Here is a 243,793-nt window from a genome sequence, read left to right on the forward strand (position 1 = left end):
TGACCTTTTGGATAATAGTCTGGCAGGATTTTGTGAAACAGAGAATCGTACACCTTCAGACACAGATTTTCTACTCCTTAATCTATTTCTCAGAAAAATTCTCCTAAAGATTCCCAAGAGACAATGTACTCATGGGCTGAGTATAATGCTGGAGCTTCTAGGAGTGAGAGATCATGAAGGTGTCTATCAAAATGGAAACAGATGGAACTTCCCAGTCAGGGAACTAAGATTTCACATGTCGTAGGGCAGCTAAACATGTGTGGCACTTAGAGAAAGTCTGCACTGCAACAAAGACCCAGCACAGCCAAACAAACAAAAATTTTAAAAAAACAGGAACAGATGAGTAAACTGTGCACCACACATACAGAAGAAAGGAGGTAGGAAGGACCTAGATGTACATACAGCATCATGGACAGATCTCAAGAGCCACGTGTTCAATGAAAAAAGAAAGTAAGGAACAGAATTGATTTAGGGCATGATAGCATTTAATTTGGGCTTTCCAGGTGGCTCAGTGGTAAAGAATCTGCCTACCAGTGCAGGAGACCAGATTCAATCCCTGGGTCAAGAAGATCCCCTGGAGAAGGAAATGATAACTCACTCCAGTTTTCTTGCCTAGAGAATCCCATTGACAGAGGAGCCTGGCAGGCTACAGTTCAAGGTGTCAGACACAACTTAGCAACTGAGCATGCATGCACGCACCATTTAAGTACGTTTTCTAAAACAGAAAGTAGTACGTTTCTTATGAACACACATATAAAGAAACTTATAAAGTCATTTGGAAAGGTATATAATAAATACACCAGACATAAGGAAGGAAATAAGCTTAGGAAATAGGACTGAAGAAAGAGGAAAATAAAATACTAAGAGAGAGATTGCAACATAAAATAATTGTGATTATATGCCATGAAATTAGGAGTGTGATCCGCTCAATTCTATGCATCCAAAATATCTTCATGATCATAACTTGGAATTGAAAGAGGAATAAAGCAAAAGCCAAAAGAAATAATTTAATATTTTCCCCAAAGGAAATGTGGGCACACAAGCTCAACAGAATGGCAGGTAAGCACAGCAATTTTCCATGAATGTTAACCATAGAGTAAGTTTATGAAAGAATATTTTGTGGCTGTGGCAGAGGAGAAATAGAATTCAGAATTACATGATTGCAACTACACAAAAGGAAAAAAAAATCATGAAAGCACAGGGAAACAGAAACAGTTATATAATAAAGGAGAATCATGATTAAAATTCCTATAATAAAAAAAATTAAAATATTTTTGGAAATAAGAGTCTACTCTATAGTTCAGGGAACTTAATTCAGTGCTCTTTTAATGACCAAAATGGGAAAAGAATCTAAAAGAGAGTGGATATATGAATATGTGTAATTGATTCACTTGGCCGAACAGCAGAAGGTAACACAATATTGTAAATCAACCATATTCCAATAAAAGTTTAAAAAATTAAAATGCCAAATTCAAAAAAGAAGAGAGAAGATAATAACAGAATATACAAATAGATATCAAAGACAAGAACCACATTACAATTGGCCTCCGTGGAAGTCAAATATTTATTCTGGCTTCTTCATTTGTTTTTAAAATTGTAGTAAAATGGTGATCTTCTACCACATACCCCAGGCAATGCCTTCAAGGACTGAAGGCCTAGATGCTGAAAAAGACCTCAGAAGAGATGGGGAGAAATTCCACGTGTTGACATCTCTTAGGTGCAGCTAAGGGAGTATCCATGACATTATTTTCTGTATTCTTTTGCATGTTTGAAATGTTTCATAATGAAAAGTAAGAGCAAATCAGTGAGATAAGATGCAAAATGCTAGCTCAGGACCTTGCCTGAGGAGGTTTGCAGAAAACTTTGGTTCCCTTCCCCATCTGCTTCTGTGCCTCCCTAACCTTTGTGGCACCTGCCATGAGGCCTCAGGCTTACAATGTCCCTCACCTGTCACCAACCTGCCCTGCTTATGGCTTTGCACCTGTTGCCAGACTTACCCACTACCATAGCTTAAATGCTCAAACTTTTGCTGGAGCTGCTTGTCCTTTTTGTCCTTCTCAGCGGATGGTGGAGCAGACCCATCCATCTGGGGAGGAAACTCTGGGCAGAAGAACAGAAAAGAAGTGGCAGCTGGGACAGCAGCTGGTTGTCCCCCTCTGGGCACAGGGCTGGTCTGGCTGCTCCATCTACTGCCCTGATACAGGTCCCCCAGACATTGGCACTTTGTCCTTGGCCCCTGGATCTTCTTGACGTCAGCGATTTAAGATGCCTCTAACCACCACCCTGGACACAAGGGACAGTCTAGTAAAAACAAAAAAAAAGTCTAAATGCAGGAGAGGGTGACCTCTAGAACTTTCCCACCAGCAAGACCCAAAGTTGCCTAGTAGTGGCCTCTCACTGGTTCTGCCAGTGAGGAGACCCCTGGTCTGTGGATCCTTGGGTTACCGGAGCCCGTGAGGGCAGGACCCAGGTGAGAACAGCAAGTGGAGGGAAGCATCTTCATTGCCTTCTGCTGACCAGTTTCTTTGGCCTCTTTCCTGCCCTGTGAACAACCTGCCTCTCTGTTGTCTCCTGCTAGATACCCCAAACTCTAAATGGAAATGATAAGATGCCAATCAAAGTGTCATCAGCCCAGGACTGCACTAGATGTGACCATCCTGCTTGAATCCAGGGCTTTTGAACCTTGAGTCTTCGTGTTGCCCTTCAGATTCCCCAGGTTCTACATATATCTGTCCCTTACTGACTTTTCCTGCTCCCCTTCCTCCTCATTCTTCATTATCTGATTATCAGTTGCAAACACTACTGAGTTCCTATAAATTTCCAGGGCTTCCTTGAGAGGTGAAGGTGATTGATAGGTTCCTCGCCCCTGAAAGAGTTTCCAATTTAGCTGGGAAAATAAGAACTACATGAAAAGTTCTAAGAGTAACGTGTATAACAAGTATCATGTGGGAGTGGTGATGCCTGAGTCTTGGGGCACCAGAGCCTACTTGGACAGACCTGGAGACCCTTGTCCACTCAGCACCTCCTAGACAGGAACCCAGCCCAGGGCTTCAGAAAGATTGAACAGTCAGTGAGAAAGATCAGAGGTTCAGCTGGTAATGGAAGCTATTAGTGATACAAGAATCCTGCACTCTTGAGCACAAAATTGCTAACATTTTTCAGAGCTGGAAACTAAAAAGAATGCTGTAATTATAAGGATTAAGAGGGCATGGGTTTAGGAAGGGCCTCAGACATGCTGTCTTGGCACTGACCCAGAAATCAATAACTCCACCCAAGAAATCAGCCTGACTCTGATGGAAAGGTATGCAGAATAACAAGGACCTGGGGTATCATGTCCTCAGGAAACCCTAGTAAATTCGCTATCTGAGTATTACACCAGAGCAGCTAAAGGATTCTTCTCTTAGTCTTGGATCCACACAGGGTCCCATGAGCCATATTAAAACAGGGAGTAGTTTTAACATTAGTCATTTCTTTTCTGAGTCTCTGGGGTTTTTCCTGGAAAGTTAGAATGATATCACTGTTCAGGATATGTTTCAAACTAACACTTCAGTTATCCAACCAGGCTCAGTTCAGTTCAGTTCAGTCACTCAGTCGTGTCCAATTCTTTGTGACCCCATGGACTATACAGTCAATGGAATTCCCAGGCCAGAATACTGGAGTGGGTAGCCTTTTCCTTCTCCAGGGTATATAACAACATTCAAAGTTATGAGCGTTGCCCCCATATTCATTGTAGCACTATTTACAATAGCCAAGACATGGAAGCAACCTAAGTGTCCAATGACAAATGAATAAAGAAGATGCAGGATATATATGTGTGTGTGTGTGTGTGTGTGTGTGTGTGTGTGTGTGTGTGTGTGTATGCACAATGGAGCATTACTTAGACATTAAAAAAAAAGAATAAATAATGCCATCTTCAGCAACAGGGATTGACCTAGAAATTCTCATACTAAATGAAGTAAGTCAGACAAAGTCAAATATCATATTATGTCACTTATATGTAGAATCTTTAAAAATGCAAATAACTTTATTTATAAAACAGAAAGAGACCACAGACATAGAAAACAAACATGGTTATCAAAGGGAATGATTGTTGTTTAGCTGCTAAGAAGTGTCTCACTCTTTTGTGACCCCACCAGGCTCCTCTGTCTTCGGGATTTCCCAGGCAAGAATACTGGAGTGTGTAGCCATTTTTTTCTCCAGGGGATCTTCCCAACTCAGGGATCAAACCCATGTCTCCTGAGTTTCAGGCAGATTCTTTACCACTGAGCCACCAGGGAAGCCTTGAAGGGGATGGAGGAAGAGATAAATTAGGAGTTTAGGATTAACAGATACACAGTACTGTATACAAAATAGCCACTAAGGCCCTATTGTATAGCACAGGGAACTATACTCAGTATTTTGCATATAGATAACCTATAATGGGAAAGAATCTGAAAAGAACCTGCAACTGGCTGTACACTTGAAACTAACATAACAATGTAAATTAACTACACTTCAACTTTTAAAAGGTTAAAAACAATAGAGACCAGGGAAAAAAGTGATGTGTGCTGAGATGAAGGAGGCAGAGAATGATGGAAGAGTCCAATGAGCAATAATAAAAGATCAGAAAGAAATATTATAAGGACAACTTCTCATGAAAATAGTTCATAGCCACCCACAGGTGGCCTTCAGGAAGGGCCAAATTGCAGCGGCTCCTGATGAGAAAGAAATGGATAAAATTGCATAGGAGGCAGATGACATTTAAAATCCATGATCTTCCCATGCCAAGGGTAGGGGTTCTCTTTTCTGAAGCATAAAAAGTTTTATGTTACCTTAGAATCAACGTGAAGTTTTCCTGTCAGTAATATATTTTTAAAAATTTTTAGTGGTTGGGAATATTCTTTCTAAGTAAGGTTTTGGGGGAATTCCCTGGTGGCCTGTCAGTTAGGACTCGGTTCTTTCATTGCCATGGCCCAGGTTCAAGCCCTGGTCAGGGAACTAAGATCCTACAAGCTATGCAGCATGGCCGAAAAATTGATCTTCCCGATCCAGGGGTCGAACCCATGTCTCCTAGGTGTCTTGCATTGGCAGGCGAGTTCTTTACCACTAGTGCCGTGGGAAGCCCTAATAATAATAATAAAGTTTAGGAAATATTTAAACCGATTTTGTAATAACCCTTTCATCCCTTTTGCTATATGTACTAAATCAAACTCGGAGGCATCTCCAAGCATCTTTCAAAATTAAATTTAGAGAGCTTTTTAATATTTACCTGAAAGGGTGTGTAGAGTGGCTAGAATTTAATCTGACAAGTGTCTAACTGTTTTCAGTATTTGGCTCCAAATTCACTAGATTCACCTCATCTGAGAAAAATAGGTGTGGATTAGAAGCACTTGGGTTTCCCAGGTGGCTCAGTGGTAAAAGAATCAGTCTGCCAGTGAAGGAGATGCAGAATATGCCAGTTTAATCCCTGGGTCAGGAGGATCCCCTGGACAAGAAGTGGCTACCCACTCCAGTATTCTTGCCTGGAAAATCCCATGGGCAGAGGAGCCTGGCGGGCTACAGTCCATGGGGTCACAAAGAGTCGGACACGACTGAGCAACTCCACTTTCGCTTCCAATAATCAGTTTTCGGGACACTTTTATAATATATTTCAATTTATAAATTCAGTTAACACTTTTCAAGACTAGGTTTATTAAGTAGATCTAAATAGAACCATCGGAGAAGGCAATGGCAACCCACTGCAGTACTCTTGCCTGGAGAATCCCACGGACGGAGGAGCCTGGTGGGTTGCAGTCCATTGGATCACAAAGAGTCGGATGCGACTGAGAGCACACGCACAGCGTGGCACAGAAACCCTTAGTGACGGTGGCCCCTCCCTTGCTCCTAGTGGTTTGGGGCAGTTTTTTGCCCACTTTGGGTTAAGGCGGAGTTTTGTTTTAGTTTTTATTTTAGTACAAATTCTTTTAAATATATGTGAAGCAACAAAACAAGAAAAAGAATTGTTCAAAAGCAGATGAAGTAGCTAATTCATATTGAAATGAAATATTAATATGACATAATCAACTCCCAGAATAAAAACACTTCTATCTCTGATCACAAGGTGGCAATAGTCCCCTACTCATATAATATAGATGACTGATGTTCTGAGATTTGTGGATACTTATTAAAACAGAGAGAATGTACATCTGTGACTCTATTTCTGTTTTATAAATGAGTCACAGATGTAGAAAACAAGCCTATGGTTACCAGTGGGGGAAAGGGGGGATAATGATAGATTGAGAGATTGAGATTGACATATACACACTACTATATATAAAATAGATAACGAAAAAGAACCTACTGTATAGCACAGGAAACTATTCAATACTCTGTAATGAACTGTATGGGATAAGAATCTAAAAACGAGTGGATGTTTGTATTTGTATAGCTGATTCACTGTGCTGTACACCTGAAACTAACAATATGGTAAATCAACTCTAAAAAGCTTAATAAACAAAAAATGGTGACAGTGCATATTGCGGATGTGTGACAGCTACCCCCATTTGGGTTGATTTTTTCAGTGGAATTGAATTGTAAAACTATTTCTGAATGCTATTCTGAGGGAGGCCCACAGTTCCTTGGTTCTGATACAGTCCTACCAGGCTCACTTTAACACAAAGTCTAGGCTTCCAGAACAAGATGGAAACTTTAGTGGATCCTGGGCACTGTCTAGCATTGTACTGACTTGGAGAGCTCTGGTAAGGCATGGTCTGGGAAGCTTCCAGATGAGAAGGGTCTAAAATTGGCTCCTTGTAATACATTACCACCAGCAGCAGGGGTTCTTCAAAGCCACTTTATTCTCTCCCGTTCTTGCAGACTGCCTGGCTAGAACCTGACCTCCCTCCACAAACACCCCACTCTGACCCTTCAGAAATGCTCTCCTCCCTGACCAGCAAGTGACTATGACACTTAAGACATGCTGTGAGCCTGCCAGCCCTGCACCGTCTGGATCCATCTCTCTTACCTCTTCCCTGGACAGGCTCTTTCTGCTCCCAGCCTGGTCATTGGGATGGAAGTGCTGGCATGGCCCACACCTGGAAGCCCACCCACTTACTAAAGCCAAGCCTTAATACCATTTTTCTTTAAGAAGTGCATTCTGATGTAAGACAACTAACTCAGGTCCATTTGAACACATACCAGACTACAGTATCATACAGAATATTTATTTCTTCAAGCTTGATGAGATTTTGTGTGTAGGTATTTTTCATTCATTTAAAACACATAATTTCTCATTCTGATACTAATTTCTCACTTAAATATTTTCTCCTCTGCAATCACCCTCTGTGTTTTTTCAGGCTTCTAACTTTATTTAGGCTTTCAATGGCTAAGCCAAAGATCTCTCTTGGTAAATGTCACACTGCCCTTGAAAATATGTGAGTTATTTTCAAATATCTTTTGATATTGATTTCTAACACAATTCCACAGTGATAAAAGAACAGACTGTCTATGATTTCTGCCGGGAGCCAGCACAGGAGATCCCACTCATGGCAAAGGTCATGAGGAAGAGCCCTGATGGGCAAAGGCGGGTCAGGACTCAAGGACTCCCCAACCCCACCCATGACAAGGCCATGCAGGCAAGGCGGATCAAGAACTCAAGAAGTCCCTTAGATCTGCTCGAGCATCTACCCCCCGAAACCAAAATCTGTCTGTTATACTACACTCTTCTGACATTAACAGGGGCTATCCCCGACCACCTTTCTCTGGAAAATTAACTTAGAGCTCCAGTTAATAGTCTCCTGCATATAAAAGGAGTGTCTCAGGTCAAACGTCTCTGCTGGCAGACTAGCTTGTGTGACAGGATTATCCACACTCTTGCTACCACATACATGATTGTCTACAACCTCTCAACCATAAACAGCACAGAGAGTTTGGAGTATTTTGAAAGTCTTAGTTAGCATAGGGTTTTTCTAAAGATAAAAATCATGTTGGTAAAGGGTTTCATTGCTGAGTTAATGATTACCGCCAGGCCTCCATATCCTTAGGCACTTGGGAGTATGTTAATTAATGTAATTGGAATGTAGAAAAAGAAATATAGTAGTTTTGATGTTAGCAATACTAGACTTTTGAGTTCATGAATTTTCTCTTTGTTATAAATCACTGTATTCCTCTTTCTTTGTTATAAATCATTGTATCCTTGCTATGTAAGAATGTAACTTTATCACTATCTTAAGACTAAGTAGATCTTAAGGGAAAACAAGTTTTCTGATTGACTAACCTTTATCAATAGAAAGAAAGATGGGGCCATAAAATGTTAATCAGTCTCCAGACCAGAAGATATTTTAAACAAACATAAGACTCTTGTAAGAACAAAGATATGCAAAGAATACTGTCTTTAGATAAGGGTCAGAGCAGCTGACCCTGCATGACTCTGTTTCTTACATTTATCTCTATGTACAACTAAAAGTATAAAAGCGGACCTGGAAAATAAAAAAATGGACCAGTTCCTAAAAAGACTGGTTTCCCTCCTGTCGTTCTTTCTCACTCTCCTTTTCTGGCTGAATTCCCATCTGGAGCGCAGAGGCTCGCTAGGCCTACTAACTTTGCCTGGGCTTCTAAGATCTGAATGGGGAGGCACTTTGTGTCTCTGCTCCTTCGGGAGACTGGGAAGACACCTGTGGCCTCCGTAGGTGGTGCAAACTCCTTGTCTCGGAGTTTTATTGGTTTTCCGTGTAAACCAAGTTATTCAGCATCTTTTCTCCACTAATTTTCCTACTACACTATTTTCTAATCTCTCTCCATATCTTTAATTAAACAATTTTCCTCTAGACACCGACTCCATCCCCGCTTCAAATTACCCTGGATCCACCGGGACTGGACCCCGGCAGATTTCAATACCTTTAGACCTTGAAAACTTGCACTTTGTTTTATGTCCCTGGTTATATTCCAGTGTCTCCTAGTTTATAGTCTATGAGAACATGAATAGAATTTGCATTCTACTATTGTGTGAAACTGTATAAATCTTAACTATGTTGAATTGGTTCATGGTGCTTTTCAGGACTACTATATCTTTCTACTATTCTGTATGTTCATTCTATGAATTCTATTGATTTTTAGTTGATATTGAAATTCCAACTAAAAATCTTAATTCATCTACTTTAAAAAATAGCTGTTGTGGCTCAGCTAGGTAAAAGAATCTGCTTGCATTGCAGAAGATCTGCGTATGATCCCTGGGTTGGGAAGATGCCCTGGAGAAGGGAAAGGCTACCCACTCCAGTATTCTGGCCTGGAGAATTCCCTGGACTGTATAGTCCATGGGGTCACAAAGAGTCAGACACGACTGAGTGCTTTCACATAGTGGAACTACATATGTAACTTTGTTCTGCATTTTCCAAGTCTTCTGTAAATGTGTTATCACGATTTCATAATTTTAAAAAGAAAGAAAGAATAATAAAAAATAAATTAGGGCGGTCCTAAGATGGCGGAGGAATAGGACATGAAGACCACTTTCTCCCTCACAAATTCCTCAAAAGAACATTTCAACACTGAGCAAACTCCACAAAACAACTTCTGTAGGCTGGCAGAGGACATCAGGCAACCAGAAAAGCAGACCATTGTCGTCAAAAACAGGAAAAAAAAAAAAAAACTCAAAATAAATAAATAAATTAATTAATTAAACATATATATGTGGAATCTGGAAAGATGGTACAGATGAACCTATTTGCAGGGCAGAAATGGAGATGCAGACATAAAGAAGGGGCATGTGGACACAGTGAGGGAGGGAGGGTTGGGAGATTCGGACTGACGTATGTACACTACCGTATGTAAAACAGGTAGCTAGTGGGAACCTGCTATATAGCATGGGGAGCTCAGCTCTGTGCTCTGTGATGACCTAGAGGGGTGGGATAGGGTGGGAGGTGGGAGGGAGTTCCACAAGGGAGTATATATGTTTACATATAATTGATTCACTTTGCTGTGCAGATGGCTGGATGGCATCACCGACTCGATGGATGTGAGTTTGAGTGAACTCTGGGAGTTGGTGATGGACAGGGAGGCCTGGCATGCTGCAGTTCATGGGGTCGCAAAGAGTCGGACACGACTGAGTGACTGAAGTGAACTGAACTGAAGAAAATAATACAACATTGTAAAGTAATTAAGCTACAATAGAAAAAGAAGAATTTTTAAATAGACATAATATTTCATTCTTCTCCCCACTGAGAAGAATATATAGTCAGCTCTGCACCCACCTTCTCACCAAGTTCATTTCCTACCTCTGCTGTGTTTTTGAACTGCCCATGCCACCTTCAGGGCGTCCCTGATGGCCCAGTCAGTAAAGAATCTACCTGCAAAGTAGGAGATCCAGGTTCGAGTCCTGGGTCAGGAAGATCCCCTGGAGAAAGAAATGGCAACCCACTCCAGTCTTCTTGCCTAGAGAATCTCATGCACAGAGGGCCCTGGCGGGCTACAGTCCATGCAGTCACAGAGTCAGACACGACTGAGCAATTGAACCATATGCCACCTCATCAAAAGTACTGGGCCCCTTTGCGGGTCTCAGGAGCCAGACTGTCTAGGATGGTAATCCTAATTTAGGCATTTACCAACAGACTGCCTTTGGGCAAGTTACTTAACCTAGCTAGAATATCACCAGCTCAGAAGGTTCTGAGTTCACACATGCAAAGCACGTGGCATGAGGCCAAGCACAAAACAAGCGCTCGGGGAAACAGTCACCATCATATTCTAACTGTTCTGTATGTCCAGAAGTGGTTTCTTCATTTGAATTAAGTGTGTTTTTTTTATTCTGATGCTTTGACATCTGGAGCCTTGCTGAGCCTGGAGAGACTGCCCCTCTCATGACTAGCCACTTCCTAGAGATAGTTAAAAGACTTACCTGAGAGCAAGCCTTTCACTGACAAAACAGTCAATCCAGAGCCCACATCTCAATCACCTCAATCTGGCTCTCACCGAATTCTTCACACTGGACCAATCTGCCTGATCCTACTCACTCCAGGGCCAGGTACCAGCTGACTGATCCAACCCCTACACCCAGCGTGCTTACTTACTCAGTCGTGTCTGACTCTGTGACCGCATGGATGGTATCCCACCAGATTCCTCTGTCCATGGGGATTCTCCAGGCAAGAATACTGGAGTGGGTTGTCATGCCCTCCTCCAGGGGATCTTTCCAACCCAGGGATTGAACCCAGGTCTCCCACACTGCAGGTGGATTCTTTACCATCTGAGCTACCAGGGAAGACTGAAATATTCAAACTAGCCAGTCCTAAACCTGAAGACCTGTCTCACCTGTTCCTTCCCCGGACACCACAATAAAGGCTCTTGGGCATGTTTTCTCCCTCCTCTTCTGACCGACCCTGGAGCCATGTGGCCCTGCATAGCATGGCATGCTGCCCCCTCTTCTTGGGAACGGAGAATAATAAACTATTTGTGCATGAAACTAATCTTGTGTTGGCCCCCCCAATCCCTGAATATTAATAAAACCTGTATTTTAGATTGAAGATAGTTTTTATTTTAAAGAAGGTAGACCAGTTTTTATTTTTTTATTTATTTGGCTACATCGGGTCCTAGTTGTGGCACAAAGGTCTTTGTTGCGTTACTCATACTCTTTAATTGGTGCCTGCAGACTCAGGAGTTGCAACCCACAGGTTTAGTTGCTCCACGGCATGCAAGATCTTAGTTCTCCAACCAGGGATGGAACCCATAACCCCTGCATTGCAAGGTGGATTCTTAATCACTGGACATCAGGGAAGCCCCTGAAGATAGTCTTTAAATAGTGATGTTGTCAATGTTATAGAATAAAATTTTACCCATAGACATGATTGTCAACATAATGCAGGCAATTACTATCTAACATCTATTATGAGCTAAATACCCTGTTGTATGACTTGGGAAATATGATAATTTAAGACAAGCTGTACTTTTCCCGGGCTTACCACCTCTTAGAGGAATCAGATACATATGTAACATAAATAACACAGATGACCAAACAAACACACACGTGCATGCACATACACAGACACACATATCAACACATATTGATACATACACTGTTTAATTTGGTGGGAGCCAAGGGTATCAAAATGTGAGTATATGCCTTGAGGACAGGCATCACCTTTATGCTTTTCTATGAAAAGAGTTGAGAATCATGGTCTATTCATTTCCTACAGCTGCTGTAACAGATTATCATGAGCCTAGTGACTTAAACCAACGTGAATTTATTATCTTCAAATTCTGGAGTCCAAAAGTTTGAAATGGGTTTGGCAGGGTGAAAACCAAGATGTTAGCAAAGCTGGCTCTTCTGGAGGCTCTAGAGAAGAGTTTGTTTCCTTGCCTTTTTCACCTTCTAGAAGCCACCTGCTCATGACTCCTTCCTCCCATCACATCACCTTCTTCCCCCTGTTTCCATCACAGCACCTTCTGCCTCTTCTGTAGTCAAATCTCCCTCTTGTAAGAAAACTTGTGATTATATTTAGACACCACGGAATAATAATCCAGAATAATATTCCCATCTCAACATTCTTAACCACATCTGCAAAGTCTCTTTCTTCACATCAAGTAATATCCACAGATTCCAGGGACTAGGAAGTGGATGTCTTTGGGAACCATTAATCAGTCATATATTCACATATAGTGAGGCAACATAGAGTCGGGAATTACAGACCTTTCAGGCTGGGCTCTATCTTGTTGCACAAGTAGAAACTTGTACTAATATTCTGTCTCAGTTTCCTCATTTGTTAAATAAGGATAATAATAGTACCTCCCTTGCAAAGTCGTTGCGAGGATTAAATGAGTTAACAAATGTAATCGCTCACTGGCTAAGTCGTGTCCGACTCTTTGTGACCCCATGGACTGTAGCCCACCAAGCTCCTCTGTTCATGGAATTTTCCAGGCAAGAATATGAGAGTGGATTGCCATTTTCTCCTGCAGGGAAGCTTCTCGACCCAGGGATCAAACCCATGTCTCCTGTATTTTCTGCATTGGCAGGTGGAATTTTTTTTTTTTTTTAACACTGAACCACATATCTTTCAAATCCTGAAAGATGATGCTGTGAAAGTGCTGCACTCAATATGCCAGCAAATTTGGAAAACTCAGCAGTGGCCACAGGACTGGAAAAGGTCAGTTTTCATTCCAATCCCAAAGAAAGGCGATGCCAAAGAATGCTCAAACTACCGCACAATTGCACTCATCTCACACACTAGTGAAGTAATGCTCAAAATTCTCCAAACCAGGCTTCAGCAATACATGAACCGCTAACTTCCAGATGTTCAAGTTGGTTTTAGAAAAGGCAGAGGAACCAGAAATCAAATTGCCAACATCCGCTGAATCATGGAAAAAGCAAGAGAGTTCCAGAAAAACATCTACTTCTGCTTTATTGACTATGTCAAAGCCTTTGACTGTGTGGATCACAATAGACTCTGGAAAATTCTTCAAGAGATAGGAATACCAGACCACCTGACCTGCCTCTTGAGAAACCTATATGCAGGTCAGGAAGCGACAGTTAGAACTGGACATGGAACAGACTGGTTCCGAATAGGAAAAGGAGTACATCAAGGCTGTATATTGTCACCCTGCTTATTTAACTTATATGCAGAATACATTATGAGAAATGCTGGACGGGAAGAAGCACAAGCTGGAATCAAGATTGCTGGGAGAAATCTCAATAACCTCAGATATACAGATGACACCACCCTTATGGCAGAAAGTGAAGAGGAACTAAAAAGCCTCTTGATGAAAGTGATAGAGGAGAGTGAAAAAGTTGGCTTAAAGCTCAACATTCAGAAAACAAAGATCATGGCATCTGGTCCCATCACTTCATGGGAAATAGATGGGGAAACAGTGGAAACAGTGTCAGACTTTATTTTGGGGGGCTCCAAAATCACTGCAGATGGTGATTGCAGCCATGAAATTAAAAGATGCTTACTCCTTGGAAGGAAAGTTACGACCAACACAGATAGCATATTGAAAAGCAGAGATATTACTTTGCCAACAAAGGTCCATCTAGTCAAGGCTATGGTTTTTCCTGTGGTCATGTATGGATGTGAGAGTTGGTCTGTGAAGAAAGCTGAGTGCCAAGGAATTGATGCTTTTGAAGTGTGGTGTTGGAGAAGACTCTTGAGAGTCCCTTGGACTGCAAGGAGATCCAACCAGTCCATTCCGAAGGAGATCAGTCCTGGGTGTTTATTGGAAGGACTGATGTTGAAGCTGAAACTCCAATACTTTGGCCACCTTATACAAAGAGTTGACTTATTGGAAAAGACCCTGATGCTGGGAGGGATTGGGGACAGGAGGAGAAGGGGACGACCAAGGATGAGATGGCTGGATGGCATCATCGACTCAATGGACATGAGTTTGAGTGAACTCTGGGAGTTGGTGATGGACAGGGAGGCCTGGTGTGCTGTGATTCATGGGGTCGCAAAGAGTTGGACAGGACTGAGTGACTGAACTGAACTGAGCCACATATATGTAAAAATCTTAGACTTTGAGTTGTACACTGAAAAAGTCTTAGAACAGGGCCTTAGGGACTTCCCTGGAGATCCAGTAGCTAAAACTCCATGCTCCCAATGCAGAGGGCCTGGGTTTGATCCCTGATCAAGGAACTAGGTCCCACATGCTACAACCAAGAGTTCTCTTGTCACAACTAAAGATACTGTATGCTGCCATGAAGATCAAAGACCTTGCATGCCACAACTAAGAGCCCTTACAGCCAAGTAAGGAAATATTTTTTTAAAAAGGAACATCACCTTGGACATATTGAGTGTTCATTACGCTTGAGTGATGATTATTATCCTACTAAAGACCTGTGCATCTGCTTGGCACGTGGACAAAACACACACATACACACACACAAACACCTCAGTGTAACTTTCTCTTGTCTCCAGGGCTTCATCTTAGTTCCAGGCCTGAAGCCAGTGGACTTTGGCTCTGAGCCCACATTGACTAAGCCACCGTGTCTAGGATGCTCCACATCCTTCACTTGTCCCCCTGGCAACGCATCCACAGAGCATCAGGAAATTTGGTTCAGCTCCTGTCACTTTAAACAAAAGATCCTGCTGCCTTGGCCACTGGTAGCTGAGAGCAGATTCCGGCCTGATTTCTGTACTCGTTCCTGCTCCTGTGGTTGGTTTCTATCCGAGGAGACTCATTCCTTCCTTCTCCCCCAGCTGCCCCTTGTCTGCAAAATAAAATTAGCAACCACGGACACAGCCCTCATTTCTGCCTTCAGTCTCTCTTGGGGCAGAACAGCACCCCCAGTCACTCCCATTCCCTGAGTCACTCATTTATCCTGTAGAAGTTGACCTCACTGGATCTTTGTGTGATTATGACCCAGGGATGCATGCTAAGTCACTTCAGTCCTGTCCAACCCTTTGCAACCCTATGGACTGTAGCCCACCAGGCTCCTCTTTCCATGGGTTCTCCAGGCAAGAATCCTGGAGTGGGCTGCCATGTCCTCCTCCAGGGCATCTTCCCAGTCCAGGGATCAAACCTGAGTCTCTTGCATCTCCTGCATTGGTAGGCAGATTCTTTACCACTAGCATCACCGGGGAAGTTTGACCCAGGGATAATTGAGCAGAGACTACAGAGCTATCAACTCAAAGAAACAAAGCCTTTGCCTTTCTGTAAAAACTTCTGAGATTCTGGCACCTCTTTCTTAATACATTTAAAAATATCTTTCCTCATTGCCTTTTTCCCAGGCACACTCTCCCTCACTCCTCTTGGAGCAAGGGAACCGGTCATAGCCACAAGTGACAGCCAAGAGCATCTTGGCTTGTTTCCACTGTGTACCTTTCCTCCCCATCTAGCTCATAGGTTTTCAGCAGCAGTGTCCTTACAAAAAACCTAACAGGCGCAGAAATTAATCATCTTCATTTGAGCACCATATAGGACAGAAAAATGTCAGTCTGCAGTATAACTGAATAGCGTCCAACATATTGAATTCAAGAAGTGATGGTGGAACACTTCAGATTTAATGAAGACTTCCCAGGACACAGCTAAACTTTTGCTTCTTTGCTAAATTATGCTCACAACAAAACGAAAAAGAAGTTCCTTATGAAGCAGGCCTCAGTGGCCTCATTGGAATTCCTCATTTTCCTAGGCAAACTGCAAATAGTCCCAAAGTCAAATTTTACACTAAATTACTCGGCCTCAGCAAGATTTTCATGGGTGTGACTGAAAATAAACTCTGCCCCAACTCTGTTCAGGAAAAACCACTGAGTAACCATTTAAGGCAATGATTTGTTCACTAATTATGAATCTCCTGGATCAACGCAATCTGCTCTTCTTTCCCTAGGAGTCCTCTGTTCAGTTTTGTAGGGCAACATCTAAGCAAGGCAGTTATGTTTTTATGCTTTTGCACTTGGGGAACATTTTTGTGGTGTCTGCAGGGCCCTCCTAAAGCTTGCTCGTTTAGCACAGCAATGTGCAACATATTTAATTGAAGCCTGGTTCTCTAGTGTACACTGACTACTTTCTTCAAAAATGTGAGAACTTTTCTCTCATGAGAAAATTGCAAGAATCAATTCTAATCCCTCCAGTCCCAAACCAGGCAAATATTTCCTAAGTGTCTAGCCCTGTACTGCTCGGAGGTAGGGGCTCAAAAGAGATTTATTGAGAAGACGTTTCAAAACCCTCCATGTGTGTACGGTGGTCACACACCAATCTGCAAAGCTGTGGGGGCATCACTGCTGTCACTCAATTATTTCTGTGTCTGGAAAGTTTCTCAATAGCAATTACTCCATTCATACTTCTTCCTAGTAGGTGCTGGGAACTGCTTGGGTGGCAAAGCATGTTAATTATAATTTAAAAAAAAAAATAGACTAAGGCAGTCAAAATTAAGATTTAGCCTCCTACTTTTCATTCTATTAGAACCAATTTGGAGTCCAGCTAAAGCCTCTCTTTCAAGTCTCAGTTGTTCAGTGCTGAGTTCAGGAAATAAAAATTGAGGAAGGTGACTGACTTGAAAAAGGAGAGTTAGATCGAAAAGAAACTTAAAGACTCTGAGCACACACGGCCCAAGGACTGCTAGCTTAATGTACAATTTGAGATGAGACAAATATTGGGAGAAGGGGGAAAAGTCAATATTGCTTACAGCTGGACTGGTAATTATAATAAGGCTAAACCTAGGCAATATGTATTTCTACATGTTTTTGTCTACTTCTAGGGCAGCATCGAGCTCATCACTTGGCACATAAATTCTGTTGCTCTGAATTAAAGGGCAGAAGCATTCACCCAGAATTATTTAAAAAAAAAAAAAAAAACAGGCCTCAGAGAGTACATATGAAAATTGAAGGGACTTCCCTGGTGGCACAGTGGATAAGAATCTACCTGCCCATGCAGGGGACGCTGGTTCAGTTCCTGGTCTGGGAAGATCCTGTGTGCCACGAAGCAACTAAGCCTGTGTGCTACAGCTACTGAGCCTGTGCTTTAGATCTGGGGAGCCACAACTACTGAAACTCGAGTGCTGAGAGCCCATGCTCTGCAACAGGAGACCTCACTGCAGGGGAAGCTCACGCAGGACAAAAGAGGAGCCCCCACTTGGCACAATCAGGAAAAGGCCACGCAAATGAGAAGACAGTGCAGCCAAAAATAAATAAATAGACAATTTTAAAATGGAAGACTGACATTGATACATGCCAGCACTAAAGCAGTAGGTTAGGAGCTCACTAAATACATGGATGGCATGGTCCAGTTCCAGTTCAGTTCAGTCGCTCAGTTGTGTCCGATGCTTTGCGATCCCATGAATTGCAGCACGCCAGGCCTGCCTGTCCATCACCAACTCCCGGAGTTCACCCAGACCCACATCCATTGAGTCGGTGATACCATCCAGCCATCTCATCCTCTGTCGTCCCTTCTCCTCCTGCCCCCGTGGTAACAGGACACAATCCAAGAAAAGCAACTCTTTCATCCTTTTATTCAATCAACACTCACTGTCCACTCTGGTTTAAGTACTGCTTTAGGTCTTATGACTACAGTCACAGAGATGACAGGTCCTATCTCTGACGGAGGTTATATTTGTGTGTGTATATGTGTGCCTGTGCATGTGTGTGAGAGACAGAGAGAGAAATGTGGGCTAAAGTAGAGTGACAGACAATACAAACAGATAACTAACCCGAACAAGGTAAACCATGTCATTGTAGGGGCTCTACAGTGGATCAAACGGTGGTCCCCCCAAAAGGCGTGTCCATCTCCTAACCCCCAGCACCTGTAAACGTGACCTTCTTTGGCAAAAGGGTCTTTACAGATATAATTAAGTTAAAGAACTTGAGAGGAGATCATCCTGAATTATGTATAGGGTGAAAGGGTGCTGAAATCCAATATCAAGTGTCACTATAAGAGACATGCTACTGCTGCTAAGTCGCTTCAGTCGTGTCCGACTCTGTGTGACCCCATAGACAGCGGCCCACCAGGCTCTGCCGTCCCTAGGATTCTCCAGGCAAGAGCACTGGAGTGGGTTGCCATTGCCTTCTCCAATGCATGAAAGTGAAAAGTGAGAGTGAAGTCGCTCAGTCGTGTCTGACTCTTCACGACCCCATGGACTGCAGCCTACCAGGCTCCTCCATCCATGGGATTTTCCAGGCAAGAGTACTGGGGTGGGGTGCCATTGCCTTCTCTGATAAGAGACATAGGGAGACATAAAGGAGAAGAAGGTAACGTGGACTTGAAGGCAGAGGTGAGAGTTTTGCAACCACAGCCAAGGAACGCCTGGAGACGCTGGACAGGGCAGAGAGGGATTCTCCAGTGTGTCTCTGGATGCAGAGCAGCCCCATGTCTGACCTTGATTTCTGACAACTGCTTCTGGAGCTGTGATAGAATAACTTTCTGTTGTTTTACACCATGGTGTTTATGGTCATTTGTTACAATAACTCTAGGAAAGTAATACAGGTTTTAAAAGAAAACAAAATGGGCTGATGGAAGCCAGATGCTAGGTCTCACGTTGTCAAAACTATGTTCTTTGGGACTTCCTTGGTGGTCCAGCAATTAAGAATCTGCCTTCCAATGCAGGGAACTAAGATCCCACATGTATGGGGTAGCAAGGCCCACACACCACAACTAGAGAAGCCCCCATCCCCACCCACCACGAGCACCAGCCCCAACCAATGCTGCAACAAAGAGCCTGTGGGCTGCACCTAAGATCCAACACAATCAAATAAAATAAATTAATTTTAAAAAATTATCCCCAGATTCATTTTATTAAAAAAATAAAAAACTAGGCTCGTGGCAAGGAAGAGGCACCCAGGAGCTACATCCAGATTTCTACTCACAGAGACCACACAGAAGGTGTTCCTTCCTTACCAGCTACAGTTGCAGTCAGCAAAGGACATCTGCTTCTATTGTCTGCCAACATCTCTTCTCAATATTTCTGATAAATAAAAAGTCCCTTTCCTGTGGGAACGCACATTTTCTGTTCAGTCACTCAGTCGTGTCTGACTCGAGACCCCATGAACTGCAGCACGCCAGGCCTCCTTGTCCATCACCAACTCCTGGAGTTTACTCAAACTCATGTCCATTGAGTCAGTGATGTCATCCAACTATTTCATCCTCTGTTATCCCCTTTTCCTCCCACCTTCAATCTTTCCCAGCATCAGAGTCTTTTCAAATGACTCAGTTCTTCCTATCAGGTGGCCAAAGTATTGGAGTTTCAGCTTCAACATCAGTCCTTTCAATGAATATTCAAGACTGATTTCCTTCAGGATTGACTGGTTGGATCTTGTAGTCCAAGGGACTCTCAAGAGTCTTCTCCAAAACCACAGTTCAAAAGCATCAATTCTTTGGTGCTCAGCTTTCTTTATAGCCCAACTCTCACATCCATACATGACCACTAGAAAAACCATAGCCTTGACTAGATGGACTTTGTTGCAAAGTAATGTCTCTGCTTTTTAATATTCTGTCTAGGTTGGTCATAACTTTTCTTCGAAGGAGTAAGTGTCTTTTAATTTCATGGCTGCAGTCACCATCTGCAGTGATTTTGGAGCCCCCAAAAATTAAGTCTGACACTGTTTCCACTGTTTCCCCATCTATTTCCCATGAAGTGATGGGACCAGATGCCATGATCTTCGTTTTCTGAATGTTGAGCTTTGAGCCAACTTTTCCACTCTCCTCTTTCACTTTCATCAAGAGGCTCTTAGGTTCTTCTCACTTTCTGCCATAAGGATAGGTCATCTGCGTATCTGGGGTTATTGATATTTCTCCCGGCAATCTTGATTCCAGCTTGTGCTTCTTCCAGTCCAGCGTTTCTCATGATGTACTCTGCATATAAGTTAAATAAGCAGGGTGACAATACACAGCTTTGATGTACTCCTTTCCCAATTTGGAACCAGTCTGTTGTTCCATGTCTGGTTCTAACTGTTGCTTCCTGACCTGCATATAGGTTTCTCAAGAGGCAGGTCAGGTGGTCTGGTATTTCCATCTCTTTAAGAATTTTCCAGAGTTTGTTGTGATCCACACAGTCAAAGGCTTTGGCATAGTCAATAAACTTGAAAATTCTGTTCAAGTGGGGCTAACCCTCCCTCTTGGATCCCCCCAGATCTCATTCCCATAAATAGATAGCGAGCCACAACCTCACCAATCAGAGAATCCTGTCATCTGGGCACAGGGATTGAGCCAAGCATGGACATGTGACTCAGGCCAGACCAATCAGAGAATCTTCTCTGGAACTCTGAGAAAAGACTTCGTCTCTCCGCTAGGAGGCTTTGCTGGCGGAAAGTGACCCTGGGGCTATGGTTCTCTGAGGGAAACTTTCAGTTAAAGGATCCAGTAGCTTTCCTTCTTTCTCTTTTTTGTTTAATTAAGTTCTCAGTCTCTCTTGCTTATACGCCAAAGGGCTCTAACTAACTGGAGGTCCTGTCCTCCTGGTGACCTAAGCCAGACCACATGTAGCACGTAGGGTTCATTCCACCGTCCCTAGACAAGTCTAGAGGCAGACCGGCTTCTCAGAAGGGACTCTGCCCCGCACCCCCCCCCCCCCCCCCCCCGCCCCGGGAGTCCCCTGCTGCTTCCTTCTTAGCCTGCTAAAGGGGCGGGCGTGGGTCTTCTTACTGTCCCAGCCGTGAGGGAGAAGAAAGAAGCAATCCCAAACGACAAGAATCAAAGCCAAGAGAACTTCAAAGAGACACTGAACCCCCAAACGACCGGTTTTAAACAGCTTTGTTTATCCCTTTGAAAACGCAATTCCCTAATGATGTGCCCCAATTCTGTGCTTGACCCGAACCCCGATCTCACTCTGTCTCACTCGGTTTCACTCTGTTATTTGGTGCAAGAACAGAACTGATTGCAAATGATTCAAGATGAGAACGGATTTATCAGAAGGCTGGGAGAACTGACTCCAAAAATGCAAAAGAACAAAAGGAGGATGAATCACAACCAAAATCAGGCCTCTGGACCAGTGTGGGGTGAGCTCCAAAGCCAAAGGCTGACATCACTTCTCCCTGGGACTTCTGCCCGTCACCCCGGAGCCTAAAGGAGTTTTCCCACATCAAACCTCCAGGGGAGAACACCAGATTGGCGTCGTGACTACCTCGAGGGATGCAAGGATGGAAAGTGTTTCAGGGGCGTCTACCTCCTGCTGAGTCTCCTATGGGGAAATTTCCTGAATTTAAATTAATTTTAAAATATCTCTGTCGTACTCTCTTGCGTTGAAGCAGAGGGGAAAAGCTTGGAGAGGCCCCCTGCAGTCATTCGATTGTATCACAACAGTGCCCTCTACTGGCAGATTAATGCTCCAGTGGAAAACAAGCGTTCACACACTCCACTAAAAAGTCCAGTCCTGCTAAGATTGAGTCACATTTAGTTTCGTAATTTAGACCATTGCGCAAAGCAAGAGAAAATTGCAAGATGCAAATGCTGTCCCGTGGAAATGGATATAAAAAGGACTATGATTTATAATAGACATTAGCATGCATCAACCACAATCGTAGGACCGCAGCAGCGTCTGGTGCCCAGGATAGTTTAATAGGGTATCATTTAGTCAGGCCTGTCCTGACAGGGCGTGGACCCTAAGACCTACAGGACAAGATGGTGCCCACCAGGGCAGGTCTGGGGCGTGTAAGGAGGAAACGAGGGCGGCATGCCAGTTGTCAGGACACAAGGTGTGGAGGCAGGGAGGCATTACATGGAAACAGAGATCTCCCTTCCTGATTAGGCTCTTGACCTCTCTGTACTTCAGTTTTCTCATCTGTGAAATGGGGATCATTGTAGCACCTACCTTACAGGCTTGGTGTAAAGCGGGAAATACATAGGCGAGAAACTCCCACCTAGGAAGGAAGTTCTTAAGTCAGTCATCATCAATTCAAGATTTAGTATTATTGTTCTTCTTTACAATTATTGTTCTTAAAAACCTCAGAATCACCTCTGGCAAATGGAATCTTCAAACAGGATACCTTGTTCATGCTAAGCAGAGACCTTATTGTGTCAGATAGATTCCCTGGAATAACTAGACTTCTCAACGTTTTTGAAATAAAGTTTAGCAGGCTAGAGTTCTTAATAACATAAATCCTCATTAGCACCTTTTGTTTTCCTGTCACAAATGATGGACAATATTTTAAAATGCTAATTGTGAGAAATGCTCAGGAAGTATCTTCAGACCTCAGAGAAAGGTTGGAGAGATGTGAAAAGAAGGAGCAAGCCATGGGAGGAGACAGGCTCATTTCTAAGTGATGCAGGTGGAACAGCCCCGGAGCAGGATCCCAGCAATGAATGGGAAGGTGGAGAGAATGTCCTCAGAGAAAAAGTAAACCTTCCATCTGATCCTCTCCGAGCTGAGCCAAGGCAAGCTGTCAGAAGTTCTAGCTACAGGTCAACACCTGAGGAATCTTGGGAGATGCTACAAAGACGAAGTATTTTAAACAGAGTGAAGAATGAAGAGAGTATCAAATTCACACCCCCACAGAGACACAGAGGGAGGAAAAGAGAAGGAAGAGAAAAGAAGGAAAAGAAAGACAGAGGAATGAAAAGGGAGGGGTACGGGGAAAGAAGGAAAAGGAAAAGGAGGGGAAAAATCCACACACTGTGGCTTAGATAAGACAAGAAAGATAGCCGGGGGTGGGCAGGGGGACTTTCCTGGTGGTCCAGTGGTTAAAAATCTGCCTTCCAATGCCGTGTCCAACTCTTTGCGACCCATGGACTGTAGCTTGACAGGCTCCTCTGTGCATGGAATTCTCCAGGCAAGAAAACTGGAGTGGGTAGCCATTCTCTTCTCTAGGGGGTCTTCCCCACCCAGAGATTGAACTTATGACTTATGCATTGCAGGTAGATTCTTCACCATCTGAGCCACCAAGCCAGGAGATACTCAGTCCAGTGCAGGGAATGCAGATTTGATCCCTGGTCGGGGAACTAAGATCTCACATTCCGTGGGACAACTGAGCCCAGGTTCTGCAACTAGAGAAGCCCCTGGGCAGTCAAAAAATGAAAGAAAGGCATCCAGGGTTAAGGTTAAGTTATCCCAGGAATTTCTGGCTAGGTTTTATAACAAGGAGATGAAAGTTAGGAGTTTTCAATTAACAGACAATGGGTCTGTACCCATTCTTTTCTCTCCCCTTTCCCTCCCCTTTCTGCATCTCTGCCTGGGAGGGAAGGAAGGGGTTTTCACCTCCTCCCACCCCTGCCTCCAGCACCTCCCATGTGTAATTGGGTTGTCAGTGGTGAAAGATCCAAGATCACTTCCACAAAGCCCCGCTCTAATAGAGAACCAATCTGACTCCATATTGGATGTTTCTTTCATTCTAACCTTTGTATCGCTTTTTCTATAAGTTAATCACTACAAAGGAATGTTGCCTATAGCTTAAGGTATACATAATGGCCCATCTCTGGGAACCCCATCTCCTGTGCCTTAATGTTAAACTAAAGCATCTTTGCTCAGTTCACAGGAAACCTCCTGACCAAGCCCACCTAAGAATGACTGCGGGAAGAAAGAAATGAATACATCCACTCTAGAGTCCCCAGAACCAGGAAATGTTTGCAACAACATATCACCCTTTTTACTTTACATCCTCACCTCTGCCCTACCTTTGTTCTATAAAAGAAACTAGCATCCAAAACCCAGGCAAGATGGTTCTTTGGGACACTTGTCCACCATCATCTCAGCTTCTGAATAATATCGCTATTCCTTGCATCAGTAATTTGTCTCTGGATTTATTGGTCTGTCATGTGGCCAGCTGCACAAGCTTGGATTCTGTAACACCGTCAGAGCCAAGGACAGATGGGGTGCAGCTGAGACCCTTGCTCACTTACTTTTGTCAATCAAGGTGTGTCCCTCTCCTTCCCTCTCTACTCCCCCTAACAGGCTTCCCTGGTGGCTCAGTGGTAAAGAATCCACCTGCATTTCAGAAGATGCAGGTTCAATTCCTGAATTGGGAATATTGCCTGAAGAAGACAATGGTACCCTACTCCAGTATTCTTGCCTGGAGAAGTCCATAGACAGAGGAGCCTGGCGGGCTACAGTCCATGGACTCAGTAAATAAATGACAACATCCTCTAACAAACACATTTGCAAGCTTCCAAATGTTACCATTTCTATTAATGTTTAGCCATATCCAAATAATGCTTGCAAAAAAATATGAATACTATAGGGGTTAAAAAGAGCCAAACAACTGAAATGCAACTGAGTTTTAATATACCTATAAAAAATATAAAATTATCTGATCATCAGAAGTCCCTCATGATACATTTTACATTTCAAGAAATACAGTACAAGTAAGTAAAGAATCTGGACAATTTGATAAATTGGATTAGACTAGATAATAGTTTATCTCTTGTTATATGTAATCTCTTTAGAACTTTTAGGATATATTTGATCCTATAATTTTCCTCCAGGTATATAAACATAAATGATACATATTGCAAAAATATGAGAGAATTGGATTTTCTTTTTTTCTTTTATCATTGCTTTTACTAAAGGTTGTTTTTAAAAAATCATTTATTGTTAATACATTTAAAAATATGGGTATGAAGGATCATTTGAAATTGTAATATCTTACATATTTACAGTGTTTAACAATATCCAAATGCTTTCATATGCATAATGTTGATTTTTCTAACAACCTTGGTACAGAAGATAAGACAACAGAAGATCAAAGGTTTAAGGTCACATATAAATAGAAAAATTTAAAACTGAGACCCAAATTTGGGCCTTTCTCATCCACCCACTGGTATCTCTCTCCTACCCACTGGTATTTCTCTATCATGTGGTAAATTGAATTCTTGTCATGACCAGGAGGATAGAGGTGACATTTTACGAGCACACTCTTATTTCACAAGTCAGTTTTGTAAGTTACCATTCAAATTCCTCAATGTTCTTCATGATTTCCATGTACTTCTATTCTTACCCATGTATTATGTTAAAGGAATTAGATAACCTCAAAAAAGCCAGAAAGAAACCTCAAAACTTCCTGCTGTGCTTTTCAAGGCAGCTCAATAGTTCAGTTTAAATAAGACTTTAATTTTTTTTAACACCTATTATAGAAAACTATACTAAAAGTAAGTTCTTCATTCCACATTCTAAGATCTAACTCTAATCTGAGGGAAAGAAAAATATGGGGATGAGAATATATTGACAGTGTAAGGACAAAAATCCATTTATAAGTCTTGTCTTTGTCCATTTGCAGCCGTCTTCCATGTCTATTCTTTCAGACAGACAGAGCACCTAAACCCAGTCCATTCTCGCTACCATGAGGTTCATCCTTAAGTCTGAACTCACCTTTCTCTGCAGTTGGGTGTAGTAAGTGTTAGGGTCTTCAGAAGGTCCAGCTAAATCAGTATTTATAGTCACTTAACATCTGTTTTGGAAAATGAAGTTCTTGGAATAAAATAACCTCCTAAATTAACTGAAACACACAGACCTCAGGTGTTTTTGAACATGTGAGTATCAACCCAATCAAACAAGACACCATGTGAGCAATTAAGTATTTGTCCATTATGATCCTAATTGCAGTTCACAGTATGCCCAATCTTCATCCTCAGGTTCTTCATACAATCTGATGTAGCAAGTGTGGCATCAGTTGTGGAAAGGTATCCCAGGGAAATGTTTGCGCTCCAACATGTTCTTAAAAGCTGATAGAATGGATTTATCATAAGGCAAAACCGTAAACAAGTTTTGGGTTTGATGGCCACAGAACCTATATGCACCATATGTCAATGTCTTATTCAAAGGGAGGTGTTTGATACAATTTGCTGCCTCAGTGAATGTATAATGAATGAATGAGAATTACAAAGGAATTTACAATTTGTACATGGCCAAAAGAACCCAAGTCCTGCTCTAGTGACGAAACCAATGCAATCTTCCTGCCACACTCCGTCTAGATTTCAAATCATCCAGTCACATCCCACTGCTGCTGCTGCTGCTGCTAAGTCGCTTCAGTCATGTCCAACTCTGCGCGACCCCATAAACGGCAGCCCATCAGGCTCCCCTGTCCCTGGGATTCTCCAGGCAAGAACACTGGAGTGGGTTGCCATTTCCTTCTCCAATGCATGGAAGTGACAAGTGAAAGTGAAGTTGCTCAGTCATGTCCCACTCCTCTCTACTTAATTATATGAACCACTGGCCCCACTAGAGTAGTACAGAAACAAACAAGAAATGGAGGATCGAGAAAACCCTGGAGCCTAGCTTTCACTTTTAACCTGATTTTTTTGGCTTCCAGGGTTGCTGCTCATTAAACAGGGGGAAAAAAATGTTTGCAATTTTCAAAACATTTTGCATGTTAATTCATTCCAGATGCAAACAACTTTCAAGGCAAAAATCACTGGAGGGTTCGTGGTGAACAGGACCTAGTTACCAAATGAGGTCACATAAAAATTAAAAAAACACTAAAGAATAAATAGTCCAATGCTGTCCCGGGGGCATGAGCTATGCAACCCAAGTAAAAATTAAAACCAAATTACAGTCACTAATCAGCATTGCATAACACATCCGACTCGTTTGCATACAATGCAATTATTCTGATAGATGCTGAACTCAGCACACCCAGCTGGGTTAGAGTGTCCCCAAGGATCTGAGCCAGTGGGCTTTTTCCCTGTGCATTCGCTGCGTTCCCTCATGACCACAACAGCAAACCACTCGTCAACACTGCCCAGTGCCACTAAACTTGGAATATTTGAAATAGAAGTGATGCAAATCCATGCATGGCTCACATTCAGGCCCCCTCAGATGAACAAGAAACAGGCTGATTCTGGGTCGGTGCTCCATTTCTAGAACATCCTATTTGATCTCGAGTTTTAGAAAACCACAGTCATCTTATGCTATATAAAGAATTCTTCTTCTGCTTCTTTTGCTTCACCCTGGACTGGCAGAGGAAGGGGACGTTCTGAGAGTATCTTCTTAGCACCAAGGTCCCTTTGGCCAGCAAGTGACAGGGGGTGAACCCTTTCCTTAAAGATCCTGTTGTTTTTGGAAGCAGCTGACCCTGAGAAAGAGGTTGACAAGCATGATGGTGGCTGGTGGGTCTGAAGATTCCTAGGAAATCTGCTCGCAAAAGATGGCCTGGGCTCAGAACTGACCACGGTGAATCCGGTGTCAACATTGGTCTCTGCCTCCAGCTTCTCGAAGCTGTTTTCCCGGCCGAGGACCTTCGTTCTGGCCCTGGGTTCGAGGTGAAGAGAAGACAGTTGCGGTTGGGATTCCGTGGCTGGGCTGCTGGGCTGAGCTGAGCCACCAGGGCTTTTCCACGAAGTGTCACCGGAACCGTCTGACGCTGGCTGCCCACCAGGCTCAGGCCGCTCCAGGGAGCCCACCTTGAACCTTCTGCCCCGATTCCTTTGACTCCTCAACTCTAGGGTCCTAATTGCAGAGACAGGGATCAGCCTGGAGCCTTGGGGAAGAGTGTCAGCTCCCGAGGTGTCATTCAGCAAAGGAGGCTCACCATTCCTCACACCAAGTCCTGGATTCAACTGGACCTACGGGGCAAGGAGAAGAGTTAATGTTTTCCATTAACTAAGTGCCAAGAACCGATTACATCATACTCAGGCTTCTGCCATGCTGTGCTCATGCAGACTTTCAATAAAGTCAGTTGAATTGAATAGAAGTAAAAGGTACAGTCCTTCAACAGGATGAGCTGCCCCCTTTGCTTCCTGGACATTATATTCTACCTTTTTATTTAATCCAATAAAGTTTTTCTCTTCTGGAACTGGAATCTGGCTATTTACACGTTCAGAGATTGTTCAGGATTGATATTAGACTGTGCAGTCTAGAGCAGCCTCCGTGTCACCAATTTTTACCTGCACTCTATTGGAATTTTACAAGGCTGACCCTTCTCCTTTACATTTGAAGATTTCTCCTTAAATTTCTATGTCAATACGTTCTTCTGGATTTTCTTTCTCCATCCACCCCTCTCAGTTTCGTCACAGGACATAGTTCTTCAGTGCTAACCTGGGCCATCTTCTCCTCTCAGTCTGCACACTCTCTCAGGAAAATCTCATTAAATCTCATGCCTTCAACTATTATCTAACTGATGAAGGCATTGGAAAGTCATTATAGTTCAGATCCAGCTCTTAAGCTTCAGACTTATCTATCTAACCGTCATCCAGGCACAATCTCCTAAAACTCAACATGTCCAAAGGTGAGCTCATTGCCCTCCTCCCACTAAATCTATTCTGCTAACTCTTCTCCCTCTCACAGAACCTGGCATCATTTGCTCCATACTAGCCAAGCAAGAGCTTCATTTTCCCTTCCTCATCCTCCATGTCACCCATTCCCATGGACTCTGTCTTCCAGGGACTTCTCGGGTCTTCCTGTCCCTCCATGTCCACTGCCATTAACCCTAGGGCAGATGTCAGCATCACTCATTGAAATACTGCAACAGCCATCCGTCAGGACACCTCATCGGTGCTCCTGGCCTCCCTCTAATCCATTCTCCACTCTACAATCAGAGGAGCTTTGAAAACAGTTTTATCATGTCACCCTCCTGCTTCAAGTGGCTCCCTACTCTTCTTAAGATAAAATCAAATCCCTTAAATAGAGCACCATACCCTTCGGGGCTTCCCTGGTGGCTCAGGTGGTAAAGAATCTGCCTGCAATGCGGGAGACCCAGGTTCAATCCTTGGGTCAGGAAGATACCCAGGAGAAGGACATGGTAACCCACTCCAGTATTCTTGCATGGAGAATTCCATGGACAGAGGAGCTTGGTGAGCAATAGTCCATGGGGCCTCATAGAGTCGAACACAACTGAACAACTAACACTTTCTTCATTTTTCATACTCTTCACGGCAAATAGATGGGGAAACAATGGAAACAATGACAGACTTTATTTTCTTGGGCTCCAAAATCATTGTGGACAGTGACTGCAGCCATGAAATTAAAAGACACTTTCTCCTTGGAAGAAAAGCTATAACAAAGCTAGACAGAGTATTAAAAAACAGAAATATCACTTTGCCAACAAAAATCCATATAGTCAAAGCTATGGCTTTTCAGTAGTCATGTATGAATGTGAGACTTGGACCATAAAGAAGAGTGAGTGCCGAAGAATTTATGCTTTCAAATTGTGGTTCTGGAGAAGACTCTTGAGAGTCCCTTGGACTGCAAGGAGACCAAACCAGATAATCTTACATGAAATCAACCCTGAATATTCATTGGAAGGACTTGGGCTGAAGCTGAAGCTCCAGTATTTTGGCCAACTGATGTGAAGAGCCATCTCACTGGAAAAGACCCTGATGCTGGGAAAGATTGAAGGCAGGAGGAGAAGAGGGCAACAGAGGATAAGATGGTTGGGTGGCAACTCAATGGACATGAGTTTGAGCAAACTCCAAGAGATAGTGAAGGACAAGGAATACTAGCGTGCTGCAGTCCATGGGGTCACAATGAGTCAGACATGACTGATAAACTGAACAACAACAAATACCCTTCAAAGCCTGTCCTTTCTTACTCCAGCTTAATTCACCCCTTCTTCCTCTTGTCAAAACTGAGCCTTTTTCAATTCTTGGAACATTATTTGTTCTTTCCTAATGCCAGTGTTTTTGTATATTATTTCCTCTGTCTGGGATATGTCACCTCTTTTTCCTGAAAACTCCTACCTTTTGTCAACTCCAGCTTACATATCATTTCCTCCTAGAAGCCTTCTCCGTGTCACTGAATCTGGGTGGTTGTTGTTCAATTGCTAAGTCATGTCTGACTCCTTGTGACCTTATGGACTGTAACCAGCCAAGATCCTTTGTTCATGATTTTTCAGACAAGAATATTGCTGTGGGTTCCATTTCCTTCTCCAGAGATCTTCCTGGACCGGGGATTGAACCTGTGTCACCTGTATTGGCAGGCAGATTCTTTACCACTGAGCTACCATAAGAGAAAGTGAAAGTGAAAGACGCTCAGTGGCATCTGACTCTTTGCAATCCCATGTAGCCTGCCGAGCTCCTCTGTCCATGGAATTCTCCAAGCAAGAATACTGGAGTGGGCTGACATTTCCTTCTCCAAGGGATCTTCCTGACCCAGGGATCAAACCTGGGTGTCCTGCATTGCAAGTCGATTCTCTACCATCTGAGCCACCAGGGAAGCCATCAGAGGTACCCCTAAATATTGGTTCTGTCACGTATTAGTTGTGGGACTTTAAACAAGTTACCTAATTTTCCTGTACCTTAGTTTCCTCATACATAGAAGGAGATGATAATAAGTACCAATGTCAGAGAGTTGCTGAGAAGTTTAAATTGTAACAGTGCCCAGGGCATAGTGTTCCTAAACATAATGTTGGCTACTATCATCATCATTAATCATACTACTTGCTGTCCTGGCAGCCTGTACTTTCCATGTCCTCGTAGTCACCATGCTATTCTGCAGTTGTGTGCTCAAATTCTCTGTGTCTTCTTCTAGACTTTGCCAACTGGAAGAGCTAGGACTTTATACACCATCTTGATCACTCTATCTCCAGTACTTAGCACAATGCCCAACATGTGGTAAGTAATCATTAGATGTCTGTTGGATAAATAAATAAAGCTTTCAGTTCAGTTCAGTTCAGTCACTCAGTCGTGTCCAACTCTTTGCGACCCCATGAGTTGCAGCACGCCAAGCCTCCCTGTCCATCACAAACTCCCGGAGTTCACTCAGATTCATGTCCATCGAGTCAGTGATGCCATCCAGCCATCTCACTCTCTGTCGTCCCCTTCTCCTCCTGCCCCCAATCCCTCCCAGCATCAAAGTCTTTTCCAATGAGTCAACTCTTCGCATGAGGTGGCCAAAGTACTGGAGCTTCAGCTTCAGCATCATTCCTTCTGAAGAAATCCCAGGGCTGGTCTCCTTCAGAATGGACTGGTAGGATCTCCTTGCAGTCCAAGGAACTCTCAAGAGTCTTCTCCAACACCACAGTTCAAAAGCATCAATCTTCGGCGCTCAGCCTTCTTCACGATAAAGCTTAATGCCTAACAAACTGTGTGTAGAAATGTATGTCCCCTAATTATTAGCCATTAAGTGGATACAAAGTCTTTTCAAGAAACTGCAGAAGGACATCTATCCTATGGATGGTCATTTCTGTAATCTTTAAGAGAGAGACACCAACTTTTCCCTTTTTTAAGAGAAGTCCTTAGACCATATGGTAGAAGAAAGTACAAAATTTTTACTATAGAAATGAAGCTTGTGCAGTGGAGTGAAGAATTTTCAGGAGAAACATAATGCTGAGTGATTGAGATAAATCTCGATAGAAAATGAAGCTTCTCTTGCCGAAGAAGCAACTGAATGCATTTGTAGAGATCTTATTATTTAGAGCACATCTTTCTAAGAAATATTTGTAAAATGTTACAGATTGAGAGCTAGGTGTTTTCAAGTTTCAAGGAACATTAGCAAATACCTTGATGAACAGAAAGAGTATTTGCCACACATTTGGCTCCAAACACTTGAGAAACAAGAGGCTCTGCATCTATGAAACATGATCAAGCTGTTGAGGAAAATCTGACATCATGCAGGGAAAATAATACTGTCTCTTACTAAAAGTGATTCTAAGAAATAGCAAGAGAGGATTTCTCCTACAATGAAGGGAAAAAAAAAAAAAGACTGCATGGTTTCCACATGTGTGGCCAAAAAGAAAAAAAGCCTTCTTTCTGGGGGAACTAGTTAACCCAAGTCTAACATGCTGGTGTATTATCATAGCTTAACTGACCCAGATGGGGAAACAGTGGAAACAGTGTCAGACTTTATTTCTGGGAGCTCCAAAATCACTGCAGATGGTGACTGCAGCCATGAAATTAAAAGACACTTACTCCTTGGAAGAAAAGTTATGACTGACCTTGATAGTATATTCAAAAGCAGAGACATTACTTTGCCAACTAAGGTCCATCTAGTCAAGGCTATGGTTTTTCCTGTGGTCATGTATGGATGTAAGAGTTGGACTGTGAAGAAGGCTGAGCGCCAAAGAATTGATGCTTTTGAACTGTGGTGTTGGAGAAGACCCTTGAGAGTTCCTTGGACTGCAAGGAGATCCAACCAGTCCATTCTGAGGGAGACCAGCCCTGGGATTTCTTTGGAAGGAATGATGCTGAAGCTGAAATTACTTTGGCTACCTCATGAGAAGAGTTGATTCATTGGAAAAGACTCTGATGCTGGGAGGGATTGGGGGCAGGAGGAGAAGGGGACGACAGAGGATGAGATGGCTGGATGGCATCACGGACTCGATGGACGTGAGTCTGAGTGAACTCCAGGAATTGGTGATGGACAGGGAGGCCTGGCGTGCTGTGATTCTTGGGGTCACAAAGAGTCGGGCATGACTGAGCAACTGAAATGAACTGAACTGAACTGAACTGACCCATGGAAGCTGAAACTTCAATACTTTGGCCACCTAATGCAAAGAGCTGACTCATTTGAAAAGACCCTGATGGTGGGAAAGATTGAGGGCAGGAGGAGAAAGAAGGGAACGACAAAGGATGAGATGGTTGGATGGCATCACTGACTCAATGGACATGAGTTTGGGTAAACTGCAGGAGTTGGTGATGGACAGAGAGGCCCGGCGTGCTGTGGTCCATGGGGTCACAAAGGGTCGGACATGACTGAGCAACTGAACTGAACTGACCCATGGAAGAGGAATACCCAACTCCAGCTTCCTCTAGCCTTTCATGTGAAAGAAGTGAAGTATTCAACTCCAGCCCACTCTAGCCATTCTCTTCCACCTAAGAGGAGAGAAAAAAAGTGTAAACACTTGTGAAGTTCAAGGCATAGACTCATTAAGACTGAGACCTAATCTTAGAATGACTCCCTTCCCCCAGTTTCTTGCCACCACATTAGTAAAGTATTATTTACAGCTGTTCCTATGTCTCCTACATCATCCTGGCTATCAGGGAAAAAAAATTACAAGACATTACAAAAGGTAAAAAGGCACAGTGGAAAGACAGAGCAAGTATCAGAACCAGATGTGGCAGGAATGTTGGAATTATCTGGCCAGTAATTTAAAATAATTCTGATTAATATACTAAAGACTCTAAAGGATAAAGTAAATAGCATGCAAGAACAGATGGCAATCTGAAAAGAGAGATAGAAATCCTAAAAGAAGAACCAAAAAGATTTAAAAACAAAAACAAAAAAACACTGTTTAACAGAAATAAAGAATGCTTTAATGGGCTTCTTAGTAGACCAAACACAGCTGAGGAAACAATCTCTGAGCTGGAGGACATATCAAAAAAATGCTTGAAAAAGAAAAGAAGAGAGGAAAAAACAGGCTGAAACAAAACCTACAAATCAGAATGGACAACCTAAAAACTGGGACAACTACAAAAAGAGTAATAGACATTCAATGGAAATACCAGAAGAGAAAGAGAATGAAACACTAGAAATATTTGAAACAATAATGACTGAGAATTTCCCCAAATTTATGAAAGTGAGGGTCACTCAGTCATGTCTGACTCTTTGCCACCCCGTGAACTATACAGTCCATAGAATTCACCAGGCCAGAATACTGGAGCCGGTAGCCCTTCCCTTCTCCAGGGGATCTCCCCAACCTAGGGATCAAACCTAGGTCTCCCTCATTGCAGGCAGATTCTTTACCAGCTGAGCCACCAGGGAAGCTCAAGGAGTGGGTAGCCTATCCCTTCTCCAGGGGATCTTCCCAACCCAGGAATTGAACCAGGGTCTTCTGCATTGCAGGCAGATTCTTTACCAGCTGAGCTACCAGGGAAGCCCCCCTAATTTATGTCAGACACCCAACAACAGATACATCCACTAAGGAGTCAAACTGTAGGATGAAAACTGCCAAGTGGAGAACAGGGTAGCCCTTTTCATGCAAAGATAGGCTTGATAAAGGACAGAAATGGTATGGACCTAACAGAAGCATAGATATTAAGAAGAGGTGGCAAGAATACACAGAAGAACTGTACAAAAAAGATCTTCACGACCCAGATAATCATGATGGTGTGATCACTAATCTAGAGCCAGACATCCTGGAATGTGAAGTCAAGTGGGCCTAGGAAAGCATCGCTACAAACAAAGCTAGTGGAGGTGATGGAATTCCAGTTGAGCTCTTTCAAATCCTGAAAGATGAGGCTGTGAAAGTGCTGCACTCAATATGCCAGCAAATTTGGAAAACTCAGCAGTGGCCATAGGACTGGAAAAGGTCAGGTTTCATTCCAATCCCAAAGAAAGGCAATGCCAAAGAATGCTCAAACAACTGCACAATCGCACTCATCTCACATGCTAGTAAAGTAATGCTCAAAATTCTCCAAGCCAGGATTCAGCAATACGTGAACCGTGAACTTCCTGATGTTCAAGCTGGTTTTAGAAAAGGCAGAGGAACCAGAGATCAAATTGCCAACATCTGCTGGATCGGAGTACATCAAGGCTGTATATTGTCACCCTGCTTATTTAACTTCTCTGCAGAGTACATCATGAGAAATGCTGGACTGGAAGAAACACAAGCTGGAATCAAGATCGCTGGGAATATGCAGATGACACCACCCTTATGGCAGAAAGTGAAGAGGAACTAAAAAGCTTCTTGATGAAAGTGAAAGCAGAGAGTCAAAAAGTTGGCTTAAAGCTCGACATTCAGAAAATGAAGATCATGGCATCTGGTCCCATCACTTCATGGGAAATAGATGGGGAAACAGTGTCAGACTTTATTTTTGGGGGGCTCAAAATCACTGCAGATGGTGACTGCAGCCATGAAATTAAAAGACGCTTACTCCTTGGAAGAAAAGTTATGACCAACCTAGATAGTATATTCAAAAGCAGAGACATTACTTTGCCGACTAAGATCCGTCTAGTCAAGGCTATGGTTTTTCCCGTGGTCGTGTATGGATGTGACAGTTGGACTGTGAAAAAGGCTGAGTGCTGCAGAATTGATGCTTTTGAAGTGTGGTGTTGGAGAAGACTCTTGAGAGTCCCTTGGACTGCAAGGAGATCCAACCAGTCCATTCTGAAGGAGATCAACCCTGGGATTTCTTTGGAAGGAATGAATTGGGGGCAGGAGGAGAAGGGGACGACAGAGGATGAGATGGCTGGATGGCATCACGGACTTGATGGACGCGAGTCTGAGTGAACTCCGGGAGTTGGTGACGGACAGGGAGGCCTGGCGTGCTGCGAATCATGTGGTCGCAAAGATTCGGACACGACTGAGCGACTGAACTGAATTGAACTGAAGGTATGCATTCAATAAGTACTTGGTGAATGAATAAACACTGACATTCCTGATCGTGTATTCAGACATTCATTCATTACTGAGCATATACTATGTACCCTAATATCAGTCTCTCTAAAACACATATCCCAGGCTCTGAGAAGCATAAGACGGTCTGCACTGACAAGAGGTCATGTAGGAAAATACATGGAGAGATACATAGCATCCTTCTAACACAGACAATAATTATACTACAGTTTCCACTGTACAAAGCACCTCCATGTATATCCCCCGTTTTGATCTCATAATGCAAACTGTACGTGTCACTACCATTCAGAGGCTCTATCAGTGACTGCTGATTATAGTCAGGATAAAATAGAAGCTACTTGGCAAGGCTTTTGCTCATTCACCCAAGAATGATTTTGCCTACCATGTGCCAGACATTGTTGTAAGTACTGGGAATACAGGAGTGGACCAAAAACAGTCTCCATCCTCATAGTGCTTACCCCCCAGTGGCTGACCATGTGCCTGAGGATGTAGCCTCTGCCCACCTTCCCATCCTCTTCCCCCAACCCCCTCCCTTCTCTCCAGCCACATGGGACTCTAGGGTGCTTTCTGAAAGGATGGCTAAGAAAATGCTATTCTACATATTCTCACCCATCATCTCCTCCATTCGGAACACTTTCCTCTCCTCTCCATCTGGCTACTTCCTTCTGGGCTATCCAGCTCAGGCAGGGCCAGGTCTCACTCCTCAGGGAAGCTTTGCCCACCGCGCTCACTGGATCTAGCAAACCACCCCCTGAAACCCCCTCAACACACATCCATCCTCGCCCTGAGGAAGGCTTACATGTGGAGAAGTGAACTTGCGATTAGGGCTCTCCTGCAAACGCATTCCTGCATGCTCAGTCCCTCAGTCGTGTCTGACTCTTTGTGACCTCACAGACTGTAGCCCAACAGGCTCCTCTGTCCATGGAGTTCTCCAGGCAAGAATACTGGAATGGGTTGCCATTCCCTTCTCCAAGGGGTCTTCCTGACCCAGGGATCGAACTTAGATCTCCTGCATTGTATTATTTTTTTTTTTCCTTTGGTGGACATCAGTCATTTGTGCTACCCATAATTTGTCCCCTCACTGATCTTCCCTGGGGATTCTTGTTCCCCCTCCCCCAGGAGTCCCAAGAGAGTCTGAGTCCAGAAAAAACCTAAGGATGCAGGAGAGGAGAGCCTCTGCCTCAGAACTAAGCTATCCACACAACCCCATTCCCCTGAGTGAGTGACTGAGTACATTCGAGAGAGAAGAGAGTCTGATCCAAGTTGGTACAACTGACGTGAAGTCCAGAAGTTTTAGGGGACCTTTGTGGGGTGAAGAACTCAAATGGATCATCTTCAGAGTTGCTGGCTGTCAGCTTCTGACCACAGTGGCCTATCTGGGGAAGTGGCAGAGCTCAGAGTCAGCTCCAAGGCCTGCTTCTTAAGACCCAGGCTACTTAAGCACAAAAAACAATGTAAGAACAGACTTATGGTCACAGGGGCGGGGAAGGAAGGAGAAGGTGGGATATACGGAGAGAGAAACATGGAAGCATATGCACTACCATATGTAAAATAGATAGCCAATGGGAATTTGCTGTATGACTCAGGGAACGCAAACCAGGGCTCTGTAACAATTTAGAGGGATGGGATGGGATTGGGAGGGAGGTTCAAGAGGAGGGGACATATGTATACCTATGGCTGATTCACCTTGATGTTTGACAGAAAACAACAAAATTCTGTGAAGCAATTATCCTTCAATTAAAAGATGAATAAATTTATAAAAAATAAAGATAAAAATTTTAATTTTAAAAAGGAAATAAAATTAAGGCTTACACACACACGTGCGTGCACACACACACATGCACACACAAAGCCAATGCATTTACCCCTCATTCTCTCTCCCCAAAAGGAAGTTTGCAATGGGTTTCATATCCTGAAAAATTCACCCCATTATAGGAGTGAAGTAGCTACAATGTTTTATATTATATAGTGTATGATATCCGATCCTTTGTACATTGATTCTTCAGGGACTTTTATATGACACCAGAAATAGAAGTTTCCAGAAGATAATTCCCTGTTTTGTTTGCAAAAGCCTAACCTCATTAATATTTATCCAAAAAACTATTCTGCACTCCCCAAATGCAACCTAACTTTCCAATGGAGCTAAGCTGTATACGCCATGATTCAGAAGTAAAAATGTCAGTCGGCCTTTAAAACAGAAATGTGTCTCCTGCTGCACACACTTATTACATTTTTGCTCGACAGCGAGATTTGAATTCTGGAGATTAACTAAGACTGAAGGAAAATTTTTAGACGCCTTGCAAATTAGTGAATTATATAATAGGCAACTAACAGAAACAGTGCCTATCTGCCTTGTGTGAATGAGAAGGTAAAGGATTTAGAGATCATTTCATATAGAATCAGTATGACTCATTTTATTAATAACTCAAAGCTGATGAGAATAAAATTAATCAAAGGGAAAGATAATTCATCTTTTAGCCTGTTTTTACCTTATCCAGTAGGTCTTAAAGCACTTCCTGACCATTTCTCAAGGACAGAAACTTTGCTGTGAATATCATGTACACCTCCCTGCCTGCACACACTTACAGAGTACTGGGCTGTGGTGGTTAACTGCCTGGTTTCAGAGCCAGGTAAACACTTAATCTTGTGTCTTGAGCAAGTAACTGGTACCTCTACTCCTTGGTTTTGCCTTTTGTAAAACTTCCTAGGTTGTAAGAAGGATTAAATAAAATAATCAAAGTGAAATACTTAGTCTAGGGCATAATATCGGAGAAGGCAATGGCACCCCACTCCAGTCCTCTTGCCTGGAAAATCCCATGGACGGAGGAGCCTGGTAGGCTGCAGTCCACGGGGTCGCTGAGAGTTGGACACGACTGAGTGACTTCACTTTCACTTTTCCCTTTCATGCATTGGAGAAGGAAATGACAACCCACTCCAGTGTTCTTGCTTGGAGAATCCCAGGGACGGCAGAGCCTGGTGGGCTGCCGTCTATGGGGTAGCACAGAGTTGGACACGACTGAAGCAACTTAGCAACTTAGCAGGGCATAATATAAACAATAAGAGCTAAAATTGCTTTCTGGGCAGTAGCTTAAGCTCTTTATAAATGTCAGGTCACTTAGTGTAAATAACAACCTGTCCTCTAGGAAGAAGTTATACTACCCTCATTGTGCTAACGAAGGAAACAAGGTTCAAACATCATGGAGCTACTAAGTGGCAAGGTTCAACTGCCACATAATATTGTATAAGAAATGACTTGTGGTAACTGTAATTATGCTTGCTTTCAGTAGGATGCTTACCAGAAGATTTTTTAATTCAAGCTTTTCTCAATTTTGAAGGGTTCTAACCATCTAAATTGACTTGGGGTAAAATTCAGAGTGATGCAAGATACCTAAAAGTTAGGTCAACAGGATGGCATGTTTAACATTTGTTGTTGTTATTGTTTTAGTCACTAAGTCATGTCTGACTCTCTGTGACCCCATGGACTGTAGCCCACCATGCTCCTCTGTCCATGGGATTCTTCAGGCAAGAATACTGGAGTGGGTTGCCACTTCCTTCTCCAGGAGATCTTCCCAACCCAGGACTCGAACCCACGTCTCCTACATTGGCAGGCAGATTCTTTATAACTGAGCCACTAGGGAAGCTTAACATACTTAACATTCCCAACTTTAATTATAACTTCAGCTTTCTTAGGTTCACATGGAAAGAACTAACGAAATTTCTGAACTGAAAGAGTGGGAAAAATATTGGTGTCTAGTTAAGGAGCATGGTTACAGGAAAATCTGAAAAATGGGACGTTGTCTGAGTCTACTGCAAACTACTTGTGTAAGTTACCAGCTCACAGCATCTGAACTTCCTCTTCTGTCAGATGAGGGGATTTGATTAAATCAGTGACTCTCAACTGTGCTATAAGTTATATATTAGCATTATCCAAGGAGCTTTCAAAAAATACCCAAGCCTGGGTGCCCCCAAAGATTCCAGTCTAACTGATCTGGGGTGAAGTCATGACATGAGCAGATTTGAAAGCTCCCCAGAGATCCTGGTAATCAAAGAAGGTTGAGAACCACAACATGATTTCGGCTGTCAAATCACATGGCTACATGGGCATCTAGAGATCACAGAGACCAAACAGACATACCTGAAGCAGAATCTTGTTGCCGTCATAGTCCTGTGTTTGCCACCGGGTGCGGCTGATGGGGACACAGGGATGGGGTAGAAGAGGCACTAACTGGCCAATCTCCTGGACCTTGAACTGCAACACTGAAGCCTCTTTGGGGTCCACCGATGTTCCGAGGGGCAGCTGCTTCAGGGAGAGCTGCAGGGCGAAGGTCTCAGTGGAGTAGAGCATGAAGAAACAGAAGTTGCTCTTTTGCAAGGTGGCTTCTCTCTGCAGGATCATTGCGTAGAGCTGGATGGCGTCTTCGTAGTTATCAAAACTGCAGTAGAGTGTCACTCTCAGGATCTCAGTGCCACAGTGCACCTGCCTCACGCCCCAGATGGGCATCTGGCTGTCCAGACTGTAGAATTCCTGATTGGCAAGAATGTAGGGGCAGGGTCTTCCCTGGGTGTTCTGCGTGGGGTAGCACTGCCACGGCCAATGCTGTAGGGAGTCAAGCACGCGGAAAAGCCTCTCCTCACCTAGGTTCTCCTGCAAGAAAAGCAGAACAGACATCCCCGGGAAGCGTGACCGCTTGGAGTAGCACTTGTCGTAGTATTTCACTGGACTGGCCCGCTCAGACACAAGAAAGAGACGGATATCTGGGCAAATGCAGTCTAGGAGCCGATCCAGGGTTTGCTGCAAAAGCAAGCCCTGCCCCGCGTTGGCCAGGAGATGGACAGTCATGGCCGGGGGCTCCGGTATCTCATCCATTGTGGATGCTGAGGATGACAAAGGATGCTGGCGAATGGGGCCCGCAGGTCCGGCTTCTGAAATGAATTGGAGGGGTGGGAGGTTCCTACATTCAGCCTTCAGCCCAACAGGAAAGCTTCAGGACTTCAGAGCCACACTCTTATCCTATATGCCTGGTCGCTGCCGGCCACACTGTGAGAGAATCTCCACAGATTCGGGGACAACAGCCTCCATGAGACACACACCAGCAGCGGGGTCCATGTCATCCAGCCGGTGTATAATGTAACTGCGAGTGCAGGGCTGTGTCAGGCACTCCGGGGTTTCTGTTTGACCTAAAAACCTGTAATCCTGAGAAACACTCGAGTGGGTGGTTCTTACAGACACTCGGTAAAGGAAATGACCAGGCAAAAAGGAATAAGAATCGGCTGTGAGAGGCTGATAGCAATCTGTTTAGTTGAAAAGACATCCATTTTCTGGGCCCACAATGGGTTCTGGTTTCCTCCTTCCCTCCCTCCCTGTTTACAGTAGCCCGCCAGGCAACCTGAACACAATGACTGCTTTAAAACAATCCTCCCAACTTGTCCCTTGGCCAGGAATTTTCCCCCTTTGTCTTTTTATTTTCTTCTTGAACAATGGATGCCTGGGCTTTGAAGAGAAGTTACTATATCCAAATAATTTTAACTGTTCTCTGAAAATGATTCTCTCTGCTGCCAAGTGTATTCAAAAGATATTTACTCAAGCCCATTCTTTAGAAAGAGTGAGACCTTTCTAAGGTCAATAATAATCCTTGTTCACTCTGTTGAGGATTTACTACATACCAGTCATAAACTGTTCTGGAACTTTACGTAAATTGGTTTAATCCTCCAGCAAACCTACGAAGAGACCATTGTCCCCAAATTACTGAGAAGGAAACTAAGGCACAGAAAAGTCACGTAACTTGCTTAAGGTCTCAGAGCTAAAAGCGGCTGAGGGAACATTTGAATCCAGGAACTGAGTGAGTGGCCCCGCTGTGAGCCAGGGAGAAGGTACCTCTCTGGGACCCAGATGTCCCAGACTGGACTTTCTCCCTGAATATAAGGAAAGGCTGCCCAAGCAAGTTCTCATTAAGGACATTTATTTCTCAGAGACTCTGTGTGCTGTTGAATCTCAAACTGAATAATCCTCAATAAGAACATCCAAGCTCTAAATATATAAACTTCCCTGATGGCTCAGATGGTAAAGAATCTGCAATGTAGGAGACCTGGGTTCGATTTCTGGGTTGGGAAGATCCCTTGGAGGAAGGCATGGCTAATACTCAATAACACCCAAGCTCTAAACATAACACCTACCCTAATGTGTTCTAAATATCCATTTAAAAATCATTAGGAATTCTGATAGCTGTGCTACTAAAAATGTAGACAAGCACATTTTTCTAACTGTAATTTTTAAAAAGCTATTTATTAATGCTTTTAGTGCAATTCAGGAGACCCCAGTTCAATTCCTGGGTTGGGAAGATCCGCTGGAAAAGGGATAGTTTACCCACTCCAGTAATCTTGGGCTTCCCTTGTGGCTCAGTTGGTAAAGAATCTATCTGCAATGTGGGAGACCTGGGTTTGATCCCTGGGTTGGAAAGATCCCCTGGAGAAGGAAAAGGGTACCCACTCCAGTATTCTGGCCTGGAGAATTCCATAGACTGTATAGTCCATGGGGTCGCAAAGAGTCGGACATGACAGAAACTGAACTGAACTGATTTTTATCTGTGGGCTTCCCTGGTGGCTCAGATGGTAAAGAATCTGCCTGCAATGCAGGAGACCTGGGTTTGATCCCTGGGTTGGGAAGGTACCCTGGGGGAGAGCATGGCAACCCACTCCAGTATTCTTGCCTGCAAAATCCCCAGGGACAGGGGAACCTGGCGGTGGCGGACTACAGTCCATGGGGTCACAAAGAGTTGGACACGACTGAGCAACTAAGCACAGCACTGTTATCTGCAGAAAGGAATCATTTCTACTCAGATTTTTTTTCCTTTTTTAATTTTTATGTATGTATTTATTTTTGGCTGTGCTGGGTCTTCCTTCCTCTAGTTGTGGTGAGCAGGAACTACTCTCTAGTTGCGGCGTGTGGGTTTCTCATTGCTGTGGCTTCTCTTGTTTCAGAGCATGGGTTCTAGGGTGCGTGGTTCTCAGTTGCTGTGGCACGTTTGGCGCATGGGTTTAGTTGTTCCGTGGCACATGGAATTCTCCCAGACCAGGGACTAACCCATGTCCCCTGCATTGGCAGGGCTTTCCACCACTGAGCCACCAGGGAAGCCCCTCAGATTTCCTTCCTAAATCTAACCTATACTTCTCATCATTTGAGTTTTGTAAATCCTATACATTTTGCATTGGAAAATCTATAAATATAGTTTATTACAGATACATTGATTTTTAATTACCATCTGTGATTCAGTAATTGAATTCATGCTCCAACTTTCCAAAATCATTAGACTTTTTAAAGGCATATTTTTGAAGAATTGAAGTTCCACACTGGCATGTGAAGACAGTAATTTTCTCATTCCTCAGCACAATTACCTTTTCCTTTCTGCTGTCCTTCACTCACAGAGCTGATGCAGGCATTCAAGACTTTAGACATGGTTTTTGGAACAGTGTTTGCCATTCTAGAAATAACTTTCAAGATTCGAGAAGAAAAATTATACCCCTGAGACGAAGATAATAACTCACAACATTTTGCAGAAGGCAAGTGTTTAAGCCCTTATATAGAAAAGGTTTTCCTCCTTGATGTTGTTTTAATCTTCCATCTAGCGTTAAAACATTATTTTTCCCTCGTGAGGTTGTCATTTCTGTCAGGACTGAAAAGATTTCTGTAATTTAATGGCTGCCTAAGTGCCAAGAAACAGGTGGATGGGGGAGGGGGCCACCAACCTCCTTTCTGACTGGCTGCCTCTGCGGTTATTATTTCTCCAAGAACAACCTAAAATATTGACCCCTTCCCATCCCTCACGTCCAGTAATAACCTCCATTCCTCATAGTCCCCTCCACCCATCACAGTGGCCAGATTCAGCTGAAGAGTACCCACGGTACTCTTCATTTGTGCACACTGCCTCTGTTGAAAGCACAGGTGGAAATATTAGGGGAAGTCATCAGCTTTGCCTCCCAGTACTTGGACAGCTGACACTCTTCACTACCTTTTTATTCCCTGAAACTTGGAAAAGATGCCCAGGTATCTGTCAATCATCACCTTCTGGATGGCAGCCAACTGGTCAACTCTTCACAGCAAAGTGGAGAAGCTGGTGACAGGCACTGCCAGGAACTCTAAGAAATCAGCTAGTTAGGAGGGTTTGTTGGAACCCATGGATGGCCTCTGGGATTTGTCCCTATGGCAAATCTCATAAATACACCAGGAGACATTCAAACCCTGAGATCCCACTCGTACCCCAAGAAAACTTTGAGCTTCTTTCTCTCTTTATCAAGTTTGTCTATTTATCCCACATGTTGTCAGTCAGCCACTTGCCCACAGCAGAGAACAGATAATCACCAAGTCTTGCTTTAGAGAAGCAACTTCAATTATGTCATCAGGGATCAAGGTCACTGCAGGATGCATGGAAACTCCTAGGAGGAGACACCAACCTAGACAAGAGGGTCAAGGAAGCCCAAGGAAGAGGAGAAGCTGGCAGGGGACCCCCACCTCCCTCTTTCTCTCCGTATATCCTGGGAGACACTGAGCATCTTGACTTTGATCACTCTGAGTGGCATTAACCTGAAGCCCATCTGGAGCAAGCTGTGGGCTGGCCATGGACCTCAGTGTGGCTGAACATTACAATCATCTGGGTGCTTTTCAAGAGGTTTTGCCCAAGCCCAATTGCAAGCCAATTCTATCAGAACCTCTGCCTGATCTCATTAACCTGCCTTATGATATTACCCTCAGAATATCTCTAAAATCTGCCCACTTCTCCCCACTTTTATCATCACATAGGGGACTGTATTATACCCTGAAGCAACCCCCTACAGGTACATTCTAGCCTTTTCTAACCTGTTCTTCATGCTGCAACAAAGAGGGCATTTTTGAAACACACGTCACTAAACATATCATGTCCCTTGCTTAAAATCCTTCAGTGCCATCCCTGTTTTGTGTTGATCTTTTAGGAAAAAGATCAAAACAGTAACTCCACAGTGGAGACATCATTGTGACAGACATCAGGGAAATCAAGTGACTGAGGTTAACAATACCAGTAATAAGACATACAACTTCTATGGAAGTCTTGCCAGAAGTTCATAACCTTGGTCAAACCCTGAGAAAACATCAGACAAGCTGACACTGAGAGACATTCTACGTAATAAATGATGAGTGCTCTTCAAAAGTCTGAAGGTTATGAAGAATAAAATTGAAAATGTTACAGATTGGAGGAGACGAAGGAGACACAACAAATGAATGGGATGTGGATTCTGGATTGGATCCTGGAATAGAAGAGGGAGATAAGGGGGGAAATGAGTGAAATTGGAATAAGTGCTCAGTTTAGTTAGGGATATCAATACCAATGCGTTTTCCTGGTTTTGGTAACTAGACATACTCATGAAAGTTGTTAATCTTAGGAGGGCTTAGGAGAAGGGTAGATGGAATTCTCTGTACTACTTTTGCAGCTTTTCTATAGGTTGAAAATGATTTCAAAACAAAAAGTTAAAAAGAAAATCCTTTAAAAAAAAAAAAAAAAGAGGAGATGCTATTTGAAGTCCCAGAAGGTGGGAAGGAAAGGAGCCAGGCAGGTGAGGAGACTGGGTGTGGGGAAGAAGGAGGAATTCCAGGAAGAGGAAGTTGCTGGGGACAAGCTATATACACCTTCAGAAGAGCGAGGGGCCTCTGATCCGTGGGCTGAACTCAAGGTGGCTGCCGGGTGAGAACACAGATTGGGGGATGAAGCTGGAAAGGCAGCCAGGCTTCAAAAGTCATCATAAAGGCTTTGGAATTTCTTCTACTGGGAGCAGAACCACAGAAAGTTTCAAGCTGAGAACTGTCTTAAAAAGGAAATCATGTTTTGAGGAAAACCTGGATAGGAATGAGATATGGAAAGTCAAAGTAAATGGACAGGCTTATTGGATATGGGCAGAAAGCTGCAGTGATGGGACCAAGGGACCTCCCAGTGTGGTATTCACAACTGAGGCTGTCAGCCATCAAGTAGGGAGGGTTGGAGAAAGGCAGCAGCTGGGGGTTAAGTTGAGGAGTGTGTTCTGGATGATGAGTGTAGATGTTTGTGGGTCACCCACGTCGAGATGTCTGGTGGCCATTTACCATGGAGCCTAGAGGGGAGCCACAGATCAGAAAAGGTGGGTGGGGAACCATTGACTTCTGGGCAGCTGTGGGAATTCACATGATGATGCAGCTGGAGAATCCACAAAGAGAACAGGAAAGGCAACAAGCAGACGGGACCCTGGAGTGCAGAATAAGGGACAAGGGGCACCCAGAGAGAACTGAAGAATGGTCTCACTGTACACAACCATCGTGGGCGTTTGTGTCTTAGGCTGTGAGGGTTTCAGGAGACAGTGTTGGCCGGAGAGACCACAACACTCAGTATCACAGAATAACACTTGTGACTCAGACTACCTCCTCAATGGAGGAAATTCAGAGGAAGCACTGAGCAGACTTTGAGTCATTCTAGCCTCTTTTCCTCGCTCCCAAAACAACCTTAACTCTGACTCTTTGTCTGATACTCATTTGCTAGGCAGGAGCTAGAAATTCAGAACTTGAGGTGGGAGCTGGAGAAAAGGTGTTGAGATGGGATTGTGGTGTGCTCACTTTTAAACCCTTAACAGCAGCCTATAACCCTGTATCTGCAGAGCAGGCACAAGATAGAAGGAATCTGCAGGGAAGAAGGAATCTTGGCATCTTCTAAAATATAAGGGCTGCGGGGAAGCGAAGGGGCTTTCCCAGCATCACGTAGCTGGCTAGTGGCAGAGCCTGGGTTTCTGTTTGTTTGTTTTTTTAATTGAAATTTATTTATTTTAATAGGAGGTTAATTACTTTACAATATTGTATTGGTTTTGCCATACATCAACATGAATCTGCCACGGATGTACACGTGTTCCCCATCCTGAACCCCCCCTCTCACCTCCCTCCCCGTACCATCCCTCTGGGTCATCTCTGGTTTTTGAAACATGCTTCCACACCACTCCCAAGGAAAGACATGCACAGCAGCTGCATACATATAGTCAGGTGAGAGACATTCAAGTTCAAGACTCATGTCAGCACATAAAAAAGAAAAAGGAAGGTATGAGGGTTGGGCATTATACACACTGTTTGGGTCCCATGCCCTGGACACCTTGGTTCACGTGTTTCTCCATCCTTAGCATTCCTGCTCCGATACTCTTTATATACTCAGCATTCACCATCCCAGACCTTCTCCTAAAACACACACACACAGCCTGTACCCTGTGGTCAGAACTTCTGGCTTCTCCAGGGAGTTAGAACCAGTGGCAGGCAGACAATGGAAACCTCTACGATTCCCGCCCCACTCTGGGCTCCTCCAGGCAGAGAAGGGGAGGGAGAAAGTGGCCGCGGCAAGCTTCTTCTCCAGGCTGGCGTGGCTCTTAGCTGACATTTCTTTCCTGGCTCCCTAGAGGATCACCACTGCCCAACCCCAAACAATGCTATCAGGCTTCCTATTAAATTGCCATCTGTTTCCCCTTTCCCAGGACGGTGTAGTCCGGTCACAGAGCCTGTGAGCAGATACCCAACGTGTGAGCAGATACCCAACGTTTTCACAGGTGCAACAAAGAAGGTGCATTTCCTCCATCGTCTTTGTGGTGGTCTTCTGCTCTGCCATCATTTCTAAGACTCTGACCAGTTATTGTTCTTGACTGAACCCCTCACTAGCTGTTGTTGACTGAACTAAAATCGCACAACATAAAAGTTGTGAGTTAGATTTTATCCACGATCTTGTTGAGGACGATAACACGGAAGACAGCTTCTCAAATAGCTTTGAGGAGCTACTAAAAAAATGTGAGGCAGGAGCCAGATATACATGAACCTTTTTCCTGGGAAAAACATGTAGTCAAGCCTAATAAGATTACTGCTAGTCACAAAAAACAGACATCTCTGTTACTGATTTTAGTGCTTTTCTATGTACTGGAAGATGAAAGAATCTGGGGTTGTTGTAATTTTTCCATAGACATGCATCTTGACTATCTAGGGGCCAGTATGTCCAAAGCATAGAATGCTTCCTGTTTTTCTCCATCTTGAATTCCCCTCAGGGTGCAATGCATGAAGTGGCTAAAGGCTTGATCTTTGTAGAACTGGAATGGTAAGCAACATTCTTTCTCTGCACTGTGTAAGAAGGCAGAGGAGGAGAAGAGAACAAGCTGTGAGCCAGGGATGTGAGCCACTCCACTGAGCTCTGCTGCCCACACAGCGAGGACCTGGAATTTCTAATCCTTCAGGTTTGGTTTCATCATTCATTAAAGATAAAAAGTAGCAATAATAATAATTGACCTGCCTTGGGCTTCCCTGGGGACTCAGTGGTAAAGAAACCGCCTGCCAATACAGGAGACACAGGCTTGATCCCTGGTCCAGGAAGATCCCATATATAGCAGAGCAACTAAGCCCCTGAGCCACAACTACTGAGCCTGCTCTCTAGAGCTTGCGAGCAATAACTACAAAAGCCTGAGCACCCTACAGCCCCACGCTCCGCAACAAGAGAACCACCGCAGTGAGAAGCCCATGAACTACACCTAGAGAGTAGCCTCTGCTCACCACAAGTAGAGCAAGCCTGCACACAGCAACAAAGACTCAGAACAGCCAAAAGTAACTTAAATAAATAAATAAAAATAAAATTATTATTAATAATAATAATTGACCCGCCTCTCCACTTGATGGAGTGAATCAAATAAACTGAAATACCCTAGAGGGCCATCCAAGCTCTCAAGTGTTCTGCTAGTGTAGTCATCTCTTTATGAAAGATTTTATATTTAATATGGGTTTTAACTCCCCAAATAATATCCAGTAAATGGGTACTACTGGGTATCACAAATGGGTATCTAGCAAAAGGAATGATGGATAAATTAGTGTACACTATTTTCACAGAACACTATGCAACTGTAAGAAACAATGAGAGGACTTGGGAGAAGCAAACTGACGCCATCCAGTAAGGCTGAAGAGCTCCATACCCTGCACTCAGCATTTCCCCTCCCGAGTGTAGACTCTGGAGTAATTCTCTCACATACACACAAAAGAAGGCAGATTCAAGAATGTTTCATAACTGCATTGATTGAAACACTAAAAAAAGGAGTGTGGGGGAGAGGGAACCATCGAATGCACCAAAAGAAGAATAGATAACTATTTATATCACATTCTTGCATTAGAATCAAGGGAAATGAATGAGCCTGAACTACCCACTTCAGTTTGAATGAATTTCATAAACATAAATTTGAGTGAAAAATCAAGTTTCAGAAAATACATATAGAATGATACCATTATTATAAAATTTGGAAACGTGCAAGAACTCTTGCATGGTGATAGATATAAACCTAGGTAGCGAAAGAATGGGCCTCTCTGGTGGCTCAGATGGTAAAGAACCTGCCTGCAACACGAGAGACCCAGGTTCAATCCCTGGGTCCAGAAGATCCTCTGGAGAAGGGAATGGCAAACCACTCCAGTATTCTTGTCTGGAGAATCCTATAGACAAAGGATCCTGGCGGGTTACAGTCCATGGGGTCACAAAGAGTCGGACATGACTGAGCAATTTTCAACTTCTGGGCAAAAAATAAAGAAATTCATGGGGACAAGAAGCACTAAATTCAAAATGTTTCAGGGGGATATGATCAATGTATTGATAATCTTTATTTATCAAGCTGGGTGGTGGGTACAGGTGTGCTCATTATATTGTTTCCAGACCTTTCTGAAGTATTTCTTTATCATTTTAATGAGGGAGACCTATTACGTACCAACCTCAGGACTTCCCTGGTGGCCCAGTGGTTAAGACTTCATCCTCCAATGCAGGGATGCAAGTTTGATCCCTGGTCAGGAAACTAAGATCCCACATGTCTCAAGGCCAAAAAACCAAAACATAAAACGAAGCAATATTGTAACAGACTCAATAAAGACTCTAAAAATGGTCCATATGAAAAAAATATCTTCCTATGTATCAACCTAGAAAGACAGCTCCAGTATAGTATTAAGTGAATTGAAAGCCTTTGTATACAGTATAAGATTCTGATTTCATACATATGTATATATGTGTATGATTAATAAATACAGGAGGGAAGTCTAAAGGATATAAACCAAGTCTGAATAAGAGTGACAATAGAGGATACTTCTGACAGATGGGATTACAGGATAAAAGAATATTTCTTTTCTTTGTTTCTTCATGTATTTCTATGTTACTCATATTCATTACAAATACCATGTATTATTTTTAGAATTAATATGTGCACAAATTTAAGTAATATATGAACTGCAGTCTTCTAATCCATTCTTTCAACAAATGTTTCTGAGCACCTATCATGTAATTCAGGCACAGGGTTAGATGCTGGGGACACTATAACTAACAAAAATTAATGCTGCCCTAGTCTTCATGGAGTTTATATTCCCGTGGCAGAGACAAATATTGATCAAATCATTACTCAGTGAAATGTAAAGTGGTACCTGTGTTACCTTACAGACATCAGGGTAGAATATTTGCCCTGTTCAGGAAAGTCAAACAGGCCGTCTCAGAATAAGCAAGCTGTGATCTTGAAAAGAAGCAGAATTTACCTGGGAGAAGCAGGAAGGACATTCTAAGACAAGGACCAGCACATGCAAAGGCCCTGTGGTGGAATGAAGGGTTTGTTCATGTAGCTGCTGGTGCCATGTGCTAAGACAGGAAATTTTGCAGGAAGAGCAGGTTTAGCTGGGTGTGGCTAGAAAGTTTTCATAAATGAGTTTCAGAAGATGTCATATGATACAGAATGTTCCTAGCAACCCCGGAAAGAAGAAAGTTCTGACAGTATCAGACAAATAATAATAACTCTAATACTTATTGAGCATTTACTGTGTGCCAGGCACTGTTCTAAATACTGGATCTATTAACTAATTTAAACATCACAACAACTTTATGAAGTAGGTACTATGCTTATGTTCATTTTACAGATGAGAACATCGAGAAACAGATGGAAAAACATAAAAGCACAGAAGTTTTGGTCATATGATATCTGAATATGTATAGGCAAAATAACTTTTAATTATTTGATGTTTTCATTTTGTTATAATAGTAATAATTTTACAGAAAATTTGAGGTTCTCCAAACTGGGGACTGTGTACTGACACCTGAGCATTTCAAAAATGTTTGTTACAGAAAGTTGTTCACTGTTAGCTGAATATATGTGGCAAAATTTCCGTACAATGTACTTGATTTCTGTTCCCCGAGTGGAAAAATGTTAGCTATTTGTCAACAATTTGCGTTACAGGAAAACTATAATTAATAAGCTATAGCAATATTTTCTTACTGGAAGCTTAAGAAACAACCCCAAAGAAACAAACAATGACAAAAAATCCTGCCAGCCTGTGCAAAAGGGATCATAAACGTCATGAACTCTCATCTGTGTGATAGACAGGTACATAGCCAACTTAAGTACTTGCATTCATGAAGTAACGCATCTATGAATTAGTAAGGATGACGCCCGCTGACTGGGAACCATAAACAATTGTTAAACATTTTCCTAACATATAACGTGCAGCTTTAAAAATATTCTAGAAAGAGGGATATAATAGAACACCACGCCTCAAATTCTGCCACAGATGATGCTCCATCAAAAAGTCTGACCTTAATTACCATGTAGATTACAAATAGAGATGGATATTCTCAGGGCAAGAAACAACACTTCCCATGCCAACGTTTAAACCATGAAAGCTCCCTCGCTCAGCACAAAGCCGACAAGTCAATCAGACCGAAACCAGCAAGCCTGGGCTGGTTGGTCGGCCCTGCAGAGCTTGGGGCTTTGCTCTGCTCTGTCAGCTGTTCTTCCACTCCCAATGGGCCTCAATTCCCACTTTATATTTATATCCCAGCTGCTGCCAAAGGCCACGGCTGTGCCAACCACACAGCAAAAATAGAAGAGATGGGGAAATAACCGTACACATTAATAACCGATGGGTTTTTAAACCACGAAGCAGGAATTTGGGTCTATTCAACTTCACAAAAGAACTTTTATGAGACACTGATTGAAGTTGCAGTTTCTATGGCTACCTGATACAAATATCATGTGGCTGGATTTTTCTCCCAATATGAATCATTCTGAAAAGGTTTCTAAATGTGTCTGTGGTATCTATTCTGTAGCATAATGCATGAGAAAAAATGAGACCAGATCTTGAATCACACACAATCTAAGTATAAACAATAATACTGCTCAAATACGCAACTTTAAAAGGCTGAGTTGCGACATAGGGAAGAAAACTGGTCTGAGGATGGGGAAGACCTGGTTTGGAATCGTTGCTCTGTTATGCTCAAAATTAAGTTTCTTTGCTCCTTCCCCAAATGGGCTGGTTCTACCCTTGGTTGCCGTGGGGATTAGTGAGGAAAAGAGCCTACGTGTGCACTGCCACAGGGTTGATTTCCAAAATGCTTTTTTTTTTTTTAGCTCAGACCCTGTGTATGCTGCATTTTCAGCTGGTACTCTTCAGTCCCAGCTTGTTTGCTTGGTCCATATATTTTTTAGTGTAACCAATTCTAGGCAACCCTCTGATAACCCACATTTGAACATAAATAGATTTAGATTCACTGGTTTCAATTAAAAAGATGAGTAGTTACTATATGTGGGAAACTTACTGTGGGTAAAACTAGACAAGAAATTACCTGTTTAGCAAAGTCATACTTGAAGGGTAAGAACTAGGACATCTTGACTCGTGGCTCCCAAACCATTACAGAGGCTTCCAACACACTCAGAGGCAAGCGCCTGTTGCAAGAGATTATTTAGGGGAGGAGGCAAGAGACACTATGGGAAAATTAAAGTTACTATTAACGTCATGAGGTCATCAAGCTCAACAGCTAGATGGGAGCTTAGAAGTCTAATCGGATCCCCTGACTTTTTTTTCTTAATTTACTTACTTGGCTGCATCGGGTCTTAGCTGTGGCACATGGATGCTAGAGCGCATGCTCAGCAGTTGTGGCACCCAGGCTTAATTGCCTCGAGGCATGTGAGTCTTAGTTCCCTGGCCAGGGATGGAACCTGAATCCCCTGTGTGGAAAGGCGGATTCTTAACCACTAGACCACCACAGAAGTCCCTCCTGATTTTTTAGACTGAGAATATAAGGCTAAGGAAAATGGATGGATTGCCTTGGGTCTCCCAGTTTAATATGGTTTAACTGGAACTAGAACACAAGCCAATGGATGCACTTTGGTCCACAGGTGCAAGAAAGGATAACCTCTAACCTTAACTGGCAAAACAGTGAGTACCATTTACTAAATACTGCCTAGATAGGAGTCCTATTTTTTTTTTTAAGTGGCAATTTCCCTTCATTGTAAATAAAGCAGGGGGTCCCCAACCCCCAGGCCGTGTACCAGTACCAGTCCTCAGCTAGTTAGGAAGCAGGCCGCACAGCAAGAGGTGAGTGGCGGGTGAGCCAAGCTTCATCTGCCTCTCCGCATGGCTCTTCTTTGCTTGCATTACCGCCTGAAACCACCTTCCCACCCTCCTAGAAAGAAATGATAGGGCTAAGTCGCATTGGACTCTTGCGATCCCATGAACTGTAGCCTGCCAGGCTCCTCTGTCCATGGGATTCTCCAGGCAAGAATACTGGAGTGGGTTGCCATTTCTTCCCCAGGGCAACTTCCCAACCCAGGAATTGAACCCAGGTCTCACACACTGCTTTCTTATCTCTCCTTACTATTCTTTGGATTTCTGCATTCAAATGGGTTTATCTTTCCTTTTCTCCTTTGCCTTTCACTTCTCTTCTTTCTCAGCTATTTGTAAGGCCTCCTCAGAAAACCACTTTGCCTTTTTGCATTTCTTTTTCTTGGGGATGGTCTTGATCACTGCCTCCTGTACAATATCATGAACCTCTGTTCATAGTTCTTCATGCACTCTGTCTAGCAGATCTAATCCCTTGAATCTATTTCTCACTTTCACTGTATAATAATAAGGGATTTCATTTAGGTCGTACCTAAGTGGTCTGGTGGTTTTCCTTAATTTATTCAATTTAAGCCTGAATTTGGCAATAAGGAGTTCATGATCTGAGCCACAGTCAGCTCCCAGTCTTGTTTTTGCTGACTGTATAGAGCTTCTCCATCTTTGGATGCAAAGAATATAATCAATCTGATTTCGGTATTGACCATCTGGTGATGTCCATGTGTAGAGTCTTCTCTTGTGTTGTTGAAAGAGGGTGTGTGCTAGGACCAGTGTGTTCACTTGGCAAAACTCTCTTAGTCTTTGACCTGCTTCCTTTTGTACTCCAAGGCCAAATTTGCCTGTTACTCCAGGTATCTCTTGACTTCCTACTTTAACATTTCTGTCCCCTATAATGAAAAGGACATCTTTTTTGGGTGTTAGCTCTAGAAGGATTTGTAGGTCTCCATAGAATGGTTCAACTTCAGCTTCTTCAGCATTACTGGTCGAGGCTTGGATTACTGTGATAGTGAATGGTTTGCCTTGGAAACGAATAGAGATCATTCTTTCGTTTTTGAGTTTGCATCCAAGTACTGCATTTCAGACTCTTTTGTTGACTATGATGGCCATTTCTTCTAAGGGATTCTTGCCCATAGTAGTAGATATAAGAGTCATCTGAGTTAAATTCCCCCATTCCAGTCCATTTTAGTTCGCTGATTCCTAGAATATTGATGTTCACTCTTGCCATCTCTGTTTGACCACTTCCAATTTGCTTTGATTCATGGACCTAACATTCCAGGTTCCAATACAATATTGCTCTTTACAGCATCAGATTTTACTTCCATCACCAGTCACATCCACAACTGGGTGTTGCTTTTGCTTTGGCTCCAATCCCTTCATTCTTTCTGGAGTTATTCCTCCACTGATCTCCAGTAGCATATTGGGCACCTACCAACCTGGGGAGTTCATCTTTCAGTATCCTATCTTATTGCCTTTTCATACTGTTCATGGGCTTCTCAAAGCAAGAATACTGAAGTGGTTTGCCATTCCCTTCTCCAGTGGACCACGTTTTGTCAGAACTCTCCACCATGACCCATCCGTCTTGGGTAGCCCTACATGGCATGGCTCATAGTTTCATTGAGTTATACAAGGCTGTGGTCCACGTGATCAGTTTGGTTAGTTTTCTGTGATTATGGTTTTCATTCTGTCTGCCCTCTGATGGATAAGGATAAGAGACTTATGGAAGCTCTTATCTCTCCAAAGAACAGCAAGGAGAGATAAGAAAGCCTTCCTCAGTGATCAAGGCAAAGAAATAGAGGAAAACAACAGAATGGGAAAGACTAGAGATCTCTTCAAAAAAGTTAGAGCTACAAAGAGAAAATTTCATGCAAAGATGGGCACAATAAAGGACAGAAATGGTATGGACCTAACAGAAGCAGAAGATATTAAGAAAAGGTGGCAAGAATACACAGGAGAACTATACAAAAAAGATCTTCATGACCCGGGTAACCACGATGGTGTGATCACTCACCTAGAGCCAGACATCCTGGAATGCGAAGTCAAGTGGGCCTTAGGAAGCATCACTACGAACAAAGCTAGTGGAGGTGATGGAATTCCAGTTGAGCTGTTTCAAATCCTGAAAGATGATGCTGTGAAAGTGCTGCACTCTATATGCCAGCAAATTTGGAAAACTCAGCAGTGGCCACAGGACTGGAAAAGGTCAGTTTTCATTCCAATCCCAAAGAAAGGCAATGCCAAAGAATGTTCAAACTACCGCACAATTGCACTCATCTCACAAGTTAGCAAAGTAATGCTCAAAATTCTCCAAGCCAGGGTTCAACAGTACATGAACTGTGAACTTCCAGGTGTTCAAGCTGAATTTAGAAAAGGCAAAGGAACCAGAGATCAAATTCCTAACATCCACTGGGATCATCCGAAAAGCAAGAGAGTTCCAGAAAAACATCTACTTCTGCTTGATTGACTATGCCAAAGCCTTTGACTGTGTGGATCACAACAAATTGTGGAAAATTCTTCAAGAGATGGGAATACTAGACCACCTGACCTGCCTCTTGAGAAATCTGTATGCAGGTCAGGAAACAACAGTTAAAACTGGACATGGAACAACAGATTGTTTCCAAATCGGGAAAGGAGTGCATCAAGGCTGTATATTGTCATCCTGCTTATTTAACTTATATGCAGAGTACATCAGGCGAAATGCCGAGTTGGAATCAATATTGCCAGGAGAAATATCAATAACCTCAGATATGCAGATGACATAACCCTTGTGGCAGAAAACAAAGAACTAAAGAGCCTCTTGATGAAACTGAAAGAAGAGAGTGAAAAAGCTGGCTTAAAACTCAACATTCAGAAAACTAAGATCATGGTATCCGGTCCCATCACTTCATGACAAATAGATGGGAAAACAATGGAAACAGTGAGAGACTTTACTGGGGCGGGGCAGGGGGTGCTCCAAAATCACTGCAGATGGTGACTGCAGCCATGACATTAAAAGATACTTGCTCCTTGGAAGAAAAACTATGACCAACCTAGATAGCATATTAAAAAGCAGAGACATTACTTTGCCAACAAAGGTCCATCTAGTCAAAGTTATGGTTTTTTTCAGTAGTCATGTATGGATGTGAGAGTTGGACTATAAAGAAAGCTGAGCACAGAAGAATTAATGCTTTGAACTGTGGTGTTGGAGAAGACTCTTTGTTGAGAGTCCCTTGGACTGCAAGGAGATCCAACCAGTCCATCCTACAGAAGATCAGTCCTGAATATTCATTGGAAAGACTGGTGCTGAAGCTGAAACTCCAATAGTTTGGCCACCTGATGTGAAGAACTGACACTGGAAAAGACCCTGATGCTGGGAGAGATTGAAGGCAGGAGGAGAAAGGGACAACAGAGAATGAGATGGTTGAATGGCATCACCGACTCAATGGACATGAGTTTGGGTATACTCTGGGAGCGGGTGATGGACAGGGAAGCCTGGCATGCTGCAGTCTATGGGGTCACAAAGAGTTGGACACGAGTGAGCAACTGAACTGTAACTAAACTGAACTACTGCACTGCAGGCAGATGCTTTACTGAGCTACACAGGAAGGCCTTCCCATCCTCCTATCCATGGAAAAATTGTCCTTCATGAAACCAGTCCCTGGTGCCATAAAGGTTGGAGCCTACTGGAATAAAGGACCTTTTCCCCACATCCTAATACATGTGCACTCTAAGATTTAAGATTACCAGTTACTGGAGGGAATACTAATACCAACTACCATTCTGTCATGGGGGCTTTCTTTTCCATATGAGAAAAGGGTACCGAAGAATGTAAGATGCAACCAAGTAAAAGGGAAAATCAGTAAATATCTTTCTAAGTCATACAGGCTCCACGGAGATACTTTATAGCGCTGGTAGGGGCTTGCATACTTTCTGAAAAGCAACCCACAGGTAAAGGATGTTGGCTGTCTGAAAAGTGACCTGAATATCATGAGGGGTAGATGAAAACTACAGTGGGCATTCATAGTGACTGGGTACCAATCAGTGACAAGCAGTCAAGGATTCAGAGACTCATGAACCAAATCACAGGGATTCTGCCATAGAACTGCTAGTCAAATTCAAGTCAAAGTCAGGGTTTGTTTTTATTTCCTTTGCTCTTGAGGCTGAATATCAGTAAACCCCAGACCAAAAATATTAGTCATGGAATGAAGACAGCTGGTTTCATTAAGTTGGCAAAACTAATTTGCCCCTTGTGGTTGCCTTCTTGTTTAGCAATTAATAAAGTGAAACTAATTGTTATGAAATAGCTGGATGTTTCTTCATTAAGTCAATGGAGTGAAGAAAGAGGGAAGGGATGGTTCTAGATTAAAAGAGATTTAAGAGACATAAACAAATGCAATGTGCAGACTTGGTTGATTCAAATAAACCAACAGTAAGTGGAGTTGATGATGGACAGGGAAGCCTGGCATGCTGCAGTCCATGTGGTTGCAAAGAGTTGGACACGACTGAGCAACTGAACTGGCTGAAGTGACGTTTAGGGACAAGCGGGCACATTTGGGCAGGGGAAGAAGATGAGCATTAGCTACAACTGTGTGTGCGTGTTCAGTCATGTCTGACTTTTTGCGACCCTATGGAATGTAACCTGCCAGGCTCCTCTGTCCATGGGATTTTCCAGGCAAGAATACTGGAGTGGGTTGTCAATACCTTCTCCAGGGGATCAAACCTACATCTCCTGTTTCGGCAGGCAGATTCTTTACCACTGAGCCACCTGGGAAGCCCCTTAGATACAACTGAGAAATTACTGTTGTTAGATCTTGTGTTAAGATAGGGAGATGTTTTAGAGATGCGTAACCCATATTTCAGAGAAGGCAATGGCACCCCACTCCAGTACTCTTGCCTGGAAAATCCCATGGATGGGGGAGCCTGGTAGTCTGCAGTCCATGCGGTCGCTAAGAGTCGGACATGACGGAGTGACTTGACTTTCACTTTTCACTTTCATGCATTGGAGAAGGAAATGGAAACCCACTCCAGTGTTCTTGCCTGGAGAATCTCAGGGACAACGGAGCCTGGAGGTCTGCTGTCTATGGGGTCACACAGAGTCGGACACGACTGATGCAATTTAGCAGCAGCAACCCATATTTAAGGGAGAAGTGTCATGTTATAAGAACTTTAAAATAGTTAAGTAAAAATAATAAGTGAAGTAAATTAGCTACTTTCTGCTGTACTCATTGGCCCTCCAAAGAAAGAGACCTTGAGATTCCCATAAGAGAAAGAACAGCCTTCCTTCAGACATCCCTTGAATTGGTTTGTCATGTCTATTTCAGTGGAAGCTATATTTCTTTTATATTCCTTAAGAGAAATGAAACATTTTACATTTAGGCATTAGTATCCCCTGAAATTGGAGAAAGAAATGGCAACCCACTCCAGTACCTTTGCCCGGAAAATCCCATGGACGGAGGAGCCCTGTAGGCTACAGTCTATGGGGTCACAAAGAGTCGGACCCGACTGAGCGATTTTACTTTCACTTTATCCCCTGAAAGGGAAGATTGCTAATTTTATAAACATAGTTTACGGTATTATCTTTAACTGGAAAAATATCTTCCCAATCAAGTGGTTAAGACTCCAAATTCCCAATGGAGGGGATCTGGGTTTGATCCCTGGTCAGGGAACTAAGATCCCACATGACATGGCCAAAAATATAAATAAAAATGTCTTCAACAGCCCTCAGTTTTGGATGTGTGAAGGTCTAGGACGATAGAGTTCTGAGCAATAATAATACATATGATGGGAAAGGGCTTGAGAGAAAAAAGCCAAGTTCTGCTCTTAAATTAGAAAGCACGTTTTTTAATGATTTAAAGACATGATCAGAAAATCCCTTTGTTAGCCTCCTGTTCTCCGTCATAAGTTGGTTAGGCCAGCTAGATTATCCCCTGGGTGGGAGGGAAGGTGATGGATGGTCTGATGAGGTTCTGCAAGGGCAGCTTCAATCTTTCTTGATCTCAGCAGTGAATACTGACCAAGTGCTTGTTGGATGGTGATAGCTGTGCCCAGAGCAAGCCCCTGACTGTCACACAGGAGGTGTGTTTAAAACTAGCACTATCAGGGCTTCCCACACCATTTCCTGTACCACTCAGGTCACTTCCTCCCTCCTGTGACCACAGGGAATGACATGTGTTCCCTGAAGTGTTAGCTTGGCCCGTTGATGCCTGGCATTTTCAAGGAAAAGCCACAGGTGCACCATGAGAATCTGTTAATTCTCTTTCTTCTCTAAGAAGAGAATCCTCAGGTTCTAGGATGGTAATGGAGACAACTCATCACCAGGAGGTGAACAACAGATGGTGAAGAGTTTGCCCTGGACCATCCTCTCCCACTCATACAGCTCGTCTGATGATGAATAACCCCAAGCTGAGATAGCTGGTGATGATGAGAATTCTCTGTCAGTACTAATGGAACTGCTCTTCTGATCTTCAGGGGATCATGCCCTCATTAGCACCACATTCTTACCAAAAGAGCTAGCACTCTTACACCCCATCGTCAAATCTCTATGAATTTTATCTATTTTCCGTCACAAGGAAAGATGCAGAAACTGCTTGAAAAGATTACTATAAATAGCCTAATCACTGTATCAACAAACATGCTGAAAAAAAAAACTCTCAAAAAATAATTGTCCATTTGCCTAGTAATTAGTCACACCCTAGCATTCCTTCAAAGGAAAGCACACCACATGCACAGTGATTTTTATCTCTGTTAGCCACATCAGCTCTGGAACAACAGGAAATACAGAGGTAAAGGAACAGTACTCCACTAGAATTACTGCTTTGAAGACAGGGATACTTACGCCAAGCTTTGTTGTTCTGAGGTTACTGAGCGACTCCTCTTTCATCACCACTGAGGCTCTCAAGAGCTCTGAGCAGAAACTTCCAACCTACATGGATATATTGGATTCCCTGGTCTACAGAATATATAATTCTAACATCCGTGCTCACTGTGTACACACACACACACACACACACACACACACACACAGACATTGTTTACTTGTTGGTAATTACCACAATCAAAACAAAAAACTCTCACTGTGTTCGGCCAACACAATTTTGAAACTTAGTACTTAAGACACAGATGGAAGAGCCAAAAATATTCATTTTACTCGTGCAGTAATGTCGTACCTCATTAAAAATAAAAATAACTGATTTCCAGAAAACTTGTCAGCCTATTGTCACTGCAGTTGTTCAGCTTCCTTCAGGTGCAAAAAGGTTCTTAAAAGTCAAGCGCTTCTCTTCCAAAGATGTTTACCTAGTGGCCCAAATCTGCCAGGATGCACAGCTGTGAATGACATGTGAAGTTCAAAGGGTTGAAATCCTGTTTTCATTCTCGACACACTAGATTTTCTAGGTCTTTTGACACTGCTTCCTTTCAACTCTTTTAATCATGCCCTAAATTCTTCAGGCACCATGGGGCCCAGCTGAAAAACAGGTATCTATTCAAACATTGTTACTTTTACTGATGCAAAGGAATACCCTGGGAATTTAAACTAACCCACTTCCTTCACTTTTCTTGCCAACTGAAGGTTCAGGAAACCAGACCTGAATACTAACACTTCTCCCTAGAATAATAAGGAAGTAAACGTGAAGGAGACAGGATAATATTGGCTGGATTATCCATGCATTGAGATCATTTCTTACGCAGCGTCACCCCAGTGTGAGGCCTTCTGGTACCCACATAATATATCTCTGGGAAGGGATCTCACATGTGCCGGGTCATATCAGTTTGGGTTTAGAATAAAGTAAAATGCCATAGCGGCTCTGTAATAAAGGAATAGCTAGGGGAATGCAGATTTTGATTTGTGTCTTTGTTTTCTTTTTTCTTTTGGAAAACAATTGGGCCAAATATCAAGAACTTTAAAAAAGGTTCTCAATAATCCTCTTTCTAAAAAGTTATTCTAAGCCAATATTAGAAACTTTGACAAATATTTGTGGACAGAGATAGTCATCCCATTGTAAATCTGTGAAAGGAGAAAAAACACAACCTAAATTTCCAATTGGATAATAATAAACTGAAGTGCACCTCACTCTGTAAACTATGGCATTATCATTTGAAAAGGTTTTTTCAAAAAGTATCTACTGATGTAAAACTGCTTACATTAATGTTAAAATTTTAAAGCTAAGGTATGATATTTCATATATAGTATGTTCCTAATTTGGGTAGAGAAATATTCATAGAGCAGTAAGAAAATATAAGTGTGAACAGTGATGATCTCTGGAGAATAGGATAACTGACATTTCCTTTTATTTTTATCTTTCTGTATCTTCTAAATTATCTGAAATGTGCATATTGAACTTCAATAAGGAGAAACATATATTTAAATAAAGTAACTTTTATGCATCATCTCCCTCCTTTTACCCACACAAAAATATCAGAAAAAATGAGTTTCAATAAATTCAGATGTTATGGGGGAGACTTAAAATATTAGACATTGCGGTAGTTCCTGCAATTGGTTTTAAAATAGATTGCAAATTTTCAAAACAGATAAAACATAAAATGGAATTGTACTTATCCATTTATGTTTTGAAGATAGAATTTTTAAATTTTAAATTATGTTATTGAAGGATAGTTGATTTACAATGCTGTATTAGTTTCTGGTGTACAATCATCAGTTATATATGTGTGTGTGTGTGTGTGTGTGTGTGTGTGTATACATATATAATATAACAGTTTGCATTTGTTAATCCCAAACTCCCAATGCATCCCTCCCCTACTCTCTCCCCCTTGGCAACCACACGTCTGGTCTCTATGTGTGTTTGTTTCTGTTTTGCAGATAAGTTCATGTGTGTCATATTTTAGATTCCACATATAAGTGATATCATAAGATATTTGTCTCTTTCTGACTTACTTCACTCAGTATGATAATTTATAGGTAGATCCATGTTGTTGTCAATGACATTGTTTCATTCTTTGTGGTTGTTTCATTCTTCATGCTGAGTAGTAGTCCATGGAATACAACATTTACACCAGATACTCATTATTAATTCAAATTTTAGCAAGCTCTATTGTCAGGAAGCATTTAACAGGAGGCTTCCTGTGTGCTGTTTTGGATCTGTCAGGAATTCTCTGTTCCCTATTAATTCCTGAATATTCAGGAATTAAGAGGAGAGGCAAGCCTCTCCTGGGGCTGAGGAATCCAGGCATTTTCTGTACAGTGATAAGTAAGTACCCTCTTCCTTTTTATGAACCATATCATAAAAGTGATTATTTACAACTCTCTCTCTCTTTAATATGGATCACCTATGTTTTGTAAGTCTGGAATTTTAATCTTTATCTTTGCTGAGAATAAATACAGTATATATGCCTACACCATGTTGATTAAAACACCTTTGCTCCATCAGAGCTTTGGTCCCCGTGTCTTGCTTTCTCTCTCTTTCTCTCTCTCTCCCCTCTCTCTCTTTTTCAGGCTGATCCCCTGGAGTGCAGAGGCTCTCTGAGTTCACTTTCCTGCCCGAGCTTCTAAGACCTTCTCAAGGGGGTGCTCTGCACCTTCACCCCATCAAGAGCGCGCCTGAGGCCTTCATGAACAAAGCAAGCCCCATGCAGGGGCTTTATTGACTTTCTGCGTAAACCAAGGAATATCAGCCTCTTTATTTCTCCTTTACTTTCTTATCGGTTGACTCCAGACCACCAGGTTCTGGTCCATTAAAGGACCTCAACACTCTATAAAATGTTTTCCTCAAGCTCCTTTCAACACTGACATCTTCATTTTCTGGGACCCTAAACATGTTTGTTTGCTCAATAACCTCAGATATGCAGATGACACCACCCTTATGGCAGAAAGTGAAGAGGAGCTAGAAAGCCTCTTGATGAAAGTGAAAGAGGAGAGTGAAAAAGTTGGCTTAAAGCTCACATTCAGAAAACGAAGATCATGGCATCTGGTCCCATCACTTCATGGGAAATAGATGGGGAAAGAGTGGAAACAGTGTCAGACTTTATTTTGGGGGGCTCCCAAAATCACTGCAGATGGTGATTGCAGCCATGAAATTAAAAGACGCTTACTCCTTGGAAGAAAAGTTATGACCAACCTAGATAGCGTATTCAAAAGCAGAGACATTACTTTGCCAACAGAGGTCCGTCTAGTCAAGGCTATGGTTTTTCCAGTGGTCATGTACGGATGTGAGAGTCGGACTGTGAAGAAGGCTGAGCACTGAAGAATTGATGCTTTTGAACTGTGGTGTTGGAGAAGCCTCTTGAGAGTCCCTTGGACTGCAAGGAGATCCAACCAGTCCATTCTGAAGGAGATCAACCCTGGGATTACTTTGGAAGGAATGATGCTAAAGCTGAAGCTCTAGTACTTTGGCCACCTCATGTGAAGAGTTGACTCATTGGAAAAGACTCTGATGCTGGGAGGGATTGGGGGCAGGAGGAGATGGGGATGACCGAGGATGAGATGGCTGGATGGCATCATGGACTCGATGGACGTGAGTCTGAGTGAACTCCGGGAGATGGTGATGGACAGGGAGGCCTGGCGTGCTGCGATTCATGGGGTCACAAAGAGTCGGACATGACTGAGCGACTGAACTGAACTGATGTATTGAATACAGAATTGATGCTTTTGAACTGTGGTGTTAGAGAAGACTCTTGAGAGTCCCTTGGACTGCAAGGAGATCCAACCAGCCCATCCTAAAGGAAATCAGTCCTGAATGTTCATTGGAAGGACTGATGTTGAAGCTGAAACTCCAATAGTTTGGCCACCTGATGTGAAGAACTGACTCATTGGAAAACACCCTGATGCTGAGAAAGATTGAAGGCAGGAGAAGGGGACAACAGAGAATGAGATGGTTGGTTGGCATCACCGAATCAACAGACATGAGTTTGAGTCAACTCTGGGAGTTGGTGATGGACAGGGAGGCCTGGTGTGCTGCAGTCCATGGGGCTGCAAAGAGTCAAACACAGCTGAGTGACTGAACTGAACTGATTGGCCACACACCATGCTGGGGACCAAGGATACAGTAGTAAGTAAAACAAACGAGATCATTGATGTTTTCTCACTAGGCTATATGTTCCAATGAATACTAGGCAAGCTCTCCTTACAGAACACAAAGAGTTCTATTAAGGAAAGGAGCCAAGTGGGGTCCAATACAGGTGTCAGGTGCCAGGAAAGACATTTCCAAGGGACGAAGAAGAACCAGCCATGGGGATACCATTTGTAGGCCCATGAAACAGCATGTGCAAATGTCCTGCAGCAGAAAGGTGTTCACTATGTCTTAGGAACTGCCAGGAATCCCTTGTACCTGAGAAAGTGTAACTGATGGAACAATGACATTGGGAGGAGTTGGAAAAGGGTTGGCAGGAACCATAGGAGTCAGTGATTTCCACAGGCCATGGTAAGGAGCTGGACTTGCTGAAGTACAAAGCCAATGGTTTTCTTCATTCTTGAGCAAATTTTTTAAATCTGATTTTTTTAACTAATTATAAACTCATACGAAGTTGTGTAGATTCCTATGTACCCTTCACCCAGCTTCCCCCAAGAGTAGGATCTTACAAGAGACTAATATCAAAATCAGGAGATTGACATCAATACAACATCGCTAACTAGACTACAGATCCTATTTAGCTTTACAGATTTTTTGTATGTGTTTATTCATTTGTACACATGCATGGTTCTATCCAATTTTAACCCACGTATAGACTCTAGTGAAGGATTTCAAATAAGTGACAGACGCTGATTTGGCAGTAACCACAGAGGAGAACGAGTTGGGGCAGGAGACCAGTTAGGAGGCTCCTACTACAATGCAGTGAAGGAAGCAGCAGAGATGTGAAAAATCCATGAAATTATTCGTGAGGTAGAGGAGGTGGGGCCAGCCAGGCTTGGAGGAACCTGGATAAGGAGGGTGAGGGAAGGAGAGAAATTAGACACTCCAGGTTTCTGGCTTGAACAGTCAGGTAGACAGTGATGTCATTTCCCAGGAGGACAGTGCCTGCTCATGGAGTAAGTTGGGTCTGGGCTATGAGTTTGAGATGCAAGTGGGACAACTTGGAGTGGAAGACACACATTCGAGAGTCAGAAGCATATCAATGGTATTTAAAGTCATTAAAAGCCATAAGTGAAATTTGACTGTTTTTTTAAATCACAACCCTGTACAATATAATCTTCCTTATATAATAAGATAATTTTACTTAAAATAAGAAGCCTTGACTAAGATCACCAAGGAAATGAGTACAGAGAGACAGTCCAGAGCAGAGCGCTAAGCAACTCAGCACCATAAGTAGTCAGCACGTGTTCATTCTACTTAACCATTTCCCAGTCATTTCACTGATAGTGATATCTCCTTCAAGAGACTCTAAACCTACATGCGGTGGAGATGCTGCCTTACCAGCCTATTCTGCTCTGCACAATGCCTGGCATGGTTGCATGCACGTAAGAATGCTCAATAAATTTGGTTCTGTTCAGTAAACATTTGCTAGCCATGATGGATTTGCCTGGTATTAAGATAAAGCACTGGAAGACCAAGAACACAGCTTAACTGGCTCAACAGAATCAAAGCTCCACCAGATTTAAAATGATGAAATCAATGGAGTCAGAAGAGACATTTTCCTCTTGAGTAGTAAATCCCACAAGTTTGATGCTGATTTGATTGAACAAAAGAAGATGCCAATTTAGAACAAGGGTTTCCTGTTTTCCTTCTCAATATTTGGCACTAGTCACCTCTAATAATTTTTTGTAGTGTAATGCTCAGTCATTCAGTCATGTCTGACTCCTTGCAGCCCCATGGACTATAGCCCACCAGGCTTCTCTGCCCATGAGGTTCTCCTGGCAAGATTATTGGAGTGGGTTGCCATTTCCTTCTCCAAGGGATCTTCTCAGACCAGGGATTGAACCTGCATTTCTTGCGTCTCCTGCATTGGCAGGCAGATTCTTTACCATTAGCCCACCAGGGAATTTTTTAAAGGTTATGAATTGCTTTGAATTATCATATGCCAAAATAAAAATTGTTTATGAAATATTGATTTGGCCAAGAAACTCATTCAGGTTTTTCCATAAGATGCTGTGGAAACTTCTTGGTCAATCCAATAGATTTGAGAAATTTTGCAAACTGTTAAATACAGTCTCTTTAGTTATGCTAAATTCCTAAATGATCATGGAAGGACAGCTTGTAAATTAGTCAAATATTTCAACTTCCATAAAAACATTTCTAGTATGTAAGGTTTAAGGGCTGCCCTGGTGGCTTAGAGGGTAAAGAATCTGCCTGCACTGCAGGAGACTCCAGTTCAATTCCTGGGTCAGGAAGATCCACTGGAGAAGAGATAGGCTACCCACTCCAGTATTCTTGGGCTTCCCTGGTGGCTCAGATGGTAAAGCATTTGCCTGCGGTGTGGGAGACCTGGATTCAATCCTGGGTTAAGAAGATCCCCTGGAGAAGGGAACAGCTACCCACTTCAGTATTCTGGCCTGGAGAATTCCATAGACAGAGGGGCCTGGAGGGCTTCTACTTACATTTTTATATCTTCCCACTTGTGTGTCCCACCCATACAAGTTTGGAGTATCCTTACTATAAAAGGCATAAACTGACATGATAGAAATTTTTAAGTAAAAGGGGAATCCAATGTCATGAAAAGGAAAAGATATATTCCAGGTGAAAGAACTAATATAAGAATTGTTCTTAAGCAAAACCCAGGGGAACTGGAAACTTAGCTTACCAGCCCAGAACACACTGGGGGGGGCACAGGTGTCCCTGGTGATCTGTGCAGGTTGACAGGGACAGGGCTGATGGTCAGCCAATAAAAACTGTTCACCATAGTTTCACACCCCCCTCAAAAAATGTCTGCCGTGATCATTTCCCACTTTCATCTAGTTTAGCTCATTGCAAGATATGAATAAATACTCCTGTTGTGTTAATTTTCACAAATGAATGAATGGAATTCAGAGCTACCCAAATCAGAATTTGACAATTCTAGGTATGGGTCCTGGTGCTCCAGGGCAGTAGGGAACATGCATAATAAAACTGTGCAGAGGACACCCAAAAAAGGCTCTAACCCCAGCTCTGACACTGGTTTTATCCTATGGGATCCAGCCCATTCATTCATTCATTCTGTCTCTCTTTCACTCACTGACTCACACACACTGACACAGACACACACACACACACACACACACACACACACATGCATCTCTCTCTTCTCTGAAGGATGAAGGTAGGAGCCTTTCTAAATGGTCTCCAGGTCCTAACCCAGCATCTCTTTGTCCACATGTACTTGACCGCTGGGAACAGCTGGAGGAATCTGACAGTTTTTCTTTAACAGGCGTCAGGAAGTCCCATGGTAGAGACTGAGGTCCTGGGAACCAGGAGCCCATCGCCCTGCCAAGTGTAGGGTTTGTTTCACTGTCGACCCTCTGAATCCTAGAATTGAGAAGAGATGCCCGAGGGGGTTGTAGCCCAAAAGGAACCACAAAGATGCCCTGGGCCAGATTTCCTGGGTTTGCCCGGCACCACAGGTTCCAGTCGTCTGCCCTGAGGGTACCATCAGGCTTGTTGGACCACGAACTCTACCTGGCTTTGCTGCTCAGCTTTTGTCGGTCCAGCTCCGTTGGCCTGACTGTGCTGGGGGCTTTCACTGTCCCCCTGCTCCATCCTCCACCCTTCTCCACCCTGCTCTGTGTCCTGAGACTGACCTCCTGCCCTTAGCGTCTGGTTGTTTGGGCAGTGATGGGATCTGAGAACTGCCGGGCAATGAGGGCAGGATATCACTCCTCTGGCTCCCTCCCTGCAGGGTCATCTCAGGGTCATCTTCAGGCCACCCACCTCTGAAGGTCACAGCTCCTATCCACAGCCCTTTCCAAGATCCCCCCCTGTCCTCTCCCCTCCTGGCACACCGACTCCTTGCCTGGAGGTCTTGCGCTGCTCCTGGTGGCTTCCCTAAACCTTCCTATTTAGTTTCTTTATTACTAATACAGTGTCTTGAAAGTGTTAGTTATTCAGTCATGTCCGACTCTCTGCGACTTCATGACCTGTAGCCCATCAGGCTCCTCTGTCCATAGAATTCTCCAGGCAAGAATACTGGAGTGGGTAGCCATTCCCTTCTCCAGTGGATCTTCCTGATCCAGGGAACTAACCCGGGTCTTCTGCACTGCAGGCAGATTCTTTACCATCTGAGCCATCAGGGAAGCCCCACCATTTTAGATTCTCTCCCAAATTACCCAGTTTGAAGGTCCCATCTGTTTCCTGATGAAACCTAACCCATATGCTCATAATAACAACTGCAGCCCCAGGAGGCAGGCACTCATCACAGAATCATCAGTCTTCACTGCCATTCACTACTGTGTGATGTAAGGCAAGTAATGTCATCTCTTTAAGATACTTCACAACTGGGGAGGTGCAGATGACAGTATTACCCACTTTCGAGGTTGCCGTGAGGATTAAGACATCCATCTGAGAAGCTTAGCGGGATGAGGCCCACTGTAAATGCTCAATTAACAGCAGCTCTTTTTAGAAGCAGCTGCTTTTCAACCCAGATCTGGCTTGCATTCCCATAGTCCATGCTATTCACAGCGTCCATCTGACACTGATCTTGCCATAGTGCTCCCCTGCCTTGGAACACTTTCCTCTGCGAATTCCTCAAAACTGATTTTCATCCCCAACCACCCTTTAGGAGCAGCTCTTTCTTCCTGTCCCCAGGAACCACTGCCCCCTTGGATGTCCTGGCCTCCTAACAGATAGTCCAAACACAAGTAGGACAACTTCAGGCTCAATAGAATATTGTCATCACTCCAGAGGGAAAGGTCCAGAGTCCTCCAGACCCAGATTTCCAGGGAGTCCTGCCCAGATCTTTGTCTTTCCTCTCTTTCTCTTCTGAACACATGACCTGTGTCAGAAGAGGTATATATAAATGGATATGTAAATGGCATATATGTTACCATGTATGGCTTCTCCTGCCCCCTATGCCATTGTGAGTTCTAAATCCAAATCCCTAGGCCTGATCCATGTGTGCAAGCATTCCTGCCTCACCCCCACTTTGTATCTGGTGAATTCCTGCTCTTTCTTAGGAATACAGCATAAGAACTTCTTCCTCTAAGAAGCCCTCCCTGACTTCCCTAAAGCTCCCCACATTCATACTGATGTGATAATACTTGCCCTATTGCTAAATATCCTTCAGTGTCTATCTCCAGAGGGGAAGGACTACAGCTGTATTCATCCTTAGATCTCCAATGCCCAACAGATACCAGGTTTTTCAAAGCTTGGTGAATAAATAAATAAATGAATAGACAGATTAAAGGAACTTATAAAGGCCAAACACAGAGGAAGCAACAAAGACAGCTGTGGAACAATTTGATGTAACATCCAAAATATATATGCAAACATATTTTTTTAACTATAGAAAGAGCTCTAACTTTTATAAGTGCAGAATATCTCTGCTTATCACACTTCCTGATTTTACACTAAGCTGGAAAATGCACATGGAATTTTTAGTCTATAAACCATACTTGATTGGATAAATAATGACACTGTATCAGAAGGGTTTTCTTTTTAAAATACTAATCAAATAAGTCTTCTTCAAAGTCCAACTTTGTCCAATCAAATACAAATATCACCTAGTCCTGGAACTACTTTTATAGTTATAAGTGCAAATCTTATCTTTCAGAGGGCATTCAGACTCTGACAGGGAAATGTGTGAAAGATAAAAAGTTTAACAGAAATGGAAGTTCCAGGAAGAATGTGTCTGGACAGGTATGCCTATGCATTATAATAATAGTCCAGTAAAAGTTCATATCCCCTATTGTTCAGGACTTCCTTTCAGGAAGAAGCAGGGTTCCATGTTATTGCATACCAACCTCATACTAATTACTGATTTCCTCTTGAAGAGTCAGATGAAACAAGAATAAAATTCTCCATGATTCAATGGCAAAATAATTTCCCTTCATTTTTGTTGAAAGTATTTGTTTCTGTTGATAGTAAAATCTCCAAGTAGGCAGCATTCTTTGAAAAGAGGGGCTGTATTTAATTTTATCCAGAAGAGGAAAGTTACACTAAGACTCTGTCAACAAGTCACTCTGGGAACTCCATATTGAGCTCATGCGCTTGGTCATGTTACAGCTCCCTCCAAAGAAAGTGTTCATAAACTTGACACTGAGTATAGAAATGTTCATTCGGGAGCCAGAATTCAGATGTGTTTCATATACTATAATTGCAAAGGCAGTCAATTAAATTAATACATTCTCTAATATTTTCCAGTGGGCTTCCCTGGTGGCTCAGCAGTAAAGAATCCATCTGCCAGTGCAGGAGATGCAGCCTCAACCCCTGGATTGGGAAGATCACCTAGAGAAGGAAATGGCAATGTACCCCAGTATTCTCGCCTGGGAAATCCCATGGACAGAGGAGCCTGGTGGGCTAGAGTCCATGGGGTCACAGAATCAGACACAACTTAGCGACTGAACAACAAAATCTATTTTCCAACAGGGGGTGAAATGATGAAAGCTCAATATTCAGTTAACCAGAAAAAGACAGGGTCCAGGAGCCCATTGCTAAGCATTCTGATGGCTCAAGCTTTTCTGAAAAGTTTCTCAGTACTGTTTCTATTTTTCAAAAATGATAAAGGTGTAATCCTATAAAATGTCTTTTATAGGACTGAACTGAATCCAGGTAGAAAAAGGATAAATAGTTGGAATGACGCATGTTTGAAAGGGTGAGAGGCAAGAAGAAAAATTATTGTTTGCTGCTGTGAGCATCATCATTTTATGGGAGACAGGTCCACAGAGACAGAGTATTTATTCTAAGGGCCTTCACTCTGAATCTTTGCAACATTCTCCTCTGTCCTGTCCCAGGACACAAACATTTTACAGCAGAAAGGTGAATGTGTCCTTGACCACTGAGGTCTTCTGTCTGAATCATTATCAGTCAATCCTTGAAACGGAAAAATAGGAGACTTCCCCTGGGGTCCAGGGGTTAAGACTCTGAGCTTCCAATGCAAGGGGTATGGATTTGGTCCTTCATTGGGAAACTAGGATCCCACATACCATGAGCTGTGACCAAACAAATAAACAGAGAGATAGAGAGACAGGAAAAGGAAAAATAGTGCATTTCATAACAGTAGGAAGGTTTAAAGAGTCCGAGTGCAGATCACCAGGTGCTCTAGAACCAGGAGCAGATTTCATCTCAACAGAAAACATTTCTAATCAAGCAAAACTCCAGAGCTGACCTCTCTGTTACTGAGACATCTGAGGCAATAGCAAACATAAACTTGAGGGTCAGCCTCAATTCAGAAGGTGGTTCTGCTATTTTCAGTAAGCTCACATCCTACAGTAGATGGTCCTCCCCTCCCTGTGTGCACAAGCAGCTCCATCTCCTCTCTCCTGCAACCTAGGCTGTCTCTTTGCCTTGTTTTGCCCAAGAGAATGCAGCAGAAGTGATGCTATGTGACTTTCAGGCTTCTCCCTTAGGAGGCTCTGCAGCTTCCATATTTGCACTTTCAGACACCAGCCACTATGTGAAGAAACTGAGGCTAGACTACCAAAGGATGAAGGACCATGGAGAAAGATAGAGGGGGACCATTCAGGGAGACACCCAAGACCCCCCAGCCAACAGCAAGCACCTGGACCCCAGCCATGTGACTGAGGCCATCTTGGATTTTCCAGCTTAGTGATGCTAATATTATTTTTTAAAAAAGCTTCCCGGCCAGTCTCAGACATACAGATCCACTAAGGCCCCTAACATCTCAGAGCAGAGAAGTGTTGACCTGCTGAGCCCTACCTAAATCCCTGACTGCCACCCACCCCTCCAGACCTGAACAAATAGTCATTGTCTGTTAAGTTTCAAGGTGGTTCGTTCCATGGAAATAAATGATTCATTTGTAAAGTGTGACCAGTTATATTAGAAACACTTCCCTCATCACAGGGAGGAAAAGGACATATATGTGATGCCAAGAGCAGGGGAAGTTCCTGCAGGTAGGAAATCTCCATCAAAGGGAACTGCTGTTGTGTTACAATTTTGTCATTTTGCAAGGTAGGCTGAATGTCCCTCCAGCAATGATATGAAGGGTGATGGTTTTTTAAGATGACATTGTTTCTCAAACCCTCTGAGGCCCTTTTCTCACCCACATATTCAGTAGGTTCTGAGACTGAGGGGAGCTGGGCCAGTTCCCCGGTCCTTAAACTGTGAATCTGAGCACACTCTGAGAGTGGAAAGCAGCAGATTTCCTGGGGAGGCCAAGGCCCCTTCTCCAAAGGGGCCTCCTACACACCCTGCTTTGAGAAACAGCCCTAGATCGTTCTAAACAGCAGTCTTCCAAGGTGACTCCCTCCACTGCAACCTTGGAGGAGAAAAAGGCCTCTTCTGGCCTCATGGAGACTAAGACTGTGACTTAGTCATGGAGACTGAGACTGTGACTGAGCATCACAGAGACAGACAGCTGATATTAAAGAGACCCTGGAAGGAAGCAAGATCGCCTGGACCAGCAGCAGTGGGAACAGAACACAAAGACCCCAAGTCCCCGAGGAAGATAACAGAGGATTCCTGTGGGAGCCTGGGTCCGCACTCAGTCCTTTTCTGCTCTGCCACCAACTGTGACTCTTTTACAGTCTCTGTGAGGGTGGCTGGGTTTCTGTGGGAGGTAACTAGGACTCTAATTTCCTTAATATCTTTATAACAAAATCTAATTTTTTAGCAATTAGCATTTTTTTTAATCAAAGTAATCTAAATAATAAAGCGATGGTAGGGAGAGGCAGCAAATTAGTCACTCCTATCTCTTTAATTTACAGTGAGCCACTCTGAATAAAGATGTAATCTAAGTAAAAGCAGCATTTGCCCTGCAGAGAACTTCCAGACAAATACTCTGAGGTATCTGGAGAGAGGTGGCTGTCGCCCATCGCCTCCCACACTGGAAATTCTGGAGCAGCCACTGAAGACACTGAGAAATGGAGTATTTCCTGCCATATCAGGAAGCAAGGATGGCACAGTCACCAGCGATTGCAGCCCTCCAATGTGAGCTACTGAACCCTAGGGGTGCTCAGGAAGGAGAAAAATATCTTTGGGCCTCCTTGATGGTACAGTGGTGAAGAATCTGCCTGCCAGTGCAGGAGACTCAAGAGACACAGGTTCAATCTTTGGGTTGGAAAGAGCCCCTGGAGGAGGAAATGGCAACCCACTCCGGTATTCTTGCCTGGAAAATTCCATGGACAGAAGGACCTGGCAGGATACAGTCCATGGGGTCACAAACAGTTGGACATGACTGAGCAACTGAGCACACACAGACCATCAAATTGCAGCCACTCCCTAAGGTGGGCCCCATGGAAGCTCAGGCTGTGAAAAACATAGGACGCTGATCCCAGTTTTGATGGTTTGATGCATATGAAAGGGATGATCTCAGTGAATCCAGACTTGTGCATCTTCCCAGAAAATCGAAAAATTCTTTAATTTAGGATATCTGATTTTTTTTTTAATTACATTCATCTTTTGATGCTCAGACCACCTGCCCTTTGTTGCAAACCTTCTGTATAACCTGGCTCCTCCCCTCACCTCCTCACAACAGTTCTCTCAGGGTCACTTGAGATGCTGCCTCCTGAGATATTCCTCCTGCCTCCTAGGAATTTTGAATTCCTAAAAAGATAACTCTCAACTTTTAGGCTGTGAATATTTTTTCAAGTCAACAACACAATGACTTCCTTTTGAATGCTGTCATTTTTTTCCCATGTGCTCCTGATCATGCTAAACTTCTGGTCCAGGGCTGTAAGGTTTATTCCCAGCAACCCATCCCGCTCTCCCTTCCCCCTTTTCACTTGTGAGTGAATTCCTATCTTCAGAGCAAATTCTCCGATCTCCCACCTCTACTGCTAGTGGTAAAGAACCTGCCGGCCAAGGCAGGAGACATAAGAGATGCAAGTTTGATCCGTGGGTCAGGAAGATTTCCTGGAGGAGGGCATGGCAACCCACTCCAGTATTCTTGCCTGGAGAATTCCAAGGACAGAGGAGCCTGCAGTCCATGGGGTCGCAAAGAGTCTGACATGACTGAAGTGACTGAGCTCACGCACCACCTCTACACCAGCGCTAGATGAGAGACTCCTAACTACTGTACACCTTTTTCCGAAGGATTTTGTTCATACATCCCACCCCGCTGGGCCCCCACCACCACCATGATCTTCCACTTATCAAGTCCTTTAAGATTTACTCCAAAAAGCATTCTTCATATCACTGTTCACTTAGTTTTCTGTGGAATGCTTTATAAAGAACATGTAGTCAGTCAAGGCAAGTCTGTAGCAGACTTTGCCTAAAAGGATTGAGTTATAAAACATTTAAGGGACTTCTTTATCATGTAAATTCCACCTTTGTAATGCAAATCCCATTGTATGGCCCCTAACAGGAGAATGAGAGCAATATTAATTTACTTACTCTTTAATTATTCTCCTCTCTCTGCAACAGCCCCTGGGATGATGTAAGGATTCCAGGGTCAAGAAGAATATCTTCCACTAACATTCCAAAGTGCTTTGGCATCCTGGGAAAGCAAGATTTTGACCTTGAGAATGACAGACAAACTGGGAAACCCCCCAAGTCAGCAAAGATGTATGAGTGAGAAGCTGTGACTCTAGGCAGTCCCCTGTTTCCCTGTCTCATTCTTTTATCTTTCATAAGATTACAGAGTTGTACCAGCTTCTTACAGCCACAGTCTGTAAATTTTTCTATTATTCTTAAATAGAACAAATCCAAACTAAGTAAATGCCAGTATTTTAGTTTGTATAATATTGCCTTTAGGATAAAAGAGGAAGTCTGTGACTAAACAAAGAGACAGTATTAAAGAGAATTGGTTTATTCTTTAAAAATATGTGCATGCTAAGTCACTTCAGTCATGTCTGACTCTGTGAGACCCTATGGACTGTAGCCCACCAAGCTCCTCTGTCCAAGGGATTCTCCAGACAAGAAAATATGTACTAAAAAAAAAATTAAAAAATTAAGAGATATACTGAGTGCCCATTAAAGCCATGGCATGATTTCTAACAAAGTAGTTTATTAATATGACTAGTAATTTTAGTAATGACAATTATATTTGTTAATAGCAGCTACCAGGTGTACAGAGGCTCTGTTTATTATCTAATTCGCACACAATCCTATTTAGCTAATGAACCAACAGAGACTCTGAAAGGTTGGTAGCTCCCCCTCACCCCCTCCTTCTACCCCAGGGGTAATGCGGCCTGGGAAAACCTGAATTAGGATTCAAACTGATAGATTTTGACCTTGCCATGCTCCCCTATCAGGTCATATTACAAAGAAGAGAGCAGTGGGATTAAAATAATCTCAGTCCAAAAATATTTTGTATGATTCATTATTAAAATGACAAGCATTTCCCATCTTCGGCTTGCAACTATGCAGCTCATCATAGTGATCGCTCTTGAACTGGGTTTACCCACAATTGCCTTTCTTCACTCCTCAGTTGATGCTTTGGGTTTTTGTTTTTGCTTTTTTCTTCTCTTTTTCTTTTGCCCAATCCTCTTTAGCTTAAAGCTGTGACATAAAGACCCTTGTGCATTTTGCTTTCTTGCACAGGGTTCTGGTCTACTGACACTCAAATCTTGTTGATTAGTGTCAAGATTCAAATGGCTAAGCGATTTCTAACTCCTTATCCCCACACACAGTTACTGAGCTAATCTGGGGGAAGGTCCCCTGTAACTTGAGCCTTTATCCTCCCAGGTATTAATTTGCCAAGCACATGGAAAAAATCACCATTCAGTTCAGTTCAGTTGTTCAGTCGTGTCTGACTCTTTGTGACCCCATGCAACCTTCCCTGTCCATCACCAACTCCCAGAGCTTACTCAAACTCATGTCCAGAAAGTCGGTGATGCCATCCAACCATCTCATCCTGTCATCCCCTTCTCCTCCCACCTTCAATCTTGCCCAGCATCAAAGTCTTTTCCAATGAGTCAGTTCTTCACATCAGGTGGCCAAAGTATTGGAGTTTCAGCTTCAGCATCAGTCCTTCCAATGAACACCCAGGATTGATCTCCTTTAGGATGGACTGGTTGGATCTCCTTGCAGTCCAGGGGATTCTCAAGAGTCTTCTCCAACATCACAGTTCAAAAGCATCAATTCTTTGGTGCTCAGCTTTCTTTATAGTTCAACTCTCACATCCATACACGACTACTGGAAAAACCATAGCTTTGATTAGACAGACCTTGGTCAGCAAAGTAATGTCTCTGCCTTTTAATATGCTATCTAGGTTGGTCATAACTTCTCTTCCAAGGAGCAAGCATCTTTTAATTTCATGGCTGCAATCACCATCTGTGGTGATTTTGGAGTCCAAAAAAATAGAGTCTGTCACTGTTTCCATTGTTTCCCCATCGATTTGCCATGAAGTGATGGGACCAGATGCCATGATCTTGTTTCTGAATGTCAAGTTTTAAGCCAACTTTTTCACTCTCTCACTTTCATCAAGAGGTTCTTTAGTTCTTCGCTTTCTGCCATAATGGTGGTGTCATCTGCATATCTGAGGTTATTGATATTTCTCCCGGCAATCTTGATTCCAGCTTGTGCTTCATCCAACTCAGCATTTCTCATGATGTACTCTGCATATGTTAAATAAGCAGGGTGACAATATACAGCTTTGACGTACTCCTTTCCTGAAAATCACCATTGAATTTTTATTTTCATCAGCTCAACATTACATAAGTAACATGTAAGAAGGTGGTCTTTATGGAGCAAAACGTGATCACCCCAAGTTAGAAAGGAGAGGAGAAACAGCACCCCGGATACTTCAGTTACTTGAAGCTGCACATTCTCTTCAAGCCCAGCTGATGCGCCTGCACTGCTGGCCTTTCATTCAGATCCCTCTGGTCTCCTCCACAACCCCACCCCTCATCCCCAGTCACCACCCTCGCTCCTCTTTAACTTCTTCTCCATGAATAGTGCTGGTATCATCACTTACCTTTTAGTACAAGGGAAGACAAAGTAAGTAGCTTTTAAGTATCCAGGTGAAAAGTCATAACAGAAGGAGGGCGAGATAGAGCTGGGCCAAAGGGTGCATTTCCACAAACTCCCATCCAAAGAAGATGGACGGAGCTCGGGTGATCATGGGCCTGGTGTGAGAACCTAGCTGGAGGACCTGGTCTCTAACCCCTCTTCTGAATCTTTTCTTGATGGTCATTGGGAGGGGATCGGGGCGGACGCTGAGTGGAACTCTGTGTAAGGCACCACGTGACCTCTGTGCGCTATTAAAGATGAGGGTGGGGTTGGGGGGGGTTCAGTTCATGGGAGACGGTATCAGGAGAATCCAAAAATGGGAAGCCAAAGAAAGGGCACTAAGGATTCAAGAAGCAGAATAACAGGGCAATCAGAGTCCATTCAGAGACCCAGAGACCCGGGACCCATAGTCAATGACAGAGAGGAAATAGAAGCTGACTTCCAGGGAATCTCGCAGGCCGCATTCAGAAAAGAAGCCACGCCAGGTCCCCCCAGCCCACCCGCATCCCGCCTCTAGCCAGCCTCTCTCGCGGGCTGAGTCCAGGGACTCAGGTCCCACAGGTGCCAGGCGAGTCTCCCTGTAGGCTGGACGAGGACTTCGGCTTCCCGCCCCACCCAGACTCTGGCCCCGCCCCACCCAGGATCCGGTCCCGCCCCACCCAGGCTCTGGCCCCGCCCCATCTAGGCTCCGGTCCCGCCCCACCCAGTCTCTGGCCCCGCCCCATCTAGGCTCCGGCCCTGTCCTGCCCGCCCCTCCCCAACCCACCATCCCGGCACCGGCCACGTGGAAGCCGCCCACGAACCCCTGGCACAAAAGGCCTTGCGGGATGTGCCACTCCGCCGGATCTGCTGGGGCAGCCGCCGCCGTGGCTTTGCGCTCCCCTCGGTCCCCCTCGAGCTGTTCCACCCGGTCACCACCGGACTGGATGTGGCGCCGCTCCGCTGCGCCCAGGTCCTGCGCGCGTTCGCACGGTCACTCGCCTGCCTCAGCCCGGACCAGGGCCCTACTGCGGGCACCAAGCCCCCGACCCCCACCCTTACCCCTCGCCCCCCTGGCCTGCGCCCTGGCTTAAAGCGAGACCGATGGCCAGACCACCAGGGACCCGGTCCATCCAGGCTTTGATGGGGCCGCGGAGAGGCGGCGCTCTCCCGGAAGGCTTCCTGGAGGCGAGAGCAGAAAAGGTGAAACCCTCACTCTAAACAGAGCCTGGTATTTTCTTTTGGCCCGCCTTTTTCACTTTCAGACCGATTATTTCCCGATTCGCTGGGTGTAACCCCTCTTTAGTTTTTCATGCCAATTTGGCTCTGACCCCCTCTACCCTAGGGGCTTCCCTGGTAGCTCAGATGGTAAAGCTTCTGCCTGCAATGCAAGAGACCCGGGTTCAATCCCTGGGTTGGGAAGATCCTCTGGAGAAGGAAATGGCAACCCACTCCAGTACTCTTGCCTGGAAAATTCCATGGACGGAAGAGCCTGGTAGGCTACAGTACATGGGGTCATAAAGAGTCGGACACGACTGAGTGACTTCACTTCCTCTACCTGTTCCATAAGAAGTCTTGGGAATTATCCACATATAAAACCCGCGGCTTAGTTGTTGTAGTTGTTGTGGTTTAGTCGCTAAACCCAGTTCGACTCTGCCACCCCATGGACTGTATGTAGCCCGCTGGGTTCCTATGTCAGTGGGATTCTCCTAGAATACTAGAGTGGGTTGCCATTTCCTACAACAGGGAATCTTCCCGACCCAGGGATTGAGCCCAAGTCTCCTGCATTGCAGGCATAATCTTTACCACTGAGCCACCAGGAAAGATCCAGGCTTAATGGGGGTTATTAATTTATTTTAGTGTTACATGCTGTAAAGGACCACCCAGTGTTTCTTTCAAAGTGCTGATACCTTTTGAAGAACAAGCAAGAGGCCAGGAGTTTAAAGGGAGAAGCCCAAAGGCATTAACTGAAGTCGGAATAAGGGAATTTTAGGAGCTGAAAGAGACTTAGGAGTTTCTGACTCAACCTTCCGCTCTTTCCCCAGGATGGCATCCTCCAGGGCTCCCTTCAGACCTGTACCTACACCTGGAGGCTAGAGAATCATACCCAATCTTGAGTCTAAAGAGATGAGTCACCAACACCTGAACAGAAAGGACCTCTTCATACTGGGCTTTCACTGACTAGCCTCAAGAAATGAATCAGATGTTCCATTACATTCCAAACACTCAAAAAAGTTCAAAAGGAAGCTATTTTACAAGTGAGTGAGTGAAGCCGCTCAGTTGTGTCTGACTCTTTGCGACCTCATGGACTGTAGCCAGCAATGTGGGCTGCCATTTCCTTCTCCAGGGGATCGTCCCGACCCAGGGATCGAACCTGGGTCTCCTGCATTGCAGGCAGAAGCTTTACCATCTGAGCTACCAGGGAAGTCTATTTTACACTATTTTACAAAATGTGGTCCAATTTCTAAGGTGCTATGAACATTGGGTTCCTTAATACTCCCTTCAACTAAATAACTGAAAGATTTCCCAATGTGTGGTATGGAGGAATCCGTAGGTATTAGATGAATAGAGTTGGAGAAGACTTTTAGAGAGTCCGTTGGACAACAAGGAGATCAAACCAGTCAGTCCTACAGGAAATCAGTCCTGAATATTCACTGGAAGGACTGATGCTGAAGCTGAAGGTCCAGTACTTTGGCCACCTGATGTGAAGAGCCGACTCACTGAAAAAGACCCTGATGCTGGGAAAGACTGAAGGCAGGAGGAGAAGGGGACAACAGAGGATGAGATGGTTGGATGGCATCACTGACTAAATGGACATGAGTTTGAGCAAACTCGGGAAACAGCGATGAACAGGGAAGCCTGGTGTGCTGCAGTACATGCAGTCACAAAAGAGTCGAGCAACTCAACAACAGCAACAGTGATCAGATATGGATTAAACAAATAGTGGGCTTTAAAAAATTATACTACAGTAGCACTTCTTAGAGAAACTGACATCCTATGTAGTTCTTTAATTTCCAAAAAGGCACTTGGAGGTGGTAGCCAGCCCCAAGGTGGCCCCAAGGGGTCCTCACCTTCTGCTATAATGCCCCTGGTGTAGGAGACGGAGGCACTGAATCAGGGCTGGTGCTCATGACCAGGAGAAAACTGGGGTGTGACATCTGAGCTCATACCAAAAAAAGCATAAAACATTTTTTCTCTATTGTGCATTTGGCTGCATCATGCAGCATGTGAAATCCTGGGATCTTAGTTTCCAGATCAGGGAATCAAATCCATGTCCCCTGCAGAAGCCCAGAGTCTTAACCACTAGACCTCCAGGAAAGTCTCAAAAAAGGCATTTTTTAGTTTCCACTTTATCCTCCTCAGTTCAGTCAGTTCAGTCGCTCAGTCGTGTCCGACTTTTTGGGACCCCATGAATCGCAGCACACCAGGCCTCCCTGGCCATCACCAACTCCCGGAGTTCACCCAAACTCATGTGCATCGACTCAGTGATGCCATCCAGCCATCTCATCCTCTGTCATCCCCTTCTCCTCCTGCCCCCAATCCCTCCCAGCATCAGGGGCTTTTCCAGTGAGTCAACTCTTTGCATCAGCTGGCCAAAGTATTGGAGTTTCAGCCTCAGCATCAGTCCTTCCAATGAACACACAAGACTGGTCTCCTTTAGGATGAACTGGTTGGATCTCCTTGCAGTCCAAGGAACTCGCAAGAGTCTTCTCCAACACCACAGTTCAAAAGCATCAATTCTTCGATGCTCAGCTTTCTTCACAGTCCAACTCTCACATCCATACATGACCACTGGAAAAACCATAGCCTTGACTAGACAGACCTTTGTTGGCAAAGTAATATCTCTGCTTTTGAATATGCTGTCTAGGTTGGTCATAACTTTCCTTCCAAAGAGTAAGCGTCTTTTAATTTCATGGCTGCAATCACCATCTGCAGTGATTTTGGAGCCCCCCAAAATAAAGTCTGACACTGTTTCTACTGTTTCCCCATCTATTTCCCATGAAGTGATTGGACCTAATTCTGAATTAAATTTACTAGCATTTCAATTAGGATTTTTGCATTTAAACCATACATGTACTTTGCCTATGTGTTTCTTTGCTTATATTGTTCTCATTCTGTCTTGATACCAAGGTTCTGTTAGCCTCATAAAATTAGCTAGATAATTTCCTTCTGTTTCCTCTGAATTAGTTTCAGATAGAATAAATACTCCTGAAAGTTAAGTAAAACCACCCTCCCATCTCAGCCCCAGAATAATCAACTGCCCTGGTGTTGTTTTGAGGAAGTGAAACAGAATGCCAGGAGAACTTTTTGATTTCCGTTGCTCACTTGTGTCCAACTCTTTGCAACCCCATGGACTGCAGCACGCCAGTCTTCCCTGTCCATCACCAACTCCCGGAGCTTACTCAAACATGTCCATTGAGTCAGTGATGCCATCCAACCATCTCATCCTCTGTCATCTCCTTCTCCCGCCTTCAATCATTCCCAGCATCAAAGTCTTTTCCAAGGAGTCAGTTCTTGCCAGGTGGCCAAAGTATTGGAGATTCAGCTTCAGCATCAGTCCTTCCAATGAATATTCAGGACTGAGTTCCTTTAGGATGGACTGGTTTGATCTCCTTATAGTCAAGGGACTCCCAAGAGTCTTCTCCAACACCACACTTCAAAAGCTCCAATTCTTCAGCACTTAGCTTTCTTTATAGTCCAACTCTCACATCCATACATGACTACTGGAAAAGCTTTGACTAGACAGACCTTTATTGGCAAAGTAATATCTTTGCTTTTTAATATGCTTTTCAAGTTGGTCATAGCTTTTCTTCCAAGGAGCAAGTGTCTTTTAATTTCATGGCTGCAATCACCATCTGCAGTGATTTTGGAGCCCCCCAAAATAAAGTCTGACACTGTTTCCACTGTTTCCCCATCTATTTGCCATGAAGTGATGGGACCAGATGCCATGATCTTAGGTTTCTGAATGTTGAGTTTTAAGCCAACTTTTTCACTCTCCTCTTTCACTTTCATCAAGAGGCTTTTTAGTTCCTCTTCACTTTCTGCCATAAGGGTGGCATCATCTGCATATCTGAGGTTATTGATATTTCTCCCAGCAATCTTGATTCCAGTTTGTATTTCATGCAGCCTGGCATTTTGCCTGATGTACTCTGCATATAAGTTAAATAAGCAGGGTGACAATATACAGCCTTGATGTACTGCTTTCCCAATTTGGAACCATGTTCTATGCTGGGTTCTAACTGTTGCTTCTTGACCTCCATACAGATTTCGATTACTAACTTTTTGATTACTAATTTAATATCTGTGATGGTTTACTGGTTTATTCAGAATTTCTTTGTCTTTTGGGGTCAGTTTTTGACACTCATTTTTTATAAAAGTAAATATTTTATTGAAGTTTTTTTCAGTTTATCAAAGGTTTTAATGTTCATGTATGCTGTTAAATTTTCAATTAAATCTATAGCTGTGTCCTTTTTTAAAATTCCTAATATTGATCGTGTGTGTTACTCTTTTATTGTTTTCCATTTTGTTGGTTTAATCAAAAAACTAGTTTTTTATTTTGTTGATACTGTTTCTTTCTTTTATACCTTATTTATTTCTGCTCCTGTTCTTTAAAATTTCTTCTTTTTACTCTGTTTATATTTACTGGATTTGGGGGGGAGGTTTGCTATTTAATTAAATGCTTTTTTACTCATTTGTTTTCAAAAGTTCATTAAAAGATGAATTTAAGTCTATAAAATATGTTTCTAATTCTTTTTGCTGCAATCCATTAATTTAGATATGCAACAAATGTATTATCATTCTGGTCTGAAGTATGCTGCAGTTTCCATTGTGATCTCTTTTTAAGTTAATTCAGAAATTATTCAGAAATGCATTGAAGAATTTCCAGAAGTGTGTGTATATTATTTATTCATACATATATTTATTGTTTCTTATTTATTTTGCTACTGTTCTATTCTTGAGTTCTCTGCTACACACTCCAGTATTCTTGGGCTTCCCTTGTGGCTCAGATGGTAAAGAATCCTGCTATGCGGGAGACCTGGGTTCAGTCCCTGGGTTGGGAAGATGCCCTGGAGAAGGGAAAGGCTACCCACTCCAGTATTCAGGCCTGGAGAATTCCATGGACTGTACAGTCCTTGGGATCACAAAGCGACTGAGCAACTTTCACTTCACTTCACTTCACTTCACTTCTCTTCTAATTATTTGAATGTGGTCTGTGTTCTATGTGTTTTAATTTGTTTAGACCTAATTACCTGTTATATGGTCAATATTTTTGAAAATAATTCATTACATCAAACTTGTTATTTTTATTTTTTCATTTCTATGACCTCACACTTTTTATTATTTTATGACCAATTACTATCTTATAGAGATGTGTTAAAACACCTCAATATAAGGTTTGTCTATTTTCCTTATGCAGATTAATTGTATCTTCTATATTTAAGGCATTTTCTAAAGTGCATAGGAACTCATAAGCACTATACAGTCGTCTTATTACTGAGTTCTTTCCTGCTTTATCCATGTTTTTGCCATAAATTGTTTTTTGTCTGCAACTGATACTGCTATTCTTTGGGTGACTGTTTTTATTATTTGTATATAAGTTATATATACAATAAACCAGCTCTGGAGCAGTGGCTATGTGGCACTGGAATGACTTTGAGGAGATACCCCACATCCAAGGGCAAAGGAGAAGCCCCAGCAATATGGAAGGAGGGATGAAATCACGTTTAGACTCAAACCCCCTACCCACCAGGGATGCTCAGAGGGCTCAAACAAACCTTGTGAGCACCAGGACCCAGAGACCCCACAGAGACTGAGACAGACCTGTGTTTGAGTGTGTCTTGAGTAGGTATGGGTCAGCAGTGGACTGCCAAAGGAGCAGGGGCTCTGGGTGCAGCAGATCTGGGTCTGGTCTAAGCCCTCTTGGAGGAAGTCACCATTAAACCCACCATAGAGCCACAAGAACTTACACAGGACAGGGAAACAGACTCTTAGAGGACACAAAAAAAACCTTGTGCACACCAGGACCCAGGAGAAAGAAGCAGTGATTCCACAAGAGACTGACCCAGACTTGCCCATGAGTGTCCAGGAGTCTCCAGCAGAGGCCTGGGTCGGCGGTGAACTGCTGCAGGGTTAGGGGCACTGCCTGCAAGGGACCTTTTGAAGGAGGTCCCCATTATCTCCATTACCTCCACCATAGTTCAGCTTCAAGTCAAATAACAGGGAGGGAACACAGCCCCGCACATGAACAGAAAATTGAATTAAAGATTTACTTTAGCATGGCCCCTCCCATCAGAACAAGACCCAGCTTCCCCCTCTATCACTCTCTTCCATCAGGAAGCTTCCATAAGCCTCTTATCCTTCTTCATCAGAGGACAGACAGAATGAAAACCACAGTCACAAAAAACTAACCAATCTGATCACATTGACCACAGCCTTGTCTAACTCAGTGAAACTATGAGCCATGCCATGTAGGGCCACTCAAGACAGATGGGTCATGGTGGAGAGTTCTGACAAAATGTGGTCCACTGGAGAAGGGAAAGGCAAATCACTTCAGTATTGCCTTGAGAAGCCCAAGAACAGTATGCAAAGGCAGAAAGATAGGATACTGAAAGATGAACTCCCCAAGTCGGTAGGTGCCCAATATGCTACTGGAGATCAGTGGAGAAATAACTCCAGAGAGAATGAAGAGGAGGAGCCAAAGCAAAAACAGCACTCAGTTGTGGATATGACTGGTGATGGAAGTAAAGTCCAATGCTGTAAAGAGCAATATTGCATGGGAACCTGGAATGTTAGGTCCATGAATCAAGGCAAATTGGAAGTGGTCAAACAAGAGATGGCAAGAGTGAACGTTGACATTCTAGGAATCAGTGAACTAAAATGGACTGGAATGGTGACTATAACTCAGATGACCGTTATATCTACTACTGTGGGCAAGAATCTCTTAGAAGAAATGGAGTAGCCATCGTAATCAACAAAAGAGTCTGAAATGAAGAACTTGAATTGGATGCAGTCTCAAAAATGACAGAATGATCTCCATTCGTTTCCAAAGCAAACCACTCAATATCACAGTAATCCAAGTCTATGCCCCAACCAGTAATGCTGAAGAAGCTGAAGTTGAACAGTTCTATGAAGACCTACAAGACCTTCTATAACTAACACCAGAAAAAGATGTTCTTTTTATTATAGGGGACTGGAATGTAAAAGTAGGAAGTCAAGAAATACCTGGAGTAATGGGCAAATTTGGCCTTGGAATGCGGAATGAAGCAAGGCAAAGGCTTATAGAGTTTTGCCAACAGAAAGCACTGATCATAGCAAACACTGTCTTCCAATAACACAAGAGAAGACTCTACACATGGACATCATCAGATTGTCAATATTAAAATCAGATTGATTATATTCTTTGCATCCAAAGATGGAGAAGCTCTATACAGTCAGCAAAAACAAGACTGGGAGCTGACTGTGGCTCAGATCATGAACTCCTTATTACCAATTCAGACTTAAATTGAAGAAAGTAGGGAAAACCACGAGACCATTCAGGTTTGACCTAAATCAAAACCCTTACAATTATACAGTGGAAGTGAGAAATAGATTCAAGGGCTTAGATCTAATAGACAGAGTGCCTGAAGAACTATGGACAAAGGTTCATGACATTGTACAGGAGACAGTGATCAAGACCATTCCCAAGAAAAAGAAATGCAAAGAGGCAAAATGGTTGTCTGAGGAGGCCTTACAAATAGGTGTGAAAAGAAAAGAAGTGAAAAGCAAAGGAGAAAAGGAAAGATATACTCATTTGAATGAAGAGTTCCAAAGAATAGCAAGTAGAGATAAGAAAGCCTTCCTCAGTGATCAGTACAAAGAAATAGAGGAAAACTGTAGAATAGGAAAGACTAGAGATCTCTTCGAGAAAATTAGAGATTCCAAGGAAATATTTCACACAAAGATGGGCTCAGTAAAGGACCGAAATGGTACAGGCCTACCAGAAGCAGAAGATATTAAGAAGAGGTGGCAAGAATACACAGAAGAACTATATAAAAAAGATCTTCATGATCCAGATAACCACGATGGTGTGATCACTCACCTAGAGCCAGACATCCTGGAATGTGAAGTCAAGTGGGCCTTAGGAAGCATCACTATGAACAAAGCTAGTGGAAGTGATGGAATTCCAGTTGAGCTATTTCAAATCCTAAAACATGATGTTGTGAAAGTGCTGCACTCAATACGCCAGCAAATTTGGAAAACTCAGCAGTGGCCACAGGACTGGAAAAGGTCAGTTTTCATTCCAATCCCAAAGAAAGGCAATGCCAAAGAATGCTCAAACTACCATACAATTGCACTCATCTCACACGCTAGCAAAGTAGTGCTCAAAATTCTCCAAGCCAGGCTTCAACAGTACATGAACTGTAAACTTCCAGATGTTCAAGCTGGATTTAGAAAAGGCAGAGAAACCAGAGATCAAATTGCCAACATCCACTGGATCATCAAAAAAGCAAGAGAGTTCCAGAAAAAACATCTACTTCTGCTTTATTGATTATGTCAAAGCCTTTGACTATGTGGATCACAACAAACTGGAAAATTCTTCAAGAGATGGGAGTGTCAGACCACCTGACCTGCCTCTTGAGAAATCTGTATGCAGGTCAGAAACAACAGTAAGAACTGTTGTGGAACAACAGACTGGTTCCAAATTGGGAAAGGAGTGCATCAAGGCTGTATATTGTCAACCTGCTTATTTAACTTATATGCAGAGTACATCATGAGAAATGCCCGGCTGGCTGAAGTATAAGTTGGAATCAAGACTGCTGGGAGAAGTATCAATAACCTCAGATATGCAGATGACACTGCTCTTCTGGCAGAAAGCAAAGAGGAACTAAAGAGCCTCTTGATGAAGGTGCAGGAGGAGAGTGAAAAAGTTGGCTCAAGATTCAGCATTCAGAAAACTAAAATCATGGCACCTAGTCCCATCAGTTCAGTTCAGTCGCTCAGTCGTGTCCGACTCTTTGCGACCCCATGAATCACAGCATGCCAGGCCTCCCTGTCCATCACCATCTCCCGGAGTTCACTCAGACTCACATCCATTGAGTCCGTGATGCCATCCAGCCATCTCATCCTAGGTCGTCCCCTTCTCCTCCTGCCCCCAATCCCTCCCAGCATCAGAGTCTTTTCCAATGAGTCAACTCTTCGCATGAGGTGGCCAAAGTACTGGAGTTTCAGCTTCAGCATCATTCCTTCCAAAGAAATCCCAGGGTTGATCTCCTTCAGAATGGACTGGTTGGATCTCCTTGCAGTCCAAGGGACTCTCAAGAGTCTTCTCCAACACCACAGTTTGAAAACATCAATTCTTTGGCGCTCAGCTTTCTTTATGGTCCAACTCTCACATCCATACATGACTACTGGAAAAACCATAGCTTTGACTAGATGGACCTTTGTCGGTAAAGTAATGTCTCTGCTTTTTAATATGCTGTCTAGGTTTGCTGTCTATTTTAATATGCTGTCTATTTCCCATGTAGTCCCATCACTTCATGACAAATTGATGGGGAAACAATGGAAACAGTAACAGACTTTATTTTCTTGGGCTCCAAAATCACTGTGGACAGTGACTGCAGCCATGATATTAAAAGACCCTTGCTCCTTGGAAGAGAAGCTATGACAAACCTAGACAGCGTATTAAAAAGCAGACCTTTAGCAACAAAGGTCCATCTAGTGGATGTGAGAGTTGGACCATAAAGAAAGCTGAGCACCAGAGAATTGATGTTTTCAAACTGTGGTGCTGGAGAGGACTCTTGAGAGTCCCTTGGACTGCATGGAGATCCAACCAGTCCATCCTATAGGAAATCAGTCCTGAATATTCATTGGAAGGACTGATGCTGAAGCTGAATCTCCAATACTTTGGCCGCCTGATGTGAAGAAGTGACTCATTTGAAAAGACCCTGATGCTGGGGAAGACTGAAGGCAGGAGGAGAAGAGGACGACAGAAGATGAGATGGTTGGATGGCATCACCAACTCAATGGACATGAGTTTGAGTAAGCTTCAGGAATTGGTGATGGACAGTGCAGACTGGGGTACTGCAGTCCATGGGGTCGCAAAGAGTCAGACATGACTGAGCGACTGAAGTGAAATGAACTTAACTGAAGATAAGTTTTCCCATTCCTTTAGCTGAAAAGTTTATATGAGTGGTTTTATTTTATTTATATCTTTTTTAGAAAGACTAGATGGTAAAGAATCCAACTGCATTGCAGGAGACCCAGGTTTAATCCCTGGGTCGGGAAAACCTCCTGGAGTAGTGCATGGCAACCCACTTCAGTATTCTTGCCTGGAGAATTCCATGGGTAGAGGAGCCTGGTGGGCTACAGTCCATGGAATCACAAGAGTGGGACACAACTAAGTGATTATTTGCTTATACTTAGCTTTTAAATTTTAATTTAGTCATATAATCTTATTGTTTATATTTCATTCTATTTTCCATTTTTTGATTATTGATTGAGTTAAAAATTATTTCTACTCTGTTAGTTTTAATTTTCTGTTCATCTTAATTTTTCTTTTTCTTCCCTCTTTTTTGAATTTTATTGAACTAATACTTTTCTGTATTTCCCCCATTCATAGTAGAAAGCTACTAATAGTGTTTTTATATTTTGACTATTTGTCTTTAGGTTTTTTTTCCCTTTTGTTGTTTAACATACACATTAGACCACACATTTTTTCTAAATAATCCAAAATGTTCAATAATTTGGCTTTTGTCCTGAACAATAATAACAAAGAAGCCTTTAGCATACTTTATCTGGCCTTTGACATTACTTCTTCAGTTATTGTTCTAGAATTTGGTTTTGTACTTCTCGAAAAAAAGAAAAGGAAAAAAAATGAGAATTTTTTTACAGTTAATAGTTTATAAACATTTGCTTACATTTTATCAGTTTCTGTGCTTTTCCTGGGTTTTGCTTTTTTGTATTCCATACCTTTTCTCTAAGCTCATTTTCCTTCCAATAATGTATATGTTTCAATAATTTTTTTAAGATATTTATTTTTATTTATTTATTTTGGCTGTGCTGGGTCTTAGTTGCAGCACATGGGATTTTTAGGTGCAGCAAGTGGGATCTAGTTCCTCCACCTGGGATCAAACCCGGGCCCCGCTGCACTGACAGTGTGGAGTTTTACCCACACTGTGTGGAGTTTAATTTGGACTGCCAGGGAAGTCCCAATAATTATTTTAATAAAGAACTTTGTGTGGCATTGGCTCTTCACAGCACTGCATTTCTGATCCATTTTTGATCCAGAAATAATTTGTCTTGTCTTTGATCCCGAATTCGTATTAATGGCTTCTCCTTTTTATGACCTAGCTGTCATTGCTTTGGGTTTGGAGCAAGGGGGATGAGTTGAAAGGTTAACTTATGGAGTCATCTTGCTTGACTGGAACTTAGAATTAATGGCTATTAAGTTCCTAGTCCTCAGAGGAAAGGATCAAAGCAGCACAAAGCCAGCAAATGTGGCAACTTGCCTGAAAGGGGAAAAATAAAATTATGGGCATATGCAACTTTCAACAGTATTCAAAAGTATTTGGCTTTTCCAATCTTTATAGTTTTTTCCTTGGTTCAACTTGTATTGATACTGGTGTGATAAGGATTGGTGTGCTGACCCCTGGTGGATTCAGCAAGTGCTTATTTATTACAGATTTTGGAGTTGGAATAGATTTTATCAGGAGATACAGAGTCAGTTGCCTTCAGAAGCCAGACAGGTTATGTAAATGTGCCAAGTAACTCTGTGTCTGGCAGTAGATCATGATGCCAAGTGTGGGGAAACTGGAGAACACAGACTCTACCAAAGGCATATGAACTCGATGTTGGCAAAATACACACATACACACACACACACACACACACACACACACACACACACATGTGTGTGCGCGCAAAACCCAGAGCAGGGGCTTGACTGGGTTCATCAGTTTGGGTCAACCTTCCATATATAAGGCTTAACAGATAAGTTGGGCTTCCCTGGTGGCTCAGATAGTAAAGAATCCATTTGCGATGAAGGAAGCACGGACTTGATCCCAGGGTCAGGAAGATATCCTAGAAGAGGAAATGGGTACCCTCTTGAGCATTGTTGCCCAGAGAATCCCATGGACAGGGGAGCCTGGTGGGCGACAGTCCATGGGGTCACAAAGAGTTGGACATGACTGAAATAACTTGGCACGCATGCCTGGGACAAATAGTTTACCCCTCTATCTGGGCTGAGGTCACAGTAAAACGTGGCTTGTAAGTAAATAACACTCCTTCCATAATTCACTCTTACTTTAAAAAAATGTAGCAAACATTCAACAGTGCTATAAGGAGCTATAATTAGGATTAAACATTTGTTGACAAGACTCAGTGGTAGGAAAACATTAATCTTCAAGTGAATTCACGTATTATTTCTGTGTTTTAAGCAGAAAATCGTTTGCGTTATACATTATTTGAGACATTATACAGAGAAATTCATTAATTAAAATATTAAATGTCACACAAATTTAATTTTTTTTCTTACTTTTTAGATGTTAGACTTTAAAATCAGACACTTGTCCCAATATGCTGTATTTTTAACTGGAGAGCATAATGAGAGAGAAGAAGAGTGAATCATGTAACAGTGGTGTGAGCTGTGATATTCTAGAACCGAAATGTTTTGGAAAACTCAAACAGCATTTCTACAAAGGAAATTTTAATTAATTTTAATGGTAATCGTTAAAGGGCATTCACTCTTTTTTTTTCCTTATTAATTTAAACTTACCCGGTATTCTTCTGGCATCTATCTGTTTCTCTTGGAAACTGCAGTGTCTTCCTGTCACCTACCATGTTGAATCAAGAGTTTTCAGTCTACCAGTCCCACCATCCTTCCCTCTGCTTTAACCACCATATTTCCGGAACTCAAGTAAAGCTGCCTGCAGCTTTCAGGTGAAGGGCTGCATATTCTCACCCCAGCCTGCCCCAGGTTATACGTGAATGTGAAGAAATAGCCTGTGGCATCCCCAAGGCAAATCTTCAGCTCAGCCTTTTATGGCAGCCGAGACGGGGTTCTTGGTTCCAGTTTTGCCCTCACAGTCTCTTCCCTTGATATGCCTTGTTCTCTACTAGACAGACTCAAGCACAGCCACTGAAGCTCCTGACAAAACTTTATGGCAGCATAAGAAACTTGGTGAATAGTTCCTCTGTGTGTACTTACACATTTACACATTCACACAAACTCAGATATACACACATGCACACATATGTATACATATCTTTGATAGCTTAAAATAATGGTCTGAGAGGTTATTAAATATAAAATACAAATTTTTATGTAGGATTATGACTCAAAAATATCTCTATATTTTAAATGATATGTACATAGAAACTCTAATATGTACAAATGCCAGCTGCCCATGACTTCTTTAATTTTTATTTTTATTAGAATATAGTTGCTTCACAATATTGTGTTAGTTTCTGCTATACCACAAAGTAAGTCAGCTATATGTATACATACATTCGCCTCCCTATTAGACTTCCCTCCTATCCCCCCACCCTTATTACCCCTCTAGGTCATCATAGAGCACCAAGCTGAGTTTTCTGTGCTTTATAGCAGGTTCCCACCAGCAGTCTGTTTTACACATAGTAGTGTATATATGTCAATCCTAATTGCACAATTTATCCCACCCACACCAACTGGATCATAGCAAAAGCAAGAGAATTCCAGAAAAAATATTTACTTCTGCTTCACTGACTACGCTTAAGCTTTTGACTGTGTGGATCACAACAAATAGTGGAAAATTCTCAAAGAGGTAGAATACCAGACCATCTTACCTGCCTCCTGAGAAACCTGTATTCAGGTCAAGAAGCTACAGTTAGAACCAGACATGGAACAACAGACTAATTCCAAACTGGGAACGGAGTACATCAACACTGTATATTGTCACCCTGCTTATTTAACGTATATGCACAGTACATCATGCGAAATGCCAGGCTGGATGAAGCACAAGCTGGAATCAAGATTGTTGGGAGAAATACCAATAACCTCAGCTATGCAGATGATGCCACCCTTATGGCAGAAAGCGAAGAGGAACTGAAGAGCCTCTTGACGAAGGTGAAAGAGGAGAGTGAAAAAGCTGGCTTAAAATTCAATATTAAAAAAAAAAATCTGAGATTGTGCATCCAGTCACATCATTTCATGGCATATAATAGATGGGGAAACAATGAAAACAGTGAAAGATTTTATTTTTTGAGGGGCTCCAAAATCACAGCAGATGGTGACTGCAGCCATGAAATTAAAGGATGCTTGCTTTTTGGAAGAAAAGCTATCACCAACCTAGAGTGCATATTGAAAAACAGAGACATTGCCAACAAAAGACCATATAGTCAAGGTATGGTTTTCCCAGTAGTCATAAATGGATGTGAAAGTTGGATCATAAAGAAGGCTAAGCACGAAATAATTGATGTTTTTGAACCATGGTGCTGGAGAAGACTCTTGAGAATCCCTTGGACTGCAAGAAGATCAAACCAGTCAATCCTAAAGGAAATCAGTCCTGAATATTCATTGGAAGGACTGATGCTGAAGCTGAAGCTCCAATACTTTGGCCACCTGATGTGAAGAGTAGACTCATTAGAAAAGACCCTGATGCTGGCAAAGACAGAAGGCAAGAGGAGAAGGGGATGACAGAGGATGAAATGGTTGGATGGCATCACTGACTCAATGGACATGAGTTTGAGCAAGCTCCAGGAGATGGTGAAAGGGAAGCCTGGCGTGCTTCAGTCCATGGGGTTGCAAAGAGTTGGACACGACTGAGAGACTGAATGACAACCACACCTTCCCCCTCTGGGTCAACATGTCCGCTCTTTATGACTGGGTCTCCATTCCTACCCTGGAAATAAGTTTGTTTGTACTATTTGTAGAGACATGGATGGACCTAGAGTCTGTTGTACAGAGTGAAGTGAGTCAGAAAGAGAAAAACAAATATGGTACATTAATTCATGTATGGGGAATCTAGAAAAATAATACAGCTGCCCAGGACATTTTCATACAAACTTGAAAAGCTTTGTAAGACTGTATTTTCAAATGTTAATGTGTGATAGAAAACTTTGTGGATTATTGTTAAATTTGAAAATTCCCAGGTCCACTCTTCAGAAATTCTGTTTTAGTGGTATCAGGGGAAGTACAGACAGCAGGGCTTGTTTTCTTTTTTTCAGCAAACATCACAAGAAATTTTGAGAGAGGCAGCTAATAGACGACACTCTGAAATACACTATTGGAAGGAATAATTTTTTCTCCAAATAAAGCAATCTCTTTCTTGTTTCTATATTTATGAAATAATGTGCTGGTTCTGTAACCAAAATTCTGAACATATAAAATGTAAATTTCAAAAACTTCAATCCTTGAGGTTTGACAGAAAACAACAAATTTCTGTAAAGCAATTATCCTTCAATTAAAAAATAAATTTAAAAAATTCAGTCTTGCTAGTTTTTAGATTTTTTAATGTTTGCATTTAATTTTATTTTAGATGCAACTTGAAGTTATCTTAAATAAGCTTTTATTTACAGTATAGTTTCATCATTTATTAAAATACCTAGGAGGTTTTCTTCCTCCATTAAACACATTTACTTAATTCTCAGAAATATTTTAGTTTCATGTTAGAGCTCTCTTTTAAAATGTGCCAACAAGGAACACTCCTGAGCTTATATATATAAAAAAAAGTTTGCTATTCATTTTCCTTGGTATGTTTCCATTGGACTTAGAATAGGTAATCAAATACTGGAATTGCCTTGATTCTGGAATGTTAATTGGGTATGCCCTGTTGTTTGGAGAAGTTTGGTGTCATATGGACTTTAGGGAATTCCTGGGGGGGTGTGGGGGTGGGGAAGTATCTTTATCCCTTAAACAATGGATGTCAGAACTTTTACAGAAACTTACCTTCTCATCAGACAACTGAAATGTGAATCATTTGGACTCCACTGTACCACCTAAAGCTTGATTGAGTCAGACTAATACATACGTGGTTTCTTTATGCCATAGTGATACAAAGGCTTGATTGGTGTACAGCACATATAAAACATACTTGAGCTATTGAAGAATATAACATTATAGGGCTAGAAGAATTTAGACACTGAATCATCCAACACCTTCATTTTACAGATGGGATAAATGAAGCCCAAACTCGTAATAATCTCAGGACCTCTTTGAGAGTAAGGTTGACTCATCTTCCCAAGCCTGTGCATAATCCTTCCAAAAGGTTTTATTTATTTTTTATATTAGGCCACTCCTAGTACAATAAAAGTATTAAGCACATCAGGTTTGGTGGATGGATAATGAATGAATTACATAACTGCGGTATTTTCTAGCTCCTATATCCCCTATCAGACCCAGTATAAGTTCGACACCAGACTGACCTTTGGTACTTCCATCAGGTAAGCATGGACCATGGTGTATTTCAGTTATTAACAAAAAACAGCTCATTGGCCTATGGCCATACCACCCTGAACATGCCCGATCTCATCAAAAAATTGCACAATGAGCTGTTTTTCTTTAACCATGCCACACAATATGGGGGATCTTAGTTCCCCAACCAGGGATTGACCGTTTTGCAGTGGAAGCATTGAGTGTTAATGACTCGATGGAACACTTGAGAAGTCCCTGTTTTCGTATTATTTTTACCAACACTGAACAGTATCAACATGTTTTACTTTTTCCATTATACAAATGGAAAATAGGCATTGATATTTAAATTTTCATTTTTTATTGCTGATATTATGTAGTTTTTCTCACGTTTATTGGAAAATTATCTTTCGTGAATTTGGAATACACCTCTTTATAGTCTTCTAACTTCCAATATTGCTGTCAAGAAATAAAATTCGTTCTGCTACTTGGGCTTCCCTGGTGGCTCAGCTGGTAAAGAACCCACCTGCAATGTGGGAGACCCGGGTTCGATCCCTGGGTTGGGAAGATACCCTGGAGAAGGGAAAGGCCACCCACTCCAGTATTCTGGCCTGGAGAATTCCATGGACTATACAGTCCATGGGTGGCAAAGAGTTAGACACGACTGATTGACTTTCACTTTCATTTGGGTAAAAACTTTTTTTCTCTCTGGAAACTTGTGGGCTCTTTTCTCTGTTTCTAGTATTCTGCAATTTCATGATATACTTGGAATTGTTATAAATTGCTTTTTCTGCATCTGTTGAGATAGTTGCTTGGTTTTTGTCGTTTCTTTTGTGGATGTGAAGCATCACACTGATTGGTTTGCTCTGTTGAACCACTGTCCTTGTGACACTGATGAATCCCACTCGGCTGCAGTGTATGATGTTTTTCATGTGTTGTTGGATTTGGTTTGCTAATATTTTGTTGAGAGCTTTTGCATCGATATTCATCAAAGATATTGGCCTGTAAATTTCTCTTTTGGTGGTATCTTTATCTGGTTCGGTATCAGGGTGATGGTGGCTTCACAGAATATCTTTGGGAGTATTCTCTCCCTCTTCAGTCTTTTGGAAGAGTTTCAGCAGGATTGGTTTAAGTTCTTCCTTGTATGCTTGGTAGAATTCACCTATGAAGCCATACAGTCCTGGACTTCTATTTATAGGGAGATTTTTTAAAAAATAGATTCTATTTCACTTTTAGTAATCAGTCTGTTCAAATTATATGATGATATACTTTGGGTTGGATCTATTTTGAGCAATCAGTAAGCCCATTCTTGAAAAGTCCATCCAATCCCATCCCAGGAAGATTTCTTTGAATTTTTTCTCTGATGGTGTTCCCTTCCATTTTTTTTTGTTTCTGCCCTCCCATTCTGGAGCTTCTCTTATTTTGGATATCCCACCTCCTGGACCAGTCTTCCAATCATCTTTTCTCTCCTATTTCCTCCCTGCTTTCCAGTAGATTTCCTCAACTGAATCTTCCAATTTTTCTATCAAGTCTTTCACTTCTGTGATATTTTTAATTTCTAATAGTCTTTCTTTGCTCTCTCAATGCTCTTTTTCTTAGAGCATCCTGTTCATATTCCGTTAATACTGTATCTTTGGGCTTCCCAGGTGGCTCAGTGGGTAAATGAGTCTTCAGGAGATGCAGGAGACACGGGTTCGATCCCTGGGTTGGGAAGATCCCCTGGAGGAGAGCATGGCAACCCACTGCAGTGTTCTTGCCTAAAGAACTCCATGGAAGAGGAGCCTGGCGGGCTGCAGTCCCTAGGATCGCTAAGAGTAGGACACGACTGAAGCAACTGAGCACCCATGCATGCATGCACTTTATCTTCTCTTAGCCCTCTGATGATCTGACAGTTCTTGTGAATTTTGTTTTTCTTCCTGGAGAGTCTCTCTGTGACTTTCAAGTAACTTTTCCCTGTTGGTCTTGGTTTCTCATATGATACACTCTTCTCTTTGGTTGTTAGAATACATAACCAAAAAGAAGATTGGAAGCTCGGAATGCAAGTGTCAGTCGTCCAGCGTGGCTTTCACTTTAAGAAGCTCTGACTAGGCTAGTTCTTTCAGTCACCCCTGACATCAATATCTGTTTGTCTCTTCCTTCACTTTGCATATTTTTCTGCCTGGAGGAAGTCAGTCCATCCTGCCTGGAGGATATCTGCCAGCTGCCAGCATTCTGGGGGTTCTGCTGGGGAGGAAGTTTGCAAGTCTCGTCTTCATTGTCTCAGCTTTTATTTATTTACTCTCCTGTCTTCAGCACAATATTCCCACCCTCAACTTGTTCTGGTACCTTCTGTTTGCTCTCTCCAGGAAGCAAAAAATTCCAGTCCAATTTTGGGAATGGGAGAGAGCCAGTAAAAAGACTTTGGAGATGGCGGAGATCGTATCAAAATTCTAACTTCTCAAAGAGATAAGGAATCCGTTCTCTCCAGTTTTTTGCTTCACCTCTCATCCACTTTCATAGGTTCCAAATATATTCAATTCCCAAGACTGAAAGATCTGTGCTCAGCTGATAAAGAATCTGTCTGCCAGTGCAGGAGATGCAAGAGATGCAGGCTTGATCTCTGGGTTGGGAAGATGTCCTGGAGAAGGGAATGACAACCCACTCCATTATTTTTGCCTGGAGAATCCCATGAATAGAGGAGGAGTCTGGCGCCCTACAGCCTATGGGGTCGCAAAGAGTCGGACAAGACTGAGCGCACATGCGCATACACACAATGTAAGTCAGATTGCTGCTTGATTTTTCTCTACTGCCAGGTTTAGGATTCAGCTTTTAGGAGCTGCTAAGTCTGCTGCCATGATCCATCTGCTTTGCAGATCCTAACACTGGTTACTGCTTTCTTCTGCCCTCTTGAGAATTTACGCAAAAATCAAACAAAGAGAAAAATACTTTTATTCTCATTTTTATAGGATTTCAGGAGGGAGTGAAGGTTAAATGCATGTTTTCAGTCTTGCATCTTTAACCAGTGGTCTTTATTTGTTCTTTCCGGTGAAATTGGTAACCAATTTGTTTTTCTAAAAATGTATCTGTTATTAATCCCTTCACTTCCACCAGAGGTCAGATCCTTAGTTTTACCCATTATTTCTACTTTTGCTTGCTTATCAATTAATTTCAAGTTTTATATTTATTATATCCTTTTCCTTTCTTTAGATTTCTTATGGTGTTATTTTTTATTATGTTAGTGAGTTGAATGCTTAGTCTCTTGTTTAATAACAAAGGCATTAAATCCTGAATTTTCTCCAGAGTATGACTGCAGCTGAATTCCATAGTTATTTGTATTCAATATTCCCATTGTCATTCAGTCCTAAAGAGCTTCTAGTTTCAACTTTGATTTCTTGAAAGGAATTAGAAGAGTAATCTAAAGTTTCCCAAAGAGATTAATCTTGTTATCTTTTTATTTATTAATGTTCAATCTTGCTTCACTGGCCAAAAGAAAAAGCAGAACTCAAAACATTTTACTAAATTTTCTGCTTATTTTTTATATTATGCTCTTCTATTTTAAAAATTATTTTTGTTGTTGTTTAGTCACTAAGGCATGTCCAACTCTTCGTGAAAAATGCTTTTCCTATGTATATAAAACCAAGGTGTTCATCTGCCAACAAGAGATGTTGGTGAAAATTATTAAGCTTCATTTGTAGAGAAGAAATAAAATGATGAACAAAGAGTTTTCAGTTTCTGACATTTAAATGGCATTTTGCAGGAAGACAATAGGCAAATATGCTTGAAAGTCAGTTGAAAACAAAGAAATGTCTAAATTCCTTTGCTTCTATTTAATATATCAAATGCTAGGCTTGATCCACAAAGCAGTATTTCTCCCAAAGTTCATAGAAAATAATTTGGTCTGCCACTAGAGATTAGCCAAGAATTTGGAATCAGAGGTTGAGGATATTAAACAGAAGGCATAAAGGGAATTAGTCCCTGCTAGTGCTGGGGAGGTGGCTGGAAACCAATCAAATAGATCAGGGGAGATTGTGACCTGGGAGGAAGGAGTCACGTGTGTGTCCCAGTTTCTCCTACAGCCTTGGCTTGTTGAGGGAAACTTGTGCTAACAGGATAGCAAGGCTTCTTCTACGCCCACCTGGGACTGTGGAAGGAGGCTGAGGGGCAGGGAAGCCCTGGTCTAACAAGGGAGGACAGTGTAGTTATGCAACTGGAAGATCTAAACCTGTGGCTCCAAACTGCATTTGCATCTTTTGAGGTAAGGGATGCTGAGCTGAAGACCAGCAGATAAAGGCCATGATGGATTGCTTGAGCTGAAACTGGGATAGAGGGTGTGCATGAGGGTCTCAGCTTCAGTGAAAACTGAAGGGAGGCTGATGAGACAAGAGGGAGGGGCAGCTGGACGCTGACAGATCCTACAAAGAACACTGTGAGTTCATCACTTCCGGAGGCCAGACACCAGCAGGAAGCCCAGGGTGGGACAGGACCATGCACCTCTCAGAAGACCCAAGTGCACAACCAAGGACTGATTTGAGATCAGGGGGGTTCCTTTTACCTTCAAATAACATGAGGCCCTGTTGGCCCCACCCCATGTCCCAGATATCATGTTAGGAAAAAACAAGGCGGAGTAGGTGGTAAGAAACAGGACTGCCATTAGCCCCTCCTTCTCCTCAATAAACTGACTTAAATCTAGAGACTGTATACATTAATGTTTTAAGCAAATTGGGATAGAAATAATTTGAACTAGAATTTAAAACTTTTCCCATTCACTCCTCAGCAGCTGGTGGTTGTAAGGGAGTTCAGAATTATTTGAAGAGCACAGCTTCTTGCCAAACTAAAAATTCTGATTCACTAGGTCTGGGGTGTAGCCTGAGTTTCATTGCTCAACATTAGTTTGTTGGATAACATGTTTTCATTTCCCTGTGTTTTTCAAGGGCTGCCCAGGTGGTGCTAGTGGTAAAGAATCCTCCTGTCGGTGCAGCAGATGTGCGAGACAGAAGTTTGATCCCTGGGTCAGGAAGACTCCCTGGAGGAGGAAATGACAACCCACTCCAGTATTCTTGCCTGGAGAATCTCATGGACAGAGGAGCCTGGCAGGCTACAGTTCATGGGGTTACAAAGAGTTGGACGTGACTGAGCACTTGTTTTTCGAATTCAGATTCATATTTACCTTTAGCTGGAGACTCTCAAAATAATTCTTTCCAGAAAGTTACGTGTTTGGTCTAAAAAATGTCTTTCTTTTGCCCTCAGAGATGACTCCTGGTCTGATATGGAACTCTCAGAAAGTGTTTGGTCCTCAGAAATTTGCCCATCCCACTGCATGTTGCATTTGGCGTTTGGTATTGCAAATAAGAATTCTGATGTCAGCATGATCCTCTTCCCTTTGTAGTCAAACTATATTTTGTATTTATTTTGGAAAATGCTTATTTTATCCTTGGAAATCAAATGTATTTTTCAATTTTCTCAATAATCCTGCCAAACATTTGTGAGGCGTATTGAATTGGAATTCATATGACTCTTGGACTTGGGGAAATTTCCTTTGGGTATCTGTTCTGTTTTGCTTTTGTTTTTCTTTTGGGGGCTTATTTTCCATCTGCTTGATTGTTTCCTAGCATTCCTATTTCATGACTATGGGGTCTCTTTGCTTTGTTTTTATGTCTCACCTTTCCTTTTATGCATTCTTTTTCTTTGTCTTTCTGCTCTGCACTCTGAAACAGTTTGTTGTTGTTCAGTCATTATTTATAAGGGTAAATAATTCATTCAGTGAGTTATAAATATAAATCACTATTTTCATTTTGGGGAATGTTCTTTCCATCAGCATTTCTAATAAGTTAAAATTTTTTGACAGTTCCATCTTTTCATTTGAAAGAAGTCTTTCTTATTTTTGTAGTTAGCCCTTTTTATGACAAGATTTATCTATTGTTGCAGCAGCCCTGAAATCAACACAAAAATACACGATGAAATACTGTTACATTCTCTTCTGCTTTCTGTGTTAATTCTACCTTGTTGTGGTCTAGGTCATGTCTAGCTCTTTGCAACCCCATGAACTGCAGCACACCAGGCTTCCCTATCCTTTACTATCTCCCAGAGCTTGCTCAGACTCATCATCATTGAGTCGCTGATGCCATCTAACCATCTACTGGGACCATTTATCAACTATTTGATTTGGCATCGTATTTTCAAGTGACTGATGCTGCTCAAGTTTCATGTTACTGTCTGTCTCCATGTTCACCTAGGATGGTGGAGCCTGACTGTATGGCTGGAGACCATGGACTCTGTTAGTATTCATGTTGGTGTCACTGCAAGAGGATGTTGGGGTGGTTTTATCTCTTGGAAGCTAAAAAGTGATCCTCCTGAGCTTAGGAAGCCAGTGGGGCTTGTTGTTTTCTCATAATGACCAGAGGGAATTCACTTGGTAGGTGAGGCTCTCCCAGCAAGATAACTGATGGCAAATTTGCCAGTCTCATCTGTATTATTTCGGTTAATACCTATGGCACCAGAGTTGAAGATGGGACCCACCTGTAGCTGTCAGCAGTGAGAAAGTATTTTTTTCCACATTAGCTGAGGCACTGGAGTGAGAAATTAGGCGAAGGGTGAAAATATAATGTAGCCTAGTACGTTCCTAGGCTACACTTTTGCCCCATGCACCTGCTAATTCACAATTGGGGTGGGAGGGATTTGAGCACCTACCTTCAGTATAATAATTCATTTCAAACATTTTTTAAAGGTTTATTTTTATGCCTGTGCTGGCTCTTCACTGCTGCCTGCAGGCTTTTCTCTAGTTGTGGCGAGCCAAGGCTACTCACTGTTGCGGCGTGTCGGCTTCTCGCTGTGGTGGCTTCTTGTTGCAGAGCACAGGCTCCAGGGCACGTGGGCTCAGCAGCTGTACACGGTCACAGCTGCTCCTCGGCATGTGGGCTCTTCCCGGACCAGCGATGAAACCAGTCTCCCAGGCATTGCAAGGTGGATTCTTAGTCACTGGACCTCCAGGGAAGCCCAGTTCAATGAGTTTTGACAACGAATTTGACAATGAGTTTCGACAAATCATGTAATGACCACTCGTGATATAGAACAATACCATCCACCTCCAAAATTTCTTCCAGGTCCTGTAAAGTTAATTTCCTCTCCCAGTCTCCTGGCTTTTTTCCTGTAAAGGGCTAGATAGTAAATAAATACTTTAAGCTTTCCACCCCATAATTTCCATCCCAACTACTCAAAAACAGCCATAATACATAAACAACACAAAAATGAGCAGAGCTCTGTTCCAGGAAAACTTTATTCACAAAAATAGGCTCCAGGACTCTGTTTGGAAGCGTCAGAATAATTCAGTTTACAGCTACTACTAAATAGCTACAAATGTAAGGGTCGGCTATATTTCCTAGTAATTTCTTTAGGAATAAAAGGTACTTGGCATTCCTTATTGGGGAAGTAACTACAGCTTAGCTTTTTTTTTTTTTTTTTTTAATAAAATCTACTAGTAGTTTAAATGTAAGCTTTTAATGCCTGTCCCCTTTGCCTTTAAAACTTTCAAAATAAATGTCTATTATTTGAGAAAGCATGTTTAAAAATTGCAGATGATATTTAATGATATTTTCATTGATAATTATGAACTGTCTTAATATGGCCATTTTCTCCATTAGTATAACACTAGGTTATAGTGGCCTCATTCTTTGGGGTTTGATAATCCAGATGTGTTTTTGTTTTTTTTTTAATCATTGTCTTCCTCTTCTAATTTTTGAAAGTTATTTTGCTCAAGTACTTAAATATTTTAACTCAAGTACTTTGTTTACAATATAAGTGGATATTACAGTATTTAATAGAAGAAATGGTTATGGCTTATCTGAAAAGAATGTCAGCATGAGTTCGTGTGGACTTACAAGACTATGTGTTGTGAATATTTCATTATGTGGAATGATCATTGAAATATCAAGGACTCTAGTAACTGTATTTCCAGAATAAATGTACATTTATGAATTTTCTAACTTAAAAAAAAATAGGCTCTAGGAAATAATTCATCCTTAAGTTATAGTTTTCCAACCACTGATTTCCAACCACTGTGATCTTCCTAAAATTATGAGAATTTTCTTCATTTTCCCCTTTCCTCTTCTTTTCCCGCTGGGATTTCAATTACAGATATGTTAGACGACTTAATATTGTCCCACAAGTTGCTGATGCGTTGTTGTTATTTGCTTTTCACTTTTCTGTTCTTTTCGGGTCGTTTCTATTGCTGTGTCAAGTTGCTGTCTAATCTAATCACATCCAGCATATTTTTATTTCAAATGTTGTATTTTGCATCTCTAAAAGTTCCATTGACATATTTTTTTTGACATCTTCTAATTCTCTTCTCTTTTACGGTCTTGTTTTTCTCTCCTTGTTGAATACATGGGATATATTCACAATGGCTGTTTTAGAAACCTTGCCTGCTAGTTTCATCAGGCAAGGGTCTGTTTGGTCTGTTTCTTTTATTTTTCTACCATTTGCAGATCATTTTAGACTCCTTGCATGTCTCATAATCTTTTTGTTGGATGTCAGATACTGTGAATTTTATTCATTGATCAAAGGATTTTGTTGTATTTTTTAAAATATTGTTGAACCAAAGAATTGATGCTTTTGAATTGTAAAGCTGGAGAAGACTCTTGAGAGTCCCTTGGATTGTAAGGAGATCAAACCAGTCAATCCTAAAGGAAATCGGTCCTGAATATTCACTGGAAGGACTGATGCTGAAGCTGAAGCTCCAGTACTTTGACCAACTGATGCAAAGAGCCAACTCACTGGAAAAGACCCTGATGCTGGGAAAGATAGAAGGCGGGAGGAGGAGGGGACAACAGAGATCAAGATGGTTGGATGGCATCACCAACTCAGTGGACATGAGTTTGAGCAAGTTCCGGGTGATGGTGAAGGACAGGGAAGCCTGGCGTGCTATAGTCCACAGGGTCGCAAAGAGTTGAACACGACTGAGTGACTGAATAACAAATACTGTTGCATTCCTTTAAATACTGGTTCACAGTTAAAATACTTGGACTCTGTTGGATTTTTCTGAAGTTTGCTTTTGATCTTTGTTGGTGTATGTCTTTATCTACAGCTCACTGTGCTTCACTAGTACATTGGTACACTTCTGAGGACTTGACCCAGTGCCCTGAATTTTGTGAGACTCTTCCCCTTGGCTGATGCGGGCACAAAGCATTCCCAGTCCTGTGTGGGCATCAGAACTGTTCAGCCTTCTCCTTTCCGATGGGCCTTTCCCCAGCCCTGGGTATTTCCTCTCTTGAATGCTCAGCTCAATATTCAACCAAAGACTTGAGAGGACATGTCTGCAGGCGCCCAGGGCTCTCTTGGTGAAGTTGTCTCCTCTCCCACCAATTCTAGCCTATATTTGACTTTCTGAAACTCTGATCTTGGACTCACTAACTTAGAAAGGTTGCCAGGCTCTATTTGAATTGCTCTTTCCCCATAGTTCAGCCTGGAAACTATCTCCCCCTAAGAACCTACTGCAATTATAGGGTTCACTTGGCTTTTTTCCCTTTTCTCAGGGATCACAGTTCTGGATTTAGGGTTACAGTGTAAATCTTATCCCTGTTACTCCATCATGGCTGAACTGGAAGTCCCCTTGCCTTCCACTTCCCTCCCAAATTTCACTCTGTGCTTCATTTATTTGCTCCTCTCTTATCTTTTGAATCCATAAAGCTTCTGCTCTCTGGTCCTTTTTATTTGCCACACACTTCGCCTAAAATACTTTTTGGCCAGATCATTGTTCATCTCTCTCCATCTTTGGGTCTTATCTCAAATGCTTTTTCTTCAGAGAGAACTTTTCTAACCCACTGGTGTAATTTTAATGCAACTCCCTACTATTCCTGTCACTGTTTTTTCCACTGCACATATGGGTCTGAAAACACCAGTTAGGTGTCTCTTTACTAGTTTATCACCTGTTTCTCCCACCGAAATGTAAGCTTCATGATGGAGTACAATTTGCTTCCCAATTTCAATGCCATGTCCCAGTTCTTAGACCAATACCTGCCACACAATAGGTGCTCAATAAATATTATTAAATTAATACATAAAGAGAATTATAAAAAGACATCTCAATATTCTATGCTTACAATAACTGATGCTTCTAATTTTTTAAAAAAATACTACAAAGCCCTAAAAGTTCACAAATACAATGGCACAACTAATAAATAATGATATTTGAAGTGAAGTTGGGAAGTTACATGGATAAATGATCTGTGAAGGATGTTTTGGGTAGGAGGTTGGTAGATGAACTGTATGCTCCAAGTTTTCTGCTTCTTGTGAAGGTTACTCATAGTCTCCACATTGCTACCTCCTGTGTTTTATTCTCAGTTCTCTGCACGCATGACTAACCAGCTGTTTTGAATATAGTTGATTACTTCCTTCTTTTTAAAACTTTATTCAAAGACCTTTGCTGTACAATATTATATATGTTACAGGTGTACAATATAGTGATCCACAATTTTATACATTATACATCATTCATAGTTATTATATTAACTATATTCCCCATGTTGTACGATACATGCTTATAGCTTATTTTATACGTAGTAGTTTATACCTCTTAACCCCCTACTGCTGTAAAGACCTCCCATCTCCCCTCTCCCCGTTGGTAACCATTAGTTTGGTTTCTACACCTGTGAGTCTGCTTCCTTTTTGTTATACTCACCAGTTTGTTGTATCTTTTAGACTCCACATGTCAGTGACACAGTATTTATTTTTCTGTCTGACTTATTTCCTTAGCATAATGACCTCCAAGTCCATCCATGTTGCTGGAGATGGCAAAATTCTATTCTTTCTCAAAGGACTGAATATTATTCCATTGTATATACATGACAGGATTACTTCTTTATAGATATGCTCTTTACTTGGCTTCTGTGATGCAATGCCATATGCTTTTGCTTTTTCTCCTTTCCTGGCCACTTGCTTACACTATCACTCTTCTTACTGGTGAGGTGACTCAGAGCTCAGATCCTTAAACTTCTCTCTTTCCTCTCAACGCTGGTATTGATCCAGGTCCAATCAGGTGACAGACACCACACAGTAACTTAAACAGGGCAAGTTTAAAATGAGGAATTATTAAGCCATTTGGGGAAAGTAACTGTGGAGATTGCCTGAGAACCCTAAAGGGCACCTTGGAGCTAAGGAAGCATGCTCAAAGGACAGTTGTGAAAGGGGGTTCAGACCCAGTGAAGCAGGTGTGGCTGCAGCCCACTGCAAGGAGAAATCTCCTGGCCCTTTATCACCTGGCAAAGAAGGAACAACCCTCTAGGATGCAGGCAAGCCAACACTGATAGGCAGGTGTGCAGAGGGAGTTGTGTCACTGCAGGTACAGGATTGGAATGTAGTGTCTGTGTCAGGAAGGCCGTGGGAAACAAGCCCCAGAGCGCAGCTGAGCAGACGCTTCGCTGGGTTAACAGCGGGGGTTGGTGCACAGAGGGGATGGTCTGTGCAGAGAGGGCTGGGGGGCCACTGTAGAGACTGGTGATCCAGGAGCTGCGAGCCCTAGTGACTGTCTGTGCATGGCCAGGCCCAGATGGCTAGAAAGCTGCATGGCAGGAAAGTTAGGGGGCTCGTTCACTAAGGAGAGGGTGAGGGGGCAGTGGTCTCAGCTAGACTGCAGGTCCACCCCGTTTTGGGGCCCAGTCAAGCTGCTAAGCCTGAGTCAGGGGCTTAAGAAAGCACTGGGGGAAGTGGCCAGATGCTGGAGAGGGCTACACCCTGGGGGCACCTGGCACTGGGAAAACAGTGCAAGCTGAGCAGTAGGTGGAGGAAAAGAGAACCAGCAAACCCAGGACAATAAACCTCTCCCCTATGCAATGTCCCTTCAATACCTTCTACTGGCAGAGCTCAACACGTGTCAGCAGGCAAAGGAGAAAGGATGCAGGATACAGGTCCCGTGGCACAGATGAAGGGTGTATTTGCAGCTGAGAGGCAACACGTGGAAAACTGACACACATCTTCGGTGCCTCCTTACAGTCCCAAGGCTTTAAATACCATCTACCCACTGACAGTGGCAACCCACTCCAGTACTCTGGCCTGGAAAATCCCATGGATAGAGGAGCCTGGTAGGCTGCAGTCATGGGGTCACTAAAAGTCCAACACGACTGAGCGACTTCACTTTCACTCTTCTGCATGGAGAAGGAAATGGCAACCCACTTCAGTGTTCTTGCCTGGAGAATCCCAGGGACCGGGGAGCCTGGCAGGCTACGGTAATAGGGCCTCAAAGAGTTGGACACAATTGAACTGACTTAGCATGCACTGACAGCTTTGGAATTCATTATTGCCACCCCACAGCCTTGCCCTAAACCACAAATGTGCATATCCAACCCACTGTGTACATTTGGTTGTGTGCTAGACACTGAAATTGAACAGGTTCTGAACTGAATTCAACTCACCCCTCCTTGAAAATAAAATGATCCACTTTGCTGTGAACCTAAAACTGCTCTGAAAAATAAATTAAAAAAAAAAAGATAAATGTAAAAAAGTCTAACAAAATAAAAAAAGAAAACTACCCTACTCACCTTCTCCCCCTATTGCCTGCTAACTCGCTTCACTTGTGTCCGAGTCTTTGCAACCCCATGGACTGTTGCCCGCCAGGCTCCTCCATCCATGGAATTCTCCAGGCAAAAGTGAATTGCCATGCCCTCCTCTGGGGGATCTTCCAGACTCAGGGATCAGACCTCCTGCATTGGCAGGTTTTTTTTTTTTTTTTTTTTTTTTAAACCACTAGTGCAAATAGCAAGTCTATGTTTTCAGTGCCTCAGACCAAAAGCCTTGGTGTCATCTTTCTCTCTCTGCCCACATCCTATCCATCAGATGCTACTTGTAAACCCATCAGATTACTGAAGTAGTCAGAGAATATAGCAGCTAGAGTGATCTTTCTAAAGGATGAGTGAGGGTGTCATTCCTCTGCTTAGCCCCCTGCAGTGGTTCTCCATTCCACTGGAAGTAAAAGCCAGTCTTTTTGAGGCCTGCAAAGCCCTCCGCCATCTGGCCTCTTCTTACTTCTCACTTCTCTCTTTCCCTCCCTGAGACTCTGCACAGTGAAGTCAGCCCCATGTCTGTTGCTTTGACACTTTAATCCAGTCTGTGAACTGTTTTATTTCTCTGCCTGGATCATTCTTTCTAAACAGTGGCATGGCGTGCTTGCTCCACTTCTTCCAGATCATATCTAGCTCAAATGCGAGCTTCTCAGTAAGACAGTCCTATGCTGATCATTCTATTCAGAATTAGAACTCTTCCATCATGCCCTCTTCATGCCTTCGAGCTGCTTTTATTTTTCCTCACAGTGCTTATCACCTTATGCATGTTATATAATTTTATTTGACAATTCTCCTCAGTGTACTCTGGTTTTTTTTTCGGCCATGTCATGCCGTATGCAGCATCTTAGTTCTCCAATCAGGGGAATCCGCGCTCCCTGCAGTGGAAGTGTGGAACCCTAACCTCTGGACTGCCAGGAAGTCCCAAGTGCACTGTTCTTGAGGGCATGGCTTGTCTGTTTTGTTCATTTCTGAGTCGCGAGGGCCTAAATAAATCTCTACCTGGCATATAGAAGATATACACCTAAATGTGATGAAGATACATATTAAAGACGGTTCACTATGTATAGACACATAATATAAAAAAATTAATTCTGAGCAAAACATTATTCAATTTAAATATATTTCATTACATTGACATTCTTAAATTTAGTAAGTTACATGATATACAAACTAGGTAACAGATTGAGCATGTTCATCTAACAGCAGTACCAAATTCCACCTGTGGATGAAGGGGAGTTCTCATTGCGAATATTGGGAACTTCTGAAAATATGCACATCTTATAAATTGTCTGCATATACCCTGTCTTGAATAAATTCAATAGTGAATCTCTGAGATTTGCTATTGTTACCCTATCCTCCACAGACCCCTTTTAACTCCTTCACTACTTTTTAAAGGTTTTTGTTTTGTTTTGTTTTAGTAAACCTGGACTGACAAACTTTTAAAGAATTAGAAGTCAATACAGAGGCCAATTTCATATTATGCAATTACACACCATTATTATGGCAGAAAATTCTTTACTCCTGCACCATCTGGGACACCTGCAATGCAGGAGATAGGGATCCCTGGGTCGGGAAGATGCCCTGGGGTAGGAAATGGCAACCCACTCCAGTTTTCTTGCCTGGGGAATTCCATGGACAGAGGAGCCTGGAGGGCTACAGTCCATGGGCTCACAGAGTCAGAAACGATTGAGTGAGCACAGGCACACATACACATTACGGAGGTTCGATTTCCTCACTTTAGAAGCGACAGTGTTAGGTCACTCAGTCGTGTCCAACTCTTTGTGACCCCATGGACTGTACCCCGGTAGGCTCCTCTGTCCATAGGGATTCTCCAGGCAAGAACACTGGAGTGGGTTGCCATTCCCGTCTCCAGGGGATCTTCCCGACCCGGGGATCGAACTCAGGTCTCCTGCACTGCAGGCAGATTCTTTACTGTCTGAATCAACAGGAGTCCAAACCCAAATTGCCTGGCAAACTCTAGCAAAGCCAGGCTCTTGATTCCTTCCCTCCTAGTGTCTTAGCCTCATTTCCTTCTGAACAGCAGTTGTGCCACTGCAGTTATTTTTTTCCCCATCTCTAGCACAGGAGAAGCATGGAAGCTGTTAACAGGCAAGCCCACTGAACAAGGGAGCAACTTGCAGGCAGACTCAGCCAGAGTTGGAGGGAGGCCATAAAAAAGCCCCAGACAAAAGGCACAAAACTTTACTACAGCTGTCCATTGACCCAGAATCATCAGACAGGTCAGATTATGTATACACTCACTTCTCAGAAAGGTATAGACATGAGTGTAACACAGTTACAGAAAACTGACACCAGAAATTATGAAAAGAATACAAATCTGGTAAATCTTTGGCTGTTTGGGATTGATGCAGCACTTTTGTATATATGGAGACATATTTTTATGTTTTTGCTTTTCTAGTATGTACTTTTTTAAAAAAAAAAAAAACCAAAGAAGGAAGTTGTGTGTGTGTGTCAGTCACTTAGTCATGTCTGACTCTTTGTGACCCCATGGAGTGTGGCCAGCTAGGCTCCTCTGTCCATGGGATTCTCAGGCAAGAATACTGGAGTGGGTTGCCACACCCTCCTCCAGGGGATCTTCCCGACCCAGGGACTGAACCTGAGTCTCCTGCATCTCCTGAATTGGCAGACGGATTCTTTACCACTAGTGCCACCTGGGAAGCCCATTGCCTCATAAGTGAACGCTGCTATTAAGGGGTGGAATGAAGTTAAAATTTGAGAACTAAGTGGCAGGTATCATGCTATGAGGTATTATAGTGACAGCGAGCATGTCTTTGATAAATTCAAGCTCCAAATACTCTAAGTGAAGCCGCTGCTGGTGCTGCTAAGTCACTTCAGCCGTGTCCAACGCTGTGCGACCCCATAGATGGCAGCCCACCAGGCTTCCCGTCCCTGGGATTCTCCAGGCAAGAGCACTGGAGTGGGTTGCCATTTCCTTTTCCAATGCAGGAAAGTGAAAGTGAAAGTGAAGTCGCTCAGTTGTGTTCGACTCTTCGCGACCCCATGGACTGCGGCCCACCAGGCTCCTCCGCCCCTGGGATTTTCCAGGCAAGAGTACTGGAGTGGGGTGCCATTGCCTTCTCCACTAAGTGAAGCTACAGAGGGGAGAATCTCCCTCAGGAGAAATAACGCCATTTGGCACCCTGTTCTACCACTGGATTCATAGTTGAGGCCAGTGGAGAAGTAAACAGTATAAATATTAATAAACATTAACAGGCTGTGTATCCATGCTGGGGCTGAAGGAGCAATTCCTGTGGCCTTAAGGGAGGCACCTCAATCAGACTAAGTGGATGCTCCTCAAACCAAAGAGTAACTCTCCCTGGAAATAATTGGCACCATTGGGATTATACTGATGATGGCCAGACTATGGTTTACCCTTGCATGTGATTTTACAAGGCTGACAACATAAATGTACCAATTCTTTGTCACCCAGATCTCATTAAACTGATTCACAACCAATCAATCTTTATGGGAGAAAAAAATTCAGATAGGTTCAGTAGGCATTGACTTTTTTCTTAGAATCACTCTTTTAAGTTGCTATCTAAACTCATACTAATGGGACAGAGGTCATTGGGCTTTGAACACCTGGTTCAAATTTAATTTAATTTCTCCCAGCAGAAAGGCCTAATTAAAAAAATTTTTTAAGACCACAGCCTTCCCTTTGACTATGAGGACACTATTACTGATGCATCCCCATGTCCCCCCCTGCAATTATGAGGATTCACTGATTTGTTGCAATTAATACTGTGATCTGTGAGCATGTGTAGCTTGAAATGAACTGGCTCACTTGGTAATCAAATCTCTTGACTTGACCAACATGTTGCCGTAATCAGCTGAGGCTTAATAAATGCATGAAAGATGTGTACGAACATCTCATAATTTGCATAACATTATCAAGGGAATGTTTTCTCCAATTAGTAAAACTGGGACATTATATGCTTTATTGTAACACATGTAATCTAAAGCAATGATTCCCAAATTTAGCTGCATTGAAGAATCACCTCAGGCCTACCAAATCATAATCTACAAGAGGCGTTATGTTTTTGTTTTGTTTAAAGCTCCCTTAAGAAACTACGGTGAGCAGTCAGGCTTTAAAACAGTGAAGCAGTTGTCATTCCTCTTCGGGAACCGCTTTTAAAAGCTACTGCAACCTTTCCCTCTTCTGAGAATGGATTGAATTATTTTTTAATTAGCTCAAGTCAGTCTGGTGAATTAGATGCCTTAATACAAACTTCGATAATACTAATTTCGGTCAAAGAATAGTAAGAATGCTCTTCTTATGAGTACTGGAAAATGCCTAAGGGGGCATTTTGTTTTTAAGTGATACTATAAACATAGTATTTATAGACTTTCTTAAGGGCCTTCTCCGATGTAGAAGTTGCAATAAGCTCTTGACAATCTCTAGTGACATACACTGGCTGCCGACTGCTAGAGCTACACTGCAACAAAATGCAGTCCTATTCCTCATTCAATTCCATGCCCTTTAGGTAAGTTTTCTCTTTCCGCTTACAATTCTATTCCATTAAATAAAATAAAATCAGTCCAGTGGCTATCTTTTTTAATACAGAGGATATCACATCAGGCAGGAAATGAAAGATTAATTCTACAGATATGGATACCTTACATCGGTTCTATAAACTTATTATAGACAAAAAGAAGTCACATATACCACATACAGTGATATGCACAGTTGATAATCGCCAATTTTTCTCTTGTGCAGGATCTATAGAAGTTTCACAACATCAAATTCTCCACAGAACACTTTCAGAAGAAGCCAACACAAACTTTCACCAAAATACTCACCAAAACAATCACCTTTCGGATCCAAATCCATGTTCTGTCCACTGCCTGCCGAAACAACTGATGACACATGAACACTCGCTGGAAGCACGGGTTTTGGACTCAGAAACTTGGGCCTAAATTCCTGCACCTCATTAGCTCTAAGTGGGCTCATGAGTTTTTAGGTCACTAGTCTGCGTTTTTTTCCATAGGACGTTGAGTCAAGAGGGCAAAAATAAGTATTTAATACCATCTGGAGCAACCCAGCAGTTGATCTGCATTTCACACTTTCTACCTAGTTAAAAATCAAAGGTCAACTGATTTCATTTATAAAAGTAAAACATATATATATAACCCTTATACCATATTGTCATATCTCTAGTATGAATTTTATAAAGCTCAATTTTTCTAAGACTTTCTTTCAAATCATTTCGTGATTATTGTGCACATTCATCTGAGATTTACTGAGTGCCTACACCCACCACATGCCAGACACGATGCTGAGGCATTTCCTCAAGAATCACAACTACAGAAACAATTTTAAGGCTTAAAATTTTAATTTTCCCACACTGTAAAAATTCTTAGTTTTATGTATTATTTGAATTGTACTTTACCTGAATATTGAAATTTGACAATTTCACTGTGACTAAAATGTAAGATTACTCTGAGCTCTTCACATACAGAGTTATTTTGGTGTGGCTTACTGGAGGTTCACTTTAGACCCCAATACTGAGGATCAAGTCACTCATTCACAAACAAACTGGCTATATCTAAAATTATTAAATGAATGGGGTTTTAAGTTGTTGTAACTGCCCATGTTTCCCCAAGTTAGCTTCATTACCATTATTACTTGTTAATTCTTAGGTCTCCTTTTACTTCTGGCTAAATGATTTGGTACAGGACAGGCATACAAAAAGTAAAATGTTTCTTTAAATCCAAGATTTAATTTTAAATAAAGCATCTATCCATGTTGCCCACTGAAATATATAAGAAATTCACTGAGACTCCAGAATAGTAGCCATTACCTTCCCTATATACCCTTCCTACTAAAAACTGTGATCAACAAATAATGTTCAGTTGCTCAGTCTATCTCTTTGTGACCCCATGGACTGTAGCCCGCTGGCTTCTCTGCCCATGGGATTTTTTCCAGCCAAGAATACAGAGTGGGTTGCCATTTCTGACTCCATCAACAAAAGTCTTTAAGTTCCATGCTTTTATATTGCCTTTAGCTTTCCATAACATCTTTTTCATGTGAATGAGGTACAAAATAAATGATAAATTTTTAAGTAGAAAATGTCAATTTGCAATATGGAAGATAAGCTAGGAGCCAGACATAGCATCAAACCCAGACCCAATTCCAGGCTCTGCCATTTCCTAGTAGTAACCTTCACTTGCCCTTCATGGGTAACAGCCTTGTCCTGGTGAAGGGGCTGGTGTAACTCATGAAGCTATGAGCCATGCTGTGCAGGGCCACTCAAGACAGACCAGTCATAGTGAAGAGTTCTGACAAATCATGGTCCACTGGAGGAGGAAATGGCAAACCACTCCAGTATTTTTGCCGTGAGAACCCCATGGAAGTATGAAAAAGTAAAAAGATATGACACTGGAAGGTGAGCCCCCCCAGGTCAGAAGGTATCTGACATGCTATCGGGAAAGGTGGTAGTTTAGTCGCTAAGTTGTGTCCAACTCTTTTGACCCTGAGGACTGTAGCCTGCCAGGCTCCTCTGTCCATGCGGTTCTCCAGGCAAGAATACTGCAGTGGGTTGGCACTTCCTTTTCCAACTGGAGAAAAATGCAGGGCAATTACTTATAGCTCCAGAAAGAATGAAGTAGCTGGGCCAAAGCAGAAATGACTCTCAGTTGTGAATGTGTCTGATAGTGAAAGTAAAGTCCAATGCTGCAAAAAATAATATTGCATGGGAATCTGGAATATCAGGTCCATGAATCAAGGTAAATTGGACATTGTCAAGCGGGTGATGGTAAGAGTGAACACCAACATCTTAGGAATCAGTGAACTAATATGGACAGGAATGAGCCAATTTAATTTAGATAACCACTGTATCTTTGCGATTGGAATGAAAAATGACCTTTTCCAGTCCTATGGCCACTGCTGAGTTTTCCACATTTGCTGGCATATTGAGTGCAGCACTTTCACAGCGTCATCTTTCAGGATTTGAAATAGCTCAATTGGAATTCCATCACCTCCACTAGCTTTGTTCGTAGTGATGCTTTCTAAGGCCCACTTGACTTCACATTCCAAGATGTCTGGCTCTAGATTAGTGATCACATCATCATGATTATCTGGGTTGTGAAGATCTTTTTTGTACAGTTCTTCCATGTATTCTTGCCACCTCTTCTTAATGTCTTCTGCTTCTGTTAGGTCCATATCATTTCTGTCCTTTATCGAGCCCATCCTTGCATGAAATGTTCCCTTGGTATCTCTAGTTTTCTTGAAGAGATCTCTAGTCTTTCCCATTCTGTTGTTTTCCTCTATTTCTTTGCACTGATCGCTGAAGAAGGCTTTCTTATCTCTTCTTCCAATCCCAAAGAAAGGGAATGCAAAAGAATGCTCAAACTACCACACAACTGCACTCATCTCACAAGCTAGTAAAGTAATGCTCAAAATTCTCCAAGCCAGGCTTCAGCAATACGTGAACCGTGAACTCCTTGATGTTCAAGCTGGTTTTAGAAAAGGCAGAGGAACCAGAGATCAAATTGCCAACATCCGCTGGATCATAGAAAAAGCAAGAGAGTTCCAGAAAAACATCTATTTCTGCTTTATTGACTATGCCAAAGCCTTTGACTGTGAGGATCACCAGAAACTGGAAAATTCTGAAAGAGATGGGAATACCAGACCACCTGACCTGCCTCTTGAGAAACCTGGATGCAGGTCAGGAAGCAACAGTTAGAACTGGACATGGAACAACAGACTGGTTCCAAATAGGAAAAGGAGTACGTCAAGGCTGTATATTGTCACCCTGCTTATTTAACTTCTATGCAGAGTACATCATGAGAAACGCTGGGCTGAAACACAAGCTGGAATCAAGATTGCTGGGAGAAATATCAATCACCTCAGATATGCAGATGACACCACCCTTATGGCAGAAAGTGAAGAGAAGCTAAAAAGTCTCTTAATGAAAGTGAAAGAGGAGAGCGAAAAAGTTGGCCTAAAGCTCAACATTCAGAAAACGAAGATCATGGCATCTGGTCCCGTCACTTCATGGGAAATAGATGGGGAAACAGTGGAAACAGTGTCAGATTTTATTTTGGGGGGCTCCAAAATCACTGCATATGGTGATTGCAGCCATGAAATTAAAAGACGCTTACTCCTTGGAAGAAAAATTATGACCAACCTAGATAGTATATTCAAAAGCAGAGACATTACTTTGCCGACTAAGGTCCGTCTAGTCAACGCTATGATTTCTCCTGTGGTCACGTACGGATGTGAGAGTTGTACTGTGAAGAAGGCTGAGTGCCAAAGAATTGATGCTTTTGAACTGTGGTGTTGGAGAAGGCTCTTGAGAGTCCCTTGGACTGCAAGGAGATCCAACCAGTCCATTCTGAAGGAGATCAGTCCTGGGTGTTCTTTGGAAGGAATGATGCTAAAGCTGAAACTCCAGTACTTTGGCCACCTCATGCAAAGAATTGACTAATTGGAAAAGACTCTGATGCTGGGAGGGATTGGGGGCAGGAGAAGGGGATGACCCAGGATGAGATGGCTGGATGGCATCATGGACTTGATGGATGTGAGTCTGAGTGAACTCCAGGAGATGATAACAGGGAGGCCTGGCGTGCTGCGATTCATGGGGTCGCAAAGAGTCGGACACGACTGAGCGACTGGACTGGACTGAACTGAACCACTGTATCTACTACTGCAGGTGAGAATCCCAAGAAACGGAGTAGCCCTCATAGTCAACAAGAGTCCGAAATGGAGTATGTGGGTGCAACCTCAAAAACGACAGAATGACCTTGGTTCATTTCCAAGGCAAAGCATTCAACATCACAGTTATCCAAGTCTATGCCCCAACCACTGATGACAAAGAAGCTGAAGTTAAGCAGTTGAAGAACTAGAACACACACGCGCACACACAAAATGTCCTTCTCATCATAGGTGACTGGAATGCAAAAGTAAGAGGTCAACAGATACCCAGACAACAATCAAGTTTGACCTTTGAGTACTAAATGAAGCAGGACAAAGGCTAACAGAGTTTTGTCAAGAGGACATGCTGAGTCTTCGTTAAGAACCCTTTTCCAATAACCTGAGATGACTCTATACGTGGACGACATCAGATGATCAATACCAAAATCAGGTTATGTTCTTTGCAGCCAAAGATGGGAGAAGGTCTATAGTCAGCAAAAACAGGACATGGAGCTAACTATGGCTCAAATCATGAGCTTCTTATTGGAAAATTCAGGCTTAAATTGAAGGAAGTAGGGAAAGTCACTAGGCCACTTAGATATGACCTATGTCAAATCACTTATGACTATACAGTTGAGGTGATGGGTAGATTCAAGGGATTAAATCTAAGAGTGCCTGAACTATGGAGAGAGGTTCAAAATATTGTACAGTAGGCAACGACCAAAACCATGCCAAAGAAAAATAAATGCAAGAATTGAAAGTGATTGTCTCAGGAGGACTTACAAAATAGCTGAGAAGCGGAAGGCAAGGGAAAAAGGCTTCTCGGCCTTTTGGCTGAGACCGCAGACAGTAAAGCATCTGTCTACGATGTGGGAGACTCGGGTTCAATCCCTGGGAGAAGGAAATAGCAATCCACTCCAGTACTATTGCCTGGAAAATCCCACGGACAGAGGAGCCTGGTAGGCTACAGTCCATGGAGTCGCAAAGAGTCGGACACGACTGAGCGACTTCACGTACACTCTATTCAATGTAGCTTCACAGAATAGCAAGAAGTTAAGAAGGCCTTAATTGAACATTGCAAAGAAATAAAGAAAAAAATAGAATCGCAAAGACAAGATCTTTTCAAGAAAATACAATGATGAGCACAATAAAGGACAGAAACAGTGAAGACCTAACAGAAGAACTACTATACAAGAAAGATCTTAAAGACCTAGACAAACATGTTGGTGTGGTCACTCACCTACAGCCAGACATCCTGGAGTGTGAAGTCAAGTGGGCCTTAGGAAGCATTACCGTGAACAAGGCTAGTGGAGGTGACAGCTGAGCTATTTAAAACGCTTTAACATGCTGTACTCAATGTCAGCAAATTTTGAAAACTCAGCAGTGGCCAGAGGATGGAAAAGGGATAGTTTTCATTCTAATGCCAAAGAATGTTCTAACTACTGTACAATTAATTGTGTTCATTTCACATGGTACCAAGGTATGCTCAAAATCCCTCAAGCTAGACTTCAGCAGTATATGAATCAGTAACTTTCAGATGTACCAGCTGGGGTGCAAAGAGGCAGAGGAGCAGATGATCAAATTGGCAACATTCACTGGATCATACAGAGAGCAAAGGAATTCCAGGAAAACATCCACTTCATTGACTATGCTAAAGCCTTTGTGTGGATCACAGCAAACTGGAAAACTCTTACAGAGATGGGAATACCGGATTACCTTCTGTCTCCTGAAAAACCTGTATGCAGGTCAAAATGCAACATTAGAATCAAACATGGAAAAACAGACTGGTTCAAAACTGGGGAAGTACAAGGTGGCTGTATATCGTCACTCTGCTTATTCAACTTATATGCAGAGTACATCATCCAAAATGCCAGGCCAGATGAAGCTAAAGCTGGTATTAAGATTGCCAGGAGAAATATCAATAACCTTAGACATGCAGATGCCACCACCCTAATGACAGAAAGCCCAGAAGTAGAGCCTCTTGATCAAAGTGAGAGAAGAAAGTGAAAAGAGCTGGCTTAAAGCTTGGGGCTGGTACACTGGGATGACCCAGAGGGACGGTATGGGGAGGGAGGTGGGAGGGGGGCTCAGGATGGGGAACACTTGTACACCCGTGGCAGATTCATATTGATGTATGGCAAAACCAATACAATATTGTAATTAGCCTCCAATTAAATTTAAAAAAAATCAGAAAACTAAAATTATAGCATCTGGTCCCATCGGTTCATGGCAAACAGAAGGGGAAAGAGTACAAGCAGAAAGATTTTCCTTTCTTGGTCTCCATAATCACTGCAGATGGTGACTGCAGCCATGAACTTAAAATGATGCTTGCTCCTTGGAAGGAGAGACATGACAAACCTAGACAGCGTATAAAAACGGCACAGACACCACTTTGCCAGCAATGGTCCATATAGTAAAACTATGGCTTTTCCAGCAGTCATGTATGGGTGAGAGAGTTGGGCCATGAAGAAGGCTGAATGCCCAACAATTGATGCTTCTGAACTGTGGTGCTGGAGCAGACTCTTGAGTTTCTAGGACTGTAAGGAGATCAAATCAGTCAATCCTAAAGGAAATCAACTCTGAATATTCATTGGAAGGACTGTTGCTGAAATTCCAATACTTTGGCCACCTGATGGAAGAGCCAACTCCTTTTTCCATTGATGCTGGGAAAGACTGAAGGCAAAAGGAAAAGGCAGAGGATGAAATGATTAGATCACCAACTCAATGGACATGAATCTGAGCAAACTCCAGGAGACAGGGGAAAACAGAGGAGCCCGGCATGCTGCAGTCCATGGGATCACAAAGAAACAAGACAAGTTAAGTGACTGAACAAGCAGTATTAAGCTTGGGCAACACTAGTATAATCAACAGTTCTCATCTCATGGAGACCATGTTTCAACTAAGTTAAACAACATACACAAAGCACTCAGAATACCATCTGGCACATGGTGGTAAGTATTATATCACTGTTTAACACGTATATATTTGTTTCTGCTTTGGGGAACAGAAATGATTTAAACGATTTTGCTAACCCGAAATGTTTTAATATTCATACTGGTAGTGTACGAAATACGTATTGCCTGACTATATGCACCATATTGAATACATGATCTACAACTGTGGTACGTTCACTGCTCTCCTCCCTAGACTTGGACAAAAATAGCACTCATGAGATGAAAGTGAAAGTGAAAAGTGAAAGTGAAGTCGCTCAGTCGTGTCCGACTCTTCGCGACCCCATGGACTGTAGCCTACCAGGCTCCTCTGTCCATGGGATTTTCCAAGCAATAGTACTGGAGTGGATCACCATTTCCTTCTCCAGGGGATCTTCCCAACCCGGGGATTGAATCCGAGTCTCCCACATTATAGACAGACGCTGTGATAAACAAGGCTATAAGGCAGGCAAAGATAAAACCTTGTGATGCTTATTCAAAGTATGTGTTTAAAACTGTAAACAAAAGCAGCATTACTTGGAATGAACATTCAATTGTTTTCTAGAACTGGGAACTAAATACTTAGAAGGCTGAGATCATGCAAACTAGTCTCCTAGGGATGCAGACATAATTTTAAGGTCACTGCCTGTCACCTAAGCCTTTCCTGCTACGCAATGTACACTCCGGGGGGAGGAGCATCATCAGTGCTTTGCTATGACGAGATTTCTGCCAAGAGAGTACACCAGCATCTTTGGGGGGGGTGGTGGTACCTGTCTATGTTTACAGTGCTACACGGGTGATTTTAATATACCCTTTAGCAAGACATGCATCCCTCTCCCGCCCCCTTTTAAAATTCACTGACATAAGAACCTTACAATCACAACCACAAGTTTATTTTGTGAGGCTGTGTGTTCCCTAATTGCAATGAGTTTTCAATCTTTAAATAATATAACTATATAACAATTCAAAATAAACACTGTCCTGGATTCAAAAATGATAGCAGAGAATTACAATTAAACAAGTGGACAAAGAGTACATCATTTTTGCAATTGAAAAACTATGTATCCATCCTCCTTAAAATTCTTCAAGTAAGTCACCAAAATCTATTCACATCAACAGGATTAAATGAATGGTTAGGATCACTGTTTGAGATTAAGACATTAAAAAACAAAGAACAGCATGAATGACCTCTTGCTGAAAAGAAAGCCAACGTCAAAATGTATCACTATGAGCTTTAGGAACTAAAATAAAGCTAATGCACTAAAACATTTAAAACATGTTGGGTGATCCAATTTTGTTTTTCAGTACAGCATCATTTTCTGACCATTCAACTCAACTGCAATTGACTGAAATGCAACTGAATGCAAAATGGCTGCATTCGCTGATCGTTCAACTCAACTGCAATTCAGAAATGTTTTAATGTATTTATAAGCATTTAGAAGCATAGATATCAAACCTGTTCTCCAAAACTAACAAGTGTGTCTCTGAATTCTACATGTGATTTGTATATCCATACTTGAGACGATGATACAAATTTAACTTGACTGATTTTTAATAATTCAAACCACAACCTAAATTTTTGTTTTAATGTCTCATTTAGACTTCAAACGGAAGTTTTTACATCTTTCATACTAACTTGACAGTAAGTATTCTATTCCCTAAAGTTTTATATATATATATATCAATCATTTAATTGGAAACTGAGACCAATTAAAAAAAATAATGAAATGTGCAATACCAGTATTTTCCTGTAGATAAACACCCTATCATTACAGAAATTCCAATTGTGTGAAGTCTGAAAGGGAAACCTTTCACCTTCCCATGTTACACCTGACTGACTACCGCTCAAGTATGGTCAAAGCATCCTGAGAATAATGTTCATGATAGCTTTCACTTGTATCTTAACTATATCATGCAAAACTGGAAAGCACTGAGAAGAGCATAAGGCCTGTATTTCTACAGTACAAATGGAGACGAAATTAAATGCAATAAGAGCATATTTCCAAGTCTGAGAGGAAAATTATAACCCAAGACGCACGGGGAAAAAATATTTATGTGGAATTTTTAATCCATATTAGAATTCAGTTTTAACTTGACCATAAATTTAAACAGATATCATCTTCTGAGACATACATTCTAATAAATGTATCAACAGTTTACCATAGTCAACCAAGGGTCAGTTGGTGACATTATTAGTAACATTTCATCTTTCTATCAACAGAAATCTATAGTGGTTTGCCCCAATTACATATCTGAAACATTGTCTTATGAAAACAAAATGAAACAAAATTAAATAAAATTGAAGATAAAAATACTCTGAAGTTAAAGCGAACTATAGTCCTTGGCAGATCAGTCAGGTAAAAAATACTGGTGAAAGTTGGAAGCACGAGATAACTGATGTGAATCTTCAGCACAAAGCACATCTTTGAAAACATAAAATGATGACTCTTTGGATTATAAGAGCTAAATATCCAAGAATCATCAGGTTTGAAAAATATTGCTTAATCACTTTCCAAATTGCAGCTGCAAGAACTGAAGATCTTATTAAAAAATATTAAGGTAATCATATTTATTGCATCTTTAGAATGCATTCTGAAGCAGAAAATTAACAGTGGATCCCAGCTTCACCAAAATATATACATTTGAGAGGGGGAACCTAAGATATTTAGAAACGAAGTGTAGACCACATGTGCTTTTCAGAGGGGCTGAATTAAATATAACCAGCTGCCAACTTTGTGCTCTGACATACGTGAATTAGTGAGTATATGTATACTAAACTCATTTGTGTTTGCCTACAATAAATGAAATAAACACTGCCCTATACAATCCACTATTAGCAGTGCATACAACAGCAAAAAATTATTGTACAATTTATACATACTAAAATATTTTCTTTCTCTAGAAATAATGCAGAACAAAACCTAATCATTGTTAAGAATTTGGGACATCTCAAATTACAGTAGGGAAAAATCAAATCAGGGTGTGTACTGAGCCCAAAACAAAGGTTCCTGGTCATAAGGCTATTAGATTAGTAAGTGCAAGTGGTAGAATAAAGCATGCTCAAATTTTATGCTTGGGTCTCTGTATGTAATCAAACCTTTAAATTAAAACAAGACGAGCTAAAGAAATGCCTTAAGCAGAGCGAGATAACTGGGAATCGTGTCACTGCTTTTACCATTATTGTTACCCAACTTTTACAATGTGCAAAGTGCTAAGCAACGCTACAAAAACACAATTACATGAACACTGAAGACCTGGGGAAATGAAATCCAACAATTTTTATTTTAATGAGCTGTATTTTCTAAATTTTGTTTTATTTTTTCCTGTTTTCATACAGTATTGAAAACAAAACTCAGCACATTCACATTTTCCCGAGGAACTGTAAAGATGATCTCTACAGGGATAAACGTTGTAAAGCCTGAAGCTCAATCAACTGATGTTGAAAACTCTCAAAGGGAGTAAAGGCTTGATCTGAATGGTCTAGAACATGTACTGTAATTTAATAGAAGAGATGGTCGTCTTAATATTTAATGATTTAAAAGAACTTCCCAGTCCATGCGAAGAGTACAGTCCAATAATAAATCAAGTTTCTGAACGCATTTTATGCTACATATGTGTATACTTTGCGATCCTCAGGTGTTCGTGCCAAATATTCTCTCTCAATAAGTCCTTCAATACGTTTTTTAATAACAACGGGACTTGGTAAGAATCGAGCCTTCAACTGCTGAGTTACCTAAAAGAGAAGGTTAAAAAATAAACAAACTAACTTCTACCAGAAAATTGGAAACAAAAAATATTTCCATATAAACACACAATTATCTCTGAAATGAAATGATGTACCATTTTAAGACTCAGATCAAACTTCAGTAATTTGATTATGAAAATTAAAAACGATACTGTTGAAAACGTCCTGTGTGGCTGGCTAGAACATATCTCCTCATATGAGGATTAGCAAATGGATTAGCAGATGAATTAGTTGGAAATATTCGTATCAATTTATTACCACCCTACAGTTTAACCACTTTGAAGCTATAATCTAGCGCCTTCTAAGTTACTATCTCAATTCAGATTCAAATTCCAGCTCTCTCACTAGCCCTGGGTCCTTGGGAAATTATTAACCTCATGAAGTTGTTGTGTATATTAAATGAGTTAATAGATGTGATGCAGAATAATGCATTGTCCCACAGTTAAGTGCTACTGTTAGTATTCTTTTCTTCAACAGCTGTCAGGATTCTAGGTCTTGTTACATTAGTAATAATGAAACAGTTAACTACAGCATAGTAGCCGCAACCTGACTATACACTCTCTATATATGTCTGTTTTATATATATTTATTTGATACTCTTAACCCTGCAAAGTTGGCTGTCTCATTTTACAAAAGTGGAAAATAAGCCAGAGAGGAAAAATGATAAGTTGTAAATAGCAAACAGAACCAGAAGAGATGAGAATCTAAATCCTTCTGATCTTGCCTCCTTCTTTCATGTAAGATCACTTTAGCTGCAGTCGCAACAGTACCTTCAATTCCTTTGGTTCTATTTCATAAGCACCCATTCTACAACACCCCAAAAGCCACCATTCAGTTCTTTACTAAGTTGTAGTTTTTATACCTTTTGTGTAGACCTGGAGTCAACAAATCGCACCCTACAGGCAAATACAGCCCACTGCCTGTTGTAAATTTTTCCTGGAACAGCCACCCTCATTTGTTATCTATAGGTGCTTTCATGCCATTTAAAAAAAGGCTGCCAAACTCTGGTACAGACTGATAACACAAATTTACAGTATAGCAAGCTACCAAGCACCATAACCTCACATCCTGTTTTACGTAAGAAAAGAAGTCATTCTCATGTGAAATTCCTCTAACTCCCACCATGTTGCACTTAACCTGTTTATCCAAGCCATGTACCCACCTTTCTTTAGAAACACCCCTGCCTCCTGCCCTGGGTTTCAGGAAGAGGTATTCAGTAGCATTCATTAACACATCAACTGCCTGTGCGTTCTCTACACAATTCTCTTGCCTTTCTTTTTCTAGACTTTAGTACATCAATTATCCCTCATCCCTGTTCTTTCCTTTTGTTTTTAAGCATCCTTTCTTTATCCTTAGACTATAAATGCAACACAAGGTGTTCCCATCTAGAAAAAAAATGTTCAGATGCCCTCACCTCAACACATAATCCTCTAGGTGTTATTCTTCGTGCCCTTTCCCACAAGACAGCATCCCAAAGGACAAGCCACTCACTTGGTTTTAGCTCCATTTACTTCTCAAGGCACTGCCACCAAATGTTCACTCTTACCAGTCCAATGAAAATGGGAAAACTACTCAGTCACCTAATTGCCAACACATATTAAATGTTTACTTGATTTGGTTTTTAAATGATTTTTGAAATTACTGACCATTCACCCATAATTCTCTTCCTTTGTCAATGTAATACAAAGTCAACTTGTAAAAATGATTTTAACTGACCTGTGGAACACAGCAGTACATACCCCTTCCCTTTTCAGTTAAAGAAACCAACCTCTATCTAGCCAATCAAGCTAGGGGCCTCAGAGTCATCCTCCACTCCTCTTTTTCATTTCCTATGCTGTCAGTTTCTCTTCCCATTTGTCTTCATTTGGTTCTCTATCTTCACCCAATACTTTATTCAACCCTAATCACCTCTTTCCTCACTATTTCAATGGCTTCACAAAGATCTTACATCTTTACTACAAGCATGTTTGTTTTTAAGGTGTGCACATAATTTGATGCTCAGCTATGCTTAACTGTCAAGAAAGTGCCAGGTTTTTAATACTGTGTTAATTGACTACAGTTTTCAAATTTGAAGAACTGTATTTTAAAATACAACAGTACTTTCCTAAGTTTAAGCTGTTAAAGTGATTTTGCCTTTTCCACATCAGTGCTGTCTGGAAGGGTCCTCACCTCTGCTACTAACACATTGTGTTGCATCTTCTTCCTAGATTTCATTATCCGCACTATAGCAGCTTCTATCTCATGTTTTCTGTCGTCGTCTACTTTCTGCCTTGTTTCTTTCCTTTCTGGGTCGGATTCACCTTGCTTGGCAGCAACTACAAGAGAAATAAAGACATTTACCATGTGATTATCATGCAAATTTCACACACAATGAAAAATTATTTATAAGCAACCTTAACCTAAAAAAATCCATTTCAACCTCTGAATATATACTATACACATACTTTTATTCACATAAACATACAAAAAGTACCTAGTTCAAAGTTTACTGAATATTAAATTTAATTCTGGATTTTTCTTTTTAAATATTAGAAGCTTAATTTTATAGAGATAATAAAACCAATTTTATTTTTATAGACTAGAATGATTCCTTTCCTAGAAGAAAAATGGTAGCCACATATAGTTAGCAGTAAGATTATCAGTAAAGAATTTTCACTGCTTGTGACTTCCAGATGTTAAGTAGTATCTTACCAATATGACTTCAAGTTAAGCCTCACCAAAACCACATCAAATGGGAGAAATGTGGGGACTTTAAGAGGACAAAAGAGCATGTATTGCCAAGATTTAGCTAGCTAAATAAAAAAATTTTTAAGTTTCACCAGAATGTCTCTTAACAAAACTCCATTTGGACACCTCATCAATTATTCTACAATTTGTCATTTATGTTAGTAATTCCTAAATGTCACAATATCACTAATTTGGCTCCAAAATCACTGTGGAGGGTGACAACAGACATGAAATTAAAAGACACTTGGCTCCTTGGAATAAAAGCAGTGACAAACCTAGACAGCACATTAAAAAGCAGAGACATTCTTGGCCTACAGAAGTCCGTATAGTCAAAGCTATGGTTCTTCCAAGTAATCACACAGATATGAGAGCTGGACAATAAAAAAGGCTGAGCATTGAAGAACTGATGCTTTAACTATGGTGTTGGAGAAGACTCTCGAGAGTCCCTTGGACTGCAAGGAGATCAAACCAGTCAATCCTAAAGGAATCAACCCTGAATATTTTTATTGGAGGGACTGATGCTGAAGTTCCAATACTTTGGCCACCTGATGTGACGATCTGACTCACTGGAAAAGACCCTGATGCTAGGAAAGACTGAGGGCAGGAGGAGAAGGGAGCAACAGAGGGTGGAATGGTTGGATGGCATCACTGACTCAATGAACATGAGTTTGAGCAAACTCCAGGAGATAGTGAAGGACAGGGAAGCCTAGCATGCTGCAGTCCATGGGGTCGCAAAGAGTCAGACCTGACTGAGCAACTGAACAACAATGTAAACTACATTCCACTCTTTTGGAGTAGTCTCACTCTGTTATTCCCCAGTCTTCAAGCCAACTTCTCAAGATTTAAGTATAAAAGTTCTTTCTGTTATAACCTTGCTCTAATTGAAGTAGCAGAGAAAGAAAAGTGGTAATTGATGAAGTTTATTTGGTTATCAATAGTAGATAGATGTGAAGTTTCTGGAGTAAAAACTGAAATATTACAAAGTACCACATAAAATATTGCTGACTTAGGCCTGGGCACACCCATGAGACAGCAGACTACAATTCAGAAGATCATTCTGATGTGCCCATTCAGTTATTTCTAATTAGAACTCCTTGGTTAAGAATTCTACTTTCAGGGTCTTCTCCCAAGTTAATCAACACATTAACAAGAAAAAGAATAAAATTAGATTAAAATGCTCAACTAAAGGAGAAAAATGCTTTTCTTCAAAAATTCCATACCATAAGGGGAAAAACAAAGATAGAGACACTGGTTTAAACAGAACTAAAGAAACATTAAAATCACTGTAATGTGGAGCTCTTGAGTGAATCCTGGACCCAAAAAATATGATTATGAAAATGAAACAACCGTGGACATGCAAATATGGGTAATACATATAGATGTTTGGAATTAATTTCTAATTAATAATTAATTTCTGGGTCTGATATTGTACAATTTTGTGGTAAAATCTTAATTCTGAGAAAAGTATATTCTCAAGTATTTAAGGGAAAAGTGTTACGATGTTTGCAAATTATGTTATGATGTTTGCAAATTAAGTCCAAATGCTGCAGGAACTATAAACATATATGAAGGGAGAGGGAGAATGGGAAGGTAGAAATAAAGGTGCTTAAGCAAATGTGGCAAAATTTAATTGAGTGTCTATTACAGCATTTTTCACTTTTTCTGCTGATGTGAAAACAGATAAAACAGTGGAGGGAAAAATTTTTTTTAACAACGTACTTATTTCATCTAAATTTGGTCACCTAAATAAATATACTCCAAGACTGTGGATTATGTTTTTAAAAATGTGAGGACGGAGTTCACTCCCAGAGCCTGGCATAATGTGTTTAAGAGAAGCATAACAAGGATATTTGCTGCGTAAGTGGGTACCTAAGTATCTATATGTATCAGGAGGAATATACTTAGCACCAGAGAGAAAATTTTAACTTCCACAAAAATCAGTAAGAGCCAAGATAGATTCTAAGTACCATTTCAAAAATGAAACACGTTTTTCTTTACGGAATTTGATAGCTGAAAACTTTAAAAAAGGTCATCTAGTCAAATTTTTCATCACATTTAACTGTATTTCTTTTTTAATGAAATCTAAAATACTATATACATATATACTACATACTTAACACCAAAAATCAAAAACCTATGAAGATGACTTTTTAAAATAATCATAATACTATCTGACAATATTAGCTGGGCATGATATAATCTTGAATTACAAAGACATTTATTTAGGATTAAGCAGGCTGAGGCTAGGTAATTCAGATCTATTATCACCACACATCCTCCAAATCTGAGATACAAGTAACTTCTGAAATCCAAAACTCTGCCCAAAACTGCAGTCTTATGTCTTACACTAGTGAAAAAGATATTTTATTCCACAACCACCCTTTAGCACTGTTCTATTTTTTAACATACATCTGTGTCCCAAAGATATGGATCAATGATATGGGTTCCAATGAATAAACAAAGTAGTCATGGCTGTAAAGAGATACCACTTTGCTGTGAAAAAAATATCCTATTTAGAGTCAAAAAGAAAAACTAAAGTGTATATACAAAGTTCTTGAATCAGTGTATTCTGGCAATCAACTGTATACTTAATATTTAAAAATTTTTAAGACTTTATCTTTTATTATTAATATATAAAAATCAGAAAATTGAAGTCATTTTAAACGCTTAACTTACTTTAAAATACACAGATATGAATTACACAGATTTTATTAGATTAATAAACACAGGTTTTATTACACAGATATATTAGATGTACCGGACAAATTATCACTGGGAAGCTCATCTAAAAGCCAGGTAGCAAGCTACACTAAGAGTTTAAATATTCAGCAAAGGTGAAGTGCTTTTTCGCCTTCTTAAATACATAGAAAATATACACCTTACATTGTTAAATATACAATAGATAGGACGTTAACTGTCATCCTAAAAAAAGCTGAACCAAAAACTGTTCACAACAGGGTTATCTCTGTTTTTAAGTTAGAGAAATAATATGGTTTTTAAAGTTTTGAAATTTAACAAATATTTATCAGAATATAAATAGCTGCATCTAAAGATTAAATTTTAAATAGATAACTCACAATTTTGAAAAATTTGTAAATCAGTTTTAAAAGCAGACTTCATTGACTAGTTGTTAACCAGTTAAAAGCAATTTTTTATAAGAAAACATTCATAAAATTGTATTTCACTTGCTGAAAACCATATGAAAATAATACTTGTTCACACTATGAATTAGTTTTTCAAATGCTTACTGAACTTGGATTCAACTGCATTTTGACAGGAACATACAATGATAAAAGTCACTTTATCTCTTAAGTCTATGTATCATGCAGCAGACAGAAAAACGTTACTTTTTAAAAAATAGAAATCCAACGTTAAGAACTTCTAAGAAAAAATATGTATGTAATTTTTAAGAGAAAAAGATAATTTCAGATACCTGTTTGAATCTTGACTCTGTGTAGTTTGGACGTGAACTGATCATTAACTGTAAATATGTGACCATTTTCTATCTCCTTTGACTTGGGCTCCTTGGTGAGGACCCGCTGTGTTGGTTTACCACAGGCGAGGGATTGCAGGGCTCTAACAAGTTCTCTTTCAGGGATATCTGTCTCCTGTTGAATTTCCTGAAATTTCACCAGATTAACAGAGTTTAACAGGCCAGATTAACAGTGTGAAAGATTAAATTAGTTAATTAGTAAGTAAAATTGACCAGGCAGTAGTTGAGAGGTAATTCCATTTAAGAAATAATTCACAACAAAAAACTTTGTTATGACACTTCACTAAAATCTCACTTATTTGAACACACTAGAGAAAAAGGTGGTTCAAGTCACAGAACATCGAAAAGCTATGTTTTTCCCTGCAGGGATATAAAGTCCAGTCTAAGAATGTCATCCAACAGAGATTAGCAGGGGCTTACTTTAATATTTAGGTAAAAATAAAGTGTTAACCAACATACAAATGCTAACTTTAGAAATACACTACAATCTTCCTCCCAAGTTTATCCATACTACTCTTTGCTTAGCAACTTTTCCCTAGAAATAAGCAAAGTATACTATCAAAGATTTACAATCCAAGTTAACCATATTTACTGCCTGTATAACCAAATGAAAAAAAATTTAAATACTTGGTAATTTTTGTATTAAACATGAAAAGCAGTAAATTCGTTGTATACTTTTTTATGTCAGTGGGACGGGAAGAGAATTGTACATCTGTATGATATACATCGACAGGTACTGCATGGCTCAAGTTTTCACACTGGGATGTATCATTTTGATTCACTGTATAAGGCTGTTTTTTTCCCTCAAATGGAGCGCAGGAAGATGGGCATAAAGATGGTGTTATTTAGACTATGTAACTGATCTGGAGCAAGTCATCGTCCTTTAACAAGGTCCTGAGGAACACCACTAGGCTTTCTCAGAGGACTACAGGTAGGCGAGGACTGAGAGACCTGTCAGTTTTAGTGATGATGCACATTCCTTAGCTTCCAATGATCTCTGTACGTCTACATACTTTAGACACATCACTATCAATCCTAGCAAATTAAATATGTGCTCTTAATAATGTTAATTTTAATTATTATGTACATACTAAAAGTGACTTATTTACCTATATTATTGTTTAACCAGAGTCAAAGAACCAGAAATGCCTTTTTAGGTAGAAATTCATGCTTCATCAACAAATAAATCTCCATTATCTCAATAGACCAGTGGAATTCGATTATGATTTTGCATTTGATATGACATATGGAACTACTCTCTTTCCATTCCCACAAATGAATTAGCAGTTATTTCAATTCCATTTACTAGAAATGGCAAATTGATCACATCCCAAACACTTCTGTATAATACTACTCTGTTTCTGGACTTTCTGTTTTGTTCAAATGAGCTATTTGTTCACACATGTTAAAAACAATTTTAACTTCGAGTTATGTTTGGGTATTAAGACATACTCCTTTCCCTCTTACTGGGCTTTCCCATCTCCAAACCCCTGCCCCTCCTTGCCTACTCTTGTGCATTCCCTTGACCAGATGAATTTTGGGATCAGTTGTCAAATTTCATAGAAAATAAATCTACAGGTTTGGATTGAGACACTGAATTTATAGATGACTTAAAAAAAGAAAAACCCAAATTCCTTTATAACACATACCTTTCTCATTCAGGTACATTTACCCTTCCATATTCTTTTCTCTTTTTGGTTTAAGTCTTGTACTTTCTGTGTTAGAATGATTCCCAGAAAGATTATGATTATTAAAATACCCCTTTCCTCATGTCATTTTCCAATTAATTCTCATGCAGAGAGAAGGGACTTACTATTAGTAAGTCTGATTTATAGAAAGATTTTTCAACCAAATTCTCCTCAAAGAATAGTTTCTCAGTTGATTACTATACTTGACAATCATACTGTCTATAAACTTTGTCAGCTCTTGATATTTGTAAATTTCATTCCTTTTTCTTTTTTAGTGTGTTCATTAGGACCTGCAGAACAAGGCTGGACAGTAGGAGTAAAGGCAGGTATAAATCGTTTCTAACCTTAAGGGGAAGGTGTCTAAGGTTTACTACTAATTACTGCTTGCTTATTAGATCTCTCATTACGTACACCTTTATGCCATTAAGGCATTTTTTCTATTCTTAGGTGGCCAAGAGTACCCCATCTGGAAATAAGAAATCAGGACTGACTTTTCTCATATGCTTTGCGTACATCCATAGACATCATTGATTTTTCTCCTTGAACTCATGTCTGCTCAGTTAATTGTATTATTATTATAAAATCTCAATAGCTCTCTGTTGACAAACTCCTTATCTGTATTGCAGGAAGAAACCCTACTTGGATAGGGTGGATTATTATTTCAACACACTGCTGAATATAACCTGCTAATAATATTTTATTTAAGATTTGTATATTTCTTTTGAATAACCTATAGCTTCCTTATCTTTTTTGTATTCTCCTAGTTCAGTTTTAGTAATAAGGTTATGTAGCCTCCTAAGGTAGGCTTCCCTGGCAGCTCAGAGGTTAAAGCGTCTGCCCGTAATGCAGGAGACCTGGGTTCGATCCCTGAGTCAGGAAGATTCCCCTGGAGAAGGAAATGGCAACCCACTCCAGTATTCTTGCCTGGAGAATCCCATGGACGGAGGAACCTGATGGGCTACAGTCCACAGGGTCGCAAAGAGTTATTTCTCAAGAACAATTTATGTATTTTGATTTCTGGTTCAAAGTTCCCAGTATAACTTTCAATTTTAATTTGTTGTGTTAATTCAGATCTTTAGAATCCTTTTTTATTGAGTACATATATCAGTACATATGTGAGGGCTTTCTGTAACAATGGAGTTACCTATTTCTCCTTGTACTTCCAATCATTTTCCTTTATGTGTTGTTATGTCACAATAATGATATAATTTCTCAATGAAATACCACTGGTGTTTAATGATTGTCTATGCAAATTCTGACATTAATTCTGCTACTGTCAACAATTAGCTTTTAGTCTCATTCTCAGAAATTTTAAAAAAGTATTAATAAATAACATTCAGAAAAATATGTATTAATATCCATACCTCTTTCAAAAATTAAATGCTAGTTACTAAAATCTAAGGTACAGACTACCATTAAATATATATTTTGGTATTTTAGCTGTTCTAAATCACAATATGGACTATATTCCAAAAAATACATAAAAAGAGGAAAAAGTCTCTGCAGCCTGACTATTATGGATTAAATATGACACCATAATAAATGCTACCTTTTGAAGGCAGTTCTCAAGATGGCCCACGGTGACCGTGGTACGTTTTAATCTTGTGTGGTCCCCTCACTTTATCAGGGTGACATTACTCCAACAAAATAAGGAAGTGACAATATGTGATTTTCAAGGCTGGATCATAAAGGCACTGCAGGTTCTGCCTGGTCTCTTGGATCACTCACTCTAGGGAAAGTTAGCCACCAGGATACAAGGACAATCAAACAACCATGTCTGGTAAAACCCACATGGAGAGAATCTAATACCCGCTAAGTTTGGTTAACAGCCAAAACAAACTTTCCAGTCATGTGGAAAAAGGTGCATACCAATAGTATTTTCCAGTCCTGACAACATTAGATAACTGAAGCCCCAGCTGACATCTTAACATAACCTCATTAAAGATTCCAAGCCACAACTCAATCAAGCCCCTCCTGAATCCCCAACCCAAAGAAACCACAAAAGATAATGAATTGTTAGTGGCTGTTTTACAACATGAAGCTGAGATTTGTTATGTAGCATTAAATAAAAAATACTCTATTTTACTGAACTCATAAAGAAATAATATTTGAAGAGACCAGCTTCCTTTAGTAATTATTAAATACTTTTAACTATCTTCTCTAATATGTGAAGATTTTTGCAAAATAAATGCCTAAGAAAACTTATGCAGCAGACTGTAAGCACACAGTGTGAATGTGAGTCATGAGCCTTTTCACCATTGCCTGGTTCGAGATGCAAGCAGAGGTTTTGGAGCCATAGAAATGGCATTTTACATATGCCACTTATGCTCAGGATTCTGGTTTGACACAGCTAAAATTTAAAATATTAGAGCAATTTTCTACTTAATTTTTCCTTCTACCTAAATCACTTCCTGTTAGCCTCAATGATCCCAACCAGACAGGGAAGGAGAAAAGCCACTAAAAAACCCACTAAAATTACTAGCCATTCCAATAACAGTTTAAGAAAACCCATTTATGATTTTGTTTATCCTATTATTTTTACCAGCTCTTTATAAAGTAGGACTCTGAAAACCAAATCTAGTATTTATTAAGTAGCTTGTTTGTTTAAAATACATTATCCATGATAGCTCCAGACTAAAACATCTAAGCTGTTAAGAGATAATTCACTTCTACCTGCCTGAAAAGCTTTACAATGTTTGGGTAAGGTACTCAATACTTACTTGAAATCAATATTCTTAGGATTCAATCACATATAATTTTGTGTTTCGAAATTAACATTTTTCCCGAAGTAATACATAATACACACCTGGAAATTTACGAGAGCAAAATCTCTTGGCTTAGCCACTGACTTAAAACACTAAGGTTTCAAAATATTTCTCTGAAACATCATCACGTAAAAATAGTCATCTCTCAACCATATTATCATCACATAAAGGGAATGTGAAGATTAGTATTAAAATAGGCCTACAATTTAATTGCTCATTTCAAATTTAAAACTTCCAAAGTTCACCTGTATCTGAAAATTCATTTTCACTTAAGTATAAATAGGGCAGTAACTTTACATCTTTTCAAATAATTATTATCTTTCATTTAAACTTAATTTTAAAATATCACATGATCCTCATATCAACTCCAACCTACTCATTAAACATATGGGAAGAGACTAACTGAATATAATTCAATCAAATCATGACTTAATGGGAGAAAAAAGTAATAAAAAGTATATTTTTATAGTTACTCTAAAAAAAGAAAGTTGACACTATCAAGATAGTGTAAAATTACCAAAGGGACAGACAGAAAGTAATGAAACAGTGAGAGTGTGTAGAAATACATACATATGGCCAACTGATTTTATTTTTTCTAAATAAAGGGGCTAAAGTAATTCAATGAGAAAAGAATAGTGCTTTTGACAAATGATGCTGAATGAACAAGTGAATATATGTGGGTAGAGGAAATAATTCTTAATCCTACCTATAACCATACCAAAAAAATTAACTTGAAATTGATCATACATCTAAATGTAAAAAGCTAATTATAGAAGAAAAAGTAGAAGAAAATCTTTGAAACCACACAACAGCCAATAATTTCTTAGACTATCAAAAGCACAAACCATAAAACAGTGGCTACTGGACTTTGTCAATATTAAAAAGTTCTGCTCTTAGTAAAATTAAGAAAATAAAAGGGCAAATAACAGACTGTGAGAAAATATTCATAGCACATAGCAGTGACCAAGGATCTGTATCCACACCTTATAAAGAATTTTTAAACAACCCAATAAAGTCATACGAACAAAAAACTCATCAAATAAGACACATTAAGTGGCACATGAATTAACAAAAAAATGGTCATCACCATTAGCAATCAAGGTAAGAAATTAAATCCACAATGAATAGGTGTAATTGCACACTAGCTAAAATGGCTGAAATATAAAAGACTGAGAATATTAGACTTTAGAGAGGATGTGGGGCAACCAGAGCTCTCCTACACTGTTGGTAGAAATGGAAAAAGTAAAATCACTCCAGGATGCAGCCTGGTAGCTCGGTGGTCTGTGACGACTTAGAAGGGTGGGATGGGGATGGGAGAGAGGCTTAATCAAGGGGCAGGGGATCTATGTACACATACAGCTGATTCATGCTATGCTGCAGAAATGACACAACACTGTAAAGCAATTAATACTCCTCAATTAAAAAAATAATCAGTTTTTAAAAATGGATTTGCAAAAGCACAGTAATGCAAAGTGCAAAAGAAAAAAAAAATTAAACATACAGCTCTATTCACTACAATCTAAATTCAACCCAACAATCGAAATGCCTATCAAGAGGTGAGTGGATAAAGAAACCCTAACAGATCCATGTAGCAGAGTATCACTCAGCAATAAAAATAAACTACTGAAAACTATACACTCAACAACATGGATTAATCTTAAAATACTAGACTTTGTAAAAGAAGCTGGACAAAAGTGATATGTATCATGTGGGTCCAATTATATGAAATTCTAGAAAGCCAAAACTAATTTACAATGATACAAAGCAGACAACTGGCTGCCTGGGTCTGGAGATACTGTGAGGGAAATGACTGAAACAGAGTATAAAAATTTGGGGAAGATACTCTATGGGGGCTTCCCTGCTGGCTCAGTGGTAAAGAATCCAACTGCCAATGCAGGAAACGTGTGTTCCATCCCTGGGTGAGGAATATGCCCTGAAGAAGCAAACGGCAAACCATTTCAGTACTCTTGTCTGAAAGTTTCCATGGACAGAGGAGCCCAGCAGGCTACAGTACACAGGGTTGCAAAAGAGTTGGACACAACTTAGTGACTGAACAACAAAATAATATTCTGTATCTTGATTCAGTGATGCTTGTTACAGAGGTGACTATATCTGTTAAAACTCAAACTGTGAACTTAGATGGAGTTATGTTTTACTATATAAAACGTACTATTTCAATAAAGTTGACTTAGAAAACCCAATGAAACATGACCCAAGAAGTATGTAACGTTCACAGTCTCATGGTTCCATGCTCCAATTTTATGCTATACTTTTTCTCCAATTATATTCTGAAAGGTCATTACTCAAATCCTTTTCAATAATAATTCTACATTAGGTTATTCAAACAAGAAAGACTCAAGTAACAACACAACAAGGTAAAATCCACACAACCAACTCATACCTCAAATGTGTATTTTTCTCTATTATTGAAGAGCATTAATATGGTCATCTGGAAAGTGGAGACTTGCAATATATGCTTCCGTGTATTAGAGCCAGTTACTTGTGCGCCTCCAACACCAACTTCAGATCCATCTTCCTGTTTAATTTTTAAACATAAAAATAGAACCAAGATATAATTATCTTCTGATAACTTAATCAGTATGTTTGTGAAATAAGCTCTGCAATGCCCAAACCCGCCTTAACAAAATGACAGGACTCATTCCTACATAAAAAAGAAATGTTACTTTAAAAGTGTATATGTATATATGTGTGTGTAAACACACACACACAGTCTTTATTTGGGACTGTCCCATTTTTTCCTATTATGAACACGCTAATTTATCTGAACAAGTAATGAATCAATAATTCCTTTTATTTATAGCTAAAATTTACGGTAATAGGACACACAAGGATAATACTGGACTTTAAGATACCGCTGCTATTATACTGCCGCCCAAAGTAGTAGGGTGAGGTTTCTTTTTACATGGTCTGATCACTGTAAGAGATTAAATAATAGCAAAGGGTGGAGAGGGGGGAATCTCTGTCATCCTTAAAGCCTACTGCTGCTCTATGATTTAAAAGTACAAATTTAGTCCTCAATAATTAACATATGAATTATCTTTTCAAAACCTACTTATCTGTTTAATAAAACTGCAGAAGCTAACATGATTATTTAAGAAAAAAGCTTCTCCCTTAAAAGAGAAGCAATCAAGCAAGAATTAAAAGCTGAGTGAGTTAATATCCTTGACCCTCCCACTTACAGCTAAATAGACATATAACAGTCTTAAATGTAATTCAACTGAATGAATTCTAAGGAATATTTCCCATTTCAATTAAATATAAAAAACTACAATAGGTAGTTTTGTAACTGTAGGCATTTTCACAGTATTAAAAAAAACCTTTGGTATTACAGTTACATATAAAAGTTAAGATTTTAATTAAAATGTTTAATGAAACTTACTTGCTGCCTAGATAACTTGGGTATTTTTTTCTTCAATGATTTTTTAAAAAGCTTTTTATTGTTTTGCCATTTTAAGGCAAATGACGGTGATTTTATTTATACCGAGCAATGAAAAGTAAATTAAAGCTCACAATTTTACATTCAAAAAAGAAATTATTTTTTAAAAATGAAGGCAATTTACTAGTGTATTGCTAATTTTTAAATAATCACTTTGATAACATTTTGCACATTTCACAAATCTTAATTGTTAGCTTTCCTGATTTCAATTTATTGGAAATAAGGATTATAGGAGACTGAGAATTCTGAAAAGGGACTCATGGTTTTTGTATGCTCTCAAATCAATCTACATTTTATTATGCAATACTATCTCAAGTCTAATCTCATAAATAATGTAATTATATTACTTATTCCATAAGGAAGGCTACTGGCATAGTCTTCATAATGTCAAAGGAAGTTAGTAACTGAAGGAATAGAAGTAAAGAATCAAAGCTGACGTTTCCTTCTTCTAAATATTTGAAACAGGCAGGGACATAAGAGAAATAAATAATTTACCCAAATCAACATAACTAACTAATCATTTCTAAGTTATTAAATAAAAATATGCTCAAACTATTAATATTTACCTTTTTAACTGGTCCATAGAAGGTGGCATTGAGATCTGCAGAACCCATGTGATGCTGGAGTGTGAGCTGTCGACCACTGTGTTTGGCTAAATAAAACCTTCGGCAAATCAAACCAGGTTTTTGAGAATTACCTAACTTATTTATTTGAAATTATAAACTTCCAATCTTTAACAAACATTTATGTAAGGGAGACTTCAAAAGCTAAACAAAATCTTAGAAATCAAGTTCAGTTCCAATTTTTTATAGAAAAGAAACAATAAATTAAGGGGTGGGGGAAAAGAGACAGAAAAAGACAGACCTAAGTTAGCTAGACAGTAAGTGATAAAGGTAGTACACTAAATACTTTCTACTGGTATATTTATTTGTCCTGGCTGCTGCTCAGCCACTGCAGTTCATAAGACAACCTTTCTCCATAATTAACCCCAAAACAATTCACCCCCAGCTAGTGGCAAATATCAACAATACAAAATATACTCCTAACTATGCACTAATGCCGAAGAAGGGTATCAGTATTCCTCTGAAAAGAGATTATGCAATTCATCCTTACATACTGAAAGCATAAAGGGTAAATAAGATTAAAAAATGGAGTATATTCCTCTTCAATCAGGGACACTACTAACTGCTCCGATTCATCTCAATTCTGGACAATCTGTACTTAGAAATACAAAGTTTGATCTACATTTACCTTCTGAATATCTCAAAAGCGTGTCTTGGTGCTGGTGGGATGTTGCACTTTGGTGTGGCTGACTGAGTGGGCCAGTATCCTGTTGTGAGCACCCGGACTGTGAGATCAACACCACCTAAAGATACCTGTGGCAAAGAGAAGAAATTGTCCCCCCGCCAAGTTAGCTAGGAGGTGCTATCTATTGCCAAGCCACTGTGAGAGTTACAGTTATCAAAGTAGTTATCTCCAGGTCCAACAGCCAGCTAATAAAACACATCTTCTTAAAAGTTAGACTCATCCAATGTTTTCCTAAATTTAACTATGGCAAATTTTATTGCTTAAGATGTTTGCTTAGTCTTACTGGTGTCACTGAAATGTACAAAGTTTGCGGCCTTTAAGATTTTTTTCCAGATAAAATGCCAAGGGGTCATACCAGTATCATTTTAGACAAAATTCTAGAATAATACCTTTCATCTCAGTTTTTAAGTACTCCTGCCATCTTAATACAGAAACAACATATTTCTAACATTTCAACTAAACTGACCAAAACTTTCAGATTTTCACACATAGCTCACATTCTACCAATCTTTGCACAGGACGCTAGGCCCAGTTCTACACAGTAGGTGCTGTGTAACTATCTGCATAATGTTTCACTGCCTCTATAAAATACATGCAAGCATTACTGTCACAATGAGGTTATTTTTTCCCTTTAAACAGATCTCTTAACAAGATAATTTTTAAAGAAAACAGTAACAAGGCACATCAACAGACATTATTAAAGGGGAAAAGCTCCAATACTCTGGCCACCTGATGTGAACAGCTGACTCACTGGAAAAGACCCTGATGCTGGCAAAGATTAAGGGCCAAAGGAGAAGGGGCAACAGAGGATGAAATGGTGGATAACATCACTAACTCAACGGACATGAGTTTAAGCAAATTCCAGGAGACAGTGCAGGACAGAGGAACCTGGAAGGCTACCCTCCATGAGGTCGAAAATAGTCAGCTGAACAACAATCACTGTTCAGCTTTATCATTAAGATTCACAGCTTGTTCCATTTTTATGTATCCTGAATGATTCAGTGAAATTTTTAAAACAGAAAAACAAGTTTATAAATATCAAGACGTATTCCACACTTAGATTTCTTCATAAATATCTCTTAAATGAGTTACTCCATTATAAAGAATTGAACCCAGAAACCTTAGATGACACATAGGAAAGATCACAGCAAAGATGCTTAGATGATGACTGGAAGAGGCCTGAGAACTATTTACACGTTTGCAAGCAGGGAAGGGGCACCCAAATAACAATGTCTTTTATCTCTTTTTTCATATCCCCACATATCTTGCTCCCTAATCTTCCAAGTCTTTCTTCAAAAGGTCATATTTTAAAGGAGGCCTTCTCTGACCACTCTTCCTGGCTACAGTGATCCTCTACATCTCCTATCACCAGCTGAAGTGTTCTGTAGTTACTTGTTTACCATCAGGCCTCCCAGATTAGAAAGAGCTCCATCAAGGTAGGGATTCTTGTCTGTTCTCTGCTGGATACCCAGTGCCTAGAACAATGCTTGGCACAGAAACAGTGAGCATACACACCAAGGAAACCAGAATTGAAAGAGACACGTGTACCCCAATGTTCATCGCAGCACTGTTTATAATAGCCAGGACATGGAAACAACCTAGATGTCCATCAGCAGATGAATGGATAAGAAAGCTGTGGTACATATACACAATGGAGTATTACTCAGCCATTAAAAAGAATACATCTGAATCAGTTCTGATGAGATGATGAAACTGGAGCCGATTATACAGAGTGAAGTAAGCCAGAAAGAAAAACACCAATACAGTATACTGACACATATATATATACAGAATTTACAAAGATGGTAATGATGACCCTGTATGCGAGACAGCAAAAGAGACACAGATGTACAGAACGGACTTTTGGACTCTGAGGGAGAGGGAGAGGGAGAGGGTGGGATGAGCTGGGAGAATGGCATTGAAACATGTATACTATCTTGTAAGAAACGAAGTGCCAGTCTATGTTCGATACAGGATACAGGATACTTGGCGCTGGTGCATGGGGATGATCCAGAGAGATGATATGGGGTGGGAGGTGGGAGGGGGATTCAGGATTGGGAGCTTGTATATACCCGTGGTGGATTCATGTCAATGTATGGCAAAACCAATACAATACTGTAAAGTAAAATAAAGTAAAAATAAAAAGAGAAAGAACCTCAAGAACTATTGCTCTAATGGTTTGGACCTTTTATTTCTAGCTATTGTAATAATATTTTTAAGCCATTCAGCTTATGTGCAAAGACACTACATGACAGAGACAAGTACACAAAGACAAGTTACTGGAAAAGTCTGGATGTAATTTGTTGATATAAATGAACAGAAATATGATAGCAAGGTGGTTTTCCTGTCCTTATCCCCATGAAAAAAGTAAAACACAGGAAATAATGCACAAATACTTAAAATTTCCTTCAGCATAACAAATATGACTTGTCTAAATAAAGTATACTGCAAGTATTCAGAATTTTAAGAAAGTACTTGTTATATGACTTCTGAAAATAAACAGAAGAGTCATTCTATTTCAACAGGTCAAGAACCTTTAAGATAGTAACAGAAATATCTGAGGATTGGTGACATTTTAAAAGGGCTCCAAGATTTCAGAAAGTTCAAGATTTGTTTTGATTACTCTGTCACTTTTCATCAAATCTTTCTAATGAAAATAAAGGCTTAGGAGACTTAAAGCTTAAGATTCTTAGTGTATAAACAATTACAAAATAGTGAGGAAATGCATGCAAATAATGGCTCTACAAAGTGGAAGCTGCAACAAGATCAGCAGATATATAACTCTGAGCATCTCGACAAGTACTCTACTTAAAGGGTTAACAAATTATGAAACGAATATTCCACATAAAGTGCAGCATATATCTGAACAGTCAAAATGGAAGAATAGAAAATGCACAAACTTCATAGAAAGAAACAGAATCTGATAAAATGATTGCGTTGAACAATCCCAATGCAAAAGAATCAGTTCAGTTCAGTCCAGTTGCTCAGTAGTGTCAGACTCTTTGCGACCTCATGGACTGCAGCACGCCAGGCCTTCCTGTCCATCACCAACTGCTGGAGTCCACCCAAACCCATGTCCACTGAGTCGATGATGCCATCCAACCATCTCATCCTGTCATCCCCTTCTCCTCCTGCCCTCAATCTTTCCCAGCATCAGGATCTTTTCAAATGAGTCAGCTCTTTGCATCAGATGGCCAAAGTACTGGAGTTTCAGCTTCAACATCAGTCCTTCCAATGAATACCCAGGACTGATCTCCACAGAATGGTCAACAGTAAACAAAGATGGTAATTTTTCAATCAAAAGGCCTTCAACTATCACAGAAAAGGTACTTGGACACTTATAAAAAAAAAAACCTTAAGGTGAATGCAAAGTTGAAAAAGTTTAACAAAAAAGAAAAGAGAAAATCCTAAAGTTCATTATACCCCACTGAAATCTTTTCAAAAACTTCACTGGACTCAAAAGTCTTACTGTAAGTTGCAGCTCACTGCCTTCTGGCAATCACAATACAAAAGCACACTTACAACACACCAGCATCAGCGTTGCTCTACTCAGGTCACCCTTTACCAACCCTGAGGATGTCAGGCCCATTTATCCCGATCTTTCACATGAATAAGAATAACAAGGTACAAAAAGCTCAGGTAACAACTGTAAGACAGTACCATCCTAGGGTAAAGAAAAAGTATTAAAGCTCAGTAAGCTTGCCTAGGGAGCTTCCCCGGAGGCTCAGCAGTAAAGAATCTGCCTGCCAATGCAGGAGATGCAGGTTCAATTGCTGGGTCAGGAAGATCCCCGGGAGAAGGAAATAGCAACCCACCCCAGTATTCTTGCCTGAGAAAATCCCATGGACAGAGGAGCCTGGCTGGCTAGAGTCCACAGGGTCACAAAGAGTTAGACACGACTGAGCGACTAAGCAACAAGAAGTTTGCCTAAGCCTGGTATTCTTTCCATAATCTATAATGGTTATAACAGCCAAGTAACTCTATTTATTAAATATTCAGTGCATTCCTTCAAGTAGGGAGGATAAACTAAGTTGTTTAAGAATGAGAATATATTTTAAGATTAGAAAAGTTAGGAAAACAGTTATATGGGGGAAATAATTTTTAAAGCCCTCACAGACAATACATATGTTGTCTCTAATGACATTTAAAGAAATGACACCAGCAATTCAGTTATCTAAATGGATGAAAATGCCTATTACAAAACACTGTATATAAAAAACATTTACATAAGTAGAAATTAATGAAGAGTCTCACCCCAGTGGCCTGTAGATGTTGCCTGAACTCATCCATAGTTGTGTTTGAGATGCTCATATCCCTAAACATTCCTTCCAGTTTTGATGTGAATTGACATCCACATTCAGTCTGTAGAAGAAAAACACAAATATACACAAACAAATGATGGATTTTGTTATGAGGAAACATACAAACTCTTCCATGTTACTGCCATCCTTTCTAAATCTTTCTAATAGTTGTTTTATGCCTGTAGGCACCAACTTTAGTGGGATTAATAACCTATGAATTTTATTTTAAAATGCAAATTTCCAGACTCTCTCTGGGATTTCCATAAAGCCAACTGAAGGTGGGGCCCAGAACTCTCTGTTTTTAACAAGAAACACCCATATTAGGTGATATGGGTACAGGTGGCCTATGGATCACACTCTGTGAGTCTGTCATACTCCATTTACTGCTTTCCTTGTACTCATCCTCCCTCAGATTGCCACAAACGTATCTGCTTCACCAAGAGAAATTTCAGTACACTGTGAACATCCCAGAACTTGAACAAATCTCAATACAACTTTCTCTTAAAAAAAATGAAAGAAAGAAACCCCAAGTCCCTCAAAATCTAGCTTTGTTCATGTACAAAAACAAATATTTTAAATCAATTATTTCCCAATTATTTGTTTGTTGGTGCTCAATTATGTGATAAACATTAGCTAAGGGCACTCCGTTCCATCTTAAATACACCTTACCTTTAACTTAGAAATCATATTTTTTTCAGAGTCATCAGAAACACTTTTATTTGTAAGAAGTCTCCTTGCCAAGTGTTGCTTATAATAACGTTCAAATACATCTTTTTCTTGCATAAACCTAAAAAGGACCATTGCCTTATCCAATATTGTTTCTACTTCTTGTTCTGTTAGCTGCAAATCAATCAGAAGACAATTTAACAATTACACAGCTTTAATTCTACAAAAACAGCATCACAGTTCAGTTTTAAAACATTAATAACAAACATAAATATCTGGTTGACCAAGGTCAGAAAGGAGATCTAATGTGAGAAAATATGGCCCACTTCCTACAGCTCGCTCTTACATTCTGAACTAGTGCAACGTGAATCAGAAGTTGGAATGGCGCTCCACTCCCCAGTGGGCTAACTCTGAAAGGGAGAGGCTGATACATGGCTGGATTAAAGGACAACTGAGAATAGCTGAAATGAAATTTTAATCACATAAGAGAATTTTACAGTGCCCTTGCATTGTAAAACATATTGGACAAAATTTGTATGAGCTCATTCAAAACTGAAATTGTTCAAAGAGAAGCATAACAATATGTTATATTTCCCAAAGCAAAAAGGTCTCTTGCCCCTACTCTTTTAAACAAGGGCAAGATGATACTGTGGCAGGTTGTATTCAGTTTATATTAAAAATTACGGAAGACTACTTAGATGTGTCTTTTCTATTCGGTATCCTTGGTAATCTTCCTCTGCTATTACTACCTACTTGCTGCTTTACCCTTATGTCTCACAAATCCCAAGATGAAGTCAGCAAGACCAATTTACACATAATTCCAATCTGTTTATTTTGATTTTCTGTGCTATAGTGCACTTCCAAGATCCCACATATATTATAAACACTTGAAACTGAGCTTCCATATATGCTATCAAACTATTTTCTGATACTTATTCTAGACTAGGCCTTCAAATTCTTGACACTCAAGTACTATTGGATAGATAACCTCCAGAACCAGGTAAGAGTAAGCAATATTCTATGTGCAATGCATAGCTGTCTTCTAGTTTATTATCTCTTGTAACATACATAACCCTTACAATCTAAAGTTTATGGCTGTGTGGTTGTTTCTGATGCCAATGACACATTACATGAAATGTCAAAGTACTTTTGACCACTTCAAGCACTTAAAACAATCCTTCCAAATATCACAGTGCACATTTAAGCATAGCAAAAGTGAAAAGTCAAAGCGTCAGTCACTTAGTCCTGTCCAACTCTTTGTGACACCATGGACTGTAGCCTGCCAGGTTCCTTTGTCCATGGAATTCTCCATACAAGAAATCTGGAGTAGGTTGCCATTCCCTTCTCCAGAGGATCTTCCCAACCCAGGAATCGAACCTGGGTATTCCACAATGGAGGTAGATTGTTTACTTTCTGAGCCATCAAGGAAGCCCAAGCATAGCAAAAGACTGTTTAATTTTACATATACAAAATTGTCTAATCTTATATTTTATTTCCTAATGTTACATCTACAAATAAAACTTAATGTACTTTCAAATGCTTTAACACTTACCCCTTTGACTCCCTTTTTCAGCTTATCATCAATAAATAATGAGAGGTATTCAGGGGACCTGGAGTTGAGGTTGAGAAAATACTCAAAGTCACCCGCAATAGTCTGTTTAAAGAGCCTGTCGTTATTGAACGATTCCTGGAGGAAGCGATCAAACCTACTCTTCAGATCCAACAAGCCCTTCCAAATAAAAAAAGAAAAAAGAAACTTAGGATACATGTTAATTTTTCTATAAACAATACATGTGTAACTACACATTTATTTTTGACTTTGCTAGTAATAAATGTGTGCATTCAGTGTTAAACTTACAGATTCTACGTTGTTATTTTCAAGCCTATATCTAAGCCTGTATTAAAAACATCAGTGGTGAGAGAAGTATTCTAGCTTCCATTTATGTATTACTCTACTGAAGGTGAAACAAAGATCCTTTTCACCGTTTCTCCCTACCTTCCTCTATCTTGACTGAATGGGTGTGCCTGAGAAAATCAGCTTTAAAAATACACACAGAGAAAGCTGACTGCTGATACTAAAACATGAAAAATTTGAGAGCATAATATATTCGTAGTACTGTTTGAAAGCAAAATATCTTGAAACAAAAAGTCACTAAAACATTATTTTTTCTAACACATGAGGGTATATAAACACTAAGGCATACAAAGAAGAACGAACTTTCATTCTTGACACTATTTAAATAAGGTCTTCATCAGATAAGCTAATACATAAAAAGAAGTGGCTGAGTTTGGCTCCCTGATATAAACATACGTGCTTTCCAAAATTCCTGAAATATTTACGATATTACACATATTAACCTACCACTGGAACAATTCAGTCAAAATACATACTACATCACTTTGTAAAAGTGATCTTTTTAGCATGACAAAATTACTTTATGATAAAGAGAATCTTCGGTATTTACTTACCTGGATATAGTCTACCGGATTCTTTCCTTCTCCTTCCTCAGAAACAAGGGCTTTACCTTGTTCCCTCAAATAGGAACTCATACACTCACACATCGTTTTCAAACCATTTGGCACACGACTAAATAACTTGTACATGCAAGCAAGGTCTGCAAATCAGAACGAACACACAAATTGGCCACATTAAAGATTAAGAAAAAAAAAACCCTGAATATCTGCTCATGCTGATTTGTGATATTTAAAGAAGCTCCATTATGATAATTTGATGACCACATAAAAAAAACTACTCAAAACCAAAACTCCAGCAAAATAGGGGTGGGATGGGGGAAGCTAGTTAATGGTTGTTATTGCAACTTACAAAATATATCATACAGATGAGATACTAAGCATCAATAAATGGTTGCAGCAAGTTTTGGTTTGCATGGAAGAGATGCCAAATAGCATAAGAAACAAAGTCACAAAAAAGGAAAACTGAACTTTTGGGTCCCTATGTAATATAATTCTAATTTAGAAACTAGTAATACAACAAAACAACTATCAAAAGAATAACTTTAAATTTGGTATGTCCAATTAAAAAAAGAAATGTGGTTTAACTGACAGTTAATGTAATAAAGTAGAACTTTAAAAACCAAGAAGTCTTACAGATATTTTGAAGCATGTCTATCTCAAAAGTTCAATGCCAATAGTGGCAAGAAATAAATTTCATTACACACCATGGTAAAATTCATGTGAAACTTACAGTATAAACTCCTATGTTTTAGTATTTTCCTTGGAGCAATCCCTAATATTTTTCAGGAGATGATCTAAGCCAATATCTGTATTTGAAAAACTGGCTTATCTCACTACATTGTTTTTATTTAGAATGAAAACTCTAAACTGCCTTTTACAGAAATAAAAGGTGGAGTTAAGATACTGCTTTCCCATATGTCTACTGTATCTCTGAAATAAGAACTTACTGGAAGAGTACAATGTCAAAACTTTACAATAATATAAAAAAAGGTTTTATAACTGAGAACTTTTAAAAATGGAGTTAGAACAGCACTTTCTAGATCAGGGGCTGTTTTCTGTAAAGCATCAGACAGTAAATGTTTTAAACCATGGATCATATATGGTTTTTGTTCCAACTACTCAATGTTGCCACTGTAGCCAGAAAGAAGCCATGGCTAATACACAAACGAATGGTCATGACTGTACTCCAATGAAACTTGATTTATAGACACTGAGATCTAAAACTTATATAATTTTCATGTGTAACGAAATATTACTCTTTTGACTTTCTTTCCCGCCTAACTGGTAGTGGGCCAGATCTGAGACAGGCTATAATTTGCCCACCTTGTCTGTATTTATAAGAGCAATTTAGATCCTAAAAATACATGGATGCAACTTTTATAAAAAGGGCTTCAAAATTTGTTTCAATGACTTTCAAAAGCCAAGTTTTTGGACAAAGTATTCTCATCAACAATATATATCCAAAATAATCTACACAGAGCAAATCTTATAGTTTCTCACATTTGGTATAAATTATAACCAAGTTGCCCATGTTATAAATATTACAAGTGCAACAGAAATTTATGGATATGTACTATAGTAAGCTTTTATTATCAAATACCTCTAACAAAATAGTTTCCAATTTTGTCTTCTTTGTTCCTATGCTGTTATAGTTTTGTTTATATGTTGTATATTTAACTGTATATAAACTAATAAAATTTCTTATATGTAATCCACTGTAAATAAATGGATGGCATACTGGAGAAAGTGAAAGAGAAGAAAAATTATGTGGCAAGCAATTAAATATTATTTACACTGAAACAATAAAATGATACTATCTGAACTTAATTTCATAGCACCATATGCATTTCATTATCAATCCAACTAATCCTCCACTCATGGTGGGGAAAAAAACTTTCACTTTCTGATCTATAAGACATTTGGCTTCATAATGGTGAAGTTGCATCTCTGACATATTCTTGGCATACTGTTCAAGAGCAGGTCCTAGCATAGTGAAGACATTTTGCAATTAGGTTTCTAGTGGAAAGCCAGGAAAACTGAAGACATGATTTTTAAATTTAATTTAGCATCACAGAAAGCTGCTTACTTGCTGAGAACATTAAGCACTAAATAGAAACTATGGTAAGTGGCTATTCTGATACTCTATCATTTAGGTGCTTATTAAGCAGTTGCCACGTGTTAGATATACTTATAGCCTTTAACACAAGTCTCCATGCAGGCTACAGATACTATAGTTCAGGTGTGCTCAATAATCTCTCCATCAAACATTTCCTAGCCTCTTAATCTTCAAACCCATTTAATCTCCCCACTCTTAGCCACCCCCACCAAACATGAATATGAAGAAAGCATTAACTCAGTAACTAAACAATATATTAGAAAATTGATTCTCATCCTGTTTAAGTAAGGAAAATTGCTTTTCATAAAGTCCTAATCTGCCAGAGATCATTAAGATTGGCGTCATCAAACTATAGCCCATGGAACAAGTACAGGCCACTGCTTGTTACTATACAGTTCACAAAATAAGAATGCTTTTCACATTTTAAACGGTTAAAAATAAAAATCAAAGTTTTATAGGAATACAAGTTCATTCATTTATGTTACTGTCTATGCCTACTTTCTATTATAGCAGAGATGGGTAGTTTACTGAATGGTCCACACCCCTAAAATATTTCTTTTAGAAAAAAAATTTTGCCAATCCCTGACTTTGACAATGGGCATCCAGGAGTAGCTTATTTTGGAAAATATCCTTTAAAATGACTTTTGTTTTGCGTTTACAGAAAAGCTTTATCGGAGGGTGTTTTAAAAAGTAACTTCTCTGCTTAATAAAGACAACAAATTTACATACAACTTTTCTGGAACTTAAAACGTATATAGAAACATAATCATCTAAAAATACAAGGCAAAGATTCCACTAGAGGAAGAATGGAACAACCTCTCTTCCCACCATCTTTCTTTTCCCTTCTCTTTTAAATTATTAACTTAAAAAACTGTTTCACTCTCTATCTAGGGAGTCAAGGTAGGGTCATAAGTCATAGACAGTATGTATTTCTTTTATAAGTATGTGGCTAAAATGTCGCTAAGACTTCACCCAGCACCAGATTTACTTTTTAACACCATGTGCTCTGTGTGCTCGTCTGCTCAGTCGTGCCTGACTCTTTCCAACCCCACAGACAGTCCACCAGGATCCTCTGTCCATGGGATCTTCCCTGACGCCGGGACTGAATCCACATCTCTTGCGTCCCCTGCACTGGCAGGCAGATTCTTTACCATTAGCACTACCTAGGAAGCCCTTTTAATACTGTATCAGTGACTTAGCAAGTCATAGTTTTAATGCAAAGCTTCAGAAATTAAGAATGAGGACATGACTGTTTTTCATAATTTGTCCCAGGGTATTCATCAAAAAGTATCACTTTAGAAAAATAAGGTAAATAGTCAAAAAGAGAGTAAATGTTAGTTATCTCCAAAATGTTTACTTGTAAACAATACTCCTTTCTCCTTTTTCAGTCTATAACTTGAGTTCCTCTAAACACGTCGACATGCAAGACACGTAAATTTTTGCATTTTGGTTCCCTTATCACAACCAACTCCCCGAAGGAATGCATACAAAAATTTAAGACTGGAACTTCAGACTGTGGAGAGTGTGGATGAAAAAAAGAGTCTAAATGCTCTGGCATATAAAAATAAAGTAAGGAGCAGGTCAGGAGCTCACCGGCCTCATGAACATTATCAGGCTTATCTTCTGGGTTAAGAAAAACACAAAGTGAGGAGACTGAAGAGAGAAAAAAGCAGCTATTCAATTCACTAGCAACATCTAGAAACCTTATTAAGTGTACAGCTTTACTGTAAAATTCTATCAAAGTACCAACAGTGATAAAGTAATCAAACATAATGACTTCTTAAAAACTGATATTCATAATCTTCAATAGAAAAAAAAAAAAAACCGAGAACCTGGCAGACCTACAAGAATTTAATTGTTTTTCAATTGCTAACACTTACCTTCTGTCTTGCCATTTTTCAACATATGTACTAGGCCCGAATTCTCCATTTCTACTATAGTTTTCATGTGCTTGGAAATGAGTTCCCTCTCAACCACCTTTACAATCGGCTCTTCGGTTGATTTGTCAAGGCAGTGCATCACTCGTTCTATTTCTTCATTAATTCTAGCCTCTACTTTCTTTATATATACTGAAGCACTGTTTTCTGCTAGAAATTTCTGGCTTTCCATCTGCAAACAAAAAGCATGATTTTTTTTCTTTTTTAAACAAACAGCAAAATGCGCTTCTGCTTTCAACTGGGTTTCTACAGTGTTTCTCATAAACCAAACTAAATATCCAAAGCACCATTAACATTTTACATACTGTCTATATACTCCTATCATAAGCATGATATCCTTTAAAGCATTACATACAACTAAATTAATACATTATCCTTAAGTAGCATTTTTCAAACTTTGCCAGTGTATTCTGAATAGCAGAAAAAGCAAGCACATGCCAGTAAAAGTTGAAACTACAGAATGAAGCATCTGACCCCAAGTGAGAGCGAAAAATTCTTCTTTGTTTTAATGTAAAATTATGCCTAAAAAGATTCATCCTATTTATCACACAGTTTTGCTGGCATACTGGAAGTTACTAAAGTCCTCCTGCCACCCTATTCCCACTCTCAAAGGAATATATATAAAGTCTGAGAAAGAGCTTTTCAATAACTATTAATCTTCTCTGCTAATACCAGTCTTACAGAGAAATCTCAGTAAGTTTTAAATGCTGACCCTACTAACTTTAACCTCATAGTAAAATTAACAGATATATCTAAGAATTACATAATATTAGACATGTTAATATAAATGATATACAAATTTAATAGTATTTTCCATTCTCTTAATAAAAAGTAGTTTGAAATAATTAAAGTTTTTAAGAATACACATTATCACACCAAACAAAAATCATGGTGAGACAACCACTTCACTATTACATTAATACATATATCACTGTAATGTATTTTGGAAACTCAGAGGTTAAAGCATCTGCCTCTAATACAGAAGACCTGGGTTCAATCCCTGGGTTGGGAAGATCCCCTGGAGAAGGAAATGGCAACCCACTCCAGTATTCTTGCCTGGAGAATCCCATGGACGGAGGAGCCTGGTGGGCTACAGTCCATGGGGTCGCAAAGAGTCAGACACGACTGAGCGACTTAACAATTTTCTACTTTATTTCTACACTGTAATGAAAGAAATTAAAACAAATGCAAATGTAAAAACACTGTCAAAAATATCCAGAACTAGTTGTTGCATTATTAGAAAATAAAGACTGTTTCCTACATCACAAAATTAGTATTTCATAAAGCATGGTTCAGGCTCACCAGTACAGGCCATAAAAATCTTCCTGATAGGTTACAAACTGATTTTTAAAAACCGTGGCGGGGGTGGTGGTAGGGTGATGTGGGCAGCAGTGTGCAAGTATGTTTTTTTGTTTATTGGTAAGTGACAGCAAAATTTCAGGAGTCCCACATTTACATACATCCAATGGCTCTTAATGCTGGGAGGGGATTGGGGGCAGGAGGAGAAGAGGACGACAAAGGATGAGATGGCTGGATGGCATCACTGACTTGATGGACGTGAGTCTGGGTGAACTCCGGGAGATAGTGATGAATAAGGAGGCCTAGCGTGCTGTGATTTATGCGGTCGCAGAGTTGGACACGACTGAGCCACTGAACTGAACTGAATGGCTCTTAAAAATGACCTACTGTAGAGTAACTGTTAACTTTCTGCTTATTTTTAAAAAGCTTATTACTGAAATTGAACAGTAAAGTTTTAACTGAGTCTACTTCAGCAGTACTACAAAGCTCCTACTACAAACTGCTCAGATGGTTGAGGCTTTCAGGAAGAATACCCAATCACCATGACTCTGTAAAGACTGTCTCGTGTGTCACGGTACTCAGCCATTGTTATTTCATTACAAATCAGTACCAGTTTATCCTTACTTTTGGCCATTCAGTTGGTTTGGGGTTGTAGATACAGCTGCATATTTGTATCTTATAATTTCCTCAATAGATTTAAGACAAATATATGCACTATGGGATAATACCTATTATCTAATCTATATTTACTAGTAAATTACCAAAAGCCTGAATAATGAGACTTCATCGGTGATGTACTGCCTGTGAATTTATGGCAAATTACAGTAACGTATAAATATTATAAAACGTAAGGTTATTCCTTAGTTTATAAACATAAAATTTGTTAAAGATTTTTTTTTTTGATGGGGACCATTTTTAAAGGTTTAATTAAATTCATTAACAACACTGTTTCTGTTTTATGTTTTGTTTTTTGGCAGAGAGGCACGTGGGATATCAGCTGCCTGACCAGTGACTGAACCCACATCCCTGCACTGGAAGGCAAAGTCCTAATCACTGGACCATTAGGGAAATGCATATGCATATAATTTTTAAAAATCATAAAACAACAAAATCCTATAAAGCAATTATCCTTCAATTAAAAAATAAAATTTTTAAAAATTATATGTCTAAGTCCAACCTCTTCAATTTATTTTCAATAAACTCGTTCACTGGAATATGGGCATGTAGGGTTGGTGTGCTGAAGGGTATAAAATTTGCACTCATTTCCCCAATGGGCCTCAGGACAATAAAGGTCAAAATGTTTAAATTAGCAACTATATATGGTAATCTTAAGAACATCTTCGGTTCAGTTCAGTTGCTCAGTCATGTCCGACTCTTTGCAACCCCATGAATCGCAGCACGCCAGGCCTCCCCGTCCATCACCAACTCCCGGAGTTCACTCAGACTCACGTCCATCGAGTCAGTGATGCCATCCAGCCATCTCATCCTCTGTCGTCCCCTTCTCCTCCTGCCCCCAATCCCTCCCAGCATCAGAGTCTTTTCCAATGAGTCAACTCTTCGCATGAGGTGGCCAAAGTACTTGAGTTTCAGTTTTAGCATCATTCCTTCCAAAGAAATCCCAGGGTTGATCTCCTTCAGAATGGACTGGTTGGATCTCCTTGCAGTCCAAGGGACTCTCAAGAGTCTTCTCCAACACCACAGTTCAAAAGCATCAATTCTTCGGCGCTCAGCCTTCTTCACAGTCCAACTCTCACATCCATACATGACCACAGGAAAAACCATAGCCTTGACTAGATGGACCTTAGTCAGCAAAGTAATGTCTCTGCTTTTGAATACACTATCTAGGTTGGTCATAACTTTTCAGTATGTATTTATATCTCAAAAAAAATAAATATATAAGTTATATCTTATAACTGATTACCTGAAAAAACTCTGCAGACATTTCCAAAAAAGGAGCCTCAAAATCTTCTTCATAGACTGATCGTCCTTCGAGACCTAGTATCATTAACATCTGGCAAGCATTTCTTATAGCGCCTCTGTCAAAAGAAGTTAAACCACTTGATAGTAAAAACACATTCAAGATTCACGTGAAACATGCAACAGAAGTAGCCAGAAAGACTTTCAGAACAACTTTAACAAAAGTGCTCAATCTCCCATAAGCAACCGATTTATAACATAAGGATTTCGAACAATTTTAATTGGAAAGCACACTGTATAGTTATTTATCTCAAGTTGTTCTCATGCTGTTGTAACTTAGAATATGACTTAACAAAAGGGGTACAAGTTCTCGGTCATTTTAGACCATGTTCGACATTTTTTTCTTCACATATATTAAAAATAAATGCTAACCAAAAGCCCCTTCAAAAAAAGACAAAGAGACAAACGTGGTATCAAACAGAAGAAAGAAAAACAACAAAATGTCAGCGTTAAAAAATACACAAAAAAATAAAAAAGACGATTAATGGTTGATTTGCTTCTTAAAGATATATTCAACAAAAGCTTAGGATGGTTTCTTCTAAAAACAAATGTGTGCTTTTCAGTTAAAATCTAGCTAACTTTGCTAACTGTGATATAAGGTTTTTGAGTATTTTTATATAACATGCTGCTGCTTGACAAACTTAAAATTAAGACAGTGAATCAATTCTCAAGATATAACCACTAGAAACTGAAACCCAAAGAGTAGAAAGACTGTCATACCGGTCTACGACTTCTCCTTTCCGCTCCCTGGCAATCATATCCAATAGCGTTTGCCGGAGATGATCCCTAATACACCCATAGCGTACAACTTGATCTCGGAAAATAATTAATCCCAAATTGTAGACATTCTCCACATTATTTTGTTGTACATATACACGGTCCTGCAATTAAAAGAAAATCATAATATAAACATTAGTACAACTCTTGCGTACATAAAAATAATCATTTTGCGTTACAAAAACAAAGGAAATAAAATTTCAAAAGTGGTCAATTTTCAGGTGAGAAACACTTCAGGCAGCATGGAATTTTCTAGTACCTCCCAAGTTACATCAAAGTTATTCATAGTTAAGTATTTACTATTTTACAATGGCTACTGAAGCAATGGCGTTAGGTGAAGATCACCCATATACCGTAAGTAAAACGGAGGGAAAAAAGCACTCCACCCAGGGAGAGAGACAAGTCAGCAGAAAGGAGAGAGGAGAAAGGTAGACAGCAGGCAGGCAGGTCTTCCCTTTTCCCCAAAGCCATACCCTGCGTGAACATGGTTCTTATTTTCCTAAATACTGTACCTGAAGGTGATACTCTTTAAATAAAATCAAGAGCTAAATGAAATAGAGATACATGTGACTTAAGTTGGCTGCTTATTGGTAAATGTTAAAAGTTCCTAAATGCTTACAACAGAGCAGCATTCAGTATTACGTAATTCAAACACCTCTGGCTAATGCCAATTCGGATTATTTACTAGTAGGCAGTCATCTTATCTTAAAGTTCATACCAGCATGCTTACCAGTGTTTCACTTAATATAGCACAGATAATCCAAAATTATTGGTCACAGAAGTCTCGTTTTGTGAAATACTTAGAAATCTGTATTTACACCAAGATACACTGAAATAAAACTACTCTTTTTCATTCACAAAAGGATTAGTAACAGAATTCCATTCTGTTCTTAACCAGGATCTCTCTGGGCTTTGGTGGGTCTGCAAACTTCTGAAAATTTTAATAATTATTTTGTGTTTGTTCATATTAATACATAAGTATTTTGGAAAGAGTCCATAGCTTTCACCAGATTCTTAAAGGAATTTGTAATCCCCAGACAAGATCCACTAAACTCTATCTCTGAACTTTCAAAGAAACACTGTACTAAAAGCAATACCAAATAAAGTACAAGGTAAGTAAACATGAACAGAAGTTCTATCATATAGGCATTAAATGGTACTCATCTTTTTTTCCCCAATGGCAGGAATTTCTATTTTTTTAATGCAAAAATACAAATACACAAAATGCAAACATATAAAAATATTATAGTTGTACATAAAATATACATGTACTCATGACCTTTCTAACCAATTTTTCATGAGTAGTATAGCCTCTCTTCACAAACACTATTCCTCCAACTTTCATTCATCTCAAACAATGGTCCATTCGTAATTGCTACAAGGAAAGCTGCTCTTCTGTTAATCTTTGGTGCTCACTTTCTACATTTTATACCACATTTTTCAAACTGTGGTAGCAACTTCAGTTAAGTTCAAAATTTTCACCAGTGACTTCAATAAATTCCAGAATTTCACACTTCTTTCCTCGAGATCTTAAATTCTAAGTTGCACCCTGTGCACATCCCTTTTTTAACGGACTCACCTGTCCTGAAGCTTACTCATGATCTCCAGGTCCAACTCTCCCCCACCCTCCAGTATCATCCTGATTCTAGCTTACTTTTCAGCATAAAACAAAACGTATTCAATGAAAACTGACAAAAACCTAGTAATTCATAAAGCAATGAGAATTATCTTTATTATAAAAAGTCACTCCAATTAAAGCATAAATGATTTATAAATGTGGTTTTTTTTCAATTGTGAACATAAATTTCTATGGTACAGAATCTGGACCATATACAGAATCACTCTTACCCAATGCCATCAAAACCAGTAACTGATTAATTAAAGTGGTAAAACAGGAAAACCATTACCACATATACACACACACAACACACCTGCACCTTAAACATTTTATTTTAAAACATGTGCACGTTCACTAAGATACTTTTTATTTCAACACGCGTCCTGGCATTCCAGGTCAATGCTGTCTTTCTCAAATATACTCATTCAATATAAATTGTCTAGCATTTCCACTTTCAGTTTTATTAAGGTGGATCATGACCAGAGACAACTGTGAAACAATCTAACTGTAAAAGGCCTTCTAAATTTTTATTTCCCACCCTAGACCTTTAAAGTACCAAATAACCCAATACTTAGCGATTTGCCTTTGTCAAGTCTTTCCAAAACATTCAATCTAGTCTGCCAAATGACAAACTGTATTGTTTTACACACTATCCTATTGACTGACACAATATAAAATTATGTAGAAACAGGAAGTACAATTAGCATAAGTAAGTTTGAAAACAAACACAACTGGCTCTCAGTAAGGAAAGCGTGACTGAAAAGAACAAGACAGAGAAGATACACTGAAAAGTAGTGGGACAGCACTGACAGAACATCTATCAATCAGGCTTTTCACAGCTAGAGCAGAGAGTACCGTCAATTCTAACAGGTACTGTTAAGCTTCAATATATTACATGCCTCTGTGACCAGCAGCACATCTTGTAGGAGACATATAACATACATATACATAATACATATTAGCAAATTTAACATATGCCTTCTAAAATACCTCTTTCTTAAACCAAATGTTTCTAATTTAGGCTAAGAGAAATGTCAAAGAACTATATCGGATTTTACTGGTTTTGGTGAAAGGCAATTACCTTTAAGAATTTCAGAACAGAAGACACACCAATGTAACCTTCAGAATAAATTAAAAGTGTTAAAAGTGAAAAATTTTGGCTTTATTGTAGTTAATTTATATGCCATAAAAAATTCACTCATTGTGAGAGTATGGTTCAATAATTCACAGTACATTTCTATACTGTGTAATCACTGCAATAACCCAGTTATAGAATATATTTCCATCACTCAAAAAATCCCTCCAGCCCTTCTGGCATTAATCATCACTATCAGCACCTCTGCTTTTTCTATAGTTTCCTTTCCTGGACATTTCACAGAAGTGGAATCATATAATATGTTATCTTTTTGAGTCTGATTTTTAACTAAGCATAAGATTGCTAAGGTTCATTAATGTACCACATATTAGTATTTCATTCCTGTTCCGTGCTGAACAGTTTTCCACTGCATGGATATACAACATTTAGTTTACCCATTTATCAGCTAATGGATATCTGGGGCTGTTTCAGTTTACCAGTTGTTTCCAGTCTACTACAGGTAATGTTGCCATGCACACTTGGGTACAATCTTCTTGTAGGATGTATGCCTTCATTTTTATTTTTTTAATAGATTTCTATGAGCAGAAGTATTGGCCACATGGAAATAGCCAAATTGCTTTCTAAAGTGGACATATCAGTTACAGAATTCTTCTTAAGATGTCTGGCCCTACCATTAATGGCTGGTATGATTCTGAGTAAGTCATTTATCCATTCTGGTCCTGGGTAACATAAAGGGCTGGTAAAAATACGCCCTAAAACTCTGATTTCCTTTGAAGCTTAACTCTCTGATCAAGACTTAGCATATACTAGGGATCGAGACATGTATCACTATTACTCCTTTCCTTTCTGTTATCAGGCTCCTCTGGCCTGGGTTTTTCCCCTCTCAATCCTAAACACAGTGATGCTATCATTCTATAACCAAATGGCCTATAGAACCTGCTATCTTGAGTCTTCTGGCAAAAAGACAGAAAGGGAGCCTGGTGCAGCTGATAAGCTCTTCAGGTATGTTGCATAGAGACAAACAACACTTCAGAGTAAAAGAAGCCAGGTATAATGGGAACACATGGCTGGGGTATTCAAGGAAATCACACAAAATTTACATCCATGGAAAATGACTGAGGACAAAGGAAATACTGATGCTAAACCCTGTCTCAATGTGAGGCTGTCAAGGTGTATATAATGATCATAATTAAATGACATAATATTAAGAAAACCTGTTAACCCTGATTTTGACTATGGATACCAGAGAACTAACAAATAGAGAAAGAAAACCTGCAACTTGTGTGTGGCTACTTAAAATCAGTAATACCAAACGGTCATTTATATTGTTTGGTGCATGTGATTGATAGCCATCAAGCAAAATAAAAGCTACCCATGCACACATCTAGGTGTTTACATGTACACGAGCAATAATGCAGGATCACATTCACAATAAACTTGTGATCTGCACATGATAAATATGAAAATACTTGCTGAATGAACGTGCTAAATCTTTTTACTGTTTATTAAGCACTATCAGAAGGACTTCAGCCTGTGGGTACACAAGAGCATTTCGTAACAGATTCTAATAGGAATCTTTGTTAAGAAATAAATGGCTAACTTTATGTTAATACAGTATCTATTTAGCTATAATCATTTAAATCACTGCAGGACTTTTTATTTTGTATATGTGTCTATGTGATATTTAATTTGACCAAAATGTAATTTGTGTGAGTTCAACTTCAGTCAGTTATCTACTAGAGAGATAAGCAGAGGTAGAAAGTTGGTGGTTGCTTCTATTTGACTTTTTAAAGCCAAAATAAATGCCTTTTTAAGGCATTTTGAATTCGAAAATGTTCTGAAAAATCCATGTTTCATCACTACTGAGATAAAACTACATTTAAATCTCTCTGGTTCCCTCTCGGGAACTGCTATTCCTAGGCTAAGCAAACCTTTTCCCCTTAACTGTTGGCTTCACCGAGACACCTAATTCACCTCGATACCTAAATACCTAACTAATATATGAAAGGTCAAACTCAGAATGCAAAGTATTCTCAGATGGTCCAAGACACACTATCCAAAAAAAAAAAAAAAAATTTAGGAAAGCTAAATCTATGCAAAGTCAAGGAATGACTGTGTAAGTGGGCTAAACAGTTTCATGAGTAAGGGATAAATAAAAATAAAACAGTAACAAAAATTTGGTAATGAAGTTCAAAAAGTAACTCATACTACTTAATTTACCCAAAAGAAATGGTTTGGGAAATATTTTTAATCAACAGTCATCATGTCATGAAAAAGCCAAGGAAAGAACAAATTTAAGCTCTTTCAGTATCATTCTTATCTAGTCTCATTGAACAATGTTTTCTTGTAAGATTAAATGGGTACTCAGGGAGCAAATTCTAACCTTTGGGTAATATTCAAGTCTGAAAACTTAGTACTACAAATATATATACAACATTCCTTTGCCTCAATTATAAAATTTAGGGCAGATCTTCATCATTTTTTTGCTTCAAATTCCAGTAGTTCAGTACTTTCCATAACAACACTAAGGAACTAGGGGCAGTTATAGTTAATACTCATTTGTCTCCACTTCCCTGCTTGATCCCACTTATGACCAATGGCAGCTCTTTAGGCAAAGACCACTTTTTGAATCGAAGTGGATAGCTCTGAAAGTTGGTTTATCAAGTACATTGTCAAGATGGTTAATAAAACTTAATTCTTCTCTCACTTTCACTCATTTTTCTTTCTCACATCTCAAGGCAAGATGACCTATAACTGCTTTCATTTATTTTTTTTTAACAAGAGAATAGAAAAATAGGAATGTAAATCAGGTTAAAAATCTTTATAAATACTAAATATTTATCCTACTCATGAACTAGAGATAAATCCTGAAAAATTAAAATCATTTAAAAGAAAACACACACACGAAAATACCGCTGTAACAAGTTGCTACTGTAGGTTTGAACCTACTTTCCCAAATTTAATCACCAGGCAATCCTTTACCAACAAGTAATAAATTAAGTGTTCTCAAAAACAGAGTTCACCTTCTACCCACATGTTAAGATGGCTTAACACAATGAAGACAAAAATAGAAAATTTAAAAACAAAACAAAAACCCAGAAAAGCAACAAAAAGATTCTACAGCAGAGCTTACAGAAGGAGTAAAAAAGTCTAATCAGAGCAATGTCTGAAGAAGTGTCCCAATATTTTTACAGAACGCTAGTGTCTGACTACATTGCTGAAAAGGCATCCGTAAGATATGAAACAGTAAACTGCCCAGATTAACACTTCTGAATATAACAGAAATGTAACTGGTTAATTATGGATAAAGTGAATGAAAAAGCACAGAATACAGTGTCCAAAAACCTGGCTTGAAAACTTAGCTGCATAACTAAAGTTCAAAGTCATAGTTTCCACCAATATTAAAATGGACCCCAATCTCCCTCTTGGGAATGTGAAGGCCATTTAAGGCTGTGCAGCTCCAAGAAATTCTATTATTTAAAAAAGTCTTTTTACTGAATTTGTTACAGTATTATTACTTCTGTTTTATGTTTTGGTTTTTTGGCCATGAGGCTTGTAGGATCTTAGCCCCCTGAGAAGGGATGGAACCCACACGTCCTGCATTGGAAAATGAAGTCTTAACCACTGGAACGACCAGGGAAGTCCCCAAGAAATTCTACTTTAAAATAATTCCCATTCACCTCAAGAACTGTATCTTAGAATATGTGACAAAACAAACCCCTAGTCATGTTTCTCTAAAGCTATATAAATTGCACCAAATCACAAAATAAAAGCACTGTTTCCTATTGCAAAATTTCACCAATGTAATGGTGGGGAATAAAGCAACAACGCTAGAATACTGTCCCTATTAGAACCATAAGAATTTTAATAATGAGATTGTAAGATTTTTAGAAAAGAACACCTGTATCAGAGAAGCTATATACTTCAGTGTTTATAAGCACAGATTTATGAGCCAGACAGGCTGTCTTGATCCTATCTCTACCATTTACTACGTGTGACCTTAACATCTGTGTTTGTTTCTTCAATATAAAATAACACCTATCTCCCAAAAGCTATTATCACGTACTTTCACTTTTCGTATTGAAAGAATACCATTTATAAACCAAACTCCTTTGACAAGAAGCTACAATAATACCACCTCACAGCCATGAAGATAGTTACTATTAAAAAGAAATAATAATTCAAAAAGATACATGTACCCTAATGTTCACTGCAGCACTATTTACAACAGCCAGGACGTTGAAGCAACCTAGATGTCCATCGACAGATGATAAGATAAAGACGACGTGGTACGTATATACAAAAGAATATTATTCGGCCATAACCCGACTGAAATCGAGTGATCTGAAGGGATGTGGAAGAACCTAGCGGCTGTCATACAGAGTGAAGAAGTCAGAAAGAGAACAACAAATACTGTATATCAACACACACAGAAAAACGATGCTGATGAACCTATGTGCATGTAGAGCATGAACTTGCAGGCAGAGTAGGTAAAGGAGACGCTGGGATAACGACATATGTGCATTGCCACGTGTGAAACAGCCAGCCAGCAAGAAGCCATCACACAGCGCAGAGGTCAGCCCAGGGGAAACACACTATGTACACACAGAGCTGGCTCACACTGCTGTACAGCAGAAATTAACACACTATTGCAAAGCAATTATACTGCAACTTTAAAATAAAAGGGAAAGAAAGGGAAAAGAACAAGCACATAGTGAGAATATGGAGAAATTGGAATTCTTGAATACTGTTGCTGGGAATGTAAAATTGTTCAGCTGCTATGGAAAATAAGATGGTAGTTACAACGTGCTCACCACAGTTTAGCTTCACCATCTTGCCTTGCCCTCACCCCCCTTTCCCTCTGTTAACCATTCATCTGTTAAGGAAAAGAAACTCAGACTCAGATTACAACATGGATGAAACTCAAGTTGCAAAAGGACAAATATTCTATGATTCCACTTTTAAGAGGTAGCTAGAGGGGACTAATTTATAAGTCAGAAAGTACAGTGGTGGAGACCAGGGGACTGAGGAATAGGGTGGGGGGGGATGGGGAGTTACCGTTTAATGGGTATCAGATTTTAGTTTTGCAAGGTGAAATTCTAGAGATGAATGGAGGCAATGATAGCTGTGTAACAGTATGAATGTACTTAACATCACTGAATTTTAACTGTACACTTAAAAATTTTTTATGTTATATGTATTTTAAAATAAAACACACAAACAAACAAATACTGTTTAAAAGCATGAAAGAGCACCAAAAGCCATCTGGATTTGCGAGACCAATATTCTGGAAAAAAGGCAAGTATATTGAGAAGAGTCCTATGTTTGCCTTCACTCATTCCCTTGGGTCATCTGTTGTTCTCACAATACTTGGGAGGCCACACAGAAAGTCAGAGAAGCCAACGGCACCCCACTCCAGTACTCTTGCCTGGAAAATCCCATGGACGGAGGAGCCTGGTAGGCTGCAGTCCAAGGGGTCACTAAGAGTCAGACACGACTGAGCGATTTCACTTTCATGCACTGGAGAAGGAAATGGCAATCCGCTCCAGTGTTCTTGCCTGGAGAATCCCAGGGACGGTGGAGCCTGGTGGGCTGCCGTCTATGGGGTCGCACAGAGTCAGACACGACTGAAGCAACTTAGCAGCAGCAGCAGCAAGCAGAAAGTCACAGGTGGAATGGCTATCAAGTAGCTAAGGGTTCCGAGGCAAAAGTCTAAAGAAAAGAACCAAAGTTGTGCAAGCAAACTTCATTGAGACATTTACTGACACATCATCTAAGCATGGATGAGACACCAAACTCCGAACAGAAAGCAGCACGGGCAGACTAAAGAGCTGATCAGAGACTGTTGCAGACCTGCAGCGGGGACAAGTCAGTATCATCTCGAGGCACAATAATGTGGAGATCAAACCGTAAACAACTCAGGCTTTTGACTGAGACCCCAGAAAGGTTTTTTTCTGTGAGTAAAATACGGTCTGAAGAAAACAAAAAGGCAAACTAAAAATAGATCAACCTTAACAAAGCCTAAAAGCAAGTTCCATCTAGATTATGGTGATCTGCCCATACTGTGCCTGTCTGCCAGAAGAAAACTGCATTTCCTAAGAAGGAAGGTTATCATTACTCAGGGCCTCCACAAATTTTCATATACAATGTTGGAATAGTTAACAGGTCTGTCCCCAGCACAACAAAACAAACACCCCAGGATCCAATGTCTAAAAACTAGAAAAAGCCCCAGCAAGTCAAAGTACTCTATACTCAAACTATCCAGAAGTGTTTAAGAACAAACCAACGACAAACAAATAAATATAAGTAAACTGTAAGTCAAGGGTCTGTGTTGTAATCTCTAAATCCCTAAAACAATAATAAAAGCATATATAAATAATAGCTAATGGGGGAAGGGGGTATAGTAACAAAACATACTTGACTCACCTAAAAGAAAGAAAACTGAAAGAAAAAAAAATCAATAAAGAACAGATGAGACAAACAGAAAAAAGAAAACCACAGTAGGATGGCAAACATAACCCCAAATGTGTCGGTCATCACATTAAATGCAAAAGAACTACACGCTCCATTTTAAAAGCAAAGATAATCAGATGGGGTTAAAACGCATGTTACTATTGGGTACTTACAAGAGACACACCTTAAATATAAGCAGACAAAAAGGTGAAAAGCAAAGAGTGGGATGAAGTTTGCTAAGAAAACATTAATTATAAGAAAGCTCATATTAATATTAGACAAAGTAGTCTTTTAGCAGGAAGTATTACTGAAGATAAAGAAGAATATAATCCTAAATTTATATTCACTGTGTAACAAAACTTCAAATTATATAACCTAAAAGGAGAAATAAGACCCAAATCAAATCTGAAGATTTTAATATTTCTTGGTAGATGATAGAACAGGCAGACAAAAAAATTAGTAAAGATGTAAGATCTGAACTTGATTAGCAAATCTGACCAACTGATATATACACAACACTTTATCCAGCAACTGCAGATTGAAAAACTGAAATCAACTGAAATTAAAAACTTCTCTTCAACGACACCATTAGGAAAAAAGACATGTCTAGAATGAAAGACAATATCTCACAATACATTTATTATTTGATGAAGTATTTTTATCCAGAACATACCAAGAACTCTCACAAATTTTTTAAAAAATCAGAAAACCCACATTAAAAAAAAAGGGCAAGTGTGTAGTTTAATTTGTTATACGTAAGTGTTCATCATTCAGTCATATCTGACTCATTGTGATCCTATGGACTGTAGCCCGCCAGGATCCTCTGTCCATGGGATTCTCCAGGCAAGGTTACTGGAGTGGGTTACCATTTCCTTCCTCCTGTTATAAAGTACTTTTAAAAAAATTAAAAGAGGACTTCTGAATTAGTGGTTAGAATAACTGCTGTAACTACTACAGTATCTAATATTTTTGCTGAGTTTCTAACTATTCTAATAACAATGGTTTTAAATAACTTCTGATGACAATTAGGTATCTAAATCCTTAAAAAATCACTTCTTTAATGAGAATTTTACTATCAGATTCAAAATTAAAAAATGAGAAAAGGAACAGTGCTAAAATATCTAAATGTTTTCATAGCTTACACTTGGATCATTGATAAAAATCACTTTTCTTAAATTATAGGCTTGGGAAAACAGGATTATCTACCCAAATGTGATGTCCACATCATAAAACTGCCCAATGACAGAAGAAACTGGAAAAAGAAACCCAGTTGTTTAGAATAGTGTTTGACACATAATACACATTCACTGCATACCTGCTGAATTAATGACTTTATCCACATAAGCAACAAAGGTAAATGAATGTTAGCTAAACCCTGTGTAAATAAATTATCATAAACATGTAAGTGTGTGTATGAGTGCGTGTGGAGAAGTCTCCTTTATTGACAAAAGTTTCATCTTCCTTTCCTACACCAAGATATCTGTACTCTATGAGTGCACCTCCACAGGACCTACCCATGATGGATTAATACCAGCTTGCCTCCCTCCTTAAACTCAATGTCATGGACTGCTACATCATCACTGCACACACACAAAAATAGTTCACAGGGCGTAAGTAATCAAAAGTGTTTATGGTTCTATTAATTTGCTGAAAGGGGAACTTTTTAAATGGATGGCAAGGAAGGAAATCCTAACTATCAAGCCCAATATGCTTAACCTTTACAGTATTTATGATGTTGCCCTGGTTTTATTTTACATAAAGGCCCAGTACTTGGCTTCTGAACTAACCATAAAAAGATACCAAGGTATTATACTATCAGTCACAAATGCAAAAACTAGAGCACATATGGGGAACCTCTCTCGTACAGGCCCTTCTTGCAAAAGCAGTAAGTTAAAGAAAAAAAAAATTAAAAACTGTGAAGCTTAACAGCTCAAAAGCCACATCCTATTTCCTTCTAAGGTATCATTTTGAAAGCAGAGAAAGTACCGAGAAAACTTAAATGCTATTCTAGAATACCGCTGTTCTCAAACTTTTCTCAGTGCTCAATCTAGAATACAGTAAAGAAGAAGTATTTTTTGAATCTAAGAAGTACCAAAATCTACAAAAGAAAATGCAGACTCTCAAATTCTGTGATCTCCATGTTCTCATCCTATCTTCTGGTATCCAAGGACATACAAATCCTTGGTAGCTTTAGCAAACAGCTCATATTATCTCTCAACTTGGTTCCTCGATATCTATCACCTCTGATAACTGTAATTTTCATAATAACGACCAATTTGACACACTCCTTACAGATGCCTAAATTTCCATCTCCCACCTTATCAGGATTCCCTTCACCCACATATTGGGATGGACAGACTTACAGTTTCCTCGTTAGAAGACTTCAAATATCTCTGGTATTAAAGGTCCTCTTTTTCCTCCCACCTCTCCCTGTGTACATTTCAACAGCTCCTCACTTCAGCTAGAACTTCATGTCTCCTGATCCCCAACACCGAATCCTTGTTTCCTGGGAACTTGTGATTCAATTGCCCGCTTCTTAAAACAGCACAGATTGACAATCAACGATTTTAACAATGCTACGATCTTAGAATTATTCCCCGTACCCAATAAGCCAAATTGAATTAGTAGTTTTTCCTTAGCTTTTGAATATTCTTCTCTGAGACTGCTAAGTCCCTCCAAACAAAGTATAAAGGCTACTGACTGCAGTCACTATACAAACTTTGTGCCAACTTACTTAAATTATCCCCTCCCAATTACAGATGATCCACTTAGACGGCTGACCCAGCACAGGGGATATTCCAAACCTCCCTGGTGTGTCAGTTTCCCATTGTTGCTGAACAAATGACCAGCTTCAGTACCTCATTTACTCTGTAACAGTTCCCGAGTTGAGAAGACTGAAAACAGTTTCACTAGGATAGATTACGATGTCAGCAGCACTGGTTCTTTCTGGAGGCTCTGAGCGGGTTTCACTTCCCAGTCTCTTTCAATCTCTAGTGGTCATCTGTATTCCCCTCTTCCATCTTCAAAGCGTATCACTCCAATCTCTGTGTCTGTCATCATATTACCTTCTCTTATTCTGACCCTCCTGCAACTCTCTTATAAAGACCCTGCTGCAGGATAACCTAAGATAATTATCATCTCATGATCCTCAACCTCATCACCTCTGCAAAGTTCCTTCTGCTGTATATGGTGACAATCTCTAGGTTCCAGAGATTAGTCGTGGGCGTTATCTGGGAGTCCATTACTCAGCCTACCACATTCCTCAGTACCTCACATGCTTCTGCGACCAGTAACTGAGTGTCTCATGGTCTACTTTATTAAGGAGACCATCCTTGGCTTCTCTCCTCTTCACAAAGTTCTTCCTACATTGCACTTCACCTCTTCACCCATCCTAATGACTTTCCTAATAGCTCAAAGAAGCAGTGATCCATTGGTCAACTCTCCCCCCATAACTTTGAATTTATAGCTTCTAGTCCTTAAGGATAACTTCAATAGAACTGTATCTTTGTTATTTGTAAAAATGACTGGGAATATAGATAAATAAGTAAAAATATGAAAGTATCTTTGAAAATCATGACAAAGTTTTATGCAGAAAATTCTATTAACCTTCCATTAACCTTCCACACCACAATAGGAAATGCTTTCCTATTTCTTTTGACATGAATTCTAATTGCTCCAAAGTAAGCTACAGAATGCCATCCATACATTTAATTTCTCCCTTGATATAATAGCTATTTTATAGTTTACAGGGGGAGAAATATACAAGTATTAATATACCTGTGGATTATTTTGATAATTAAAGCTATTATATAACCTATGACAAATTTTCTTCATAAAATTAAAAAACTGAAAAGCAAACATACTAAGTAGCCCCAAACCAATCTTAGAAGTTTAACATGCTAACTTTTTTTAAAGAAAAGGATGAATTAAAAATAAAGCAGATTAAATACAGGTAAATTAAGTCTCAAATGTTAGAAAAAGTATAGTGGCAGAATCACATGTTCCATTTTGAGATATGTGTACACTTTTCTTTCTAGAAAGCTGAACCTGCCAACAACAAAGTGTTCAGGGACAAATTTCGACCAATAGCTGCCTCCATGTAACCTGTTATTCCATTTTCACTTTCAAGAGTCAGTGTTTCCCACAGTATCTATACACTGAGGCTGGTGCAGCGCATTTTAGACACAGACCTCTCCCTGTCAGAATGAAAGTCAGCGAGCTGAGGAGCAGGAAGGCAGGAAGACAGCGCATTTTAGACACAGACATCTCCCTGTCAGAGTCAAAGTCAGCGAGCCGTGGAGGAGGAAGGCGGGGAGACAGCGCATTTTAGACATGGACCTCTCCCTGTCAGAGTAAAGTCAGCGAGCTGAGGAGCAGGAAGGCGGGGAGACAGCGCAGCAGCTGCTCTTCTCCCGTGAGCCTGAGTTCTAAAATTCTAACAGGCAGAGCTGGTATTCACAGGAAGAAGAATCTGCCTAGGTGTATGTCTTACCTAGCAGGTAAAGTGATCTGATAAGTCTGGAATGAGGGTAAAAGCTTCATAAAAAATAACGGAGATGTCAATATAAAAAAATTGGGGGGGGGCAGTTTTTGGAAAATTAGAAGAATTTATCTTGATTGAAGCACTGGTTACACATGTGCATACATGTGTCAAAAATAACTTTGTACACTTTAGTTCTGCACATTTCAATGTTAACTGAAATTAATTATACTTTAATTTTTAAAAAACACTTATTTAATTAAGCCCAGAATACTACACATAAAAAGGCAAAATGAAGAGAATCAAAGATGAAAGAATTACATCTATAGAATATGAAAATACATCATCACTTTAACCTCTTTCTAAATCTAAAATTTTGCATTTGTAATAAGCATTTTGAAAAAATGCACTATCTATTAACAAATGTGTATAGTAATTCTAAGATGTAGTGAGTGCCTAGGTTGTGCAGGAGGCTGTGCTAGGTGTTGGAGACAGAGCCGTGATACAAACACTGTCCCGTCCCCACCACTCCCAGTCCAGTCGAGCGAGGAAGCGAGGCTTTAAGCACTTGCTAGTAATGATAAATACTACAAAGGGAGCAGCGCTAGGTACAATGAGAGCAGCTGGGGCCATGGGCAGTACAAAGCACGGAGCAAGGAACGCTTACCAGAAATCTAAGCAAAGCCTTGAAGTAGGAACACATGACAAAGAGAGGAAACGTTCTGGAAACATCTCCCAACAGAACACAGGTGTGAATATTCCAAGATGAGAGAGAAGGATGAGAAAGAATCATGCACTTTAAAGTAATAATTCTAGGAACAATGCAAAAAAGAAGAGAAGGGAGCATGGTGAATTGTCTATGACTAGCTACTAAGAAATCTAAGAGCTCTGGTCTTGAGTGGCAGATATGAAAATAAGAAATTACACATTCTAGATATATGATGTAGGAAAAAAGGGAGAAGAAACTGACAAGAATAATTTCCAGGTTCCTGTCATGACCAAATGGAATCACACTGATTATGAGCTCACTTGGAAATGCCAAGTGTGAACTCTCTCTAGACAGTGAAGGGAGCCACCAGCTGGATCAAAGAATTTCTGAGTCTGAATCTCAGAGCATGAGACTGGAGAGAGAAGGTAGGCGTCATATGCACAAAGGCACTACAGAGAGTCAAGGGAAGTGAGCACCATGTACCAGGAGAGGGAAGCCTAAGGTGAGCCCCACGGATGGCTCTATTTCAAGGGGCAAGAAGAGAAAGAAGAGTGACTGACAAGAAACAGAAAGGCAGAGGCATACCAAGGGAGTACTTGATCGCAGAAACTAACCACCCAACCATGCCAGAATAATAGTACTCAAGCGTGCCAATGCTGCTGGAAAAGCAAGGCAAGTGAGGATTAGCAGTGAGCTTTGTTTTCAGAGATGTGCAGACAGGAGCAAGACAGAACAGAAGAGTTGAGGTAGAAGCATGACTGAAATATACTCAAAATGAACGGTGGTAGTTTAGTCGCTAAGTCGTATCTGACTCTTGCGACCCCATGGACTTGCCTACTAAGCTCCTCTGTGCATGGGATATCCCAGGCAAGAATACTGGAGTGGTTTGCCCTTTCTTCTTCCAGAGGATCTTCCCGACTCAGGGACTGAATCTGTGTCTCCTACCTTGCAGGTAGATTCAAACCGATGAGAAAAGAGAGACAGCAAGTGTCAACACTTGCTATGAGACATTTAGCTGTGAACAGTAATGGGAGATCCTAGGTGGCAGTGGAGGAGTCCAAGAGAAAATTCAGCGGGATATTATTCTGAGAAGGCGGAGAAAATAGAGGGAAACTTGCAGACTCAGAGGCAAGAGATGAATACAGCTTCTACCTGATGCTTTCTCTTTCCCTGAAAGGCAGATGAGATTGTTTATTAACAGCAAGGGGACCAGCAGGATAGCAGGAGGCTTGAAGAGAAATAAGTGTTTCAAAGTGGTAGAATGAGCTGACTAGAGACTTCTGGGCAGTGTGGAAGGTTGGTAGAGGAAGCTCATGAAAATGGACACATAGTACAAGGTTTCCCAAATGGGGTTTCTACCAGCAGAAGCCCAAGGAAGGCAAGTGGCTGAGTTTATCCAGGGCTGTTACACTACCACATGGATTTTATGAAAAGATGAAGGGAAATATTACTACTAATTCTAACTGAACAAAATACTACAGTCCAGGCCATATAAGTGCTTCACATGAAGGGCTCCTTTAAGCCTCATGGCTACTCTACCAATGAGTACAATATTATTTTCATTTTATAAATGAAGCTAAGGAGTAATAATTAGTTCCTTGATTATGATAATTAGTTCCCTGACTACAGTCACATAACAGCTAGGATTTAAAGTCTGAGATTTCTTTTGTGCCCCCACCAACAAAAAATGCAGTGTGTGTGCTGAAATAAAATAGAAATTCTAAGCAATCACAGGGTATAAAGAAAGTATATATTATTTCAAAATACTCCTTTTATCAACAGAGCAATGGACTATAAAATCACAAGTGATTTTCTATCTCAGTGTCTGTGTTGAAACTCAAAGACTCAACAAATCTGGAACTTAAAGAAGACAGCAGTAAGCGAAGTCATTTCACATTTAAATCCTAAACATTATGATATGTTTTCACAGGCTACCTCATTTACCTCAAAATGTCCACATTAAGATAACTATTGTGAAGAGGGAAATGAGGCTCAGAAAGGCTAAATAATCTGCTAAACCTTTTCCCAAAACCCTGAAAAATGATGTAGCTCTTCTTTGATGCTCTTGCCAATCAGTTCAGTTCAGTCACTCAGTCATGTCCCACTCTTTGTGATCCCACGGACTGTAGCACTCCAGGCCTCCCTGTCCATCACCAACCCCCAGAGCTTACTCAAACTCATGTCCATAGCATCAGTGATGCCATCCAACCACCTCATCCTCGGCCACCCCCTTCCCTTCCCACATTCAATCTTTCCCAGCATCACAAATCCTGGGGTAATAGGCCTGATTGAATTCACTCAGCAGAACAGAAAACTTTATAGTTCTTTGATCTCACTGGAAATTCTTTTCAAAGACTGCCTCATTCTACCAACTAAAGAAACTAGGATCCACTCTCACCATTACAACTAATAATCAAAAACTAAAGAAACTGAAAATAAAAATTCCAAAGCAGAGAGTAAAATCTTGGAAGAAAATCATTAAGTCCTATTCCCAGACATAAGTTCAATTCCCAACCATAAACACTGAAGAAACAAGTTAGTGGGCTTGATGACTCTGCAGACCCAATAATGAAGCTTGACGAATCTTTAATAATTGTATTTTTTTAAAAAACCTGATAGTTTTTAATCTCCTTGAAAGCTATTAAACAATCTAGCTCAAGTCAATGTTTTCCTAACTGTTTTGATCAACAAGGTCTTTTTTTGAATGATAAAAACAAAAAAGTTATACGTGAAAAAGGGAATACATATCTGAAGAATACATATACATATGTGTGTGTGTGTGTGTGTGTGTACATGTACACATATAAACACACATCCCTAGAGGAGGAAATGGCAACTCACTAGTATTCTTGCCTGGGCAATTCCATGGACAGAGGAGCCTAGGGGGCTACAGTCCATGGGGTCACAAAGGGTCAGACACGACTGAGCATACACATATACTATTGGGAGAGACAGATGGCAGCTATTAAGAGTACAGTTATTACAAAAAAAGTTGCATTAATACGGTATCTCCTGTAACCAAAAAATAAAGACATTAGGGTTAAAAACCTGCAAGAGAATATTTAGCTTTCATCTCTCATGTTGCCACTCAACTCCCCTTACTCAGGGATGGGCTTTTCAGTATTTCCCGTATTGAAGCTTAAGTGCTAGATTACATCTTTTCCTTTCTAATCCTTAAGTATACGAACAACTAAGATTTTATACATATAAGCTAAAGTTGGCCCTTATGATATAAACGGTATTAAAAAAAAGAAAAGTTTTCCACACTGAGTTGCACAATCTAACTAAATGTGACAGAAAAAATGACACTGTGTTTTGAAATGCTTAAAGGAAAAACAACAAAGCTCTACTTACCATATACATTAGTATGTCTCTAATCATCACCATAGCTGTCTGATGATCATTCCAAGCTTGATTTAGCGTTTGAAGAAAGTTGTTATTCAATGAATTTAGTACATCTTCTCGCACCTATTAACAGAAGGGTTCATTACAGTTTGTTTATACACCCAATGCACACTCATATGTATACATGCACATTATCTGTTCAACAAAATAATGAAGTGAAATCTTCGATTTTAAATCAAAGAAACATGTTACAGACCAGTAGAAGTAAGATATAATATAACCTATATACAGATAACTAACAAAACACATTTTGTACAGTCCAGACCAGTCTCTTGACCTCCAGAATCATAAAGCAACCTCCTGGGCATTTCTCAACCCTCCAATGATGTAACTTGTCAGCATAAAATCCTAAAGACTTACAAAAGAACTACAAAGGTGCCACAGAACTGGTCCCAGGCTCTAGCACTCCAGTTAAACTTTCTACTACACTACCCCTCCCACATCTTTGAAAAATGGTCAAAAACACTGACTTTGGAGTCAAACTACCTGGGCTTGAATACCAGTTCCCTGATTAGGAGTGCAACCTTGGGTAAATTATTTCATCGCCATGCTTCAGGTTCCTCATATCTGAAACAGTATCCATTTTATAGGACTGTTTTAAGGACTGAATTACCACTTGAAATACACATAAGACAGTGCCTAACACTCAGCAAACATACAATAAGCATAAAATATACTAACTTAATGCACTCCAACTACCATGAAGCTGCGTACTGCAAACGTGCTCTGCCATCTCCGCTTAGTTCACACAGCTCACTCCCCTCCTTTTCGTCTACTCAAGTTTAACCTCCACAAAAAGGTCTTTCCTGACTATCCTATTTTAATAACAATACCTCTACTTCTTCACCCTATGCTTTATTTTTCCTCATAGTATTTGTCACTAATTACCAGTATATTACATATTTATCTGTTTACTATTGCTCTGTTGCAGCAAGGATTTTCTCTTCTTCATGTGTACCTCCCACATCTAGAACAGTGCCTGGCATATAAAAGACCCTTTATTTCATCGCCACCCTCCAATACCATGATTCACCTCCAACAAGGTAAGTTCTTTCACCATATCTGCCTTTGCATAAAGTTCCTTCCAGTCTGAAATACCCTTTAAAGGCAATTCTGATAAGACTTGAGGAATTTTTCCCCACAATCCACAATCCACACCTTCTCCAGTAACAGGTTACTGACCATTACTTCTTTCTGCTATGTTATCAGTCCAATGGAAAAATTCTTTGACTAGGAAACAGAATCCAGACTCTGGTTTTAGCTTTGTCATGAAGTACTGCATCTGTCCTCTAAGTTCCTATGACACTTTGGGACGATTAATGCCAGTTTTTCAAATCCAACCAATCTTCCACGGTCCACCTCAACCTTCAGTAACTCCAGCCTAAAGAGACATATTTTTTTTTAATCTCTAAACATTCTTTACCATAGATAATCTACAGCAGTGGTTTAACTTTTTCAGGCTGGGAAGAATCTGAAGTCACAGTGCTTTCTGACACCTAAAACCCAAATTATAGACACGTGTAAATAAACACGTGTATTAGAACTAGAATAAAGTGATTTTAAGTGCCAAAGATTAAAACACACACACACACACACACACACACACACACACACACACACACACACTATTCTCAACACATAGGAGAGAAAGCAGAAGCTAAAAAAACTGTAATTTATTTTTTCTTACATGTAGAGGAAAAATAGTGGGAGATTTTACTGGTGGGACAATTAATCTATTCTACCAAACATCCAGTATGAAACCCACTAGTCTATACCACATAATTCAAAATTTTATTATATACTCTTGTTCACAAGACTCAGCTACTTGACTTCAAATATATCACCAAGATATTACTCCATGAATATGTTGACAATATTAAAAGTGATAAACATCCATGTCACTTGACAGTACTACGTTAAACACTTTCATGCAAAGTGGTAAAACATCATATTTCAAGTAATTAGGTCAACCACACATCATATGTAAGCTCCCATATGCTAAAAAAACAAAAAACCCCAGCAAGCTGAAAATGTACCTATTTACAAAATTCTTCATCAAGCTTCATATTCTTTCACTGACCCTCTAAACTCTGAGTAGCAATTAAATTAAAATCATGATAATACTAGAGAAACTGTATTATACATTCTAAACACCAGAAAATCTAGAAATTAATCATTTGAAAGGATTTAAGTGAAAATATTCCCTTTGTTATAAAAGTAAGTTATATGTTAACTCTGTTTATAAAGTCATTCTGATTTAAGAATGAAAAAATGTGCTTGGTATATCTGCTGAATAAATGAAAAATTTACCTATTAAATTTAAAAGTTATAAAATAAGGCATATTTTCTGTAACCACTAATTATACTCTAAAAATATATCAGCAAGTATAAGATACTGCCTTTCAACAAAATTAGAATGCAACCAACTAACAGTGTGTTATAAATGATAACACTGCTTTATTTGCATTATACTTCAAAAAATTATCCTGACAGATCAGTAATAGTGAATTCTACTCAGCAGAAAGGAAGTTGCTATTAAGAGTTAATTTTGTTGTATTTATTTTTGAATGATCACACACAGATATGACTAAAAGATGAAAGATAAATGCTCTTAAATATACTTGCTGCAATCACCTCTTATTCAGATCACTCTGAGCAAGAAATTGTTCCTTTAAAACTGTTTCAGGAAGTATCTTTGTACTCATATATGAAAAGTGAAAGATTATTTGTCCAAACATACAATAAAATGGTAGGAATGAGATGAAAATTTAAAGTTTATGAAGATCAAAACAGGCTTTTTCAAGACTAAGCTGGCATATAAAGCAAAACACGCATAAAATGACAAAACATTTAACCTTTATCTTACAAATTATTAACATAACAATACAGAAAGTTTGAAACAGAAAGTGGGGGATATGTAACATTATTAATCTCACACCCTACCAAAACCATAATTAGTTTCTGCACTAGCAAAGGCAAAGGAGAAGAAGGACCCTGAGATAAAGGTGGTATCAGAACCAAAGGGTCCTGTCAATCATATTGTGACCAGATCCATTATTTTAAAAATCTATATGAACATTATGCAGATGAAGAGCTGGAATGTGAAGAATGAGACGATGAAGAACAAGTTTAACAAGATCATGGAAGCTGAGAGCAGGATGATGTACCAGCTGTGACAAGAGGCTAAAGCAGTAGCTGAAAACTGATGACTACGCAAAGTATCTAGCCTTGCAAAGGATAAAGCAAGACACAGTAATTTAAAACAATAGATCATAAACCTGGCAAAGAGACAGAATCCTACAGAGACTGAGAGATTTCAATCAAGAGAATGAGAAGACAAGACAGACTGGAAGAAAATATTTAGAAAAGATACATACACCTGATTCAATTCAATTCAGTCGCTCAGTCAAGTCCAACTCTTTGAGATCCATGAATTGCAGCACGCTAGGCCTCCTTGTCCATCACCAACTCCTGGAGTCCACCCAAACCCATGTGCATTGAGTCGGTGATGCCATCTAACCATCTCATCCTCTGTCATCCCCTTCTCCTCCCTCCTTCAATCTTTCCCAGCATCAGAGTCTGTTTCAATGAGTCAGTTATTCACATCAGGTGGCCAAAATATTGGAGTTTCAGCTTCAGCATCAGTCCTTCCAAAGAACACCCAGGACTGATCTCCTTTAGGATGGACTGTTTGGATCTCCTTGCAGTTCAAGGGACTCTCAAAAGTCTCCAGCACCACAGTTCAAAAACATCAATTCTTCTGCGCTCAGCTTTCTTCACAGTCCAACTCTCACATCCATACATGACCACTGGAAAAACCATAGCCTTGACTAGACGGACCTTTGTTGGCAAAGTAATGTCTCTGCTTTTTAATATGCTGTCTAGGTTGGTCCTAACTTTCCTTCCAAGGAGTAAGCAATACACTTGATAAAGGACTGTTAATCAAAATACACAAAGAATTTCTAAAACTCGGCAGTAAGAAAATAAACAATTCAACTTTTAAAACTGGCAAGACATGGACACCTCACCAAAAAGATACTCAGATAGCAAATAGGCATATAAGAAGATGTTCAATGTCTGAATTAAAATAATGGGATGCCACCACACATCTATTAGAATGGCCAAAATCCCAAACAAGGACAACACCAAATTTGGTGAGGATGCAGAGCAATAGGAACGAACACTCAATCACTGCTGGGAGGGATACAAAATGATACAGCCACTTGGGAAGACAGTGGCAGTTTCTTACAAAACTAGACATACTCTTATTATGTGATCCAGAAAATTATGCTTCCCAGAGTAAATACCGAAGGAGTTGACAACATATGTCGACATAAAATCCCCCACACTAATGTTTATAGAAGCTTTACCTGTCACTGCCAAAACCCGGAAGCAAGGAAGATGCCGTTCAGTAGGTGAATAAATAAACTGCGGTACATCCAGACAATGGAATATCACTCAGCACTAGAAAGAAATGAGCAATCAAGCCCATGAAAAAAAAAGAAAAAAAGATGCAGAAGAACCTTAAATACATACTACAACATGAAAGAAGTCAATCTGAAAAGGTTACGTACGATATGATTCCAATCACATGACATTCTGGAAAAGGCATAACTTTAAGAGACTGTAGAAAAGATCAGTGGTTGCCAGGGCTTAAGAGTGAAAGGAAAAATGAATATGCAGAGTACAGAAGATTTTTAGGGCAGTGAAAACATTCTGTATGCTACTGTAATGGTATTTCATTAAACAGTTGCCAAGACGCATAGAATAAACACCCCCAAGAATAAACATCATGTAAACGATGGACTGTGGGTGATAATGATAAGCCAGTGTTCCAAGTCCAATACTGTAACAACTGCACCACTCCGGCAGGGATGCTTGTGGTGGGGGAGACTGTACATGTGTCAGTGGGCATATAGGAAATCTCTATACCTTTTGCTCAATTTTGCTGTGAATCGAAAACTGCTTTAAAAAATAGAGTCTATCTTAAAAAGCTTCTCTGGTAGCTCAGATGGTAAAGAATCTACCTGCAATGCAGGAGAACTGGGTCAGGAATATCCCCTTAAGAAGGAAACAGCAACCCACTCCAACATTCTTGTCTGGAGAACTCCATGCACAGAAGAGCCTGGCTGGCCAGTTTCATGAGGCTGCACAGTTGAACACAACCGAGTGACTAACACACATACACAAAGTCGGGGGCCCACACAGGATCTAAGAGAAAGAGAATGTTGGGTATTCTTGTTTTTAAAGAGCTACCCAGGTGATTCTGATATAACAGCCAGGATTAGGGGCCCTTTAACATTAAGAGCTAAACCAGACATTTTTGTTCCTTCCCTTTGCAAAAGTTCCTCAATACGAATGTTTATCGTAATAATAATAATAATAATCATACTATATGTGGTTCTAAGTTCTGATTTTCTTAGGTCATTGTTAACATTCAACATCAACCTTTACTTTAAGAGACAAATTTCTTGCTGTATCATTTCACTTCCAAAACACCACAATAATTCAAAGAAAAAGGGTATAGCAGAATCAAATGTAAGAAAAAAACTGTCATCTGAGATTTAAACAGTTTTCAACCTAACACCAAAAGCATGAGGTATAAAAGGAAAAAAAATGATAAAATGAGCTCCATCAAAACTGAAATTTTTTGTTCTGCAAGTATTCTTAAAAGAATAAAAAGACAAACTATTGACAGGGAGAAAGTGTCAAATGACTTGTACCAAGAATAAAAAAAAAAAAACCCAAACTCTTACAACTCAATAAAGCAAGCAAACAGAATTTTTAAACGGGAAAAAGACTTGAACAGACACTCAACCAAGTAAGATATAAAAAGGCAATGTGGCACATGAAAAGATGTTCACCAACATGAGGTAGGAAGGAAAGGCAAATTAAAAGCATGATGAGATACCACTACCCACATATATCAGAATGGCTACAATACTGACAGTACCAAGTGCTGGCAAAGATTCTGAACAGCTAAAACTTTCATACATTGCTAGCAGCAATACAAAATGGCACAATCCCACCAGCAGTCTAGCAGTAACTTATGAAGTTAAATATACAATTACCATGACCCAGCAATCCCACACCTAGGAATTTATCCTAGAGAAAGGAAAACCTGTATCCACACAAAAACTTACAGAAAAATGTTCACAGCAACTCTATTCACAACCAGAAGAAACTATACAACCCAAATGTCTTGCAATAAATAAATAGGTAAATGGATAAGCAAACGGATACACTGATAACAAGAGAATATCATCCGGCAACAACAAGGAACAAACTATTGATATACACAACAGACTGGCTCAATTACAAAATAATTATGTGAATGACAGAAGTCAGTCTCAAAGGCTACAAACTGTATGATTCCATTTATACAACATTATTGACAAAACAAAAATACACTGACAGATCAGTGGTTGCCAAGTATTAAGGGTGGAAGAAGGATGTGACTACAAAGGAAAACCAGAAATGTTGGGGGGCTGAAGGATATTCCATACTGACTGTGACAGCAATTATACAAACCTATACATGGGTTAAAATTCACAGAATAGTACATGAAATTCAAAGGATAATTTTATTGTATATTTATTTTTTAAAACTTGCAATATTTATGTTCTCAAATTGGGTCCTGTTTCATTATTGTATTATTAACATAAGCTATGATGCCACAGAATGCTCAAACTACCACACAATTGCACTCATCTCACATGCTAACAGAGTAATGCTCAAAATTCTCCAAGCCAGGCTTCAGCAATACATGAACCGTGAACTTCCTGATGTTCAAGCTGATTTTAGAAAAGGCAGAGGAATCAGAGATCAAATTGCCAACACCCACCAGATCATCAAAAAAGCAAGAGAGTACTAGAAAAACATCTATTTCTGCTTTAGTGACTATGCCAAAGCCTTTGACTGTGTGGATCACAATAAACTGTGGAAAATTCGGAAAGAGATGGAATACCAGACCACCTGACCTGCCTCTTGAGAAACCTACATGCAGGTCAGGAAACAACACTTAGAACTGGACATGGAACAACAGACTGGTTCCAAATAGGAAAAGGAGTACATCAAGGCTGTATACTGTCACCCTGCTTATTTAACTTATATGCAGAGTACATCATGAGAAACACTGGGCTGGAGGAAGCACAAGCTGGAATCAAGATTGCCGGGAGAAATATCAATCACCTCAGATATGCAGATGACACCACCCTTATGGCAGAGAGTGAAGAGGAACTAAAAAGCCTCTTGATGAAAGTCAAAGTAGAGAGTGAAAAAGTTGGCTTAAAGCTCAACATTCAGAAAACGAAGATCATGGCATCTGGTCCCATCACTTCATGGGAAATAGATGGGCAAACAGTGGAAACAGTGTCAGACTTTATTTTTCTGGGCTCCAAAATCACTGCAGATGGTGACTGCAGCCATGAAATTAAAAGACGCTTACTCCTTGGAAGAAAAGTTATGATCAATCTAGACAGCATATTCAAAAGCAGAGACATTACTTTGCCAACAAACGTCCGTCTAGTCAAGGCTATGGTTTTTCCAGTGGTCATGTTATGGATGTGAGAGTTGGACTGTGAAGAAAGCTGAGTGCCAAAGAATTGATGCTTTTGAACTGTGGTGTTGGAGAAGACTCTTGAGAGTCCCTTGGACTGCAAGGAGATCCAACCAGTCCATCCTAAAGGAGATCAGCCCTGGGATTTCTTTGGAAGGAATGATGCTAAAGCTGAAACTCCAGTACTTTGGCCATCTCATGTGAAGAGTTGACTCACTGGAAAAGACCCTGATGCTGGGAGGGACTGGGGGCAGGAGGAAAGGGGATGACAGAGGATGAGATGGCTGGATGGCATCACCAACTCGATTGACGTGATTTGAGTGAACTCCAGGAGTTGGTGATGGACAGGGAGGCCTGGCGTGCTGCGATTCATGGGGTCACAAAGAATCGGACACGACTGAGCGAATGAACTGAACTGATGATGCCACAATCATTATTCATAAAAGCAACCTGAATGCCAAACAATGAAGAATCATTATTTTGAGTACACCAAACTTTACAGAGCCCTCTTCAATAATTCAAATGGACATACTACATCCTCCATTTCTGTGAACAGAACTTTCCCTGTCCTTTTCATTACACCCTCAGTGAAGATTAAAGTGGATTAGTAAATCAAAACAAAGCCTTTATTTTTCAATGCCATAATAATGTAAGTTCACTGTGTTCAATGATAAACTGACATCCAAGTTGTAAGAAATACATTCTCAAATCAATCAGATTACTGGTGAAGGTATGAAAGTGGAAAGGGTAATGACAGGAGAGGGCAGCAGGTAGGAGCATGAGTGGGAGCTGAAAGGACTGACAAGCAGGCTGCCCTTGGGCCAGCAGCTCATGGCTAGAGAGTTGAAGGATTATTAATAGTCTACACATTAACTCCCCACCCTGTAACACACACACACACACACACACACACACACATTTATTCTTCACCATTAATTAAAACTTTTTCACCCTCTGAAGTTTAAATGCCTGGAGCAAATCCCAGCAAGCCAATCCTAATATCTAGGTAACACCAAGAAATTTTATCAACTAAAAGTAGTAATTAAGATTTTAATTCTCAACTTTACTGAAACAAGAACTAAGCCATATAATTAATGATGATATGGACTACTGAAAAGGACTTTCTGCTTTAAAAAATCTTCAAACTCGGGACAAAACTTAATTCCAATAGAGATAAACCTCTGAAAAATACAGACATTTGTATTTGGCATTATTTTCCATGGAAATATATACCATGTATTAAAAACATCAAAAGGTACATGAATAATATGGTGCATGTGCTAAAAAAAAAAAGAGAGAAAACATTTAAGGGTACCATGGAAACACTATCATGGTTAAGAGGTGTGACTTCTTAGAAATCTGTAGCATTTCAGTGTTCACTCAGGAGCTAAACAATCAAATTTGTATTTGCAGACAGTTACCGAGGGCAATTACAAAGACTTTGAACAAGTTATTTAACCTATACATTCTGTAGTTTCTCTTCCTGGAATATGACAGGTTGATCAGATCAACGGCACTCATGCAATGCCTTAGAACCATTTCAGGGTGGGCTCTTTCCCCTAATTAATATGATTTATACTGGTTTTGTGTGATTTTAAAAGTAGGGTTTCCACTGTTTTAAAAATACAGGCATACCTTGAAGATACCATGGTTCTGATTCCAAACCATTGCAACAAACCAAGCACTGCAACAAATCAAGTCACAAAGACTTTTTTTGTTAAAGCGAGTCTCACGAATTTTTTGGTTTCCTAGTGCATATAAAACTTACGTTTACATTACACAGTAGGCTATTAAGTGGGCAATAGTATTATGTCTAAATAAACAGTGCATAGAGCAGGCGTCAAGAGACAGCCCACATCCAAGGTACGAGAAACCCAAGTAAGACAGTAGGTGTTGCAAGAGGGTATCAAAGGGCAGACACACTGAAACCATACTCTCGGAAAACCAGTCAATCTGATCACACACACCATAGCCTTGTCTAACTCAATGAAACTAAGCCATGCCCGTGGGGCAACCCAAGACAGGCGGGTCATGGTGGAGAGGTCTGACAGAATGTGGTCCCTTGGAGAAGGGAATGGCAAACTACTTCAGTATTCTTGCCTTGAGAACCCCATGAACAGTATGAAAAGGCAAAATGATAGGATACTGAAAGAGGGACTCCCCAGGTCAGTAGGTGCCCAATATGCTACTGGAGATCAGTGGAGGAATAACTCCAGAAAGAATGAAGGGATGGAGCCAAAGCAAAAACAGTACCCAGCTGTGTATGTGACCGGTGATAGAAGCAAGGTCCGATGCTACAAAGAGCAATATTGCATAGGAACCTGGAATGTTACGTCCATGAATCAAGGCAAATTGGAAGTGGTCAAAAGGAGATGGCAAGAGTGAATGCCAACATTCTAGGAATCAGCGAACTAAAATGGACTGGAATGGGTGAATTTAACTCATACGACCCTTATATCTACTACTGCGGGCAGGAATCCCTTAGAAGAAATGGAGTAGCCATCACGGTCAACAAAGAGAGTCTGAAATGCAATACCTGGATGCAATCTCAAAAACGACAGAATGATCTCTGTTTGTTTCCAAGGCAAACCGTTCAATATCACAGTTATCTAAGTCTATGCCCCAACCAGTAATGCTGAAGAAGTTGAACGGTTCTATGAAGACCTACAAGACTTTCTAGAACTAACACCAGAAAAAGATGTTCTTTTCATTATAGGGGACTGGAATGCAAAAGTAGGAAGCCAAGAAACACCTGGAGTAACAGGCAAATTTGGCCTTGGAATGCAGAATGAAGCAGGGCAAAGGCTAATATAGTTTTGCCAAGAAAACGCACTGGTCATAGTAAACACCCTCTTCCAACAACACAAGAGAAGACTACACATGGACATCACCAGATGGTCAACACCGAAATCAGACTGATTATATTCTTTGCAGCCACAGATGGAGAAGCTCTATACAGTCAGCAAAAACAAGACAGGGAGCTGACTGTGACTCAGATCATGATCTCCTTACTGCCAAATTCAGACTTAAATTGAAGAAAGTAGGGAAAATCACTAGACCATTCAGGTACGACCTAAATCAAATTTCTTATGATTATACAGTGGAAGTGAAAAACAGATTTAAGGGACTAGATCTGATAGATAAGAGTGCCTGTTGCACTATGGACGGAGGTTCGTGACATTGTACAGGAGACAGGGATCAAGACCAAGCAAAATGGCTGTTTGGGGAGGCCTTACAAATAGCTGTGAAAAGAAGAGAAGTGAAAAGCAAAGGAGAAAAGGAAAGATACAAACATCTGAATGTAGAGTTCCAAATAGCAAGAGGAGATAAGAAAGCCTTTCTCAGTGATCAATGCAAAGAAATAGACGAAAACAACAGAATGGGAAAGACTAGAGATCTCTTCAAGAAAATTAAAGATACCAAGGGAACATTTCATGCAAAGATGGGCTCGATAAAGGACAGAAATGGTCTGGACCTAACAGAAGCAGAAGATATTAAAAAGAGGTGGCAAGAATACACAGAAGAACTGTACAAAAAAGATCTTCATGACCCAGATAATCACGAGGGTATCATCACTCACCTAGAGCCAGATATCCTGGAATGTGAAGTCAAGTGGGCCTTAGAAAGCAGAGGTGATGGAATTCCCGTTGAGCTATTTCAAATCCTGAAAGATGATGCTGTGAAAGTGCTGTACTCAATATGCCAGCAAATGTGGAAAACTCAGCAGTGGCCATAGGACTGGAAAAGGTCAGTTTTCATTTCAATCCCTAAGAAAGGCAATGCCAAAGAATGCTCAGACTACTGCACAATTGCACTCATCTCACATGCTAGCAGAGTAATGCTCAAAATTCTCCAAGCCAGGCTTCAGCAATACGTGAACTGTGTACTTCCAGATGTTCAAGCTGGTTTTAGAAAAGGCAGAGGAACCAGAGATCAAATTGCCAACATCTGCCGGATCTATGAAAAAGCAAGAGTTCCAGAAAAACATTTCTGCTTTATTGACTATGCCAAAGCCTTTGACTGTGTGGATCACAATAAACTGTGGAAAATTCTGAAAGAGATGGGAATACCAGACCACCTGACCTGCCTCTTGAGAAACCTACATGCAGGTCAGGAAACAACACTTAGAACTGGACATGGAACAACAGACTGGTTCCAAATAGGAAAAGGAGTACGTCAAGGCTGTATATTGTCACCCTGCTTATTTAACTTAAATGCAGAGTACATCATGAAAAACACTGGGCTGGAGGAAGCACAAGCTGGAATCAAGATTGCCAGGAGAAATATCAATCATCTCAGATATGCAGATGATACCACCCTTACGGCAGAAAGTGAAGAGGAACTCAAAAGCCTCTTGATGAAAGTGAAAGAGAAGAGTGAAACAGTTGGCTTAAAGCTCAACATTCAGAAAACGAAGATCATGGCATCTGGTCCCATCACTTCATGGCAAATAGATGGGCAAACAGTGGAAACAGTGTCAGACTTTATATTTTTGGGCTCCCAAATCACTGCAGATGGTGACTGCAGCCATGACATTAAAAGACGCTTACTACCTAGTTAGCATATTCAAAAGCAGAGACATTACTTTGCCAACAAAGGTCCATCTTGTCAAGGCTATGGTTTTTCCAGTGGTCATGTTATGGATGTGAGAGTTGGACTGTGAAGAAAGCTGAGTGCCAAAGAATTGATGCTTTTGAACTGTGGTGTTGGAGAAGACTCTTGAGAGTCCCTTGGACTGCAAGGAGATCCAACCAGTCCATTCTGAAGGAGATCAGCCCTGGGATTTCTTTGGAAGGAATGATGCTAAAGCTGAAACTCCAGTACTTTGGCCATCTCATGTGAAGAGCTGACTCACTGGAAAAGACTCTGATGCTGGGAGAGACTGTGGGCAGGAGGAGAAGGGGATGACAGAGGATGAGATGGCTGGATGGCATCACCGACTCGATGGACATGATTTGAGTGAACTCCAGGAGTTGGTGATGGACAGGGAGGCCTGGCATGCTGCGATTCATGGGGTCTCAAAGAGTCAGACATGACTCAGCGACTGAACTGATCTTAATTTAAAAATATTTTGTAGCAAATAAAAGCTAACCATCATCTGAGTCATCAAGGTGTTATAATCTTGTTGCTGGTGAAGATCTTGCCAAGGTGTTGATGGCTGCTGACTGATCAGGGGTGGCTGGTGAATGCTGGGATGGCTTTGGCAATTTCTTCAAATAAGATGACAATGAAGTGTGTCACATGAATAAAGTCTTCCTTTCAAGAATGATTTCTCTGTAGCATGCAACACTGTTTCACACCATTTTACGAACAGTAAGAAGTGGAGTCAGTCCTTTCAAACCTGCTTCATCAACTAAGTTAATGTAACAAAACCTTTTGTGTCATGTCAACAGCCTTGACAGTATCTGTACCAGAAGTACATTTCATCTTGCTTCCCTTGTAGCTCAGACAGTAAAGAATCTGCCTGTGATTCTGGCGATGCAGGAGACGTGGGTTCAACCCCTGGGTCGGGCAGATTCCCCTGGATAAGGAATGACAACCCACTCCAGTATTCTTGCCCGGAGAACGCCATGGACAAAGCAGCCTGGTAGGTTACAGTCTCTGGGGTCACAAAGAGTTGGACACAACTGAACGACTAACACACTTTAAGGTTCCAATTGTAATTCTAGTTTTTCTGCTATTTGCACATCTGAAGTTACTTATTTTACACTGTGAGCCCTTCAAAGTAATCCAAGGAGTTAACTTCTTCCAAACTTGTGTCCATATGGTATTTTGACCTCTTCCCACCTATCAGGAATGTTCATCAGAAACCTGCTGAAGAGGGTTGCCATAAACCCTCAATTTGTAAAAAATGCATTTATCTGCTAGGTGTAGTAAAGCAAAAGCACAATAAAACACGGTGTGCCTGAGACTGACAGAGTCACTGGATACTCAGTAAGTACCTTTTTCTTGGCTCTAAATTCCAAAACATACTGCTTGTTTCACCTGATGAAACCAAATATTTACAAAAATAGGCAACGTTTACCATGATCAAAAATAGCATTGAAGTTCTCACAGCATTTGAATTTTTCAGAGCCCTGCATATATAATCTGGGAACTTATCATTTTACAAATTTTACCAGTTATATAAATCCTATTTTTCCAAAAAATGGGCTACCCTGGTGGCTCAATAGGTGAAGAATTCACCTGCAATGCGGGAGTCACAGGATATGTAGGTTCGATCCCTGGGTCAAGGATATTCCCTGGAGAAGGAAATGGAAACCCACTCCAGTATTCTTGCCCGGAGAATTCCATAGACAAAGGAGCCTGGTGGGCTACAGTCCAAAGGGTCACAGTCAGACACGACTAAGCAGGCAGGCAGGGATTTCCTAAAAATGTCATTAAAAAATAATTCCTGAAGATCTCAAAATATGAAGTGACGTGATATAAACCTATCAATAAACGTGGCTTAATATATAAGTGAATTTCAACAGAAGCCAAGCCATGAAGTGTAGAAGATATCTCTCCTAATCTGACGCATCCTTTGAAAAACGCTTCACAGCTCTTCCCCTTATGCAAAGATTCTTGATTTAAAAGATTACATGGTAAATAAAGGCAGCACAGGAATACAGATGCTAAAAACCCCATCTGTGGGTCATCCACAGAGATGTTATGGGGAGGGAGGTGGGAGGGGGGTTCATGTTTGGGAACACATGTAAGAATTAAAGATTTTAAAATTAGAAAAATAAAATAAAAAAAAAAATAAATAAAATAAAAAAAAAAAAAATAAAAACCCCATCTGCCTGATTCAAATCATAGAGCCAATGTTAGGTAGATGTGTGACCCTGAGCAACTTCATTTGTGTGGAAGTGATAGTGTGTGTCAGTCGCTCAATCATGTTCGACTCTGTGACCCCATGGACTGTAGCCAGCCAGGCTCCTCTGTCCATGGGATTCTCCAGGCCAGAATACTCAAATAGGTACCTGTTCCCTTCTGCAGAAGATCCTTCCAAACCAAGAATCAAACCCAGGTCTCCCGCACTGCAGGCGGATTCTTTACCGAGCCACCAGGGAAGCCTAAGAATACTGCAGTGGATAGCCCATCCCTTCTCCAGCGGATCTTCCCAACCCAGGAATCGAACTGGGGTTTCCTGCATTGCAGGTTGATCCTTTACCAACTGAACTACCAGGGAAACCTTCATTTGTTTATCAGTTTTTATAAAATAAAGCACTTACTTCAAGGAGTTATTTTGTGGATAAAATGAGCCAACATGCATAAAATACTTAGAACAGTGCCCAGCCCACATTAAATGCCACATAAGCATTTGCTTCCATTAAAATATTACTTGTTACATTATTTATAACATTATTTGAATCTTGTTACTGAGAGTGTCGTCTGCACAGAGTAGAATTATGGTCAATATCCTCATCATCACAGTCATCATCTGTAAGCTTGACCCACTGAATCATAATCTGCATTTTAACAACATGCTCAGAAAATTTTCTGAAACAACACAAACACACATACATATATATTCACATATTTTATACACTATTGATTCTCAACTCTCAATTTCCACTTGATTACTGCTTTCTTTCCTTTCTTTTAAAGAACAAAATCCGTAACTAGAGGGAATTACTTTACTTCATATTTTGAGGAGTTCATAATGCAGCCAACCTCCATTAAATCTGATGAATAGATGTAGCTAATTCATAATACATAACAACCTTAAGACTTCTGTATTTCAAAGCAAACTTCTATTAAAGGTTGCTGTTGTTTAGTCGACCAATCATATCCAACTCTTTGCAAACCCACAGTCTGCAGTATGCCAGGCCTCCCTGTCCCTCAGCATCTCCCAGAGTTTGCCCAAGTTCATGTCCATTGCATCGGTGATGCCTTCCAGCCGTCTCATCCTCTGATACCCTCTTCTCCTGCCCTCAATCTTTTCCAGCATCAGGGACTTTTCCAGTGAACCGGCTGCTTGCATCAGATGACCAAAATAGTGGAGCTTCAGTTTTAGTGTCAGTTCTTTCAACAAGTATTCAGGGCTGATTTTCCTTAAGAGTGACTGGTTTGATCTTGCTGCCCAGGGCACTTTCCAGGAGTCTTCTCCAGCACCACAGTTCAAAGGCATCAATTCTTTGGCATTCTGTCTTCTTTACAGTCCAGCTCTCACAACCACATGTTACCACTGGGAAGACCATAGCCTTGAGGATATGGACTCTGGCAGCAGAGTAATGTCTCTGCTTTTCAATACACTGTCCAGTAGGTTTAGCCTACTAAAGATTAGGAGAATTAATTTTAACTTTTGTAGATACTTTAAACTGTCTAAGAATTCACTAATGACAGATTCCTGACTGGAATAAAATTCACTGCCCTTTTGATATTTTCTAGATTCACAGTACTGTTCTCATTATTTTCACTTATTTTTAGAATAAAGGTTGGCCACCTTTATAAGAGGATTCATACCAGTATCATCAAAACTAAAGACAGCCATTTCAGGGAAACGTTTTTTGTGACCACTGTCAAAAGATTCTTCTGTAAGTTTACTAATGTATACATAGTTATTAACGTTAAGTTTAAAATTTTCACAAAGTGTCCAAAATGAAGGTCTTAATTTAAATGGATACATAAAATTTTTTCCCTGAGCTGACAATTCTAATATTTAAAGATTAGTTTCAACAAGCAAGCAGGGTGTTAGGCACCATGGGGAATATAAAATGCACTCACTTAACAATCTCTACAAAGGAGGGTAGAAGCATCCATATGACCTCAACACAAAGTAGAATTCAATGAACAGTATTAAAGAAGTCAAAGCAGGGGCACATGATGCCTATTAGGACAACAGGTTTTCATAGTTCCATAAAGAAAATTTGCTACATGTTAAAGATTTTTAAAAACACCTAAATTTTGGATTAAAAAAAAAAATACATTCTTACTTTAAAAACATTCTTCTTGAAAACTTTAAAAAAATAACACAACTTGGAAAACCAGGATTTAAGGATGAAGTCACGCCCTGAAAAATGGTAGCTTTTTACCCAATGGATGGAAAGGAGAACCAAGAACAAAGCAGTATGCCACAGAAGGACAATATGATTATCATTTGTCAAGTACTTCATTCCCAATGGTTTTTTCCCCCTCAATGTTTAACAAATACATTAAATATATTACATTAAATACATTAAAAGCACCAGTACATTATAGCATTAATACCATAGCTGAACTCTGAACAACAGGGACACTGACAAAATAAACAGTAAAACATATACAAAGTATGGCAATACAGCAACTACTCTCTCCTGGGTATCATGGAGAGAAAAAACACAGTTCTACAAGATCACACAATCTAGAGTTCCCAGCAAACTGACAGACTCCAGACTCAAGAAATCAAAGGTAGTCAGCCCCAAAACTAAACTGCACTTTAAAATGGTGAAACACTGCTTTATAGTAGTTAAGATTCAGTAATGACCTTGGGTAGGAAGAAGTATTACTTCATATACAGAAGACAAAACAGATGTCGGCAGTTCATAGATATAAACCATAATGGCTTCCATTTGATTCTATTTGTTCTTAGAGATTCATTTCAATAGACAATTATTGATGCCAACTATATGGAGAGCCGGAGAAGGCAATGGCACCCCTCTTCAGTATTCTTGAATGGAAAATCCCATGGACGGAGGAGCCTGGTAGGTTGCAGTCCATGCGGTCACTAAGAGTTGGACACAACTGAGCAACTTCACTTTGACTTTTCACTTTCATGCACTGGAGAAGGAAATGGTAACCCACTCCAGTGTTCTTGCCTGGAGAATCTCAGGGACGGGGGAGCCTGGTGGGCTGCCGTCTATGGGGGTCTCTCAGAGTCAGACACGACTGAAGCGACTTAGCAGCATGTGGAGAGCAGAAGACACAAAGATGAATGAAACAAGCCCTAGGTTAATAGATATTAAAAGAACATCACTAGAAAATATAATCAAGACTATGAGCACCGCTCTCACAGAGCTTATAGTCTACTCCACAATTCAAGTAGGAATAGCTGGTGTTTAACATGGGTGAACTTACTAAACTACACTCTAAACTCAGCTCTACCCCAGCATTTCTCTTTCAATCCTTTTACAGTAGAAACTACTCAATTTCCTACCCCCCTCATATTCTGACTGCTATCTTTCTGACTCTCCATTAATCCCTACTCCTCACCCTATCCCTATCCCTAATAATCTCTTTGGGGATCATCCTATTTATATTCAAGTCATTCTTTCCAATCCTATTCCTTAAGGGTCTGTACACCTAGCTGAGAGCCTTCCTCTTCTTTCTGACTGTCAGTGTCACTCTAAGCGACTCTAACATTCAGGGGGTTCTTAGTTTCTTCCAACAACTTTATATTTTAAAAAGGACAAGAGGGCACAAGAATGAAAGATAAGTAGCAATGAATGACTGAAAATGGAACTTCTATTTAAACCTTTTACTTCATCTTTTCCACTTCAGGCTTTTTGAAGATTAAAACCCAATAGCTCCTAGCACCCACAGAGTAAAAGTCAAATCCCCTACAAAGTTAGGCCAGCTAACTTTACCATTCTCATTTCCTACAAATCCAAGTGAAGTCCTTTATGTTCCCTTTAAACTTATACTGGTCCACCATACTATGCTCCTACCTACCTTTTTATTTATTCATGCCATTTCCCTTACTGAGATTATCTTTTGCCTATGTTTAACATGATGAATCTTCTATAATACTTTAAGGCTCATCAAACATGACCTCCTCTTTCTACTTTGCCCTGAATTCTTCAGGCAAAGTAATTCCCCTTCAAATCTGACTACCTCACTAAAACTGGGAGGTGAGGTTTCCTGCTGATAGGCACTGTGTCTTAATTCTTTTCTGGTGGGTAAGACACAGGAGAGACTCAGTATCTGTGGGACCTCTGAACTGAATCTGTCTTTGCTAATGAAAATCTTATTCCCTAGTGTTTCTATCAATGTCCTTTTTAATTCACTGCCATCACTATATTTACGATATATTTTGTACATACAATGCTATTTAAAAGGTGCCTCTACATCCATTTATATTTGCCTAGAAAGAAAAGAAAAGCACTAAAAGAACTTTATTATAAAAGCTAAGTCTACTTAAGTAAGTGGCCTACAAAACAGTCTAGAGCTTACCATAAAATTACCAACTTCATTCCCTCAGACAATTAGTACCACTATATAAACATTTAAATTTACCTATGAATAAACATAGTATTTAAAACTCCAGTTCTTCCCATTCTCCCTCTAAAGAGGAGGAGAAACATTAATAAACTGAGCAAGTAGTTTACACAGAAACATCATTTTCAGCAAAGGTGACCCTACATACAAAATAAAAACAGTAGCATGTTATTCTACAAAGAGAATTCACACACACACACACAGACACAATCAACAAGAAGTCACTTAAAAATTGAAATTATTCTTCTTCAAAGCATCATTTTTCCTACCTGAAAAACAGAGTGCTTAGAACTGATCAGGACTACAAGGCACAGATTCAAGTATGTAAGTCTGTAACCTAAGTTTCAGAAAGATGGAGATCTTTGATTAACACAAATGCATAGCCCAGTGCCTGGCATTAACAGATCCTCAATAAGCAGTTTTCTGAATGAATGAAAAGTGAAGAGGATGAAGCTCCTCTTACTCTGTCTTCCTCACACTGATGCCATCAAAGTAAGACATTATTTGAAGAACAATATAGAAGGACTTTGAAAACCACTGGAATAAATATTCCTTTTACCAATAATAAACTTTCTAGTAGAGTTGAAAAGTCAATATCTTTTCTGTTCAGTTATTTTCCTAAAAGAACAAACTTTTACAGTACAGAAATTAGCTTTTATAAACTCACTTATGAGGCTATCTTATTATTACTATAGAGTAGAAATTTGGGGGAAAAGGAGGGAAATTAACCTTAACGCAAAACTAAGAAACTTGTTAATCATAACAAGATTAGGATAATAAAGTTCTTTCTATATTAAAACCAAAGAGTTTCTCCTGACCTTAAGAAACAATTAAAAATGGGAAAACTTTTATTCTAAACATGTATTATGGCACATGAAAGGACAACAGTAAACTCAAAAACTATCATTTTCCTAAGTAACCCAAAATTATCAAGGTACATAATCATCATATAAATTTAATGCTCATTCAAGCTAACAAAACTAATCCCAATCATTTTATACATTAATAATCTTAAGTCCAAAAAAATCTAGTAACTTGATTCAATATTTAGTGGTAGAATCAGGCCTAATGCCTCATTCTCCCTACTTTCTATCCAGTACTTTCTTTCACTGCATCTACTTCTAAATTATTTATTATTAAACTATTATTATATCTATTATTATTTATTATTATGGAGTTCTTAGCAGTGTATAGAAGAAAAGCTAAGTCCTCTATACAGATTTTCTATGAAGTGTGAATCTCAAATAGGAATCTTCTAAAAGGACATGACTCAAAAAAAAAAAAGAAACTTTAAATTTGACAATTTCATCAGCTATACCTCAATCAAGCTGAAAAATAAAATAAAATCAGAAACATTAAAAAAACATGGCTCCATCCTAACCTAACCTTCCCACAAGTAATAGACCGTTTACTTGTTTATCTGTTCCATGAATGCAGAAATCAGATGCATTCTATTTAGTATTTCTTACACCCAAGCCAGTCCAGCAAATAATACTTTTGAATGTTAAATTTGGTAATGATTAATTTTACAAGGATACTTTTGAGGCTTTTACAAAATGACCTATAATTTTAAAATCCTTAAAACTTACAAGTAGCATAATCTTTTTTTCTCCAATATAATCATGCCTTTAAAGGTATTTGAGTTGGAAAAAAATTAGTCCCTGAGAATTCTGAAATGTTTTCATATTTATGACAAGGCAGAGAAGGTCACAACACACAGCAGGTTTTGTTTCTGTGGTCTTGAGAAATTTACTGAATTCCTTTGGGTCTCAGTTTCTTGGGGAAATATTCTACAGATAGAAAGAATATACTACCAAGAAAGAAACAGCCTATAACTTCTACGGTGCTTCAATGTAGCAATCTTATTTCTTCAAGGTGAAAAGATAGTCCTGGCTGTCTACACCACAGCACTAAAAGGTTCACTTCAATGGAAAATAATTTTGCTTTAAAAAATACATCATTAGCTAGGCAGTTCAGCTAACTGCTCAAAGCATACTGAACAAAAAGCTGTAGGAACACTTCCAGAACCATAAAAAGGGATATATTCTGTGAGACTGAAGACATGTAACTTTGATACCACAGAACCCTAAACCATTCTCTTACCTTCCAGGCAGAAGGTACAATGTAGAAACAGGCACTATTGATCTACATGCAAACTATCTCTCTGCACATTGTATCAGTAACATCCCTAAGTCCTATTTGGTAGAACAAATCGACTTCCACATCAGAGGACAAATATTTATGCTACTGTAGGATGGCTCTGTCAGTTAAGACTTCTTGTAACAGTGTCCCCTTCAGACAGTACTGTATTTGTACGATTAAAATGTCTTATAAAATCAAACTAAAAATGAAATAAGATCAAGAGGAAACAGAAAAATGAAAGCATAGATACCAGCAGAGGTTCAAAAACTTAATTCAACTGAAACAAAGAAATCATCAGATATGCTGATACTGGCATATTTCCTAGTCAGAAATTAACTAGCTTAAGGTGGTCAAATGAGTATTTGTGAAAGAAAAAAAAAATTTAAAGAACATCTTCAGATGCTGCTGCTATTTCATTAATACTTATAGGAGAAATAAAAGTTCAGCATATTCACTTTTTAATTCTTTAGCATAATCAACTCGAATACATGTTCTCTGAAATACACTGTAGAGAACTGGCTATATTTTGAAATAACAGTTAATCTTAGATATGGGACCACTTTAACAGACTATACTGAAGCTCTTAACAATTACTACAGAGTTATTGTTCACATGACTCCAATTTCTACCTAACCATGTTTCAGAGTCCAAAAATCTGTCACATTAACTCTGACCTTCCCTCCTCTCCTCACTTTTTGAATCAAAGCACATAGTTTTTTTTCCTACATCTGTGCCCAAGCTGCAAAGCACTTCTTAAAAAAAAGAAAAAAACAAAAGGAAGAAAGATAAATCATACATTCAGGCCAACTCCCACAGAGATATCTTTCCCCTCACTTGCCAATTCCTTAGTATATTCCCCACAGGAGCTACTCCAAGCTTCTTCATCTCATTTTCGGAAGATACACTGCTTAATTATTAGATTTGCAGTAGTTTTAGAACTAAAGCATCTCAAAGATACTCCTGCCAACTCCTTGATTTTAACCATAAATAAACCAAGAACTAAAATTTAAAGGATTACAGTTTTATAAACACTGAGGCAATTTTCATGAAACTCCACATGCACCCTTAATTTCAGCATATTTACTGCATCTTCATCCATTCATTATGCCTCAGGAGATTTATACAAAAGTTAGGAATTCAGCCTGAAGCCACAATGCTTGAATACTGTTTTCAGCTAGGATACTTACTAACTTGGTGAAAGTGAAGTGTTAGTCGCTCAGTCGTGTCCAACACTTAGCAACCCCATGGGCTGTAGCCTGCCAGGCTCCTCTTTCCATGGAATTCTCCAGGCAAGAATACTGGAGTGGGTTGCCAATCACTTCTCCAGAGGATCTTCCTGACCCAGGGGTCAAACATGGGTCTCCTCTATTGCAGGCAGATTCTCTAGCATCTGAGCTACCAGGAAGTCCCTAACTTCGTGTATTTGGACAAATAACCAACACTGTGTGCCTGGGTTTCTTCATTTTTAAATAGAGGTAATAACAGTAGTATCTGGCTCCTTGGGTTGTGACCATTAACTAAGTGGACATATTCAAAAGCACTCGGAGTGGACCTAGCACACAGTAAATGCTAAGCAAGACTCAGCTGGGATCGGTATTATCATGCCCTGTGAGAATCTGCTCCCCTTCTACCTTTACTTCCCCACTGTTTCATTTCACATTCCCTTCATATTCAAACCTTCAGCTGCTCCAAACTTCTCTTCTACAGCTTTAAACCAACCTCTCCCACTCTACTTTTCTTCTCTTTTTGATGCCAAGATTCTTAAATTAGTCTTCATTTTTCACACCTGTTTACCATAGTTTGCTTTTGAAGTTTCATCCCTTGGCTCTGGGATTTTCGTTTTTGAACTCCCAACACTATTCCTCAGTGTAGGCTACCAAATGTCAGATCTCACTCTCCAGTTCTGAGTTCCTGCCAAGCTCCAAACCCACCAATATCTCTACTTGGACACCTTATTACAATCTCTCACACAAATTTCCTCACATGTAAAATGGTTTCTAAGTTGACTTCTAACTATAAAAGTTTCCAATATTAACCTAAAACAAAATTTGTCATCTCCTCTACCCATTCTAAATCCGTTTTCCACCAAAGTTCACAATAATTCTTTTGGTAGCACCGTAATTCTCTCCCAGTAACTAAATTTTATCTTGTCTTATTTCAGAATTGTTGACATCACATTTTTAGACTATCATCTTAATTAGCTTTTTCCAGGTCTTCCTCTGTTTCTAGCACACACATTCCCTCAATTCTACTTTATATCACTCTCATCTTAATCTTAAAATATTCTGTCATATTATCATCCACTTAAAAACCTCCAATAAACCTCCACTGTAAAGTCCAAATTCCTTAGCTTGGCATTCAAGTTTTTCTCCAATCTATTCCCAAATCAACTCTGCAACACTCCACTCCACTAAGCCCCATAAACTATTACACACCTCAATCCAACTCTACTTACCACCGAAAAGTTTATTTCTGTATAATCATGAGACATCTGACATCCTGGAAACACCTGCTGCATTGTTCACTTATATTCGAAATTTTTCATGGTTCAGTTCAATTTCATCCTTTCCTATGAACTCTTACAGCCCAGGGTAGTATCTCCTCATCTGAATACCTAAGCCATTTATTGATGCCACACACTGTTATCTAAATATGTATATCATCTCTCACATCAGAATAAAAACAAAAACAAACCTGGAAAGGGACAGCATCATATCTCTTTGCATCTACTACATTTTCTTAGAAAGTTGTACACAGTTAGGCACTTAACAACGACAACAAAAAACTACTGAATGAATGAAGAACTTAATCACCTTGCTTCATGAGACACTAGTTACCTGCTCATATAATTCCATTTAAGAGAAATGAATTACAGAAGAGTAGAAATATAAAGTGATTATTTTGTAACCATTGTAGAAATAATGATTCATGCAAGAATCATCAATGGATGCTAAAACTATCACATGAAAAGTTTCTTGGGGAACAGGATATTTACACAGTCTCAAAATATATCTGAACAAATTACTTATGAATTACAAAGGGAAAAAAGGTACCTTCACAGTGGAGAAATCTGGCGGACACCAAGTGATCAAAGTTAACATCACCAATAATGGGATAAACTGACATCATGTGCCTCCTGATGTGATGCACTGAGGACACAACATCACTTATGTATAATTCCTGCCAAAAATGCACAACCTGAAACTAGTCATGAGGAAACAATCAGACAAACCAAAAACTGAGGGACAATCTACAAAACAACTGACCTATACTCTCAAAAATGTCAATGTGCTCAAAGACAAAAGCAGGCTGAGGAATTGAGTGAGTGATCCTGGATGAAGATCCTGGATCAGAAAACATACTGCCATAAAGGACATCACTGCCACAAGGGACAACTGGTGAATCTGAATGTGGGTCATAGTAGACAAGAGTTTTATATTCACGTTAAACTGCCTGATTTTGAATATTGTTCTTTGGTTAAGTGAGAGAATTTCCTTGTTCTTAGGAGAACTATTCCAAAGCATTTGAGTGTAAATGAATCTAAAACTAATTCTCTGTCTGGCAATAAAAATAATACCAATAATAGTAATAACAAATACCAATAGAAGATTGACTAAAATGTGGCAAAATCTTGACAACTGGTAAATCTACAGTATAAAGAAATTATTGTACTATTGATGCAACTTTTCCATTTTCAAAACAAAATTTAAAAAACAAATACCCTAATACCACGCAAAAACTCTGAGAAGTTTTTATTTATCTGTGGTATTTTACATCTTATCTGACAATCTTAAAGCAGGACATACTTATAGTGGAAGAGTCTGCTTTAGAAAAAACATTTGTTCTAAAAAAAAAACAAACGCATCTTTTTGGAACCAAAGAACCATTTTATAATGTTAACAATCCAACACTAATTTATCTCTAAAAATTCCTATTCGTTGTAATAAAACTCAGTTAAAATGAATAAGGCCAATTTCATTTGGTAAAGTCTTAGACAACATCTTTTAAACAATGTAGTCATCTTATTTTCAAATATACAAAGACAAAACTAAAATGGGCAGATAAGCATTTTAAAGAAAATGATCTATAATTAACTTATTCATAAACAACCATAAGTATATTAAATTTATTTCTAAAATTATATTTATCAAAGATCACAAATTCCACCTTCCTTCAATTATCAAAAATTCCAGTTTAGCTGAATATAAGTTTTTAAGCGACGTTTTACAACATAGCTACTATTATTTCTACAGGCTTCCTGGAACCTTTAAAAATAATACTTCTAGGTTGAATACAGTTAGCAACAGTCCTTTAAAAGTTGGATACCTTATTTATGAGATGTTCGGTAACAACTTCTCTTAGTCCAGTGTAGAGCTTTTCTCCATGTTTATGCAAAACCATTGTATATGCATTTCTATAGAGCTCCTCAAAACTAAGACCACTGTTATTCTTACGCTGGATTTCTTGAATTGCATTTTTCAGAAGGTCCCAAATGCTGTTTACATATTTTTCATCCATGGTCATCTGTAATATCCAAAAGAGAGAAAGAGACAAAAAAAAAAGAAAAAACCAATGGTTGAAAATCTTTCTGTATTTGTCCATATAGTAAATATTTTATTATATGATTATGATTACATGTATCTATGACTTACAAGGATGCTAACAATCTATTTTAACAGAAATAATGGGATACATTTAAAATAGTTCTTAGAGCTGAAAGAAGCGATTTTAAAATATCATTTTAAGACCTCCCTCCTTATCTGCAGCACAACCCTCCACTTTAAATAAAATCATAATTCCTGATGTTACTACTTGTTTTAGCCAAAAATATAGGACATCCTTTCCGCTAAGTTTATTTAGTAGAATATAAGCTCAGATGTTCCTTGATGAAAAAACACTGGGGACACGAATGCTATTTTCCTCTCCTGAAGACCTGCAGAGCTCCTTAGCAAATTAAAGATGAGGAGGAGATCTGCAATTAAAAAACAAAACAACAATAAATCCACACATTTTCTTTGTTTAACCTAGTATTCTCTCATTTTCCTCCTTTCCCAGTTTAGATTCCATGGCCTGTCATTTCTGAGCACTGTTGCATATACCCATAAATAACTTGCCCCTTTTCCCCACTTCAAAATACTTGCCATTCTACACCCCAACTGCCCACCTACCCTCACAGGCACTCACACAGCTGAATGTAACTAGACATACATACATACAACCATATTCAATCCATCTCAATTTAAATTCATAACCACTAACCCTAAGTGGGCCCTTAATACAATCCCACAGTTCTGCTTTTCTAGTCTAACTCTACTTTCCTAGATGGTTTTATACTGTCTCCTCCATCCTCAACCCTAGGATAATGACTTGCTTCCTGCTCCATTGAGAAAACAGAAACAACCTGAAGAGAGTGTCATATCCACTGACCTATATGACTGTACACCAACATAACCTGCTAGCTCTTGTGCTTGAAGTGCTAAGTTCTTATACTCAAATTATAGCACAGGTACCAGAAACTGACATCATCCCAGACCAACGGAAGTGTATCTGCAGTTTAACAAGCACCCCAGGTGATACCTATACAAAACAAAGTTTAACAAGTACTACTCTAGGTCCATCCCAAGTCACCTCTTCAAGGACCTCCCTATAGCAATCGACCTCTCCAGCATCATCAAAATTTTCCTCTGTGCTAAGTAATTTCCATTTGCAATTTATATCCTCAGATTCCCATCTTAAAAACAAACAAATCCTCACAATCCCATATATTTCTCCAGCACCACCAGAAAACCTTTTTCATTTACAACACAATCACAGAGCTAGGGAGACGACTTCTATATTTATTATCCCCAGGTCACATTTTCCCCACTGTATCTTGAATCCATTCTAATAAGGCTTTCGTATCTACCATTTCACTAGCCCAGGTGGAGCTAGTGGTAAAGAACTCGCCTGCCAATGCAGTAGACATAAGAGATGCAGGTTCGATCCCTGGGTCGGGAAGATGCCATGGAGAAGGAAATAGCAACCCACTCCAGTATTCTTGCCTAAAGAATCCCTTGGGCAGAGGAGCCTGACGGGCTACAGTCCATAGGCTCGCAAAGAGTCAGACACAACTGAAGCAATTTAGCACACACGCACACTCGACCATTTCACAGAAACTACTCTATAGAAGGTCACCAGTGACCTTCCACACTGCTATTTCTAACAAAGTCTCACTTCTCATCTTACTTGACCACTCTGGTAGCAACTGAAAGACCCAATTATTCAGATTGATACAGATTCTTCCCTTGCCTTTCAAGCACTACCATCTCTTGTTTTTCTTTCTGTTCCACTTGCTCCTATTTTGCCAGCCTGCTTACTGATTCTTACTCATCACCACAACCTCCAACTCTCGTCAGAACCTCTTATCTATCCAAACTCAGTTTTCAGGTGACGTTAACTCATCCGGTCTCCTGGCTTTAAGTCAACCTCAAAATTTACATATCCTGTTTGGAGCCACCCTCTCCCACCAACCACTTAATACCAGGTTCCCATATCCAGCCCTCTAACTGAATATTTGTACTTGAAAATCTACTAAGTGTCTCAATCACATCTAGAACAGAATGGCTAATCTTCTCCCCTAAGCTGGCATGCCTACAGTCTTCTCCAGCTGAGAAGACATCCACTCCATCTTTCCTGGTGCTAAGGCCAAAAAGTTTGCAGTCAGTCCTCCTTAGTCTATCACCTCACTACTAATCCAAGAGGAAATTCTATTGTCTCTATCTTCAGTCTTCAAGAGTAAAAGGATGAGCATTAATCTTCTGCAAGAACTCCAAAATTGCAACTTGCTAAAGAACAATCATTGACAATCCCACCAAGAAAAAATACCCCACATCCAAGGGCAAAGGAAAAGCTCCAACAAGACAGTAGGAGCGGCAGAATCAGATTTAGAATCAAACCCCATACTTGCCAGAGACGCTCGGGGGGCTCAAACAAAACCTCGTGTGCATCAGGACCCAGAGACCCCTCAGAGACTGAGCCAGACATGCCTTTGAGTGTTTGAGTGTCTTCTGAGGAGGTACGGGTCAGCAGTGGCCTGCCACAGGGACAGGGGCTCTGGCTGCAGCAGACCTTGGTCATGCAGCGTGTGAGGTTAAGCCTTCTTGGAGGAGGGCGCCATTAGCCCCACCACAGAGCTGCCAAGCAGACAACCCACAAACTGCAGAACGATTATACCAAAGAAATTCTAGCAATGTCAAGAAAGTTCTAGGACCCACAACAGACTCCCTAATCTGGGGATCCGGCTAAGGGACTGAGAATGCCTGGGGAGTTTAACTTTGGAGGCCAGTGGGATTTGATTATTCAACTTCCAAAGGACTAGGGAAACAGACTCCTGGAAGGCACAAACAAAACTCTGTGCACGCCAAGAGAAAGGAGTAGTGTCCCCACAAAAGAATGAGCCAGAATCGCCTGTGAGAGTCCAGGAGTCTCCGGTGGAAGCGTGGGTCAACAGTGGACTGCTGCAGAGTCAGGAACACTGAATACAACAGTGCGCACACAAGACCTTTTGAAAGAGGTCACCAAGACTGTAATTGCCCCTACCATAGGTTGGCCTCAGGCTAAAAACCACAGAGGGAACAAAGCCCCGCCCATCAACAGACAACTGGATTAAAGATTTACTGAGGATAGCCCCTCACCAAGACCTTCCCCCACAGTCAGTCTCTCCCAACAGGAAGCTCCCACAAGCCTCTTATCCTTATCCATCAGAGGGAAGACAGAATGAACACCATAATCACAAAAAAATAACCAAACTGATCACATGGACCACAGACTTGTCTAACTCAACGAAACTATGAGCCATGCCATGTAAGACTACCCAAGACAGACAGGTCATACTACAGAGTTCTGACAAAACGTGGTTTGCTCGAGAAGGGAATGGCAAACCACTTCAGCATTCTTGCCTTGAGAACCCCATGAACAGTATGAAAAGGCAAAAAGATGGGACAATGAAAGATGAACTTCCCAGGTCAGTAGGTGCCCAATATGCTACTGGAGATCAGTGGAGAAATAACTCCAGAAAGAATGACAAAACAGAGCCAAAACAGAAACAATGCCCAGTTGTGGATGTAACTGGTGATGGAATTAAATTTCCATGCTGTAAAGAAGAATACAGCATAGGAACCTGGAATGTTAGGTCCATGACTCAAGGTAAATTGGAAGTGGTCAAACAGGAGATGGCAAGAGTGAACATCAACATTTTAGGAATCAGTGACTAAAACGGACTGGAATGGGTGAATTTAATTCGAATGACCATTGTATCTACTACTGTGGGCAAGAATCCCTTAGAAGAAAAGAAGTAGCCCTCATAGTCAACCAAAGAGTCTGAAATGCAGTACTTGGATGCAGTCTCAAAAACAACACATTGATCTCTGTTTGTTTCCAAGGCAAACCATTCAATCTCACAGTAATCCAAGTCTATGCCCTGTCCAGTAATGCTGAAGAAGCTAAAGTTGAAAGGTTCTATGAAGACCTACAAGACCTTTTAGAACTAACATCAAAAGAAGATGCCCTTTTCATCACAGGGGACTGGAATGCGAAAGTAAGAAGTCAAGAGTTACATGGAGTTAACAGGCAAGTTTGGCCTTGGAGTACAAGATAAAGCAGGGCAAAGGCTAACAGAGTTTTACCAAGAGAATGCTGGTCATAGCAAACATCCTCTTCCAACAACACAAGAGATGACCCTACACATGGACATCACCAGATGGTCAATACAAAATCAGACTGATTATATTCTTCGTAGCCAAAGATGGAGCTCTACACAGTCAGCAAAAACAAGATAGGGCGCTGACTGTGGCTCAGATCATGAACTCTTTACTGCCAAATTCAGACTTAAATTGAAGAAAGTAGGCAAAACCACAAAACCATTCAGGTATGACCTAAATCAAATCCCTTACGATTATACAGTGGAAGTGACAAATGAATTCAAGGGATTAAATCTAATAAGAGTGCCTGAAGAACTAAGGATGAAGGTTCTTCACACTGTGTAAGAAGGAAGCACTGATCAAGACTACCCCCAAGAAAAAGAAAGGCAAAATGGTTTTCTGAGGAGGCCTTACAAATAGCCAAGAAAAGACAAGAGCAAAAGGCAAGAAGAAAAGGAAAATATATATATCCATCTGAATGCAGTGTTCCAAAGACCAGCAAGGGAGGAAAACAACAGAATGGGAAAGACTAGAGATCTCTTCAAGAAAATTCAGATGCCAAGAAAACATTTCATGCAAAGATGGGCACAACAAAGGACAGAAACAGTATGGACCTAACACAAGCAGAAGATATTAAGAAGAAGTGGCAAGAATACACAGAAGAACTATACAAAAAAGAGCCTCATGACCCAGATAACCACGAAGGTGTGATCACTCACCTACAGCCAGACATCCTCGAGTGCCAAGTCAAGAGGGCCTTAGGAAGCATCACTACAAACAAAGCTACTGCAGTGATGGAATTCCAGTTGAGCGCTTTCAAATCCTAAAAGGTGATGCTGTGAAAATGCTGCACTCAATATGTCAGCAAATTCTGAAAACTCAGCAGTGTTCCTGGTGGCTCAGACGCGGTAAAGCATCTGCCTGCAATGTGAGAGACCTGGGTTTGATCCCTGGGTCAGGAAGATCCCCTGGAGAAGGAAATGGCAACCCACTCCAGTACTCTTCCCTAGAAAATTCCATGGATGGAGGATCTGCTGGGCTACAGTCCATGGGGTCGCAAAGTCGGACACGACTGGGTGACTTCACAGCAGTGGCCACAGGGCTGGAAAAGGGCAGCTTTCATTCCAATGCCAAAAGAATGTTCAAACTACCACACAATTGCACTCATCTCACACACAAGCAAAGTAATACTCAAAATTTTCCAAGTGAGACTTCAACAGAACATAAACCAAGAACTTCCAGATGTTCAGGAACCAGAGATCAAACTGCCAACACCCTTTGGATCATCATAACAGCAAGGAAGTTCCAGGAAAACATCGGCTTTAACAACTGCACCAAAGCCTTTGACTGTGTGGATCACAATAAATTGTGGAAAATTCTGAAAGAGATGGGAATACCAGACCACCTGACCTGCCTCCTGAGAACCCTGTACGCAAGTCAAGAACCAGACATGGAACAACTGACTGGTTCCAAATTGGAAAAGGAGTATGTCAAGGCGGTATATTGTCACCCTATTTCCTGTTTTTTCAACCTCTATGCAGAGTACATCATGAGAAATGCCAGCTGGATGAAGCTCAAGCTGGAATCAAGATTGCCAGAGAAGTATCAATAATCTGAGATATGCAAATGACACCACCCTTATGTCAGAAAGTGAAGAGGAACTAAAGAGTTTCCTGATGAAAGTGAAAGAGGAGAGTGAAAAAGCTGGCTTAAAACTCCGTATGCAAAAAACTAAGATCATGGCATCTGGTCCCATCACTTCATAGGAAATAGATGGGGAAACAATGGAAACAGTGACAGACTTTATTTTCTTGGGCTCCAAAATCACTGCAGATGGTTAACTGCAGCCATAAAATTAAAAGACACTTGCTCCTTGGAATAAAAGCTGTGACAAACCTAGACAGCATATTAAAAAGCAGAGACATCACTTTGGCAACAAAGGTCCATCTAGTCAAAGCTGTAGTGTTTCCAGTAGTCATGTATGGATGTGAGAGTTGGACTGTGAAGAAAGCTGAGTGCCGAAGAATCGATACTTTTGAACTGTGGTGCTGGAGAAAACTCGTAACAGTCCCTTGAACTGCAAGGAGATCCAACAGTCCCTCCCAAAGGAAATCAGTCCTGAATAGTCATTGGATGGAATGATGCTGAAGCTCCAATGCTTTGGCCATCTGATGTGAAAAAATGCCTCATTGGAAAAGACCCTGATGCTGGGAAAGACTGAAGGCAGGAGGAGAAGGGGATGATAGAGGATGAGATGGTTGGATGGTATTACCGACTTCATGGACATGAGTTTGAGCAATGTCTGAAAGTTGATGGTGGACAGGGAAGCCTGGCATGCCGCAGTCCGTGGCATCACAAACAGTCAGACACAATTAGCAACTGAACTGATCTTCAGAATGCACCCAAAATTAAGTCCTCACTTCTTCCCCTGTTACTAGCCTAATCCAAACCACCACTATCTCTCAGGTTACTACAACCGTCTCCTAATTGGTCTGTTTCTCCTCTTGGCCCACTATCATAAAGCAATCAGAGTGACCCTTCTGAAAACAAGCCAAATCATGTCACTTGGTTGCTCACAACCCTCGGTGGGTGACTTCTCCTGGAGTTAAGAGTCCTAAACACTATCCTACAAACTCTTATTTGACCTGATAATCTCTGTGACTTCACCTATCCTTTATCCTTGCTCTCTCTGTTCCCGCCCTATCAGCCTCCTTGTTATTCCTTGGAACATGATAAACAAGTTCACTTCAAGGTGGTTTTTGCTATTCTGTCTGTCTGGAAATGGTCTTCCCCCAGCTATCTGCGTGGCTCATCCCCTTATCAAACACAAACACTGCTTAGTCTTTAATGAAGTCACCTTAAAATGAAGTTTGAACTGTCTACTCTATTTAAAGCAGCAGCCTCCTCCTACTTGCTGTTGTTGTCTCCCACAACAACATGCAACCCCATGGACTGTAGTCCACCACGCTCCTCTGTCATGGGATTTCCCAGTCAAAATACTGGAGTGGTTTGCCATTTCCTTGTCCAGGGGATCCTTCCTGACCCAGGGATGGAACCCGGTGTCTCCTGCATTGATTGGCAGGCAGATTCTTTACCACTGAGCCACCAGGGAGGCCCCTCTCTCCTACTAGTGACCATCAAATTCCAACCTCACATCTCTTTTCCTGGTCTCTCTCTTCCCATTCAAATATCAGTTCCATGAAAGCAGGGATTTTCCTCCCTACTGAATAAACTCAGCCATTAAAATAATACCTGGCATTTAACAAGCACTTGCTGATAAATTTCTACTTATCTCTGACTAAGCAGCCCTTTTCAGGCCACATAAAGCCTACAAGTTCTCTGTTCACAACCAGGGAAACACTACATCAATTACTCATCCGACTCATGTCTACTTCTAACTTGAAATGGATAAGATACTGAACTAATAAAATCCTCTCCAAAGAGGGCTGGAAGAAAATTGGGAGGTGAGGGATATATTTACTGCGTATATTGCAATCTCTTCACAAATGAATACTTACCTCCAAGCTCATCAAGTTGCATACATTTAATATGTACAGCTTATCTCAATAAAGAGATCTTTAAAAAGACATTAAAAAAAAAAAAGAATCTTCAAGTCCTGTCCAAAGGGTATGAACGTGAAAAGAAGGAGTAGGTAGGCAAAACAGTTTTTTCAGTCAAACAAGTTCAACTCCCAGTCAAGAGGATTCTTAGGCAGATGACTCAAACTAAGTCTTATTATTCTAGTCTTTTCTGGAGAGCTTAAAAATGAACTCTTTAGAAAACAACAACTTTCTTGTTTCTCAAACCTTATTCAAATCCAGGTCTATCAGAGACTTCTCTGAAACAGCGTTAAGAGACTTTACCATTATATCTAAACTACAACCTATTTTATCAGATACCCTTATACAGAGGATGCCATCCATGTAAAATATAAATAAGATGTGGCTTTTTACAGCTTTGCACAAATAAAGGCCACAAGACAATGTGAGAATGATGGCCTCTAACAGTCCATACATGTGCAATGTGGTTTTCTTAACAGTTTGCTGACGGTATACATAGAGGTTACAATAAAGCAGACAGACACCATTCCTGAGGTTAAATATTGAACATATAAAGAAGAATGTTCAAAACTCTTTCAAAGAAAGAGCAGTTACTGTGGACTGAAAATGCCAGAGATAATTATATTGCTAAATAAAAGTTCAGCAAAACCTTAAATGATCTTTTCAGGCTCTGTAACGAAGATCCCAAAGTAGCTAAAAAAAAACATATACGAGGGTCTCTACTCAGCATGAGTTACTAAATTTTCTATTAGAAAGTAAAGTATTTTTAAGATACTTTTAGTATAAAATATAGAAGTTATGAATATAAAATACAAACTAATGTTTCAAATATTGTACAAATACTCTTAAAGAATCATTTCTCACACATATGCTGCTGCTGCTAAGTCACTTCAGTCATGTCTGACTCTGTGCAACCTCATAGACGGCAGCCCACCAGGCTCCTCCGTCCCTGGGATTCTCCAGGCAAGAATACTGGAGTGGGTTGCCATTTCCTTCTCCAATGCATGAGTGAAAAGTGAAAGTGAAGTCGCTCAGCTGTGTCCGACTCCTAGTGACCCCTTGGACTGCAGCCTATCAGGCTCCTCCATCCATGGGATTTTCCAGGCAAGAGTACTGGAGTGGGGTGCCATTGCCTTCTCCATCTCACACATATAAATTATTTTAAAATCCAAGATGTTATGTATATTTTCCTCAATATTTGTGCATTATAGGTAGAGGTGAAGACACAGGACAAAATGTTTCTTCTCATGATTGCTGAAGCATTCTAAAACAAAGACAAAAACAGGCCCAGAGAAGTTAAATGACTTACCCCAAAATCACAGAGCTGGAAGAGAATCCGTATTTTCAAATCTAGTCCAAACCACTGGACTCACCTCCCATCCCTCTGTGCTAACTGGGTAAAGCAGTAGTATCAGTGATCACTAACAATCTTGGTAAACACGGTACAGTATATCATTAATAGTAGAGAACATAGATTTTGCTGCCCACCATGCAGTGGAAACAGTGGCTGACTTTATTTTTCTGGGCTCCAAAATCACTGCAGATGGTGACTGCAGCCATGAAATTAAAAGACACTTACTCCTTGGAAGGAAAGTTATGACCAACCTAGACAGCACAATAAAAAGCAGAGACATTACTTTGTCAACAAAGATCCGTCTAGTCAAGGCTATGGTTTTTCCCGTGGTCATGTACTGATGTGAGAGTTGGATTACGAAGAAAGCTGAGTGCCGAAGAATTGATGCTTTTGAACTGTGGTGTTGGAGAAGGCTCTTGAGAGTCCCTTGGACTGCAAGATCCAACCAGTCCATTCTAAAGGAGATCAGCCCTGGGTGTTCTTTGGAAGGAATGATGCTAAAGCTGAAACTCCAGTACTCTGGCCACCTCATGTGAAGAGTTGACTCACTGGAAAAGACTCTTGATGCTGGGAGGGACTGGGGGCAGGAGGAGAAGGGGACAACAGAGGATGAGATGGCTGGATGGCATCACCGACTCAATGGAGATAGGTTTGGGTGGAGTCCCGGAGTTGGTGATGGACAGGGAGGCCTAGTGTGCTGGGGTTCATGGAGTTGCAAAGAGTCTGACAAGATTGAGCGACTGAACTGAACTGATGCCTAGATTTGTCATGCCTTTGCTAAATGCTTAAGTCAAGCAACCTTGGGCAAAATTACTTAACTCCTCTAAATCTTTATTAAGAGGTTTCCCTAGTGGCTCACTGGTAAGGAATCCGCCTGCTAATGCAGGACATGTGGGTTCGATCCCTGAGTTAGTAAGATCCCCTGGAGGAAGAAATGGCAATCCAATATTGGAGAATCCTTTAGACAGAGGAGCCTAATGGGATACAGTACACAGGGTAGCAGAAGAATTGAGTATGACTGACTGACTAAATAACAACAAATGTTTATCTCCTCACTTTTTAATAACAACATCTATCTCAAAAGACTATCATGAGGATTAAATGCAAATGTTGGTAAATTCTGCCCAGGCCAGGGCACAGTATGGCCAGCCCTCCGTATCCATGGAACTCACAAATACAGAGCAGAATGTACTCTGGCATCTTATACAAGGGACTAGAGCACCCTCAAGGGCTTCCCTGATAGCTCCGCTGGTAAAGAATCCACCTGCAATGCAGGAGACCCCGGTCTGATCCCTGGGTCGGGAAGATCTGCTGCAGAAGGGATAGGCTACCCACTCCAGTATTCTTGGGCTTCCCCAGTGGCTCAGCTGATAAAGAATACACCTGCAATGCAGGAGACCTAGGTTCAATCCCTGGGTTGGGAAGATCCCCTGGAGAAAGGAAAGGCTATCCACTCCACTATTTCAGCCTGGAGAATTCCATGGACTTTATAGTATAATCCATGAGGCTGCAAAGAGTCAGACATGATTGAGCGACTTGTACTTCACTGAGCGCCTGCAGATCCTGCTATCTGCAGGGGTCCTATAACCAGTCCCCCAAAGACACTGAGCGACTACTATATAGTCCCTCCCATGCTGACCATCAGCGACAGGATCTCTTGAACTCTCATCTATGGAAATCAAATGTCAGGGAAAAAAACATAGTTTTTCAAGCTTCGCAAATAAACAGCTAAAACAACAGTAGCTTAAGAACACAACTATGATTCTGAAGCCCAAGAAGATAAAGTCTGCCACTGTTTCCAGTGGGCTATAGTCCATGAGATAGCAAAAAAGTCAGATACAACTTAAAGGACTGAACAAGATCACAACTATGCTAAATCCAAGTCAATAAAATGTAGCCTTCTTTCAAAAACAGTATCCCCCTACTTCATATCGCCTATTCTTCCAGTGTCATTTACGTGACTTTAATCCCCAGAGCTCCGTCTTTGGTTCTTCTTTTCACTCTACACTGGGTCCGCATGCATTTCCATTCATTATAAGGGTTACAACTACTATGAACACTTCCAGGATTCTAAAATATATAAAGTTTTAGACCGGCAAGGGATTCTGGAGTCCCCTAAAACTGCATAGAAAATTTTGCAAAATTTTGTGTGTGCACTTCTTTTCTGGATGGTGGGTCAGTAGCTCTTACCAGATTTCTCTCAAAGAAGATAAATTAGTGGCTTACATGTTAATTGCTCCCAAATCTATACTGCCAGCCCAGCAGTAATCCCAAAGTCTAAACTATGGTATTCAACTACCTGCTGGACATGCACAACAAAATCCTCCAGACACAAATTAAATTTATCATGTCCAAACTTTCTGGTAAACTCAACTCTTCAAACCCACTCAAATCTTCTTTCCATATTCTCTAGTTCAGTAGTGGCCAACACAAACCACCTAGTTATACAAGCTGGAAGCATAAGCCTTAACTTTTCTTCTTTCCTCTCTCTCATCCAGTCATCAAGGGATACCAAGATCAGGCTCAAGAGATTTCTCAAACATGCTTCCATTCTTTCATCCTGAATACTGCTGCCCTAAAACTTTCTTCTAGATCACTGCAACAGTCTTCCAGGCATCATGAACTGGACTCTAATAACCTTTTAGAATCTATTTTCCTCAAAATCTACCCTTTAAAATAAAACACATGAGCATCATGGCCCTGTTCAAAACTCAGCTCCTATTAGCATGGGTGGGGGGAGGCAGTGGCCCTTTTAAAAGCAAACACAACCCTTGATGATCCAGTCTATGCCTACTTCTGTAACTTCATCTGTCACTCACTGCGACCTATCTTACATTCACTTCCTGCACTGTCATACCTCCCTTCCATATGCCATCCTCTCGTCGTCTTTATACACTCCTCTTCTGCCTCTTGATATCTTACATAGCTTCTGAACGCAGTTCAAGTGTCACGTTCTCCAAAAATCCCTCCCTGAAATCCTCAAGCAAAGCTAACAACTCCCAACTTTTTCATAACACTCAGGTTATATCTATCACTACACTCACATACTACTCCATAATTTTCCATTTACGAATCTTTTTCCTTCATTAGACTATGAGATACTTAAGGGATTGTGCATTTTTCTTCAACGTCACTTAGAAGGCCATAAACAAATGTCTGGGGAGTGCTGTTTTACCTATGTTATACCAATGCAATTTTGAAAACACAAACATTTGAGTTTACTAAGCACAATGAAACAGAAATATTTTAATGTGCTTATCTAATAGTGTAATTTTAATTTTAAAATAATCAACTATCTTTTTCAAATAATGTACAAGCAAAGGATTCTCAAATTTCACATATCAAGTATTTTCAGATTTTCCCATTCACCTAACTAAATGCTTCAGAAGGATGTTTAATCATTAATTTTATTAATTAATATTAACTAGGAGAAAAATTGGAGAAGGCAATGGCAACGCACTCCAGTACTCTTGCCTGGCAAACCCCATGGATGGAGGAGCCTGTAGGCTGTAGTCCATGGGGTCGCTAAGAGTCGGACACAACTGAGCGACCTCACTTTCACTTTTCACTTTCATGCATTGGAGAAGGAAATGGCAACCCACTCCAGTGTTCTTGCCTGGAGAATCCCAGGGACAAGGGAGCCTGGTGGGCTGCCGTCTATGAGAGAGTCAGACACGACTGAAGCGACTTAGCAGCAGCAGGAGAAAAACAGTGGATAAAAAAGCTCTTCAGGAGGAGTCCACAACTACAATCTTCCTCTAAATCAAGTAAGTACAAAAACAATACACCCAAGGAAATACGCTTCGAGTGCAGGTTCCTACATGCTTTGGTCTTGGCATCAGTGAACATGTCAACAACAGTGGCTAGATAACTACATTAGTGATGAATTGATGCATGAATGTCTCACCCATCTTTGATAGAGAACACAACTTTAACTGTCAGCGAAAGTTAAAAGAACTAAATGTTAAACTCTGAAGTCATCAACGTTAACCATTAAAAAACACCAGAGTCATTTAAAAGCCCTAACATTTTAAAGTAATTTTCCAAATTATTTGAGTAGAATTTAATCCCATTGGAGAAACCGACTTACTCACGTTGCAATAACTGCAAATACACTCAGGAAGGAATGTGCTAACAATGCTTCAGCAAAACAATAAAATGCGCACACACACACCCCTATATACACATTTAATGTTTGCTAATTTTAGGTATATGGAGCTTCCCAGGTGGCTCGTGGTAAAGAATCTGCCTGCCAATGGAAGAGACACAGGTTCAATCCCTGTGTCGGGAAGATCCCCTGGAATAGGAAATGGCAACTCACTCCAGTATTCTTGCCTGGAGAATGCCATGAACAGGGTAGCCTGACAGGCTACAGTCCATGGGGTCACAGAGCTGGACACAACTAACCACACACAATTTTAGGAACATACTGCATGCTTCCCCAGCAAGTTCAAGTTACAAAGTGTTCAGCAAAATAAGTTCCTTTAGCAAGTAAAGAAAGGTTTAGTGAGACCTCTTAGAAACCAAATTAACACTATTTTTTTAAAGTGACCTTCAAACAAATAAAATATTTTTTAAAAAAAGAAAAAAGGGACTTCTGATTGTCCAGTGGTTAAGACTCGAGCTCCCAATGCACAGGGCATGGCTTCGATCTCTGGTTGGGGAACCAAGATTTCACGTGCAGTGTGGCCATAAATTTTTTTTTTTTTTTTAGTGATCTCCAAAGAGTAATAGAAAGAGAAAAGAAAAAAAATAGTGAACTTTATCCCCCTACCTGTACCCAATCCAGGATTATAGTGTCCCCACTAGCAAGTATAAATAAGAAAAATAACACTAACAATCTCTTTTCTTTCACAAACATCTCTGCCTTTTCATCTACATTAAAAGATATAAAAACATAACCTTCAAAATGCTACATTTAAAAGGATGTCTATTATATACTTACACATCTTGAAGGTTCTGTAATTACTGAGAGCTGGAGAACTGCAGCATGAGGCAATTAAAACTAAAATGAAGAAAACTGTATTCTTCACATTCACTACACACAGAGGACAAGAAGTCTTTAGTCCCCCGTGAATAATTTTCAACAAGAAATATAGAACAGGGTGGGTGGGGGAAAAGGGTGAGAATTTCAAATTCCAGGCAATTCAGAATGACACAGCTAGAAAAAAATAAACAAGGAAAAATGCTTGATCTTAATTTTGAGCTTCGGCTTCAAAAAAAAAAAAAAAATGTTGCTTTGGTACAAATATCTGAGGAATGGCAATATTCTAGACAAATACAACTAAAACTATAAATTTTGTAAGGACATTCCCTCCCAGATTATAAGCATCACAAAGTAGTATCAAGCCTGTTCTCTTATTTTACTGTATCCTTTTTAATACATGTCATGATGCCTAGATAATTTGAAGGCAGTCCCGTTAAGAGTTAGTAATAATGATGAATCTTATTTGATGACCTATAGCTACACAATGACTTATGATGTCTACAATAATCCCATTTGCTCATCACTTAATCTTTAAGTATCCTCAACCACCAAAAAGACAGTCAAAGATCCAAGCTTTGAGGAAAACAGAGCAGTGGGACACACAGACTATGGGCAAGTTATTTAAACTTTTCAACTTCACTTTCCTCACCTGCTTATAACAAGAGAAATGGGAGAAGGTGGTACATTGTGTAGCAATTAAGAAAGTCTGTGAAAGCATCTGACGTGTAACCCTTGCTCCATAAATTCCTTTCTTTCTTACAAAGAAGAAACACACAGCCTTCTGTGCTGGAATTGTACTACCAAATGTAATGACTGATGTCAAGGAAGGAAAGCTAGATTATCAATTGGAAAAGCACAGCAGCCTGAAACAATACCATGAAATTACAAATTAAGTCTGATCTACACTCAACTGGCATCTAACATCACTAAATTACAGAACAGTAACATTTATAACGAGAAAGCTAAATCAACAGAAGGTTCAATTATTATAATCCGCATTTCAGTTCTCAATATGAGTAGGCTGTTCAAAAATCAATTTAAAAATTTGAAGTAATTTCTTTCAAAGATATAAGTTAAGTTTTCAGATTAGCCTGTAAAGTTCTGTTAAGTCACAACTGACGAGTATGAACAATATTCTTTCAACTGTTACCTCTGTGAGTGATTTTATGTGAAAAAATGTATATCTAACATTTCATAGTCTGATAATGACCACAACAAGTAAGATGCAATTGTTACATATTCTCACTGAGTCAAGAAGTCTGTCACTATCCTATTGGTGCTTCTTCTCTGATTAAGACATGTTATTTGGCATTCTAAAATATCTTTTATCCAGAGAATACAATATTTATATTCACTAGAACTCTTCAAAGACTCTCCTTGTGAGAAGTTATTATACCTATGAGATCAACAATTTAAAATAAAAACATTTCCTATTTTCTTAATATACCATTAAATCCCAAACATTAATAATAAGAGGTCATGAGTATAAACTAGCTCTTTAAACATCTATCTGGAAAACAAAAATAATAGAAAAGCAAGAATCATGTATTTTGGATGGAATCTCAAAGTAGTAGTAGCAATACTTCAGACAGAAATACTTCACGTCTAAATGCATGTCTGGGTTTCATATTTCTATCCTACAATCTAAAACTATGAATTTTGATTAAATGACAATCCTTTGTTCTCTGTAGCTTCATCTCTAAAGTTTCTTTTTTTCAGTGGGTAAACCCAGTTTTTCTAAAACTATGGTATGTGTGGGCTTCTCCTGTGGCTCAGCTGGTGAAGAATCCACCTGCAATGCCCAAGACCTGGGTTTGATCCGTGGGTTGGGAAATAATGCATACAGCTGTATAAACGGTTAGACAATAACAAATTAGTTTACACCAGAATAAGTTACACATAATCCAAAGAGGGGAAAAAAAAAGAAAAAGTAAAACAGTATAAGCTGCTACAGTTACTTAACTTTGTCTTTGAATGACTAACTATAAACCAAATGTGATAATGCAGCAAAAGGCCTACCTCATAAAATTATTACAAAAATCTGACAACACATCTCAAAATTTCTCTAAAATACCAACTTACACAAAAAAAAGTATGTAAGAACATAATCAACTTTTCCACTCCTTTATATCAGCATTTAATCATCATCACTGAAACATACCATTCTTATTCTAAAGAAATTCTAAAGCTGAAAAGACAGGTGACATTTGCAACATCACAGAATGTTCTAGGGCACAGGAGAACACACCAGCTTTCAGTTTCTAGACTGAAATTTTAAGAACAAAAATGAGCCTAAGGAAACCCCAATTTAAAATCTCTTAATTTTTACAAATGAAGAAACTGAAGCTAGGGAGTTTATCCAAAATTATTCTGTTAGTTAAAGCAATGAAGGAATCCCTGAGTCCTGAGCTAAGGATCCTTCTGTTAAACCATGTTAACTCAAATCACCTGAGTGTCTGATACTACAAAATCAATTAATAATTAATAGGTTAATATTAACACCAAATTATCAAGGCTATATACTTTTTTTTAGTTTGGCCTAAAGAGTTTTTAACCAGAAACCAGGCTTTTAAGCCATGGTTCTTCCATAAATTCAAGACATGAGTATCCTCTGGGTAAATCACCCTCTCCAGTTCTCCGCGTCCCCCATCTATTACGTAAGATCTAGAACAGATTCTCTCTAAATTCTTTTTAGCTTTTAACAATTAAAATATGAAAACAAATAGGATCAAATTAATTGTTATTAGACTAGAGATCTTTTCAAGAAAACTGGAGATATCAAGGGAGTATTTCATACAAAGGTGGGCACAATAAAGGACAGAAACGACAAGGATCTAACAGAGGCACAAGAGATTTGCTTCCAAGAGGTGGCTAGAATACACAGAAGAACTGTACAAAAAAAGGTCTTAAGGACCTGGATAACCAGAATGGTGCACTCACTCACTAGAGCCAGACATCTTGGAATGTGAAGTCAAATGGGTCTTAGGAAGCATTACTACAAACGAAACTAGTGGAGATGATGGAATTCCAGCTGAGCTCTTTCAAATCCTAAAAGATGATGCTGTGTTAAAGTGCTGCTGCACTCAATATGCCAGCAAATATGGAAAACTCAACACTGGCCACAGGTTGGAAAAGGTCAGTTTTCATTCCAATCCCAAAGAAAGGCAATTCCAAAAAATGTTCAAACTCTCATTTCACATGATAGCAAGGTAATGCTCAAAATCCTTCAAGCTGCGCTTCAACAGTACATGAACTGTGAACTTCCAGATATTCAAGCTGAATTTAGAAAAGCCAGAGGATCCAGAGATCAAACTGCCAACATCTGTTGGCTCACAGAAAAAGCAAGGGAATTCGAGAAAAACATCTACTTCTGCCTCACTGACTATGCTAAAAACTTTGACTGTGTGGATCACAACAAACTGAAAAATTCAAGAGATGGGAATATCAGACCACCTAACCTGCCTCCTAAGAAACCTGGTCAAGAAGCAACAATTAGAAACGGACATGGAACAGTGAACTAGTTCAAAATTGGAAAAGGAGTACATCAAGGCTGTATACCGTCACACTGCTTATTTATCTGCAGAGTAGACCATGTGAAATACTGGACTGGATGAATCCCAAACTGGAATCAAGACTGCCGGGAGAAATCTCAACCTCAGATATGCAAATAATACCATTCTAAAGCAGAAAGTAAAGAGGAACTGAAGAGTCTCTTGATGAGGGTGAAAGAGTGAAAAGGCTGGCTTAAAACTTAACATTCAAAAAACTAAGATCATGCTATCCAGTTCCATCACTTCATGCCAAACAGATGGGGAAAAAGTGGAAACAATGACAGATTTCATTTTCTTGGGCTCCAAATCACTGCAGACAGTGATTGCAGCCATAAAATTAAAAGACGCTTGCTCCTTTAGAAAAGCTATGGCAAACAACACATACTAAAAAAAGCAGACATCTCTTTGCTGAAAACAGTTCATAGAGTCAAAACTGTGGTTTTTCCGGTAGTCACGTATGGATGTGAGAGGTGGACCATAAAGAAGACTGAGAGTCCACGAATTGATGTTTTCAAATGGTGGTGCTGAAAAGAACTCTCAAGAGTCTCCTGAAGCTGTCAATCCTAAAGGAAATCAGTCTTGAATAGTCATTGGAAGGACTGAGGCTGAAGCTCCAATACTTTGGCCACTGGATGCGAAGAGCCAACTCATTGGAAAAAGACCTTGATTCTGGAAAAGACTGAGGGAAGGAGAAGAGGCAACAGAGGATGAGATGGTTGGATGGCATCACCCACACAATGGATATGAGTTTGAGCAAACTCTGGGAAATAGCGAAGGACAGGGAACCCATGTCCTCTACAAAGAGTTGGCCATGACTTAGCAACTGAACAACGCTCATCAAAATAATACACTTCTTTCATATCTCATTTGCACATAGCATGAAGAAAAGCAAACTATTTTAAAGTATCTGATCCTTGTACTCCAAAATTCATACACTGTTTAACCTACTTCTTAGTATATTCTGAGACACAAAAAATTATCTATGAAGGTATTTAAACACATTTCAGCACTCTTGCCTGGAAAATCCCATGGGCGGAGGAGCCTGGTAGGCTACAGTCCATGAGTCGCTAAGAGTCGGACACAACTGAGCGACTTCACTTTTATGACTGGAGAAGGAAATGGCAACCCACTCCAGTGTTCTTACCTGGAGAATCCCAGGGACGGGGGAGCCTGGTGGGCTGCCGTCTATGGGTCGCATAGAGTCAGACACGACTGAAGTGATGCAGCAGCAGCGGATGGTAAAGCATCTGCCTGCAATGCAGGAGACCCAGGTTTGATCCCTAGGTCGGGAAGATTCTGGGGAGAAGGAAATGGCAACCAACTCCGGTATTCTTGCCTGGAAAATTCCATGGATGGAGGAGCCTGGTGGGTTACACTTCATGGGGTAGCAAAGAGTAGGACACGACTGAGTGACTTCACTTTCACTTAAACACATTAACCTCAAGGAATCGCTTTTTTAAATGTTTAACAAGATACATTTCTAATAACCGAAAAAAGTCTAAAAATGTGTCCTATGAATCTTCAACTTAAAAAGCAAAGTGTTAACTTAGAAATACATCAACTAATGTATCTTTCTTATAGGCTATTATTTTGACTGCTTTATTAAAGTCAAGACACACGAGGACCCCCTTAAGCAATATAAAATAGTCAAATTTTACTGAACATAGGATTCCATTGAGTCAAAGTTCTTAAAACTTGTATCTGAGAGGTACACACACTTTGAATCTACAGAGGTTTAAACTTACAAAAGCTACTTCCAACACCTGGAAACTAATTCTAAGTTCTTTTTATAAAGAGAGTACTGAAGTGTATAAGCTTCAGGGGCCCTGGATCCACCCCTGGGTAATCATTTAAATGGCAAGCTTAGAATTAACTTCCCAATATATTCCTGTTAGGAAAATAAATATTTCAGAAACTATAAAAATTTTTTTAAAAACCAGTACTTTTATTACATATTGCAAGGCAGTTTAGTTGCTAAGTTGTGTCTGACTCCATGCTACCCCACCTGCCAGGCTCCTCTGTCCATGGGATTTACTAGACAAGCATACTGGAGTGGGTTGCCATTTCCTTCTTCAGAATCTAGCAAGTTTTTGACTGGATATAATTAAGGTAGTGTGATGTAATGGAAAGAACATGAATTTCTGAGTCAGATACACCTGGGATCTGAATCCCAGCTCTGCCCTTCCGCAGGTGTATATGTAATACACATTATTTTACTAGAAATGGCAACCCAGTCCAGTATTCTTGCCTTAAGAACCCCATAGACAGAGAAGCCTGGTGGGCTACAGTCCATGGAGTCACAAAGAGTTGGACATGACTGAGTGACTTTCACTTCACTCTGAGCCACAGGACAGATTTAAAACAGTTCAGTTCAGCTGCTCAGTCATGTTTGACTCTTTGCGACCCCATGGACCGCAGCACACCAGGCCTCCCTGTCCCATCACCAACTCCCGGAGTTCACCCAAACTCACGTCCACTGAGTTGGTGATGCCATCCAACCATCTCATCCTCTGTCATCCCCTCCTCCTGCCGCCCTCAATCTTTCCCAGCATCAGGGTCTTTTCAAATGAATCAGCTCTTCACATCAGGTGGCCAAAGTATTGGAGTTTCAGCTTCAACATCAGTCCTTCAGAAGTAACATCTAAAGACTGTTGTGAGGATCTGAGATAATTACAGTTCCAAGAGCCTAAATCAGAGCCTAGCACAAAGTAGACATTCAACATGATGCAGTTATTAATCTTATAAAGCAACTTCTCATACTATTAAACTGAAAAGGAAAGGGGGAAAAGTTTTTCATTATTACTTTCAAGAGGATAGGGAGAAGAGAAGAGGCTAAGTATTGCTCAGTTAAGAGCTGCTTCAGGTAAGAATGACTTGCAATCAGTATGTTAAAACATTCCTCTTAGAAATGATGGCTTGCTTTTACAGAAAAGCATCTCTAAGGAATCTTGTATTTTCTTAAAGTAGGTAAAAGATATCTCTTGAAGTCTTTATTCATTTGCTTAGCCATAACCTTTCTCATCTAAAGAGCAAACTCAGCTCCATGCCCTACTCAAAGTTCACTTAAATAAATGAAAGTCAAATTAACAAATTTTCATTTTCAACTTTAAAAAAAGAAAGAATGTTTTCTTGTAGCAAAAGGCTCTGGATTAGTGGTTAAAGCAACTTCAGACTGTTCTCAATTTCTCATTAATGGCATCAACTTGGGAAAGTAGGACTCTCAACTTTAAACACGCTGGATTGCTCACTGATTTCAAAACAACAGAGAACTTTTAAAAATGAAATCTTCTATGCAAAGAATACAAAAATGGCTCTAAATGGCTAGAGAGGGAGATTTCTGAAGATACCCACTCCACCCCTCTTAGGCTTCCTGGGTCCTAGAGCTTCCCTGGTGGCTCGGATGGCAAAGAATCCGTCTGCAATGCAGGAGACCTGGGTTTGATCCCTCGGTTGGAAAGATCCCCTGGAGGAGGGCATGGCAACCACTCCAGTCTTCTTGCCTGGAGAATCCCCATGGACAGAGAAGCCTGGCGGGCTACCATCCATGGGGTGGCAAAGAGTTGGATGCGACTAAGCACAGAGACCCTGTAATTTGATAATACCTGCTCTACATGAACACACTACTTTTATGCTTGAAAATACTAACTTTATGATTAGAAAATGATTTTAGCAGTCTCAGTGATGTTACTGTTTATTAGCAAGCACTTTCTAATATTATTTCTTTTATTCCTCACAATTAATCTGTGAGAAAGATTGCTATAGTGCCCATCTAAAAGATGGGAAAACGAACTAGAAAGAGTCTGTCAGCTCATTCACTCAATATTGTTGGATGTTACTGTAAAGCACTGACAAAGATCAGTACAAAGAGCCCTGCTGCCTTCTCTAAAGAAAATCACATTCTAATAAAGGAGATACTGACTATTCTCTGAAGATGGGGCTATGAAAGGAGATGGAATGGTAGTTACCATGGTAGAGAAGACAGAAAAAGGAACATCTTACTTCTCTGAGACCCAAGGGAAGGAGTTGAGAATAAGTAAAGATACAGGTTAATGAATGAAATTGAAAGAGATCAAAGCTGAAGGTACTTACACAAGATAACTTTGGTAGTTAAGTTTCCTGAAGAAGAGAGAGAAGAGAATTCTCAATAAAGAGCTTGAGGACAATGACTAAAGTTTGAAATAGTTCAAGCAGGAAAAAGGGAGCCGGAGCTCACAGGGACACAAAAAATTGCCCAGAGGCACTGAAAAGCCCAGCAAGGTTAGAGACCACAATCTTGGAATTTTCTCCAGGAGTGCCCAATAGTCTTAAAAAATATGAGCAGTGAAGACATACGAATGGAATGGTTCAAGATGATTTTTGCTGATATTTCTGGCCTTGCCCTGGGAGAAAACAGGAAAGAAGTGGCAACTGGTATCAGGCCCCACAGCCTGGGAGAATGAAAAGGGTCTTCTTGAGATTCCAGGGCACATTTAATGTGAGAAGAAAACAAGCAACACGTAGGATAGAATAATTCAATAAGAACAGGTTGCATTTATTTATAGTGTTTATTATGTGCCACTTGTAAGAACTGTGTATGTATTAACCCTATCCTTACAACTACCTGATGAGGTAGGTACTATTGTTTTCTTCTCTTTTACAAGAGGAAACAGGCAGAGGTTAAGTGATTTGCTCAAGTCCTACATCTAATAAATGAAGGAGCTAGGACAGAATGTAGTATGAAGTTTTAAGATTTCTAAAGTAGCGGATAACAAGTTTCAAGACAGAGTGAAGACCACAGTAATAGACAAGAGGCCAGATCTGTCCCATCATTACTATTTAGTACCAGTAGGAACACACAATAAACATACATTAAAATAAATGAATGAATGTCTGCCCACACGCACTGTATAAAGTTACAATTTAAACTAGAGAGAATATCTGTGACGAACGCATGCAAGTCTTCAATGACTGAGGGAGCATGTGTAAGAGGTTAGGAGACAGTCATAGGAATCACTCAAAGAATGGTACAGAAGGGCCCAAGCCACAAGAGTGATAGATGCGGCAATCATTAGCATCTGGGCCCAATGACTCACAGATTCTAAGGAAATAGGACACCTCAATTCAAGAAGATAAGCCTGTATCCTCAGGTCAAAGGTAAACTTCAGATGAAAAGAGGGTAAAGAACTCCCAGAACAGGTAGAGATGGCAGATGGTAGTCAATCTGCCGTGAAAGAAGGGCCTTACCGGGTATGGTTAACTGGCTGGGAGGAGGAAGTCATGGTGGAGGGAGTAAAATGTAGAGAAAGCTAGTGAACATAAAAGACTAGGCTAGCAAGTAAGTCTTCTGACACGTAATCCAAAGTAACTGCCAATACACACCTACATCTTTACTTTCAAGTCACTGTTTTAGGAGACTAGGCTAACTAACCTTTAAGGAAAAGTGCCACATGATCATTAATGACCTACAAATTAAGGCTTCACTTACAGCTGAAAAAGAGTTCAAGTATTTTGGAATACTCCCAGAATCGACTTAGCTAAGTTATCGATTCCTGCGGTTTGGCTTCAAGGACTAGTTTCTCATTTAATCAATCATTCACTAACCATCCACACTGTGTCTAACACTTCAAGATTGAAAAGGGGATCTGGTATAAACTTCGGGCAGGAACCACAACCTAGTTCATGAATGAAACAAAAAAAAAAGAGGGTGGAAGAAAAGAAGGAAGGAAATAAAAACAAAATGTACTTTTAGATAAACACTTAATGTACGTATCTGGAGTAGGACATGGCAGCCGGCTTGCCTGGAGAATCCCATGGACAGAGGAGCCTGAGGGGCTACAGTCTAAGGGGTCCCAAACAGTTGGGACACAACTGAGCAACTAACACTTACTTCAATGTACATATCAGAATGTACACACCAAGTCAGTGTTTACTCCTTCAATAAAGTTATCCCAGAAAGGTTATACACTTACCCCAATGAGTAACTATCACTATTGTATTTTCTCTTTTGAATCTACCCCCACCCTACAAGAGCCAGTGGCATTCTTTGGAAACACCCCAGCAGTATCAAGCCTATATACTTTGAGACTGATTCCTTAATGTGGTCCACAGATTGAGTCTGTAAATGGCAACCCACTCCAGTGTTCTTGCCTGGAGAATCCCAGGGACGGGGGAGCCTAGTGGGCTGCCGTCTATGGGGTCACACAGAGTCAGACACGACTGAAGTGACTTAGCAGCAGCAGCAAGCTTCTCAAAATATAAGTTCTAAAAATGTAAGTACCCAAAACTGGCAGCATCACTAGAATAACAGTATAGCAAATAAAATTACCTGCAAAACTAACCTTCTATTTAACATATAAATTGTGGCATGAGTGGTCAGTCGCCTAGTTGTGTCCAACCCTGGTGATCCCATGGATGGGAGCCCACCAGGTTCCTCTGTCCATGGAATTTTCCAGGCAAGAATACCGAAGTGGGTGCCATTCCCTTCTCCAAAACTGTGGCAGAATCATGACTAAATATTGGTATAACAATTGTTCACTGTGTGTTAGGTCCTGTTCTAATGCTTGACTCTCTATCTCACAACAGCCATGTAAAGTCCTACAATCTCATTTTACAGAGGAGAAAACTGAGGTTAGAAGTGGTTAAGTAACTTGTTAAAGATAACACAACTAGAAAAAAGTAGAGCTGACATTCAAACTCTGATAGTGTATGAGCCCACACTCTTAACTATTATGCTCTCTAGTCTCTTTACTTTTTAGTCAGGTTTCTAAAACCTATGCTGAATACTCTAATGTAAAACTACATGAAAATTCCCTACAGACTACCCATAGTTTTACTCTTTTAAGTAGGCAAAGAAATACAAATTAAAACATTCAAGTACTATTTTTTCACCTATGAAATTAAAGATATCTTATCTAAGACACTGTTACAGGGTAGAAGTACAACCTTGAGAGATATAATTAATTCCTAAAGCATGCACTTTAGAGCCAGACTGCCTAGGTTAAAAAGAACCTTAGGTTCTGCTACTTCCAAGCAAAGTGACCTTAAGCAAATTACTTAACGTCTCAAGACCTCTTTTGTAAAAATGATGATGATAGAATCCTATAGACTTATGCAAATTAAATTAGTTTACACATGCAAAGCACAGAGAGCAGTGTGTGGCACATTATAAGCATTCTGCAAGTGGAACTATTATTATTCCTACCTTTCTGGAGGTCAGTGTGGTTGGTCAGTGTATCAGTTATGTTGAGTCCAGTAACTCCATAATCTTAAGTGAAAAAGTGAATCTGTTTAGTCCCTCAGTCGTGTCCAACTCTTTGCAACCCCATGGACTGTATAACCTGCCAGGCTCCTTTGTGCATGGAATTCTCCAGGCTAGGAATACTGGAGTAGAGAGCCATTCCCTTCTCCAGGGATCTTCCCTACCCAGGGATTCAACCCAGGTCTCCTGCATTGCAGGCAGATTCTTTATTGTCTGAACCACCAGAGAAGCTCCTAAATAATCACAGTTGCATTGTTTGTAATAGAGAAAGCATGTATTCACTGGAATCAATTAAGCCTGTCAGCAACGAAATGGATAAGCCAAAGTACTGCAGAGTATTAGGTAGTGATTCAAAATCATGTTTTTGATATATTTAATATGGAAATAAATGTATAGTAAGATACTGTATTTTTTAAAAGGCAGTATATAAAAAGATGGTACCTCAATTTTACTGTGTGCTTACACATGTATGAAAGATTATAAGGAAACACATCAAAATGTTAATATGGCTTACTTCCAAGTGGCAGGGTTACAGGTGATTATTTATTACCTTACTTAGATGTTCAGATACTTATTAAGCTATCATGAATATACATCACTTTTATAACTAGAAAAGCTACTAAAATGAATTCATAGTTTTGCTAGACTACAACTGAATAATTTTCACAATATACTTATAGACATTAACTGTAATTCATGTTTTAGCTCAGTGATTTCTTACTAGTAGCACCTTTTTTGTTGACTTTATAATGATAAATAGGAACTATAATGAAAGTTCCATTATTTAAAGCTACAAACTGTCCAATAACTTATATAAAAATCTAGCAAAACTGCTAACACCAAGATTAACAGCAAAATTTTTTTGCTGTTAAGATTAACAGATAATTTTTTTCAGAATAACAGCAAAAAATTATCTCTGAGGTCTCCCAATTTATAACACAATGGGAAGATACACTATTTTTTCTATCCTTAATTATATAATCTTGTTGAAATAGAGAAAACACTATTATTACCTAGCTACATTTAATGAATGAAACTTTCTCTTTTTCGTTTGAATGAACTTATTGTGTGACTATTGTATTCTTTAACAAGTCAAATTCTCACATTATACTCTATACTATTAAAATTGTTTCAATTTCAATAACTTTAGTACTAATAATTTGGTAGTAATAATTTTCTTGGCTCCTCAGAACTGCTTTCTAAGACAATACAAAATAGACACTTTGTAACTACTGTATCTTTATTTTTAAGCTTCTAAAGCCTGTGAGGTACTAACTATAACACAGCTGGCTGTCTTGAAACCATTAAATACAAAAAAATTCAGTCTAAGTGAAAGCAATACTTTAATGAATGCTATATCTCCATAACATCCCTATAAGAAAATACTAAAGAATAAAAAACAAACCAAGCTTAGAGGTTAATTCTGCGCCCTGTGTGATTTGCAAAACTCTCATTCAATCTCTCTGTATGTACAGTCCAGGTAGTTTAGGCAACAGCTGCTGCTGCTAAGTTGCTTCAGTCGTGTCCGACTCTGTGCGACCCCAGAGACGGCAGCCCACCAGGCTCCACCGCCCCTGGGATTCTCCAGGCAGGAACACTGGAGTGGGTTGCCATTTCCTTCTCCAGTGCATAAAAGTGAAAAGTGAAAATGAAGTCGCTCAGTCGTGTCCGACTCCTAGCGACCCCATGGACTGCAGCCTACCAGGCTCCTCCGTCCATGGGATTTGCCAGGCAAGAGTACTGGAGTGGGTTGCCATTGCCTTAGCTACTTACTCTAAATAAAAAAAACCTATTTTGAACATTAAAGCTGTTCCCTTAAATCTAACAAATAACACTAGAGCTAGGAGAAACAAAAACATTAACTTTCCCTCTTGTCCTTAAATTCTTGTGCTCTTAAGTATTTAAGAACATAACAAATGAGTATCAGTCATTCTGTGGGTTCCATTTAACAATAACTTCTCTAATTGTCCATGCCACACAGGTGGTGCTCATCTAGAATTATTGCATGCACATCACAGCCAGAGATTCCTTATCATGACTGAGGATGCTTCTATAAACCAGTAAGTCAAACCATTTTCAGAAAATGTTCTAATGAAAATCACTTTCACAATTTGTCTCCTAAACTCTGAAGTCTAAGTCAAAAAAGGCAAGTCAGAGGAGAGACCAGTATTTCCATTCAACCATATCCCCCCGTCCAATACAACCAAGCTTTTCAAGCCCATGCGGACAAACTACCCAACTACAGTACAGACGGTGAGGAATGACTATTACAAAGGTAAGAACAAAAAGTTCACCTGACAGCAACTAATCCTACAGAGTGAAACTGAAGCACAGGAGTGAGACACATGGCAACAGCAAGGAGATAAGGGCAGGAACTTCTTGGGACAGCATTCTTTGGTCCAAAGCCACAGTTTCCAGGAGTTTCACAACTACAGCTTCCTTTCTTAAAAAAGTTTTGTGTCCCTTGCTGTCACTGTGGGTACCAAAAAACTCCAAAAGATGTGAGATGCTATATATTTTGTTCACTGCAGCAAAGTTTACAAACTGGAATAAAATATTTCCTCCATCATCAATCTGTTACATACAAAAAGCTCTTCATTGTTTTCTGTCTTAAAAAGAACCAACTTCTCAGAACCTGATTTTACTGATGAGACTACAGCTGGGGTAGGTTTACACATTTACAAAATATCCTGTACCATCACTTACTATTTTGTAAAGATAAAACAATCTTCAAACATATTTTTATACTTTTTCACAGATCAGTTTTATAAAACACTCTGAAAGGAGTATTTGAGGCCTCTGCTTACACTATAATTTCCCTTAGAATAGTTGTTTATCTCAAATGGTAAAATACAGTAGTTTTAAGTGTGCACACATGAATACACACAAAATATTTTCTTTATGGGATAACAGGCATTTATTACTTCTGACTTGCAATCCATGCAGACTACAGTTAGGTAAATGACTGCTAACCTGGAAGGAAAAAAAATTCTGAAACTCTAAGTATTCATTTACCAAATAAATCACTGAAATCACACCACTGAGGTTTTATGTAGCCATCCTTAATGAAAGTTCAAAGAACTATGATTTTTTAACTTACATATTTAAAAAATGCAATGGTTCTCATTGTAGGAACTACTCATGAGTGATGTTAATACCCATGAGAAAATTAAAAACTCTTAGACACTTTTAAAAATTAGCAGATACTAAGTACTGAATATCAAACACTAGCTACTTGCAAACTTCATTTAAGGATTTTAGAGAAACTTAAGAGGGCAACAAATTACAGATAAGAAAAGGTCTGAATTAGTTCATGATCATAATGTGCCTGAAAAAAAAAGTCAGTTTCAGTGCTGTGTGGTAACCTGTCACATACTCTGATACTCTTTAACTAAAAGAACAACAAAATTCTCTCCCACAGCTTCTTCCCAACAATACAAGATCCAGAAAGGAGGGATATTGTTCTCTGAAGCTATACTGATACGTCCCAAGACCCCAGAACAGTACCTGGCACACAGTCCTCAGTACTTCCTAAATGAATGAGGGAGTGGAAGAACAGGTAGGGACAGGCAAACCGAGAGATCAAAGAGTTGATTACACATAGATAAAGATAAAGCTGATTAATCAGAATATCCACAACAGTGAGTTGATGTCAAATGTGAGCTATTCCACCTTTTAACAATAATCTGTATTAGAAGTCAGACTTCAAGAATAGCAAACTTTTCTTAAAAATGTATAAAACTATTTGAAATTCTGAATAATTCTAGATTCTGCTCATTTAGTAGGAACTGATTCAGTAGGAAAACTATCACTACTCACAAATTCATAAACCCAGTTCACTGTTTATCATTATAAAGGAAAACGTGCAAGTTAACTTCATTAGTGCTCTTCTGTCAACATTTGTTACTTTCTTTGTACTTTCTCACGATTACTTAGGGAAAAAACTTCAGAAATTCAAAATCCCTTTAATGTGCATTAAAACATGTAACTCTCCTGATTATATCCTATCTTTATTTACATAAAATCCGAAGAGTCTTCACATAGGTATTAACATTTTTATTACCATCTGGGAATTCTGCATCAGGTGTATTTTTTCCTTCTAAATTTTAAGAATTCAGGGAGGTCCTCAAGTTCTCTAGGTCGGTTTCTTACTCAACTAGGACAATTACATTAATCTTTCCTCTAAAGTGCAAACTGTACTTTAGAAAAAGCATGCTTTAAGAAGTGAATACAAACCCTCTTCACCGCCCCCCACCACTCAATATAACGTGCTTGTGATTCTAAGACAGGAAACCACAGCTTCTTCTCTAGTTTTCCTGGTTTAAAATCTTCTATTCAATTGCTAGTTTGTCCACCTTGACGTCTACCTGTTACAGAAGCGACATGAGCAAGTATGTCCAGTTTCTCTGTCCCAAGAGTACACTCTAATTGCTTGCCACTGGCTATCTGATTCAGATACGACATCCAAAGTTATACCATATAATACTAAACACCGCAGGGGTATGACTTAATTTAAGGCCAAAAAAGTTTCTAAACAAAAATACTTTTGCTGTCACTAAAACCTAGAGTAAAGCAACTCACGGTGGTGACTACTTATTCTTTTGGGCTTCCATGGCTAGGAAATGAAGAACCAATCGTCTCATTTGTTTTGTCTTACTTCCCCTTGAGTGGCTAGGCCATTCCTGCACAGGAGAGTTTGTAAAGTGCATTGGAAGGTTGCGGATGAAAGATTCTGTAAACACACCGACGTTGTTAGTGTATTACTACAGAGCATTACGCGGAACGTCTGTCACCGCGTAGAAGGTAGGTGGACGGCGGAGCCCTTCCTGGGGAGGGGAAGAGCGGGAGAGGTCTGTCCCCGGCATCTTTTAGCAGGCCATCCTTTAGGCATGGTGATTTTTTTTCAACTGCTGCGAAACCTCACGTGAAAAGTTACACACACGCCCCACACCGGGAGGACGTAGACGGTCCCCGTCCCTGCAGGGCTGGGAGTCCCGGGGACCGAGCAGAAGCGGGGTGCTAGGGGTTGGGCCTACACCCCAGGAGCGCGGCGAGGTGCCGGGACCGGCCGAGGGGCCCCGGCCGCAGCCGACGCCCGCGGGGCGACCGGAGGCGCAGCTCCTGGGCGGGGGCGCGGCGCCGGCCTCGGACGCCGGGGGCGCGGGGAACGGCCCCGGAGGGCGGCCGCGCCGGGGCCCCGCGCCACCCCGTTGCCGGGAAGGCTCGCGCCCCGCGGCCGGCGGCGTGGGGGATGGGAGGCCGGGCCTGCGGCCTGTTGGGGGGGAGTTCAGCCCGGGCCTCGCGTGCGGCTGTCGGCCGGGCCCCCCGACCCGGGGTCCCGGGCGCCGAGAAGAGACTCACCGGAAAGGCCCGGATCCGCATCTTGGTGTCCTTCCGGCTGCCCGTGCCTTTGCTCAGATTCGACATGGTGCTCGTCCCCTCCCCGGCGGCGGCTTCAGGTCGCACTCCGAGGCGCCGGTGTCACATTTAAGGCGGGCGGGCAGGCGAGGGGCGACGCTGGGGGCGGCGGCGGCGGCGCGGCCCCCGGACTGGGCTGGGGAGCTGGCCGGCCCCTGGGCGGCCGCGGCGGGGGTAGCGGCGGCTCGGTCTCCGGCGGCTCGGGCTCGGCTGGGGGACTGCGCTGGCGCGGCGGCTCCGCGGGGTCCCCCTCACGCCCGGCTCGGCTCCCTTTATCGCGCTCCTCCGCGATGGCGGCGGCGGCGGCGACGGACAAACATCTCACTGCGCAGGCCGAACGTCCTCCTCCTCCTCCTTCTCCTCCTCCGCCTCAGCGAGACGAGATCCGGCCCAGAGGGTGGAGGGGGGAGGAGGGAGGGAGGAGAGCCGGAGAGTGGAGAGATTGGGGGGAGGGGGGGAGGACAGGAGGGGGAGGCGGGCGGCAGCGGCTGGAGGAGGGGGACGCTCAAATCTCGCGAGAAGAGGGCGAGCGCGCTTTCCCGGGTGGGGCGGGGCGAAGCCTGCGAGCGGGAGAGGGCAACGGGAGAGGAGGAAGGGAACGGGGATTTGGGAAGCTGGGCCAGCGGGGCGGAGAGGTAGGAAAGGGGCGGGACTGAGGCGGGAGGAGTGAGCTGACTTTTTGAAAGAGGAGCGTTGGAGACCGGATCCTGGGTGAGGGGGCTGCTGATTGGTGGAGCGCCGGGCGAGGGGGCGGGGTCTTGTTCACGTGAACGGAGTGGGCAGGGGAAGTTCCGAGAGCCGGAGCCGGACTGTAGTAGGCAGTGTTCGGCTCCGCCTGGCTGGGCTGGGCTAGAGCGAGAGGAGGGTAGTCTCGGGGTGGAGCGTAGGGTGCTAGGTGGATAACCACGTCCTGAAACTGGTTCCTGTGTTTTTCTAGGGCATGTGGACTAGGGATGGATACTTGACCAGAAGCCAGAAAGTTGAAAGAAGAGTTTGTGCAGGAGTTATTAATATATGCAGTGTCAGAAAGTAGAGTCCTGTATGCCTAACAAGGTATTCGGATTGGATGTGCACACTCCAGCTGTCAAGATTGACGGGTGGAAATCCATAAAATTTCCTTAAACTGATTCACTATTGTCTGAGAGACCTAGAACTTACTAGTATTAAAATTTGTGTTTCGTTGCCTTTGAAATAACGACTCCCTTGACTCAGTGCAATATTTTGGTAAATGGTGTTAAATAGAAAATAGAATGATGGAAACCTAACCTTAACCTGCCAAGTCATTTTAAGAGTATGATACATTTTGAAAGCCAAAATTTTTGTCTTTCTTTTCAGTTTGCTGATAATTTGGGGGAATAAAAGTTTGGCATTGCATTCAAAAAGTCTAGTTTGATTCGTCAGTTTTGCTTTTCATTATGAATTTTACACCCTAATTTATCTCTTTGTAGTGTTATAGTTGTATTTCTGACTGCAGAGGAATATGTGAGTTCCCACCAAAGTTTGCGATATCATTAAGTAAGAACCTATTGTTGGAATGAATATTAATAGAATGTTAATACTTTTAAATTTTATTTTTAATGCCTTTTTTTAAGCTGAAGTTTAATTCTTTTTAAACATTTGGAAGCTGGGGGGTTTTATTTTTTATTTTTTGATAAATGAACTGGAATATACCTTTTTGATTTGTTCACTGTAAAGTTGGATTTTCCTTAACTTAATCCTGATAACTAGATTCACCAGTGTTGTGCTTTCACCCCTTACTTGGTTGAAATGCCCTACTGAAAACATTTTCTTGTTTTGTTTTCTGGTATTTGCTAATAAAACAGAGCTTAAGAAACAAGGATGTTGCTTGAAGCAATATCTATGTAAATACTGAAGCTAAAAATAAGTCAAGAATTTCGCTGATAAGCTAACAAAGGGAGGGACTCTGATTTAAATGTAAGTTACTATGAGTCTTGGATAGGAGTTTATAATCTGTGTGCTGATTGAACCTTCATTTCCATAATTATTAGACTATATTAACAACCAATGTTTTTGTATTGGTTGCAGTGTCACATGGCTCAGTTTCTTTGTGATGTAAGAAGACTGCTCTGTCCAAGGGATTCTCCAGGCGAAAATACTGGAGTAGGTTGCCATGCCCTCCTCCAGGGGATCTTCCTGACCCAGGGATCAAACCCACTTCTCCTGCACTGTAGGATTCTTTTTGCACTGAACCACCTGGGAAGCCCTTCTACTCTTTTACTGGATGTATTTTGTGTCTTTGGGGGCAAGGGCTAGGCTGTTTGTCTAGAGTTCCTTATCTGTGAAATGGAGATAAAAAACAATGTTTCTTCCTTGGGCTACTCAAATTTAGATGATAAATACATTTTTTAAAACCCTGAAAGCAGTGCTCAGCACAGAGTAGTCACTCAAAACCTGTTGGCTGCTACTGTCTTTGGTAATTAAGGCCCAGCTTATACTGTCTTCCTTTATTCAATATGTAGGTTTCTTTAAGAATGCTGTATGTTTTTACAAAATGAATCTTACTTGGATTTCAGGAACCAATGAAGTAGTTTTTCAAAACACTAGAGAACCAGTGTAGGGTTGACAAGTGTATTTGGCAAGTAAGAGCATTAAAGGGCTTCCGAGGTGGCTCAGTGGTAAAATAAATCCCCCTGCCAATGCAGGAATCACCACTTTTATCCATGGGCTGGGAAAATCCTCCAGAGAAGGAAGTGGCAACCCACTTCAGTATTCTTGCCCAGGAAATCCCAAGGACAGAGGAGCCTGGCGGGCTACAATCCATCATGTCGCAAAAGAGTTGAGCACGACTTAGTCAGTAAAACAGCAACAACCAAAGAGCATTAAAAGAAAATAAATAACTGGAAGTATAGACTAGCTTCATTATTTTATTTTGCTTTTTAAAGTATTTTAACCACAGAAATGGAGGAAGGTCAGTTTGTGAATGAAGTTTGTTCTTTAGAACAATTCATTGAGGTGATTTTTCTTCTTTCAGTGTGAACCTGAGAAAACACCAGCGTGAACACCACACTAAAAGCCAGCATTTAGGAAACCCCCCCTGCATTAAAGCATATATCCATGTAATTGTGAAGCGTATAATCTTTTGCTTTGTGAACTCAGATTTTCATATTATGGTTTTACTGAAGCAAAATTTAGCTGCATTTAAAAGAATCACTCTCTACTGTCTTCCTTTAGGTTGTTAACCACAAAAACCCAGAAAAATTCTTAAAAATGTATTTGTCTGCCACTGCCATAAAAAATGCTACTGCTCATTTATTTAAAAGATATTTATTTAATGGCTGCCATATATCGGGCTGTAAGGTAAATAAAACAGATGAGACCTACCATCACATAATATATACGACAGGTCCATGCTGGATTTGGCAATAACTTTTTTATACACTATAGTCCAGAAATCAGAACTTTTCCTTCACAGAAAATCAACATCCTCAAAATGCCTATGAAATACCCTCTAAAGCAGCAGTAGGCCATTCTCCTAGTCCAGTCGTGTTCCCTGACCTGCAAATAGCAAATGAACTTTCAGGATATTCCTTTTTCTGTCAACTGCCACCTGATCCAGCAGAGAAAGGAGCGCGGGACTAGGAACCAACTAGATGTTACATGCCTGCCAGTTGGTATTCCCACTTATGCTGACCGTGCCCTGACACAGGAGAATTGTGGCCCCATTTCCATTTATTTGCAGGGAGCACGTGCAGTCAGAGAAGCCAGGAGGCTGAGTGGACCAGCCTCTTTTCTACATCCTAGTCTAGAGATGGGCAGTACAGACTGTGAGAAGCCAGGGAAAGGCAATAGCTTCTTCTTGGCCATGAATTTCCAGGTATCCAGGATACCAAGCCACATTAATCACTGCATCATACCTAGTGATTTGATTCTGCAGATATTGCTTATTAAAACAGCTGACAGCCTACCAATTTATTTGGAAAGATCTGCTCATTGGCTTTAAGCAGCAAAGGCTGTGTTAGGGAAAGATGCACATTCTTCAGATTGGAAGGGAAAGATCTGTAGATATTATCACGCCCTTGAAAAGAAGGGCTCGGTCTCCTTTCTTCCTTGTCTCCACCAGGCAACTAGTAAGTATTGTAGGCCATTAAATTTGTACATGTTTAGAGCAGTAGCATTCATGTTTGCTTTATAAGATGACATGTTATAGGAGTATTGGATTGACAACATAATCACAGACATAAAAACTGTAGATCTTTTCTACTTTTTACTGGTTTTTATATGTATATCATCTACACAAGAGCATGTAAGACCTATGAGCATAGGAAACAAGTTACATCTTGAATTAAAATCTTAAATGCCCATTGTATCATAAAAAACACATCTCAATTTTTTATCACATGTCATGCTAAACAAAATCATCTCACTGGCAGCTCTGGAAATCTTCTAGTTGGCCTGGACAGTGTTCTGTTTACTCCACATTTATCCAGTAAATTAATATTTTGAAAATAAAAATGTCTATATATACAACCGACAAACCTAATTTAACAGAATACATATTCTCAATTAAAAGTTATAGGCATCGTGTCGATGTAATTTTATTTTGAAGACAAATAATTTCCTCTTACTGATAACAGTAACTATATCAAGAAACCTCTGGGGGACAATTATGGATATGTATTGCTCTTTCTTTCGTGATGAGTAAAATGCATGTTGAAATTTATAACTGTTCAGCTCTGTCTTTGTGAAGTAAGTTAATTTTGAAGATGAGATAAAATGTGGTTCCAAAGGACTATAAATGTAAATAGTCTAAATTTTGTGCTAGACTTAGTAATTGTGTGAACTATAAATACAACAGTCAACAAATATAATAGAATAGTATTATCTTTCAATTTCTTCAATAAGCTGTTTGTTTTGAGTTCACAGTAAACCTATATTCTTGAGTTCACAGTAAACCTATATTCTTTATTGTTACATTTTCAATAGTGCTGGTAGAGATGAAGAATTACCTTTAAGAAACCTACAGATTATTGTTTTAAATTGTTGGGGCCGATTTCTAGCCCCAAGTTGATATAATCAATTAATTCCCACCAATAAGTTGATTTCAAGTTACTGGCATCTGAACCTCCTGGTTCTTGAATGGCTGGCTTTTGGGCAGACAATCCACTGAATGGATGGTTCTAAGATACGGACAATGTGGACACTCTGTTAAGATGAAACAGTCAACTTTATATCTCACACAGGTTAAAACCTTGTAAAGATTTTTCATGTATAAGAACTTTAGATATTGTCCTTCTCTGCTGAGGGACTTTGTTGAGAAGTGCCTACCTCTGCATGAACCTTCATTTTTTGGGAAAAGTTGCTTTAGATGCTTGTATTGTTAAGGCAGTTTCACGCTATTTTATTAATTTTTATAGTTATGTTTGTCCTTGTTTGGGGGGTGGTACTTCCTATTAGCATCTCCTGATTTTTATTTTAAAGGATTCAACTGTTGGGTGTGGTCTTGGTGGGTAGCGGTGTCCATTTCCTATCGCAATAGCCGAAGGGGCCTCATGCCCACTTTCCACTGCCCAGCTCAACATGGGGATGTATTATGTAGACTCAGGCGAGCAGGCCTTCTCCTTGAGGTGGCAGCTGAAGGACACAGGGACACTTGGTAGGCATACAGGCAGTGGCAGTGGGTGGCCTAGGCGCCTCCCACTGGATGTCTTCAGTGTCATTTCTGCTCTTCAGCTTTCCAGAGATCCCTGGGTTCCTGCTTGTTCTCCATCCCTGATCTTCCACCTCCCTGCCTTTCTGTGACTCCTAACATGCTTTCCCCAATTTCCATTTTCACTTAAAATAGTCAAAGTTTGTTTCCACTGTGTATCAGTCAGGGTCCTGGCAAGAAACAGATGGCTCGCTCATACAGGGAACTTGAGGCGAGTTTAATTCAGGGACTATTTACAGAAGCGTGGGCAGAGTTAGGGAGTGACCACGGGATGATGAAGCATCTCAAGACTAACAACAGAAGGGAGATTTGCATCCCTTCCAGACTAGAAGGGCTACGAGAAGTAGCCACCAGAACCTGGAGGCAGAATTCTCTCTGAAGCTTTGGAACAGGGCTGTCTGAGAAGCTGAGACCTTAGGAGAGGACCCAAGCTGCCGGCTCAATAGGTAGGCAGACAGGGGAGAAAATACCGCAGCCTTCCTCTTCTTCTCCTTCCTCTAGACTTCTGGCTGGTAACCTCCCATTGGATGAAGCTCACTGGAAGCCAGAAGGCAAGGAAGCCATTAATGGAGCCCATAAAGGTCAGCCTTCCTGAACACAGAGCAGAATGGAGAAGGGAACAGGGAATATCTGTGTAGAGTTCTTGTAAGACTTAACTGATAAAAATAAAATACACATTTTTTTTAAACCCCTGCATGTAGTTGTAAAGTCTGTGCGCAATAAGGAGATGCCTCGCTGAGGAGGTCAATAGAACTTATATCCAAAGCAGGTGTGCTTGCAAGGGCTGTCATTACCTGAAGGAAGGAAACCTATTTCCTTGATCAGAAGTGCCAATTGCCCTCTAAACTATGCAGCTGTGAGTCTGTGTTTCCCTCGGTGGTGGGCAGGGCCCTTTTCTAATTTATATTAAAACTATCATATAGGGTTTCCCTGGTGCCTCGGTGGTATAGAATCCCAGGAGATGCAGATTTGATTCCTGGTCCGGGAAGATCCCACGTGCCACAGAGGAACTAAGTCCGTGTGCCACAACTATTGAGCTTGTGCTCTAGAGCCCGGGAGCCTGTGCTCTGAAACAAGAGGAGCCACCACAGCGAGAAGCCCACGCAGCACAACTAAATAAAATTATTTTGAAAACCTATCATGTAGACGAACAGTGATTGCATTACCCATACACTAAAATTTTAAACTATGAAAGAGTATAGTACCGTGGTTAAGCATGCCTGCGCTAGAATCAGACCACCTAGATTCTAAACCAAATTCTGCAATGTATCAATTTTTGTTGTTGTTCAGTCACCTAGTCGTGTCTGACTCTTCGAGACCCCATGGACTGCCGCACGCCAGGCTTCTTTGTCCCTCACCATCTCCTGGAGTGTGCCCAAGTTCATGTCCGTTGTATCAATAAATGTACCGTTTATTTTCATCCGTGAAATTAGGCTAATAATAATACCAGCTTCTCAAGGCTAACATGAGGATTAAGAGAAACAATGAAGGTTAAGTATTTGGCACAACACCGACATGCAGTTTGAACTCAAAGAACATGAACAATTTTTCCATGGTTGATTTCTAACCCTGTGTTTTGACTTTCATTCCTGCAGCCACCATCATATCCTGTTTGCTTGATCTCTTCCCCGGTGGCAGAAGTACCATCACCACTTACACAGTAGCCTTTCTGTCATGTGTATCTGGTATCTATACGACCATCATCTTCTCAATCATATCACTTTCCAATCAGCTTTCATTTTCCCTGCAGCTTTCACTTCTCTAGGCCTATTTCCTAGCTGTCTCTTACCTATGAAACTTGCTCCCAAGGTATCTGTCTTCCCAGGGAGACCCAGGAGCAGCAAGTCTTCTAAAACAACTGAAAAGGAGAAACAATGATGGGAATTTTGCTTTGACTTTCCAACCGTGTCAAAATCTTCACTAACTTTTATACTATTAGGATATCCTTTCTGTAGTTTAAGATTTGACTTTACCACAATTCTAGGATTAAAATTGTAAATCAAAATCTTCACTAACTTTTATACAATTAGGACATCCTTTCTGTAGTTTGAGATTTGACTTTACCACAATTCTAGGATTAAAATTGTAAATCTACTGTGCTTATTTTAAGGGCCGGCAATGGACTTAAAAAAATAAAAAATAAACACGCAAAGCAATGTAACCCAACTGTCCCTTGTCATGATCTGTCTTATGCTGTGTTCTTACCTTCCAAAGCATATAAAGCATAAACCGTGGATATATAAATTACACGTGGTGCAATTCATCCTCATGTGCACTTCCGCTTTTCTCTCTCCACTGCCATGTCACTTTTGTTGTGCACAAGAGAGCAGCGAGGTTCAAACTGACATCATGACAACGAAAAATTATGTCTCATGTCAGTGTTAAGTACATGACAAATTAAATCCATCCTTAAGCTTTCTGTGTTCTCATCACTTTTCACCTTTGTTATACTTCAGCACATGTTTTTAAATTTTCATTTAACCCTAATACTTGCCAATAATATTAACAGAATGCAAATTTTAAAGGCGTGCATGCTCAGTCGCTCAGTCGTGTCCAACACTGCGACTGTGAGTACTGCAGCCTACCAGGCTCCTCTATCCATGGGATTTCCCAGGTAAGAATACTAGAGTGGGTTGCTATTTCCCTCTCCAGGGGATCTTCCCAGCACAAGACTCAAACCCATATCGCCTGCATTGGCAGGAGGATTCTTTACTACCAAGCCACCTGGGAAGCCTCAGTTTAAAAGGAGTGGATAGCAAACTCCCCTTGACACTCTTGCATTGATTTAATCTCAGATAACAACTTAGTCCTTAAGGTTTTGATTGAAAGTATGATGCTATATTAAAATCTAAAGTATTTTTATATCTATTGATAAGTAGGCAGTTCTTTCCATAATTGTGTCCAGACTTTTAGAAGTAATAGAAATGGTCCACAAGACTCTTGTTTGATCAACTCATTCACCATCAGTTTTTGGTGCATTTACACATCTACCATTTGAACTAATGTGGTAACAAGTGACCATGGGTAGGAATGGAGAAGGATTATGAATGAACTGATTATGAGAAACATCACTTTTTAAAACAAGCCAACATACTCTCCTTTATATAAATACCTGGCATATGGTCTGAACTCAGAGAATATTAGCAGTTATCAAGTGGTTATACCAAAGCCACGGAACAATTATGGTTGTCCATAAAAATAGTACACCTGAGGAGTTCCCTGGTGGTGAAGTGGATAAGAATCTGCCTATCAATGCGGGGGACACAGGTTTAATCCCTGGTCCAGGAAGAGTTCACTTGCCGTGAAGCAACTAAGCCCATGTGTCACAACTGCTGAGCCCATAAGCCACAGCTACTGAAGCCTGCATGCTCTATGACCCATGAGCCACAACTAATGAGCCTCTGTGCCACTCTACTGAAGCCCATGTACCTAGAGCCTGTGCTCTGCAAAAGAGGAGCTGCAGCAGTGAGGAGCCCACATACCAGAGCCAGCGAAAACCTGCGTGCAACAGCAAAACCCAGCACAGCCAAACACAAACAAATAATATATACAATTTTAAAAAGTAGCATATCTGAATCAGCCAAATTAATTTTGTTGCAAGTAAGAGAAAACTCAACTCAGACAGGCATATGCGACAATCAAATCTGCTGTCTCACATAGCAAGTCCAAAGTTAGCGTGGGTTCTAGGTATGGTACATCAAGGCTCCAGCCCAGCCTTGTGACAATCTTCCTGGCCCTGGTCTTGGACTGATGGAGAGGTAGCTGCAGCCACCTCTGTATCTGTGTGTGTGTCTGTATCACTTACAGACACAAGAAAGTCAACAATGCAGGAAGGAGAGAATTGTCTTTCTGTGTAATGAGCCAGAAAGCTGTTCCCAGAAGCAGGAGACTCTCTTGTGGCTCATTGGCCAAGACTAGATTACATGTATATTTTAACCCACTCAGTAGCAAGGAGAGTGACCTTAGTTTATGCTAATCATTGGGGTAAAATGGATTTTCGGAGTCAACTATGAGTACAGAACACGTTTATTTATCTGTGAAGAGAGTCTACATGGAGATTAAGTTTAAGGAAAGGGAAGTGTGTGTGTGTGTGTGTGTGTGTGTGTGTGTGTGTGTGTGTGTGTGTGAATAAAGGGGCATGATCTCAGGCCTCAAACTACAATGAAATGAAAGGATAGCTCTCAAACACAGAAAAGGAAATCAAAGAGAAGTGTATCACTGCTGGGATCCACAGAAAGACGCAGCTTGTTTCAAAAAGATGCCACGGGCGTGCACATGTACGCAGATACTTGCACACTTCTCTCAGGGGTCACAGGCCTCTTTCAGAGGTACTAAAGAAACCTTATTCTCTGCTCCCTGCTTTAATGGGATCTATAGATCAGGACCACCACAGGCAAATGCGCACAAGGTGGGTGCCCACACAGAGCAACATGACAGGTGATGGAGAGGCCTCTCCACCCTCCAAAATGCTCCCCTCAAAAACAAAGCAAATGAAATGCACAAAAACACAGAGAAATCAAACCAGCCATCCGCTTAGATGGACAAGAAAGCTAGCTAGCCATGATATATCGAAAGAGTTTCTGTGCTGTCTCTCCAAGCCCCCGTGGCACCCCATTCTCAGCCCAAAGACATCAGTTCCTCTACTGGATAAAGCATGCCTAAAGTTTTTTCAAAAGTAATGCTTTTTCTGGATTCCACATATATGCGTTAATATAAGATATTTGTTTTTCTCTTTCTGACCTGCTTCATTCCGTATGACAGACACTAGGTCCATCCATGTCTCTACAAATAACCCTATTTCATTTCTTTTAGTGGCTGAGTCAATATTCCATTGTATGCATGCGCCACATCTTCTTTGTCCGTTCATCTGTTGTGCAACATTTAGGTTGTTTCCATGTCCTGGCTACTGTAAATCGTGTTGCAATGAACATTATGGAATGTATAAAAATAGTACAGATGAATATATTTCCAGGGCAGGAATGGAGATGCAGACTTAGAGAACGGACATTTGGACACAGGCAGGGAAGGGGAAGGTGGGATGACCTGGGACATTAGGATTGACATATATTCACCACCATGTATAAAATAGCACGTGGGAACCTGCTATAAAGCACAGGAAGTTCAACTTGGTGCTCTGTGATGACCTAGAAGGGTGGGATGGGCTGAGGAGGGAGGGAGGGAATATATGTATACACAGAGCTGATTCACTTCACTGTACAGCAGAAACTAACACAACATTGAAAGCAATTATATTCCAATAAAAATAAAACACAAAAAAGTAAATGTCTATGGGAAGTAGACTACATTAGCCACTAACACCTTGGCATTAATTGTTACATCACAGAAACTAAGTGTACCTGAAAACAAGCAAATTTCCTAGATGGATAACATCTTTAAAAAAGGAGATAAAACTGCTCTATCAATTTGCTTAGATTTCCAGTAAGACAAGCATGTCTATGTAAAACACATGAGAAAAATAATGTGATGATGAAATTCAAACATGTGTCCTACTTGAACCAATATATGAGGGAGAAACCAGGAACTAAGCCTCTCAGGAGAAGGCCGGTGGCCCTCTGGCATCTCCTTTTTCCCTGGCTTGTCTTCCAAGGGGAATCCTGGGATTGTGTTCTTTACCCCACCTCCTGCTTATTGGTGAGAGATTGGCTCCTCTCCACATTACAATGGAAATTACGATTCCCAAGAATCAAGTATGACTTTGGGATCATTTTAGACCCTCCTAAGGGAGTGAGTGGGCTTTCCTGGCGGCTCAGTGGTAAGGAATCTGCCTGCCAATGCAGGAGACATGGGTACAATCCCTGGGTTGGAAAGATCCCTTGGAGAAGGAAATGGCAATCCACAATAGTATTCTTATGTAGTGGTAGAGGTATAGAACCCACCTGCCAATGCAGGAGCCTCAAGAGATGAGGGTTCAATTCCTAGGTCAGGAAGATACCTTGAAGTATGAAATGGCAGTCCACTCCAGTCTTCTTGCCTGGGAAATCCCATGGACAGAGGAACCTGGCAGGCTACAGTCTAGGGAATTGCAAAAGAGTCAGGCATGACTTAGCGACTAAACAACAACAAGGGAATGAATAGGAACGTGAGAACTTTGTATCGGGATATTTAGCTCAGAAATGTTTGTACTTCATTGATGTTAAAAGGTTTTTTAATCATTCTGGAGCCCTTCTGGCTCTTGATCCTGTCTTTACTATTTGAGAGCAAAGGTGTGTGTCCCCTAGAGATGTAAAGAGATGGTGTAACAAGGAAGCTTTCCTTTGGGAATAGAAGTTCGTACTTTATGTTTAGGTCAGATCGATTCCTGATCTATTGTTTAGTTTGCTTGATTCACTAACTTCCTAAGAGTAAGACACTATCTAACCTTTAGAAATTGTGAATCACTATATTGTACACATGTAACATACAATATTGTACATTAATTATGCTTCAATAATAAATATATAAATTTTAAAAATATCTAAAGTATAAGTTCTGGACGTTCTTATTTAGATTGCAAAGGAGGGAAGCTTACCGTTGATTGAACATCTACTACATGTCTTTCATGCCTGTTTTGCTCAATTCTCTTGAAAGCAACCCTGTGCAATTCAGTTTTACTAGGATAAAACAATGAAGAGCTTTGGGTTCAAGCCCAGGTACTGCACTCAAGCTGAACGACCTGGGCTCTCCTACAGAAGAAGATAGTAACAACACCTACTTCGTGAGATTGCTGTAAATATTAAATCAGTTAAGGAATCTTCAGCACTCTTAGTTCAAATTTAGACCATGCGAATAATAAGAACTTAATAGAAATCTGCTCTTATTTTATTGTTTTTCTTATTTTACCTATCAGAAAGTCACATCTCAAAGAGATTAAGTAACTTGTCATATCTGAGAGAGGTTATTTGCCTAAGGTCACTGCATTAATAAATCATGAGAGAGGGATTCAAACACTTTTTTCTAATTTCAGGTTGATCCATTTCTAGAGTCTGCATCTTTCACAAATAGCTAATATTCTTGCTGAATCATCGATTTCACTGCTCTACTCCACACAGGATAATAGGATGAAGCTCCCTAAAATTTGGAGAGTGGAATTTTTTTTGTTGTTTATATCTTCCTTAGTGATCTGTACTTAAGGGCCCTAAGTGGATGTTGCCAAATGCTGAATGATGGAGAGTCCTTGCCTAAGACCCTGACAAACTACAATTGACCTCCTGTATCCAAGGGTTCTGCATCCAGGGATTCAGCCAATTAAAGGAACGAAATAATTTGGGGAAAAAAATTCCACCAAGTTCCAAAAAGCTAAACTTTGCCACACATTGCAATTAGTTTTGCACTGTATTAGGTATCATAAGTAATCTAGAGGTGATTTGATGTCCACAGGAGGATGTACATAGGTTATATGCAAATACTTCACCACTTTACAGAAGGGGCTTGAGCATCCATGATGGTCCTGGAGCTTAATCCCCTTTGAACGCTGAGAGATAACTGTATTTTGTTGCCATTCTCAGTGATGATCTGAAAATGTAATAAGATTGCTGTGATCTTTACTCACAAAGACCATCTCTATGTCTTTGAAGACATAAGTTAGCTAGGAAAAATTGAGTTTTGCTGAGTATGTTCTTCACATCGTAGAGAAAGGAACTAAAGTTTCAACAGAGATTTTGAAGGGAAATTCATTTCCTTAGCGCACCAGAATATACAGATAGATATGTGAGACAGTGCCAACTGTGATTATGTGTTGCTTTTTTTCAATAACAGTACTGCAATGTTTTTGTTTTTGTTTTCTGTCCAGGGCTTACTTTCTACATCAAATATATTATGAGAGGGAGTAGGTGTGAATTATAAAATATGGTGAACAGGCACATGTTAGAGGATAATTTTGTTGAAATCTTTTTTCTTGGAGCACACCCAAAAAGACTGAGATTGCCAAAACCCTTCCTTTGGTAGGGGATCTCATCAGTCATTATCCACATTGTCCCCTTAGTGTTACACGTGGGAACTATTGAGTTTAAGTGCTTTGACATGGTAGAATCAAACAAAAGCTGGAGAACCAGAACATGACCCTTGTCATCATGCTGATTTTATTGACTTGCAATATTCACTCTCTTTTCTATTTTTTGAGGTTTTATTATATATTTATAGGTTTATTTCCTTTTCTTCTTTCTAAAAATCAAGATATAATTGACATGGTAACATTCTATTTCTTTCTGGTGTCCAATATGATGATTACTGTGAAATGATCATCACAGTACATAGTTACAAATTTACAATTTTTTTTCTTGTGGTAGAACTTCTTTATATTTTAACTTACAAATGGATATACCAGATAGATTTGGATTTATGACACAAGATCAAACTGAAAATGCTCAAATCAAACAATCGGCAAAGAGAACCTTGATATAGTTCAGCTGACCTATCAGACAAGCTTGCTATTTGATACCAGGATTTTGAAGGCATTTCAATGCATTATATTATGGGTTATAGCAAATATAATTGGTGATTTAACTTGAGTATTTAAGTCACCACAAAAGAGTTGATTTGAAATATTTAAATCACCCTGGAATATAAGAAGAAATGCATAGTTTCCTTATATGTAAAGTTTTACCCCAAGTGGGAAAAAAAGACTCCCAGACAAAGTCTGGATTCTATTTAACAATAAGCAGGCTGATATTTTTGGGAGAGAAGTGTACTGATGTTTTCCATAGAATATGAACTGCATTAGAAAAGAAGCCTTGCTGGATGGATACAGGAGTAAGTGGACAGATACCTGATAATATATAAATATCCTTGATAGTCATGGCAACCCACTCCAGTATTTTTGCCTAGAGAATCCCCATGCACAGAGAAGCCTGACGGGCTACAGTCCATGAGGTCACAAAGAGTTGGACATGACTGAGCAACTAAGCACAGCACAGGGAAATGTTAATTGTACTATGCAGGCCATGGGTGGATAGGTATTCACAGCATATTTCTTTCAACCTTAGGTAGATTTAAAATTTTTCAATAAAATGTTAGAAAAAATATGAATGTGTGGATTAAATTACTTATTTTGTTGTTCAGTTGTGAAGTCGTGTCCGACTCTGCGACCCTGTAGACTGTAGCACACCAATAGCCCTGGTCTATTGCTACCTCCGAAACTTGCTCAAATTCATGTCCATTGAGTCAGTGATGCTATCTAACCGTCTCATCCTCTGCTGCCTCCTTCTCCTTTTTCCTTCAGTCATTCCCAGCATCAGGATCTTTTTCAACGAGTCGGTTCTCTGCATCAGGTGGCCAAAGTATTGGAGCTTCAGCTTCAGCATCAGTCCATCCAATGAATATTCAGGACTGATTTCCCTTAGGATTGACTGGTTTGAGTTCCTTGCAGTCCAAGGGACTCTCGAGTCTTCTTCAGCACCATAGTTCAAAAGCATCAATTCTCCCACGCTCAGCCTTCTTTATGGTCCAACTCTCACATCTATACGTGACTACTGAAAAAAATTGCTTATAGTCAGGTTTAATTGAAGAGTCCAAAAAATGTATGTGTTATAGGAAGTCTCACTGTAAGTGACCTTGATACATGAAAATGTAGAATTAATGGTATTGACTGCAATTTATTGAGTGCTTAGTATGTACAAGTATGAGTGCTTAGTATGTTGTTGTTCTTTAGTTGCTAAATCATGTCTGACTTTTTGCAACCCCATGCACTGTAGCCCACCAGGGTCCTCTGTCCATGAAAATTTCCAGGCAAGAATACTGGAGTGAGTTGCCATTTTGTTCTCCAGTGGATCTTCCAGACCCAGGGATTCTGAACCCATCTCCTGCATTGCAGGCAGATTCTTTACTGCTGAGCCACCAGGGAAGCCCATTTTCTAATTTGATGTAATACAATTACTATTTGAAGTACATATTATTATCCTTATTTCACAAGTTAGGAAAAGATATAAAAAGGTTACATGACTTGCAGGAAAGTGTATATCCAGTAAGTGGCACAGTTGAGAGGCAAACCACATAAGTCACTGTACTCCAGGAAAGGCAAATCTATTATTATTAAAGTTACTTTATTTGGCTGGGTCAGATCTTAGTTGTGGCTTGTCGGATCTTCATTGCCATGCGTGAGATCTGTTCCCCTGACCAGGGATTGAACCTTGGCCCCCTGCATTGGGAATGTGAAATCTTACCCACTGGACTACCATGGAAGTCCCCAGGAAAAGGACATTTAAATTAGAGACGTTTAGAGATTAAATTTTCCCGCTCCTTGGTACAAATGACACAAAGGAGAATCCCAGAATTTCTACTCTTTGATCAAGGCTTTTGCCACATAATCTCTCTCAAAGTACAGTTTTTTGGTTTTGGTTTTGGTTACAAAATGGATTCACTATAGGATTCTTTTAAGTAACAGATTTCCATAATGTACTCCAACTACTATTATACAATACAGCAGAATTTGATCTGTATACTTTTTTCAGGTATTGTATATGTCATAAACAGCAGCACCAAGATGCTATGAACAGTATGTCCAAAAATGTAAATTCCCTTGAAGTTTTGAATGCACTGAAATTGTGCACACTTCTCGGTGGGAGAAACACACAAAATTCTAAAATAAATATGTATTGCATCCATCCATTTGAGTGAAAATGCTATAATTCTGATAATTATGGATTTTTTTCACAGTTTAATTCCAAATCCATGTCGTTGTGGGATTTTTTTTAAGCAATGACTGATTTATATAGTGCAAACCACCAAAAGGGGGAAAAAAATGAATGTAGAAAAGGGAAGTTGAGCATCAAAAGACAAAGAGGGTATATTTATATCCTTTCCTCCACTTGTGTTCCTTCCAGCGTATGTCTTCAATTCTGCCCCCAAAATTCTGCCATGGGAGTGTGGCAGCACCGAGGAAATGAAGAGACCCACTAAAGCTTTCAGGTTTTAAGTTCTCAGCAGATGCTCATCTGCTCTAGTGCTACTGGTCAAATGTTAGGTAGTTTGGGAATAAGAAATCCTGGGTTTAACCTGTGGGCCCACCACTCATTAGAGGATTATAATGAAGCTCTTTATCTTCCAAGTCATTTGACTGATGGAAATAACTACTTACCTCACAGGATTATTGCCAGCATCGAAGGAAAATGTGTTTATACTTTGAAAAGTGAAAGTGTTAGTCATTCAGTTGTGTCTGACTCTTTTCAATCCCATGAACTGTAGCTCCCCAGGCTCCTTCCCCTGTCCAAGGGATTCTCCAGGTAAGAATACTGGAGTGGGTTGCCATGCCCTCCTCCAGAGGACTTCCCTGACCCAGAGATGGAACCCAGGTCTGCATTGCAGGCAGATTCTTTACCATCTGAGCCACCAGGAAAGCCAGTTTATACCTTGAAAACAAAATGACAAAACCATAAAAACTAAGACCATGCAATGAACAGTTCTTAAACTTTGCCATTTGTTTTCGCCATTATCTGTAAGGCATAATTATGTTTCCATTGTGTGATGAAACTGGGAACAAACTTCTGTGATTTCAGAACAAAAAAGACAGTTCTTTATGAGTGGCTTGCATAGCTACATACATTTCAAGTGAGATGCTGATTTCTTCTATTATGGACTATCTTTTCAAAGATTTTGGTATAGTTAACAGCCTTGAAAGACAGAGGTAGTGACTATCTCTGGAGCAAAGAACAGTCATGTTTATTGTCCTGTATAAAAGGTTTGGGTTTTCTAACCTCAGG

General features: G+C 40.2%; 2 protein-coding genes across 3 annotated transcripts; both read right to left on the reverse strand.

The window, feature by feature from the left end:
- Nucleotides 1–27,192: 27,192 nt before the first annotated feature.
- Nucleotides 27,193–40,380, reverse strand: FAM124B (family with sequence similarity 124 member B). Its single transcript, XM_052636252.1, has 2 exons — nucleotides 39,649–40,380; nucleotides 27,193–27,846 (listed from the first exon to the last, which is right to left on the reverse strand). Exons 1-2 carry the CDS (start codon nucleotides 40,378–40,380, stop codon nucleotides 27,193–27,195), a joined length of 1,386 nt encoding a protein of 461 aa, XP_052492212.1.
- Nucleotides 40,381–121,540: 81,160 nt separating this feature from the next.
- CUL3 (cullin 3) lies at nucleotides 121,541–226,521 on the reverse strand. Of its 2 annotated transcripts, XM_052658593.1 has the most exons (16): nucleotides 226,376–226,521; nucleotides 195,974–196,171; nucleotides 170,719–170,832; nucleotides 152,952–153,112; nucleotides 152,176–152,290; nucleotides 148,899–149,127; nucleotides 144,897–145,042; nucleotides 143,980–144,156; nucleotides 142,431–142,601; nucleotides 141,715–141,822; nucleotides 137,404–137,528; nucleotides 136,719–136,815; nucleotides 135,097–135,231; nucleotides 128,183–128,369; nucleotides 124,192–124,337; nucleotides 121,541–122,010 (listed from the first exon to the last, which is right to left on the reverse strand). In XM_052658593.1, exons 1-16 carry the CDS (start codon nucleotides 226,439–226,441, stop codon nucleotides 121,879–121,881), a joined length of 2,307 nt encoding a protein of 768 aa, XP_052514553.1. In that variant the 5' UTR covers nucleotides 226,442–226,521; the 3' UTR covers nucleotides 121,541–121,878. The 2 variants fall into 2 exon arrangements, with proteins under 2 accessions (XP_052514553.1, XP_052514560.1); XM_052658600.1 differs by lacking the exons at nucleotides 195,974–196,171; nucleotides 226,376–226,521 and adding an exon at nucleotides 194,701–194,788.
- Between the last annotated feature and the right edge of the window lie 17,272 nt (nucleotides 226,522–243,793).

Source organism: Budorcas taxicolor, chromosome 2, assembly GCF_023091745.1.
Source record: "Budorcas taxicolor isolate Tak-1 chromosome 2, Takin1.1, whole genome shotgun sequence".
Taxonomy (NCBI): Eukaryota; Metazoa; Chordata; class Mammalia; order Artiodactyla; family Bovidae; genus Budorcas; species Budorcas taxicolor.

Excerpts from the sequence above, each read along its gene's own strand:
- CUL3 (XM_052658593.1), bottom strand. The coding sequence starts at position 226,441 with ATGTCGAATCTGAGCAAAGGCACGGGCAGCCGGAAGGACACCAAGATG. Across the intron at positions 170,833-195,973 it reads CCGAACATCTCATAAATAAG|GTGCGAGAAGATGTACTAAA; the intron begins GTATCCAACTTT and ends TTCTGTTAATAG. Across the intron at positions 137,529-141,714 it reads AACATCTACAGGCCACTGGG|GTATCTTTAGGTGGTGTTGA; the intron begins GTGAGACTCTTC and ends TCTTTGCCACAG.
- FAM124B (XM_052636252.1), bottom strand. The coding sequence starts at position 40,380 with ATGGATGAGATACCGGAGCCCCCGGCCATGACTGTCCATCTCCTGGCC. Across the intron at positions 27,847-39,648 it reads GCAACAAGATTCTGCTTCAG|GTCCAGTTGAATCCAGGACT; the intron begins GTATGTCTGTTT and ends CTTGCCCCGTAG.